Source organism: Sarcophilus harrisii, chromosome 3 (genome assembly GCF_902635505.1).
Source record: "Sarcophilus harrisii chromosome 3, mSarHar1.11, whole genome shotgun sequence".
In the NCBI taxonomy this organism is placed as follows: Eukaryota; Metazoa; Chordata; class Mammalia; order Dasyuromorphia; family Dasyuridae; genus Sarcophilus; species Sarcophilus harrisii.
Genome location: NC_045428.1, coordinates 499,123,752 through 499,412,109, shown reverse-complemented (window position 1 = coordinate 499,412,109; position 288,358 = coordinate 499,123,752). Strand labels below are relative to the sequence as shown.

General features: G+C 40.2%; 3 protein-coding genes and 2 non-coding genes across 8 annotated transcripts; 3 read left to right on the top strand and 2 right to left on the bottom strand.

The window, feature by feature from the left end:
- The first annotated feature begins 63,473 nt into the window (after window positions 1-63,473).
- On the top strand, window positions 63,474-83,811 carry RPS3 (ribosomal protein S3). Of its 2 annotated transcripts, none has more exons than XM_031961381.1 (7): window positions 63,474-63,573; window positions 66,240-66,370; window positions 67,139-67,232; window positions 67,749-67,843; window positions 68,542-68,729; window positions 69,134-69,330; window positions 83,679-83,811. In XM_031961381.1, the coding sequence occupies exons 1-6, from the start codon at window positions 63,544-63,546 to the stop codon at window positions 69,325-69,327; spliced, it is 732 nt and encodes a 243-aa protein (XP_031817241.1). In that variant the 5' UTR covers window positions 63,474-63,543; the 3' UTR covers window positions 69,328-69,330; window positions 83,679-83,811. The 2 variants fall into 2 exon arrangements, with proteins under 2 accessions (XP_031817241.1, XP_031817240.1); XM_031961380.1 differs by lacking the exon at window positions 83,679-83,811 and adding an exon at window positions 71,323-71,391.
- Window positions 66,013-66,159, top strand: LOC111719867. The gene has a single exon (XR_002769816.1). It is a non-coding gene; the product is annotated as a small nucleolar RNA SNORD15 (small nucleolar RNA).
- On the top strand, window positions 68,885-69,029 carry LOC111719866. Its single transcript, XR_002769815.1, has one exon. It is a non-coding gene; the product is annotated as a small nucleolar RNA SNORD15 (small nucleolar RNA).
- Window positions 83,812-94,873: 11,062 nt separating the features above from the next.
- On the bottom strand, window positions 94,874-104,686 carry KLHL35 (kelch like family member 35). Its single transcript, XM_003764655.2, has 6 exons — window positions 103,531-104,686; window positions 102,501-102,685; window positions 101,822-101,940; window positions 99,497-99,685; window positions 96,966-97,154; window positions 94,874-95,315 (listed from the first exon to the last, which is right to left on the bottom strand). The coding sequence occupies exons 1-6, from the start codon at window positions 104,382-104,384 to the stop codon at window positions 95,103-95,105; spliced, it is 1,749 nt and encodes a 582-aa protein (XP_003764703.2). The 5' UTR covers window positions 104,385-104,686; the 3' UTR covers window positions 94,874-95,102.
- A 6,662-nt stretch (window positions 104,687-111,348) lies between these two features.
- On the bottom strand, window positions 111,349-285,520 carry GDPD5 (glycerophosphodiester phosphodiesterase domain containing 5). 3 transcript variants are annotated; one of them, XM_031961376.1, is made up of 18 exons: window positions 284,332-285,520; window positions 227,914-228,003; window positions 212,234-212,408; window positions 164,414-164,517; window positions 151,402-151,495; window positions 148,612-148,671; window positions 146,639-146,737; window positions 145,310-145,403; window positions 142,542-142,687; window positions 139,815-139,897; window positions 136,613-136,763; window positions 132,594-132,812; window positions 131,828-131,985; window positions 131,309-131,456; window positions 126,968-127,050; window positions 124,495-124,509; window positions 119,765-119,877; window positions 111,349-114,890 (listed from the first exon to the last, which is right to left on the bottom strand). In XM_031961376.1, the coding sequence occupies exons 3-18, from the start codon at window positions 212,348-212,350 to the stop codon at window positions 114,772-114,774; spliced, it is 1,803 nt and encodes a 600-aa protein (XP_031817236.1). In that variant the 5' UTR covers window positions 212,351-212,408; window positions 227,914-228,003; window positions 284,332-285,520; the 3' UTR covers window positions 111,349-114,771. The 3 variants fall into 3 exon arrangements, with proteins under 3 accessions (XP_031817236.1, XP_031817237.1, XP_031817238.1); XM_031961377.1 differs by lacking the exon at window positions 284,332-285,520 and adding an exon at window positions 228,124-228,359; XM_031961378.1 differs by lacking the exon at window positions 124,495-124,509 and having other exon boundaries at window positions 284,332-285,519.
- Between the last annotated feature and the right edge of the window lie 2,838 nt (window positions 285,521-288,358).

The window sequence follows — 288,358 nt, the reverse complement described above, 5'->3', positions numbered from 1 at the left end:
AGACAAGACAGAGCTGATTACAGGGGCCAGCCAGGTGGGGATCATTTGAGGTAAAAATCAGAGAATTCAACAGAAGTGATCTAGGTTATGCTAAAAACCACCTGGGCAGAAGGAGGAAATGGATGTTCACTGAGAAACTTTGAGCATTCCAAATCTGATGTTGTATATCCTATCGTCAATCCAGAGTGAGCAAAAGGGGATAGGAAAGAAAGGCATATAGGGTCAAAACTTGGGGGCATACATAGTATAGATAAGGAATGAGTTCTTCCCTTAAGGAACTTCTAATACAGTAGTGGGATAAGACAACCAAGAAAAGAATAATAATACACATCACCTGAAAAATGTATCGGAGAAATATAAAATGCTATTCAAGGTGGACAGAGGGAGGATGTTGCCACCTAGAATAATCAGAGAACATTTCATGAATGAAAAGTTGAACATGACAAGATAGGCAAGAATTAAATAGGTGAAGTTAGAAATCAAAAAATGGAATATATTTTGGGAAGAGGGAGCAATGTGAGTAATCATTTAGTCAACAAACATTTATCAAGCATCTACTATGTGCCAGACACTGTGCTTAAACAATAGGAATATCAAAAAGGGCAAAAATCCTTCCGTTAGGGAGCTCCCAATCCAATATCTGTATGGTATTGGAAGCAACAGGGATTAAACTGTCTAATGTGGTTGGAGTAGTTTGTGGGAAAGTCCTATAAAATGAAGCCGGAAAGGTAGGGTAGAGGACTTTGAATGCCCAGAATAATTTGAACTTCAAGTAGCTCAGTGGACAGAGTGCTAAGCCTCAAGTCAGAAAGATTCATCTGTCTTTTCTTTGAACCTTTCTAAGGTTCAAAACTAGCTTCAGATACTTAATAGCTATTTGACCCTAGCTGATAAGTCACTTAAGTCTGTTTGGCCTCAGTCTCCTCATTTGTAAAAATGAGCTGAAGAAGAAAATGGCAAACCATTCCAGTATCTCTCCCAAGAAAACTCCAAATGAGATCACAAAGAATCAGCTATGATTGAACAAGAAGAAGCCACAGTGAGCTCCTGAATGCTTTTGAAGCTGATTGGTGAGAGCCACATGTGACAGGGATGATTGTGGATCCAAAAAAGCAAGGAAAGAAGGGCAAGTCTTTCACTTTCTTTTTTTTTTTTTTTTTTTTTTTTCTTTTTTTTTTTGGTACCTGATTGCCCATAGGAAAGATGCTCAGGAGCTCAATGTAACAGATAGAAGTGACTAACCAGGAATTGTGATAACTTAGGTCTTAGTCTTTACTCTGACCTTTTTCCACTACAAAATTAGTTTCAAGTGTATGACACATTTTTTAAAAAATAAATTGAATCAGATTAGAGATCTCTGGACCAGGAACCAGAAAGATCTGAATTCAAATCTTGCTTCAATCACTAACTGTGTGACTCTGAGTAAATCAGTTAATAATTCTCTGCCTCAGTTTCATAATCTGTAAAATAGGGATAATGATAGCACACACACCTCTTACAATTATTGGGAAGTTAAAATCAGACAGTATTGGTAAGGGGCTTTGCAAACCTTAAACTGTGCTACATAAATGCTGGTAATTATCTGGCACCTAACTCACAGGATTGGTATAAAGATGAAATGAGTATACCTAATATGAAATCATTTTGAGAACCTGAAAGAGCTATAGAAATGCTGAGTATTATATCTCTATGGAGCTCTTTCAGCTCTGACATTCTATGAATTCCTCAGCTTAGAGTAAGAGAAATAAGTGGGAAGGGAGAGTGGGCGAGAAAGAAGAAAGGGGAAAAGAAAGAGGGATGAGGAGGGGAAGAGTGGGAGAAGAGTAAGAGTGGGAGGTGAGGAGAAAGGAGGGTAAGGATGAGGGGAAGGGAAAAAGAAAGGAGGAAGGAGAAAAGAGAGTAAGGATAGGAGGAAGGGAAAAAGAAGGGAGGGAGGAGAGAAGAGGAAGAAAGGAAAGGAGAAGGCAGTTCTAGGGAGGATAGAGTCCTGGATTTAGAGTCAGGAAATTCTGAGTTCAAATCCAACCTCGAATACATACTTGCTATGTGACCCTGAGTAAGTTAGTTCAACTAAGTCTACCTCAGTTTCCTCAGTTGTAAATAACAATAGCACCTACTTTCTAGAGCTGTAGTGAAATGAAGTAATGTGAAATGAAGTTGCAAATTAAATGAAGTAATATTTTTAAAGCCCTTAGCACAGCACCAGGTACATAGTAAACATTTAATAAATGCTTAATTTTAAAAAGAAATAAAGGGAAGGGAAAGATATATGGAAGAGAAGAGCAGAAACATAGAAGGAGTTGGGAAGAGAGTGGATGAGAGAGGAGAAGAAATTAGAGAAGAGAAAAGGAAAGGAGAAGAGAGGAAAATAGGGAAAGTAAGGGAAGGGAAAGAAGAAAAAAAGGAAGGGAGAAGAAGGGGGAAGAAATTGTTTCCTGGAAGCACTTGATCTTTAATGAGAAATTACTCCTGAATGGGAAGAAAGCCCAGGGCCCAGCTCCAATGCTGGCCCTGGGCAGGTCTCCCACTGGGCCTTCCCACCAAAGGTATTTGGCTAATTGGCCCTGATTAGTGCCTAATATCTGATTATTATCTGGAGGAAGAGAAGCCATCATTTAAACTGATACGATTAGGGCTCAGTAATAAACATCATTTGTAATTACATTCACATACAGTTACCTCTACTGCTTGTCTATAGAGCCAGTTAATTCAATCGGGGGATGTGATCACTGTAAGATGGGAGGAGGAACAAGAGGAAGTTGAAAACTTGACCTGTGTCCTAGTGCTCAGTCCAAAATGCTGATCTCTAAGTAGGTAGATTTCAGTCTTAATGACCTTTCTTTGGCAGTAGCTGTCCTACATGGTGCCCTTCCTTTTTATCCTTGTAAGGCCATTAAGTTAAATAGGAAAGCCTATAAGTTAAATAGGAATATCAAGATGGGAGTTCAAGAATTTAAGGCTCCACCCCTGATTTGTATCATAAGCAAGTTCCTCATCTCCCCTTGGTCTCAGTTGCTAGCTCTAAAGATCATCAAATTCAGTCTCCCTATTTTACAGATGAGGAAACTGAGACCCAGACAAGAGATGGCAAGTGATCAATACAGAACTTGTGTCTAAGTCCTTAGATTTAACACTTTCCATCCAATCCTGTCAGTCTATGTTTTAATGTCCCATTCTGACCTATGGTCTGTATGGTCTTTGCAAGAATAACATTCCATGCCCCAGGGCAGGGATGGGGACCATCTGGCTCACAGTCTGTATAAAGCCCTCAAAATTTGCTAAGGCAGACAAAGGTAGGGATGAACTGAAAACCAGGTACAAGTTGATCATTTTGCATGGCCCAGGAATGCTATTATAAATATCCAAATGGCCCTTAGTCAAAAAAGTTTCTCCACATCTGCCCTCAGGTCATTCTAACTCTGGCATTCTTTGTTCCAGCATCCAGATTCCAAGGTACCACAAGCAGCTCTGCCTAATTTCTTGGGCCTTCACTATTTGGATTGGGGTAAGATGGAGACAGGGGTAAGGAGGGCAAAAGAAGAAAATAATTGCCTCGTAATCATGGCAATAGTGGGGTAGAGCAGAAGAGCATGGGCACATACTTACTTGGAGACCTTGGCCAGAGAACCAGGAAGTTGGGGAGAGGAAGAAGTCCTCCTGGCTAGCAAGGATTTTTGTATAGGTAGCTGGCTGCCCAGGTCAGAACTGCCTTCTGCCCCCAGATCCTAACTAGGCCTGGACTAATGAAATGAAGGCTATAGGCACAATGTGACCAGGTGTTCAGACCCACTAGTTCTTCAAGAAAAGGAAGGGACCATATCCTATCTGAACATCAGGAAGAAGAAGAGGGGGTGTCAAGGCTTGGTTCAGCAGCTGCCTTACCCTGAAGTTCATAGCCATTAGTGTTCTTGGTCTCCTCGGTTATTTATAGGATCATAGGGAGAGCTCGAAGGACCTCAGTAGCCATCCACGTAAGGAAAATGAGGTCTGAAGAGGTTAATGGATTTGTTGTTGTTCAATCATTTCAGTCATATGTGACCCCATTTGGAGTTTTCTTGGCAGAGATACTGAAATGATTTGCCATTTCCTTCTCCAACTACTTTTTCAGATGAGGAAACTGAGACAGAGTTAACTGACTTGCTCAGGATCACACAGCTAGTATCTGAGGACAGATTTGAATTCATGTCTGCCTGGCTCTTTATTCATTGGGCCAATGGACTTACCCAAGATCCTCTAAGTGGCTTTAAATAACAGATCAGGGATTTAAAATATGGTCCTCTGAATCTTTCCGTTGAAATTGTGCTGCCTCTTTAAGATTGTTTTGATCTTTTCTCCCTTCTCAATGTACCCTGTATCACACTTGTTCTATCTCCCTAGAACAGAAATTCAGAAACAGAAATATTATCTCCCAAATAGAGTGGAATTTCTTCTTGGAGAATGAATGACTCTGGTGAACTGAATTGAATTGTCTAGAAAGCCCAAACCAAACACTGAAAGTGTAATGCCAGAGAAATGAAGCAAAGACAGAGATTGGTTTATAATCTTTTAAGGTGGAGAGGTTTATTTTTAGGCTACCTGACCAAATGGAAGTCATGTTCAAAAATCATTCGGCCCTGAGGAACTGAGGCTGGGAACTTACATAGCTAACTTGGGTTTGCAAAGAGAATACGTGACCTGAGCATACAATCTTATGGGAGAAACAAAGGTAGATGAGGGGGGCAAGGACACTGGGTGAGTGGACAAGCTATAATTCTAGGACAGGGTCATAACTTAATCTTGACAGGATAAGGGTCAGTATAAAAAGGTTGAGGGCAGAAGACATCTAGATGAGGGGCCATACTCAAATGGAGGGGCAATTATTCTAGCAAGGAACAACATAATGCATCTGGATTTTATGATCAATGGCATGTAAAGTGGCCAGAGCTTCAAAGATTTTTCCTGACTCAATTCTCCCAGTCCTAATGGCAAGGAAGAAGATTGGGGGGGGGGGGAACTATAATAATTTTATTCAGTATATAGTAATTCAGGGCATGACAATTCAGAGCATGACAAGAAAGGGATAAAGACAGAAGGGTATTGGGGAAAACAGGATAGATATTAAAGGACCCTAGAGAATATTAGGGGTGGGCAAAGAAAGGAGGAGTTAGAGTATCCAGGGATAAAATAGGGACCACAGCTCTACTCTGACTTAATAGGAGGAAGATTGAGATGATATTGACAACTCTTGGCTTTTCTGAGTAAGCTCAGGGCCACAACCGCTTTTACTGGATAGATTTCTGTTGCCCTAGGCTGGAGTCTCAAGCTGCGGCTGGGGGGAGAATCTTCCTGGGTCTTCTGGCTACTGAATTTGAATTGCTCTCCTCTGGGAAAAAGGGGGCCCTTAAATTCTCCTGAATCAAGAGCTGCAAGACTTGAGTCTCTTAGGGCCACCTCCTCCATGTTCCTGCTCCAATTGACTTTCCTTTCACCTTGGAACAGGAAGCAGAAAAACTGAATTTTATTCCCTGTTCTGCCCTGTGAGACCTTGAGGAAATAATATCCTGTCCCCACGCCTCAGTTTCCTCTTTGGTAAAATAAAAGAATGCATTAGATAGCCTCTGACTTCATGTTCTATTTTCTAAAGTCTCATGAAACTCCAATAGCTTGTTTTCTAAGGTTCCTTCTGGCTCTTGTATCCCATGAGAACAGAATGGTAAACTCAGTCAAGAAGACCCAGAATCAAATCCTGCCCCTGATATCTACTATGTAACTCTGGACAAATTATTTAACCTTTCTGAGCCTCGTTTTTTTTTATCTATAACCTGAGAATAATCATAGTATTTACATCCACAAAGCTGTTGTAAGAAATAAATGAATGAATGAGCACTTATTAAATACTTACTATGTAACAGTTGCTAAGCTGTATGCTGGAGCTATACATACAAGCAAACAAGACAGTCCAAATCTCAAGGATTTTATATTCTAATAGGGAAGGCTATAGTACCTGCTCTTGGTATGGGGGGATAGGGAGGAACTCTAGAATTGGCCAGATATAAGAAGAGTACTTACTTGGTGAGATATCTGAAAGGCATGGTAAATGCAGATAAGGTGAAAGCGCAAATAACAGAATGTATAAAAAAGTCTTTTGCAAAACTGAAAATGCCATACAAATGGGACTTGTCATTTTGTTCCAAGAATCCTTTTAGCTCTATCTAGGTCTATGTTCTTGGGTAACCACGTAATCTAGCCCTCATGGTCAGTCAGTCAACAAGCATTTATCAAGCAATTATTATGTACCATGTTTTGTGCTAAACCCCAGGGACACAAATGTAAAGGGCTGAAACTCTGAGTTGATGCACTGGGGTTGGACAACCAAGCACTTAAGGCTAATTACTGGACAATACTCTATTAGCATATCCTTGGAAAATGGCCCTTCCCACTATTCTGTGCTGGTTCAATCTTTTGGTGTATACAGAGAATTGTGGGAAGGATTAGGGGGTGGCGTAAGACAAGCCAGAGTCACTTTGGTGGTAGAAGGAGAAGGGAGGTCTTGGAGATCCTGCGTCCATCCAATTCACTTCTACCCCTAAAGACCAAGAATAAAGACCAAGGACTTTTGCTTATCCTGACTCTGGCTGATTCTAAGGTATCCAGGGTGCTAACTTGGTCTTCACACACAAAGAAAAGCAAAAACAGCTCCTGCCCTCCAGGATCTTAACATCTAATATGGGGAGAGGGAGGGAGTGGAAAGAAACAGAAATTATTTAGATATGCACAAGGTGCAGACAGAGTAGATGGAAAGTGATCTCAGAAGAAACAACTTTAACAGATGGCTAGGGCAAGAGATGGGAAGGAACCAGGAAAGCCCCGGCACCCCAAATCTCACCTCCTATCTAAAGAAGATCTGGAAGGAAGATAGGAAGCATAAATAAAAACTGGAAATGAAGTAGGTGCCCATGCATTGGGAAACAACTAAACAAATTATGATACAGAAATGTAATGAAATATCACTATTCTCTAAGAAATGACAAATGAGCTAGATAGGAATAAATATGAAAACACTTTACAAGTATACTGATACAAAATGAAGTAAGCACAACCAGGAAAGCAATACACAAAATGATTACAACCAAGGAAATGGAAACAAAAAGGATAGAAACAATGCCATAAAATTAAAATGATGGAACATAGCCCCCAAAAAAGAAATTTGAGATAGCTCCTCCCCTACTTTTTTACACAGGTGGAGGGGGTGCCATTCCCCATTGCCTATAACTTTTTCAATATGTTAGTTGGTTTTAATTTTTTCTTCCTCTTTTTCAGTCTTTATTTTAAAAGATGGATGTTCAGGAAGGAGTAGGAAGAAGGATTAGTGGGAAATCTAGGTAATAATAATATATATCTATATCTATATCTATCTATCTATCTATATATATATAATTAAAATGTATTATTTTAAATGAAAGCAGAAGTCCTTGGGCCTCAGTTTCTCCAATTTTAAAACAAAAAAAGTTTAACTAAATGGCTTCTGAGATCCCCTCTACCCCTGAATCCATAATCCTATGAGTCAATGATGTAAGATAAACTGGGGCAGCAGCATAGCATGGTGAATCCTGGAATCAGTAAGACTTGCCTCTGACACAAATGAATTGTACACCATTGGCAAATTAATCCCAGCACTTATCACTATGCCTGGAACATAGGCTTAATAAGTGTTTAGTGAGTTGAATTGAACTTACATTTACATCAAACACAAAAAGTATTTCACTTAATGTGAAGAGAAAATGGTTCTTTTTATTTGCCACCTTGGGAGAAAAAAAAACAGATAGTGGCACTTCTTATAATTTGAACTTTAACTGACCTTGAATTTGATGTGAGTAAAAATCCCATGTTTTGTGGAAGAGCTCCGGAGTAAACTTTTCATAGGCATTTTAGCCTCTAATGGTGTTTGCCACAACAGAAGGAAAAGAAAGGAAGAAGGATTTACTAAACATTTCATATGTGCCATGGGCTTTACAAATATTATCTCAATCCTCACATCAATCCTAGGAGTTAGATGCTGTTATCTTCATTTTATAGCCTAGGAAACTAAGACAGATTATGTGACTGGCCCAGGATTATACACCTAATAAGTTTTTGAGATAAGATTTGGTTTTAAAGATTCCAGCATCAAAGCACTAGCCACCTTACTACCTGACTACTCCTGGAGTTTAAATGGAAAGATTCTCTATAGATCAATAAGCATTTATTAAGTACCTATTATATGTTGGAATTAGACTAAACATTGGGATAAAAATAAAAGCTAAAGACAATCCTAAAAGAGTCCATAATATAATGTAGATCATATATAAGCAAGTTAAATATAAGATAAATAAGAAAAAATCAATAGAGGGAAGTTTCAGAATTTAACCAGATTGGGAATGGCTTCCTAGAAAGAGTGGGATTTTAGCTGGGACCTGAAGAAAGCCAGAAAATAGGAAGCAGGAAGGAGAACATCCCAAGCAGGGAGGAGAGTTAATGAAAGTGCCCTGAGTCAAGAGATGGAGTGACTTGTGTGAAGAACAGACTGGGGTCACAGAGAAGGAGCTGGGAGCATGAGAGATGGAAGAAAACTAGAAAGAAGGGAAGGGGCAGGTTATGAAGGGTTCTGAATACCAAAAAGGATTTTATTTTCATCCTAGAGATGACAAGGAGCCACTTGAATAAGGGATGTCCTGTAATTTAGGAAAATCACTTTAGTGACTGAATGCAGGATGGGCTGGAACAGGTAAAGAGACTTGTGGCAAGCAGAGAAACCAATAGGCTGCTGCAGTAGTCCAGGAAGGAGGTAATGAGCCTTCCACCAGAGTGGTGGCAATGTCAGATGAAAAAAGGGGGCACATTCAAGAGACATTGCAAAGATATAATTAACAGGCTTTAGCAACAGATTGGATATGGGAATGAGAAAATGAGAAGTACACACAAACACACACACACACACATTTAATGTCAACCTTTTTTTCCCCAGAGTTCCATCTGAGAAAGACAAAACAGGTTATATCCATGGCTTTATTCCTCCTAAGTAAGTGGACTTGTATACATGGGAGCACAGTTAGAACTGAGCCCAAGGTGGGCAGGTGTAATAGGAGTCATAAAATGAAAAAATCACCAGGTGGGTGGGTACAATTACATAGTGGTCTTTAACAGATCATCTCTGCACTAAGTTGTTTTTCAGAACTAGGATTGCTATGAATCAGTCTGAGTTGTTATCTGGTGTAGCAGGGAAAATTCTGGGTTCAATATGTCAATACTACAAGGAATTTCCAATACACAAAAAATGCAAGAAACTTCTGATGTTCCCAGCAAGAAATGTTCAGTTGTATTTGATTCCCTGGTCAGTGGCCTCTTCTAGACAGTAAAGGAGTTTGAATAATTCAATATGATTAGTACAGTTATTAACCATTCCATTTTCACAATATATATGTATATACACCCACACATATATACATGTATATAGGGTATATCACAGAATGTCTAAATTGAAATGGACTTCAGAAACCAAATATTTTAATACATTCTTTTCTTTTCCAGACTAGTGTTCCTGGCTCCTTCCAACAAAATAAGCTATTCTGCCCACACCCTTCATCCCTCCTTGGGATGTTGTCTATTTCATCAATAACTTTCATAAAATGTGACATTTAGAATGGCACACAATCCTTTAGGTATGATCTGACTGTTAAGGTCAGGGACCAAATGTGGTCTAGATTTGGGGTACCTAAATGAAATTAGGGTTTAGTTAAGGTCTAGTGGCAGGTTTGGGGTACAGAGAGTCAGAGTTCCCCTGCAACCCCCTTGGATTCGGCGCAAGGATACGGCGGTATATGAGGTCTAGTAGCAGCGCGGAATTCCCAATAAAAGCATTTATTGGCCCCATAGCTAGATTGATAAAAGAGGTTTATTACTGAGTTTAGAAGTAGGAGATAGGTGAAGGTAGAGACAAGGAGGGCACTGGACAGAGGGTCCGGTGGACAGAGGGTCCTCACATGGCTGCCATATTTGGAATCTCTGCAAAGAGGGGTTCCCAGTGTGGCCCTTTTAAGTCGGAGACTTAGCTCGAGGGGCTTTGGGGTGTAGCCTCAAAGTTGGCTCAGATCCTGGTGGGGCTGGGACAGGTCCGGATCTTCTATTGGAATTCAAAGGGACCAGGATTTGTGAGTCAAAGGGCAATTTACATTAGCTAGGGGGGTTGGGAATCAAAGATTGGAATCTTTCCCGCATCATGACCAGATCAGAATCTACAGAATTATGGAATTAAGTCCCCTCTTGAAGGTAGTTTAGGATCAAATTAGCTTCTGTGATTGCCTCATCACACTATGCATCTTAATGAGCTTGCAATTCACTAACATTTCCCCAAGATCTTTTTCAAATAATCTAACCACATGTGCCCCAATTTGTATGCATGGCATTCATTTTTTTAAGCTCAAGATTAAAACTTTATTTATGCTCCCACTAAATTTCACCTTAATATTAATATTAACTTCAATATTCTTAATTGATGAGATATTTTGGGATCCTGATTCTGTCTTCCAATGTATTCATTATATCTAGCTTTGAATCATTCAAAAATCCAATAAGTATGCCATTTATTCAAGTCATTGATAAAATTGTTAAATAGGGCAGGGGAAAGGACAACTCCCTGGAGCATTCCACTAAAAACCTTCCTCCATGTTGACATTGAGTTGGACCTGGCCGTTCAACCAATTTCAAACTAACAATACTGTTGTTTGATTCATTTTTTCTATCTCCATATCTTTCCTGCAAAAACAATTTAGGACATTGTCAAATGCTTTGCTAAAGTCTAGGCAAGCTATATCAACAACTATCCTTTGATGTTCTAATCAAGTAACCCTATTAAAAAAGGAAGTAAGCTTTGGTCTACTGGTAAACTTGCTGAAGTCATGTTGACTTATTGTATTTACCACTTCCTTTTCTATATCCTCACTAACTACCCCTTTAGTAACACATTCTATAGTTTTTTGTTTTTGTTTTTGTTTTTTAGGAAAGAGTCAAATATATATACTATACTTTTCCAATTCTAGTCTCTTCCTGCTTTGGAAGATTGGGATATCTGACCTCCAGTTTTCAGAAACTCAGTTTAATAACTCAATATGCATCTATTAAGCACATATTATGTACCAAGCACTGTTCTAGGTACTGAGGATTTAGAGGATCCCCTAAAAAACATTTCCCATTCTTAAGAATTTGTCTTATGATGACCTTCCCCATTAACATAATCACTTAGAGATTTACTTCCTGTAGAGGAACACAGAATGTAATAGAGAATATCTCAAGACTTGTCAAACACTATTATCCATTTCTAATGTTTTATAGGGGCATGAATGATATTGCCCAAACATTATTATGGAATTAGGGGTAAGATGGGGGAAATGGAGAAATGCAACACATACAACTAAATCAATATAAAAATATATAAAGTCATTTCTGATAGAAACTTCTTTATCCTGGAGGATCACTTCAGTCCTTTGATTTATACCTCATGAGTACTTTGTGCCTTTGGGACCTTTCCCTCTAATTGGAGAGTGAGGGGATCCTCCCAGAACCTCCATTTAAGGAGACTACCCTTCTTTTTATTTCTTAACCCACTGCCTACATTTGGACTTCTCCATCATGCCTCTCCATCAGCTACTTTCTCTACCTGCTTCTCTCCTTTTCCAGAATTACCCACTTTTCATCTTGCTTTTCTATGTTATTTTTCTCCATTAGATTGTAAGCTCTTTGAGAGGAGAAGAGGGACTGTCTTTTTCCTATTTGTATTCCTAGGACTTAGTATAATGCTTGGCACATAGTAGATGCTTAATAAATGTTTATTGACCAATAAATGTGTATTGAACCACTTTGTAAGAAAGCGTATACAATATCCCAAACTCATAGTTCCCCTTCTCTTTACTGAGAGAACCAGACACCATTTTCTTAAACAACTGTTTATTTCCCCAATCTGCCTCATTCTTTTGAGGGCTTTGCCTTAAGTAGGAAAGAGTACAAAAAGTATCATCTGGACTCCCAAGGTCTTCAGGGTTTTGCCCAAGTCTCCATCATCTTTAGCAATGTTTTCCTAGAACCCTTTGAGAAATATCTTTCATATCCCCATAAAACATCAGAAATAGATAGTAGTATTTGACAAGTCTTGTGATATTCTCTATCACACCCGGTACTTCCCCAAAGGAAGCAAGCTCCTAAGTGATTAGGCTAAGAAGGCCACAGACCAGAGCTTCCTCTACTATCTCTGACTGCCTGGATTGTCCAAAATATCTTTTTGAAAAGTCAGAAGCAAGCTACTGTCAGTTTTCTTTCAGTTTTCCTTCCTCAGAACCTGAAACTCACTAATACCCATGCAGCTCATCTGAAGGCTGTGAAGACATACAAATCTCTGAGGAGGTTTTGGAGTCTCTGAAATGAGCTTTTATACTGGGTTTTCCCCTAGATTGAATTTTTCTTATGATTTCAGAGAGGAAAAGGGAACCTGAGAGATGATATAGACTCAAATTAGAGTTTAATAGGAAAACAAAAACAAACAGAGGAGAAAACAGAGTAGAGAGATGGAGAGACAAAGAAATGGGAAGAAAGAGTAGTAGAGAGAGAGAGAGAAAATCATGCCATCATAGAATTTAGAACTGATGCTATCTTGGAGATCATCTAGTCCAAGATGTGGTTTTAGAGATGAGAAAACATTGAGGTTTAACAAGAGGCGATCATTTCCCTAGGGTAATAAGTAAAAGAGAGAACCCTATGAAAAACAGAAGAATAGGATAAGTAATACAGAAACCAGGAACAACAAAAACAAAAGAAGGAAGACAAAGATAGGGAAACAAGAGAGGCAACAAGGGATAATATGAAAGGAAAAATTGAAAGAGGAATGAAAGAAATGTAACAAGAGAAAGTAATGGAGAGAGACAGAAACTGAGAAAGAAAAGAGAAAATAAGAGTTTGTCTGACATGGAAGACAGAAAAACCTATTCAATAAAAGTCACTTTCCCTTTCCACATGGAGACCTCTTTAGTTGGGTGGAGGGAGCTGGCTTCCAGGAAATGAGGCTTAGGCCTCATTATTCACAATTATTTCCCTACATTCTTTTCCCCATCATCTAAGGAGGTCTGGTAGCCATAGCCTGAGAGTGAAAGGATGAAGAGGAGAGACTGGGTGGAAGGTAAGAGTACATGGAACCCAATGAGGAGGATAGTGGGAAGAGCCCTCAATGAGAAGGGTTAGGATTTAGACTGTTATTTATGAACCCTAGGATACTGACAAAGTCTCTTCCCTCCTTTGGTTCTCAGTATTCTGTAAAATAAAGGATCTGAGGATTAGATAGGACCTCTTGAAGCCTCCTAATCCAACCTGACCAAGAATCCCTTTGATAGCTTCTCCAACATATGCCTCTATCCTCCACTTGGAAGCTCCAGTGAAGAAGCCCAGGAAGGAACTAGAAACTGAGTGGATGTTTATCAGTTGAAGAATGGCTGATAAGTAGTAGAATATTACTGTTCCATAAGAAATGATTGGCAGGCTTATTTCAGAAAGGCCTTGAGAGACTTATATGAACTAATGTTCATATATAAGAACCAAAAGAACATTGTATATGGCAACAAGATTATATGATGATTAATTCTGATGGACGTGACTCTTCAACAGCAAGGTGATTCAGAGCAATTTCAATAATCTTGTGATGGAGAGAACCATTTGTATCCAGAGAGATTACTGTGGTGAATGAATGTGGATCACAACATAGTATTTTTACTTTTTTGTTATTGTTTGCTTACTTGGGTTTTTTTGCATCTTTCCCCTTTTGATCTGATTTTTCTTGTGTAGCATGATAAATGTGGAAACATGTTTAGGGGAACTGTACATGTTTAATCTATATTGGATTATTTGCTGTTTGGGGGGGAGTGTGGGGAAGGAGGGACAAAAATTTGGAGCATAAAGTTTTGCAAGGGTGAATGTTGAAAACTCTCTGCATGCATTTTGAAAAATAAAAAGTTATTGTTATTAAAAAAGGAGAAGGATAAGGAGGAGGAAGAGATAATGAAGAAGAAGAGAAAGAAGAAGAGAAAAGAAGAAGAAGAAGAAGAAGAAGAAGAAGAAGAAGAAGAAGAAGAAGAAGAAGAAGAAGAAGAAGAAGAAGAAGAAGAAGAAGAAGAAGAAGAAGAAGTGGAAGAAGAAGTGGAAGAAGAAGAAGAAGAGGAAGAAGAAGAGGAAGAAGAAGAGGAAGAGGAAGAAGAAGAGGAAGAAGAAAAGAAGAGAAAGAAGAGGAAGAGGAAGAAGAAAAAGAAGAAAAAGAAGAGGAAGAAGAAGAAGAAGCCACTAGGACTTCCACTCCTATAAAACATTAAACTGATATTTCCCTATTCTAAGATATTGTTGTTGTTCTCCAAGAGGACCATGATATTAGGGAAATAATGTCATCACCTGCAAGTGAATTGCATTGAAGTGAGGGAGGGCTATACAAGGTCACCTGCCTCACTTTTCCCTTCAGAGCTATCAGGGTCCAGTGGCTAGATATAAATCAGGACGACTGGAGATGACTCTGGACGCAATGGGAGATGTGGCCTTTTTAAGCTAAGATCTTTAACAGGTTTGACTGAGACCAGTAGTGCCTTACCCATGTATTCTTCAGCTCAGTGACATCAGTCTCCTTGCTGTTCTTCACATGAAACTCTTCATCTCTTCACTCTGTGTTTTCATGGCTGGTCCCAGCAAGGCTGGATGCTCTTCCTCTCCATCTCCACTTCCTTGGCTTCATTCAAGTTCTAGCTAAAATCCCACCTTCTGCAGAAATTCCTTCTTGATCCCCCTTAGTATTCATACCTGATTATCTTCATTTTATCCTATCTATAGCTAATTTGAATGTAGTTGTTTTCATATTGAGTTCTTCATTAGACTGTGAGTTCCATGAGATCATGGGCTATTTCCCCCCCTTTCTTTGTATTCTCAGTATTCCCAGCCGACACACAGTAGATGCTTAATAAATACTTGTTGGTTAGTGACAAATATAACAAGCACTGAAAAGTATTTACCTTTGCTTTATCTGGAATCCCTGCCTTCCTCCCCTCCAACTCTTAGAATTTCTAGTTTCTTTCAAAGCTGAAATCAAGGGCCATCTCCTCTACAGAGGTTCTCCCCATTGCCATTGTTGTTGCTGAATTGTTTTAATCATGATTGACTCTTCCTGATCCCATGTGGGGTTTTCTTGGCAAAGATACTGGAGTGGTTTTCCATTTCCTTCACCAACTCATTTTACAGATGAGGAAACTGAGGCAAACATGGTTAAAGGACTTGCCCAGGGTCACATGACTAGTGTCTGAAGTCAGATTTGAACTCTAGGCTCAGTGCTCTGTATACTATTCAGTGCTATTTAGCTGTCCTACCTCCCTTCTTCATAGTGCCCTAATCCCAAATTATTTTCTATCTACTTTGTATATATTTTGTGTGTATATATATTTGGTGTATTCATGTGAATATGTGTGTATATGTAACTACACATGCACATATTCATACTTTGTGTATATCTGTATATTTTGTGTGCACATGTAAATACACACACACACGCACATACACATAGATAGTTTCTTCTCAATGGAATGTAAACTTCTTGAGGTCAGACCCATTTCATTATTTATTTATTTTATTTTTATTTCTATTTGTAGACCCAGGATCTGACACACAGAAGCTGCTTAATATATGCTTGTTGAAATGAATCAATATGCCTCCCCCTTCCCTTCTGATATTCTGTGAATTCTGTAATTCTTCTCAATTTAGAACAGAACCCACTGCACTGCACCCTCTGGTGGCCATAATGGACAATTTCACCATCTTCTGCAGGCAGGTCAGCCTCCATCCTGAGCAATAATTCTTTCTGGAAGTAGGAGCTAAATTTGAATAACTGGTATTCTCCTGGAGTCAGATTGGGACCCCAGAGGGGGAGGAATGATTCTTTCCCTTAGAGGGTTGAGTCAGGTTTTACCCCAGAGATGTTACTTTTTATCTTACAACTCTGATCACACGCTGCTTTGTGTGTTCTATTTTTGCTGCCAGACTGTGTGACATTCATTAGTCATCGGTCAACCCACAAATTTCAACATATGGCTCTGTTCATAGACACTCGATGAATCCTGGATGGATAGATCCAGGATGGATGAATGAATGAATATGTAGACGGCTAGATGGACCTACAGATGGATTGAGGCAATTAGGAGGTATAGTGGAGAGAGCATGGGATGTAGAGTCAGGAAGATTGAGTTCCAATATTTTCTCAGACTCCAGCTATGCAACTCTGGACAAGTCACTTAATGTCTCAGTTTTCTCAACTGCAAAATGGGAATAATAATATTTCTTACTTTCCAGGGTTGTGAGTATCGAATGAGCTGATTCATGTAAGGCACTTTGCAAATGTTAAATGCTATATAAACATGAACTGTTATTGTTATTATAGGTGGATTAGTGAAGGGTGAATGAACCTCTCCTCATTTGGGGCTGAAGTTGGGAAAGGTACACAGGTGCTTATACTTAGATGAAGAGAGAATGAAATGGTATGCAATGCTATTTTACATCCAAAAGGATCCAGCTCATGTCTCCATGCATTTGCAATGGATTTCTCCTGTACCTGAAATGTTCCTCCTCCTTTTCATTTCTCTTTCTAAGAATCCCTGATTCTCTTCAAGATTAATTGAGGTGTTGGTCAAAGGATATGAAAAGCAAATTTCAAAGGAAGAAATCCAAGTTTTCCATAACCATGTGAAAAAAATATCCCAAATAACTAATAATTAGAGAAATGTAAATTAAAGCAATTTAGTTCTACTGCATATCCATCAGATTGACAAAGATGTTCATAAAGAACATCACAATTGATGGAAAAGAACTGGAAACTGAATGGATGCCCATCAGTTGGGAATGACTGAATAAGTTATGGTAAATGAATATAATAGAATATTATTATTCAATAAGAAATCATCCTCAGAATGGTTTCAGAGAGTCTTCTATGAACTGATGCTAGGTGAAGTGAATAGAACCAAGAGAATATTGTACACAGCAACAATAAGATTATGTGATGATCAACTATGAAGGATTTGGCTCTTTTCAACAATGAGGTGATTCAGGCCAATTCCCTATAGACTTGTGATGGAGAGAACCATCTGCATCCAGAGAGAGGACTATGGGGAATGAATTGGATCACAACATAGTATTTTCACCTTTTGTTTACTTACTTTTTTCTTTCTTTTTTTTTTCCTTTTTGATCTGATTTTTCTTCTGCAGCATGGTAAATGTGGAAATATGTTTAGAAGAATTGCTCATGTTTGATCTATATTGGATTATTTGCTGTCCAAGGGAAGGGGGAGGTGAGAAGGGAAGAAGAAAAATTTGGAACACCCTTTACAAAGGTGAATGTTGAAAACTATCTTTGCATGTATTTTGAAAATAAAAAGCTATTATTAAAAACTTTTAAAAGAAAATCACAGTTATTGGAATCTGAAGTCTGGCTTCTAACCTCATCATTCAACTGAAGCTACTCTTTCCAAAGTGGCCTTTTTCTCATCCTTGACCTTTCTGCAAGCTTTTACACTATCAAACATCCTCTTCTTAATTCCCTTCTCTCTTCGATTGTATTGGGGTCATCTCCAGTCATCCTAATCTATAATCTGGCCACTGGACCCATATGACCCTGGAGGAGAGAGTGAGGTAGGTTACCTTATACAGCTCTCCCTCATTTAAATTCAGTTTATTTGCATGTCATGGTACTAGCTTCCTGATGTCATGGTGTTCTTCAAGAACAAAGGACAAACAACAACAACAACAACAAATTTTCACGACATTGCTCTCCCCTACTTCTCTTCTCACCTGTTTAATAGCTCCTCTTCAGTCTCTTTGGATTTTCATGCAGGTCATTCCCACTAACCATATGTGTCCCCCCCCCCCCAAAGTTCAATCCTAGATCTCCTGTTTGGTGCTTTCATCACCCTCCTATTGATTCAATTATATTCTCTATAGGGGTGATTCTCAGATCTATTTATCAAGCCCTAACCTCTCTAATGACCTCCAGTCTTGCATTGCCTATTGGACTTTTGAGTACCACAAACATCTTAAACTCAACAACTCCATAACTAAGCTCATTATCTTTACCCCTAAACCCTCACTTCCCCCAACTTCTATTATTATCAAGAATACCAGCATTTTACCAATCACCCCATTTCACAATCTAGGTCTGATTTTCAACTGCCTTCTTTCTCAGTCTGCCCCCATCCTATCTGTAACCAACCCTTGCTTAGATTATATTTCCACAGGTAAACACCTCCTTCTCTCCTCTAATACTAGTGGATCTGCCTTTTCAAGCCTCTCCCCACTCCAGTCCATCCTACTCTTAGTTACTAATGTGATATTTCTAAAGGGCAGATCTGACTATTTGCCTTCTCCCCAGTCCCACTTCCCTCCTCACAGAGCTACTTCAGTGGCTTCCTATCACCTCCAGTTCTCTGTTTGGCTTTTAAGCCTTTCAGAACTTGGACCCTTTTCAATTTTTTTATATTTTATTCCATTCCTTATACATTGTCATCCAGTAATACTGACCTCTTTGCTGTTCCTCACACAAGACACTATCTTCTAACTTTGAACTTTCATTGGCTATCACCCATACACGATATGCTCTCCAATCTTATTTCTGTAATCTTGTTTCTCTGTCTTTCTTCATCTCTCAGTTAAAATCCCACCCTCCATAAGTTTTTCCCATCCCTTTTACTGCTAATAACTTCCTTCTGAGATTACCTCTAATTTTTCCTGTATATATCTTTCTTGCACAAAGTCCTTTGCATGTTGTCTTCCTATCCAATTTTGAATTCCTTCAAGATAAGGACAGTTTTTGTAACTCTAGGGCTTAGTACTGTGCCTGACACATATTGCAACCCTAATAATTGTTTGATGATTTCAATTTTTCTGGAAGGACCATGGAAAATCAGAAATGAATTGTTGGTGAAGCTGTAAATTGGACCAGCCATTCTGGAAAGTGATTTGGAATTATGTTGATAAAGTATGCGTGATCCATCAATACCACTATTAGACATGTTCCCCCAAAGAGATCAAAGAGGAAAAACCATTCTCCAATTGATGATATGTGCAATTTCCAGTTCTTGTCCCCAAAAAGAGAGCTAAAATGTTTTAAAACATTTTTAAACATAAAGCAGTTTTTTCTTTTTTCCTTAATATCTTTGGAAATAAACTAATAGTGGTATTGCTGAGTCAAAGTATAAAAATATTTATAGCATCTCTTTCAGTAGTAACAAAAAAACAGAAACTAAAAGGGTATCCATCTATTATGAAGCTAAACAAATTATGGTATATTAATGTAACAGCATATTATTGTGTCAAAAGAAAAAGTTTCAGAGGAAACTGAACATCTGTATGAAATGACACAGATTGAAGTGAATACAAATAGGAGAATTAATATAATGACATTATAAAGAATAACAACTTTCAAAAATTTTGGAATTTATGTGATGACAAGCTACAAGAGGCATGAAGATGAAGCAAGTTATTCATTTCCTGCCAGAAAAGTACTGGACTCAACATTTAATTTGAGACATTTTCGGACCTGGCCATTAAGTGAGCTTACTTTGCTTAGCCTTGCATATTGTTTCAAGAATTTTGTTTATCTTTTTTGTTGTGGTTCAATTAGGAAAGGGATGATGAGAAAAAAATAAATATTTGTTAATTTTAAAAATATTTCAGAGAAGGAAATAAGACTCATTCAAGTGTCATCTGGTACCTGAAGCCATCCCCAGTTTCTCCTTGTTATGAGAATTTTTTATTTTTTTATTTCCTTTTATTGTCTGTATTACTTAGATTAGGGTCATTTTTCCTAGTTAGGAGGTTATTGAACTGGCTAAAATCTATCCTATGGGACCTTAAGGCCTTACTTAAGGCCTCAAATATTCCTCAGATAAAGAAAAAAGGAAGCCAAGATTTCACAAAGTAATTTGACTTGCTTTATCCCAATGAGCATCAACTCTGATCTTAATCTTTATTCAGAGTTACGTCTTGGTTTATATATAAGTATAATAAAACTAGTTTTTTACTTCTATAATTTTTGCATTGTGGTAGATTAATTTAGCAACAGAAACCTACCACATGAATTTGGTGGGAGATATTTCTCATATAAAAATACCACCGGGGCAGCTAGTTGGTGCAGTGAACAGACCACCAGCCCTGAAGTCAGGAGGACCTGAGTTCAAATCAGAAAAATCTGGTCTCAGATAGTTAACACTTCCCAGCTGTGTGACCCTGAGTAAGTCACTTAACCCCAATTGCCTCAGCAAAAAATAAAAAATAAAAAAATTTCCCCCCCTCTCAAGCCACCCTCACCTCTAAAGTTACTGTGTATCCACTCTATATCAGGTTTCTATCAGTTTTATATAGATGTAGCTTTTCCCTTAGGATGTAAGTTTCCAGAGGACTGGGACTGTTTTCAGAGTTTCTTTGTATCCATATTTTTGGATACACAAGCACAATGTTTGTTTCATAGGGCTGCAAATATAAATAAAAAGACAAGGAGCTTACACTCTAGTGAGGAAAAAAACACATAAAAGGGAGCTGAAAAAGTAGAGGAAGAGGGGACAGGTAAGGAAAGATAGTGCTGAAGTCTAGCAAATAAAGGATGGATGGCTTGAATCAATTATGCCTCCCAAATGGAGGCTCCTCTAAAAACTTACAAGAGGGAAAAGTATCCACAAAAGAAGCTGATAGTTTTAATAGTAAATGGGTGAAAGGTTAACAGCTTTTGTCAACATATTCATTACTTTTGAAAATATGTTCTAAATATGCTATTATTATTAATAGAGGGGAGTGGAGAAAACCTATCTGTAGATAATATACATTATTACATTGTTAACTCTCTGAGAGCAGAAACTGTTTCACTTTCATTTTTGGGTCTTCTAAACCCAAATTTGGTTTAGGCAGCAGGTTCAAGGGTTTTGTTTTTGTTTTCTTTTGGTAAAGTTTCAACATGCACTCATGAACCATAAAATCTAATTTAAGACTGCTTTAATAAACAGCAAAAGCACATAATCAAAATATATTAAATTCAATTCTCCTTGTTCATTCATTCAAGAAAGCGACCATTTTTAGGTCAATTTTTTTTTTTTACTTCCTCATGTCAAAGCTAATTCTTCAAGTTCTCAGGTATGTAAAGCACTAGGCAAGTATGAGCCAAGGGATTGGGCAGGGAACACAATTCATAACCCACAACTAAGCCCAGGGCCCAGTCTTCCCCTCTCAATTCAATCCAAACACAGTTAGACATAGCATTTAGCAGTAAATAACATAGTATGCATTTAACAAATGCATAAAGGTAGCTAGAGAGTGCAGTGAATAAAGTATGGTGCCTAGAATCAGGAAGATTCATCTTCCTAAGTTCAAATTTAGCTTTAGACCAATGTGACCCTGGATAAGCACTTAACTTTGTTTGCCTCAGTTTCCTCATATCTAAAATTATCTGGAGAAGGAAATGGTAAACCACTTCAGTATCTCTGCCAAGAAACCCCCAAATAGCAACACAACGATTTGGACAAGACTGAAATGACTGAACAACAGCCAACAATAAATTCATATTGGTCGATTGCTATGGGCTCAAAGCAATTACATTAGTTGGTAGACTATTTATTTAAAAAGCACTATGTTCTGAAAGAACTTTTAGTGTGGATCTGGAAAGACTCAATAGGGAACAGATAGATAACTTGTCTTCAAATATTTCCTCTTTAGCGAAGGAAACCAGTAGAACACAGGTAGTCACGCCCTCCTTGACTTCTCAGGAAAGTTGTGAACACCAAGGGAAATGGGGAGCCAAACCAGATATTGTCAGCGGGTTTCCTCTGGGATAATGGGTCTTATACCGTATCCACAGTTCCCCCACTATCTGTGGCCTTCTATGGACTATCCTTTAAAAAGAGATTAGACTTGTTCCATTTGGTGCCAGAGGGCAAAACCAGGAGGTATAGGTGGAAATGACAAAGGAAAACTTCTTAATAATATGAGTTGTCTAAAAGTATGATGGGCTTTCTGGAGAAGTGTATTATAATAATAATAATAATAACTAGGATCATTATGCTTAAAGGTTTAAAAATCAGCATTCATAGAGTACATTTCAAAATTTGCAAAGTGTGATATCCCTTTTGATACAACTCTGTCAGATAGCTGCTATTATTACATTTTACATTACATTTTACAGATGGAGAAGCTGAGGCTGAGAGAGTATAAGTGACTTACTCAGAGTCACAAGTCTGAGGAAGGCTTTCTTTTTTAAAAAATTAAAAATAGTCATTGATTTTTAACACTAATTTCTTTTTAAATTTTGAGTCCCAAATTTTCCTTTTCCTTTCCATCTTTCCCTCATCTACTAAGAAGACAAGCAATATGATATCAATTATACATGTGAAATCTGGAAAAACATATGTCCAGATTAGTCATATGGGGGGGAGCAAGAAAAATTAAATGAGGAAATTATACTTCAATTTGCATTTCTTTCTCGAGGTAGATAGCATTTTTTTTTTCATCATGAGTCCTTTGGAATTGTCATGCATCATTTTATTGATCAGAAAAACCAAGTCTTTAAGAGTTGATTATCCTTGTAACTTTGCTGTTACTGTATATAATGATTTCCAGGTTTTTCTCACTTCACTTTGTATCTTGTATCAGTTCACACAGGTCTTACCATGTTTTCATAAAACTATCCCCTCGATGCGGGAAAACTGGGACATTGATGCATTGTTGGTGGAGTTGTGAACGAATCCAACCATTCTGGGGAGTAGTTTGGAACTATGCTCAAAAAGTTATCAAACTGTGCATACCCTTTGATCCAGCAGTGTTACTACTGGGCTTATATGCCAAAGAGATTATAAAGAAGGGAAAGGGACCTGTATGTGCACGAATGTTTGTGGCAGCCCTTTTTGTAGTGGCTAGAAACTGGAAACTGAATGGATGCCCATCAGTTGGAGAATGGCTGAATAAATTGTGGTATATGAATATTATGGAATATTATTGTTTGGTAAGAAATGACCAACAGGAGGATTTCAGAAAGGCCTGGAGAGACTTACACGAACTGATGCTGAGTGAAATGAGCAGGACCAGGAGATCATTATATACTTGAACAACAATACTATATGATGACCAGTTCTGATGGACCTGGCCATCCTCAGCAACGAGATCAACCAAATCATTTCCAGTGGAGCAGTAATGAACTGAACCAGCTACGCCCAGAGAAAGAACTCTGGGTGATGACTAAAAACTATTACATTGAATTCCCAATCCCTATATTTATGCCCACCTGCATTTTTGATTTCCTTCACAAGCTAATTGTACAATATTTCAGAGTCTGATTCTTTTTGTACAGCAAAATAACGGTTTGGTCATGTATGCTTATTGTGTATCTAATTTATATTTTAATATATTTAACATCTACTGGTCATCCTGCCATCTGGGGGAGGGGGTGGAGGGGGGGTAAGAGGTGAAAAATTGGAACAAGAGGTTTGGCAATTGTTAATGCTGTAAAGTTACCCATGTATATAACCTGTAAATAAAAGGCTATTAAAAATAAATAAATAAAACTATCCCCTTTATCATTCCTTATAATACAAAAGTACATCACAATCATATGCCATGACTTGTTCATTTCCCAATTGATGGGCATCCCCTCATTGTCTAATTCTTTGCTACTCTTTGTTATCAATATTGTTGTACAATTGAATTCTTTCCCCTTTTTTTAACCACTTTGAGATATAGACCCAGTAGTGGTATTGCTGAGTCAAGAGCATGCACGGTTTTATAGCTCTTTTTCACATAGTTCCAAATTGCTCTACAAAGTGATTGGAACAGTACACAATTCATTAGCCTACCTGTTTTTCCTTCAATCCCCTCCAGCATTTGCCATTTCCATAGGTGTCAAGTGGTTCTCCAGAGTTATTTTAATTTTCATTTCCCTAATAGTGATTTAGAGTATTTTATAAGACTATAATAGCTTTGTTTTCTTCTTCTAAAAGCTGCTTGTTTATATCCTTTACCATTTCTCAATTGGAAAGTGGCTCTTATTTTTGTAAATTTGAATCAGTTCTATATTCAGTATGTATTTGAGAAATGAAGCTTTTATCAGAAAAACTTGCTGTAAAATTTCTTGATATTACTTTATTGTCTATGCTACTTTTCCTGATTGTCTCTTTTAATTAGGTCTATTTTTGCTTTTGCTTTGTTTGAGATCATGATTGCTACTCTTCCCCCTTTTACTTCAGATGAAGCATATTAGATTCTATTCTATTCCTTTATTTTTTAATATTTTATTTTTCCTCAATTGCATGACATTCAGTTTTTTTAAAAGTTTTGAGTTCCAAATTCTATCCTTCCCTTCCTCTCTTTTCCCTGCCTGAAACATTAAGCAATCTGATGGGTTATACATATGTAATCATGTAAAACATTTCCATATTAGTCATCTTGTACAAGCAAACTGAAGCAAAAAATAAATAAAGTAAAAATAGTATGCTGTTATGGGCTAGAATTCTGTACTTAAAACAAGGGTTCTGACAAGGTGCTAACTCAGTGGAATTGATAAAGACAATGGTTATCTAGTTTAGCATGGTGATTAATAGTTCTCTAGTTTAGTACATGTATGTGGTACTTTTAATATATAGTTCCACAAGATTCACACCTATGATAATGTAATTATAATAGAGTATATAACAGCCAGCAGGGACTGAGAGACAGATTCATTCCATCATCCACCTTTGTGGTGGTTGGAGGCTGAAGCACAAGCCCTAGAATTTAGAGACAGATTCACTTCATCTCACACCAGCGTGGTGGTTGGCCTCCTGCACTTCCCCCACTGAGACCAAGACTGTCTGAAAGGCTCTCCAGAAAGCTGGCCCAGGGCCCCAGGCAAGGAAACTAAATTGTGAAAGAGATAATAAAGGATTTGGACTTCAATACCTGGCTATTCTTGTGGTGATTACTGAAAAGAAGGCTGTTCCAGGGACCTCCAGAAAACCAATAAGAACACTACAGCATGCTATCTCTGTGTTCATATGACATCAGTTCTTTCTCTAGAGGAGGATAGGATTTTTCATTATGAGTCCTTTTGGATTGCCTTGGAACAGCTGAGAACAGCAGTCATTCAAAGTTGTTCATTATACAATATTGTTTTCACTGTGAATAATGTCTTCCTGGTTCTGCTCACTCCACTTTCATGTAGGTCTTTCTGTGGTTTTCTGAAATCATCCCACTTATCATTTCTTATATTACAATAATATTCCATTGTAATCATATACCACAATTTGTTCAGCCATTTCCCCAATTGATGTTTTCCTAGTACTACATGCTTTGCTCAGCATCAGTTCATGTAAGTCTTTTCAGTTTTTCTGAAATTTGCCATTACAACTGTACACCACAGCTTATTCAGCTATTTCTAAATTGATGAGCATCCCCTTGATTTCCAATTCTTTGTCACCACAAAGAGAGCTGTAATAAACATTTTTGTACATGTGGGCCCTTTTCCTTTTTTGTGATCTCTTTGGGATATAGACTCAGTAGTGACCCTTCTGAATCAAAGAGTATACACTGTTTTATAGTCCTCTAGCATAGTTCCAAACCCATTTTCCCATTGGTTGGGGAGTGACTAAATAGTTGTAAATTAACATAATAGAACATTGACTATAAAAGAAATGAAAATATAATGATTACAAAGAAATGTGGCAAGTATGATGAGAAATGACCCAGAAGAAAGAAGACAGAACTATGGCTTTGCCTACTTAGTTTCCCATGCCTGAAATGTGTTCCATTCTTACCTCAGACTTGGTACCCAACTTAGAGATTACCTTCTACATAAAGTCTTTCCTGATTCCCCAGATGTTAGTGCCCTTCCTAACAAGCTACTTTTTATTGAAGTATTTTGTATCCATTTGAATTTGTTCTAATACATACATACATATATGTGTCTACTCACATATATACACATAAATAATAGAAATTAACATAGACATAGATATAGAAAGGCATATGGATATAAACATAGAAATGGATATAGATACAGACACTGACATAGTATATATACTTGCTTTCTCCTTGAAATCCCCATCTCCTAGCATAATGGTGCCTGACACATGGTAGGCACTTAGAAATATTTACTGATTGTTTCACTGAAAAGAACACCGACTGCAAGAGAAATAATAGTAGCAGCAGCAAAAGCAATAAAACAAAAACAAAAACAGATAAATACATGGGGAAAGGGGAGGAGTTCAGAAATGGACATATAAACATGACAATTTTATTACTTGCTTATTAAAATGAAAGCATGCATACACAAATCAAAGTTTGCTTTTTTTTACAAATATATTATAAATAAAAAATTTATGGTTTCACTTACAAGTGTTTATGGACTTTTAAAAATCATATTTTTAGTTTCATTGTGAAGTTACAAGGAAAAGAATGAGCATTTCTGTAAACACTGTGGAACATAAAAAGAGGATTTCATATGAAATAGTGAATCTCCATTTCATAGCTTTAAATAGTATGTAATTTGTTTCAAAAGTCTTAGTACAGCTGCAAGCTTTAATATCTTAAAAACTAAAACTTTTAGGGCGCCTGTTATAACAAGTCAACATGTTAATTTCAAAATTGTTTCTCCATGATTATCTTTTTTTCAGAAATTCCATTCTCTTTTATGCATATAAAAAATTTCCAATAGATCTCTTTTTTTTGCCATCAATTTGATGCATTCCTCCAACCTGGCACAAAGCAAGCACTTGATTAATGATTATTGCTTAAGGTGTGGGTAAGAAGGAGCTTAATGGTATTAAAGAGGACTCGAGCTGGGAAAATGGAAGAAAAAGACATTGAAGAGGGAAGCCTGGCTCTAACAGCATTTGAGTCACTGACCCTCCAATTTTGCCCCACTATGTCCTAGGACTAGCATCAGTGGCCCAGGGCCATTTTCCTAACACTGTTTTCTTCCACTTCTTCCCATTCCTATCTGACCCTTCCTATAATCCTGGGCATCATTATCATCCGTGTTCAGCCACCTCTCCAGAAGTATAGACCAATCTTAGTCCTTGACTCCCTTCTCTTCCCACTCTCTCTCCAAAATTTCATCAGTTCTCATAGGTCTAATTACCATTTCTGTGCAAATGATTCTCATATCTAACCCTTATATTTCTCTAGAAATCCTGTCCCTGAATCATCAATTGCTGATTCTTCATTTTTTAAATTTTTAATAGCTTTTTATTTACAAGTTATATGTATGGGTAATTTTACAGCATTGACAATTGCCAAATCTTTTGTTCCAATTTTTCCCCTCCTTCCCCCCACCCCTTCCCCTAGATGGCAGAATAACCAATACATGTTAAATATGTTAAAGTATAAATTAAATACAAAATGAGTATACATATTCAAACTGTTATTTTGCTGTACAAAAAGAATCGGACTGTGAAATATTGTGCAATTAGACTGTGAAGGAAATCAAAAATGCAGGAGGGCAAAAATAGAGGGATTGGGAATTCTACGTAATAGTTCTTAGTCATCTCCCAGAATTCTTTTGCTGGGTATAGTTGGTTCAGTTCATTACTGCTCCATAATTTGGTTCATCTCATTGCTGAAGATGTCCAGATCCATCAGAAGTGATCATCATATAGTATTATTGTTGAAATATCTCCTAGTCCTGCTTATTTCACTCAGTATCAGTTCATGTAAGTCTCTCCAGGCCTTTCTGAAATCCTCCTGTTGGTCATTTCTTACCAAACAATAATATTCCATAATATTCATATACCACAATTTATTCAGCCATTCTCCAATTGATCGGCATCCACTCAGTTTCCAGTTTCTGGCCACTACAAAGAGGGATGCCACAAACATTCTTGCATATACAGGTCCCTTTCCCTTCTTTAGTATTTCTTTGGGATATAAGCCCAGTAGTAACATTTCTGGATCAAAGGGTATTCACATATCCTTGCAAAAGTTTGATAACTTTTTGAGCATAGTTCCAAATTGCTCTCCAGAATGGTTGGATGTATTCACAATTCCACCAACAATGTATTAGTGTCCCTGTTTTCCCACATCCCCTCCAACATTCCGTATTATCTTTCCCTGTCATTCTAACCAGTCTGACAGGTGTGTAGTCTACCTATTCTTCTTTAGACATCCCACAGAAATCTCAAACTCAATATATACCAATCATTAGCTCTTATTAAGTGTTCACTATAGGCCTGACATTGTGCTGAGTAAGTTCTGAGAATATAAAGAAAGGCAAAATTAATCACTGCCCTCAAGAAGCTCACATTATAATAAGAAAGATAGCTTACAAATAACTAGGAAAATATAAGCTATATACAGGGTAATAGGAGGTCATCTTAGATGAAAGATACTAGTAGTCTCTCCTTCTAAAAGGGGGAGAAGTCAGAAAGGAAAGAAAGGACCAGGAAAGGCCCAAATGTCTAAAACTGAACCACCATACTACTTTTGTTTCTTGACATCACTCAATCCCTTACCTTTCTCTTAACCAAATCTTTGCTCATAAAGATGCTAAACTGATATTCTAAAAGTACCACATCATCCTCTCCACTTGAAAGTTTTCATGGATTTGCTATAGCCACCAGTATACATCAAAAGTATTTATTAAACACCTTCTGTATGCTAGATACTAAGTGACAAAGAAACACAGAAAGGCAAAAGATAGCCCCTGCTCTCAAGAAGCTCAAGTCTAATGGGGAAATGACATGTAAACAACTAGATACAAACAAGTTACCTACAGGAAAAATGGAAGATAATTAACAGAGGGAAGGTGCTAGCATTAAGGGAAGTCAATAATGGCTTCTCATAGAAGAAAAGATTTTGTCTTAAAAGAAGCTAGGGAAGCCATGAGGTAGAAATGAGGAAGGATATACTTCTAGGCCAGGGGCATAGCCAAGTGAAAATGCCCACAATTGAGAGATGTGAGAATTAACAAAGTAGGAAGTGGAGGAGGTATAAGGTATAAGAAGAAAGGAAGGAAAGGTAGGAGGGTACCAGGGATAAAATGCAAAGCCCTCCCTCTGTTTGGCTCTTTAACCTCATCACAATCATTGATCTTACAGGTTCCATTTTATCTCTCCAGACTGATTTCATATTCCTTCTTTGCATTTCAGTCAAAGTGACCTATTTGCTGTTTCCTGTAGTCAACATTCCTTTTCTTACTGCCATGTCTTTGCATGAACTTTCTCTCATACCTGAAATGCTTTCCTTCCTCTATTGCCTCTTGGAATCATTCTCTAGCTTCCTACAAAATCAATCCCAGGGTTATCAAATTCTTTTTGTACTTCCCTTGTCATCCCTATTGTGAGTACTCTATACCTGCTTCCATGAGATTACATTATATTTATTTCTCTATTTACATACTGATACCCCAGTAGAGACAATTTCCATTTTTCTTTTGTATTCCCGACCCTCAGCACAGTGCCTGGCAATAGTAATATCAACCCCTTAACAGTCATTAAGAGTAGGCATTCAATAAATGTTAGTTGAATTGTTAACTAGAAAGCTCACGGAAATAAAATGGGGTGAGATGGGCAGGTAGGTGCCACTGTGGATCGAGTACAAGATCTAAACTCAGGAAGACCCATCTTCCTGAATTGAAATCCGAATTCAGACATTTATTAGCTGTGTGACCCCTGGGCAAACTACTTAACCTTGTTTGCCCCATTTTCCTTATCTGTAAAAGAAGCTGGAGAAGCAATGGCAAACCATTCCAATATCTTTCCAAGACAAATGCCAAAGTGGTCACAAAGAGTCAGACACAACTGAAACATCCAGAGATGTGATCATTAAAACCTTGGAAACTGAGTTTACCAAGAGATAATATGAGGAAAGAGAAAAGAGACTCCATGATAAAATCTTAAGGATATTCTTAGATGATGAGGGATAAACCAGAAAAAAGGAGTGAGAAGGAGCCATTAGGACAAACTGAAAGAAAATGAGGAGAGAGAATGGAAGCCAAAAGAGGAAAGAAAGCCAGGAGAGATGGGGTGATAACACCCCTGTTGAAGAACAGGAAAAGAGGTTCTTCAGACTCAGAAAAGGCCACTGGATTTACTCTGCTGTTTTTTGCTTGTTGTTGGTTTTTTGGCTAAACTACTAAACTTTGTTACAAAGGAAATTTCTGTAATATAAAAACAAATGTAGTAAAGAGAAGTAATCAGAAGGTCTCCCCACTTCCAACATAGTGGATAAAGATGGACATAAAAGGGATGGACAGAGAATGAACAGAGCTGGGAACGCCAAGTTTCAAGCCCTACCTCTGTATGATCCAGTCATTAGATAAAGTATAACAAAATGAGGGATATAGTTGTCCTTTCCATATCATGGAGGTTAGGAGCATGATGCCCTTGTGGTCTAGAAAACCTGTGGAAAATTTTTTGGCCTCCCTTCATATCAGACAAGAACTTTGAATTTTTCCTTTGTCTTTTATGGAGTGTTTAATTTAAAATGTAGGTTGCTATTAAAGAATAATATATATAATTCATAAATGTATTTTATATACATATATATGAAATGTATTTGTAAGTTTCTAAACTTTTCCTGTATTCGCTGAGATCTTCCTTCTGCAAAACTCCAAAAGATTCCCATTTAATTTCTTATGCCGACCAGCACTATATTGAAACCTCAGTGGGGAAAATCATGATGTGGAGCGATAACTATATAATCTCTCCCTAGGTACTCATCTAAGCAACTGTCTAAGACTCTTAAGCTGACCTACATTGGTAGAAGGATTTGTCTTATCCAAGAGTTCCCTATGGTAATGAAGTCCTCCCATGTTTTTTTGAATTCTTCATGTTCATTTTTCCTTACATCACAATATTCTATTACATTCATATCCTATAATTTTTAGCTATCCTCCAGAGAAATAAAAACAAAATAGATACTGATCAACTGGAGAATGGCTAAACAATTTATGAAATAAGAACATAATGTAATTGTAAAAAAATTATAGATATGATACATTCGGAGAAACCTGGGTATGCTGTGTGTGTGTGGCTCTTGTAGATTATATGTTTTCACTTGGATCTGTCTAGATGTGTTTTCCAAGAGGCATGAATACAGATATCTCTAAGATCACCTCCCTTCATTTTTCTTCAAAGGAAAACTTTGGTTCATTCCAGGAGGGAAAGTAGAAAATTGGGACCAGAGTCTGGCCACCCTACCTTCCTAGGAGGGAATGTGAATTCCAGACTAGATTCATATCTCTCTGCTCCCTTAAATATTGTTAGACTAGGAGAAATAACTTTTTTCTTCCACTTAGTTTATTTATTTATTTATTCCTTTATTTATTTATTTATTTTAACATACATTGCTTTATAAATCATGTTAGGAAAAAAAATCAGAGCAAAAGGGAAAAAACATGAGAGAGAAAAAAGAACAGAAAAAAGAAGTGAACTTAGCATGTGTTGATTTACATTTAATCTCCATAGTTCTTTTTCTGGATGAAGATGGCATTTTCTATACAAAGTCTATTGGAATTGTTTTGGATCATTGAATCATGGGAAGGAAGCAAGTCTTTCATAGTTGATCATCACACATTCTTGCTGTTATTGTGTACAAAGTATTCCTGGTTCTGCTTGTTTCACTCAGCATCAGTTCATATAAATCTTTCCAGGCCTTTCTAAAATCTAAAGTTTGTTTATCATTTTTTATAGAACAATAATAGTCCATTATCTTCACATACCACAAACGTATTCAGCCATTCCCCAGTTGATGGGCATCTACTCATTTTCCTACTTAGGAGAAATAATTTTAAGATTCAAGCTCACTTCCCAATCACCATCTCTAAATAAGGAAAGTGTTCCACAAGTTGTATATCCAAGGCTTATCACCCTTTCCTTAAATTCCAGTTCCACAATAAATGCACATAGTAGATGATCAATCCATTTATACTAATCAATAGAGAAACAGAAATCAGAGAAGGCATACATATGAAAATATGCTAGACAATGTAGAGTGAATGAACTCTTCCATTGGAAATATGATAACTCAGCTCAACCAAAAGAGTATCTCAGATCTCACTCAAAGATAAATTCCCTAAATTTTCTAATGTAGAGGTGTTAAACTCACTCTTTAATATGGAATCAGATGAAAATGCCATTAAGATAAGAATATAATTATAAAATATAAAATAAAGCGAAATATAATTGGGAAATGTTTAACAAAAAATCAATAAAATGACAATATAACATAGATGATGTTAATTTTGTGGTTTTCTAACAGGAATAGGTTCTATTTGTCTTTGACATCACTGTAGTAGTGGGTCCTTAGCTGAGAATAGGGACATGATTGAGAAAGAATAAAAGGAAGGAAGGAATTTGCTAGGGAACGAGGATCAGGAAAGATGTCATTTAAAACAAACGTGGATCAAAAAACAAACTGTGGATCACAACCCTCTCTGGAGTCTCACAAATGAGTGTGGGCATGAGAAAATTCTGATTTATTATCAGTAAATGTTTGATTTGTATATCAATTTTATATACTTATATACCTGGAGTCACAAAAAAATTTCTTGAATGAAAAGAGGTTATGAGTGGGGAAAGTTTAAAAAGCCCTGATTCAGAATTAATGTGGGAGTAGTCTTGAACCTGGTAAGGAATTCTATCAGGCAGAGATATCAAGAGAGGAAGACCTATCTTAAGCAGATTATAGGATTCAGTGTGATGACAAGAGAAATGGAAACTGAAAAAACAGAGATAGCTTCTGTTGGCTGTCTATCTGTGTGTGTTTACTGAAAAAACTTTTAGTGATAACTGAGATTTTAGCCTTTTTCTCTGAAGGGAAAAGGTTATAGTAAATGATACAATTCATTTGATGGCATTAGGTACCAGTAGAAAACCCAAAGAAGCTGCAGAGCCACCAAGAAAGAATAGATGACAAAGAACAGCTTAGTGGAAACAGAGAAAAGTGTGGCTTTTAATATATTTAACATCTACTGGTCATCTTGCCATCTGGGGAAGGAGGCAGGGGAAAGAGGGGAAAAATTGGAACAAGAGGTTTGGCAATTGTCAATGCTGTAAAGTTACCCATACATATAACGTGTAAATAAAAGGCTATTAAAAAAAGAAAAGAAAAATGTGGCAAAGAAATCAGAGTAACAGAGAACCACATCTCTGTGTGACTCACCTGATGATATCACTGAAGGCATTGATTATGACAGCATTGGACAAATGAATTGTTTCATCTCTGCATCTGTTCGTTGACTTCACAGATTCCCTTTTTCCACCAAAATAAATAAATAAATAAGAAAAATGAGAAGTATGAGAGCAAAGCTTATGGCCTACACAACAGAAATGATTGGAGAAATGGGAAAACTTGAATCCATGGTGGTAAGTCTCACCAAAGAAACAAAAGAAAAAATAACTGGTTGGAAATGCAAATATACAGATGAAGGATCACCTGGAAGAAGAGAAATAAATGTCATTCTGCCTCAACTCTATCCTCTGGCATTCCCGACTTCCTTAAAATCCCAGCTAAAATACCACCTACTACCTAGAAGCCTTATTGAAACTCTCTTGATTCTAATGTCTTCCCTCCATTGATAGTTTCCTATTTATCCTTTATATAGCTTGTTCATAGAGACTTGTTGATCTATTGCCTCCCTCGTTTGTTTGTGAGTTTCTTGAGGGCAGTAATTGTCTTTTAGCTTTCTTTGTACTCCTAATGCTTAAGCTGGTGCCTGGTTAACCAGGCACTTAATCAGTGCTTATTAATTGGTTGATTGATATGCTTTGAAATGTTTTGAACTAATTTCTGGCTATTTCCTGGATTTGATGCTATTGTGTTCAAATCTGATTTTGCCTATGATAATTTTTCATAAAAATTTTTCTTGTTTTGAAATAATAATGAGTGGCTGTAATAAACAGTGAATCATTTTCTGTGACAGACTAAAATTTTGGAGATTTTCTGTAGAAAGATAATAAATGCATATTATTATCATGAACCAATATGTTATGACAAAGCTATAATTATTTGATAATAGAAAACATTTAAAAAGGGAACATTATGCAAAATAAATGCCAAATAAAGATAATTTTAAATTTAACGACATCACAAATATTTACTATTGAAAATTTATCATTCTTAAAATGAAATTTTAAAACACAAAACCTTCAGTGTCCTATCTGGTAATCTTGAGCTTTGTTTTATGACAAATATACCACAAGAAAAAAGAAAAAAAATTCTTTCATTTGATGTTAACCACTAGTCAAATGTTTAAATGTATACCCAAAAGCAACTTCAAATTGGGTATTAGAGTATATGATACTTTATTCATAAAAGTTTGTTTCCTTTAATGATGAATATATTTTGTCTGCTTGGTTCAATTTTGTTTTTGCTTTTTTTTTGTTTTTGTTTTTTATTAAAACTTTTTATTTTCAAAACGTATGCATGGATAATTTTTCAACATTGACCTTGTAAAACCTTGTGTTCCAAATTTTCCTTCCCTTTCCCACACCCCCTCCCCTAGACAGCAAGTAATTCAATATATATTAAACATATTAAATATATATATACACATTAAATCCAATATATGCACAGGTATTTATGCAATTATCTTGCTGCACAAAAAAAATCAGATCAAAAAGGAAAAAATGAGAAAGAAATAAAATGCAAGCAAACAATAACAAAAGAAGAGAGAATGCTATGTTGTGATCCACACTCAGTTCCCACAGTCCTCTTTCTGGGTGTAGATGGCTCTCTTCATCACAAGATCATTGGAACTGGCTTGAATCATCTTATTGTTGAAAAGAGCCACAACCATCAGAATTGATCATCATATAATATTCTTGTTGCTGTGAATAATGATCTGCTGGTCCTGCTCATTTCACTCAGCATCAATTCATGTAAGTCTCTCCAGACCTCTCTGAAATCATCCTGCTGATCATTTCTTACAGAACAATAATATTCCATAACATTCATATACAACTTATTCAGCCACTCTCCAACTGAGGGACATCCACTCAGTTTCCAGTTTCTTGCCACTACAAAAAAGGCTGCCACAAACATTTTTGCACATGTGGGTCCTTTTCCCATTTTTATGATCTCTTTGGGATATAAGCCCCAGTAGAAACACTGCTGGATCAAAGGGTATGCAGTTTGATAGCCCTTTGGTCATTGCTCTCCAGAATGGATGGTTCCATTAACAGTTCTACCAACAATGTATGAGTGCCCCAATTTTCCCACATTCCCTCCAACATTCATCATTATCTTATCCTGTCATCTTATCCAATCTGAGAGGCGTGTAGTGGTACCTCAGAGTTGTCTTGATTTGCATTTCTCTGATCAGTTATAATTTAGAGCACCTTTTCATGTGATTAGAAATGGTTTCAATTTCTTCATCTAAAAAAATTGTTTGTTCATATCCTTTGATATTCTTCATATCAACTGGAGAATGACTTGAATTCTTATAAATTTGATTCAATTCTCTATATATTTTAGAAATGAGACTTTCATCAGAACCCTTGAATGCAAAAATGTTTCCCCAGTTTATTGTATCCCTTGTAATCTTGTCTGCATTATTTTTGTTTGTACAAAAACTTTTTAACTTAATATCACCAAAATTATCTATTTTATGTTCAGCAATGAACTCCAGTTCTTCTTTGGCCATAAATTCCTTCCTTCACAGATCTGAAAGGTAAACTGTCCTTTGTTCTTCTAATTTGCTTATTATATCACTCTTTATGTCTAAATCATGAACCCATTTCAACCTTATCTTGATATATAGTGTTAGGTGTCAGTCAATGTCTAGTTTCTGCCATACTGATTTCCAATTTTCCCAGCAGTTTTTGTTAAATAGTGAGTTCTTATAGCAAATGCTGGGGTCATTGTGATTGTCAAACACTGGATTACTATAGTCATTGACTATTTTGTCCTATGTACCTAACCTATTCCACTGATCAACTACTCTGTTTCATAGCCAGTATCAAGTAGTTTTGATGATCGCTATTGTATACTAGAGTTTTAGGTCTGGTACAGCTAGACCACCTTCATTTGCATTTTTTTCCATTAATTTCCTTGAAATTCTCGACCTTTTGTTCTTCCAATTGAATTTTGTTATTATTTTTTCTAGAGCTGTAAAATTCTTGGGAATTTGATTGGTATGGCACTGAATAAGCAGATTAATTTGAGTAGAATTGTCATTTTTATTATATTCGCTCGGCCTACCCATGAGCACTTGATATTTTTGCAATTGATTAGATCTGACTTTATTTGTGTGGAAAGTGTTTTGTAGTTATGTTCATGTAGTTCCTGACTTTGCCTTGGCAGATGGACTCCCAATTGCTTTTGAAATTAATATTGCTTGTGCTAATTCAAACTTTAGATGGATTTCTGACTTCATATTGGAGTACCCATACCGTATTTTCTCTTTTGCATTTCTTCTGTTACATTTTCCTTTTTAAAAAGTTTTCTCATTAGTGATTTTGCCTATCAAAATGAGGGATCATAAATCTTTTTAAATTTTTTTTTTTACTTTGAAAAAACAGAGTAAGAAAAAAAAAGGAAAAAAGAAAAGAAATACAAAACAAAATAGAATATTGTCATGTGCCCAACAGAACATCAGGGAAGATTTAAAATATATAACAACAAATTGCCAGATCAAGGAAAAAATATATATGTATATGTAGAAGAAATTATATTCATAAATGACCATTTTTTCTTTACTTCCTTGTAAATTGTTCTTTGATTCTCTGCTGCTCATCTTATTTTATTCTTTTTCCCCCTGTTCATCCTCCCATCACAAGCAAGCTATATTTAAGAAAAGATATATTTATGTATACACATATAGATATATAAATACATAGACACACTCACACTTACACTCACCCCACATATACACATTTTTCCTATTCTTGCTGCCTCTTTAATTAAATTTTGCTACATAACTTGCCTTGCTATTACTTAACCTCCCCCCAACTAAGGATCCCTCCCTTATCTTTTCCTCTTACCCTTTGCTTTCCTATCCATCCATCCATCCTCCCTTATTTCTTTACAGATTTTGGAAGGTGCTATACCCTTCATGGCATATATGTAGTGTTACCTACTGAACCCATTCCTGATATATGAGTAGGTTTTCAGAACCACAAGCCCATCTCTTCCCTCTCTGCATCTATTCTTCCTCTGTATCCATTTGTATAACATGATTGTTATTTTTACCTTAACTCTGCCAGTCTTTCTTTTGAGCTACCCTATTATTGATGTAAATCTTATATACATACATATATTTAAAAAAAACATAAATAGTTTGTCTGTGTTTAAACAGTTTGTCTATGTTAAATTTCTTAATATATGTTAAATTTTCTGTTAAGCTTGGGTTTGGTTGATAGAAAGTCCTGAAAATTTGCAATTTCATTGAATTTCTATTATTTCTAATTCAGGATTAGAGATAATTTTGCTGGATATGATATTTTTGGGTGCCAGGCCTAGTTCTTTTGATTGTTGGTAGATATGATTCCAGGATCTGCAGTCTTTTATTATAGCTGCTGGTAAGTCTTATACAATTCTAATTGTAGCTCCAGAATATCTCAATTGTTTTTTACTTGTTTCTTGCAAAATTTTCTCTTTAATCTGGGGGTTTTAAAATTTGGCAATCATATTGTGTTTTCCACATAGGATCTATTTGAGGTAATGATCGATTTTTTTTTCTATTTCTACTTTCTCCTTATGTTCTAGCACTTCAGGACAAATTTCTTAGATTATTTCCTGCATTATTATGTCAAGGCTCTCTTTTTGGTCAGAACTTTCTGGCAGTCCAATTATTTTTCTCTTTTTGATCTGTTCTCCATTTTTCTTTTTTCATATTTTGTTCTATTTTCTCATTCTTTATAATCTGTTTTGTTATTTCTTGGTTTCTCATAGTTTCACCGGCTTTCCCTTGCCCAATTCTAATTTCCAAAGCATTATTTTCATACTTGTACTTTGAAACTCTGTACTTCTTTTTCTAGTTAAAAAAAAAAGCTTCTTGTGTTTCTTGGATAGTTTTAATTTTTTTCTTTAGTTTTTCCTCAATGTTTCTCATTTGATTTTTGAATTCTTTTTTTAGTTCTATAAACGCTCTCTGGGCAGGGAGCCATTTCTTATTACTCTTTGGGCTAGAAATTTTTTTTTTTTAAACTAAAGTGTTCTCTGCAGATAAATACCTGTCTTCCCTGTTCCCATAATATGTTTCAATGGTGGGGGGCTTTCTTTGCCAGTTCACCTTTATTTTAAATAAGAGGAATTAGTGTAAGCACCTCTAAACATGGGGTGGGGGAAATAGTTCCTCAAGTGTCCCTTCAATGTCCACTCTGACCAGGAATCCCAAACCAAGAGCTCCACCCTACTGCACATGCCCACAGCCAGCAGTGCCTTTGCCCTGCTGCTTCTGCACTCAGTGGATGCTGGTTCCTTCTCACGGGGCTGCATTTCAGAAGCACAGTTGGACCCAGTGCTCACCGGGGTTTGTTCAGTATTCCCAGACTCAAACCCCAACTCCATAAACAATTTAGGAAGTGAGAGTCACTGTGGCTCCTGCTGAGGCTCCAGCCACATCCAGATAGCCAGAGAGGTCGGCTCTTGATGTTCTACTTTGGACATTGTTAATCCCCAGGTCTAGGCCTTTCTTCAGATCTTCTGGGGTTGTATCAGAACGACACCTGTTCTGCCCCAAGTCTTCCTGATTTTTCACTAGTCTATGTTTGCCCTGAGGTACAAATTTATTCTATTTATAAGGGAAATAGGGAGGCTTGAAATTTACCAACCTACTCCACCATCTTCCCAGAGTCCTCCCCAGGGTGATAAATCTTTTTCCTACATTTAATCAGTTCATTTTTAATTTCTTTTTTAAGAATTTTTCTTAAAAAAAAAACAAAATTGTTTTCCAAACTAATGTGGTAGGATAGCAATGCTTACTTCATAATAAACATGTGTCAAATTCACAGTGTCTGCCTACAATAATTAAGGATTATTTACCATATAGATTTGAGTAGTCATTATTGGATATACTACAGATAGCCTTTATCTTTGTTTTTATTGTCCCTATTCTACTTAAGTCATATTATTCGTAGAAAAGCTGTCTGAATCAAATGGTCTATTCAACTTTCATCAGTCTTTTATTTTTGTTTTTTTTGCCACTTTCCTTGACTGCCTCTCCCCTTTCATTAATCAGTATTATAATTTACTTTCCCCTGTATTTCTTTGCAGAGTCTTGCCATCAAAACTAGGTTTTCTGACAAGCTTCTTTTGTGCTTGTCTTTTTTTATATTTCCCAGGTGATAAACTGATTTACTCATTCCTTTTCCAAAGCATCACCTGCTGGCCGTTTTATCAGCAGAAGTTACCATGTAGAGGAGTTCATCATAATCAGTGTCAATTTCCATCTTCTGTTGCAAGATGATTGTGACTAATTCATTATATGAAAAGACAGTTTTATTGAATAGATGCTTGGGGGCTGGTTTTTGATGTCCTATGTTGGATTTCCCATGGCAATTCTTTACTACTGCTGTGGGTTCACAGGCACCTAAGTTGTTGTTTTTCTGGAAGGAGGACCATAAAACTTTGGCCTGGGTTCACAAGAGCTAAAGATGTGCCAGGAAAAGGCATGGCCTGCCAGTTCCATCTATCTTTATTGCCATCTTGTTCCAGGACATGCCCTAAAATTGGGCTATTATGAAAGGTTACTCTATCCATTGAGAATATATTATTCACTCTATTTCTCACTCCTTTTCTACTTTGTGTCAGCCTTTGAAAGATTGCTCTTTTGTGTTTAGTCAAGTCTAGTCTCCAATATTTGGACCAGAGAGAAGTGCTCATCAACTGAAACTTGAGACATGAGACATTAGCCCTAAGTCGGATATACCACAGAAAATTAATTTTCATGTAATCTCTGGTGAAGAATTCTCTGTCATAATTCTATTTTGTTGGACCTAAGAGTTCATGATAATAATTAATTATATAGATATAGTCATGTATATATGACTTACATTTTTTCCATACTATACAATATAATAAATCACTTTCATTACTCTTTCTCTATTAGGTTGGAGTCTTCTCATTCAATGTTGTAGATTAGTATCTTCTGCTAATTTAAGATCTTCACAAAATTGTCTTATTTCTGCTATTAGTTGTATTGAAATTTGTCTTGTCTTTGAACAATCAAAATCATGTGACCATGAAAAATGATCATTGTTTAGCCTTTCCATAATTAATGGGGTTTTTTATCTTGAAAAAATAAAATACTTATTTGCTGTAACAATCTCCTTAAAATGTTGACCTCATAGTTTAATGATGCTTCCCTTTATCATCTTGGATCTGTGAATTTAGGTACCAGTGATCATATCCCAGGACAGGATTCTGTATTCTGGCTTGCCAGATAGAATGAGTCCTTTGGGTGAATCCTGCAGTAATTTGAGGATTTCCCAGGTATTCATCTAATCACTTGAGGAATCACAGAATCTCAGCATTGGAAAGACCATCTTGTCCAACTCATATCTGAACAAAAATCCTTTCTACAACATACCTAAAATGTGAATTATCCAGCCTTTGCTTAAAGACCTCCAAGAAAGAGAAATCTACCATTTCCTCTAAGCCCCTTCCTCTTAGATAGTTCCCATTGGCAAGAAGTTTCTTCTTATGTGAAGTTTAAGTTTGCCTTTCTTGAACATTGACAATTATTTCTAGTTCTGCTCCCTGGAACAGAAATATAAAACTAAACCTGCTTCTACTAAGTCTAAATACAAATCTGGGGGGCAGATTTTTATTGCAGTTCATTTAAAAGTTGTTGTTCAGTTGTGAATAATTTTTCATTACCCTATTGGGGTTTTTTTTGGCAAAGATAACTGGAGTGTTTGCCATTTCTTTCTCCAGTGGATTGCTTTTTGGGGAGGAGGGAAGGTCAGGTCTCTTTATTATGACTTGTCCATCTTGGACAACCTTGCATAACACAGTAATGCAAGCTCCTCTGCTAAGAGAAGATAATGATCTAGGAGGAGTTTACCAGCTAAAATAGAGAGACCTATGTCTCATCTAAGGGGAATTTCCTTGAGGTGTCCAGTGTAGCAAACTTGTGTTACAAACATGATCAAGGTGTCAGCTCATCTGTACGTGAGCTCTCCCCCAAAGTTGTTCTCTTCCTTGAGGAACCTTAAAAAAATCTGGAAGTGTGTCTTCTCTCTTGAAGCTAGTAGTCTGAAGATCAGGCTCTCTCACCTTTCTCAATCTTTTGCCAATTCCATGTTCTTAGATGGATGTGGAACATTGAGTAATCAATCTCCACCAAAGAAGAATCTTTTTTCTTGAGGATTACACTAAAAAGATTTATAAGAACTGATTCTGAGTGAAGTAAGCAGAACCAAAAGAACAATTTATACAATGGCTATAAAAACATAAAGGAAAATAAGTACACTGATCATCTCTATGACCAATGATAACTTCAGAATCCTGATGACAAAGCATACCTTCTACCTCTACAGAAAGGAAATGTATTAGAGGTATAAAAAAAGATGTATTTTTCAGACAAAGCCAATGGGTTAAATTGTTTTGTTTAACTATATTCATTTATCATAAGGGGAAAAGTCATGTCTTGGTGGAGAGGGCTAGAGAAGGACACACAGATTTTAAAAAATAAGAAAAGAGCATTAACAATATTTTTTTAAAATAATGTTGAAAAATTACTTAAAGGAAGAGAGGAGCTCTATGAGACAAAGGAAGTGTATTTCAAAGTTGAGGAGGACTGACAGTTAAAAAGCACAGACACTGTAGTTGTTCTGCTTCTCAGTGTTTCCTTCTGCTCTCTCCTGTGTATTTTATTTACCACTTGTTTCTGTTTTATAGATTTTATTGATATCTTGCCTTTATATAATCTAAATTTCCCTTATATTCCTTCCTATCATCTCTCACAGAGCAATTTATTATAACAAAAAATTTTAATAAAGAAAAACCAAAAAAAATTTAGCAAATGAATCAATGCAGTGAAGAAATATTAAACAAATGCTGTTCTAAATCTATGGACCCCTCCTCCAACAAAGCAGATGAGAGAGGTATCTTTTCATATCTTCTTTGGGACCAAACTTACCTTCTGTAATTTTTCAATGCTGTATTCTTTTTAAAAAATGTTTTTCTCCATGTAGATGGAAGGGGGTAGTTAACATTAATCCACATTTTCTGCAGTTCTTAAGATAGCCTTAGATGACTTGGATTTCTTTGTGAAAGCCTAAAAGGGAAGGGTGGGGTAGTATAAGTATCTTTATACCCATTTTACAGAGAAAGAAACTAAGACTCAGAAGTTCAATCTGCCTCTCATTCCAAAATCATCATTCTTTCCATTTGATCAAGATGCCTTTCAATACTCAGTGGTGTCAAATGCTGTAGAGGTCTAGGAGAAAAGAGTACTGAAAATGGGTCAATGAAAGTTCCATTCAGTCCAATGACAGGAGTAAAAGACATGTTCTTCATAAGGAGAAGGAAGAAACAAAGGGAGCTTGTTTTGATGAATGGGGAAGAAATGGTTGCCAATATATGAAAAACAATAAGAATTTTGCAAGAGATATAACCATTCCCTTTTAGAATTTATCATAAAGGAATAAAAATAACCAGCATTGATATAATAGCTTTAAGGTTTGCAAAGTGCTTTCCGACAATCTCATTTAATCCTCACAGAGCCTCATTTCACAGATGTTGAAATTGAGGCAAAGAAAAGGTAAGTCACTGTCCAAGGTCATACAGCTAGTATGTGTCTGAGACAGGCGTTAAACTCAGTCTTCCTGACTCCAAGTATGATTCAATTCACTAAGCTGGGCATAGTCTCGTGTGTAGCCTGTCTTCGAAGAAAGCAGAGTTCAGAATTAAGAGAGAATATTGATTATGTTACATTAAAAAGATTTTGCACAAACAAAAACAATGCAGCCAAAATCAGAAGGAAACCAGGAAACCAAGGGAAAGTTTTATGGCAAATTTTTCTGACAAAGGTATCACTTCTCAAATATATAGAGAACTAAGTCAGATTTATAAGAATATGTTACTTCCCCCCAATAGATATATAGTGAAAGGATATAGATAATCAATTTTTAGAAGTAGAAATCAAAACTATCAATAATTATATGGGAAAGTGCTGAAAATTACTAATAATTAGAGAAATGCAAATTAAAACATCTTTGAGGTGCCACCTTACACCAATAGGATTAGCTAACATGACAGAAATGAGAATGCCAAATACTGGAGGAGATGTGAAAAAATAAGCATGCTAATGTAATTTGAGGCAGGTAGATGGTACAGTGGATAGTACACCAGGTCTGGAGTCAAATATGGCCTCAGAAATTTACTAGCTGGGCAAGTCATTTAACCCTATTTGCCTCTGTAATTTCTCATCTGTAAAATGAGCTGGAGAAGGAAATAATATCTTTGCTAAGAAAAACCCAAATGGGATTATAGAAAATATTAAAACAATTGAACAACACCTATTCTAACCTTACTGTAAAACAATTTAGAACTATTTCTCAAAGACTATGAAACTGTGCATACTTTTTGGCGCAACAGTGCCATTATTAGTTCTACCAAAAAGATCCAAGAAAAAGAAAAAGGACTTATATGTACAAAAATATTTATAGCAGCTTTTTTTTATGTGCCAAAGAACTAAAAAATGAGAAAATACTCATCAATTGAGAAATGGCTGAACAAGTGATGGTATGTGATTATGATGGAGTACCATTATATTATGAGAATTAAGGAGATGGTTTCAGAAAACCCGGGGAAGACTTATATGGACTCGTGCAAAGTGAAATGAGCAAAACTGGAACATTGTACACAATAACAGCAATATTGTATTGATGATCAATTGTGGAAAGCTTGTTCACTCTGATGAACACAATGATTCAAGGCAATTCCAAAGGACTCATGATGAAAAATTCTATCTACCCTCAAAAAGAGAGAGTTTAAATTCGTGCAGACTGATGCATTTTTCTTGCCTTCCTTTTTTTGTTTGCTTGTTTGTTTGCAACATGGCTAATAAGGAAACTTTTTTTTCATGACTTCATTTGTATAATAGGTTATATTGTTTGGTTTCTGAAGGATTGGGAGAAGGGTTCAAGGGAGGAAAAGAATTTAGAGTTGAAATTAAAGTAGAGCAAAAAATTAAGAGAAGATAGGTAATACCTAAAGCCTAAAATGCTACAGGTCAAGTCCATCAAGGAAAGGTGAAACATACTGTCCACCTCCTGATGGAAAGGTGATAGATTCAGAGTGAAGACCAAGACCTAGGTTTTTGTTTGTTTGTTTTTTTCCTGGTCAGAAAAGAAACTGAGGCCTGAGGAAAACCTGAACTTAGAAACCCACTTCATCCTGGGCCATCATCAGTTGTCTTGACTTTTATTCTGCCACTAAACTTTGATGACTGGAGAAGACAGTGAGATGATGATTTTGTACAACTCTGTCTTGCTTAAATCCAGTCCACACACAAATTAAAATATCACCCTGTGATATAATTGGTTTTCTTTGAAAACAAAACACCACCACCAACAACAACATATTTTCTGCACACAGTCAAAGTCAGAATTGTTTCACTTGACCATACATATTAAGAGGGAAAAAATTCTGAAGAATGGATTCGGGAAAACATCAATAGAACAAATTCCAATGAGAAGGAGGGAAAGATTGTTATCTAAAAGACTGTTCATAATGCCCAGGGATCTGTTGAAAGGAAAATTCTTCATTTGGCTTTTTACCTTGATTAAGGAGGCAAAACACAGGACAAAGAATTAAAGGAGGTCATTATAAGTCCATCAGCAGCAAGTTAACTTTTTAATTCTCTCTGTCCTGTGTTTTGCCTCATTTAACACAGTAAAGCATTTTCCTTTCAACAATCAGCCAACTCAAAAATTTAAACAATCATAGATGACGGAAGCAAATCAGGAAATGTACCGTGAATAGAAACAAGGCTAGTCCTGTAAACATTCCTGAGGAACTCACACTCCCAAGGAGCTGAAGCCAGTGAGAAATTGAAGTGAGGGTTGCTAAAAGCAACCAAGAACTATGCTATGGTCAGCCAGATCAGAGAAGGAACGGGCCTGCTGCTCAGCTGGGACTGATGGCTCATGGTGTTAATGGACCTCATTTGCATGACTTCTCAGGTCCTCCCAGCAGACACACCAGGCATTAGTAAGAGAAATCAGGCCTAATTGCCTACCTCTCATTTTTACTTCTATTTTCTCTATCTAGAGCTGGGGTGTGGGAACTGTTTTTAAACATATTTTCATCATTTTATTTCAACATAATCGGTTTCCTTTGCAACTCTATCTTATTTGATGCATATATGATAACGACATTTCTATAGTGCCTTAAAGTTTTCAAAGCTCTTTACAAATATTATCTCATTTGATCCTCATCGCATCCCTAGGAGGGAGGTGCAAAATATAAGTGAGAAAACAGATCTAAAGAAAGAATTTGTCCAAAGCAACACAAGTAGTAAGTGGCAAAGTCAGAATTTGAACCCCGTCTCTGGCTCCAAATTTAGAACTCTTCCTAGTGAGATCCACTGAGGACCTGGAGCAATGAGTAGGGTGAGTGATGGGAGAGGGTTTGGGGGGAAATATCTGCAGAAATGCAGAAGTAGGGGAGAAGAGAAACAGGAGCAGAGTATCACTGAGATGGACACCAAGAGCATCCTACCCCTTTTTTGCTCTTTGCAGAGGTACATGTTAACCCAGGAACTCTGATATCAAGATTGTTCAGCCTTATTCCTTCAATTGAGCCATGGATCACCCCTAAAGACTTCAGTTCAAGGTTTATTTCCCCAGTAAGCCTTCCAGGGGACCATGGGGAAATGAGTGTGATGGGGAAGACTATTGTTTCCCTACCTTGTCTATATCCTTCAAAGACTACATGTAATTCAAATCAGATACTTTGCTAAGCATGATTTCTCAAAAGTAAAACAGTTCTTTCCCTCAACGAATTTAAATTCTAATGGAGAAGACAATGTGTAGATAACATATAGTAAGATATATACAAAGATAGATATTAGAATCAAAGTACCTTTAATGGACAAGGCATTAACAACTGAGATCGGGAGTTGAAAGGATGTGAAGGAAACTAGAGATTCCAAGGGGTGGAAGTGAGAAAGGAAAGAACATTCCAGGAAGGGGCAATGGCTAGGATAAAGGCATGGGGAAGGGACATGTGTGAAGAACAGAAAGTAGGTCTGGACCTCAGAGTTCCAGGAGATGAGTAATATGTAAGAAAATCAAAATGATGGGAAGCAGCCACATTGTGTTCAGTTATACATACCTTATCCAAAAGGTCAGAGAAAGTCACTGGAATTTTGGGAGCTGTAGGCAAACTATTGATCTATGTCAGAATTTCTTTCAATGAACTGATATCTTTTAAAGTTTTCATAAGTTGAGATTTCTCCTACTGTGGTCATTGGTAATTTTCTGTTTGATAGATAAAGGTGAGAGAAATAAATATTTCTCTCTTTATTTCTCTCTTATACTAATAACTAATTTTTGAATTAGAACCAAGGTTTTTCCCCCTTTTCTATTTCTTCATCCAGAAATCAACCTGCATGGGAAATCTTTCTCAAAGACTTACCCAGACCAAAATCAAATCAGAGGGTAAAAAATATTCTAAGACTGGCTAGAATCCTGATCATAGTGTTTAATCAGATAGGTCTGGGAAATATTGATTTTCCCTAGTCAAACAGATGATATGGAAATTGATAAACCTCTTTTCCCAAGATTTAAGAGATCTAAGTCACATGATTCAAGACCATCATTGTAAAATAGCCCACCCTCTCATTGTAATATTCATTTTCTCATTAGTTGTTAACCAATCAGGGCTAATTGCCAACATCAGAAATACTGGCTTTTCCAAGAGTTTATTAATTGTAAGCCCATTGCCATGAGAGTTATTCGGTCTAGAAAAGAGAGCCAAATGACCATCTTTTTATTAATAAACTTGCTGGCCTCATTAGCAAAATGATTAAATGCCTCTGAGATTTATTAAATATTACAGGGGGGAGTTTTTTGTTTGTGTCCTAAACAAAGATGATCAGCAAGACTTGGTCACTGTGTCTTTTATCCCTTGCACCCCTCTGTGCTCCATGGCTTCTTTGTTCTATAAGTGACTCGTGGCTGAGATTTTACTAGTTCACAGGTAATTTTTATTGGTTTCTATCTTATTTGGGGAAATTTGACAAAGAACCGGGTGATAGAGCTTTGATTATATAACTCTTGCTTTGAAATGACATTTTAGGAAATATCTTTTTTTCAGGAAGAAAGATTTCCTCTAGAAGAGAAGGGTAGGCAGTGGATAGAGCTCTATCCATGAAGTCAGGGAGACCTGAGTTCAAATACAGTCTCAGACACTGGATACTTACTAACAGTGTGACCCTGGGCAAATCACATTGCCAAAAAAAAAGAAAAGAAAAAGAGACTTTTTCTTGGCTTAAGTGTACAGTATGGGAGACAAGGTGGCTAGATGACCTTGGAGGTCTCTTTCAACCTAAAGATTCTGTGATGACCAATGATGCCACTGGAGAATCATATAGTCTCAACCTCTGGATTATGAGAGACAAATAGTAAGGACCAAAGCAAGAGAATATTTGGCCAGGATGGAACAGTAACGTTGATGAGGTTGGAGCTGGCAAAATCTGTGAAGTAGTCTTGAGAGGCCTTGGGTAATGGTTGCTCTGACAGCTGCCTGAGGGCTTCTGCTTTTAAATTAGAGTGGCTCAGAACTCGTTGGTATGAGCCAGGATTTAAAATAGATGGTACTTGCATGGCAGCCAAGAATTTAAAATACTTTTCTTAGTTTCTTACCAGGTTTTCTTACTGTTTGTCTCTTAAGCTTCTTGAGATCTGAGGTTCTATCTTGTTCTTCTTCATATTCCCAGTGCCCTTATTCAGGATAATATTGAAGCTAGTAGGTGTTCAATAATTGTTTGTTCAATTGAATGAAGATGCCTAGAAGCTCTGGACTTCCTTATCTTTGAGATCATCTCTGTGGGTCAGGGACCCTGGAGATCAAGAAATTCTGACAGTGTTGATCTTAAGGTCATTAATATCTCTCCCTTTAATTTTTTCCCTTATAGGAAATGAGTATGTTTTATCACAGAATGCAAATGTCGATGAAGCCTTTGAGGCCAGAAGATTGGCAACTCCAGAATTCACAGAGGTAAATACCTAGCACCCAGCATCACCATAAATGTCACAGCAAATTATTATGCTTTCTTGAAATTCATGGATCAGTGAATGTGAAATGCTGGCAATGAAACTATGGAGTGTTCCCAGAAATGAAATGGAATATAGATGCTTTCCTTCTGGCTTTGTGTAAAGAGGTGGGTGATGGAATGGCCTTGGATGTGCAGGAATTCAAGCTTTTGCCTCGGTTTGTGGCTAAATACTGACGTAGCAGGGGTGACAAGGTGCCTGCAATGGTTCTCAAACTTTTGTCCTCAGCAACTTCATATGTTAAAAATTATTGAAGATCGGTCCAAAAAGTTTTTGTTAATGTGGGTTATATTTATAGAGATTTACCATATTAGAAAGAAAAACTAATTCTGAATTTGTAGACCCTTTAAAAGCATTTCATAGACTCCTAGGATTTTCTGGACCATGCTTTGAGAAACACTGACATAGTAGATAGCTCATCTAGTTTAGAGTCAAGAAGACCTGAATTCAAATCCAGATTCAGATACTTTCTAGCTGTGTAACGATAGGCAAGTCACTTAACTTCAGCTTGCCTCAGTTTCCTCAATTGTAAACTGTGGATTGGCATAAGAATCAAATGAAACAATTTTTGTAAAGCACTTAATAGTTAACTGCAACAATTTACATAGCATCACATAAATGGTTTTTTTCCCTATTCCTCTTTTCTTAATAGTGTGGTGCTACTGGGGAAGCAGGATTGATCACTCACTTTTACAGAATGGTTTTCATTTAAGGTAAGTGTATGAGTTCCTTAAAAAATGGTTTCTGAAATGCCTGTGGTTTTTATTTGCAAATAGGTTTTCTGAGAGCATCCTCACCCTCGTTACCAAAGAACTCAAGTCATACTTCACTGAAAAAAAGAAATTTAAAAAATTCTCCCCTCTTCCTCATATCATATTACTTATACATCTTCCATCACTATTTTCTCCTTTACCTCTTTCTCACTTGAAGAGGTGGTCTCCTCTTTTTCAAGGCTAATCCCTTTACACAAACTCTTAACCCCCATTCTCTCCCATCCTCTATTTGCTCTATTATCTCCACTCTCACTTATTTTCAATTTCTTCCTGTTTATTAGTTGCTTCTTTCTTGCCTACATATGCTCCCAAGTCTTCCCTATTCTTAAAAAAAAATCCCTCATTTGACCATCCATGACCATCCATGATAAGTACTGTCAAGGGAGTCCTCTAACTTGTCTTTTTGATTTGCCATATTTTCCAGAAATAGTGGCCCAGAGTTTGCAGGAAGTCCTTCCCCCCCCCCCCCCCCCCCCAACTCCTCACAGCTGACATAATTTGCAAATTGAACTTTCTGTGCATCCTTGGACGTCAAAACAGGCACTACCCAATCTGCACAAAACTGAGAACCTATTTCTGCAACAGACACCCTTGTAGATAAGCAGACCATCCTATTTTCATAATCTAGCAGTTCCTAAGGGAAAAGAATGCTGCTTTTGCCATTTTAGTTGCCCTTAATTAATTCTTGTTAATTGTGTACCTTTAAGAACAGCTGCTGTGGTGAGTGAGATAGAGTGGGATGGAGAATCACTTAGGGAGGATGAAAGAGACTGCTCTCCAGCAGTGAGGACCACCAGAGGTTCAGGAGCTGCAAGAGTGAGCAAATTGCTCACCAATTTTTACCAAATCCAAGCTTGAGAGATGCAGCCCAGTAAGTTAACTGACCCTCAAGACAAAACACTGGGTCTTACAAGCAAAGAAGCAATTTTGTCCACAGGTCATGGTGTATTTACAAATAAATTTGGTAGGGCAAATGCTTTGTAGCAACTATTTTTTATCTCAATTGAGGGAGAGAATTCCAGATCTCACCCAAGAGGAACTCAATATAGCAAGCTAGAGAAAGGGACATGAATAAGACTACCAGCTCCTTTCATGTCAACTTCTTTTCCTTTAGCATCTTGAAATGGAATTGAAATTATCCATCTTCTCTGTCAAAGCCGAAAACTAGAAGTGTGCAAAGTCCAGAAAGGTTCAGGGGGAAAAAAAAGCTATAAGACTGAAGTTAGCCTCTATCTGGCACAGGTGTAGGACATTATTCTCTATTAGTAAGAAAAAAGACCCATACCAATGGGATTTGAAACTAGGGTAATATTACTATAGTTTTCCAGTTTCAAGTCACCTTTCTGTCTCTCAGTCCAATGGAGAGTCATTTGTGCCAAATTCTCCTACCAGTGGCCAATCATTCTCAGTAAATCCTCTGATACAGAAAGGTACAGATGAACTAAGGGAGTAAAAATCAGTATAAACTGAAGGCGATCAGGCAAGACTCCCTAGAAGAGATATAAGCTGAGTTGAACTTTACAGAATGGTTAAAAATGTGATGGGGAGGAGGCATTCCTTAGTGATTGGAAAGGATGGTAGAGATGGTATGTAAGTGTGATGAATGAAAAGTTTGAGACAATTTCTGGAAATTAATAATTTTATTAATTATGGTTAACAAATAATTATGAAATAAAGGTCATTGGCTTTCTCTTCTCAACCAAAGACGGCCCCCTGGAGAACATTTAATGCTTAAAAAGCCTGTGGAAAAGGAGGTATACCTGAGAATGGAAATCAACTCTGATTGCTTAACAATCAATGAAGGGGCAGACATCAGTGAAAAGATGGGCAAAAAGTCTTCAGCTCTTCCTGTTGAGAATGTGTCGCTATCATGAGACCCAACTGCCTCCAGTTATCTAGACAAAAGAATCCATCTTTACCCACACTCTTCTGGCTGGTTTCCCTTTATAAGTGGGGTCTCCATAAAAAGTCTGAAGAATAGTGGCTTATTTTCTCAAGGAAGATTTCACCTAGACTGAATTCAAATTGTAAGGTCTTCTGGTGAGGTGGGGATCCCATCCAAAATTAAAAAGCATGCACTCCAAGAATTTGGACAACCTCATCTATCAGCAATGTCCTTTAGAGACTGGCTAAATAATTTGCAGGAGTTGGTTTCTGAATGAGGAAATAGGAAAGGAAAAACCTTAATCTTAATTTAATAATTGGTTATTAATATAAGAGGAAAAATAATAATTTCTCTCATGGTTGCATCAAAAAGTACTTCCAGGGGAATAGTGAGATGAAATTTAAAAAGGAAATAATTCTAACATTTATATGGCACTTTAAAGTTTGCAAAGCACTTTACAAATAGTATCTCATTTTTTATCCTCACAAGAATCCTGGGAGATAGAGGTTTTATTAAGCATTGTTCAAGCCTACACCAGAGCTTAATCACTCGATTTTGTGCTGCTCTAACCCTCTCCTCTCTTTCCTTCCACCTACAATGTACTGCTAGGTCATTAATGTCAATCTGAATAATATGAAATTTGATTTAATATAAAATATTATAAAATGATACCAAGTGTCATATAATGTAACCCCAACTAATGCAATGTATGCAAGCTAGATTTTTTTAAAAGCTCTTAACAAAATAGACAAAAGAATACTCCAGATGGTTGTTGTTCAGTTGTATACAATTCTTTGTGATCCCATTTAGGGGTTTTTGGAAAAGATTCTGGAATAATTTGCTATTTCCTTCTCCAGATCATTTTACAAATGAGGAACTGAGGCAAATGAGGTTAAATGGCTTGCTAATGGTCACCCAAGTAATGTTCATCTAAGTTTATATTTGAACTTAGGAAGATGGGTCTTCCTGACTCCAGGCCCAGCGTCCTATCCACTGTGCCCCTGAGCTACCCACAAAGTTCTCTGTACCTACCAACAAATGTATGTATATTTCAAGAAAGAGAAAGTTCAATCTGTTCTGCTAAAATATTTTGTGATGAAATGACATTTTGTTATAGCTTCAGTATAGGGTTATCTTTAGGTATGATGTTTAGTATTTTTTAATTTTAAGTTTTGTTTTCTATAACTATTACTTTGTAATAAACTTGAAATAATTTTTCTCATTCTTATAGTAATAAACAGATCTTTAAAAATTTTTTTAAATGTCATTGTATATTTATATTGGATTAGAACAATGACCATGTTTTAAATAAAATCATAACTTTACATAATATGACCACTTCACAGAACTCTCTATTCTCACTAATCAGGGTCAATCTCTGAATATAGCTCATTCCCCAGGTACTTGATTGTAGTGAATTGTCCCTCTTCCTTTTAAGCTTCCAGGAACCTATGGCTCTTTCAATTTTTAGAGAGCTTTCTGAAGCATAACAGTAATTTTCATAACCCAGCTCTGTGGGAGATAATGACTTAGTAAGAGTACAATGCCCAGGATGTGGGAAAGGGAGGAGGTAACCTACCACAATATAAATAAAAAAACTATTGGGCTACCCAAAGGGATGTTCCCATTGCTATCTGAAGAGCTCTTTTGTATGGAAAACTGGTCAGCATTTTTTTCTTTCTTTTTAAAAAATATTTCGATATCATTTGTTTTTAAATTTCTTCCAGTATTACCCCCAAACCCCTCCCAAAAAGCTATTCCATCTAACAAAAAAAAAATTATTAAGAAAAAAAAGGGTGAGAAAGATGGGAGGTCCATGGATGTAGTTCAATGTATATATTTTTGGACATTGTGCATTAATTGATTTTCCTGATTTTTTTTTTTTGATCACTTCCTCTTTTCCTTGAAAAAAGTATTTACTATATAAATGGTTCTCTGGGAAAGGGAGGAGAAGGGATCCTTGGAAAATTATCTAAAGATTTTAAAATAAGGTATCAATATAAATCTATTAAATTTTAAAAAATGAAAAGAAAGGGGGGAAACAACAATCAAAATAGATATAAAAAATCAGAAAAAACAATATTCAACACCTGTGGATCTCTTACTTCTTCAAAGGAGTTTCAAAAGATATCTTCTCATATTTCTTCTTTGGGGCCAAATTTGTTCTTTGTAATTTTACAGCATTCACTTTTTAAAAATGTTATTATTGGTCTTTTTCTTCTTTTTACATAACCATAATTTCCCCCGGTTTTCTTTCCCTCCCTTCCCAGAGTCATTCCATATAACAGACGTGGGGAACATCTGGTCCATGGGCCATATAAGGTCCTCGAAATTATCTGCTAAGGCAATAATAGACAGTGATGAGCTAAAAGCTAAGTTCATAACCTCCCACTGCTTGAATTCTATAAGTTGATAATTTGGTATGGCCCATGAATGATGTTACAAAGGTTCCCCAACCCTGATGTATAAGAAGTATTTTTAAGCTTAAAAGAAGAGGAGAAAATTAGCTTAATGTATCAATACATTGAAAAATTCTGAAAATGTGCACAATGTACAACACATAAACTTCCCACCTCTATAAAAGGGTAGAATATGAGTATCTTCTTATATCTCTTCTTTCAAGAAATGCTTGTTCTTTATAATATTGTTAACATTCATGTGGATTTTCAGTGTGTGTGGTTGCTCTATTTATATTGCTGTAGAAATTGTGAATATTATTTTCTTAGTTTTTATGGCAATCTTTCCATTTTTATACCATTACATTCATGTAACCACACTTTATTTAATCATTTCTCAAATGATGGGCATCTACTTTGTTTTCAAATCTTTGCTATGTTGCTATGAATATTTTGATGTGTATTGGACTTTATTCTAATTAATGACTTTCTTGGAATGTAATTCTAGTAATGGAACTCCGGGTCAAAACATAGACTTTTAGTTACTTTTTATTTACTCAATCACAAATTTCTTTCCAAATTAGTTGCATAACTCTGTCAACAGTACCCATTAGTGTGTCTGTCTTCCCGCAGCTCCTCCAACACTGACTGTTCCTATCTTTTGTCATCTTTGCCAATTTGCAAAGTGCAATGTGAAATCTCAGTGTTGTTTTAATTTACATTTCTCTTTTTATTAGTTAATTGGATCATTTTTTCATTTGGTTATTAATAGTTTGTCCTTCTTTTGAGAACTGTTCAAGCACCGGGCTTGGAATCAAGAAAACTTAAATTCAAATCTAGCAGGGGTCCATAGGGTTCCAAAGAATTAGACACTATTGAAGCTACTTCTTTTGAGAACTTTTATTCATTGGGGAATGGCTTTTGATTTCACATGTATATACATATCTATATATCGATACATTAGCTAGATGGGATGTTGGGGGAGAACTAGAACCTCTGAAATGAGAGCTTATGGAGTCTTTTTCAGAACTGTTCACCCACCTTTGGTGTCTACTTGTCACTTAACTCTCATCAATAGCTCCAAGAAGTTGTAGGATGGACAGTGGCCACATCCCAGTAAACCATCTAAGCAGATAAGCTAACCCAGGTTGAAGGGAACTAAGAGTCCTCAAATTTGAAGGTGAGTTAGGGGAGGTCTACCCCAAGAGTGTGAAGACTTCCCCCACACAAGGCAGAGCAGATGAGAACCTTTGGATCCTAAGTTCAAATATAAGTGCTATGGAGCACTTGCAATGGTTCTCAAAGTAAAGTCCAGAGATTCTCTGGTGGTCTCTGAAACCCTTTCAGAAGGTCTGCAAATTCAAATTAATTTTTTTCTAATATGTAAATATCTATCAATATAACTCCCATAAACAAAAATTCTTCAGACAGATCCTCAATAGTTTTTTTAAATAGTATAAAGATAGTGAAAACAAAAGTTTGAGAACCACTGACTTAGAGTTTTATCAGACAATAAAGATATCTTTGGTGATTGCTTCAGATTGGGTTAAGAATACATCTTCTACCCATCTTCTAATTTTTAAACATAGCCTGATCTTTAATACAACATTCACTTTCAATTGTCTTGTGGTGCTTCTTTCCATTTGTACTGTTTTAGTCGTTGTGTATATTATTTTCTGAGTTTTGTTTACTTTCCTCTTCATCAGTTCATGCTTCTCTGCATCTGTCACATCTATTATTTCTTACAGTACAGTGATATTCCCCCATTCTTATATCACATTTTGTTTAATCATTCCCTAACCCACAACAATCTACCCTCATTGGAACAAAAAGTGTTGCCATATTTTGCTGTATATGGGATCTTTCTTTTTAAAAGCTAGCTGGCATTTAGAGAGCGTTTGACATTTTCAAAGTGCTTTATAAGTATTATCTCCTTCGTTCCTCACAATCCTGGGAGGTGGGTGCCGTTATTATTCTCATTTTAGATTTGAGGAAACAAAATAAAGCAGACAGATCTTAAGTGGTTAACCGGGGGTTACATAGAAAGTGACTAAGGCTAGATGTGAAGTCAGGTCTTCCTCTCTCCACGTATAACATTCTATCTACTGAGCCTTCTAGCTGGCAGCACATATTGGGGGTATTACACAAAAAAAACTATAATTGTCTCTGAGTCAATTGCTTAAGGGCTGGTCCCTAGAACAGGGACAACCACCACCATCTGCTGGAGGAACTTCAGCAAAGCAAGCTCTGGATCCATCAAATATTTGTTCAGCTACATCCGTTTTTTCGTGACTCATTTGGGGTTTTTCTTGGCAAAGATACTGGCGTGATTTACCACTTTTTCCTCCAGATCCTTTTACAAATGACAAAACTTAAGCAAACAGAGTTAGATGACTTGCTCAGGGTCATACAGCTAATGTGTCTGAGACTGAATTTAAGCTCAGTTCTTCCTGACTCAAGGTTCGGTGCTCTATCCAGTGCTTCACCTACAATGACAAGAAAATGATGTAATCCTTTCATTCCTTCTTCCATTCCTTCCTGGCTCCCTTCCTCTTTCCCTCTCTTCTTCTACCATTCTCTCCCTCTCCTCCCTTTCCCTCTTTTCCTTTTCTTTTCCTCTCCTTTTCCTCCCCTTTCTTCTCTTCTTCCTTCCCCTACGCTTCCATTTCTTTCCCCTCTTCTTTCCTTTCTTTCTCCCTTCCTTCCTTCCATGTCTTGGGCTTCACAGGCTACATTTCTTTAAGAACCATGCCTTACAATGGGGTGATTCAGGCCAGTTCCAGTGGTTTTTGGGTTAATGAGAATCATCTACAATATACAGATCACAATATAGCATTTTCATTTCTTTGGTTGTTTCCTTGCCTTTTATTTTCTTTCTCATTTTTTTTCCTTTTTAATCTGATTCTTCTTGTGCAAGATAATTGTATAAATACATATGTCTATATCAGATTAACATATATTTTTACCATGTTTAACATAGATCATTTGCCATCTAGGAAAGGGGGTAGGGGGAAGGAAGAGAAATTAGAACATAAGGTTTTTCAAGGATCAATATTGAAAAATTATCCTTGCATATGTTTATTATTATTATTATTTTAAGTTTTTTATTTGGCAAATATGCTGATTTTTAAAAAGTTTTAATGAAGTATTTACATAAGAACTAAGATCCTGAAAAGCTTATAAAAAAAATCACTGTTCTACCGACTTGTATTCAGAATTTAGAAATATTTATTATGTATATTTTCTGCAGTTTTAAGGCATAACCTGTCCATTTAAAATAGAAGATCCTAATGATGTACATAACAATATACAAAATTGTAGCACTGAAACAAATTTCTGTGTTTTCTATTAAAAAAAGACAACATAGAAAAGTATGAAATACTGAAAAACAAAAGTAATCTTTTTCCTGTAAGTCACAACTTATGAAAACACCAATTTCAATTACTATCTATGAAAAAACAAATTAGGGTCATTTGAAAGTTTACAATCAACTCTACATTATCCTTTGTCGGATGATTCTCTTTTCAGATTATTTGCAGGAGATGCCAAGACGACAATGGTTTCTACTTCATTTTTGTAATGTGATGTCAATGGCCTCAAAAATGTGCTCACAAACCAAGAGTCCTAAGGGAAGCCTGACGAGAGTACAGCCAAATTCTCAGTCTCCTGTTCTGACTCAACATCCCACGAAGACCTTTTCTACAACAAATCACGTCTTTTTTCCACCTGTGCAAGCCGACAAGTCTGGGAACTTAAGAACATGAAAGGATTATATTGGTGATATGGTAATGTGGCCATTCCAAACTAAAGTGAGAAAGAAAGGGGGTCAATGGGCTAAGTGATGGAGGGGTTCAAAGCTAAGGCTCTTTCCCATGAAGTCTGATCTTCAACACTGATGATGATGTGGTAGCTTTAAGATTCCTTTCTTTCTGATTCTCACCCCCACCCCGCCAATTAATGTAATTACCCTTTGACTTACAAATCCTGGTCCCTTTGAATTCCAGTAGAAGATCCGGACCTGTCCCAGCCCCACCCAGATCTGAGCCAACTTTGGGGCTACATCCCCAGGCCCCTCGAGCTAAATCTCCCATTATAAAAGGGCCACGCTGGGACCCCCTCTTTGCAGAGCTCCCAAACATGCCAGCCATGTCTATCCAGTGCCCTCCTTATCTCTACCTTCACCTATTTCCTTAACTATGCTTTAGCCTTGCTTCCAAACCCCATAATAAACCTTTTTTATCAATCTAGCTTTTGGGCCAATAATGGGGACTTGAGCCACTACTAAACCTCATTTACCGCCGTATCCTTTTGCTGAATCCAAAGGGGTTGCAGGGGAGCTCTGTTTGACTCCCTGTATCCCAAACCTGCCACTAGACCTCAACTAAACCCTAATTTCACTTAGGTACCCCATATCTAGATCTCATCATTTGCTTCCCTGATGAACGAACCCCGAAACTAGATAATTTGGCGACCAAACCAAACCCCAATCTTTTCAGGGCACTCAGAACCAATCTGGGTTTTGAGCTGTTCCGGCAATATTCTTACAGGAAGAATCTGCGTTCCTTCTTTCGTCTCCCCACTATCTCTAAGGTAGTGGGGAGAATATCTACATCCGTCTCACCCTACTTGCATTTCTGGTGAAAAGGCCTCTTTTTTTACAGATAGCAGAACCAGGCAATCTGGAACTCTGGACAAGATAAAAGACTTTTTTTCTTTCCTTATCTTGCAGTGGACACCCAAGCCACTCCGGTAGGGCTTGGGTCGTCGTTGGAGCTCTAAGCTTGGGCACAATTCTATAGGATTTGCTATGAATTGACAAAAGGCCTCTTTTGTCTCACTCTCTGTCTCTAAGAGGTACGAGAGAGGCTTCAAGAATTTGGAAAACTAAAAGCTTTTACCTGTCCACAATCTAGACATTCCCCTGCCTCTAAAATCTTTTCTTGAGCAGATGCTTTGCTTGAGGAAACTCCCTCTGTCCAAATCCATTTCCAGAGACAAAGGTCCTTCCTTTGCAAATCAAGGCATTTCCAATCCTTTTTCATCACTAGGAAGCCCTGCTCTCAGGCAGGGACTCCGAGACACGAGAGGAAGTGTCTCTTTAACACCCCCCCCAGACCAAGGACATGGCTGTTCTGGGGACCCCACCCCTCTCGGGAATCCCTTGCCAACTCTCTTTGATCTGTGCTGGGGAGATAACCGGAGAAAAGTAAGAGGAGCCGTGTTTGAGCCCTTCTCCCACTCCACTGTTAAATGCAATGGAGTCTCTAATGGTCAGGCTCTAGCCACAAGCCTGAGGAGAAAGGTCACTGAATTGGGGTGAGTTTAGAGATATGTCTCTGCCTACAGCTGCTACTCCCTGGACAGGGGTGAGCTATTGAAATGGCGAGCACACCCACTCCTACCACACCCTTCCTTCACTGCCCTGCCCTCAATATTGGTGGCCTTCCTAGGAGGTTTCCACTGAGGCAAACCCACCACATCACCCTTCTATGGGGGGGGGAGTTCAAATTCCCCGGATAATTTGGACTGCTGGGAGCTCCGGGAGCTCTGAGGAGATTAGTCCATGTTGGGACGCCACGTGGACAAAATCCTGTTTGTTTGTTTTTTTTTGTTATGAATTGTCCTCTTGTGAGAGTGCTTTTCATTGTGGTTGTCTTTCTAGAGACGTCTACAAAGGTTACGTTATAGAATGGGAAAGTTTTCAGGTTTGCAATAAATTAGCTTCCCTCCCCATCCCTAGAGATTCTCCTTTAAGCTGTCTCTTAATGCAGAGACAAACACGGGGCTTGAGAAAAATACCTCAGTCTCAGCACCTGAACTCTGAATAGATCAGCTGAATTCCAATCTCTCTCCACCCACCAACTCTCCCGACAAGTCCATCCTTTAAAGTGTTTTTTTTCTTTCAAATCGTGGGACTGCTTAACACTTGTTCCCTCAGACAAAAGCGGCGAGCCAAAACACACCCAGCACACTTGTCTCTTTTAAAGCTGAAAAACTCAATCTAGTGAAACCTAGGACCCACCCACCTCCTCAGCTTTTTCAGGGGTCCAGGGCCAATGTTTCTTCCAGTCTGCTGCTAACACGTTGGTTTCCCTTTAACTCTCCAACCTGAGACTCTCAGCTCTTTTCTTCTCAGGGCAACTTCTGCCTCCTGAAAAAAACACTTGCAGCGGAGGTGCCTTTTAATACAAATCTCTCCCAGACTTAGGCCTGTAGGTGCCCTGGAAACTGTCTGAGGAGACCCCAGTCTGTGTCCTGAGTTCGAGCAGGAGGAACACTGGAGAAACTACGTCACACCACAGGGGCTGAATTGGTCCCCGGCGTCCTGCTCCCTGGTAGGGAATTGGGGTCTGGCCCTGTCTCCCCTTTTATCCCAGGACAGTCCGAACTCCTCAGGGGCAGGTGAGCTGGGTTGGCAGCACTGAAATACTTTGCACTCCCTCTGACCCCTTTCACTCCCCACCTCCCATAAGAGTGGGGAAAGTGGGGGGAAGGCTTAGAATCTTTGCTTATTGAGGAACCAACTCTTTTTTTTTTTTTTTTTAAATAAAGAAAGGCAGCACAGTTAAAAGATTTCTAAGAGCTTAAACTGAATTCTTATCTTGACTAGATATCAAGGCCTCCTGTCTCCCCTGACTTCTTAATCTACACCCTTTAATCCCAACCCCAGGAGAAATTAGCTTTCCTGGAAATTGAGTGAAAGGGCTAAACTTTAGGCTACTTAACACTTTTACTACAGACAAATAATCTTTTGCTCCCAGCATTTTCTCCTACTTCTCTTTATTAGATGGGCCATCAGCATTCTTACAGGCAGCCCACAGAAGGGACCTGATGCATTTCCTGCTGTTGTCATCTCCACCCTGGATGACACCCTGGTTTTAACCTGCTCCTGAGATCTGGGCTTCAAACTTTGGATTCTCAACTGCCCTTCAGCGTGGAGAACATGGGACAACTGACTGGCAATGACTGACTGGGACAAACACCCCTTAGATGCCCTGCTGCCATCCCCAAACCTCACGCTTCACCTCCTGGCATGAACCCCCAAATCCCTATGACCCTTCCCAGCTCGAAGCAGTTAAGAGGAAATCGTTGCCCCCTTTTCCCACATGCCTTTGGAGGTGACTGCTTGAGGGGGGGATGAAGAGGGGACCCCCGAACTTGGAAACTCCTGGAAGGAGAAAATCTTCAACTCTGCCTCAATAAGAGACTTTGCCCCATGCCTTTTTTTTCTTAAATGAATTTCAGTTTCAACTGCTTGAGGGGGGAATGATGCGGGTGTGGTCCCTTTCTTTCCATACTAAAGGGAAAGGGATCTGTATGTGCCAGAATGTTTGTGGCAGCCCTGTTTGTAGTGGCTAGAAGCTGGAAAATGAATGGATGCCCATCAATTGGAGAATGGTTGGGTAAATTGTGGTATATGAATGTTATGGAATATTATTCTTCTGTAAGAAATGACCAGCAGGATGAATACAGAGAGGCTTGGAGAGACTTACATGAACTGATGTTAAGTGAAATGAGCAGAACCAGGAGATCATTACATACTTCAACAACGATACTGTATGAGGATGTATTCTGATGGACGTGGATTTCTTTGACAAAGAAAAGATCTAATTCAGTTCCAATTGATCAATGATGGACAGAAGCAGCTACACTCAAAGAAAGAACACTGGGAAATGAATGTAAACTGTTTGCATTTTTGTTTTTCTTCCCGGGTTATTTTTACCTTCTGAATCCAATTCTTCCTGTGCAACAAGAGAACTGTTCGGTTCTGCACACATATATTGTATCTAGGATATACTGTGACATAGTTAACATGTATAGGACTGCTTGCCATCTAGGGGAGGGAATGGAGGTAGGGAAGGGAAAAACCGGAATGAAAGTGAGTGCAAGGGATAATGTAAAAAATTACCTTGCCTTGGTTTTGTTAATAAAAAGTTATAATTATTTCAAAAAAAAAAAAAAAGATTCCTTTCTTTCTGATTCCCAACTCCCCCCCCTCCCCCCAGTTAATGTAATTATCCTTTGACTCACAAATCCTGGTCCCTTTGAATTCCAGTAGAAGATCTGGACCTGTCCCAGCCCCACCTGGATCTGAGGCAACTCAGGGCTACACCCACAGGCCCCTCTAGCTAAATTTCCTATTATAAAAGGACATGCTGGGACCCCCTCTTTGCAGAGGTCCCAAACATGCCAGCCTTACGACTGGCATGTCAGGACTTTCTGTCCACTGGATCCTCTGTCTGGTGCCTTCCCTATCTCTACCTTCGCCTGTTTCCTTAACTATGTTTTAACCTTGCTTCCAAACCCCATAATAAACCTCTTTTATCAATCTAGCATTTGGGGCCAATAAATGCTTTTATTGAGGACTGGCCTCGCTACTAGACCTCATTTACTGCCTTATCCTTGCGCTGAATCCAATGGGGTTGCAGGGGAACTGCATTTGGCTGCCTGTACCCAAACTTGCCACTAGACATCAACTAAACCCTAATTTCATTTAGGTACTCCATATCTAGACCTCATCAAACACTGCTTATTTTAATTCAACTTAGCAAATATTTATTGAAAGTGTTAAAAATTTTCAGTGTCAAACATAGCCAGTTAAGTTAAAAAAAATGCATTTCAGAAAAAATGTAAATGATTTTAGGATCTTCTATTTAGCTCTATCACTTGATCAGATGAATTATAATCCGAATACAAACTGAAATATCAAACAGCATAAATTATTATGTTTTAAATAAGCTGCTTTAAAGGCTCAGTACACAGTGGGGTCCCAAGTGCAATCTCCTATATATACTTAAGTGTATAACTTTTCATTTTTAAAGTTCATTCTTAATAAAAGCAGCTTCTTAGATTCTAAGGCAAGACATATAAATGAATATTTAGTGATAAATACTTCAAAACTTAAGTACCTAGAGATTTATTTTGATACTAGTCAATGGATATAACCTCTCAATTTTCACACTCAAACTGAGTTTTGCACCTTTATTATACTGAGTCTTCTTTGATGTTAGAGAAAGAAAATAATAGCATGAAGACTTCTCCAAAAATAATTTTAAAATAAACAAATGGAAGAAAAGTTTAACTTGCATCTGTTTTGAAAATAAAAAGTCTCAATAAAAAAAAATCTCAAAAAAAATTAATAGAAAAAGGACCGTGCCTTAATTCCAAATCACAATGGCTCTCATTGATGGACCAATGCAAGGTCCCAGGTCAATCTCCCATTAAGAAAGTGAGTTTTTTATTGGGCTTATATCCCAAAGAGATTATAAAGAAGGGAAAGGGACCTGTATGTGCATGAATGTTTGTGGCAGCCCTTTTTGTAGTGGCTAGAAACTGGAAACTGAATGGATGTCCATCAGTTGGAGAATGGCTGAATAAATTGTGGTATATGAAAATTATGGAATATTATTGTTCTGTAAGAAATGACCAACAGGATGATTTCAGAAAGGCCTGGAGAGACTTACGCGAACTGATGCTGAGTGAAATGAGCAGGACCAGGAGATCATTATATACTTCAACAACAATACTAGATGATGACCAGTTCTGATGGACCTGGCCATCCTCAGCAATGAGATCAACCAAATCAGTTCCAGTGGAGCAGTAATGAACTGAACCAGCTACGCCCAGAGAAAGAACTCTGGGAGATGACTAAAAACCATTCCATTGAATTCCCAATCCCTATATTTATGCCCACCTGCATTTTTGATTTCCTTCACAAGCTAATTGCACAATATTTCAGAGTCTGATTCTTTTTGTACAGCAAAATAACGTTTTGGCCATGTATACGTATTGTGTATCTAAGTTATATTTTAATGTATTTAACATGTATTGGACTACCTGCCACTTGGGGGGAAGGGATGGGGGAAAGGAGGGGAAAAATTGGAACAAAAGGTTTGGCAATTGTCAATGCTGAAAAATTACCCATACATATAACCTATAAATAAAAAGCTATAATAATAATAAAAAAAAAAGCAAGTGAGTTTTTTGAGGGCAGGGTCTGGCACATAACAGGCATTCAATAAAAGTCTAATGGCTTGATTTGTGGATTAATTAACTCTCCCTTCTCTTTCCAGGTATGTCTTTAAAAGAAAACAACTACATTTCCCATAAGTCCTCGCGCTGGGAAATTGACAAAGATTTCACTGCCGCTGCGCTTCGCACTTGCGCAGTGGCTGACTCTCCTCCCCCTCGGCTTTATAGTCACTTCCTCTGTCCAGCTCTCCCTTTCCTGTCGGTGCAAGATGGCGGTGCAGATCTCCAAGAAGAGGAAGGTGAGGTACTGGGAGCTCCCGGGAGGGATTGCAGGACCGCGTGGGATGCCCCGGCAGCACCGGCCGCCCGGCCACAGGTCCTAGGCTTGCTTGGGCGTCCCAGGGAGCCTCGGGGGAGGAGGATGGCGGTGGATTGAAGCGCCCGCTCTGCCGACTCCACGTTCCCCTCGGGGCCCTGGTGGCGGGGCCGGGCCAGCCCACGCTGGCCAGGGCCCGGCTTGCATGGCGGGGGGCGCGCCGCGGGGCGGATCGCGGCAGTGAGCGGCTGGAGGCCGAGGCTTCCGGGGCGGCTCGCGCTGCGGGGCGGCGGCAGCCGGGCCCGGGCGCCGGGAGGCCTGCAACCTCCCCAAGGCTGCGTGCAGCGTGAGCCCGGGCCGGGCCTCCTCTTCCTCCGCAGCAGTGACTCGCCGCGGCCTCTTCGGGGCGGGCGCGGGGCAGAGGGGCGCCGGGGTATTTAAACGTCCCTTTCTGAGGGGAGAGGGAGCCCGCGTCTCGGCGAACTGGCCTGCAGCGAGCCAGCCACTGGCGGGCGCGAAGCTTGGTCTCGTTCCCTGCCCCCTTTCTGATTAAGCCTCTACAAGCTGTAGGCATTAATTAAGCGCTTACTGTGTGCCAGGCGCTGAGCTACTGACGTTGCGAGTCGATAAGAATTGTTATTAAATTCTCTTTTTGCAAGTGGGAAAGTCCCAGAAATGGTTCTGTAAGCAGACGTTTTTTGTTGTTCGGTTCTTTAAAAAACATTATCGTATCGTCTCTAAAGGTTACTATTTTGTATGTGACACGAAACGCTGTTTTCTAAGGACATGATGGTAACAGCGAGCATTTATATGGCGCTTTGAAGTTTGCAGCGCGCTTTACAGACGTTTCTTTGTATAGAACCGCTAGAACCCTAGGAGTAAGTGCTATTATTATTCCCCGTTTTGCATGCGAGGAAACTGAGGCAGATAAATGCAGCGCCTTGCTCATGGTCACAGCTCCCAAGGGCCTGCTCCTAGATTGAATTCAGGTCCAGCATTCATTCCACTTACACCATGAGGCTGCATTTGAAAAGGATCTTAGTGTCTAAGAGTAACTTAACTTCATTGCAGTGACTTCACACAAGTGAGGTAAGTGGTAAAAGCTGCTCCTTGTTACGGTTGAAGGAAGAGTCCTAAAAAAGGTAAAATTAAGTGATCCAGAGTCAAAGCTACCGACTGGTGGGTGGGAGACCCCAGTCCAGGTGTTGTGGTTCTGAAAGTCCTCCCCTTTTTTAGAATCCTCAGTTCTGTTGCTGTTTAAATGAGGTAAAGGAAGGCAGCTGTTGGTTATTGGGGAAATTAAGAATTACTGGGTGAGTGTAGCAGGACACTTATTTTTCTGGGACTATGAAGATAATGGAATATTCAGAGCAGTGGGACCACTTAACCTGTAGCTTAGTGCTTGCTTAATAACCAAGACTTGTCCATGTCATTTATTATTAGTTCCTACGTCAAATAGGTAACTCATTGTGGATAGTTTGCCTCAGTTTCCTCTTCTGTAAAATGAGCTTGGAAAAAAAAATGATAATACCAATATCTTGAAGAAAATTCTCAAATGGAGTTATGAAGAATTGGACACAGCTGAAAACCTCAAATGAAATCAGCCGAACCCAAAATTCTTTTCCAGGACCACATTGAAGGAATCCTGCCTGTTACTGATCAGTACTGAAGCTAACTTAAAGGAGTTTCAATTCAGTGAATGTAATTTGTAAAAGAGAAATTGCTGACACTAGATCCTCACAGTAAATTTAATGACAAAATGTTTTGGGAAAAAATTAGCATATTGTAATTTGTCCCTTTGCAACCATAAGTGGGCTGCAGATACAAAATAAAAAGGGTATTGGTTTTTATTATTTAGTCAAACTTGTCTGTAAAATTCATTGTAAACATGGATTTTCAAAATACATTTTTATTAAGGTGTTTTTGTTGATTTCATTATGACTGATTTTTTTTGTAACCAGCATGTTATGTAGGAAAGGTAGCGAGTTCTATCAGGACAGGAGACTAAGCCTTAGTCACTTGACTTCTTAGAGCAGTTCAATCACAAGGTTTTGCACAGCCCTTGTTCATTGGATACTGATATTTGAAGATGGTGTGGTGGAATTGGTCATTTAAATTGAGAGGTAATCTAGAGCGTAAATCCAAATCTAACCTTAATAAGGTAATCTGAGGGGAAATCACTATCCTTATTTCAGTTTATAATCCAACCCTTGATTCTAGCTTGTGACTTGTTCAGCCATTTCTGGTTCAGGTTGAACTAGTTATGATGGTGGCTGTTGTAGTCTATTAGGCAGACTATATACTTTGTTCTTTGGGTCTGACCAGGCAGAAGTGGCATGGTAATAGCACTTACCTTAAAGGGTTTGTTATAAGAATCAAATAGGATGTTTTTAAAAAACAAAATAAATGCGACTTAAAAACCCTTCCATGAAGATACGATGACGAGTCTGACAGGAGGTGGACTCTTTGTTCAGGTGTTCTATTCTGCTGCGTTCTGCAGACCAGAATTTCAGACTCCTGGCTCAAAGTAACTTCCTAAAGAAGACCTAGAGGCATTTGTCTGAGAAGGGTTGATACACTTTAAGTCAGAGCAGAAAGGTAATTAGCAAATCATTATATCAATACAGGCTCTTTTCTCTTTATATTTAGTTTGTAGCCGATGGCATCTTCAAGGCCGAGCTGAATGAGTTCCTCACCAGGGAACTGGCTGAGGATGGCTATTCTGGTGTGGAAGTTCGAGTTACCCCGACCAGAACAGAAATCATCATTTTGGCCACCAGGTAAGGAATTTCTTGCTTGACTCTTAAGTCTGAACATTCATTGGAGGTGCTTGCTTGCCAGCTGTGTATTAAACAGGACACCAGCTGAAATTGGCCTTAAACAAGACCCATTTACAATAAGACTTATCATCATAGTTTATTCTTTTAAATGGACATTCTTCCTAGTAGACATTGTAACTTAAATTTCAGCCATGACACATAGTTTATCCCTTAGGTTATAGTATGCTCTAATCCATACAAGCTGTTTTAAGTATTTATTGTAGGATGGATTTGACTTCAAATGAGATTTTTGTAAGCCAGAACTCCTGTGTCTATGTTCCATTTGACTCTTACTGGTCGTGATTGGATTGGTATAGCCAACGTATAGAGATTGGCAATTAATGTTCTCATCTCTGCTACCTATATCATAATGTGGTGGCTAGAAAGCACAAGGGCTTCAAGGTGCCACAGATAACACAGGGTGTCCCAAAAGTCTTAAACTATTAGAGCCCAAAAGACTTTGTGGCACCCTGTGTAGTAAGAGACTTGAGAATGTAGTCTTATGAATGAATTCCTTTAAATAATCATATACTCTATCTCAACACTGCCAGTAATTGGAAATCATCTCTGAAGATAAGCTAGTCCATTTGTGGACAGGGCTAACAATTAAACTGTTGTATGTTGCCTTCCCTTTGCCTCTTCTACCCATGTGTACAAGGGGAAAATAAAATGTAAGCTTTTCTTGGGCATCTGAATGCTTCTTCCAGTGATTTTTGCCTCCACTTTCAGGACTCAGAATGTCCTTGGGGAGAAGGGTCGCCGGATTCGTGAACTGACAGCTGTCGTTCAGAAGCGGTTTGGCTTCCCTGAAGGCAGTGTAGAGGTAAGTACAGTCTCACCTGGACAAGTTGTATAAGATTAACACATAAACAAGTGAGGGAAATGCAGTTGCTGCTCTGGAGAAGATTGGGACACTTTACTTCAAATATATAAAAAGGGGGTAGCTTCTTTTGGCCAAATAACTCTGAGATCTGGAAAGTACTTTGAAAGTCTTGGCCTTTTGCCTCTCAGTATGATCAATTTCTTTAAAAAGCTGTTAGATGGTCCCTGGAGTGCCTAGAGCTTTGGTTCCTTATTCCTAGAGGAAGAAGCAGCATGGAACTTGGCCATTTTGTTTTGGTGTGTTTGTTGGTTGATTTATCTTCGCTGGCCAAGCAGAACACCAGCTCCAAGTAGAATTTTTTTAAGCTTATGGCCATCTCTAGTTAAATTTTAGAATTTAAAAGTTATAAAAAGATCATTTAATATATCATGACATGTAATAAGTAGACATCACAAATGAAAACAATCTTGTCATATGCTGAGCCTCATCAAAGTCATTGTTTTATTTCTTTTAAAGCTGTATGCTGAGAAAGTAGCCACCAGAGGTCTTTGTGCTATTGCTCAGGCAGAGTCCCTGCGTTACAAACTCCTAGGAGGTCTTGCTGTGCGTAGGTGAGTTTCTCAGTCTGCTAGGACTTCATAAAATAAAAATATGAAATTTTTTACAGCCTGTCTTATAGAGGCTCTTGGGAGCAAATTTCATAATCTAGGGGTATTGTTTGTTTGAGGATCTTTGATTTCTTTAGCAGCTGTAATCTCTGGACAGCTTAGTGACAATTTATAAATTTCTATGGCTAGAAAAATTCATGTTAACTCAAGCCAGTCTTTGGGGATGGGGGTGGAAGTTGGGAATTATGATCTTTGGGACCTCACAAGGGATGCCTCCTGGAATGATGCGGTGGCAAGTTGGTTAGATCTTGTGACATTCTACTGTAGAGCTATTGCTGAGCCCTCATCAGAAGTGTGTTCTACCCTTCATTTGGCCTGATAGCATTAATTGGGTGCCATTTACCAGCTCTATAACATGTGCCACATGACCTAAAATTCCAGCACTGTCAGTATAGTTATTTCTTGCAATTAGCTTTGAATCTCAAGCATTTTGTTTTAACAAGGGAGTCACAGCCACTGAACTTCTTTCCCTTTTTTAATGATCATCCAGTCTTGTCTCTGCTAAAGGGAGTAAGTTTTGAGTTGAATCAGAGTTATGAGGTTCTCTGACATCTGACTCCTTTCTGGGCCCATCACCCTTTCTCCACACCCCCCAAATAGCATACTATTGGATGATGGCGTTTCTCTCCCTTCTTCCGAAGGGCCTGCTATGGTGTCCTCCGCTTCATTATGGAGAGTGGAGCAAAGGGATGCGAGGTGGTGGTGTCCGGTAAGCTCCGAGGCCAGAGGGCCAAGTCCATGAAGTTTGTGGATGGCCTGATGATCCACAGTGGAGACCCCGTCAACTACTACGTCGACACAGCTGTGCGTCACGTCCTCCTCAGACAGGGTGAGCCGCTGCAAAAGCTTGGGTGCAACCTGGTGTTGCCCCAGATAGCTTATGCCCTCAGGAAGTGAATTCAGGAAGGGAAGTGGCTGGGTTGGGAGCCTGGACCAGCAGCCCAGCCCCCGAACTCCAGAGTACCGGAAGGCTGCGGGAATCCCCTTCAGTGATGACAAGATGACGAGTCAGAAAGGACACATCCTGCTCTGAGTCCCCTGGCACTGGCATGTTCTTTGTCGCTGCACGTGGGGCCTTTGGCATAAGTGTCTTCTCTGTGGTTGACTTAGAGGCATTTGTCTGAGAAGGGGCCAAAGAGTTTTTCTGCCCTAGAAAGTTACTAGATTCTGTCAGATCTTGGCCTCAGACTCCATAAGTGAAGCCACTTCATATTTAACCTTGGTGCCATTCAGGTGTATTGGGAATTAAAGTCAAAATCATGTTGCCCTGGGACCCAAGTGGCAAGATTGGCCCTAAGAAGCCCCTGCCTGACCATGTGAGCATCGTAGAGCCCAAGGATGAGATTCTTCCTACTACCCCCATCTCAGAGCAGAAGAGTGGGAAGGCAGAGCAACCAGCTATGCCCCAGCCCGTGCCCACTGCGTAACAGGTCAGTCTGTCCAGCTGCAATGGGGTGGAAGCAATTGTCTAGGAAGTGTTCGGTATAAGAGTGAACGTGTGTCTGTTTAGTGCCCATGCAGAGATGACTTCTTTTACCTAACTTACTGAAAATTGCCCTACTTTTTAATGGATTTATGTCCATTCCTTTGCGATCCACACCTTAGCCCTCTGAAGGAGGCAGGGTAGGGACTTAGTCCATTTGAGGCTTTGAGAAATTTGAAGCATCTCAACTGTTCATCCTGAGCTAGTTACAGAAATGATACTGCTGAGAAATGTAACTCTTAGCTTTGTTGGATGATACTGTCAAAGGCTCAAAAAGGGACCAAGAGACACCTGAGAGTGACCCAATTTATAGAGAAAGGCATAGACTTGGAGAGGAAGTGACTTATCTGGCACCACATTCCCTCTGCCTTCCCCACTTTGCTGTCCTGCCTCTGCTTGCATGTCTCGTTCTAATTCCCAGCAGTGAATTGCTACCATTTGGGGGCATTTCTGATTGTTCAGAAGTTCTCAAATGGAGCCCAAGTTTCATCTCCTGTATTTCCGTCAGAGTGAACTGTCACTGTCTAGTTTTCTTCCTTTTCTTATGTATTTGCTCAATAGACCTATCCTCTTAATCTTATCCTGTTCTGTCTGTATCAGTGGATATTTGTATGCATGTGTCTCTTAACCTACTCTATATTGAAAACTTTGTTAACACCTTTTACTTCTCTGTCTTGCGTATAATATTTAATAAATGTTCAATCGGAAACCCTCCTCTTTTCCTTTTATTTTCAACCAGTTATCCTAGTTCTTTCCAGCTGTACAAAACCTGTCTCCTTTTTTCTAACCCTTCAGATATTTGAGGGGAAGGCAGCTTGGTGTGTCCTTTGGTCAAAGTTTCCAAATCACACTGATCTGGCTCCCTCTGTGGCTTTGGGTGAACTTCCTAGGAAGTTGGGGCTAGTTTTATCAAGGTCTTGACTTTCAAGCCATTTTGTTTAATGTTTTCCCAGAGGAACTTGTGCTTGATAGTACCTCAATAGACATGGTTCAGATTTGGAGGATCAGGGTCACCAACCCAGAAGATAGAACTGGCAGAGATGTCTAGCCCAGATTTCTTTTGTAACTGTGTGTCACTTAGAATTACAGCTTTTCTCCTAGAACAAACTACCAGTCTGAGGTTCTAATTCAGGCTCTGCTAATTCTTATGAAATTTGAAGAACTTTTTTCCCCCCTCTGCCTCAGTTTCCTCATCTCTTTGAAAAACAAAAAAGATAATAGTCCCTCCCTGCCTCCAGTCAGGAGCTAGTGTGGAATAGTTAAGTAGAAAAATTATTACTGTTAGGTTTCAGAAATGGCTACTAGGATATTGGTAGAGATCAAAATGAAAGTGAGGAGAGAAGTGAGGGAACTTTTAAGACTTTTTAAAGTCTGTCTTGCTGTCTAGTGGGGTGGGGGGGCATTCAGACAAATACTATAACACATGAGTAGGGAAAAAAACAGTGCCATGTGTGGTACAAGATGATTGAAGGCATCATATAATGTGGCTTTTGAGTTTTGCCTTTATAAAGGATGCCTGAGAATTTTGATAAAAGGGGGGGGGGGTAGAGAAACATCCCAGATATGAATTGCTTATGGCCAGCACAGGAATAGCACAGGTCTGCTTCTGAGCACACAGGAGTAAACTTGAGTTAGAGCCATAATTGAAGATAGAAATCCTTGAATGCCAAGCAAGAATTTGAACTTAATTTGGTAAGGAGTAGGGCAACTAAAGCTTAAGCAAACTAATGATATGATTAGATTTGTGCATAAATTATTCTGGTGGTGGGGTGGTAATGAGGGCCTCTGGTGTATTGATAGTGGAAATGAAGGGAACAGATGTTAGAGATGTTGCGGAGATCAAAAATTAACTGACTTTCCTTTTCACCTCTCCAAAGATAACAATTTCTAGACTAGAGTTGCTGCTTTGAACTAACTTTTGTCTCATTTTGGTTTCAAGGACTCTGTGAATGGTGTGCCCGAAGCTCTTCTGTAAAGATCTTTAATAAAATCTTTTTTAAAACAAGCACTCTATAGTTAATATTGCATTTTTCAAAATGTGGGCAAATAGGACAAAGTCACTTCACCAACACTCTTCATTTAAATATTTCATGGGGTTAGGAAAATAACTGCTTCATGTGAGATTAACAGTTATAAAGGTTGAAAGAATCCACTAGTCACCTCATAAGAGATCCCAGATTTCCAAACTGAAATAAGAATGTTATAACTAAAATCAAGCTCCCAGCTCAAGGAGAAAACATGGCAAGCAGCCAGAAATAGTATCATTAAACCATTAAACTTCTACATTGAAGGATCAGAGGGCTTGAAATAGGTTATTCCAGGGGGCAATGGAGCTAGGATGACAACCAAGAATCACCCATGGATATTGAATATAATCCTTCAGGAGGAAAAATGGATATTCATTGAAATGGACTTTAACATGTTCTTGATGAAAACAGTTGAAGATGAAATCTGACTTTAAAATAGAAGGGAAATCAAAGGACTTGATTTTCTTGTGTAGGAATGTCAATTTGGTGAATGTTCTCATAGGGCAATTGAATGAAATGCATGTAAACAGGGTCCCAGGTGTGTTGAATATGAAGGGAAAAGTCAGTAAAGTATTTCTACCTGAATCAAGTTAATTTTGTTAGAATAAAAGAATAAAAGAACAGTTCATGTCAGGCAACATGTTATTTGGTTTACTATGGAGTGAGAAATGGGAATGTACTCTAGGAGAAAGTCATAGAATGGGGTTAAATTGTCTCAAAAAGCAAAAGGAAGCTTTTACAGTGGGTCATGAGGAAAGGCTCAGAAGGGAATAACATTGAGGTGTAAAGAAATCTACCTTGCCCTATAAAAAAGGGGAAGTGGATAAATTGGAACACAGGGCAAGTTAAATAATTGAGGGCAAAGAAATGGAGGTTAGGCTTGAGGAATACAGCAAAAACTTAAAAGTTTCTGATAAAAGCATGATCAAAATATGTAAAGAGTTTTAAGACTGAAGTGTATCTAGCCATATGAAAAATGCTAACTCACTACTGATGAGAGATGCAAATGCAAGGCACTACCCCACACATTAGATTAGCTAATGGGGTAGTAAAAATGACAAGGGGATATGGGAAAAATAAGACATCGATGTACTGTTGAAACATTCAACTATTTTGCTATAGAACAATGCCCAAACGACTATAAAATCTTTGACCCAGTAAGTATCCTAAAAGAAATGGAAGGAAAAGCCCCTCAATTTTATTAGCAGCTCTTTTCTGGTGATAAAGAATGAAATTTGAAATGACCATCAGAGGATGGTGTGATTGTAAGGGAAGACTTGTGCTATAAGAAATGTTGAACAGAATGCTCAGAAATACCTGTAAAGACTTCCAAAAACATGCAAAATGAAATGTACTATGTACAAAAATTGTGAGATCAGCTGTGAATGAACTACTCTCAGCAAGATAGTGATCCAAGATGATGCTAAAAAAAACTTGGAATGAAAAATACTGTATTCATAGAGAAAAAACTGAAAATTTTTTACTTTTCTTGAGGGTTTTTTTTGGTGGGAGGCAGGGGTGCTGGTTTATTTCTGACTTAAGAAAATATTTTGTCACTACAAATGTATAACATTGAATTGCCTTTTCACAGAGGGAAGGGAGAGAATTTGGAACTTGGTTTCAAAAAAGAATGCTCTTTTTTTTCCCAGTTTACATGTAAAAACAACTCTACATCACAGCATCACCTGATGTCATGGTCTTCTTTGAGAATGGAGAAACAACCTCTACTTGCCAGGAAATGTTGGAAACAGTTGCCAAGACCTTATTTTGTTTTTAGCTGAGGCAATTGGGGTTAAGTAACTTGCCCAATGTCACACAGCTAGGAAGTATGAGGTGTCTGAGGCCAGATTTGAACTTGGGTCCTCTTGACTTCAGGGCTGGTACTCTATCCACTATGACACCTAGCTGCCCCACCTTTTTAATTTTGTGTTAAACTGCAGGCCAGCTTTGACAGTCCTCTTTAACACTCATCAAGAGGCTTCATAATTTTTTTCTTTGCTTTTTTTTCAAAACATGCATAGATAATTATGCAACATTAACTTGCAAAACCTTGTGTTCCAGTCCCTCCCCACCACCCTCTAACTGCAAGTAGAAATATATATTAAATCCAATATATGCATACATATTCATACAATTGTCTTAATGTACAAGAAGAATAAAATCAAACCAGAAAAGAAAATGAAGAAAATGCAAACAAACTTCAATAGAGTGAAAATGCTGTGTTGTGGTCTCTGGGTGTAGATGGCTCTCTTCATCACAAAATCATTTGAATTGATCTGAATCCATGTTGAAAAGAGGCCTCTTAATTTCTCTTTACTTTCTCTCATCAGTGTTATCTGCATAACTAAGATGGATGATATTCCAGCAATCTTAATTCTGACTTTTGGGTTAGCCTGATGTTTCATGTGATGTATACTGTGTATAAGTTGAATAAGGGGATGGCATACTTTGTACTCCTTTCCAATCTTAACCAATCCATTGCTCCATATTTGGACCCACACAGGAGACAAATGCATTCTTCTACCCCTTTTTAAGGACTTGCCATATTTTATTGTAGTTCACATGGTCAGAGGCTTTATTGTAGTCAGTGAAGCAGAAATAGATGTTTTTCTGAAATTCCCTTGTTAAACTGGGTCTTGACTAAGTCACTTCTTGGGCTCTTGTTGACAAAGACAACCATTGTGCCTTGCCATTTCCTTCTGCAGCTCATCTTATGAATGAGGCGACTGAAGCAAACAAGGTAAAGTAACTTGCCCAGGATCACAGTTCCAAGGCCAGATTTGGACTCCAGGCCTGAGCACTCCATCCCTGTGGCCCCCAAGCTGCCCAAGGGAACTCCGTCGCTTTCTCCATAATCTAGCAAATGCTGGCCATCTGATCTCTAGTTCCGCTGCCTCTAAAAACAAGCATTCTGATTATTCTTGGTTCACGTGTTGTTGAGCTTAGTTTGCAGAACCTTAAGCATATCCTTGCTGGCATGTGCAATGAGCACGATGTTCGAACATTCTTTTACATTGCCCTTAAAGAAGTGGGATGGGAATGGACCTTTCCCAATCCAGTGGCCACTGCTGAGATTTCCAGATCATCTGGCATATTTAACAGCATCATCTTAGAGCTTGAAATAGCCCAACTGGAATTCTGTCACCTCCACCAGCGGGATTGTTGGCAAAGCTTCCTAAGATCCATTTGACTTCATTCTCCACGATGTCTGGCTCTAGATCAGTAGCTACATCCTTGTGGTTGTTGGCAATGTTAAGATCAGCTACAGAAATGATCTCCCTAAGGCACAAGTATGAACAGAGGTTCATAATCCCCACCCCCATCCCCTCAATCCATAAACTCTCCATCACCTATTCCAGAATCAAATATGAAATTCTCTCTGGCATTAACAATCTAACCCTTTGCTTCTTTCCCAGGCTTCTCACACAATGTATTCTTCCATCAAGTGATCCTGGCCTCTTTGCTGTTCCTTACACAAGACACTCCATGCTGTGACTCGATGTTTTTTCCTTGGTAGTCCCTTATTCCTGGAATCTCTTCCTCCTCAACTCTTCCCTCCTAGCTTGCCTGATTTCCTTCAAGATTCATCTCAAATCCTACCTTCTACAAAAGCTTTTTTTCTGTCTTCTCTATCCCCTACTTTCAGATATTGTATGTATCTAAGTATGTAATTATTTACATACAACTGAACATAGTTCAGTTAGACTAAACTTCAAAGCAAGAACCTTAATTTTTTACTTGTTTTTGTATCCCAGCCCTTAGCACACAGTGCCCTGCATGTAAGTGTTTAATATACATTTGTTGATTGACTGACTTATCAGAGAAACTTCCTACAAAGATTCTTTCCTCCCTTTTTTCTTCTAATTTTAGCAACATTAGTTTTGTTTGTGCAAAAACCTTAAAATTCTATGTAATCAGAGTTGTCTCTCATATCTAATACCTATTATCTAGTGTGATTCCCGTATTTGATCATACATCATGCCATACATCGGAAAATTAATTTCTCTTTTTAATTTCCATATGATACAATGCTTTATTTTTGTCATCTATGCATTTGGAGTTTATCTTGGTATTCAGGTGTGTGTGTGTGTGTGTGTGTGTGTTCATTTTCTTTTGTATGTTGTGTGCCAATCCATTCCATTAAACAACCTCTTATTTTTTATTCAGTACAAAAATAATTTGAATGATTACTGCCTTCTAATGTAGTTTAAGATCTGGTTTTGCTTACTTTGGGATTCTTGAATTCTTATTCCTCACAATGAATTGCTATGATTTTTTTCTAGCTCTATTGTGTGTGTGTGTGTGTGTAAACTCCTTTGTAGTTTGATTGGTAATACACCAAATAATTTGAGTTATTTGGGGCTCTACCTACCCATGAAAAATTAATATTTCTCCATTTATCAAAGTCTGACTTTCTGAGCAATTCCCTTCTTTGTAAAAAGGGAAAATTGTTTTTCTTTATATCCTCAGTGGCACGTAGGAAGTATTTAACAAGTTCTTTTTAACTGTGTAAAATGATAGGATTGGACTAAATGTTCTCAAGGATCTTTTAATGATAGCTGACATCTTGGTTGTTCTGTTTTTGAGTTCAGTGATGTTCACTGGGAGTGGAGATGACCATAGATGTAATATTTTCTAGGGGGAACAAATTTTCTTAAGACTGAACAACGATGTACAGAATGATAAGAGAACAGAACTCATGGGCATGGCAGTAAGTTAACAATTGAATGGGGTCCCAAAGAGCACAGTAGAAGGAGAGGGCCTGGGAATAGATACACTCAGATTTAGAATAGACCTGAGGTAGATGAGGACGTAGAGCTGTAATGGAAAAGTTCTAGCCTAGGTAACCTTCAACTGGGAATCACAGATTGATAGAGGAGGAGGAAAGAGTTTGCTAGCCAAAGAGCAGTTGCACGCTTCCCAATAACTAGAGAATTTGTGCCTCAGGCCCCAGCTGGATGTTGTTTTGACACCATCCATCTCTGGGAAACCAGGCTAGTTTTTAAATTTCTGAGGTCAGGTGGCCTAGTCTTGAAGCACCAGACAATGAAAAAGCCTGATACTCCAATTTTATATGGCTACTAATTTCCCTCATTAGTAAGGGCAGCTCTGCTCCAGGCCTCCCTCTGCTTCCTTGTTAATTGATTATCAATCCTTTGGGAATGGAAGGTGGACAGAGGATCACTAAGGTCCTTCCCACTCCTGGTATTATGTGGCTCTGAATTTTATTCTCTACATTGAGGCTAATTCTTTTTCAAAAGGTGAGATAATGATCTTTGAAACAGGCCCCAAAACAGAACAGTGTGATTGGGCAAGTTAGCCACTAGAGAGCAGTAGCTTCCCAGTTTCCTCAAAATGGAATGGTTGCAATAAATGTCTACAATCTCTCCCAGCTTTGATTTAGAATAGAAATAATTGCTATTCATTTGTTGATTTGAAATAGATAGTTCATCTGAAGTAATTGTGGATAAGACCTGTGATTTCATCATATAGGGAAATTCCAGGTGCGGAAGGAAACTTCTACCAATACAGGCTGGTACCCTTTCTGCAGCCATTATCCCTTTCTCAGATAGAAACTATTTCAGAGAAGGGAAGTGACTTGACTTTATTACACAGCTAAGTGTCAAAAGTAAAATATATATTTAGGACTTTCTGATTTTAAGTCTAATACTCTACTAAAATGAGAATTCTTAATTTAGGATCTGTGGAAAAAATTTTTCTAAGTACTTTGATAATTTCTCTCTCTCTCTCTCTCTCTCTCTCTCTCTCTCTCTCTCTCTCTCTCTCTCTCTTTCTTTCTCTCTTTTTGCTGAGGCAATTGGGGTTAATGACTTGGCCAGGGTCACACAGCTAAGAAGTGTTAAGTATCTGAGGCTAAATTTGACTTCAGGAGTGGTGCTCTATCCACTGCACCAACTAGTTGCCCTGATAATTCTCTTTCGATTTAATTACTTTCTTTTGAAATCTTTTGTATTTTGTGCATTCAGAAACATAATTTTGAGAAAGGGTTCCATAGGCTTTCTTAGATTCTGAGAATCTAATGCAAAAAGGGCTAAGAACATCTTACTAAAACATTGATAAGATCAAGCCTCTCTTCTCTGGATGTAGATGGCTCTCTTCCTCACTGAACAATTGGAACTGGTTTGAATCATCGCATTGTGGAAGGGAGATACATCCATCAGAGTTGATCATCTTGTAGTCTTGCGGTTGTTGTGTACAATAATCTCCTAGTTCTCCTCATTTCACTCAGCATCAGTTCGTGTAAGTCTCTCCAGAACTTTCTGAAATCATCCTGTTGGTCATTTCTTACCGGACAGTAATATTCCATAACATTCATATACCATAATTTATTCAGCCATTTTCCAACTGATGGGCATACATCCATTTTCTAGTTTCTGACCACTACAAAGAGGGCTGCCACACACATTCTTGCACTTACAGGTCCCTTTCCCTCCTTTGTTCTCTTTGAGATAAGCCTCTTTGAAGCTCAATAGAAACACTGCTGAGTCAAAGGGTATACCCAGTTTGATAACTTTTTGAGCATAGTTCAACTGCTTTCCAGAATGACTGGATTCATTCACAACTCCACCAATAATCAGCACTCATTTTTGTAAGATTTTGAGTTTCAAATATTTTGCTCCTTCCCTCCATTCTCCCTAAGATAGAAAGCAATTTGATATAGGTTATACATGTACAGTCATTTAAAATATATTTCCATATTAATCATGTTGTGAAATAAAAATAAGAACAACAAGCCATTCTCTGAAAAATAGTCAAAGGATATGATGAATTGACAATTTTCAGATGAAGAAATTAAAACCATTTATAATCATAGGAAAAAAATGCGCTAAGGGTAGCTTGGTGGCACAGTAGATAGAGCACCAGCCCTGAAGTTGGGAGCACCTGAGTTCAAATATGGCTTCAAACACTTAACATTTCCTAGCTGTGTGACCCTGGGCAAGTCACTTAACCCCAATTGTCTCAGCAAAATGAAAAAAATGTTCTAAATCATTATCAGAGAAATGCAAATTAAGACAATTCTGAGATATCGCTACACACCTGTCAGACTGGCTAAAATGACAGGAAAAAATAATGATGAATGTTGGAGGGGATGTGGGGAAACTGGGACACTGATGCATTGTTGGTAGAGTTGTGAACTGATCCAATCATTCTGGAGAGTAATTTGGAACTATGCTCTAAGGGTTTCAAAATGTGCACACCCTTTGACCCAGCAGTGTCTCTATTGGATCTGTATCCTAAAGAGATCATAAAAAAGAGAAAAGGACCCATATGTGCAAAAATGTTTATGACGAATGTCTGAATAAATTGTGGTATATGAATGTTATGGAATACTGTTGCTCTATAAGAAACAAACAGCAGGATGATTTCAGAAAGGCCTGGAGAGACTTACATGAACTGATGCTAAATGAAGCAAGTAGAACGAAGAAAACATTGTACATAGTAAGAAAAATATCATACAATGATCAATTCTAATGAACATGACTCTTCTATGTGGCAAGGTGATTCAGGCCAATTCCAAAGGTCTTGTGATGGGGAGAGCCATTTGCAGCCAGAGAGAAGATTGTGGGGACTGAGTGTGGATCACAACATAATATTTTCACCTTTTTTATTGTTTGCGTCCATTTTATTTTCTTTCTCATTTTTTCCTTTTTGATTTGATTTTTGGAAATATGTTTAGAAAAATTGCATGTGTTTAACATATTGGATTACTTGCTGTCTAAAGGAGGGTAGGGGGAAGTGAAGAAGAAAAAATTTGGAACACAAGGTTTAGCAAGCTTTAATCAACAACAACAACAAAAGAAAAATCAGAATAAAAGGGGGAAAACCATGAGGGAAAAAAGCAAGGAAAAAAAAAAAAAGTAAAATACTACTTTTCAATCTGTATTCAGACTCCATAGTTCTCTCTCAGGAGGCAAATAGCCTTTTCCATCCCAAGTCTATTGGAATTGTCTTGGATCACAAATACAATAAATTAAACTCTCACCTTCCCTAAGCTTTGGTGCTTGGCTGGAAATGTGACTTTCTTCCTAGGATGGTACAAAGGTATTTTGACCTCTTAGACAGTATCAACATAGCCAACAGTTATATTGGTACTTTAGGGGATGGGTCAGAGAGCACATTTTGTTTTGTTAAAGAGGCACTTGTTTGAACAAAAGTGTTGGGAAGATTGTAAAACAGTGAGATAATGAAGAATTACTGGGAAGCAGAACCAAGATGGTGGCATGAAGGTGGAGACTCACCGAGCTCTCCCCAAAACCACTCCAAATTCCTTTAAACAATGACTAACAAATTTTAAAGCATCAGAACACACACACACAAAAAATGGAATGGAATATTTTCCAGCTAAAGATAACTTAGAAGTTATCAGGAAAAGTCTGTAGCACAGAATCCAGCACGCAGCCCAGGGCCTAGCTTCAGGCCCAGCCTACATGTCAGCAAAACAGGATTGGGCCTTGGACCCCTAAATCAGCAGCAGCGCTGGTGATTTCTCAGCCCAGAGACCCAAGGATAACTTGGAAGGTCAGCAGGAAAGGCTCATAACTAGGGTGAGGGGACCTTGAGAAACAAGCAAACCAGGAGTGAGCATAGGCCATGGCGGCAGCAACAGCAGCTTCTGGAGGTCTCAACTCACAAGAAGTCTCTTTATTAGTACTGAGAAAAGACTCTGTTGCTTTAGAATTTATAGTTCTAAACACTAGAACTTAGTCACAGTGAAGCAGGGACCCTCCTCACAGTTCCAGAGCAGAAAAGAGTGCTTATGGTCAGGTCCCTAGAAAGATCTCTAAAAACACCTTGAGACAGTGAACCTCCACCCTGGAAATGGAGCCCTATTTTAACAAAGAGTTAAAAATCAAGTAATAAGCTAGGAAAATGGGCATACAACAGAAAAAAATTCTGGCCATAGAAAGTTATGTTGAAATATATAGAGAATTAACTCTAATTTATAAAAAATCAAGCCATTCTCCAATTGAAAAATGGTCAAAGGATATGAACAGACAATTCTCAGATGAAGAAATTGAAACTATTTCTAGCCATATGAAAAGATGCTCCAAGTCATTATTAATCAGAGAAATGCAAATTAAGACAACTCTGAGATACCACTACACACCTGTCAGATTGGCTAAGATGACAGGAAAAAATAATGATGATTGTTGGAGGGGATGCGGGAAAACAGGGACATTGATGCATTGTTGGTGGAGTTGTGAACAAATCCAACCATTCTGGAGAGTAGTTTGGAACTATGCTCAAAAAGTTATCAAACTGTGCATACCCTTTGATCCAGCAGTGTTACTACTGGGATTATATCCCAAAGAGATTATAAAGAAGGGAAAGGGACCTGTATGTGCACGAATGTTTGTGGCAGCCCTTTTTGTAGTGGCTAGAAACTGGAAACTGAATGGATGTCCATCAGTTGGAGAATGGCTGAATAAATTGTGGTATATGAATATTATGGAATATTATTGTTCTGTAAGAAATGACCAACAGGATGATTTCAGAAAGGCCTGGAGAGACTTACACGAACTGATGCTGAGTGAAATGAGCAGGACCAGGAGATCGTTATATACTTCAACAACAATACTATATGATGACCAGTTCTGATGGACCTGGCCATCCTCAGCAACGAGATCAGCCAAATCATTTCCAATGGAGCAGTAATGAACTGAACCAGCTACACCCAGAGAAAGAACTCTGGGAGATGACTAAAAACCATTACATTGAATTCCCAATCCCTATATTTATGCCCACCTGCATTTTTGATTTCCTTCACAAGCTAATTGTACAATATTTCAGAGTCTGATTCTTTTTGTACAGTAAAATAACGGTTTGGTCAGGTATACTTATTGTGTATCTAATTTATATTTTAATATATTTAACATCTACTGGCCATCCTGCCATCTGGGGGAGGGAGTGGGGAGTAAGAGGTGAAAAATTGGAACAAGAGGTTTGGCAATTGTCAACGCTGTAAAGTTACTCATGCATATAACCTGTAAATAAAAGGCTATTAAATAAAAAAAAAAAAAGAAAAAAGAAAGAAAGTTATGTTGACAAGAAAGATCAAAACACATTCAGAAGTTAACAAAGTCAAAGCTCCTATATCCAAAGCCTCCAAGAAAAATAAGAATTTCTCCTAGGCCATAAAAGAGCTCAAAAGGGATTTTGAAAGTTAAGTAAGGGAGCTAGGGGGAAAAAAATGAGAAGAGAATTGAGAATGGTGCAAAGGGAAATAGAAAAACCTAATGAGGAGAAAAATGCTTTAAAAAGCAAAATTGGCCAAATGAGAAAGAAAATACAAAAGCTCACTGAGGAAAATAATTTCTTGAAAATTAGAATTGACCAAATGGAAACTAATGACTTCATGAGAAATCAAGAAACAATAAAACAAAACCAAAAAGAATGAAAAAATAGAAAATTATGAAATTATACATTTGAAAAACAACTGACCTGGAAAACAGATTCAGGAGAAATAATTTAAAAATTATTAGTCTATCTGAAAGCCATGATTGAAAAAACAGTCTGGACATCATCTTTCAAAAAATCATCAAGAAAAACTGTCCTAATGTTCTAGAATCAGAGGGTAAAATAGAAATTTAAAGAATCCATCAATTACCTCCTGAAAAATCTCAAAATGAAAACTCTCAGGAATATTATAACTAAATCTTGAATTTTCAGGTCAAGGATAAAATATTGCAAGCACCCAGAAAGAAGCAATTCAAGTACAGTGGGTCCACAGTTGGGATAACACAATATTTAGCAGCTTCTCTGTTAAAGGTTTTGGGGGCTTGGAATATGATATTCTTGAGAGCAGTGACACTAGGATTACAACCCAAGAATCACCTACCCAGAAAAAATGAGTATAATCCTTCATGGGAAAAATTGGATAATCAATGATATTGATTGAACTTTCAGACATTCTTTTTTTTATCATTTTCTTTTTTTCTGCTTATACATGTACATTAATTTTAAAAAAAATACACATTTCATTGTGAATCATGTTGGGAAAGAAACATCAGAACAAAAGGGAAAAACCATATGAGAAAAAAAATGAACATAGCACGTGTTAATTTACATTCATTTTCTATAGTTCTTTCTCTGAATACAGATGGTATTTTCTATCCCAAGTATATTGGGGGGCAGCGAGGTAGCACAATGGATAGAGCACCAGCTTTGAAGTCAGGAGGACCTGAGTTCAATTCTGGTTTCAGACATTTAACACTTCGTAGCTGTGTGACCTTGGGCAAGTCACTTAACCCCAATTGCTGCAGGAAAAAAAAATATATTGGAATTGCCTTGGATGACTGAACTGCTGAGAAGAACCAAGTCTTTCTTTTTTTTCCCCCTAGTATATTTATTTTTAATACACATTACTTTATGAATCATATTGGGAGAGAAAAATCAGAGCAAAAAGGAAAAACTATGGGAGATTTTTTAAAAATCAGAAAAAAGAAGTGAACATAGGATGTGTAGATTTATATTCAGTCTTCTTAGTTATTTCTCTGGATGGAGGTTGCATTTTCTGCCCAAAGTCTATTGGGATTGCTTTGGATCATTGAACCACTGAGAAGAATCAAGGCTTTGACCATCGCACATTCTTGCTGTATAATGTGTACAGTGTATTCCTGGTTCTGTTTGTTTTGCTCAGCATCAGTTCATGTAAATCTAAGTCTTTCGAAAATAAGCTTGTTCGTAGTTTTTATGGGAGAATGATATTCCATTATCTTCAGATCTTCATATACCACAACTTGTTTATCCATTCCCCAACTGATGGGCATCCATTCAATTTCTAGTTCCTTGCCATTACAAAAAGAGCTGCTACAAACATTTTTGCACATGTGAGTCCTTTTTCCTCCTTTATGATTTCCTTAGGATACAGACCTAGTAGTAGCACTTCTGGATCAAAGGGTATGCACAGTTTGATAGCCCTTTGGGCATAGTTCCAAATTGGAACATCTCACAACTCCACCAATAATACATTAGTGTCCTAGTTTTTGCACATCCCCTCCAATAATTATTTTTATTTTTTTTCCTATAATCTAAGAGGTGTGAGGTGATACCTCAAAGTTGCATTTAAAACAAAAATTTTATTTTAATTTGCATTTCTCTAAGCAATAGTGATTCAGAGCATCTTTTCATATGACTATAGAGGGTGCTTATTTCATCTGAAAATTGTTCATATCCATTAACCATTTATCATTTGGGGAATGACTTGTATTCTTACAAATTTGACACAGTTCTTTATATATTTTAGAAATGAGGCCTTTCAACAGCAAGATTATACGATGATCAATTGTGATGGACGTGGCTCTCTCCAATAAATAATGAGGTGACTCAGGCCTGTTCCAATGTCTTGTGATGAAAAGAGTCAACTACACCCAGAGAGAGGAGTGTGAGAACTGAGTGTGAACCACAACATAACATTCTCATTCTTTTTGTTGTTGTTTGCTTGAATTTTATTTTCTTTCTCATTTTTTTCCTTTTTATCTGATTTTTCTTGTGCAGCATGATATTTGTAGAAATATGTACAGAATAATTGCATTGTTTAACATAGATTGGATTACTTGCCTTCTAAGGGAAGGGGTGGGGGAAGAGAAGGAAAAAATTTTGGAACACAAGATTTTGCAAAGGTAATTGTTGAAAATTATTCATGCATGTATTTTGAAAATAAAAAGTTTTAATTACTACAAATAAAAAAGAAATGAGGTCTTTATCAAAAATATTGGCTGTAAGCATTCTTTTCTCAGCTTTGTACTTCCCTTTTAATTTGTTTGTTTTGGTTTTGTTTGTGCAGAAACTTTTTAGCTTAATATAGTCAAAGTTGTCCATTTTGCTCTTCATTGTTCTGTAGTTCTGCTTTTGATGAAAATTTCTTGATGAAAAGACCAGAGTTAAATAGAAAATCTGATTTTTAAATACAGGACTCAAGAGAAGCATAAGGAGGTAATCAGGAAAGGGACTTTCATACCATAAGGGATTTAACATAATTTATCTGTTTACATTACTATGTGGGAGGATGATACTTGTAACTCATTAGAACTTTCTAATTATTATGGCAGTTAGAAGGAGTATATACAGAGGGTACAGGTGTGAGTTGAATATGAAGGGATAATATCTAAAAAATAAAAAATAATTAAGGGGTGAGAGGAATACTGGGAGAATGGGAAAGAGAGAGATGGAATAATGTAAATTATCTGTCATAAAAGAGGCAAGGAAAAACTTTTACAGTGAGTGGAAGGGAAGACACAAGGGGAGCGAGTGAACCTTACTTTCACAGAACTGGCTCAAAGAAACAAAACCGACTCAATATGGGTATAGAAATCTATCTTAACCTGTAGGAAAGTAGGAGGGGAAGGAGATTTGAGAAGGGGGAGAAGGGTGATAGAAGAGAGGACTTATTGGGAAAGGGGGTGGTCAATAGCAAAATATTTTTGAGAAGGGTCAAGGTGAAAGGAAAAAGAAAATAGAATAAACAGGAGCAAAATACAGTTAGCAATAGTACTTGGGAAAAGAATTTTGAAGCAAGTTTCTCTGATGTAGGTCTCACTTCTCAAACATGTAGGAAACTGAGTCAAATTTATTTTTTAAAAAAGCCATTCTCCAAATGATAAATGATGAAAAGATATGATCTTTACCCAAAGAGCTTTAAAATCATACAATCTGATTGTATGACTTGATCTAACAATATCACTACTAGGCATGAATTCCAAAAAAAATTTTTTTTAAAAGGGAAAAGGACCTATTTGTACCAAAACATTTATAGCAGCTCTTGCAACTCTCTTCTCAGGGCAAAAAATTGGAAATTGAGGTGATGTCCATCAATTGGGGAATGGATAGATAAATTTTGATTTATGATTATGATGGGATATAATTATTTTGTGGGAAATGATGAGTGGGATGCTCTTAAGAAAAACATGGAAAGTTCTCCACAAACTCAGGCAATATGAAATGTACCGTGTACAAAGTAATAGCAGTGTTATGGGGTTATCAGCTATGAGTGACTTTGCTATTCTCAGCAATACAATTATTCATGATTACTTTGAAGGACTTATGATGAAAAATGCTATCCATACACAGAGAAAGACCTGATTATCTCTGAATACACATTGAGGCATACTCTTTTATTTTATTTTTCTTGAGGGTTTTTTGGGGGGCTGGGGGGAATGAGACATCTTTGTGTTCTTTCACACCATGACTTTTATGGAAACATGGAAATGTATTGCATAACTTCACAAGTGCCTTCTTAATGGAGGGGTAGGGGTGGGGAGGAAGAGAGAGAATCTGGAACAAAAAGTTTTTTTTAAATGTAAAATATTGTTTTCCATATACCTGGGGAAAATAATATTAAATATTAAAAATATCTCCATAAAATTACTTAACCAGTTTAAAAAAAATTAAAGTCACATTTGAAAGGCATACTGTTCAAATCACCTAGTCTAATTTGTGCTTGAACAACAATTCGTCATACAACATTACTGACAAGTGGTCATTCAGCTTGTATAAACTAACAGAGAACAAAGTAGGCAGGAATGACTATGATAATATCTGGGAGGACAACATTGAGACTTCAGAACTCAGTGCAAAACAGTGACTTTTCACAACTAAAGAAGACTGATGGTGGGGACCTCCTGCCTCCCAGGAGATGCACCAGAGATGCATAAAGAGGCTGACATTTTTGGACATGGCCAATGTGTTCATTCATTAGGTTTCACTTTGTGTGTTTCAAGGGAGGGTCTCTTTGTGGGGCTGAAGAACTTACTGGGAAATAATATTGATGCTAAAAAAGAAAGATCATTGTTAGTAACACTTGGTAAGGAAGGGGCCTTTCCATGAAGAGGATTCCCATCTCCTCCAAAAACAGCCTCATCCACTTTTTGGATGTTCTTTCCTTCATCCAAGCTGAACTCTGCAAGGGCTACGTTCTCCTGGGCTGTCTTAGTAACTGATGACAGACAGTGATGGGCAGTTGAGATTATTGGAATGCTGGAAAGAACCATATATAAGCCATTATCCATATCTTAGCCTCCCCTATTGTAGGGACTCATTGTCATCAGCTTCTGAGCCAGCTTGGGAGAACCTGGCCCCTGTTGAGGTAAGGTGTGCTATTCATCTTTTATATGCAGATACTTCATACTGTGCATTTCATGGTTATGGCAGCAGATCCCAAGTTCCAGCACATCCCTCTATGCTGAAAAGGTCTAAAAACTGGTCCATCCCAAACTGGTCACTAATGATTTATTATAAATCAGTAAATTCAATAAAATTTTCCTGAGTCTCACACACCCCTCAGTCTCTTTGCAAAATTAAACACTGAGGACTCCTGGCCTGCTGCCTCTAGGAAAGCACCTAAACGTGGCCTTGAACAAGGAGGGGAAGGATTTCAATAGGGAAAGAGTGTTAAAGATCTCCTACCATATGAAGTGAGAAATTGGGAGAAGAAGGAGTATAAAGTATAGGAGGAAACTAAGGAACAGCTGATGGTATGGCTTGCCTGGATCATAGAATGTTTGAGAAAACAGAGAATAGTAGGATCATAGATTAGGAGCTTGAAAGGACCTAGAAATAATCTACTATAAATCTCTTATTTTGTGGTTCAGTTGCCTCACTCTTTGTAACTCCATTTGAGATTTTCTTGGCAAAGATACTGGAGTGGTTGACCATTTCCTTCTCCAGCTCATTTTACAGATAAGGAAACTGAGGCAAACAGAGTTAAGTGACTTGCCCACATCACTCAGCTAGGAAGTATCTGAGGCTGGATTGGAACTCAGGAAGATTAATCCTTCTGACAAGGCTCAGAACTGCATACTGTGGTGCTACCAGTGGGGTCCGGGACCATGAAAAGGTCATAAAACCGTGGCTCTAAGGACTAACCTTCCGATCATAAGCTTCTCCTTTCTCATGGAGGCTGCACTTCATACAGTCTTTCACAGGGCTCAGAACCTGTCTTGGAGGCATCTTTCCTTTCACCCCAAAGTCAGAAGTTGCTTTTCCTCCCCTTGATTTAGGCCTTTCTGACATCTCCTGTATACTTAACCCGATTCTTCTTCTGCTTAGTTATGTCTACTCCTGTCTTATTACCTTCAACTAGACTTAAGTTCTATAGTAAAAAACTACTTTTCATCTCCACATCCCCTTGCTCATAGTAAGTGCTTCATAAATGTCTTAAGTTAAAGCAGGTGCAGTGTTGCAGAGTTTGAGGCTGGGGAAATCAGGAAAAGACCACTGAATTTGCTAATTAATGATGTTAGTGACTGGCTTTTGGTCTACTGGTGGGATAAGATAGTAGGTCACAGAGAATGGAGGAATATCAATTTTTTTTTCTACTAACAACTTTTTTCCTATTGAATCTGTGATTTCATAAATGTCCTCTTTCTTGCCTGGGCACTTTGAGGTTATGTGATTTGCCCAAGGTCACATAGCTGTAAAGTGGCAGTTTCCAGAAATCTAGCTATAACAAAAGAGAGCTGGGATTATAAATGGATGGGGGAACAAAGTCAAGGGATGGCTTTTTTTTTAAGGATTGGGGAGGCATGTATGTGGGAATTTTGAGAGTGAAGGGGAAGCAGAGTCCTAGAGGAGGGGGAAGAGAATAGGATCAAGGTCCTAGGTATAAAGATATTAATTTGGGATAGGAATACTTCTGAAACCTAATCTGGGGCTCTCAACTAGTTTATGAAAATGAACAATATAAACATTTTCTAAAATCACACTAATATTAGTATGTTTAGACTTGCTGGGCCCACAGAAGGAACAATTGCCTAGTAAACGTCCTTGAGCCCAGGTAACCAAGCTGTTGTTTTGACTAACTGGTTTTAACAAACCTTGTGGCTAAGATACTGTCTGAAAAAATACTGTCTATTTTCAGCAGTTTTCGCATTTCTAACCTGTCTTAGGGCCAAAATTATGATATATAAGCTTTCTTCCCGCATTCTTAATTGCCAATTAATTATCCATGCTATTTGGCCCACCTATTTTGGTGAAATAAAGCTTTGACTTAATGAGAATCCTGTGCAAGTGTTCTCACTCCAACTGAGCCAAACTGCTCTCTGAAAGCAAGGAGTGTGTGTGTGTGTGTGTGTGTGTGTGTGTGTGTGTGTGTGTGAGAGAGAGAGAGAGAGAGAGAGAGAGAGAGAGAGAGAGAGAGAGAGAGAGAGAGAGAGAGAGAGAGAGAGAGAGAGAGAGAGAGAGAGAGAGAGAGAGAGAGAGAGAGAGAGAGAGAGAGAGAGAAACAGGGATACAGATAGACAAAGAGAGACAGAGTTAGAAAGAAAAAGAGGAGGAGGAAAAAAAGGAGAGAGAAATATATGGGGACCATTTGGGGATTTGAAAGAGGAAAATTTCTACTCCTCCCCTATCTCTCTTCTTTGCTTTACGCCCATGAAGCCTATTACAGTGCTGAGCCAAGGCAATAAACCAATTCAGCACCAACCTTTGAGGACAGGGCTAGTACAACAGCCCTATCTTGAGGGCAGGACATAGTTTATCGTCGCCATTCTGTAGAGAGGAAGCTGACATCTCTGCCAGACTCTATAACCGTATTTCAGTTTGTTAATGCTGAGGGCTGTTTCTTGGATGATCACAGAAAGCCAATGTGCCCTATAGAAAAGATATGTCTGCACATGGCAACAGCACGATTATACAATGATCTATTCTGATGGATGTGGCTCTTTTCAACTAGGAGGTGATTCAGGCCAGTTCCAATGGTCAGGTGATGGAGAGAGCCATCTGCACCCAGAGTGGGGACTGAGTGTGGATCACAGCATAGTATTTTCATTCTTTTTGTTATTTGCTTGCATTTTGTTTTTTCTCATTTTTTTCCTTTTTGATCTGATTTTTCTTATGCAGCATGAAAATTGTGGAAATATGTATAGAAGAATTGCACATGTTTAACATATATTGATTACTTGCCATCTGGGGAAAGGGGTAGAGGAAGGAAGGAGAAAAAATTGGAACACAAAGTTTTGCAAGAGTGAATGTTGAAATGGGATGATTCAGACCAATTCCAATGGTCTTGTGATGAAGAGAGCCATCTATACTCAGAGGGAGGACTGTGGGGGTCTCAGTGTGGATCAGGATATAGCATTTTCACTCTTTTTGTTGTTGTTTGCTTGCATTTTATTTTCTTTCTCATTTTTTCTTTTTGATTTGATTTTTTTTATGCAGCATGATAATTGTATAAATCTGTATGCATATATTGGATTTAACACATATTTTTACCATGTTTAACATATATTGGATTATTTGCCGTCTAGGGGAGGGGGGGGGAATTGGAATACAAAGTTTTGCAAGGGTTAATGTTGAACAATTATCCATCCACATGTTTTGAAAATAAAAAGCTTTAATAAAAAAGTGAATGTTGGAAATTATCTATGCATGTGTTTTGAAAATAAAAAGCTTTAATAATAATAAAGAAAAGGTATGTCAGGGGAGGTGGAATGGGTTTAGGATAATTCAGAGTGAAATTGGGTTTCCTCCCCCTCCAACTGTGCCCCTGGAAATTAGCTCCTCAATTTGAAGCCAAGCTTAGCTGAAAGAGCTGTGAATCAAGCAGACGTCTTTGTCTCTGCCAGAAGAAGAGGGGGAGGATGTAATGTATTCATCTTGTTCCCTCTCCGGCCCTCCACCCTGCTTCCAGACAAGCCCCCAGACCTCCTTGAGGTCTTTGTGTGGTTGAAAGCTTTGTTAAATGTGAGGCTCACCTGCTGTGTAAATTGCCTATCTGGAATCATTTTCCTTTAGTTCCAAATGGCTTCTATCTAGGCGGGGCTCCCCCCCTCCCAATTTAGAATTGAGTATGGAGGTTTGTGTATCTTTTCCTGGACAATCAGAGGTGGAGGAGCAGTGAGTTGAGGGGGCAGATTATAACTGTCCAATATTCCCATCAGCATTCATTGAACTGCTTCCAAACCTAGCCTCGGGGTATGGCTCCCCATAATTTTTTGAGACGTAGGTGGGGGAAAGAGACCTGTACTGGACATCAAAAAATTGGGTCCTTAACCCAGCTCTGCCACTGATTTACTATGTGATATAATAAGGAAGAACACAGAGGTTCTCTAGTACAGGGGTTAACCACTACATAAACTTATTTTTAAAATATTTTGACAATTGTATTTCTGCACAATTGGTTTATTTTGTAAACCTACATATTTATACATATAAAAACACAATTCTGACAATACCATAGGTTTCTCCAAACTGCCAAAAGGCACAGAAAAGATTGAGTCTCTGTTCTAGTCCAGCTCTCTCATTTTGCAGATGAAGAAACTGAGTCTAGAGATATTAAATGATGACTTGACTAAGGTCATACTGATTGAAATGAATGGAGACAGCTCCATACATAGCACTTTGGTTCCATATAGAGCATTCTTTTTCAATGTATATTAATGCCTCTCAGCTCAAATTTCTGTTTTGTACATTGAGAAACTTGGATTTAAAGAGTCAGAGTAGTGGATAGAGCACTGGGCTTGGAGTCAGGAAGACTTGAACACTTACTACCTGTGTGACTGAGAAAGCCACTTGCTTTCTGTGACTTAGATTCCTCTTCTGAAAACAGGGGGGTTAGTTTCAATGATCTGTGATTTAGGGGATCTTTGGGTTCCTTTTTTTCTAAGGTCCTAAGTCCCTGGACACTGATTTGGCTTCTTGGTTGTAACCCCAACACTTGTATGGCACTTTTCCCTTCATTATATCCTAAGTTCTTTTTCTGAGAAGTGTCCCCAGAGTTTGGCTTGAGCCCTCTTGACAAGAAATCACATAGTAGGCACATGATCATTAGGGTTCCTGCAGCTAGTACCTCCCTGCTCTGGCCACAATTACCTACTCTGAATTATAGGGACCAAAAACTAAAAGAGACATTAGGAGTCATTTAGTCCAGATGTTCTTTAATTTTGTGTGTGTCCTAGATCACTTTGGCAAGAATCTGGTGAAGCTCAGGGGCCCCTTCTAAGAACCATGTTTTAAAATGCATAATAATGAAATAAAATCCACTGGACGTCAAAGAAAACCCATTATCACAAGAGATAGTTATCACAATAGTAAAAGACCTATTTCATCTATCCCTGGTTATGAATCTCTGATCTAGTTCAGTGTCTTTATAGAACAAAGGAAGAAAATGAACCTCATAAAAATTAAGCCTTTCTTCATGCACTTTCTCAAAGTCTTAGAGTGGCAGAGTTGGATTGAGAATCTGGGTCTCCACATGTGCAAAAATGTTTGTGGCGGCCCTTTGTGTAGTGGCAAGAAATTGGAACCTGAATGGATGCCCATCAATTGGGGAATGGCTGAATAATAATGGTATATAAATGTTATGGAATATTACTTTTCTGTAAGAAATGATCAGCAGGATGATTTCAGAGAGGACTGGAGAGACTTACCTGAACATCAGCTAAGTGAAATGGGCAGAACCAGGAGATCATTGTACATGGCAACAGCAAGACTATATGATGATCAATTTTGATGGACTTGGCTCTTTTTAACATTGAGATGATTCAGGCCAGTTCCAAAACTCTTGTGATGAAGAGAGCCATCTGCACCCAGAGAGAGGACTGTGGGAACTGAGTCTGGACCACAACATAGCATTTTCACTCTTTCTATTATTGTTTGCTTGCATTTTGTTTTCTTTCTCATTTCTTTTTCCTTTTTTATCTTATTTTTCTTTTGCAGCAAGATACTTGTATAAATATGTATACGTTTATTGGATTTAATATATATTTTAACATTTTTATTATGTATTGGACTAGCTGCCATCTAGGGGAGGGAGTGAGGGGAAGGAGGAGAAAATTTGGAACACAAGGTTTTGCAAGCATCAATGTTGAAAAATTACCCATGCATATGTTTTATAAATAAAAAGCTTTAATAAAAAAGGGGAAAAAAGAAAATCTGGGTCTCATCTGCTAGATTTCAGTTTAGGGTTAATGATGCTTCTCTTTTCTCATTACCTCCAAGTCATTCTAGTCACTTTCCTCACTCCCATGTCAGAATATTTCAATCAGGGAGAAAAGGTTACATAGTGCTTATCATGATGGATCAATCTCAGCATTTAACACCAGAAGAAGTGCTTTCTGGCTTCCCTCTTCCACCCCAGATCAGAGGCTTCCCAGAGGCCAGGGGCTATCTGCTTTCTATCACTCCTTTATAGCACATAGCTTCCTAATCAGGGAACATTGTTAATTAAATTCATCAAGCATTATTAAGATGCTCATTGTTTGGGGGGAGAATTCATCTTGATTTGCCTGGGCTTTGTAGACTGGTTAAAGGAATGGACTGGGGTCGGGGTGGAGTGTTCATGTTGCATGTGATTCCCTGTATCCCTGATGCTTCCTGGCTGACTCTTCTTTATCAGAGTGATCCTAGGTGCAGAGGGCCGCAGATAGTGGGGGAACTCTGGGTAAGGTATAAGATCCTTCAGCCCAGAGGGAACCCTCTACTCTATGGATTGCTGTAATGGGGGACAATAGGGGGGCAGCCTCCTCTGTCATTATCAGTGGCTTCCAGATGGTCCTAGTGCCTATAATCCTGGTTAATCAGTCTGGACCCCAGGCTCAGCTGGGAAACAAGGTTTTTGATGAGCCTGGCCCCAGCTGGGGAGGCTTCAACACCAGTGCCTCCAGGGGGACTGTGGGCAAAGGAAGGTGCAGGGGAAGCCTGATGGGAATACCATACTTCTCATCAAAGCTCAATAAGAAACATGTGCACTTTGTGCCTTTAAAAACTAATCTATATGCAAATGAGAAGAGGAGACAGAATTTTAGAGAAAAGAGCCAAGACCAGCCTCTTTCTGTCAGCTCCTGGGCTGTGAATAATTAGGGGATAATAAAATCCATTTGGCTCCTCCCACATCATAGAACATTAAGTGTTAGAAATGCTCTTAATTTGTAGACTATTAAGAGTTGTAAGGGACCTTAGAACATGAATTAGAGCTGGGAGGGACCTTAGAACCCAGGATGTCAGAGCTGGGAGGGTCCTTAGAACAGGATATGTCAATGTTGACAGGGTCCTTAGAAATCATTTAGTTCAATCCACTCACTTTAAAGAGGGGAAAACTTAGACCCAGGGTGTTTAGTTGATTTGCCCAAAGTCATGCAGTGATTTCAAAGGATGTCTCTTAGTTCCTTGCTCAGGGCTCTTTGCATAGTACCACATTCAGAGATGACATTCAAAATATGTCCTTTAATAAATAAATCTACTTTGTCTTTTTAAAAAATCTCTATTAGTTTCTTGAATATAGGTGCTTTAAGTATGTTTCCTGAAAGATAATGATGAATATTGGCGGGAATGTGGGAAAACTGGACACTAATACATTGTTGATGGAGTTGTGAACTGATTCACCCATTCTGAAGCACAATTTGGAACTATGCTCAAAAAATTATCAAACTGTGCATACCCTTTGATCCAGCAGTGTCTCTATTGGGCCTGTGTCCTAAAGAGATCATAAAAAAGGAAAAGGCCCCACATGTGCAAAAATGTTTGTAGCAGCCTTTTTTATATGACAAGAAACTGGAAACTGAGTGGATGCTTATCAGTTGGAGAATGGTGAATAAGTTATGGTATGTAAATGTTATGGAATATTAATGTTCTACAAGAAACGATCAGCAGGATGATTTCAGAAAAGCCTGGAAAGACTGATGCTAAGTGAAGTGACAAAGAGTGTTGTATAGAGCAAGAACAAGTTTATGTGATAATCAACTGTGATGGATGTGGCTCTTTTCAACAATGAGATGATTCAGGCCAGTTCCAATAATCTTGTGATGAGGAGAGCCATCTGCACGCAGAGAGAGAGCTGTGGGAACTGAGTGTGGATCACAACATAGTATTTTCACATTTTTTTTGTTGTTTTTTTCATTTTTCCCCCTTTGATCTGATTTTTTTCATGAAATATGATAATTGTAGAAATATGTATAGAAGAATTACATGTGTTTAACATATATTGCATTACTTGGTGTCTAGGGGAGGGTGGGGGAAGGAAGGGTGAAAAAAAAATTTGTAACACAAGGTTTTGCAAGGGTAAATTGAATGTTGAAAATTATCTGTGCATATGTTTTGAAAATAAAAAGCTAAAAAAGATAATAAATGTTCATTTAAAAAAAAAGTATGTTTCCTGAACTGAGATCTAGCTCTGAGTTTGATGACTCAGAAGGCTTGACTTTTTGCCTTGACAAGTGACTTAATTTCTCTTGGGCCCAAATTTCCTTGGACCTCAATTTCCTTATTTATAAAATGAAAAGAGGTTGGACTAGAAGATTTCTAAGATCTCTTTCAGCTCTGAACACTGACAAGTACAATCTGCCAGGGGTGAAATCAGAGCAGAAAAGTTCAAAAAAGATGCTCTAGAAAGCCTTTCACAAACTGTAAAACGTTTTATAATATTAATAGCTCAAATATTTATAATCCTTTACAATATACTTTAAAGAACTATATAAAGGTAAGGAATTAAGCCTTTTTTCTTGGAGGTAAGAAATGAAATCCTATGGCGTATATCTGCATTCAGAAATAACACACTTGCCAGCTTGAATGAATGAAAGTAAATCAGGTCTTATTTCTGTAAGAAAAGGAGAAAATAAATTAATCAGATTTATGTACACAGAAACCTCACAGGAATGGAGGCAGAGGTCCTCGCGGGTCTTGGAAGTGATTATTGGGCATCCAAGGTGTTTATACTGAAGAGTTCAGAGAGCCCTACTCAGCCCTTTGGGGGGTCAGTCTGTCTCTGGCCGAGGTGCTGAAGGATGGTGACGCAGCCATGGGCACTGGTGCATCGCTGCAAAGGCTGTTGGTTTTCCAAGCACCCACTCAGTGGGTCAAAGGCAAAGGTCTTATCTGTGCCTTCTCCTCTCGAGTCCCGACCGCCAAGGATATAGATCTTCCTGCCACAAACAGTCACTCCACAGCTCTCCTGGAAGGCCAAGAGACAGACGGATACTCAGGCTTGCCACCTCCCTTACCTAGACACCTCCTTGGACTAGCTAGGTCAGTTCTGAACAGGTAGCATTTAGGAACGGGACAGTCAGAGAATTCTTATTATAGAGCATCAGCATTCCATCATGGAATCATAAAATCTCAGAATTGTGCGAGCACATGGACGGCCCATTGCTCCCGTTTCTCAGCTCAAGGATCCCACCTCAGTTTCCTCTGTAACTCCACACTCCCCTGTCTTCACCACATGCCCCAGCTTTAAAATTTTCTATGATTCTTTTCTATAGATAACATATTCTAATTATTAAATAAAATATTTGATTGAATATTATAGAAGAAGAGAATACCCTTCTAGAGGCTCCAGGCCCTTGATCCTGTTTCTTGTTTCTCTTGCCAGGATTCCGTGATGGTGATATGATGCTGATGTTCTATATCTACTGGCCATCAAAATTCTCCAACACACTGTTCTTGTTGAGTCATATCTGACTCTTATTACTTCATGGACCCTTGGGAAAGATACAACTATTTCTTTCTCCACTGGATTAAGGCAAACAGGGTTAAGTACCTTGCCCAGAGTCACATAGCAAGTGTCTGAGGCTGAATTTGAATCCAGGGCTTTCTGACTCCAAGCCCAGCGCTCTAATCCACTGAATTATCTAGCTGCCTTGTACTGTCTGCTTGGGAAAGTCAATTACCCTCTCTGACTCTGAAAACTGGCTGTCATTTCTCCCCTTCCGTTAAATGGGGGTCATGAGCATTGACTGGACACCCTCATAAGATTTTAGGGAAAGTCAAATGATACTGTAGATAAGAAAATTCCTTGAAAAGCATAAAATTTATAAAAATGAAAGAGATTTAAAGTTCTATAGAATGTCAATCCTAGAAGGTACATTAGGATATTGAACATTAGAGCTGAGAATATCTTAGAACACAGAATGTCAGAGCTGGGAGGGACTTGAGAACAGTTTGTTTATATATGTCTTTGAATATATTTATATGTGTGTATGATATATGATATATGTGTGTGCTTTGCAAATCTCAAAGCTTTAACTCAATTATAAAAATTCAAATGATATCATTATTATGAATAATAATAAAAAATAGAGTAATACTATATCCTTGTATAGAAAACTGGGAAATTTGTTTAGACACCCATGAGTTCTTATTCTGGGATCCAGTGAACTTGTTTTAAAAATATATTGATATCTCTATTTTGGGCATCTAGGTGGTGCAGTAGATAGAGCATCAGGCCTGGAGTCAAGAAGACTTGTCTTGAATTCAAATCTAGCCTCAGACACTTAGATAGATAGATAGATAGATAGATAGTCATGGGACCTTTTTTGCAGTTACAACTAACAATGGACCCCTTTTAAGAATAATGTATTTAAGTATATAAAAATAAAATATATAACATTACAAAGAAAGCCAATTTCATTGAAATAAAGATATAACCTTTTTTCCCCATCCAAATTTATGGACTCCCTGACATCTATCTACTTGAGTTCTATGGATTCCAGTTTGAGTCCTGCCTTAGGATGTCTTAATGGGGAGGTTATCTTAGGCCATTGACTTCCCCTCCTCCCATGCCTTCCCCAAAGGAGCCCAGATGGAACACAGGACCCCTCCTTACCAGGGGCCCAGGGAGAGAAGCTGCTTCTGCCCAGAGATCTCTGCATGGATCATAGCTGAAAATCTTGTTCAGGAGACCCCCTACCACGTAAATGGTGTCATCCAGAGCCACAGCTTCTATACACCTCTGGGTGAAGGGAGCTGGAGAAAGGAGTCTCCACTTGTCTTCCCCAGGATCATAGCATTGCACCTGAGGAAGGAGGTCAACAGAGTCAGGGAGGCAGATGGATTCTCCTGGTGCTGAAAGCTCCAGAAAGCCAGATGGAGACGAGAGGATCAGGGCCTCAGGCCTCCCAACTACATACCACCTTTATCTATAGGATCAAAGAAGAATGCTTTGCAAACCTTAAAGCCTTATATAAATTTGAACTATAATTTATTATCATTATTGTGAATAATAATAAAAATGTAAGCTACAGTGTAATACTACATCCTTGTATAGAAAGCTGGGAAATTTGTTTATACACACATGAGTTCTTAAACTGGGATTTGGTGAACTTGTTTTTAAAATATTTTGATAACTATTTTAGGGCAGCTAGGTGGTGCAGTGGATAAAGTACCAGGTCTGGAGTTAGGAAGATTTTTCTAGTTCAAATCTAGCCTCAATCACTTAGTAGCTATGTGATCCTGGGCAAGTCACTTAACCATATTTGCCTCAGTTTCTTCATTTGTCAAAAGAGCTGGAGAAGGAAATGGCAAACTACTCCAATATCTTTACTAAGAAAAAACCCAAATGGGGTTACAAAGAATCAGACATGACTGAACAACAAAAAATTTTTAATTTAATTGGTTTCTTTGTAATCTATATATTTCATTTTATGCATTTAAAAATAAAATTCTGAAATGGGTCCCATAGGCTTCACTAAACTACCAGAGTGGTCCATGATACAAAAAAGTTAGGATCCTCAGGACAGAGTCAGGGATTTTTTTGATACTTTATTTATTCCTCCCTGATGGTTTTTTTTTTTTGGAGGGGGGGGGAGGGAGTAGAGGTGCAACTGGGATTAAGTTCTTTGCCTGGGGTCACACAATGAATTGAGGTCATATTTGAACTCAGGTCCTCCTGACTCCAGGGTGGACTAATCTAACCACAACACTACCTATCTATGCTTCCTTTATGTTTTAAAAAATGGTTCCATTTTGGAGTACAACACCCATTCCTATTAAAAACGCTAGAGAACAGAGGAATAAATGGAGTTTTCCTTAAAATAATAAGTGGTATCTATTTAAAACTATCAGCAAGCATTAAATATAATGGGTATAAGTTAGAAACATTCCCAATAATATCAGGGGTGAAACAGGGTTGCCCATTATCAACACTATTATTCAGTATTGTACTAGAAATGTTAGTTTTAGCAATAAAAGAGAAATGTTGGAGAAGATGTGGAAAAACTGGGACACTAATGTATTGTTAGTGGAGATGTGAAATGGTCCAACCATTCTGGAGAGCAATCTGGAGCTATATCTAAAGGGGTATCAAACTGTGCATACCCTTTGACCTAGCCATTATTGGATCTATATCCCAAGGAAATCATAAGGGAGGGGAAAAGATCCACGTTTGGAGCAGCTCTTTTTTGTGTGTGAGAGCAAAGAATTAGAAAAGGAGTAGATGCCATCAGTTGGGAAATGGCTGAACAAGTTGTGGTACATGACAGTAATGAAATATTATTGTTCTATAAAAAAGATGAACTGATTTTAGAAAAGCCTGTAAAGATTTACACAAATTGATGCTGAGTGAAACTAGCAGAACCAGGAACACATTGTACATTGTAACAGCAAGAATGTGTGATAATCAACTATGAAAAACTTGATTCTTCTCAGGGGTTCACTGATTCAAAGCAATCCCAATAGACTTTGGATAGAAAATGCCATCTGCACCCAGAAAAAGAACTAAGGAGACCGAATGTAAATCAACACAAGCTATGTTCACTTCTTTATTCTGTTTTTTATCTCTCCCATGATTTTTCCCTTTTGCTTTAATTTTTCTCTCCCAATATGATTCTAAAGCAATGTGAGTTAATAATTTTTTTAAAAAAGCAATAAAAAAAGAAAAAGAAATTAAAGTAAATAGAGTAGGTAATGAGGAAACAAAACTATTACTCTTTGCACATGATATGATAGTATACTTAGAGAATCCTAGAGAGTCAAGTTTAAAAAACCACTAGAAACAATTAACTTTTGCAAAGTTGCAGGATATAAAATAAACCTACTAGACATGGAGTTTCCTGAGGGTAAAATATTTTTATCCAATCTCTCTCTCAATATGTGAAGCATATTATAAATACTCTAAAAATGCTAACCTTGTATCAGTTTAGTTGAATTGAACCAAGAATTGTCAGCTAGACTAAGTGAAAGAGCTTTGTGTTGGTCAGGAAGGAAGAGGAACCAATCTGGAAGCAGAAATTTCAGCTTCACCTTAGACAGCAATAGCCCTGCTGACCTGGCAAAAGGAGCTCCAAAAGAAAGCTGTCATCCCCCCACACATACTTCATTTCATCTACCTCCCCATGTCTATTCCTTTGCTTGGCTCACCTGGTTTGTGTTGGAGCCATCATCCACAGCACCTCCAATCACATAGAGCTTATTGCAGCAGGGCACCACAGCTGCTGAGCTCACAGCCTCTAGGAGTGGGGGTACGGGGGTCCAGGTGTTGAAGAAGGGGTCATAGCATTCCACACTCCTCAGGCGGTGGACACCATCAAAGCCTCCCACGGCATAAAGCTGGGAGAAAGAGGAGGAGTCCCAGAGGACCCTTGTGGTCAGTGTTGAATTCCTGCAATGGCTCCCCCTGCCCACAGGATCATGTTTAAACCCTCGAGCTCTTATTTGAAGCTTTCCAACCTATGTGATCTCCAGCTACCTCTATAGCCTGATCCTCTCAACACTTTCCTATTTTGTGAAGTCTCTGCTCTGGCTAGTTCTTCTTTTCCTGGCTTTCTTCCATGTGGCCTTCCTTCCTTCCCTTCCCTTCTCCTCCATGCTCTTCTTCTTCTCTCCCTACTTAAGGTTATCTACCTTTGAAGAACATTGTCTAATTCCATCTCCTTTAGGAAGTCCCTCCTCATAATTTCAGCCAACAATCAGAAATCTTTACTATTTCCAAATAGGGCATGGATCTTTGTGAGATCAGTGTGCCTTACTGGAAGGGATGCTGGACTTAGAGTCCAAAGATCTGGATTGAAATCTTTCCTTTAACAGTCATGTTACTTTGTACAAATCTCTTCCCTTCATGGGGACTCAATTTTCTTTTCTATAAAATAAGGGCATTAAAAAAGTCTTTTGTGTTTCTTAAGGTCTCTGAGTCTACCCACAGTAAACTTTCAGAATGGCGACATTCTGTCTCCAAACTAATGGGAAGCTTGTGTGTATTTTCTTTTCTTTACCTTTGTGGGAGGGGGTGGGTGGTAAGTAGGTAAGGATTAGGTAGAAATCGGAGCAGGATGCTATATCATCAGGAGAATTACTGATGGTTTAAAAAAAGAAGGAACAGGGAACTATGGATTGGATTAGTGAGTCTGATCTAGCCCCAATTACAAATAGGCATGGGACTGTTCTAGGTTTTTTGAGCTCTTAACTAGAAATGTTTGTTCTTAGTGTAAGCAGTATAACAGGATCTTAATTCAGTTGTTTTGGGGTATTTTTGGTGGGGGAGCCCTGGACCCCAAGACACTGGCTGATGGTAAAGAAACTACCAAAGGGTAAGTAAGGAGGGGCTCATCTGGTGGGAGGCTGCCAGCAAATTCTCTTGGTTGTTTCCTATTTTAGCTAATTCTTGGTAACCACCCACTAAGCTCAGATGCCTCTGACTTCTAAAGGACTGCAAGTGATATCAGCATCCTGGGACAAAGTCCCAAACACCCTCCCCTGCTTATGGTTCAATTAAAGATGCTAATTTCACGTGGGTCCAAAAGGAGGGGATGTGTAGACTGGGGGAATTACAACTCCAGAGAATATCTTGGGAAGTTTCAGTCTATTACAGCTGGAACTGGGTCGATTTTGGCCTTCTACTTCTAATGACTTTATAATTAACACATCTATATATTATCTTTCCTTTATAAATCAACCTTAGAAATGAACCATCTCCATTGTGTTGCGATGGGGGGCAGATGGGGGAGCAGGAGCAGATGGCAGCCTTTGAAGGCAGCAATAGAAAGGGAAAGATAATTAGGAATAAGATATAATGCAGGAATCAAGCGGGTTCAGGGCCTGGAACAAGAACTCAGAAATCAGAAAAGGTTTTGAGAGCAGTGAAGAATAAAAAGCCTGTGGACCGAAATAAAAAGATTCTCTGCACAAATCTTAACAATCTAGGCCCTTCCCATCTGAGGTTAGCTTCTGTTTGATTTGTATGTGTTTTATAAGAGATTAACTACACACATGTTGTCTCTCCTGAGGGTCTTTGGCATACAGACTCTTTAGGTGACATGGATTAAGACAGCAAGAGTTAATTTCTTGAGTTTATTATTAAGGGGATTTCTAGCTAGCATTTACATAGCACTTTACAAACTGTAGAGTGCTTTACAAATATTATTGCATTTGATTCTCACAACAACAGTAGGATATAGGGGTTATTTTATTCCCATTTGACCATCAGAGAGGTCCACTGTGGACCTTGGGAGAGAAGAACAGGGAATAAATATTCATGAAGTACCTTGCTGTGCTAAGTGCTTTTACTCATTTGATCAGTCAGCCCACTCCCCTGGCCTTAGGGATACCCCTGCCAAACCTCATACACCCCGTAGATCAGCTGGGCTTGGAGCCTTCTGGATGAGTTCAGCCTTGGGATATTCTTTTGTAGGGGCAGTTCTGACAACCCAAGACCCAAGGGGATTGGTGACCCAGATGGCACCCACCTACCCGCCCTTGCATGACGGCCATCTTGTGCCTCCACCTGCCCTCATTCAGGGACGCTGCCCTGACCCAAGTCTGCAGCTGAGACTGGAACATCCAGAGGTCACGGCTGTGGATGTGGCCACCTGAGGAGAGTGAACCATACCATGTCAGAGACAGAAATGACCGGAGAATATAGAACAGAGAATGGCCAATCTGGAAGGGACCTTTGGACAGCGTACATAAAGTGTTGGCCGTGGGAGAAATCTTAGAAAAGAGCTGGTATGAACCCCCGACCTTAGAGTGGTAGAGCAAGAAATGGCAGCATGAGATCATCTGTTTAACCTTTTTGGGTTAGAGATGGGGCAATTTAAGGCGAGGGAACAGAAGGGAATTGCTCAGGGTCGCAGTGTCCATGGAGATCATGCTAGTAAATGGTGCAGTTCCCCTCTTGGATGCAGCCATTCCTCTCCTGTGTAACACAGGAAAATCTCATCCCTTCTCTGGACTCCAGTCTCCCTATCTGTGAATTGGGAATTGACCTACATTATCTCCAGGTTTCTTTTTTAGCTCTAAATTTTGGATGGAGAGGTGGGTCCAGTGGAGCAAGAGGAGAGGATGAAGCAGAAGCCAGTTTCTTTGGGCTCTCCCGTTGCTGAGGGTCTCAGCCAATGCAAGCAGGCCTGTGATGGGAGCCTATGCTCACCTGAGAGGTAGACGTTGTTCCTCATGGCACACATGGCAAACTCGGATTTGGTGCAGCCGGGCACACTAGGCAGAGTCTTCCACTGGCGGCTCCAGGGATGGTAAGCATCGGCGAAGGGCAAGGTCAGCAGCCCCGTCCTGTCACAGCCACCGACCACCACGATCACCTCAGCCAGATCCATAAACCTAGACAGGGAGGGAGGGAGGGAGGCCAGGGACAGACCAGGAATTCTCCAATCCCCCAGGCTGCTGACTCCCCCTCTCTCCATCATTAATCCCTTGGCAATCCCAGAGATCCCTCCAGAGCACTGATTACTTCCCTCTCAGGTCACTGACCCTAATCCCACTGATCTTTTAGGCTATCATTGAACAACCCCACTGACTTTCATCCTCATGACCTCTTCAGTTTAATGATAACTAGTCTATCTCATCTCTGCGTCAATGACCTCTACCCTACTGATCACTGTTCCCAATGACCATTCAGATTACTAACCACTGAACACTGATCTCTCAGGGACTGACCTTTCAGGCTACTGACCAATCATCATGCTCCAAAATTTTATTAAAAATGAATGTTAAAGTATAGGACTGCTTGCCATCTAGGGGAGGGGATGGAAGGAGGGGAAAAGTTGGAACAGAAGTGAGTGCAAGGGATAATGTTGTAAAAAATTACAATTAAAAAAATTAATGTTAAAAATTGTCTTTACATATAAGTGGAAAAAAATAAAATACTATTTTAAAAATCCTGTTGAGCTCCACTTTATAACACCTCCTCCATCCTGGCTCTCTCCCTCCCTCATTTCAACAGACCTCTGATCACTAATTCTGAAGACCCTTCCTTGAGGGCATCAATCCTTGCTCCATCTGATTCAGCTTATTTCCTGACCACTCAGCCACCCTCCTAATTTTCGACTGTCATCAGTTTTACCACTGATATATCTGTTGATTTTACTCAATCCCACAGGAGCCATGCGTCTCCCAGAAATCCTAGCACCTCCCTTTGGTTCTGGGGGGACTGGAGGACCCCCTACCTCCTGGGGGTCGCCTTCCATGAGCTGCCCTCCCTCCCGAGGATGAAGCACTGGCGGGCCTCCAGCAGAAGGGGGTGGCACTCGCGGCTGGTCCGAACCATCTCATCAGCCTCCACCTTCTCTAGGAAATAGGCCGGGGCCAGCAGGGGAAGCCGAACTTGCTTCAAGAGGCCCGGCAGCTGTCCGCGTCTGGCTGGGGGGTCATGTCGCACCCAGCGCATGGTGGCCTCAAACACAGCCTCCTCCCTTGCCACCCCCAGGCTCTCATCGGCCAGCAGCTCAGCCACCTGGGCCAGCTCCAGCTCCAGGAACTCGGGCTGAGAAGAGACTTCTGGGAAGGCCCGGCGCACCACGCGGAGGCTCCCCGCTGCCAGGGAGGGCAGGGAGAAGGTCCGAGCCAGCCTGAGGAAAGCCAGGCAGTTCTGCGGCCCGAGCTGGCCCTCCAGGAAGCTGGCGCAGGTGTCCCGAAGAGGGAGCACCCCCAGCAGATCAGACAGGGCCAACAGAGCAGCTGCGTCCTTCTCCAACAGGCCCGCGCCGGCCCCGTAGAGGTGGTCCAGGAGCAGACCCAGGACTCGCGGGGAGACTTGGGGGAGGAGCACCACATCCTCTTGGGGCGCGCCCCCAGCAAACAGGGCTCGGAAGTAGGTGCTGCCGGCCGACAAGGCCGCGCGGTGACAAGGAAAGTCCCGGTCGCCGGTCCGCAGGACCACGTCCGTGGGGGTGCCTCGGAGCTGGTGCACAGGGAGCGTCTGCAGGGTCTGCGGGGTACGGTCAGAACCGACGCAAAGCCCAGCTTGGGACGGGTGGTCTGAGCGAGACTCCGCCTCCTCCCTGGTGGGGCTTGCAGGCATCCTGTTTTATCAACAAACAAACAAACAAACGAGAAATGACTTTTCTCCATTTCCAAGGCCTGAAGGAAGGAGGTGGGTTGTGGCTCCGTCTTTCAGCATCCAGCTCAAGGCCCTGCCTTAGCCGCTCAAGTACCCACTTGCAGAGAGTGATGGATCACACACTTCCATTCAGCCCAAGCCAGCAAGCATTAATTAAATGCCTACTCTGTGCCTGGCCAGGATGTTGGGGAACCAAACAAAGACACCCATTTTATCCCCTGTTCTCTACTGAGTAGCTTTACCCTCATTGCCTCTCACTTGGGTTATTGCAATAGCTATGTAATTGGCTTTTCAGCTTCTAGCCTCCCCCTTTCCAAATCTAGCCTCCACAGGGCTGCCAAATGATACTCCCAAAATACAGCTCTGATCACAGCACTCCCTTACTCAAAAATCTGCAATGACCCCAGAATAAAATGCAAAATCCTTAGATTAGCACAACCTGCTCCCCCCCCCCCAGTCTTCCACATTCCTCCCCTTTGTGCCTTCCTTCCCCTCAAACTGGGCTTCCCGAACCATGTCCTGCACATCCTCCCACCTCTGGTCCTTTCACTGGCTGCCACCATATTTGGAACATACGCCTTCCTTCTCCCCCTCCTATGAAAAGATTCTTATCTTCCTCAGAACATAACCCAGGTGCCACCCCCTACATAAGGCTTTTTCTGGTCCAGCACTTAGCACAGTGCCTGGCACATAGTAGGCACTCACTAAATATTTATTAACTCACTGACGGATCCTCCACTTATTAGTGTTGCTCTGGTCTAAATATTCTCAATTTCTTCAACTTCTCCTTATGATTTTCAGTCCTCTCAACATCCCAGACATGTTCCTTTATTTATAGAAAGCTTGACTCTTTCTTGATCTTACATGGGGCAGTTTGGTAGTGGATAGAGTTCTGGGCCTGGAGTCAGGAAAACTCATCTTCCTAAGTTGAAATTCAGCCTCAGACACTTACTAGCTCTGTGACCCTTGTCACTTAACTCTGTTTGCCTCAGTTTCCTTATCTGTAAAATGAACTGGAGAAAGAAATGGGAAACCACTCCAGTATTTCTGCCAAGAAAACCCCAAATGGGGTCAGGAAGAATCAGATGTGACAAAAATGTCTGAACAATAACAAAGATATTGCCTGGTCAGCCTGGCACTCCCTACTTGATTGAACCTCAGTGAGGAAAGTGGTTTATAGATTGTAGCCAGTTTATAGACTGTAGAGTCTTCTTGTTTGCAAGTCACTCTTCAGGTCTCAGTTTCTTTATTTGTAAAATAATGGGGCAGGAATGGAATGGAAGGATCGGGGCTAGAACAAGTATAGGATGATTGCCACACTCATCTCTTGGGACCTGGATATCCACTGAGGTGGGCTCTTCCTGATCTGTTTCCTGGTCTGTGGACCCCTCCCTCAGGATGTCTTGGATTGTTGGGTGGGATCACCAATATCATTACATCCTCCCCAGATTGTACACTCAGCCCTGGTCCTGTCCTCCCTTACAGCCCCTCTTTTCTATTGTTCAATTCCCTTTCATCCTGGACCCCTTCCTCAAGGTTCTGGTGCTCATTGAGATCTGCCTTCTTCTGGCATCTTCTTCAAAGCTTTTGGCTCCTTTTCTTATGTCTCATGACAGACAAGACCAGGAAAAGGAAATGGCATTTGCCTTACCCCCAATGCTACTTTCAGACTTTCCACACACATACATACACTTATCACCGTCACTTAACAACCACCTACTTCCTCTCTGAGGCTCATTCAGTCCCGGAGACAGTCTGGGACTACAATAGGCTGCCTGTCCTTCCCAAAAAGTTCATTAGCTGGTTCATACTCTTCTGCCTCAAATCCCTTTCTATTCGCTCTCCCTCTCCATCAACCCTCTTAAATTTCCTCAGCCTAAATGACCTCTGTCCCCTGTCTTCCTCAGCACAGGGCTAACACCATAGGGTCTAAGATGTCGAACTGGGAGGGATCTCAGTTTACAGAGATCTTCATTTTACAGAGGAGAAAACTAAAGATTAGCAAATATAAGTAACTTGTTTAGGTCACAGAAGCAGTAAATGTCAAAGGTGAGAATTTGAATCCAGGTCTTCATTTTTGTTTTTTACTTGTCCAAGGTAGCAAGTGTCAGAGTGAGAATTTTATTTTATTTTAACATTAAATTTCAATAGTATTTTATTTTTCCAAAGACATATAAAGATAGTTTTCAATATTCATTTTTGTAAAATTTTGAATTGGAACTCAGGTCTTCTTAATTGAGCATTTCATCTACCATGCCATAGTTACTGTCATTATATGTTAGACACTGCTTCCCCTCCCTGCTAACTCAACTGAATTTGCCTTAGGTGTCAATGTTTCTGAGTATGAGAGGAGGAATAAGACTTGCCCAACAGCATCCCAGCTTCCCTTCTTCTCTCCAGATCACCCAAACCAGAGTGCCATTCAAGATCAGCCTACTCTCCCAACCTCATGGTTGAGAATAGGAAGGGGCTGGCTCGTTTGAAGAAGATGTTGGGAGGAGAATCCAAGGTCTTCCAGTTCAATTTCCCTGCCAGTTCAGGAATCTTGAACCCCTTGGTTATCTCCTGTGACAGAGAGCTTACAGCCTTCTGAAGCTGATTGGAATAGGCATTGGAGTCAGGGAGACAGAGGCAAGATCTGCCTCAGACACCTGCTGTGTGATGGTGATCAAGTCACTTTATCTCAGTTTCTTATCTGTAAAATAACATTGCATTCAAAAGCCTCTAAGATGCTTCTCAGCTCTAAATCTATGATCTTGTAGTCAATTATGGGTCAACTCTGATTAGTATAAAGTCTATATAGGTAGAAAATATAGTAACATATATAGTATAATATATAGTATCATAATATATAATATATAGTATAATACAATATTATACAATTATAATATATAGTATAATACTATAATATATGAAGCATTATAATATATTACATAATTATAATATATCGTATAATATATAATAACTTCAGTCCCACATTTCTAGTTTTGCCTTTAAAGCTAAGTCGGGAAAAAACCCTACTCTCTGTCCTAAATCAGCCCTGCAAATCCTTGAAGTCAGTGATTCCGACTGAATCAACTTCTTTTCCCTAGGATCAATTGTTCAATCAACTGATAGTCCTAAGATCGGCTTCTGTCCCTTTCTCCCGTCTTCCTCTGGTCTCCAAGCTTGTCACTGTCTCTCAATGAACTCCTAGACACACGCAGAAAAACAAATGGAAACGTACTACTTCTGGGCCACATGCCCAGGTAACAAGCATTTATTAAGCATTTACTAGTGTCCCAGAGCAGTGCGCTAGGAGCCCGGAGAGAATCACTGATTTGGAGCGGGAAAGGACCTTTGAGATATGTCATCCGATCCTCTCATTTTTACAGATAAAGAAACCGATGCCAGAGGTTGACATCGTCCCAAGTGTCAGGGCCGGGGTCAGAACTTGAGTCTTCCTTAAGTTTAAGGTCCCAGTCCTGGAGGGACAGACACACGGACGCAAAGACACACACACAGCCGGGGTCATAGCCCAAGGAGTCCAGACTACCTGTCAGACTCTGCCCCGGAGTAGGGGGACGCACCGGACTTACCTGGAATACACCTGGCCCGTCTCTCCAGAGCGACACCCACTCAGTCCGGCACCTCTGGCCAAGCCCTGCCCAGTCCGCCCCCGCGCTGCCATCCTCTCAGGCTCCGGCTGAGAGTGAGGGGAGGACAAAGCCTCAGAGCCCGAGAGGGAGGGGAGGAGGGAGAGAAGCCTGGGGAGGGGGAAGGAGGGAAGGGGCGGGGAACACGCTTTTGTTCCCTTCTGATGACCCGAAGCGGCTCGGGACTTGGCGTGCACGTGGCTGGTTGTCACTGTGATCAGCCAGACCATTGTATCCCGCAGTGCATGTGAGTGTGTAACTCTGAGTGACTGACGTCTTGTACCGCATCGTTGCCTTTGTCACTGGGACCCTGTGCGGAGAACTGCGCCCCTGTATGTGTGCCCGTGAATATGCATTTATTAAGCACCTACTGAGTTCTAGACTCTTTGTCAAGGAGCCTATTCTCAAGGGAGAAACAAACTATGGACAAACGTGACATTTACGAGATAAATTGAGGGTAGTGTCTGAGGAAAGAGCACTTCGATTAAGGAGGATGGAGAAAAGCCTCCGCCTCCCCCCCCCCAAAAAAATGATAGAATTTTAGGATTTTAACAGGGACTTGAACGAAGTCAGTAGGGAGATGAATATAGAGAGTATTATAGGCTTTGAGCACAACCAGTGAAAATGCACCGAGTAGAGAGATGGAGCGTCCTGTTGCAAGAAAAGCAAGGAGGGCAGTGTTATTCAATAACAGAATATGAGATGCTTCAGAAGACTGGAAAAGTAGGAGGACTGGTTAGCAAGAGCCTTGAATGCCAAGTATCGGGAGGTGATGAACAGACACTGGAGCTTATTGAATGTTGTGTATGAAAGGGTGGGGAGGTCAGACCTGCATTTTAGGAAGATCAACTTAACAGCTGAGTGGAGGATGGATGGGGGTGGGCAAAAACCCGTGAGGTGATGGGAGGCTGCACCAGGCTAGGGGCAGTGTCAGTAGAAAGGGTTGTAGGTACACAAGAGATTTTATGAAAGGTAAAATCAATGGAATTTGGCCACAGATTGGATAAAGGGGGGAGGGGTGAGAAGGAAAAAGACTGAGTTAAGGATACCTAGGATTTCCAGCTTTGATGACAGAGGATAGTGGTATCTTTGACCATAATAGGAAGTTAGGAAGAGAGAAGGATTTTGGGGAAAGAACAATGAGTTATTTTGGACACATTTTTAAGTCACTTATGGGGCATCCAATTCTAGACCTGAAATAGAGATGCAAGTCTTGGGGTTAGGACTGGACAAATAGACCTAATAATGATCATCACCATAGAGATGATAATCAATAGGTGGCACAGGGGTAGAATACTGGTGCTGGAATAAGGAAGATCTGAATTCAAATCTTGCCTCTACTATTTATTAGCTATGTGACTCTGGGCAACTTATTTAGCCTCTATTTCTTGCTCTACAAAAATATGGAAATTGGACCAAGCTGGAAATTATGATCCTAAGCTGTGTCTCTGAATCCGTGTGTATGTTTGCACATACTTGTCAAAGTGTTTGTAGCCGTATCTGTGCTTGTGTGTAGGCAGAGAACAAGACTGCTGATCTATCCAAGCCTTCTTCTGGAGCACAGCCATGAGGTACAAAACAGGAGGCCCCCCCAAACCACTCCCAATCTTAGAGCTTGTGTTGATCTCGAGAGAGAGTAGGGAAGGCTAGGAAAGAGAAATAGAAAAAGATCTTTTGAATGAAGAGAATGAAGAGCTCTGACATAAGGAAATGACACTATGGTATGAGAACAATGTAATTGGGAGGTTGTGACTTTTTTGAACTTCAGGCTCTTCCACTGTAAAATGAGGAGGTGATCTCTGAGGTCCCTGCCAGCTCTAAATCTTAAGGATTTCCTTTGGTTAAAAAAAATTAAGCTTTAGATGACATCTTAAGTAAGACACTCCTACATCAATAAACTAAATAACAGGAAAGTGAGCGAGGAGCTCAAAGTTACATAGGTAGTAAGTGGCAAGAACCATCCAAGTCTTTCAGTTCCAAATCCATCCTCTCATAATGATGTGATTGAAAAGTAAGGGAGGTGAGAGAAGGCAGGCAGAGGAGAGGAAGCCACTGGAAAATGGATAGAACTGCTCTGAAGTTTACAATTTAATCAATTTTAGATAATCTTGATGCTCGAATTTCAATTTACTCAACAATAAAGTGAGAGGATTAAACTTGGTCTTTTTGCTTTCTTTAGTCATATAAATTTCTTTTAATATGTGTTGCCCCTGGTTGGCTCCTGGGATATTGTGGGCATTGCTGAGCGTCACAATGACAGGGCAGGGATCCTTCCCTCTCTCCTAACCCCAATCACTAGTTCTCAGCCTCTGGGAGCTGATTGGCATGTGGGGACAGAGCCAAGGCTAGACCCAGATCCAATGCTAGTTAGCATCAGGCTCCAGGAGGTCTAAATCGCCTCTATTTTTGGAAATTTTCTCACTTAAAAGTTAGGAAGGAAACTAATTTGTCTTTTCTCAGTGCAAGTCAAGAACCACTGAGAACCCAAAATCTTTCACTTTCACCTTCTATCTGCAGGGAGCCTTAAGAGGGTATTTAAATCAACTTCCTGCCTGGACCTTCCATTCTGTTTGGACTTTAAATGATCTATGAAGAGCTCACCACTTCATGAGAGATGCATTTTATCATAAAAACTTCTGATTGAGTTGAAACTTACCTTATTCCTTTCAGCACTTTCTCTGCCCTGCCCTCACTCCCAATGAGTCCCCTTGCTTCCCCATTAGAATATAAGCCTTTTGAGGGCAGGGACTATCTCTCTCTGTTGCTATTTATAACCTTAGCATTTTAGCTCAATACCTGGTATATAGTTAGCACTTGCTAAATGCTTGTTGACATTTCTCTGCATCATGCATCCCATTCCCCAGTTATCTGCGGTCATAACCTATTCCCCTCCCCTACTGGCTCCAATTCTTCATAGAATCCGTCTTTTTAATAAAGAGGGTGCTCAAACTTTTTAAATAGGGCGCCAGTTCACTGTCCCTCAGACTGTTGGAGGGCTGGACTATAGTAAAAACAAAAACTTTGTTTTGTGGACCTTTAAATAGAGAAAGTTCATAGTCCTGGGTGAGGGGGATAATCGTCCTCAGCTGCTGCACCTGGCACCAGGCAGTAGTTTGAGAACCCCTGCTTTAGAAAGTTGAACACAGAGCTCAGGTGTGGTTTGTAAATATTTTTTTTAAACCAGGTTCAAAAACTAGTATGATCTCTCCCCATCCTGGTCCCACTTCCCCATACAATTCCTCAAACCCGGGAAACATGACTCATCTGGAAGGTAACAAAGGCATTTTGACTCAAGTTCTCAAGTTCTGGTTTTATTATTAACTCTGGCTTTTCTGACATTGACCAGCTAGCAGGGTGACATCAATTCCCTTCCCTTCCCCAAGTCTGTTTCCGTCTTTCAAAATGAATTGAATAGCCTGTGTCTAGGATCTTTCCAGCCATTTCCTACATGTGAATCTCTCTGAACCAGTCAGACCCCTGCACCCAGGTTTAGGATTTGCTCCTCCCATTTATTCCCACCCCCCAGTGAAGGCTTGGCACACATAAGCCCATTAATAACTGACAGTATATGGGTTGATTTGCCCTTTTAATAACTTTGTGGGGTTTATCCTCAAATCTATTTTTATTTTTTCTTCAATTGATAAGAATTTATTTTTTCTCCATCTCCACCCTCTCAAACAAAACGAAACCCCTTATAACAAATAAGCAGAGTCAAGCAAAACAAGTTCTTCTGTTGGTGGTCTTCAAAATCATCTCATTCTGCATCCTGGGTTCACTACCTCTTTGTCAAAAGGCTGGCAGCACACTTCATCATCAATCCACTGGAATGGCAGGTAAATTTTTGTTTCTCCCATGGTTTTCCCCTATTTGGACCTCTCCTTTGAGGCGCAGGAAAGGAGTGCTCCAACTTGGGAATGGTTTCAGATCCTAGTTCTGGCAATCAATCAATCTACATTTACTAAGTACCTACAATGAGCCAATTTCCTGCCATTTCCCTCTGGGTCTGTTTTCTGTAATATGAAGAAGCCCAACAGGATGATTTCTGGCACCAACTCCAAAATCTTAATTTTATTCACTATTTCTTCCATTGAACCCATGTGCTTCTTAAGTATTTTGTCATCTTTGCCCCACTAAACTGCAATCCTCTTGAGGTCAGGGGCTGATCTTTAACACCAGCACTTTTAAGTCTGTTGAATTAAATGAGCTGTGGTGTCAGGATAGGAGCTCCTAGCTGGGCAGGGCCCAGGGCCTCCATTTAGTTTATGTATGAAGAGGGAAAACTCCTCTTGGCTTCGGCTCCCTCAAGAGTACTTTCCGCAGGGCAGCGTACTTGCCAAATTAATAACCTGCCCAGGCGGGAGCCCTCATCCGAGGCTGGGACCATCTGCCATCTTTTAGACACATGGATACTCCTTATAACATGGAATCCCACCCGAGTAGAACTCCCGTGTCCCAGACCCAGACACCAGAGGTTCCTGGATGCCAATGGCTCAGTTTGATACTGGATACTCTGTCCTCCAACTCAGGAGGCCCTGAGATCTAGTCCTTGGTGAATGTGAGCCAAATCCCACATGAGATCTGTGTCTAGCTTAGGAACTGGGACAAGGATGAGCAGGTATGGACACCTGAAAATGTAATGGGCAACAGTTGGAATGGGCTTTCCACGTGCATGTCTTGTCTCTGCAGATAGATTGTAGGCTCCAGGCTCTCGGCCCGAGATGAGAAATCAGGAAAAGGTAACCCATAATTCTAGAGCATGTAAACATAGGCTAGTGGGACCAAAACCAGGGAAAATAAGGAAACATTCTTTTCATCTCTGCTCCTTTCAAACAAATGAGGTAATATTTGTAAAGCACTTAGTACTATGCCTGGCACATAGTAGGTGCTTAATAAATGTATGTTCCCCCCTTTCTTTTCCCATCCATCAGGAAGAATCCCTATAGGAAGAAAAAAGTCAACAGAGAGGGAGGGAGGGAAGTGGTAAATAAAAACTTCGGGTCCTCTCAATCCTGGAAATGTTTAAAGCCCCTTTAACTCTCCCTTTAATTCACTGACTTATTTTCTTCCCTTGAGATGTATTAGCAGAAAGGGTCCTGAAGTACTGAATTAGGAAGATAGACCAGGGTTCAAGGATCACCTTACATGAAATCTTTCCTGATCTCTACCCTCCCCCAACTGGTAAAACTTCCCCGTATTAATTTTGTATAAATTTTGCATAGACTCACAAATGTTGGCTCCATTCAGAACTTAAGCTTCTTGAGGGCAAGGACTGACTTTTTCACTTTTGTCTTTGTATTATTCCCAATGCCTCACACATAGTAGGTGCTTAACAAAAGCTTGACGATTGATGCACGATTTACTAAAAAATGAGAGCTAAGTATTATTGGGGCAGCAGTAAGCTAGCTGCACCTGGAGGCAGGAAAGCCTCCTCTCAAATCTGACCTCAGACACTTGCTAGCTATGTGGTGACCTCCCCATCCCAGCCAAGTCGCAATCTCTGCCTGCTTCAGTTTTCTCATCTATAAAATGGGATAACAGCACCAACCTCCCGGGGTTGTTGTGAAGATCAGATGTGATCCTATTGGTGAAATGCTTTTCAACCTTAAAGCACCACATAAATGCAGACTATTATTCATCCCCACCTGCTTCCCTCCTTCCTCCCTCCCACCCTTCGCACAACCCAAGTCTTTTCTTTTCTAGGCTAAATATTTCCAGTTCCAACTGACCTTGTCTGGAATGCTCTGTCCCTCCACCATCCTGCTTGCCCTCTGCGCCAGGCATGGGATGGCATGGGATGGCATGGGAACACGAGGAACAGAACATTTCTTGTTAAATAAGTGATTCTGCCGGGAGTGATAGCACTTGTGCTTTCATATTTACAGGTGATTGCAGCTGTAATCAGTGCTCATCAGAGGGAGGCCCACTAACCTGATAGGCCATATTTAAAAATTTTTTAAAAATGAATTTCATTCATGCGCACAGAAGGACAGACATCTCACACACATACAGTCCCCTCTGTGGTGTGGGAGGGTCCTGGGTGGCCCTGACCACCAGACCCCCTGGGACTGTGCTTCCCTTGTAGTGGCAAAGCTGACTGAGGAAACAGCTCTGCCTGGGACACGGGGAAAGAAGAATCAGCTCCCGTCTAGGGCTCCTTCTTAGTGTCCCCCATGTCAGGGCTGACAGGGAACACTCCAGTTTCCTGAATTTCCCACCCCCATCTTCATAGCAGCCGGGCCCAGGAACTGCCGTGGTCTCTGTTCCTCCAGGGAGGACTGGAACCAAGCGCCTCCCATTAGGAAGGATTCCCCTACATAGGGAGTACAGCCGCCCTCTATGACCTGGATCAGGGACAGCTTGGCTCTTGATTCTGCCCACCCAGAGCATACACAGGGATGAGGTGCTTGGCCAAAAAGTTCCCTAACAGGGTCGGTGGTAGTTGAGAACGTAGGTGAAGGCAGAGCTGAGGGGCTGGGGAGGCAGCTCGACAACCATCTCTGGGTCACACTGGCCTCCCCTCTGGGCGGGCCAGTCCAGGGACCTGCGTGGGGTAGCCGCAGCTGGTCTCTGCCTCGCACCCCAGCTTCCTACAGTTACCACCAGCTCTCTGAGGGCTTTCTACATATTTACAGGCCAGGCCATGGGGCCCAGGGGCCCTTCCCATGCTTGGCTGGAAGGGCAGGAGTAGACTGGAGACATGGGATCTGTCAGGGTTAGCGTCCTCCTCGGCCAGGACGTGTCTTGGGCTCCACGGGGGTGAGGACATCATTGGAAAAGCCATTCTCAGAACACATGGAGAGGTCATCCGTGTTCTCTACACCATTGCTGATTTCTGAGTCAGGAAGGAAAAGGGTAGTTAATATCTGTGCTCATGAAATGGAGGAGATAAGGAATAAGGGAGTTATTGGGGCCAGGGGAGAATGCCTGCCATATACCTCCAGTGGGCCTAGAGGAGTCAGGGACACCGACACTAACATCAGAGACCCCCATCCTCAGGGTGAAATCAGGGAAAGACCTCTGGCTCTTGCTAAACTGGGTGCCCCTCTGTCTGCTAAGCCTCCAGGACTTTGCTCAGGTTCTTCCCAATATCCTCATTCAATAATTTAAATGAGACAATCTATAAATAATGCTTCATAAACCTTAAAGCACTAAATGCTTGCTTCTTTTGCTATTAATTTATTATATGATGGAGAATAGTGAGGAACAAATCTAGAGAGACAGGTAGATGCTATCAACAGCCTTGAATGAATTAAATTTATCCTCTGAAGTCAGTTTGTCCTTTAGCTTATAGGCAAATGGGAGCCATTGAAGGCCTCTGAGAGAAAGAGTTCTATGATCACATTATGTGCATTAGGAAATGTAATGGAAAGAAGTTAGTGGGATCGAGTTTGAAACTTGGCATTGCTCCTTCTGAGCTGTGGTGATTTTGGCCAAGTGTTATAATTCTCTGGATCTCAGTATCCCCGTATGTAAAATAGGGAGGCAGTCAGATTGTATCTTAAAGGCTCCTTCCTGTTTTAAATTCTGTGTCTCTCCACAGTGCCTTGGGTCCTAATAAGAGAAAACTAGGGGAAGGAAACTGAAATTATTGTGACCTTGAAATCAAGGACAAATCAGTTATTTGATACCCTTATCCCCAGAGATTTTCAGAGAAGCATTTCAGGGGAAGGGGACAAGGAGTGTCTGGGGAAGGGAGAGAAGAGGAGGTCATCCAGGGAGAGAAAGAGACACTGGGGAAGGGTATATGTGTGTGTATGGTGGAGAGGGACCCCATTTCTTTAGGTCAGAGTTGTCAATCACACTGCCTGCTCCCTAATGAGGCTCGAACCAGATTAAAAATGTAATGTGATTGAGAAATATTGAACAGTAAATAAAAATGCAACAAATCATAATGTTAAAATATGTTTGTCAGAGTTAATTTGTACTCACAGGGATTCTTATATGTGTTTTAAACCTCATTTTTATTGGAGTTTGACCCTGCAGATTTAAAGGCTGGGGGAGAAGGGAAGGCTCCTTAGGAAAGAGACAAAGTGTCAGAGGGAAGCTGTTAGAGCCAGATCCAACAGGCCTCTGTCCACTGTCAAATTTTCAAAAAATAGGGGCTTGATTTATTATTCTATTATACCATAACTGATTATTCCATCGGTATCGATACTGGAGAGGTAGCATGGACATGACTTGGCAACTGACTGGATACAGGGAGTATTGTTGAGAGAAAGGAAGAGCTTAATAAAGAGTTGATGAAAATTCATTCATTCGCTCATCTCTCAAGTCAGCACCTACGTTTGGTGTGCAGCATACTGCTGGACAACACATAATAGGTGTTGAAAAAAGTGCTGGTTGGCTGAATGACTGACGTGGCCCTGGAGGAAATACAAAAATAATCTATCTACCATTATCCTGCATATTGTCTAAGACCCAATTCCAATGCCTCTTCCTCCAGAAAGCCTCCCTAATCTTCCCCAAAGTGATTTCTCTCCCCTTTTATTAATTTCTCTTTATTTATGTTAGCATTTTGTACTCTTCTTACCTTGTCACCATATTCTTATTTGTATTATAATGTTCTGTTCCCTGTCTTAGCTCACTTATAGACTGTAAACTCCTGAGGACACGGACTGAATTTTTACTATCTCTAGTATGCAGTAGACACTTAATAAGGGTTTGCTTTTGTAGCTTGTCTCTTCCAGTGTAGTACTCTGCACACAATAAGTGAGCAAATACTTCTTGTATGCACTGCATTAATAGGTTGGCGTAGGACAAGACTGGTCTTATCTCTTTGGGTGTCTCAGTTCTGATTCCCTCACTGATCAATACGTTTGGGGACTGAAAGCACTGGCAAAGGGACCAGGAAAGCTCAGGACCCTGGGATGACAATGAAGAGGACCCCCCCCCCAATCCCTGAGGTTGTGGTACTGAAATGGGGGATGCCCTCTGACCTGCTGTCAGTTCTGGACTGCGGCCTCCTAGCTCTCTCTGTCTGAAGACACTTTGAGTTACTCTGGAGTGTCACAAAACAAGATGAGGAACCCAAACACTTTTGAATGAAAACATTCTTGTCAATGTGATCCCAGAAGAAAGATGGGTTTGGAGGGTCAGGGCTCAGTCTGGGGACAGAATTAAGGAATGGAGGAGATGAAAATCATCATCCCATCAGTCAGTCACCTGGGCTTTTTTTTTTTTTTTTTTTTTTTAAACTCGTGGGGATGTGAGGCAGCAATGCCTTTGGTACTAATGAAGTAGTTTCATTAATCACCAGACAAAGGGGGAGAGAGGTTTAGGACCGTGGTTCTTATTGCCATCTAGTGGGGAAGAATGAGAGAGACCAGCCCGGGAGGCTTGCTGAGATGGTCTTTAGTGGGGCTTAGCATCCTTAAAGGCAAAATGACAGACGATAACGGGCTTCCTAGTTCTGACATTCTGTGTTCTAAGGCTTTTCAGAGCAAAAATGTCAGAGCTAAAAGGAAGAAGTCTTAGAACCCAGGAGGTCAGAGCCGGGAGGGGCCTTAGAACACAGGAGGTCAGAGCCGGGAGGGGCCTTAGAACACAGGAGGTCAGAGCCGGGAGAGACCTTAGAACACAGGAGGTCAGAGCCGGGAGGGGCCTTAGAACACAGGAGGTCAGAGCCGGGAGAGACCTTAGAACCCAGGAGGTCAGAGCCGGGAGGGTCCTTAGAACACAGGATGTCAGAACCGGGAGGGGCCTTAGAACCCAGGATGTCAGAGCTAGGAGGGCTCTTAAAATATAGGATGTTAGAACTGAAGAAATGAATCACTTAGCCTGTCTGAACCTCAGTTTTCTCATCTGTAAAATGATTCCTGTCCTATCTACCTTGCTAGGGCTGTTATACAGCTCAAATGATAACATTTTTGTAAAGTGCTCTACAAAACTTAGAAACATTATATAAATGTCAATGGTTGTTATTAAAGAAGAAAGAAAAATGGCACCATGGTGGGAGCTAATTTAAGACTGCCTGGCTTGCTTCCTGCCAAGAAAAAAAAATCAACCAAGAAATCAAAACAGGAGAGCAACAACATTGGGGAGGGAGAAATCTAAGCTTATTTTTATGCAATTAAAAACCTCATTCTGAAAAGGGGTTTTTAAGTTTCCACAGACTACCCTTTTCTTCACAAAAAAGGCTGAGAAGTAGAGTGTAGGCAATGAGGGTCCCACTCTTCTCAGCTCTAGTTAGGCAACATCTAGAATAATTCTGTTGTGGGAATTAGGAAGGATACCGACAAACTGTGAATAGTTAAATAATAAAACTGAGCATCATCTAGACAAGTGATTTGTTTAGCAGTGCAAGTAGTTGCAAAGCAAACTGGACTCAGGGCTCTCAGTCCAAGAACTAAGACTGTTGAATGACTTTGAGACTTCATTCCACAAAATGGTGAATAAAAGTGAAATGGAATCACTAAAGCTATTTCAATATTACAAAACTAAAGAGTGTCCAGAGAAGCCGGGGAGAGGACTTGAAACACAGGGATACCTTTAAGGAACCTAGAATGTGTAGTGAGGAGGTGGGAAGGCTAAAAGCAGACACGAGAGCAGTCTCCAACATCTGCAGGGTTGTCATGTCAAAGAAAAGTTACATCTGTTTTGCTTGGGCTTTAAGTAAGGAAATATTTCCTAACAGAGAGCTCTCCTAGAAACCCCATTCCTCACAGTTAGTTACAGGGAAGCTGCATGGATGATTTGGGGATTATAAGAGATGGGATTCATAATTCACCCAAGGGTTGAATTAGATGCATTTTGTGGTCCCTTTCCAATCTGAGGTAATATAACTGTGAACATAGAACACAAAATATTCAAGCTAAAAGAGAACATGAAACAGAATGTCACAGCTCAAAGGAAGTTTAGAACACAGAATAAGGAGGCTTAGAAACAGCAGGAACCTAACAAGGCAAATATCCCATCTCTCTCATTTTACAGATGGGGAAAACTGAGCTCTAGAAAGGAAAGTGACCATCCAGGGATGTTCCTACAATCAGCTTGTGGCTCAGTCAGGTCTGAAACTGAGGCTTCCTGAAAGTCAGCTCACTCCCCTTTATTATCAGAAGCTGTAAAATTTAAGTCCTTAGGGCTGTAAATGTTGATTGCATTTACTTGCACTGGCAATGTCTATCTGGATATCTCATATAATCTGTTCCTAGGGCTATGTGTCTCAAAAACGTGTAAGACTGGTTTTGAGAACCGTGTGAATAGTGCAAACCTATCTCAGTTGATAGAGGCACAACTCAGGATATGTGCCCTACTGTTGGCCATAAAAAGGACAGAATACTCAGAAAGATGGGCACATATATGTATACTCTCCTACATGTACAGTGGATTATTTAGGGCACATCTGCCTATGTTGTAGGGCTAAGAAGGTGCTGAAGAGAGAGACATTCTTTAGGGTAGGCGGTTAACGGAGGGTCTGTGATCTTTAAAAAAAATCTGGTAACTATTTCAATGTAGTTTCTTTTGCAATATTATAGATTTTATTTTTTTTTATCCATTTAAAAACATGATTCTGAGAAAAGATCCGTAGGTTTCACAAGATGACCAAACGGATCTATTACACAAAAACAGATAAGCACCCCAATTTAAGGGATGCTCTCTCTAAGACAGATGGGACAGGGTACATGCTCCCTACTTCTACCTCTTCCACCTCCAAATCTTTCCCAAATCCCTCCCATCCCAGGTTCACAATACAAATTATGTGCTCACCTGAAAAGATCAACTTCTCTTTCATGATCTTGACATCACGGCTGGTCCTACGTACAGCTGCACTGAGCATGATCTGTTCTGGGTTGTAGGTCCGGATGCTACCCAATCGCCACCTATGGATGGGAAGAAGGCCGGGGGTCAGGCTCTACTATCTGGAGTGCCCTGGGCCTGATCCCTGAGCCAGCTGGCCCTGTTAGGGGCAGATTCAGAAAGCCTGAGCACAGGGCTGAGTATCTGGGCTTCAGGTCTTACTCTTTCCTTCTTTTCCAAGAAAGAGACCCCGAGCTACATTGGTCCCTTTGGAATAAAGTATTCCAGAAAGCAGGGGGAACTAAGAGACACTGACCATGTTTTGTTGGTTAGAAAGTTTCTTAGAACACAGAGTGCAGAGAAAGGAGGGCTGGGAGAAGTCTTCATCTGATCCAGAGAAAGAACTTGAGACTTAGAAAGGGCCTTGACCAAGGTCATGGAGTAACAGTCCAGTCTAGAACCTTGGGCATACCTCTCATCCCCCGAGGACACATGTTTTATAAATGTCTTTCTCAGGGTTACATTAACAGGGATCATACAGGGGAACTAATCTCAGCAGATTTTTGTTGCAGGGGTCCATTAAAAGCATGCTCTAACAGAGGCACTAGTTACTGGTGCAGTGTGTGCCCATGCATTTACTGTATGATCTATGATCACACAGGCCTGGTAGAACAGAGATTCCTATTACAGTGGTTTGCTATGTAATAGGGGCCTAATAAAGAAATGCTAGCTAGTAAAAAGTGACTGTTACATATCACTACTACAGTGGCCTGTTACAATAGGTATAAGAAGAACTTGTTAGAACAGAGATCACTATCATAGTGGTTTGATTTATAATAAGGGCCTAAAAGAAATGCTGGATATCAAGAAAAGTTTCTTGTATATCTGAAAACTATACTATGAAAGGGGCTTGCTATACCAGTAAAAATGACTATATATAATATAATATAGAAGGGCCTAGTAGTAATAGACTTGTTAAAACAGAAATCACTATTATAGCTGTTATATAATAAGAACTGCTATCTATTAAAAAGAGCCTGTTAAATATTTGAAAGATATAGTATAAGAGGGGCCTGCTAGATCATTTTACTATGATAGGAGTCTAATATAAAGGGTCTGCTTACAGAGCTACAGTATTGATAATGCACTACCATATAAGCCACTATTACAAAGACATCTGCTAGGACAGGAGTGCTACTGTATAAGAGGCCTATTGCCTTATTTTAACACAAGTATTTTATTAAAGGGGATCTATTACAACAATGGTTATTGCAGGGCAGAAGGCACTGTCAATAACAGATCTATCAATTATAGCTAAGATCTATTGTAACAATTATCAACCAGAAACAGGGACCTTTTGAAAACGTGACCTGATCTATGAGGTTTCTGATATAATGGAGATTTTCTATCCAGCAGTGTGTACTTGGCACCAGGGGTCTGCTCTAACAGAGGTATGCTATTAGAAGAGTCTAGGTCTGTATGGCAGGGAATTGGCTATAATGGGAGTGTGCTAAAACACCCCTGCTTTAACAGGATCTATAATACAAGGGGTCTGCTATAAGAAAGATCCACTATCACAAAAGCCACTATCAGAGGGAGTCTGCTATATCCTATAGGGTTATTACTCAAGTAGGTTTGCTAGATCCAAATTTATGTGTAAAAGAAGCATTTTAGTTTGATAAGGGGTTCACTACAACAGGGATCTACAGCTTGGGGCTGAGTTGGGTTATTGTAATGAGGAATCTACTGTAACGGATCAACAATAATAGGAGCAGGTTTAATGGATAGGAAAAAAGAAACCAAGAGAAAGAAGGTAGGAAAGTTTTGGGGAGAAGGAGGGTTTTGGGGAAAAGGAGGAGGGTTTTTATTATTGATCTCTACTAGCACAATAGGCAAAGGAATAAAGGGGACTGGGAGACAATGCTCTCCTTCCTCTCTTTTTCCTACTGTCCTAATGCAATGTGACTGTTCTTAAAGGGAAATCACAGCCTGTAGCATTAAATCAACTGTGCTGAAGGTGTTCCTCTGATAATTAAGAGAAACAAACTAAGCAAGGACTGAGGGGGTGGAGGAATAGCTTTAAGGGGAGTCTAGGGAGGGAGGGTATCAAAAGGGGACAGACATGAGTAAGAGAGGAAGAAGGGAAAGGAGGCAAATGAGCAGTGATGCCTTTCGTACCATCCTTTGCTGGGGGTGGAGAGAGGGACAACTGTCAGAGAAACAGAGAAAATGCTAGGGTTCTTCTCCTAGTTAATGGCTTACTGGGAGTAGGGATAAATTCCTCTCCCCTGCCAAAAAAAAAATCAATAGGATAATTTTATAAATCAATAATCCACAAAATGGATAGAAGGTTAATTCTTTCTAAAAAGTAGGTAAAAATTTACAGAAGTATTGCTAAGAACATCTCAGGGGGTTCCACCTCAAGTGAACACATGAAATCTGCACTGACCCCCAAAACAAATTAGAGAAATGATACTGAACAAAAGCAATTCTTTTTATCAACTAGAATTTTCTTTATATGTCAACTTTTCCAACATGCCCTTAAAAGGTTATATCAATACAAATTTGAAGTACCCAGGGAAAGATCCACTAGCATAAAGAGAATCCCACCAGTACAGCCACAGCCAGGGAGCCAGGCCTTCCTTCCTATCCTCTGAAGGCAGAGGAATAAAGGTGGGGCTTGGACAACATTGTAAAAGGTGGAGGTTAGATGTCAGGAAAGGTTGCTGGGCAGTGAATGAGGAGGAAGGGGAAAAAGGAAGGCGGGAGGACCTTTAAGCAGTGGCTTAAGCAGCTGGACTCCTGGAATACCAGAAGTGGAAAGTCTCTGTGAAATCACCCAATGCAAACCCTTCATTTGGAAGATGGGCAAACTAAGGCTCAGGGAGAAAAATGACTTGCCCATGGTCACATAGCAAATTAGTGGTGAGCTGAAGTCAGAACCCAAAGTATCCCTAAAGGAGGTAAGGCTAAGGAGGATTGGGGGTGAGGGTGGGAAAAGAGTTTAGCAAACTGTTCATTTCATAATCATGACAGCGAAGGAGGGAGAATTATAGGGACAGTATGGACAGAGGAAAAGAGAGAGGGAGAAACCCACGATCATTGAGAGATAGAGAACCAGAAAGAGTGGCAAGCAGGAACTAATGTACATGAGGGATGGGAGAAAAGAGAGAAATGGAGGAAATGAGAGAAGGAAAAAAAGAGAGAGGTAAAGGGGAAGGAGGAAAGAGAGAAGGTGGAAAGGAAAGGAAAGGAAAGGAAAGGAAAGGAAAGGAAAGGAAAGGAAAGGAAAGGAAAGGAAAGGAAAGGAAAGGAAAGGAAAGGAAAGGAAAGGAAAGGAAAGGAGAGAGAGAGAGAGAGAGAGAGAGAGAAGAGCCAGAGAGAGCAAGACAGACAGAGAGACACAGAGACAAAGACAGAGAAAGAATGAGAGAAGGAAGGAAGAAGAGAGAGACTGAGCCATGTGACCAGGATATTTCCAGAATTTCCAGAATTGCTAGGACTAAGCTAAGTGCAATTCCAACCATGGCCACTATAGAAAGTCTGATCTGGTTATAAGGCCGGTCATTAGCATCTCTGCTTTTACCCCTTCCTATACAGCACAGCCCCATCCCTTGGATGACTGGGTCATGGAGCTCACTGCTCCCTCCCCTTTGGCCCAGGAAAGGGCCCACAGCACTGGTTCTGAATTTGAGATGTGTGAACTTTAAAAAACATTTTCTTTTTGGCTAACTATTTTAATTGGCTTCCTTTGCAATTCTATGTATTTTATCCTATGCCCTTAAAAACATGATTCTGAGAAGGGGTCCACAGGTCTACAGGGGTCTGAGAAATCAAAGTGCCCAAATTGCCCCATGCTTATTGGCTGAAGGAAGCCTTGAAAGAGGATGGGATGGGGAGACTGAGTCATAGTTCTCCTCTTTTGAGGACCCAAAATAGTGCCTTTCCTATTTCATCCTCTTTCTGGTTCAGCCCCTGTCTTATTCTCACCTTAGCCCCCAGCCCTACTGAGCCAGTTCTATTATTCAAGAGTGATATGAGGCAGAAGGGATGAGGAAAGAGCTTCTTGAGAAGGTGGAGAGGGGAGGGAGCAGAGCAATAGTCTAAACTCCCAGAACTGGAAGGTAAGTCTTTATTATCATTAATTATTATTATTATTATTTTCAAAACACATGCATAAATAGTTTTCAACATTCACCCTTGAAAAACCTTGTGTTTCAATTTTTTTCTCCCTCTTCACCCTGAACCCTTCCCCTAGACAGCAAGTAATTCAACATAGGTTACACACATGCAATTCTGGAAGGACAATCTTAAAACACCATTTAGTCCAACCTCCTGATTTTATATTTAGGGAAAATGAGGTCTCCAAGAAGAGAAGTGTATGTCCAAGGTAAGGGACTGACTGAACTGCTTTGCCAGATCAGAGTTTCTAGGGATCTTTCTAACCACACCCAGATAGAAGGAGGAGGAAAACAGAAAACAGAACAGAATATAAGTGAGAAAGCAGAGGGGAAGGGCAATGGAAGGAAAGGGTAAGGGAGAAGACAAGAGAAGGAGGGATAGAGAAGGGAAACAAAAGGCAAAGTGGGAAAAGGGATGAGGAAGGAAAAGAGATAAAGGATGAGGGCTGGGAAGATTAGCAGAGCAGTGGGGAGCGGAAGGTGAAATGGGGGAGAAAAGAAAGGCATCAGCAGAATTACCTGATTAAGTGATAGCTGAGAGAGGCCCGAGTGCAGCAGAAGAGAAAACAGGAGGGACAGGCACAATGGTCAGAGAAGTCAGGGGCCTCCAAGGGGCTTCTCCCACTCCACCCCCCAGGGCTCTGCTCTCTCCCTGGCCAGCCTCCATCTCCCCAGTGCCTCCTGAGCTTCAGACCCAGTGTGGAGGGGGCAAGGGTGGGAATGAGGCAGCATCTCCCCCTGACATCTTCTGGGACAAGGATGGGACAGCATGAAAAGAACCCGAGAAAGAGAGGACCAGGAGAGTGGGGGGCCTGCAACTGGCTTACTGGGGTCCAGGTCCTGTAACTTTCCCATTTGATAAAAATATTAATTAATCCCTCATGGGTGTTATTGAGGCACATAGAATAACAGATGGGGAAAGAGTATCTATAATCCTCTGGTCAAAGGGCAACCTTGATTTTATAATAATATTAATAGTAATGATAACCCTAATAATAATTCTAATGATGATCATCATAATAATGAAAATAATAATACTAACAACGGCTAAGATTTATATAGCACTTACTATGTGCCAAACACTAGGCTAAGCATCTTACACTTATGATCTCATTTGATACCCACAACAACCTTGGGAGGTAAGTGCTATTGTTTTCCCCAATTTACAGATGAGGAAACCATGGCAAACAGAGTTAAGTGACTTGTCCCAAGATTTTGTAAATTGTTCTCTTCGACTGAATGAATATTTCTAGTCACACAACTGATTGAAAAGTATGGAATTTAGGATTCCCCTTTTAGAATAAAAATGCTGAGACAGCTAGATGGTACAGTGGAATCAGGAGGATCTGAGTTCAAATAGGACCTCTGACACTTAAAACTTCCTAGCTGTGTGTCCCTAGACAAGTTACTTAATCCCAATTGCCTCAGCAAAAAAAAAAAAAAAAAGAGAGAGAATAAAAATGCCAAATACAATCTTGAAGACCTTCCTTGAACAAAGTGTATCTCAGGGATAGGTTCAAGTTATATGATTGTTCCTTGAAAAATTTAATTGCAGAGAGCTCTGTTCCCCCAATGGAATATAAGTTTCTTGAGGGCAAAAACTGTCTCATCCTTGTGTTTGTATCTCCATCATCTAGTAGAATGCCTGGCACATAGTAGGTGCTTAATAGACATCATAAGACATTCTGAAAACTATTTAAAGCTTTGAAAATAGAAAAGTATAAAAGGCTTCACAAATTATTAAGTTTAAGTCACCTTACAGTTATAAAGGATATTATAAACTATTAAACCCCTAAAGGGGATTATAAACAGTTATAACAGTAATAATAGCTGATATTTCTATAGCAGTTTAAAGTTCATTTGAGCTTCACAACAATTTTGCAAAGCATGAAGGTATTTTTAGATATTATTTTATAATATAAAATATACCTACTTGTTCATTTGAGCCTCACAACAATTTTTGTGAAACATGATGGTATTTTTAGATATTATTTTATAATATAAAATATTTTAAGTAATTTGAATATTATTTTCCCCTGGGCACTTGTATTGGGGGCAAGATGCCAACCTGGCTTTTCCTCATTCCCAAAACGATTATAAGATGTTTCCTTCTCAAGAGCTCCCTATGGATTACAAAGAGCTTTTTAAAATATAAGGGATTTTAAAAGTTGATGCACAGATAAAAATGTTATTATTCTGTATAGATAAAGTGATGGATTCTCTCAAGTTTCCATCATACTCGCTTTTGGGAGGAAGGCTGTATAAGGCCCCACAGACTGGTTTTACAGAAGAGGTAAATTGACTTGTTTAAAGTCATATAGAAAGAGAGTGACAGAAAGAGGATTTTCTTTTTCTTCAAATTTTTTTCTCCAGTTACATGTAAAACCAATTTAGGATTTGAAACCTGGCCTCCTAATGCTCAGTCCAGGGCTCTAATTTCAGCCCATCAACCTTGCTGAGAGGCACAAATGGGGCCCATCATTGGACTCTGAGTTTGTTATCCTATATGCTGAGTTTGGGTTTGGGGTTTCAGCCTCTGGCCAAAGGGGAAAAAGAGCAATGCTTGGTCTCCAAGGACTTAGAACTGGAATCAGCCTTAGAGAATTATCTGGACCAGAGGTACCAAATACCCAATGTTTATCCAACTAGATTAAAATGTAACTGGGAAAGGCTTAATAAGATGAATATAAATACAATACAATATAATGTTAATTGGTAGTTTCCAAATTAATATGCACACATTTCTATTTGAGTTTGACACCTCTAATTTGGATTATTCTCTTCATTTTAAAAAGGAAAAGTTAAAGCTTAGACAAAAATAAGTGACTGTCCAAGGTCCTTTAAGTAACCCCAATGAACAAAAAAATTACAGCCGGGGAGACTCCTGGAGCACAAGGAGCTTGGAGCAATAGGTTGAGGAGAAGGTTCATCTGGGCCTGACAGGAACGGGAGCCTGGGGTAAGGCTGCAGGAGGGCAGCCGACATTACTCACTTCTGAAATACGAAAATGCCCACGATGAGTGTGAAGGAGACCAGGTCAGCTGTGATCCAGATGAGACAGTACTCGTCCGGGGCCTGAAAAACAAACAGATATCCAAAGATATGAAGGATACTCTAATGCAGGAACAAGTTCACAATCCTTCCTCAGAAGGGTCCAGGGGCTTCTTTCTCAAGATGGGAAAAAATGTCTGGAGACATCTTAGGGAGGGGTGTGTTTGGGGATAGGATCTGCGTGTCATGAGTTTCAATTCAATTCAATAAACATTTTATCAGAAGCCTACTAAGTTCAAGGACTGGGCTAAGTGCTAGATATATATAAAGAAGTAAAAGACAGGATTAAGGTCACTTGCTCAGGTTCACAGGGATAATAAATATCTGAAGCAGGATTAAATACAGGTCTTCCTGATTCCAAGTCAAGTGCTCTATTCATCACATAGCTAATAAATGTTCAAGGAAGAATCTGAATCTACCTCTCCTTGATTAAAAATAAAAATAAAATGTTTTATTCACTAAACCACTGCCCAGGATCACACAATTAGCAAATCTCTGAAGCAGGAGTTGAACACAGCTTTTCTTGACTTGCAGTCCAGCACTTTATTCACACTTTACACTTGTCCTCCTCCTTATCACCATATTGGCGGTACAGTTTAGCCAAAAGCAGGCTGTTTGGAATTATTTCAAGTCCTAGTTCAGTGTGACCGTGGCCAAATTACCTAACCTGTACACGCCTCACTCATATAATGAGTGAGTTTCTGAGATTCCTTCAAGCTCTAAGTATTCAATCCTAAAGGTAATATGGGAATCTTCCACTGGTAATCTCCCATGATGTCTTTTGGTGGCTTAAATGGGATTTGGGCTCTCAAAGGTCCTGCCAAGTTGTAAAGTCTTTAAACCCAGGGATGGATTTAGCATTTGACCTCCTACCTAAAATCGAAGAAACTCATTGCCATAATGATCAATTTTTTGGACACAAATATTCACTGAAATCAAAGACTGAGATATAGAAGGGTTGGGGATAGGGAGCTGGACTGGCAACCCAATCCACACTGATGAAATTACTAATCACTTAAGTACGGGAAGATGGGAATCTGTATATATATATATATATATATATATATATATATATATACACACACACATACATATATACACATACATATATACATATATACACATATATGTATATATATACACATACATATATATATATATGTGTGTATATATATATGGGGCTACCTGAATCATGTGGTTCAGGTAGCCCATGAAACTCAAACAATGGTAGAATATTATTACCCTGTAAGAAGAGATGAATATGAAGACTTCAGAGAAACACAGGAAGACTTACATGAACTGTTGCAAAATGAAATAAGCAAGACCAGAAACAATAGGCAATTTACAACAATGTAAATGGAAGCAACTATAAAAGTATGCAGTATTAATGATCAAATCTGGTCTCAGAGAAGAGACCAAAAAATCAAACTACATTACTTGTTTATAGAGCTAGAGGAATATTGGATGTGCAATATGGCATCTATTGTCAGACTTAGTTGATATGTGGGTTGATTTTGCTGAATTGACTTTTTTTTTAAACTACTTTTCCTTTATGTTTTTATTCTATGCTAATGAATGGTACATATATCTGGGGATATTGGAGTTTGTGGAATTTGTGTCAGTCTGGAATGTGTCTGTGTCATATGTACCTTGGTACTGTGTATGTACCTGGGGAACAGCCTTGCATCTGGAATACTCTTTCAAATGCTGACTTTTAGAATCTCAGACTCCATTTAACACTTGGCTCCGGCATCACCTCCTTACAGCAGGTGTTTCTTGGACCCCCCCCCCCCCCGCCCCGCAATTCCCTAGCTGTCGGAGATATTTCCTACAAGATATCTTCCACCTACCATGTATTACTTGTATGTGGTAATTTATACATATTTCACCCATTAGAATGAAAACTCCTTAAAGGCAGAGGCTGTTTTTGCCTTTAAAAAGATATACCTAGTGTTTAGTAGTGTGTCTGATATGTAGCAAGCATTTAATAAATGCTTATGTACTGTCTGGTATCTGTCACTTTATCCTCATAGGTAGTCAATAAATATTTGTAAACATAAATGAATAGAAGTAGGGAATATGTGTACTTTATTTCCCCTTCCATGTATGTGTGCAGCTCTTTATTTCTCTTTTCTCTTTATATTTACTTGTCTCTTTCTAAGTTTCTCCTTGGTCTATCTGCTTTTCTCATTGTTCATTCCTTTATTCTTATCTGCCAAGGTTGTTGTGAGGGTCAAATGAGATAAAGTACTTGTAAAGCAGTGCCCGACACAGAGGTAAATATGCTGTATTCCATCTCCTTCTTCCAATTTATTTGGATATAAATTGGTATAGAATTAGTATACTAGGAATCTTTTTCATAACAAAAAAATTTATATTTCTGATTGTTAATTTTTTAACTGGTGAATTTAATCAACCTTTTATTTCAGAAATACTATATTAGGAATCTTGTTCTATATTGAATAACATTCTGTATTAAAAGTCATTATTTTTAAAATTGATGAGTTTAACTTTTTCTTTCTTTCCCTGAAAGGAAAAATTTTTTTAAAAAAGACTACATGAGAAAGAAGCTAATTGGTGCAGTGGTTAGAGCATCAGTCCTGAAATCAGGAGGACCTGACTTCAAATGTGGTCTCACACACACTTAAAACACTTCCTAGCTATGTGACCCTGGGCAAGTCACTTACCCCAATTGCCTCACCAAAAAAAAAAAACCTACATAAATTTTCCTTTTTTCCTTTTTTGAAGATTTGACAAAAAAACCTAAATTTAAGTCAATGTATATTTTGATTTTTGAAAATTTCAAATGGAAGGTAGGCACAGAGAAGATGAGAAGCATGTAGGAAAATACAGTTTGGGTTTAAGACATGAAAGAGTCTAAAAGTATGCAGACCATGCAGAAACATATATTCTTCTAGAGTTGGAAGGCATTGGACACTGGGCACTGAACAAAAAGGAAAAAAGAAGAAACTTGCTATATCCAAATAGACAAATGACTGGTTATTGATGTGGGAGTCAAATTAGCAAAGGTTAAAATCAATATCTAGTTTGAAAACACCTTAGTGAAGATAAAAGACACACATAGATAGATGGGCAACAAGTTAGACTGATTGACCTTGGAGCCACTGATGTTAGAAAACAGAAAATTAGGAGGCAAAGACATAGACCCCAATTATGATCATTTTATGTAAGTGCTGAACCAGGATAAAGCAGGCGTCATGACAAGGAAGTCAAATGGGCCTAGAAACCACCTTAACCAGACAAAGATTGACTATTTTGCTAAGCAAAGTAGGATGGCAGCCAAGAGCAATCCCACTTTAGAGTACTAACTCATCTGCAGACTACTGGAAAGGAGAAGGGTGGAGTATTGTAAGTCTAAAAAATACACTTTAAGCTCTAAATCTATGATTTTAAGTGTGGTCTCAGAAAAGTCATTTTTTCTTTCTGGGGTTCAGGAAGGTTGGATTAGATGGTCTCTAATGTCTTTCCTGGTTCTATAATTTTTGACCCTCTTGTTCTTTTATGAAGGGGCAGCCTAGTGTAGTGGAAAAAACTTTGAACTGGGGAGTTTTTGCATCCTGACTCTGGAACCTGCTAGCTGTGCAACCCTGGTGAAGTTTTCTCATCTATAACAGGAGGATAATAACAACACTATTTCCCTTGTGCAGTTGTTGTGAACAAAGTACTTCTTAAGCCTTAATGCACTAGAGAAATGGGCTTCATGATGATGAAGAGACATGAGGGCCCAGCCTCCAGAGAGGCAGACACCTGTCAGTCATGTCACATATCAGACCTGACACAACAGCTCCACGGACCCTCTGACTCCTCCCCCATGTCCCTTCGGTATGAATAAGCAGTTCTTATCTAATCTGTCCCTCTCATTTAAAGAGTTAAAGACAAAAATAAAATTTAAAGTTATGATTTGTGTTTTCTTCCGGTTGTCTCTAATAACTTTCCTCTAAATTGGATTTGAAGTCCAATCTCTGACATAGGACACCCTATATAAGTCTCTCAATTTCCCAGTATTCCCCAGAAAATTCCCAAAGATTTTAAATTGTTGGTTTTATATCGGTAGTGGGACTAGACAAATAAAATTCATAGATCTAGGGGAAACATATATATTTTTTTCATCCACAGGGGAAGTAGAAGGAGAAAGGAGAATGGGGTCCCTTCCCTCAGCACCCGTCTCCTCCTTGTGTTTCATAGCACTTGGTTCAGTAAGTGTCTAACAAATATCTTTTCATTTTTTTCTGTCATTTGTACAGGGACTTGCCAGGCTTACCATGATCCAGATGGGGGAAGGCACCTTGGACAGGGTGTGGGAATTGTCAGATGTGACGGACTGGACGCCTGAGCACCACAGGAGGGAGAAGAGCCAGGGTTCGTTGACCGTGTAGAGGTTCACGCTCAGGTTCCATGCAGAGCAGTCCCTGAGTGAAAAAGGAACACATGAGGAACCACAGTCCTGATGCTTCTGAGAGCTTGTTGCTAAAATGCTTCATTTTACAGAAAGGAGTATATATGAGTTAGTAGCAGAGCTGGGACTCTTAATTTTAATTGCAATTAATTTAATTAATTTGCAAATTAATTTAAAGGCAATTAAGTTTAATTCTTAACTCATCATCCTATATCTTTTTCTATTATATCATAGCCTAGGGATGCCCTTTCTCCCTAACTAAATTGTAAGCTTTCTGAGGAAAGGGATACAGTAACAAAGGGATGAGCTTCTTCCCCACTTAGTCTGGTGACTCCCTGAAGTCAGAGGAAGAAGAAAAACACTGGAAGAAAGGTCTGGCTCTACCTGATGTCCTGGCTGGAGACCTGAGTGTAGCGTAAATTCAGTTTCTGAATGTGCCCACGTCGCAAACTGGCAACTGTCTCTTTGATGTCTGAGGTCTGCTGAAAGCCCGGAGCTACTTTCTGTACCAGTGTCCTTTGTCTGCTTGGCAGCCACATGACCTAAGGTGGAGTAAAGTAGGAATAGGGGGAGAGAAAGAAAGAACCGGAGAGAAAGGCTCAGTCTGGGATTGGGATGAGGGCTCAATCTAATTTTTCAGTTAGGTTCTTCCCAGTCTCCACCTTAACCTAAAAGAACCTAAATCCAGCAACTCAGGTCATAAGAGAAACTGGGAGGTGGGGTTTCTGGAATCTCTTCCCTCCCATCTCCTAAGATCTAGGAGGAAGGGTGCCTGGAAAAATGGATGGACAGCTCTAATAGAAGAAAAAAATGTTATTAGTGAATGGCAGAGGTCAAAAAAAGGGGCCCACAAGATCCAAAGATAGAGGGAGCATGTCTAGCCAGAATTTAAGGAAGGCTTCCTGACTGGGATGGAGGAAGAGGAGGTTGTCAGTGGGTAAGGAGACCATTCCATTTGGAAAGTATGAGCTACAATATAAGTAGGAGAGGATTTGTATTTTCTCTTCTTGCCAGACCAAGAGATAGCTATGACAAGGGCAGAACTTTAAAAGGTTCATGAGTTTGTTCATCAAGTTTATTGAAGACATGGCCATGGATATCAAACAGCCCACTGAGCCTGGGACCTGCCCATATATTGTGGAGGGCTTACCAGGTGTTGTGGGTGGCCAGAACGGAGGATAGCATCCAGGGTGATATTGAAGAAGGTCCCCCTGTAGGGGTGGTCATGGGGCAGGTCCCAAAGGTTGAGCAGCAGGGTCATATTCCCTTTGGCCAGTTCCAAGAGGTCAGTCAACTTGCAGATGGATTGGTTCTGCGCTTCTCTGTAGTCGGAGGCTGAGAGTGAGTGCACAGTCCAGAAGGGGTCAGTCTGTGTACACAGAAGGTCGACATATCAGTCATGTCACATATTGGACTCCATATACAATCTCCATGGATCACCTGACCTCTCCATCACGTCTCTTCTGAATGAATAAGCATTTGTTTTTTAATTTCTCATTCTTATTGAATTCATTCACATTCAAAATGGTGAAAATTAGATTTATTTTTTCCCCATATTTTATCTCTAGTATTCCCCCCTTCTCAAAATTAGGATTTTTTTTTCTTCTTCTTTTAAGTCAGGATTTTGATCCTATTATTAGTTTTGCTTAATACAAACCCATTATTTTTGGGTTCTTTTCCTCTTTTTCTGTAATCCTTACTCCATGTTTCCCAACCTTTTAGTTTTGAAGTTTTATTTAACATTTCTTTCTAGAAACAATAACAATAATTTATTATTAGGCAATTGCCATGAGTCAGGCACTATCAGCACTGTCAGTCAGTCAATAAACATTTAGTACTAAGATTCTGATCAATGCTTAAGGTAAAGGCTTAGCCTGGGGTTAAAAATCTCTCTAGATGTAGTTCTTTGGCTAAGGCAGATTTTTTTTTTTACACCTCTGAAACACCCTCCTTTCTATATCTCTACCCTCCCCTTTTTTTTTGCTGAGGCAATTGGGGTTAAGTGTCTTGCCCAGGGTCACACAGCCAGGAATTGTTAAGTATCTGAGGTTAGATTTGAACTCAGGTCCTCCTGACTTCTGGGCTGGTGCTCTATCCACCGCGGCACCTAGCTGCCTCTTCCCCATTTCTTTAAAACTGAGATCAAATCGCATTCTTTCCATTAATCAAACCCTAACTACTCATGTGCCTTCATTTCTTTCTACTCCTAAAAAGCCATAGTTCAGACAGCATTACCTGCAACCCATTCAATGAGAATGAGTTTACTAAGTAAGAGCCCACTACCCACAGAGGACCCTGTACTCCATGCATGAAAATGCAAATGTGAAAATGCCCCAGCAGCCCTGCCTTCAAAGGGCTTACAGACTAATAATAAATGGAAGGATATAACATGTGCACATGAATATAGTGCAAAGTAGAATGTGTTAGACAGAGGGATTCATACAAAATGTTTTAGGAAAATTTAGGTAGAGGGAGAATTTATGTTTCTATGGAGGGGAGGGGGGGAGTTAAAGATGGTGAGGGACATAGTTGGGAGAAGAGTAGATCAAGGAAGGCTTTGTGGAAGAGGCAGCATATGTCCATATTCTGCCCAGTCAAATTCATTGGCGTTTGTACCATCATTCTATGGCAGACCCTGAGTTCCCTGAAATCAATGATATACCCAATTGCCTTTATAGCCCTAGTCCCACATAGCACTCAGGATTAGAGTTCCAATCTTCCCAACTCTGAATCTATCTAAATATCATCTAGCTTACACTTCCCCTTACCTGGCCCAGGTCAAAATAATTTATTCTCCAAGGCAATCCCAACAAACTTTGGCTAGAAAACACCATCTGCATTCAGAAAAAGAACTAGGGAGACTGAATATAAATCAACACATGCTATGTTCATTTCTTTTTTCTGTTTTTTCCCTTTTCTGATTTTTTTCTCCCAACAGGATTTATAAAGCAATATGTATTTAAATAAATAAATGTAATTTAATTTTTAAAACAATTTGTTCCCTGATGACATGTCTCTCTTCACTTAGTCAGACAAAGCCTTGACTGATAGGCCCGAGTCAGATAAAATGGCAGAAGGGATCAAGCAGTTGCTGCCTGATGTTCTTGTCCTAAGTTCCCAGGAGTAAAGTCATAAGTTTCCTCACTTGTTTTAAAAAAAAAATGGGAACAATAATAGTGCTCACCTCCCAGGGTGCTTATAAGGATAAAACAACATTTGTAAAGCTTTGCAGACCTTGAAGAGTCATGTAAATGTTAGCTATCATGATAGGGAATCAGAGAAGGACTTTAGCATAGTTATAACTGTTGGTTTAGACTAGGACCATGATTTCACTGGCATAAGGAAGTCTCAGTTATAATAATACTAATAAAAAAGCCAATTCTAAGAAACATTTATATAGTTTTTAAGGATTTCAAAGACCTGTACATACATACAACATCTCTGGGAGAGAGGGGATATTATTATTTCCATTTTACATATGGGGAAGCTGAGGATGAGTAAAATTAAGTGTCCCAGAGTCACATAGCTACTAAGTGACTGGAACTAAATTTGAATTCAGAATTTGCAGGCCCATCACTCCATCCACTGTTCCATCTGTCCAACTAGTAGGTTGAGAGAAGAAAATCCTTTCCAAAGGTAGCTCAGTATCTGTTCTGCAGTGAATAGTCTTAGAGACCTGTCTGGATGTGCAGAAAGGTTCAGTTACTTATTCAGGAAAACAGAACCAAGAGGTATGAAGGAAAGGTGTGAGTTCTTTTAAAATGTTTATTATTATTTTCATCAGTAAAATATAAAATATAAATTTTTTATAAAATAATAATTTTATATAATTATGTAATAATAAATTTTAATAAAAAATATAAATTTTTTTTGTATGTACATTCATTTTTTACATATTTCTACATGTATCTCTTCTGGATTCTAAAATTTTGCCAGTAAACTCTAAATCTTGGCTTCTAGTACTGGCTTTGTTATCGTTATTGAGTTGTTTCAGGTGTGTCCAAGTCTTCACAATTTCATTTGAAATTTTCTTGGACAAAGACACTAGAGTGGTCTGCCATTTCCTTCTTGAGCTCATTTTACAGAAGAAACAATGGAGGCGAAGAACATTAAGTGGCTTGCCCATGATCACACAGCTGGTAAGTGTCTATGGTTGGATTTGAATTCAGGACCACATGACTTCAAGCCCAGTGCTCTATCTATTGTGCTTCCTGGCTTTCGGGATGGGCCCTGGTAATGGGCAATGTTGTGGATCCTGGGTATCTTGCCAACATGGGAAGACGTCATCTAATGATGAAGTAAGCCTTAGCTTCTTTATTTATAATATATGAATAACAATAGCACCCACATCATGCATCTATAGTTAGGATCATAAGTCTACACTTGTAAAACGCTTTGCAAACCTTAAAGTATTACATAAATGCTTGCTATTATTGTTCTTTATGAAGCAAAGAGGAGTGATAATTTTCATTGTTGGAGGGAAGACAACAGATAATGGCCCAGAGCTATTTTTAAATACATACATTTTATGAGATAATGTACATAAAATCTCCTGCCACCTGCTGAGTAGCCAATACTGACATTTGAGAACCAACGCTCAAAGGCAGATTCACACCCATCTGCAGCAGCAGCAGCAGCATTCCCTTCCCAGAACCGCCCTTCTTTCCTTCCCCTGGCCATGACCATACTTATTCCTGCCTTGGAACTCACTCCTCATCAGTTCTCCTTGCCCTTAGAAGCAAGGACCTCGCCTCTGGTTGGCTGGCTTCTCTTGGACTCTCCATGTAAGGCTGGGGTTTCAGGCAGCCATCTCTTAATTTTCCCACCTGGCTCCTCTCCTGGACTTACCCTTTCCTATGCCTTTCCCTGCATCTGCAATGGTTTGTTAGCACGTGCACACACTAACATTCACACACACACTCGCACACTCACTCATACACACACACTCACACACACACACCTTTGCCTCCTTTCAGTTTAATTTTATATATAATATTCCTCTATTAAATTACAAGCTCTTGGAAGCATCCATCTCTTTATTCCCATTGTTTAACACAGTGCCTGATACACAGCAGGTACTTAATAAATGTTTATTGACTGTTCTCTGCAGGGTATTCTCCCTCTTTCCCCCTTACCCCCAGTCTGGTCCTATCGGAAGCACAGACACACCTTAAGGAACCACTCTCCTGCGTTGAGCTGCTTCAGGTCAGTCCAGTTGAACATGGAGGCGGGCCGGCGAGCCAGTTCTGGGGCAGCTTCATCCACATTGGTTGTGCGGCGCAGAGTAGTGTCATGCATGAGGAACGGAACTCCATCCAGGCTGCAGCGAGAGCGGAAGTTGACTCTGAGCATGTTATCTTGGGCTTTGCTCCGGAACTAACAGAACCAGAGCTTCAAGGAGTTCACTGTGTCCCAGAGGGTACCCAAAGTCGGGGGCAAATGTTTGAGCTGCATGGATTCTACCCTATCCTATCCTTAAAGATGGCTCATTATTGATTACCTGTGTAGACTGCCAGGTATCCATTCCCAAGCTACTCTTATTTTTGAGATGAAGACATATGGGCCAGGCCAATGGTATCAAACGCACATGGGGGGGGGGGTAAACACTAAACTATATATGACAGTTATTTTTTAAAAAAAAAACTTCAAAAAGTGGTCATTCATGGTTTTAGATCAACAAGGGAGGCTCAGGAATCAACCCTATGCTATTCAACATCTCAATTTTGCAAATGGCATAAAGCTAGGAGGAGAAGCTAGCAAATGGAATGAATCAAAGCTGTCTAAGTAGGTTAGAAGGTTGGTTCAAATTGAAGAAGATTAAATTTATTAGGGACCCACATAAAAGTCTTATACAGGATAAAAATATAATTTTTACAAGTATAAAATGGGACAGATATAACTAAAAGGGAGGTGGTGGTCCTGTGGAACTCTGCCAGGATAGGGTCATAATTGGAATATTATGTTAAGTTCCAGGTGCCATATTTAGGAAGGACAATGACGAACTAGATAGAAAATGTCTAGGATTAGGGACAGGTTGACTAAGGACCTTGAGTTTATGCTATATGAGAATGAGGCCAAGAAATTGGGGATGTTTACAGAAGAGAGAAGATTTTGATATAATGAAGTTTGAGGTAGTTGTTAATTTCAAATATTTAAGAGTTCTCACTGAAATACTAGATTTTTTTGTTTAGCTTTAAAGAATTAGGAACAATTATTATATTACAGAGAAATAACTTTAGACTTGATGGTAAGGGAAAACTTCCCAACAATTGGAGTTACCCAGAGGTGCATATGGTGAATTCCTTTCAAGATCAGAGGTCTCCAAGCAAAGGCTGAATAGCCATTTGCCAGATAGGTGGTAAAGGGAATTAATGATCTGTTATTAGCCACAAAGGCTCCTTCCAGCTCTGAGAATGTGATTATCTCTGCTTGTGGATGAATTTCTACCCATTTTAAATCATCTTTACTTGTGTTATCTACCACCCATTCTCATTTATCTAACATACCTTAATTACTATCTCCTCTTTAATATTTACTCAATTATTAGTATATTTTATTGATGTATATATACTCTTAGGTCTTCTCATGCAGGCCCATCTGCAGATTATTAGTACCAATAATTCTAGGTTGCATTTCTCTGATTCTGTTAATTCTATTTCCTGTGCCCTTCTACTCCCATTAACATGTTCTTAGAGAATGCAGTCCTGTCCCTTTAATCTTCACAATGATTGAAAATTTATCAAATGTCAGTTTCAGAGAAAAAGGGGAGAAATATGCTAAAGGATAGAAGAATTAGGAATAATAAACAGAGAAAGGTAGATTGGTCATTTCTAAGATCCCTTAAAATTCTAAATTCTCTGATCCTACGATATGAACATTATTTCCTAGATTAGATCTATTTGTACCTAACTCCTCCTGGGCCTAATCAAAATTATTCTGTATACCCTGGGCTTTGACTGGTACCTCAGCCAATGGCTTCATCCATTCAGTTCTCTTCTCTGTGCCTTGATAATTAGATAAGGTCATTTCTCCACCCCATTCCTGCCCCATATGTGATCTCTCCAAACCATCTGTTCCCTGGCTGAACTATTCTCAGATCCAGACATTCATAGAATCCCAGTACCCAAATATGGAAGGGATCTTCCAAAATGAATAGTACAACTGGGCTTATATCCCAAAGAGATTATAAAGAAGGGAAAGGGACCTGTATATGCACGAATGTTTGTGGCAGCCCTTTTTATAGTGGCTAGAAACTGGAAACTGAATGGATGTCCATCAGTTGGAGAATGGCTGAATAAATTGTGGTATATGAATATTATGGAATATTACTGTTCTGTAAGAAATGACCAACAGGAGGATTTCAGAAAGGCCTGGAGAGACTTACACGAACTGATGCTGAGTGAAATGAGCAGGACCAGGAGATCATTATATACTTCAACAACAATATCAATTCTGATGGACCTGGCCATCCTCAGCAACGAGATCAACCAAATCATTTCCAATGGAGCAGTAATGAACTGAACCAGCTACGCCCAGAGAAAGAACTCTGGGAGATGACTAAAAACCATTACATTGAATTCCCAATCCCTATATTTATGCCCACCTGCATTTTTGATTTCCTTCACAAGCTAATTGTACAATATTTCAGAGTCTGATTCTTTTTGTACAGCAAAATAACGTTTTGGTCATGTATACTTATTGTGTATCTAATTTATATTTTAATGTATTTAACATCTACTGGTCATCCTGCCATCTGGGGGAGGGGGTGGGGAGTAAGAGGTGAAAAATTGGAACAAGAGGTTTGGCAATTGTTAATGCTGTAAAGTTACCCATGCATATATCCTGTAAATAAAAGGCTATTAAATAAAAATAAAAAAAGAATTTGATTACTATAAAAAAATGAATAGTACAGCAGAAAACAGAGAATGATATTAATGAAACTGGTATTAAAACAGATTATCAGAGCTGGAAAGAATATGTGTGAATGTGTATGTGTGTGTATAGACACACACACATATATGTATGTGTACACATATGTGCGTGTGTATAGACACATGTATACATGGAGATTTGTGAATGCATGTGAGAGTGCATATGCACATATTACTGTATGTACGTATGTAGTAGATAAATTAGATAATCCCAATTTATCTTTTTGACCTTGGCCAACTTCATTAATAACATTTAGAGAGTTAGATTAGTTTAACTTAAAAGTCCTTTCTAGCTCTAGCATCTTAAAATTCTACCCAATGTTACCTCCAAAATAAATGCAATTCTAAGAATCTGTGATTTTGTGCTTCTAGAATTTGATCCAATGTGAAATTAGGTCAGTTCTGGAAGGAGATGAAAAACCATCATCTGCTTAACTGACCTGATGGTCACATCAGCTTGGACCCCATAAAGCTTCTGCTCCCTGGCTTTCTGGAAGGACATCAATGTATGTTCTGGAGCCAGCTGGGAAAGAAGACATGAGAAGAGAATCATGAGGCTAGCCTTGTAATTCTTCTAGGACAACCCCCCAGTACCGATGTTATCTAGCCCAGCATCCCAAGAAGTCAGAGATAATGAGTGTGATTACAAGTAATTACCCAATTAAGATCAACAAATACCTCTTTCCTTTGCAATGCAATATAATTCTCTTCCTTTTGCAATTCTAGATGTGATGCGCACAAGGACAAAATTCTAAATGGCCCCTGCCTCCAAGGAGCTTGTATTCTATTGAAGGATACCCAAATAGATTCATTTTTTTTTAAAAAGGGTAACTTGAAGAGGGAGAGAATATTAACAATTCCATGTAGAAGTTGGCACCTCAAGAGCAGAGCTCCTGAGTTTAGATAAAGGGGTAATGAGGTACACAAAAGGTGGCAGTACATTCCAGGCATGAAGGATGGTTTATATAAAAGCATGGAGGAAGATATGAAATGTCAGTCCTAGAGCTAGAGGGGCAGCTAGGTGGCACAGTGGATAGAGTATCACTAGAGTATACTAGAGGTCTTTATGCAATGGCTGGACAACTGATCACTGGCAGAAAACATTGTAGAAGGGATTATTTTTCCCAGCATGAGATGGACTGGATCCCCTCACTTAAGGTCTTTTCCAATGCTGGGATTCTGTGACTCTAAGCATTGGGCTAGGCACACAGGAGCATGGTTTCAGTGTGGGATAAGGATAATAAATGCCTACTGAATGAAGTTCACTATAAACAGAAAAGGTTCAAGAGGCACTCCTGGTCTGAGGAGCCAGAGTCACAAAACAAAAGCAACTGAGAAGCAACATCATGATTGTGCTGGAGCAGGGTATACAGCTCTGACACCTGGAGAAGTAGGGAAGGGAAAGATGGGGGCAAGTCCCATCTCTGTCAGTCACTTTCTGTGTGACCTTAGGAAAATCACTTCTACTCTAAAATAGGATGATCCTAAGATGATACTGGCCTTGAGAGTTCTAGACTTTCTTTGTGGCATAGGCTACTTGGGTAGTCTGGGAAAACCAATGGAAGGAACCCTTTTCAGAATTATGCTTACTAAGATAGAACATACATAAGAAGAGGGAAGGAGGAAGAGAAAGTGGAGAATAAGCATTTAAATAGCCCCTACTATGTGCTAAGTGCTTTAAAACAAACAAATAAATATTATCTTCTTTGATCCTCACAATAACCCTGGGATATAGGTGCTGGTATCATTTCCATTTTACAATTGAGGAAATTGAATAAAATAAGGTTAAGTGGTTTGTCCAGTGTCACACAGCTACTAAGTGTCCAAGACCAAATTTGAATTCAGTTTTTTCTTATATTGAAACACAGTTTCTTATATTGAACTCCTTTTGAGGATAGGATGGAGATAGACCCAGACTTAAAAAGTAAATTCTGTTTTAGAGGAAAGACAACGAGGAGGCACTGCACAAAAGAACAGAGTCACTGTCTTTTGCTGGGGTTGGACCCTATCTAGTAGAGAGAACTGGGGTCCTTTTTGGAAAGGATATTTACAAAATTGAGAGCATGTGGCTTACAGTACCTAAGATGGCGAGCCCAGAGCACACAAGTGTTGGATGAAGAAAATAGGGATATTTTAGCCTGTTGAAGAGACAGGATTTCTTGGACATTCCCATGAAGAGGAATCCAATTTGGCTTTGTTTGGTCCCAGAAAGGCAGAACTAACAGCAAGGGCTAATGGCTGTGGAAGCAAGTTTCAGTTTGATATAAGGAAAAATTTTCTGACAGCCAGAACTGTCCCAAAATAGAAAGAGCTGCCTCAGGGAGGAAAGAAGAGAAGGAGGAAAGGAAACTTCCCTTTATTTTTCCTTCCCTATCATTAAGCAGAGGCTGGATGATGGAGGGGCAGGGACTATATGTGAAAGAATTCTTCTGGCATGGGGAGGGGGAAGACAATAATGACACTAAATGGACTCATTTCACTCAAACACAATAACTCTGTGGAAATGGCTCTAAGGATACTCTGTCATTAATTTTACACTTGAAGAGGCAAAAAAAAAAATTTGTCCCAGGTAATCAGAAAATAGGAAGCATCAAAAATTTAGAATCATATTGAGCTGGAAGGGATCCAGAGAAGTTGACTAAGTCTATCTCTCACATTTTAGAGAGAATGAAACAGGCCAAATTATATGCTTAGGGTCAAACATCTATTAAGTATCTGAGACAAGATTTGGGCCCAGGTAGGACTTCGTGACTTCAAGGCTAGCAGCACCCTGTCCACCTAAGTCCCGACTCCAGAGCCAACGCTCTTCCCACTATCTTGAGGCTAGAAGAACTTTTTCCTGCGTCACAAAGTAGGAGAGCCAGGATCTGAATCCAGTTCCTCTGACTGGATGGTGTCTCTAGGACCACTTCTAGCCCTAATTTAATTCTGTGTGGTTAGGAATCTCCTTAACTCAATGCCAGTGAAAAACACACTGCCACAAGGGGGCAGCATGGAAACAAAGATAAACAAATGAATATTCTCTGTCCGGATCCATCCCAAGATGGGGCTCCCATGTTTCCCTAAAGGCAAGGGAAAGAAGGCCCTGGGATCTCCAGAGCTGGAATAATTTTGCTTCTCCTGGCCACTCACTCCTCGAAGTTAGCAATGGGAGAGCACTCACTCACCATGGGCGCTCCTCGGTGGCCAATGATGGCTGGCTTCGGTCCCAGGTCCTTCTTCTCCATGATGCAGGGAGAAGAGATGGTGAGGGGAATCAGGTAGAGCACAAACACCACTGCGAAGTAGGCAGTGAAGATGACCATCTGGGAGGCTGAAGAGACAGAAGAGAGACTCCATGAAGCCCTGCTAGAACGAGAGAGCCCAGCAGACACACCCATGTCCCCACTCTAGGCAACCGCACAACTGCTCCCCAACCCTGAATCCTGGAGGAGAAGCCACCATGTCTGCCACCCTCTGCTCTTGCATGAAGTCCTTATCCAACAATCTGTGTTTCTACTGCATTTATTCACGTGGACGCCTGTCACAGTTGGACAATGAGCTCTCCCTTCAGGAGAGGGGCCGAGTGAAGGCAGAGCCCATGGGAAGCAGTGAGCTACAGTAGGAAGAAGCCAGAAACAGAGGGCTTGGGCCTGAATACTAAATAATTCTGGCTTCAGTTTCCCCATCTACAAAATGAGGAGAATTAGACTAGATGAACTCTAAGACTCCTTACAGCTCTAAATCTATGACTCAGTCAATGGGCTAAATCCCTTCCTCTCCTGCCCCCAATCTCTCCTGCCGGTACAAAGACAGACCCTGGGTACAGCGGGCAGATTTCTTCCCTTGGGACAGAGATGGCACTTAGGGTGTGTGGATTATCTTTGACAGGCTAGACTAGAGACATAGCGAGACAACAGATGATTTTTTTTTTCTTTTCTTCAGTGGAAGGTTGTGGGACAAGAGGTTTGCAAACACATTCGTGTGCTCATGGGCCTTGTCCACACAATGCGGGGGATGTGATAAACAGGCGGTGCTGAATTTCAAAAACAACTCAAGAGGTGGGTGTTTTAAATAGACTGATGTGTATATTTGCGTCCCACAGAAACCTTGAAGAACAGGGAGTCTCTTTTCTGTAGATTTCTAATGGTGTTCCTGAAAGCTACCTTCAATAATAACAATTATAGCAGCAACAACAACAGTAATGGTAGTAATAATAACAATAACCACAACAGTTAAGGTTTACAAAATGTTTTCCTCCAAACAATTCTAGGGAAAAAATAATCCATGAATATAGTGTTTTGTTGTTATCATGGAAAAACTGAGGTTTGGCGAGCTTCATCCCCAGAACTTTCTAGTATATTGCCTCACCCTCCAGCCAGGTCTTAGATCCCGGGTCCAGGGAGTCCTACTGGTATTCTTAGTTAGATTCCAGACTCCTCTCTGGGCCTGATTTCATAGGCCATAATCACTTGAACATTGAGAAATCTCTTAGAAAGGAAAAGGAACATGATGCTGTGCATCCAAGGTTGAATTTTAAATCGGGAAAGCCTGGGGTCTGCTTCTGATGCATGGGCAATTCATTGAAACTCTTTGTATCCCAGGCAACTCTCTCTCTTCTCCTTTTCCCTTTTGTCCGTCTGTCTGTCTCTCTTTTTTAATTTTTTTAGGAGGCAATTGGTGTTAAGTGTCTTGTCTAAGTTCACACAGCTCGTAAGTGTTAAATGTCTGACATTAGATTTGAACACAGGTCCTCCCAAGTTCAGAGGGAGTGATCTATTTACTGCATGGCAGGCAACCCTTTAAGACTAAATTAACAATAGGGTGGATGATCTACATTAGTAGAGGGATTTTCCACTGGGACTTTCCTGTACTGACAAAAATCATTAGTCTAGTTCCTTCTTCCTATTTGGTGAGGGCCAAGACAAAAAAAAAAAAAACAAAAAGAAAGAAAGAAAGAAAGAAAGAAAGAAAGAAAGAAAGAAAGAAAGAAAGAAAGAAAGAAAGAAAGAAAGAAAAAGAAAAAGAAAAGAAAAGAAAAGAAAAAAATAGAGAAAAATAAAGAAACACTGGGCTTGAATCCCAGAGATCTGGTTCTGATACTCATTACCTAGGTGATCTTAGGCAAATCACTTCCCTAGTTTTTTTCTGTAAAATGGAGGAAGTAATAATGACTCTACCTATTTTACAGGACTATTGTGAGGAGCCAATAACATATATTTAAATATACATTGCTCAATCAATCAATAAGTATTAAATACTTATTAAGTGCGAGATCAGGAGGAGGGTCCAATTGTAAAGAAGGAAACAATATCTCTCTCAAGGGGCTGGTGTTCTACTAGAGAAGACAATAAGTATATTATGTATGTACTTGTATGTAACAATTGTAAATAAATTGTGTTACATATTATATATGCTATGTCACATTAAATACAATGTAACACAAATGATGCATGTTACATAGGTAAATATGTGCAACATCCATTTAAAGGGAACAAATACAAATACATGCAAATCAGTGAAATACCAACTAGTCATGAGAGGGAGGGCGCTAGTAGTTGGAGGCAGGATACCAGGAAAAGCTTCATGTAGAAGATGGTTCTCTCTGTGTATAATGTGTATAAAGTAATTTTGAAGCCTTTCAGTGACACAGACATGTAAGCTACAATCAACCATCCAATTCCCTCTCGCTATGTGATTTCCCTGAAGCTCCCTAGGGATGGTCAGTGAAAGGTGATGGCAGGGTGTTGGAGGTGGACCTCCAACCTCTCTCAATCTCTAAAATAAGGCTGTTTTTAAAGACCCCTTTCAGCTCTGACAGTTTAAGATTCTATGAGAAAAGAGATAGCTCCAAATTAACCCCACCTCTTTGACCTTACACATCTTCCCTCTCTTAGATCCAGACAACAGCCCTAAAAGGATGGTTGTGAGCAAGACCAAATTATCTTATACTCACAGACTTTTTCAGCTCTTGCAAACTGGCCTGCCACGATCCAGGAGAGAGTGGTTACAGCTATTAGGGCTCCAACGTGCAGAAACGGGGCTGTACCCTGAAGATGAAACACAACACTTTAGGCGTTAGCCCTGCAGTACCATCCCAGGGAGAAGGGAGGATTAGGGGCTGTCATTTCCCAACCAGCTCCATCCTAAGAGCTTTGGAGGAAAGAGATCCTACAATTAGTCACATGCTTGCTCCTATCTCCTTGGAAGGTTCATGCAGCAGGAGGTAGCTTGGAAGAGATACGAGATACACAGGCTGTTTCCTGGATAGCTACAGGCAACTCGGAAATGGGCTTCAATAACTCTACCTTGAGCCAATTGGCACTGGAGGGCAAAGGCAGGACAAGTCGGGGTGGGTGCAGTTAGAAGGAGGCAGATTACAGTCCACAATAAAAAAAAACATTCTAACAATAAGAACTTCCCCACTATAGAATTCAATGGTTCTCAAACTTTTGTTCTCAGTATCTTTATGTTGTTAAAAAAACTATTGAGGATCTTTTCAAAGAGTTTTTGTTCGCATGGGTTATATTTATAGCTATTTACTATATTAGAAATAAAAAATAATTTTGAATTTGTAGACCCTCTGAAAGGGTTTCAGAAACCCCAACAATTCTTTGGACTACACTTTGAGGACCACTGGAATAGATTGTCTTCACAGGTAGTAAAGCTGCCCATGACTGGAGATATCCAAGCAGGGAAGCTGCAAAGGTTGCAGTGCTCAAGGGGGTTGAACTGGATAATCTTGGAGATTCCTTCCAGTTTTGAGATTCTATAATTAAATGTAGTGGCAGGATGCAGGATACCTGGATTTCTGGTTCTTGCTTCCTGCTACACATTCTCAATGGGACATTGGGAAAATGATTTCCTTTTTAGTACCTCAGTTCCATTCTCTGAAAACTGACAAGGGATAAACTAGATATTTTCTAAGGGCCCTTCCAGCCCTAAAAATCCTGTCATCCCCCAGAGAATTATGTTTGGAGACACAATTGAAAGAATCACAGACTTAGCATCAGGAGAACTGAGTTTGATTCCAGGCTCTGAAACTCTCTCACTCAATGACTTAGGGCAAATTCCTTCGCTGCTATATGCCTCAATTTCTCTATCTGTAAAAGAAGGCAACTGAACTAAACAACCTCTAAAGGCCTATTTTTTTTTTACTTTTGACTTTCTAGGGTCTTATAATTTATGAATTTCTCCCATAGCCAAAATCAGTGAATACAGTGAATACAGATTGCCTCCCCCACCCCATCCCCAACTTTGGGTCAGATGGGCACCCTCTACTCACTTGCAATGATATTAGCAGCACAGCCCACTCATCATCCCAGAGCTGGGCTATAGAGGACACAGCTATGAGGGTTGCAATCAAGGTCACAGTCAGTGCCACCTGTAAGAAGTGCTGGGGTCAAAGCTGGGAATGGAAGGAAGAAGGGGCTCCCAGGAAATCCTTTTCCCCCCTTGGTTTCTGTATATGTGTGTGTATATGTGTATAGATACACATGTGTATATGTATGTGTGTGTGTGTGTGTACACACACATACATACATGCAACTGTGGATAAGTGTATCTGATTGTGTATGAAGGTGCCACCATGTACAATCATATGTAACTGGGTGCCATGTGAGACATCATGCAAACATAGGTGTGACTAGCTGTGAACTTAGCCATGTGTATAAGTGTGTGTCTCTGCATGTGTGTGACTACACAAGTGAAGTGGTATACAATTATGTGTCTGAGTACATATCTGAAGAGCACAGGTTTGTGTGATGGTGTATGTGTGATTGATGGGCAGTATGTGTATATGTGTGTGTTTATGTATGAAGAGTGCATGTACACAGTTGGATGACTCTTATGTATGGGGGAGAAGGGATAAATGGAGAGAAGGAAAGAAGATGAAAAATCACTTTGCTAGACTTCAGCCTCCACTCAACAGCCTCTGGGATCAGTGTCTGGAAATGACAACACACACTGAGACTGAATGAGGTGGAGCCTGGCTTTCTGGGTGGGATTAGGGTAAGTTATCTTGGATCTTGGGGAGGCTATCACCTGAGCTTCAGTAACAAGAAAAATAAAAACAGGAGCATGAGGGGGGAGAGAGAGAGAGAGAGAGAGAGAGAGAGAGAGAGAGAGAGAGAGAGAGAGAGAGAGAGAGAGAGAGAAAGAAATAGGAAGGGAGGGAAAGGGATAAAGAGAGAACATGAACACACACCCTTGGCTGGAGTCAGGGGAACTGGGTTTTTGTCCCAGCTCCATAACTTTAAGCAAAATATCTCTATTGCCTGGATATTTTGTCACTGCTCATCAAAAAAAAATTAATAATAATAATAATAAAGGGATGAAAATCCACTGAAATTCTTAGGTTAAAAATTCCTTTTCTGGTTTTTTTTTAAGTGTACAGGCATGAAGTTTTATATGTGACATATTTAGACTCATTGGCAGAGGCCAAAAAAGAGTCAATATCCAGAAGAAGGTAGTCAATGGTGTCAAGTGCTGCAAAGAGATGTGGAAAGGAATGAAAATTGGAAAAGAAATAAAAACTATATGGCAATTAAGAGATCATATGATTACTTTGGAGAACATTTCATGTGATGTTTCCTCATCCTTCCAGCTCTGACATTCTATGGTCTATGTTCCCCTCTGGAAGCCTCGTCGTGTCTGTGGCTGTGACGCAATCCCCACAAAGCCTGGAGGAGGCAGCGCAGAGAAGCGTTGAGCCCCCGCCGGTGGTGCCAGCTGGCATGTTTCTCTCATCCTCTAGCCCTGAAGCTGAGAGAAAGGAATGCCTGGTGGGAAGCACAGGAGCCTAGGGGAAATGTTCAGTTCTTCCGAGAAGAATGAGCAGGAAGATCTAGAGTGAGGGTGAGGGGATGGTGTCACAAGGATGAGAAGGCTAGAAATGGCTTCCTTGGTGAAGACATTCTCAAGCTTTCTGGAGGTTTACAAAGAGTTCTCCTAACAACTCTTCGAGGGAATAGCTATATCTCCCATTTTACAAAAGAGGAAGCTAAGGATCAGAGAGGCTAATTAACTTATTACACTAAGTAGCTAAGCCAGGATTCCAGGCTCCGGCTCTATTCACTGGCCAACATTAATTGTAATTAGCCGCTCCCCCTGAACTCTTAGTGGTCTGGCCTTCAGCTCCCATGGTAGTTCTCTGTGGATCCTGGCAGGAGGATTAACTCTTTTCTCCTGCACTCCTGCTCTCCTCACTGTTCTTTTCTCTTCTCTCCCCTTACACCCTTGGGGTGACAGAGCCCTTACCTTATGAAGCCAGTGGAGATGCATCTGCTGTCCCACAGCAATGTGACAGAGGGCCAGGATCTAAGGAGACACAAAGTTAGAGAGCTTTCAGACTCCCAATGAAGGAGGAGAAACCAAGGGGAATGAAAGGGAGGCAGATTTCAGCTCAGTAGAAGGAAAAGCCTTCAAACAATCACAGTTGTCCCACAATGTGAATAGTTGTGTTTTGAAGGTAGTGAGTTCCCCCGTCTCTCACCAAAATCAAGAATCTCGGAGCTGATGTCATCTTGCAGCTAAATGTCATGTTGTCCATTCCACATACTTGAGCAGAGAATCTTTCTACTGTGTTCCTCTTGATTGACTGACTTTCCTCTTGAAGAACTCTAGAGTTTTGAACTTACCCCTCAGACAGCTCATTCCAAATTCCGAGATCTCTGATTGTTAACAAGTTTTTCCTTACACCCAATCAAAATTTGTCTCTCTCTGGTTTCCCCCATGCTTATAGCTCTGCAAAGATTGGATGCCCCCTTAACAGGGAAGTTAGGGAGGTAGGAGAGAAGGAGAATTCCTATCTAGATATGAGAGGGCTGAGATGGCTCCTAGCTCTAAGAATCTTGGGGTTCTATAAAATACTCCCTTATACTGTGAACCTCTACATAGCAGGAGCCCATTTCTCTGCTGGGACCCTTCCCCTCAAACTACCTTGTACCCAATGACTTTATATTTACATTTATTTTCCATACAGTGTGTTCAAAAGGTTTTAATACAATTTAAAACTACAATAAAATTTTTGGGATAGTTGATTTTCTGTGTGTGTGTGTGTGTGTGTGTGTGTGTGTGTGTGTGTGTATGTGTCTGCTGTTTTCTCCTATTGAATTAAAAGCTCCTTGCAAGTAGGGATTGTTTCATTCTTTGTATTTATCTCCACAATCTAGTACAAATGCCTGACATAAAGTAGATGCTTAATAAATGCTTACTTTTTGACTAATTGACTGGTCACTGGTAGCTCTATCCAATAAGACCAAGCATTTGCTAAGAGAACTTCGTGTGGACCAGGCACCCACCAGAAGACCTTTTCCCTATCCTACAAAGCCCAACTCAGAGACTACCTTCCTTCAATAGGATTCAGTTCAAATTATAAAAGCACATTCTCTAGAATGTATCTAGAGGTCATCAATTTGAACCTGAACAAGAATCTCTATATCACACTCTTTCCTTGCATCTTTCTTTGCATATCTTCATAGAGGGGGAACTTATTACTCTGAGACAGCACATTCCACTTTTTAGAAAGCTCTAATCATGATTGTTTTTCTTTTATCAAGTCAAATCTACCTTTCTATAAACCCTCCCTCCCTCCAAATTGCTCCTAGTTCTACTCTCTGGGGCCTTCTGAACAGGTGTAGTCCTTCTACAGGATAGTTCTCCAAATACCTGAAGACTTCTCCCTCCCCCTCTCCCTTTCCCCTACAGGTCTTCTCCACCCTGAACAGCCTTAGTTGGTTCAAATAATCTTTAAGTGGCATGAAACTGGAACCCTGCCTCTCTCCAGGATGTTCTCCAATTTATCAATGTCTTTTGCTAAAATGTGCTGCCTAAACTGTCAATGCTGTAAAGTTACCCATACATATAACTTGTAAATAAAAGGCTATTAAAATAAAAAAAAAAACAAAGCAGAGATCTCAGAACTAAAAATAATAATAATAAATAAATAAAATAAAATGTGCTGCCTAGAAAAAAACTTTTTGTCTAAGAATTGGCTCATGCCAGTCTTGCAGTTCATTCAAACCTCTAAATCTTTTTTCAAGAACTGTAGTTTGGCCACTCCCCTGCCATCTTATTAAGTAGTTCAAACAGAGTAATAACACTACATTTAGGGCTATTAAGTTTTACCTTATTAGATTTCAGTCCAATGTTCAGCCTGTTGGGATCTTCTTGGGTGCTTTATCATTCGATGTATATTAGAGCTCTCTCTCTAAGTCTGGTGTTTTCCACAAATCTGATAAGCATACCGTCCAAACTTTCACCCAAGTAACTGAGAACATTGTTGACTAACAGAGTAAAGATGGATCCTTGGAAGACTTCATAAGAGACTTTCACAACAAATCATTAATAGCTATTGTTTCAGTCCATGTGGTTATTCCATTATTTCAAAATTATTTAACTATATTTTCATTTAGTCCAGAGGCTGATAACATTCTCCAGTGCTGCATGAACCAGATTAAAATGTAACTGGGAAATAATTAATAAAATTAAAAAAAACAATGGAACATAATGTTAATATGTGGGTTTCTAGGTTCATATGCAGATATCTTTATGAACAGTTCAGTGGCCTCCATTTCAATTGGGCTAGAAATCACTGGTTTTGCCTTATACGTCTCCATTTTTTCCCACAAGAATAGTATGAGAGAATTCCGGATGAAGCCATGCTGGCTCTTTCTGATCCAGCTTCCTTATTTAGATGTTCACCAACCTTTAAGAACAAATTCTATGATTTTGCTAAGAATCACATCAAGCTCACTAGCCTATGGTTTGAAGATGCTATTGCCTTCTGTTTTGTTTTTTTTCAAACTAAGCATTCATTTTCAATCCACTCAAACATCCTTCCATTAGTCCTGTTGCCTATTCATGTATCCATTCATCTATTTATCTATGTATCCATCCATCCATCTATCCAGAGGTTACTTGAAAGACATCCTGTCACTTCCCTAAAAACAGGGAATCCCCAAGGGTCAGGAATCTTGTCTTGAAGGAACAACCTTATTCCCAGAGATGACTTGTCTTTCTCATGCTATTATGTCCTACCAGACATACCAACAATCCTGTGATGTAGGTGAAACCAGTGGCAGTGGTCAGAAGGATAGGAATGGACCAGTCACTCCAATATCCCATCCGATTATAGAGGAACCTGGGAAAAGAAAAATAAAGAGTCAAAGGTCAGCATTAAAGTTTAAAGCTAAAAAATTGATGCTGGGACACAAAAATGTGAGGAGATCCCTAAGAGTTTTACTAGAGGCAGGAGATGGAGGTGGGGGAGCAGGACAGAAAACACTGAACACAGAATATTAGAGCTGAGAGGAATTTCAGAAATCAGACCCTTTGTCTCACTTCCACTTAGAAAGCCCATGGAAATTCTATCTCTCTCCCCCTTTTAGATTAGTTCAAATGCTGCATCTTCCAAGAAGTCTTGGACTCTTCTGCTCAGAGGACACCCTGATTCTTTCTTGTGCCTTCCTTCTCATCTTGTCTTATATCACAGTGACCTGTGGTTTGAGTCTCAATCTCCTATGGGACTCAGCTCTCTAAAGTCAGGAATCAGGCTCTAGTGGCAAGAAGTCTAGACTGAGAGTCAGGCGGTCTGGATTCGAGTCTTAGCTTTGCTCCCAAATTGCTGGGTGACCTTACATATGATATTTACCTTGTCTAGGATTCAAGTTTATTTATAAAATAGTGTTGGACTAGATTGTGAGTTTGCTGAAGGGCAGGGACCATAGGATAATGGTGATGGTGATATAAATAAAAGACCCATGGTTTTGTAATTATGGCATCTCCAGTCTCTTGTTATCAGGTTAGCTCATAGCCTCTGATATGATTCACCTGGAAATTTGCAATGACTCAGGGCAGCTACGTGGTGCAATGGATAGAATACCAGCCTTGAAGTCAAGAGAATCTGAGTTCAAATTTGGTCTCAGACACTTAACATGTCCTAGGTGTATGATCCTGGGCAAGTCACTTAATGTCAAATGAAAAAGAAAAAAAGATAGATAGATAGATAGGTAGAAAGAAAAAAGAAAGAAAGAAAGAAAGAAAGAAAGAAAGAAAGAAAGAAAGAAAGAAAGAAAGAAAGAAAGAAAGAAAAGAAAAGAAAAGAAAAGAAAAGAAAAGAAAAGAAAAGAAAAGAAAAGAAAAGAAAAGAAAAAGAAAGACAAAGGGATAAAGAGAAAAAGAGGGAGGGAGGGAGGAAGGAAGGAAAGAAAAGAAAAGAAATTTGGCCAAATTGGTCTGGCACTAACTACACTGATATTGAGATAACACACACAGTCTATCATTCAGTACATAATCAAAGCCTGCCCAGATCAGAAGACTAGACCAGGAGAGATTAAAGCTTTGTGAAACCATGGTCAGCTTTCTGCCACATGTGTCCAAATTCTTTTTATTTATTATTATTATTTAATAGTATTTTATCATTCCAAATCCATTCAAAGATAATTTTTAACATTCACCTTTGCAAATCATTCCAAATCCATTCAAAGATAATTTTTAACATTCACCTTTGCAAAACCTTGGTTCTAAATTATTTCTTCTCCCTTCCTTCCTCCCTCCCCGAGACAACAAAGCGATCTGATATAGGTTAAACATGTGCAATTCTTCTAAACATATTTCCATATTCATGCTGCTGTGCAAGAAAAATCAGATCAAAAAGGAAAAACATGAGAAAAAAAACAAGCAAACAAAAAACAACAAAAAGGTGAAAATATTATGCTTTGATCCACATTCAGCACCCATACCTCTCTCTCTGGATGTACATGACACTTTCCATCAAGTCTATCGCAATTGTCTTGAATCACCTCATTCAATAACAACAACATCTACATAATAAATTGCATCATTTTTGGAGAAGTGGGAGGTCTCAGGTTTGAATCACTGCTTACAGTGTCAGACTACTAATGTATTTGTTAGTTTTGTTTGTTTTTTTTCCTTTTTTTTCCCACTATGACAACTGATGACCACATGGATGGGGAGCGATATATTTGGGAACAAAGAGGACAAAACCCAAAAGATATCACTTTTTATTTTTTTAAACAAAAAATTCTCATGAATATTTTAATGAGCTACCTACATGATACAAAATTCAAATATGAGATTGTTTTTGAACTGACTGCAAATATTGCCAAGCTTGCCACTTTTAAAGCAAAATGGAACTTCTAATTCAGAGCCCCAAAATGTAGGGAGACCCTAAAAATGCCACTAAGAATTTTAAAAATATGGCTTACATATCTGGTAGGGTTTTAAGGCATCAAGCTGTTCATCTCTCACCAACCCTGGAGGGTAGTGGTCTTGTTATCATTTTGCAGATGAGGAAACTGAGCCTTGAATATAAGTGATTTGCTTATAATCACAGAGTTGATAGATATCAGAGTTAGGATGCACATCTGGACTATTAATTCCAACACCAATGCTCTTTCCATCAGGCTATACTGCCCTGATTCATCTTTTGTCCTCCATGAAAAGAAAGCATGAGATTCTGACCATGAAGTATTCAGGGAATATCCAAAGAATGGACTCATTCCCTCAAGTCCAGTTAAGTCTCAAAATTCTTCCTAACTCTGACATCCTGTGTTTTACCTTTTAAAACCTTCTTTATCTCTGGCTCAGTGAAAGAAGTGAGAGAGTAAGAATTGAGGGGACCAGTGATCAATCATAGGGAAATGAATAGTCCAGGCCAACAGATGGCTAGAAGTCTAATCAACAAGCATTTATTTGCTGAGAGCCTATGATATGTCAGGTACTGTGTTAAACACTGGGGAAATTTTTTTAAAAGCAAAAATGAACCTTGCCTTCAAGGAACTCATAATATAATTAAATTTAATCTTATCTGGGGATATGAGAATGTGAGACCCAGATTGGCCTCTGGGTCACTGAAGAGAGGAAGGTTTCCCGAAAGACTCAGTAACATATGGCAAAGTCCTGATTCTCCATTCTAGTTACATATAGTTTCAGTTTGGTTCCAGTTTCAACTTCTATTCTTTATAGGTCGACTTGGTTTGCAAGTTGAGCATTCATAAATGGCACTGCCTGTAATGTGCCACTGGGGAAGAAATAATGAGTCATTTGATATATCACTCTGCATTAATTCAAACAGAGAGGTGTAGTGTACATACAAACTGTCCTATTTTGCTAAGGCTAGATGTAAAGGAATATTGAAATTCCCAATGACAGTGAGGAAATAAGACTTCGCTGTTTCCAAGATAGATGGATTCGATGAGGAAGGGCGGGGGAGGGAATGAAAAAGAATCCTTACTGTTTTGGAACTGATTTAGTAAAACCTATAAAGTCACTTGGAAAACATGAGCTTTTTAATTCCACCAATATACCTAATTAATTCAAAAAGTACTGTTTTATCCAGACCAAGAATGAGATCTGTTTTTGAATCTTAGATCTGCTATAGGAACTCAGGCTTAAACTATTAAGTGCTTCAGTTTTTTTACCTGTAAAATGCTAGATAGCATGTAATGGTGGATAATGAGCTAGATATGGAGTCAGAAGGACTTCGGTTCCAGACCCAGCCATGATACATAATGGTTGTGGAACCCTGGGCAAGTTTATTAATTTACATTTTAATGCCCAGAGCTCCCTAAACCAAGGAAATTGCAAAAGGGCATAGAAGGTGGAGGGAGTAGCTTATCATGCAGTTAACTACTCCATCGAAATCACAGATCCTATCACTACCCCTGTATTAGATGTCCAAGGCCCTTTTCAGCTCTAAAATTCTGTCTAAATTCCTTCCCAATTCTTATTGTCTATGGTTCATCTTAACTCTTAAAGCAAAGGTAGGTGGCAAAGGAATGCTTGTCAATTTAACTGAATCATGTGCAACTCTGTGGGTCATTTGGAGATGAAGAAAAGGTGGTTCAGGGAGGTGAACTGTTTGCCCAAAAGCACACAGCAAGTTAGCAGAAGGACTGAGACTGTAACTTTAGTCTCCTAGTTCAGTGATCTTTCTCAGCACATCATGTCACTTAGTGATTTGGAAGCTGTGGAGCTGCAAGAGAAGCTGGATCTTGAGGAGGAGGGGCAAAGGGAGGAGGAAATATGGGGAGGGGAGAGAAGACTTGATTGATATAGTAGTATGTGACCCTTCAAATTTAGTTCAAGGAAGGAGAAGTCAGCAGATATGCATTTAGAGCAAAAGTTCTTAACCCTACGTCCTGGAATTTTTTACAAAAATATATGGATAATTATTATTTCAACATGTTTGGCTTTTTTATAATACTATATATTTTATTTTATGCATATAAAATCATCATTTTTATAGTGCATATTCTTTCTCCCCACAAACACACAGTGTCCCCTTCCCCCCAGCAAAAATTTAAACACAACATTAATTTCTCTCTTCTATACTTCCCCTTATCCCTGTAACCAATAGGTAGTCATAACTGGTCATAATTCAAGTAAATGGAAATAGAGGGAAATCTCCATTCTGATCAAAGGAAGTCAGGTCTAGACAGGACCATCAAGAAAGGCCCAAGAGATTAATTAGTTCCTTCCTATCTAGCCTTCAAGGTTCCAAATGAGCCCCCACTTCTCTTTCAGAAAGCTCTCTTTCAACAATCCCAGCCCACAATGATAATTCTCTTTTCTGAACTCTAACAGTCCTTAGAGACTATATAATTAAATTCTATAATAGCTATAAAATGGCTATTATGTACAAAGTCCTGGATTTTTTTTTTATTAAAGTAAGAACTGCTTGAAAACAGAGACATACTGTCTTGCTTGTCTCTTTGTAGCCTCAAAACTTAGTATAGTACGTGCTCTTCAAACACAAGAAATGTTTTCTCAATAATTCATTGAATATTGAGTACAGAAAAGTAAATAAGTATACCTTCCCTGGCCTTCAGGAGCTTGCTGTCTAATAGTGGTCTCTACCACAGGTACACATTTATTTGTGTGTGACACAATGACACAAAGAAAAGGGGCAAAGGAGAGATCTAGACAAAATACTCCAGAAAAATCCTCAGGAGAGAACAAGGATATTTGTCTTCTCCAATCAGGAGTCTGAGAAATCTTTCTAGAGAAGATGGCCCTTGAGCTGGGTCTTGAAAGAAGAGCAATCAACAAATATCTATTCTGTGTCAAATATTAGGAGTGCAAAGAAAAAATAAATAAATAAAACAGACCTTGCCCTCAAGGAACTTATGTTCTTTTTATTTTTTTAATAACATTTTATTTTTCCAAATACATGGAAATAGTTTTCAATATTGATTTTGGCAAAACTGTGTTAAAGAACCTTGTGTTTTAATGAAGAGAAGGACTTCAAAATAGAGAGAAAACACAACTCTAAGGATATGGAAGAGATAATCCATGCTAACACACAATTAGGAAATACTATGGCAGTTCTAGTGATGCAACAGACTAAAGGTAGAACCAATGGGGCTTAATAAGGGCCCAGATGTGACCTCTTCTTTGTCTTCCATTGTTCTCAGGTTTTCCTAACTGGCCTAGGAATTCTCACTACAGCAAACATTTATTCTTCATCTCTGTCTCAGGGTACTGTCTCACAGCAAACACTGACTTTAATAGACAACAAACAGGCTTTTGTGAGCCTTCTCAGTGCTGGAGGATAAGCTTGCTGTAACAAGAATCAGGGACTTCAAAGGTCAGTCCAACTCATACCCTGAAATGGACCCCTCTCTACAGTTCTAACAAATGACCAGCTAATCCCAGCTCAGGACCTCTGGTGGTAATTCTGAGGCAGATTATACTTTGGGACAGATCTAATTATTAGGAAATTTCTCCTTATATTAAACTGAAACTTATTAAGTAATATGTGACCCTTCCAATTTAGTTCAAGGAAGTTCAATGAAGATATACATTTAGAGCAAAGTTCTTCACCTTATGTCCTGGAATGTTAAGGTAAAGTAGAAGAGATGAATGAGCTCAAGATGCAGACTAAAGACATTTTTGGAAATGGCCAATGAGTAGATTTGTTTTGTTTGGCTATGCATTTTAGTTACAAGATTTTTTTTCCTTTTTAATGGGGAGTTATGTGAGAGAGAAAATAAATGCTTAACTGAAAATAAAGTAAAATGACATTAAAAAATAAAACTTGAGTGTTTCATCAGACTATCTCTAAGGTTCTTTTCATTCTAAATTCTATGATGTATGAATTTCTTCTACAGCAAAATGAGTCAGTTCATTTAGGTAATGTATGCTCTGTTCTTCTCTTCCTCTCAGTAATTCTTAAAAATGATTTATTGATGACATATATTTTCATCATAATGATTTTCCCTCCTCCCCCCTCACTGAAGCTTCTCTTGTGATAAAGAAAAATAATCGAGTAAAAACATCCAAAACAGAGGACTGGCTGCTAGTGAATAAAAGCGTCTTTCCTGAGGAAGCGTTCATTTTTTCCTCATTACTTACATTGGTTTTTTTCAACTTTGCCTTCGATTTCCTTTTAGCAATCTTTTCATTTACATTGTGGGGGTTACCATACATGCTATTCTCTTTATTCTGATTTTCTCAATCATTTTACACAGCACAAAAGTATTCCAAACAGCCTGGGATGGTGGGTTATGCTGGTAACTCACTACTCCTGCAGAGAGTGAAGTTGATGTCCTGATATTTCAGAGCTGAAGCTGACAGACCATTTGCACCAACATGAGAAGAGCCCCCTAACCAAGTTGGGAAGGGTGTGGATTGCCCTGAAAGAAAGGAGAACTAACCTGGATTGGAAATGGAGCACTGGGATCTCAGTATTCTAGCCTGGCCAAGATGGGGCAACCCAATCTTGAAAATAAAGTAATATTCCAATTAACTTCTATACTATTATGTTTTTGGCCATTCTCTAATTAATAGGCATTATTTACTTTCTAGTCCTTTGCTACCCCAAAGAATGCAGTATTTTGGGACATATTAAGCCTCTGTTTCTGACTTTATTACCCCAAAGAACGCAGTATTTTGAGTCACTTGGGCCTCTGTTTCTGACTTGCCTATGCCAAAGAATGCAGTATTTTGGGACATTTTAAACCTCTCTTTCTGACTTTGTTACCCCAAAGAACACAGTGTTTTGAATCATGTTGAGCCTCTGTTTCTGACTTTGATTTCCCTGAGGTATGTGCCCAATACTGGAACTGACTATCAAAGAGGAACTGCAGTTTATTCACTTTTCCTGTCCAATTCCAAATCCAGGAGCCAAATCTAGAACCACTTCACAGTTTCCTCAAAGCTGCCTGTCTTTCCACAGCCTTTTCCACTTTGTCTATCCCTGTCTTTTTTAGCTCTGCAAATTTGCATGTAGTGAGGTGGCAGCTCAGGAATGTTTTAGTTTGCATTTCTTTTATAAACAGTGATTGGGAGAGTGTTTTCATAGCTTAATCTCATTCACAGTTTGACAATCTTTTTTTGAAAACTGTTTATATCTTTTGACCACCTATTTATTAGAGAACAGCTCCCAGAGAGATATGTGTATATAACCTCTATTACATTTTATTACACGTACGATTGTTTGTAATGGATTGAGTGCCAGATTTAGAATTAGGAAAACTCATCCTCCTGAAATTCAAATCCAGCCTAAGATACTAGTAATGTGAGCCTGGGCAAGTCACTTAACCCTCTTTGCCTCAGGTTCCTCATCTGTAAAATGATCTGGAGGAGGAAATGACAAATCATTCCAGTACCTTTGCAAGAATGTCCTTTGGGATTCTCTCTTTTACACATACAAAAATACACACATATATGTATGTATATTTACATATATATTTATGTATATATACATATATGTGTAAATGTATATGTATGTATATATAAACACACACATATGATGATAGCCTAAGTGGACAGTATCACTGAAACTTAGGGAGATGAGATTTGTGATTAGAATATGGCTTTAAAAGGATAAACTTTATTCAAAACAAATAGGATAAATTTAAGAAAAAAAAGTGTGAGGGAGAGGGAGAAATGGGTATAGAGTTATATTATCTATTAACATATACTCATATGAGGAAATCTAGGATAGAGGGAACATTTCTGTACAAATCAGTGGATCCTAAACACAAGTAATGATAATAACAGCAGTAATTAATATGTATATTGTATTGCCTACATGCCAGACACTGTGCTAAATGCTTTTCCAATACTATTTCATTTGGAACTCACTGACAACCTTGGGAGGTAGATTATTATTTCCATTTTGCAGATGAAGAACCTGAGGCAAACAAACAAAGGTTAAATAACTTGCCCAGAGTTGCACAGTTCATAAATATCTTTCTAACTCCAGGTCTGGCCCCCTGTCCACTGTTCCACCTAGCTGACTTGAGTTACCAAGTAATATTATAATTGGAATGGAGTATACCACAGACTATCTGGACAGGCAGCCTGTTTTTCTTTGTTTCTGTCACTCTCTCTGCCAGAAGCAGGCAGATGATCTTTTCTTGTCTTGCTTCAATAATAATTTTATCCTTCAAGAGTGGAAGAAGCAATTAGGGGAACATTTACCCTGAACCTGCTGCTCAATCCAAGAAGTGAGCTAGGGGCTAATCTATAGTAGAATTTCTGCCTTAAAGTTGGCAGGAAACATGGGCAGTATAAAATGCATCCCAGATTCTAGGAAAGCAGATTTTGAAGACTTCAGAGAAAGAACGGGGAAAGCCACATGTGCTGTGGAAACTAGAGGGCCAGTCAGCTCTGGAAGGATGAAAAGTTCATGAGAATAGAATTTTTAACACAAAGAGAAACAAGTGAATGAGGAGAAAGGGGTTGGGGGTGGTGCACTGTCTCAAGGGACCAATGAAGTTACATAGAATACGCCACTACCAAATTGGATTTTCAAAAGACTGGAGAAAAGGAGGGGTTGCAGGGAGGACATGTTAACTCTCTCTTCAAGGATTTGTAGGGCTGTCATTCGAACTTGTACTGCTTGGCCCTTAGGAGGAAAACTAGGAACAAAGGAGAGAAGGGAGGAAGATTTAGATTTGATGTCAGGAAGAAGCTTGTAACAATTAGAGCTCTCCAACAGTAAGAGGGGCTGCCTCCGGAGCTAGCAAAAGCCGCCTCCAAGGACTTGTCGGGCACATTGTAAAAGAGATTTCTCTTCCAGGACGCTTTGGACCAGTGAGGAGACTGTAATTAAGCCACCCAGCATAAAAGTCACAGACACTAGGATTTGGTGGCCTAACTCCAAGCTCCTACAGTTCTGATTGGGCCCCTTCTGAGCCCACACCACGCTTGTGTAATGTTTGTTTAACTTTCTACCTTTGTGTATTATTCCTCTATTTGCATTGGAGCTTGGAGTACTAAATGGAGTGTCATTGCTTCTCTGATGTTGAGAGCCTCATTAAATAAATTTTCCCCCTTTTTTTTGGAGGGGTGCTGTAACTAGCAATATAGGGCACTCCCAGTAAGGCAGTTCTCTTTATCAACACAGATCACACCTACTCTTCAACTTCTAGACCTAATTGGACTAAGAGATTATGAGATTTGATGAGGGTCCCAAATGTCAGGATGTTTAAGGACCTCAACATGCTGGGTCTCAAGTAATTTTCTACCTTTATTTCACCCTCCACACACGCTTTTCATTCCCTAATTTGCAATGTATTTGCCTTTTTGGAGGCAATGGGACAAAATGGAAGGGAACCCTTGGTATCTCCTTCCCAGAAGAACAAATTCTTAGAAGCCATGGTTTATCTTTGCTGCTGTGTTGCTGCGTCTACTTCACCACATGGTTCTTTCTGACCCTGTCAGTCAAATAAAATGGGTCCCACTGGTTGCCATGGATCCCTTCATTGCTACATCTGAATTCCTCATCTACCCTCGCCTTTGCTGAATGCAGCTCTCACTTAATCATGTCCTCCTCTTGGACACTCTCACCTTCCTGGGTTCCTATGTCATTGGTTTTCCACCTGCCTGATCTCCATCATGGTTCAACATCCTCCTCTGGCCCCCTAAGAGGAGGCTTGGGTTCCTTTATCTTCTTCCTCAACATCCTCTTTAGAGATGAGTTAATCTGCTCCCTTGGGTCACAAGATCAGTTTTACATCGTGAAGGATTTGCAAAAGCTATCTAGTCTAATTTCTACATTATACAGATGAGGAAACTGAGGTTCAGCAAAGGGAAAAGATTTGCTCAGAGTTACTATAGAAAGTATTCATCCAGAGTGGGATTTGATCTAAAGTCTTCCGACTCCAAATTGAGCATTCATTCTTTCGTACTGTTGCTATTGTTTTTGTTTCAATCATGTTCAAGTTTTTGTGACCCCATCTGGAGTTTTCTTCACAAAGATGCCAGTTTTCCAGCATTTGCCATTTCCTTCTCCAGCTTATTTTACAGATGAGGAAACTGAGGCAAACAGTGGGTTTTCCCCGGATTGCACAGCTTGTGAATGTTTGAGGTTGGATTTGGACTCAGGAAGATGAGCTTCCTGATTCTCTTTCCACGGTGCTATCTAGCTGCCCTCCCCATTCTGTGGTGCCTCAATTTGCTGCCTGATATCTCTATCCAATGCTCATCTCTCCCCTATATATCCACCAGCCTGCATTGCCTAAGCTAACACAATGCCTTGCACATAACAGCAAATAATTGTGAGATTGTACATCCTTTTGGATATCCCCAAAGCACTTCAAACTCAACCCGGCCAAAACAGAACATATCATCTTAAAGCTGCCATTCCTTCTGAGTTCCCTATCAGCCAACAGCACGCCCTGCTCAGGATGCCCTCTCTCAGGACCTCAGCGACTCCTTTGCCTCTCTCTTATCCCTCATACCCACAGGCAAACAGTGTCCAGTCCTATCAATTCTACTCCCAAACAGAATATGTGTTCTCTAAATACTTGCTGACTGACTTGTAATTGTCCCTTCCTTTCCATTCCCCAATAACTGGTCTCCTCGCCTTTCTCCAATCTGTTCTTTACACAGGTGCAAATTATCTTTACAAACTCACCCATCACTCCCCAGCTTGAAAGCCCACATAGTTCATATCTGGATGTTTAAGGATAGACCTAGAATGGTTTAAAGTAACTTTCTACCTACCTTTATCTTCATTATTCCTCTTTAATTTCCCAAAGCTTTTGCCCTCATGAAGGTGTGTTGGGCAGGGAATCTGGGTTCAAATCATGACTCTGCCCCTTATTGTCTACATGACATGAGGCAGGTCACTTTCCTCACCGATAAACTGAAGAAGGGGGCTGGACTAGATGACCTCTAAGATCTCTTCTATCTCTAAAGAGAAGATCCTATGATTTTTAGCCTCCAGCTCACTACAGCTTCCATCATGGATGGAAGAGTAAGGTTCTGGAGCAAATCCTGGGCTATTGATGTCCAGTGGGTTGCCCCACACAGTCTATCCAGTCATCTTATACTGCCGGACATAAACAGCTACGTGCACAGAAGGGGACCTAAAAGAATCATTGACTCAACCTTTAATTTTAGAAAGGAAAAAATAACTGAGTGAGGTTCATGTACAGGAAGTGATTTGCTCAGTCACACTGTAAATAACAGAGTCACTTTTGATTATTAGCCTAATGATTTTCTCAGTAAGTCACAAGGCCCCTGAATGAACAACTGAACAAGAGCAGATATTGGATTGCAGTGGGGAAGTTGAACTTACTAAAGAAAATCAAATGCTTTTTATTCACTGTCCTTATATGATCCTAAATTGCTAATCACCTTTAACAAATATTATTAAGCATCCCTAAAATATGAAAAATTTTCTTCTTTTTTTAAAAAATAGTTTTTATTGCTACCTTTTGTTTTATATTATCTGTATTCCCCCCCATATTCTAACTCTTGTATGCCATTCTATATATTTCTTTCTAAAAGCAGAAAATTCAGATAAATATATTTAAAATCATTAAATATTAAATACATCAATATATTAAATGTTTTATTATATATTAAAGGATATTAAATATATTTTGTTCATTATACTAAATATAATATTTAATATACAGACAACAGATGCAGTGTTCCACACCCAAGCTCTAAAAAGGAGCAGGAGGAGCTATCTTCTCATATCTTTTCTTTGGGACTGTGCCTGCTTTCTGCAATTCTGCAGAATTCCTCTTCAATTGTTTTGTAGTGCTTATCCTTTCCACTTACATTATTGTGGTCACTGTGACGACTGTTTCCTGGAAGAGCTTCTTCCTTTACATTAAGCTGAAACTGGCTTCCCAGTCACCTACTTTATCTACTCCTCAATGACCTCTCCAAGTTCCAATGCAGCTAATATCCTTCTTCTAAAGGATTGTGAAGATAATGGACAGGAAAAATCTTTTACCACACGAAGTTCTATATGAGTGGGAGGGATAATTATTCCTTTCCTTCCAAAACGTGGCTCAGAATAATTCTTTTTGTTGATCTCTGCAAGATTGTGGGGTCTCCCAGTCAGGCAGTTCAGTCTCTGATCTAACTCAGGTCCTCCACAAGGCAGCCCAGAAGAGTGGAAATGGTCCAGATATTGATTCCTGTTTTTATTCCTACTACTTCAGTGACCCTGGGGGGAGTTTTTTCTTAAGTAAAAATGAAAAGACTTGACTAGGTTAGGGGTCAGAAAACTACAGCCAGGCCCCATTGCCTATTTTTATATATTTGAGCTGAGAATGGTTTTGACAGGAACTGGGGCCCCAGGCCATTGTTTGCCAACACCTGAACTAAAGGATATTTAAGGTCTTTGCTGATTCCATTTCCTATGACTGTTTGTTACAATCTATATCTAACAGACAGAGGTCTTCAAGACAGGTCATCAGTACTCAACTCAAACCAAGAACTAAAGATTGAGTCTGTTCCTTTCCTAAGTCAGCTGGCTGGTCACAAAAATATAGTCTGACAGCTTGCTAGCTCATTGGCTCCAGTTTCTAGAGCTCCTGAATATTTAGGAAATACTTTTTTGATTACAACTTCACTAAGTCAGCTGTGCAACTACTGTGAATCTCCATTTTACAAAGCAAATCAATGGCAGAGACAGGATAGGGTAATTAAATCCCAGTCCTTATTGGTTTTGCCTTTGTATTTTCATCATTTAATACAGTACCAGGCATATAGCAGGTGCTTAATAAATGCTTGCTGATTTACTGCTGATACGTCTGGGAACCCTAGACCCAGTTCTACTTACCAGTTGAATTCATTGTAGTCATTGTCAACTTCCCACCAGAAATAGAACCAGGTCAGGGTGAGAAAGAAGGTGAAGATGAGAATCAGAAACCAGAGACGTTCCCACTGTGGAGACAGAAGAGTATGATGGTCACTTGAAGGCTATGATAGTACAGCTCATTTATCTGGCCATCCCTTTATCTCCTTTTTATTTCCCCTCAAAAGAGTCCTCCCTACCACAATAAGAAATAATTTTGTTAAAGAAAAAAGAGGAAAAGAAAAAAAAATCAGCAAAATCAATACATTGAAAAAAAAAACAGATTATCACATGCAATATTCCATGTCCAAGGACCACCCCCTACCCATCCCTGCAAAGGAATGGGGGAAATGCCTTCTCATGCGTCTCCATCGGAGACAAAGTTTGTACTTTCCAACATTTGCCTGTGTGTATCACATTCAACAAATATTTATTAAGCCACTACAGTATACAAGGTCTTCTGTGCTAAGAAAGATGTCAAGTTTACATAGGATACAGCCATCATGATGAGCGACCCTTGTAGAACAGAGGCCTTCCAGTCTACAACAGCCGACCAACCACCATGGATGGGGTCAACAAGCCTAAGAGCCCTACATCCTGCTCCCTCAGACTGCTGGCCCTGCCTCCATGTTAGCCGTCATCTAGAAGAGCAAGTCTTGGGAAGTTTCAACCTGGCAATTGCCTCTGCACTTGGGGTCTGCAGCCCCCAACTTCTTAGAAGTTACAGTGATCAAAGACTCAGAAAAGAAAAGTTCTCATCGTTACTTTTTGGCAACATCAAATAGTTCAACATCAGAAACAGATTTGATTTTATAAATGGAAATTAAAGAAAATGCATTATTTTTTACTGTAAGGACCATGGGGCATTTCCTCTTTTGCTTTTTCATCAATTAATTACCCAGTAGTCTATTGATAGTCCAATTACTCTGTAATGATCATTATTTATAATTAATTAATAATTTATTAACATTTATTTTTAACTTTATTATTTTCCCATTAATAATCATTTATTTTTCCCCTCCAAGTGAACAACTTTTAAAATGCAAAAATAAATCATCCCTAACAAATATTAATAGTCAAAGCAAACTCTGTCCTGGTTGTGTCCAAAAAATGTATGTCTCAGCTACATCTTGAGTCTGTCACCTCTCTCTCCAGAGAATGTTAAATTAGCATTCTTCTCTCAGATTATTTGTCAATACACCAAAATTTTCAAGTCTTTCAAAACTGTTTTTCCATTTGTTATTGTATAAACTGTTCTCTGACTCTATTCACTTCATAGCATAGCAACTGATGCAGGTCTTTGAAGAGACCTTTCCATCTGCCCTGCTGCCAGACCCTCCTAAATGAGTTATCTCCCCATTAAAATGTGAGCTCCTCAAGAGTAGGGAACGTTTTGCTTTTTTATTTCTATGTCCAGCACATAGCACAGTGCAATGCATATGCATAAGGCATAATAAGGATGCCTTAATAAGTGTTTTTTTTTTAATTCATTTGTTCCCAGATCTCAAGGAGCTCAAAGTGGGAGAGGAAGGTGAAGTGGTAACTGAAATAATGATAACACAGACTATTATACAATTAAGCTCAGCATTAGAGAGAGATGTGAAATGCTTGGTGAGATCCAGCTGGGGTGAGCAGAACCAGCTTCCCAGAGGAAGGAGCATGTAAGTTGGGCTTTTATGGATGGGCAAGAAGCCAATTAGATGAAGGGAATGGAGGAAGAAGACATTCCAAGCAGATGATAGAGCATTTTCAAAGAAGAGTGTCTAGAAAAAGGGAGTCAATAGCTAACATTTGTTTATAGAGAGTTTTAAAATTAAAAAACCTCTGCTACATGATTGGAGCCCTACAATCACCCCTTGAATTAGATGATATTATTATATCCATTTTAATGATGAGGAAACTAAGTCTGAGAAAAGTTAAATGTCAGGCTCTCAAAAATAAATGTATGAGATCTGATTTCAACTTTATTTTTTCCATGAGGAGGTTCAAAACCATTAAGGCCCCAATTCTGGGTTGGACCTTTTAACACATAGGGTGCCAAGACTTCTTCCTCAGTAAGTGAGAAATGCTCAAGAAAAACTGAGAGAGGCCTCCTGCAACAATAAAAAGAAATGGGCTATTGATTCCTGAAGGTGGATGGCCTCCAATCAGGCGTGAGTTATGGCTGTCTCCTGGCCTGACCATTAGGGAAAGATGAATGTGGTCTCCTCACCTTTACCTCTGTGACTAGAAAGATTAAGCTCTTCTTTAACTGGCAGATTAGGGAGTCTCTGTGGCCAGGGGCCATGTCTCCCAGGAGAACCATCTTTCCCAAGATTAATTCCACGGCACACTGGGGGCTCAAACCCAAGGCTTCTGTCTCTAAGGTCTATTGATTTTTCCTATATTATGCTGTTAGGGAAAGGGAAGATTTGTGTCCAATCGAAAAGGATGAAAAAGCCTTAGGTTGTTCTTTCTACCATACTCTCCATGATTTGACAGTAGCTAGGAAAAAGGAATGTCTCTTCCCCCCACAAACACCACTGGCCCCCTCCCCACCCTCCCACCCGAATTCCCTATGGAGATGGAGTGACTGCTAGCCGCCTCCTTCCCTGCCTCTCCCAGCCCTGTTAGGCCAGGCAACCAAGCCTCCTAGGACCATCTTCATCTCAACTCTGGGCAGAATGCCCAGTACAGGGCAGCAGGGGGCTCCCCATCCATGTCAACTTCCACTCCCCCACTTATTTATAGAAGTTCATTAACTGGAGAAATACAGTAAGCTATCCTCCTGATCAGCCCTCTGGGGCTCTCTCTGGGAGAGAGGGGAGAGCAAGAGAGAGACCTACCATCTTCCAGCACCACACAGATGCAAAGACCTCAAAACAAGGAATATTAGAGTTAAGAAGGACTTCAGAATACAGAGGGCCAGAGCTCGGAGGGCCCTTGGAGCCTAGAAAGTCAGAGATGAGAGGAACTTCAGAACAGATCCTATCTGAACTGAGCTCTTAAAACAAAGAATTTGGGAACACCGAATGTCAGAGGGAGGAAGGACTTTGGAACATAGAAAGTCAGAGATGAGAGGAACTTCAGAACAGATGCTATCTAGGCTGAAAGGGCCCTTAAAACAAAGAACGTCAGAGTACAATTTTAGATCTGGAAGGAACCTTGATTATAGAATATCTGGGAAGACCTCAGATCAGAGAATGTTAAAATTAATGTTAAGAAGCTTAAAATGGAGAATGTCAGAGCTGAAAAAGTCAGAATTATCACTGAATTCAATCCAGAATCCAAATCAAAAGGAGAAAACAAAATCCCACAGAGTACAAAATCATAAGATTTAAGTCATACAAAGGGTCTCAAACTCAGCTTTCCTGAGTCCCAGGTAAGGGTTTTTTCTATTACATTCCATAAAACATCTTTTGTTGGGGGAGGGGAGGGAGGCAACTCTAACCACAACAACAAAAAGATTCACATGATTATCTCTTTCTTCAGTTTATAAAAGTATTTCCATATCCCCTTTCATTTCCTTCTTATAACAGTTTGGTGAGGCAGGGCAAGCATGGGATAAAATGAGACCTTGGACAGGAAGGAGTGGGATCATACTTCATTTCCCCTAGGGAGAATTCTTCCTTTTCTCACTGCTTTCCTCCCCTTGTTGAATTTGGAGTCTTCCTTCAGAGTCCCAATGCTCCTTTCTCCAGAAAGCCTTCCCAGGTCCCCTTTGTAAGGTCAGCAATGACTTTATAACGCTCTCTGCTCAAACCTTGCTAATGTATTATAGATGTTACATTAGACTTAACGCCTGTATTTCCTAAATCCCTAAATGGAAAAGTACAGGATCCATTCTAAATTTCATATACCTCTTAGCTCTGAACACAACAGGCACTTACTTAGTGCTTATTAAATCAGGGAAATACTGACTCGGCAGCTTTGCATTGTGGGAGATAAACTCTGATCCTGGAGTCAGGAAGATCAGACGTGAAATCTTCTTTCAGATACTTACAAGTTAACTGACTTTGGGCAAATCACTTTAACTCTATATGGCTCAGTTTCCTCATTTATAACCTTCCACAGATTGCTGAGAAGATAAAATGAGATAATATACATAAAGATCCTTGCAAACCTTAAAGTACTATATAATTGTTAGCCATTATTATTCCTACTACAACTGCTGAGACAGGGAATAGATTGTTGGACCTGATGTCATGAAGTTCCAAGTTCAAATTCTATCTCAAACATTTATTTAGCTGAGGGATTTGGGGCAAATTTACTTGTCTGCCTCAGTTTCCTCATCTACAAAACATCGATTTATTGTGAAGATAAAATGAGATAAAATTTGTTCAACGCTTTCCAACCTTAAAGCACTACATAATTGCTAATTATCATTTACTAGATTCTGCAAATACACTTTTGTATCTCCCCCTTTGCTCTGTAACTCATACTTGTTTTCCTGTGAATATACATAAAAGAATACTTGGGATTTGGGGGAAAGAAAAAAGGTAAAATCAAACAGAATTCTCCAGAGTTGGAGATTGGGAATCAAAGACAAGATAATCCCAAGGAAGGCCTCAGAGACCCCTTTCAATTTGAAGGCAGTTTTTATGAGCCTAGATTTTGTGACAGTAAAATACTGTGATTCTAAGATTCAATGACTCATTCTAAGTTTCTATGAGACTGAGATTCCAAGATCTGTGATTCTAAAAATGCTCTCCAAGTCCAAGGTGTCAGAAGCAATTAAACAGATGTTCCAGGAGTTTGGGAAGGCAACCATGAAATAAAATAAAGAAATAACCAGGATCCTGGCACTGTCTTAGCCTCTGAAGCATCTGACCCAGCCTTAGAGATTAGGAGCAATCAGCAAGAAGCTGGGGGACCTCTGGAGGCTGGGGTAATGGGGAGGAGAACGTGCACAGTTGAGAGATAAACAGCACTGCTGGGGGAACATAATTAGGGATATAAATAACTGATTTGCTTCCTCTCTTGCTCTCCCTGGTGTACCCTTTCCTTTCCCTCCCCCTCTAACATTGCTGCAGGTTAGGTCTATGCCCTTCAGTGCCCAGCTTTTAGATGGATTGGCCCAGGGTAGGACTGCAGAGGCCAGAACATCTTTATTAAAACCATAAAACCTGGCTGAGAGAAAGTCTTCTTCCTTTCTCTCCTCTTAACACCCTATAGCTGCTGGACTGTATTTACTGCTCCTGGGTTCCCCTAAGCTCCAAAGCTGATAATGATGATAACCACATCATAATCACTCACAAGTCCGATAGAATACATCCTCATCCTCATGCTGGATCAACGATAGATAACTAGACTAAGGTTCATCAAAACAGGCAGAGTAGCTTAGTCAACATCACCTGGAAAGCCCGGGGCAGAGCCAGGACCATAAGTGTCTTTTTTTAGCCAGGATCAAAATTCTTTCCATAGGGTCACATGGTAAAACACCTCAAGTCCCTCCTTTATTGCTCCCTAGGATTGGAAATGACTGCACAAATTGCCAGTCATTAGTCTGTGTTAAACATGCAACCTCACAGACATTCAGACTCTTCAGTTCTGGCAGACTGAGTGGTCCAAGTTCCTACAAGGAATGATCAAAAAAGTCTCTTTACTTCCATGAATTAGCTACTGCATGGTCACCTCATCCAATTCACACCTGAATAGGAACCTCCAATCTAACCACTCTACCTGTCTACATTAGTGGTGATTTACATCATTTATAACATTGAATAGATGCCCAAAGGCAACTTAACACACTCTTTTCTTTCCATCCATTGTCCACCTTCAGTATCTGTCTCCTATCTGCCTTTGACTAATATCTTTATTTATCTATCTACATAAACAAATATATATCTATACATACATACATACACAGGCCAGTAACATTCTAAATAAATGGCATAGTCTGAACCACAACCATTCTTTATTCACTTATGTTTTCCTGTGTGGATATTGTTGAATACTCAACAAGAGTTTGTAGATGTCAATTAAACGATCTATTAAAAGGCAGACAAGCTCCCTCTTGGATTATGAATATCAAGCAAAGGATAAAACAAGGTGACAGATCTTAGTTATGAGGTTTGGAATCACTATGGGGGATGCCCCGTGAAGAATCTTAATAGATGGGAAGATCTTCAGAGAGCTCTTGCTTGCTGATGGTCTTGTGCTGACTGCATCACGCCCCATAAGGTTCCAAAGTCTCCTAGATGATATTCATAATCAAAACTAATTATCCACACAGGGAAAAATAGGTAGATGAAGATAACCTACTGTTTAGACCATGTCTTGGATAGAAAATCCATGGAGCTGGCTCATCAGCACACATCTCTTAGACAGAAACTGCAGATGGACAACAAATGGACAAGAGTTCACTAAGAAAGGTGTGTACTGGGCAGCCTTTAATTAAATGAGCTCAAGGTTCTCCTTGAAATAACTATCTTTTTAACCAACCATCAACATGGAATACTATCATCTCTGAAGAAGTAAAGTTGAGAGTCACTTTCTGGGAAATAGAAAGGTGAAAGATAGGTGTGAGTAGGGGTTAGCAGATCGCCAACAAAAGTTTCACCAAAAAACAGTATTAAAGATAACCAGAAGAGAAGGGGGGGTCACCTAATCAGTGATAGATAACCAATGGACAAGCCTTTTACTTCACTGTTATCCATAAAAGGTCTGAGCATGATGGTTAAGTATCCCACAGAAGACTTATGAGATATGAACAAAAGTCATACAGATCAAGTGGATCACGTCATTCAAGAATATCTTTATATATATATATATATATATATATATATATATATATAATAATCTATGCCACTGGAAAGTCAGTCAACAAACATTTATTAAGCACTTACTATATTTGAGGTATCTACTAGGATAAAAAGAAAGGGGAAAAACCCCAGTTTCTATCCTCAAAAAGCTTACAATCTAATGGAAAAAGAAAATGTAATTAATAAGGTACATACAAGATACATACAGAGTGGATGAAAAGTCAGAGATAAGAAAACTGGGAAAGGTTTCATACAGAAGGTGGTATTTAAGCTGACTCTTGGAGGAAATCAGGGAAATTCATTGGTAAAGATGAGGAGGAACAGTATTTCAGGCATAGAGGATGAAGGATGAAAAGGCAGGTGGGAGATGGGGTACCATGTAGATGGAATAGCAAGAAGGATGGTGTGACTAGATCATAGAATAAAGGAAGAGTAGTAAAGTAAAAAGAAGTCCTAAGAGGTAGAAAAGTCCTAAGAGGTATAAAAGGGACAGGTTATAAAGAAATTTCAATATCCTACACAGGAATTTCCATTTCATATTAGAGGCAATAGGGAACACAGGAATTTACCGAGTGGGGGTGAGGCAGAGGGAAGAGTGACAGTCTGAGCTGTGCTTTAGGAAAATCACTTTTGAAAGCCAAATGGAAGATGGAGTGGAGAGATTAATGGGATAACCTAGTATTCGACTGCCTAGATTGAGCTATATGAGAGCAAGGGATTTGTATAATCTAAACTAATGGCTCTCTCAGTATTTTTATACTATTAAAAATTACTGAGGCTCTGTCCAAAGGATTTTTGTTTACATGGTTATATTTATAGATATTTCCCATATTAGAAATAAAAACTACAGTGAATTTGTAGACTATCTGAGTTTCAAAGACCCCTAGGATTTTCTGGGTCATACTTTGAGAACCACTGATTTAAACTGTCTATATTTCCTAGCATCTAGCAGAAAGCTCTACACAGTAAGTACTATTAAGTTTAATAAATGAATGAAGAAGGTGAGAACCTCACTGTCTCCCTCCTTGGCCAGATCCCATCATTCTCATTCAGTTTTGGGATCACATATTAGGAAAGGCATTGACAAGCTGGAACAAGTCCAGAGGGAAGTAACTGGGATGCCATTTCAGGATTAACTGAAAAAAGTGAGGATATTTAGTATGGAGAAAAAGAGACTTGGGAGGGGGGTGGATATAATAGCTTTTGGTATTACAACAGCTGTTTTAGGTCCTGCTTTGATCTAGAGAACTGAACTGGAAGCCATGGGTAGAAATTGCTTAGTGGTCAATTTAACCAAAATAGCAATAATAAATCATAACATAAAAAGTAGAGCTATTTCCAAGAGGTAGTGTGTTCTGCATGTCTGAAGTCTTACAGATACATTGTAGATAGAAATAGATACATTGTATTATCAACTGGTTTAAGATGGTTGATTCCTGCTTAGTCTACATGCTTTGAGAACAAAGGACCACAACCAACCATCTGAGATGCCCTCCCCATCTAAGCTTCTAGCTCTAGGCTTCTAAGTTCCCTATTACTGTTTATGTCACTAGTATCAAATTCAGATGGAAATGGGGACCATTAACCCATAATAAGGATCCCCGTGGCAGTAAAATGACTTAGAAAAACTACATCATAATATCAATAAAGCACAGGTCAGACAGACCATGTCAATCCTCCCCTTGCTCCACTCCTACTCAGTAACTCCAGTGGCTCCTTATTTTGATTGTCTTTTGATTTATTTTGCTAATATTTCCCTGTTACATTTTAACCTACTTCGGGCCAGACGTGGGAATGTTTGGAGCTTTCTTTATGTTTCACACACCAACTTTAATCAAGCTTGAAGTCTCAGCTCCAGCCTTTACTCCTCACTTTCTCAACCACCCCCACGTCCAGTCTGCTGCTAAGTCCTGTTGATTCTATCTCTGCAAATCTCCTTCTACAGTCCCTTCTCTCCTCCAACACTGCTGTCTTTTTTTTTTTTTATCTCATGCTTGCAGGGATGCTGGTAGGTTTCCTTCCCTCAATTCTCTCCTCTCTCCAGCTATCCCTCACTCATCCTCCTAAATGATTTTCCTAAAGTACAGGTCCCCCTCCCTATTCTGTAAACTCCAGAGGTCTCTGATGAACTCCAGGATCAAAAATAAAACCTTTAGCAATGATCCATTGTGACACGGGCCTCTTTGCTGTTTCATAAACAAGTCACTTCATCTCTCAGCTCTGGGCACTGTCTCCCATGCCTGGAATGCTCTTCCTCCTTGTATCTGTCTTCTAACTTGCCTGGTTTCTTTCAAGACCCAGCTAAAAACTCCTTTCTGCAAGAAGCCTTTTGCAGAAACTCTTCCTCTTAATGTCAGTGCCTTCCCTCCAATAATTAGTTCCATTTGCAGGGACACAGTTGTCTGCACGATGTCTCCTGTAAAGGCAAAGACTGTTCTTGTCCTTTTTTGCATCCCTAGGCTCAGCACATCATCCAAGACATAATAGGTGCTTATTAAATGCTTATTGGCTGATTGTGATTCTGCAAGCTGTCTGGTTCAGGAGATTCTGGGAACGAGGCTTAGCAGTGAAGGAGTGGGACTGACAGTGAGTGAGTGAGTGCCAAGGAGGGTCAGGGGAGGCTGAGATCGGTGGGATCAGGAGAGGCTGAAGAAGGTTCTGCAAGCAGCGAGGAACTGCTACATGGCTGCAGGGGGAGGCCCTGGGCAAGTAACTGTCCACCCTTTGGTGGCTTCTGGGAGATGGAAGGCCTTGGGAGATTGAAGAAGCCAGCCAAGCATGATACATCTGGATGCTACAGTTTTCCTCTTCTAATTTCCCTGTCAAACATAGCCACTGGCTAGCATATGCTGTGCTGTGAAGCTGCCAGTTCATGTACTTCAGTGACAGAAGGCCACAAGGACCCTAGAAAAAGGAGAATGGGCCACATGTCTTCCTTGGTTGGCAGGTCCCCGGGCTCCACAGGGAGTTATCCAGGAAGGACAGATGAATCTCATTATATTTTTACCATTGATGGGGGATGGTTCAAGGGGAAGCAGGGCAACAGCTTTTTGTTCTAAAAACCCCATGCATGGACTAGAGTATAAATGTATCTAAAAAGAGGCAGCGTGAGCCATGGACTAGAGATTCAAGGAACCTAGGGTTAATCCAGGCAGTGCCGATGATTCTGTATGTGATCCTGGGAAAATAATTTCTCCTTTCTAGCCCTCAATTTTTTTATCTGTCAAATGGGAGCAGAGGGGATATAAGACCAGATAGTTCAAGGAGAGCGAAGACCAAATCTTATGTAAATGTACTTCCATACAGTGACAGCATTCTGTCTGAACAAAGGGAAAATTTCCTGAATTAAATTTTAAAGCCCCTTCCAGCTCTAATCTATGCTCTAAAGTCCCTTTCAGATGACATTCAGTAATCTATCATCCAAAGTCCCTTTCAAATATAATTGTTGTTACGTATATATCTTCAAATCCTTCCAAATGAAGACATTCTACAAATATGAAGCACTACTTTTAGGTGGAAACAAGCCCAGGCTTTTCCCATTCCCTCCGCCCCCCAGGTCTCCATCCTTTGTTCTAAGATCCTGGCTCCCTCTCTGACCCCGATAAAAAGCTCTGATTGCTGAGTTAGCACGAATGCTAAATTATCTCCTTAATAACCCAGCCACACAAGGAAGGTTGTCTGGGGCCCCTGGCTCTCCTACTCCTCATCTTTTATTCCTAAAGCAGCAATCAGTCTCTGTGATACCTCACAATTACAGGGGCAGTGTGTCTGAGAGCAGCATAGATGATAACCACTGGTTATTGCACTCTGGTAGGCAGACAGGTACTCAGATGGTTTTTTCTCTCCTCCTATCTGCATTACACGAAAGGCTTTTATCTCCTAGTGATCTTAGCTAGAAGGAGTATAACTAATAACAAACAATAACTCTTCACTTGTGGAGTATCTACTATCTGCCAGGCAATGTGCTAAGCACTTTACAAATATTATCTCGGTTGAACCTCACAGCTTGGAGAGTTAAATACTACTATTATCCTCATTTTAGAATTGATAAAACTCAGGCAAACAGAAATGACTTGGCCAGGGGGACACAGTTAGTGAGCATCTGAGTCTGGATCTGACCTGACTCCAGTTTCAATCTTCTATTCACTGAATCACTTAGCTCCTTGAGTCATTTTCCTGATCACTCTATTTCTGCTCTCATTTTCAAAACAAGGCCTTAGATTTCATCCTGTTTCAAACCACCTTTTTAGTTATGGTGGAAAGAACCCTGGCAGAATCTATAAGATTCTCTGATGAGTCATTAACTAGTTGGGTGACTTGGAACAAACATAAATCTGTTTCTGAATCTGAACTTTTCTTATTCCATGATTCCTTTTGCCCCCTAGTGCCCAGATTCTATAAATCCTTCTTGTCTCTGCTAACATCCCAACTCTTCCAAGAAGGCCTCCCCTAGCCCTGCAGCCCACATTGATCTTTCTCTTCCCTTCTCAGGGACTTATAATGGGCCTAGTCCATGATCTTGAATTGCTTCCTAGCTGTTTCCTGCATACATGTCTTGTGTCTCCCCCAACTAAACCATGAGCTCCTCATGGACAGTGATCATGGCTTTTCCTAGTTGTAATGTTGCTAATCACAGAACTAGGCCCTAAGAGGTGGGGCTCAGAGTAGTATGGACTATCTGGCTAAATCAAAATCCCTCAGGATGGTCATTTTTAAAATTTCTATCTTCTCAAGTAGGTGGCACAGTGCCTGCCACACAGTAGGTAGTTAATAAATGCGTGATGATTGCCTGATGTTCAGGGACATGATGATTCCTCTGTTCCTGGACAACTATCTCTGGATAGCATAAGAAGGAGGCTTCCAGGGTTCAATAAATGGTAATAATAACAACAACAATAATGTAGTAGAATAATATAAAAATAGCAAAACACTGCCGTTGCTCTACTAGACTAGTAACTAAGGACAAGATTACAGGATGATTTTGTTTAAGTCCCCTTAAAAATACAGCAAAGAAAAAAATCTGTTCTGCTAACCCTGCCTCTGAATGAGAACTGATCTCTGGTGAATCCCCCATGTTCATCATTGTCACCAATGACATCACAGGATGATGTCTTGACTTGCATGTGAATAGGACAATATGCTAAGGAGGGCCAGTATAGGTATGGCAGGACAACCTATCTCCCACTCCAATGTTGGAGGCACAAGTCAAAGGTCAGAGGCTAAAATGAAGGGGCACCAGGAACATCATTCCCAATCTGTGATGAAGAAATACTTGTCCCATTAATATTTTAGGGCATGTTACAATTAAAAAGCCTAGGAAAAGGGAGGTGAGAGTCCTGCCCTCATCAGACTTTACATGAAGGATGGTGTTTGGTTTTAGGCATCAAGGTTTAAGAAAGGAATTGATAAACTGGAAGAGTACATGGGACAGCAACCCGATAGTGAGGAAGGATCTATGAGTATCTGTGTATCAGTACATGTCCCACTTGGAAGAATCCATGAGTCTCTTTGCATTAGGTGATTAAAAAGGCACACACATGTCCTACTTGGAAGGGTCTTTGGGTCTCTCTACATCAGCTGAAGGAAATCCATGTGTCCCACTTGGAGAAAACAGAAGACAGATGGCTGTCTTTAAATATATGAAAGACTAGCATGTGGCTACAGAGGGCAGAATCAAGAAAATAAATGGGATTAGAAAGAGAACGATTGACATTTGTTGTCAAGAAAACTCCCTAACAAAATCAGAAATAAGTTGCCTGGGAAGAGGGAGCTACTCCAGGTTTTTGCTATACAGGCTGGCCTAGAAGGCAAAGGGCACTGTTACTGTCATTATTTAATTACTTCATTCCTATCTGATTCTTCATGATCCCATTTGGGATTTCTTGGCAAAGATCCTGGAGTGATTGCTCGTTTCCTTCTCCAGCTCATTTTACAGATGAGAAAACTGAGGCAAACAGAGTTAGGTGAATTGCCCAGGTTCATATATCTAGCATCTGAAGATGGATTTGAATTCAGTTCTTCTCAACTCAAGGCCCAATGCTCTATCCACTGCCCCACATAACTGCCCTTGAAACTTGGAAATTATGTGACGCCTGGGATTGGGAGTCAGGAAGAGGAAAGGAATAAATATTAATATAGCATCTACCATGCTACACCATGTGTCAGGCATTGTGCTAAGTGCTTTACAAACCTTATCTCATGTGATTTTCACAAGCCTTCATGATAGATGCTGTTATTATCTCCATATTGAAGCAGAAAATAACATGCCCAGAGTCACACAAGCCAGTATCTGAACTCAGCCCAATGCTCTCTCCACTAAGCTACCTCTGCCTCTGCTAAGAGACATGTCTCTGACCCTTTCCTTTTTTTCCCCTCAAAAAAGTATTTTATTTTTCCAAATATATGTAAAGATAGTTTTCAACTTTAATTTTTTTAAGACCTTATGTTCCCATTTTTTTCTTCCTCCCTCCCTTACTTCCTCCTCTCCCCAAGACAGTAAGCAATCTGGCACAGGTTAAAAATGTGCAGTTCTTTTAAATGTATTTCCATATTTGTCATGTTGTGTAAGAAAACCAGACCAAAAGGAAAAAAAATCATGATTAAAAAAAAACCCAGCAAACAAACAAAAAAGGTGGAAATACTATACTCTGATCCACATTCAGTCTCCATAGTTCTCTCTCCAGAGGCAGATAGCATTTTCCATCCTGAGTATATTGGAATTGTCTTGGATCACCTTTCTGACACAGATTCATCGTGTGACTTGAGCAAGTCTCTTTCCCCACCTCCCTCTATCTGGGCCTCAGTTTCCCCTTCAGTAAAGTGGGGATAAAATTCTATGACCTGGAGACTTCTCAGAGCCATGGTAATCCATCAATCATATAATGAAATAAAGGGTAGAAAAATAGCTTGTAAAGTGCTGTTCATACATAGAGTCTTATTTTCCTTCCTATTTTTGCCTTTAATCGCCCCAGAGCTAATTGATATCGTGTAGCTTGATTTCTCAATGGATAGGGGAGGAGCAAGAGGAAGGGAATGAATTTAGAACTCAACATTTTTCTTAAAAAAAAAAATGCTAAAAATAAATAATGATTTGGATGGTCCCAGAGTGCCTAGCACCAGAATATACATTTCCGCTAGGACTGAGGCACCAGCCAGAATGCTCAGGAATTTTGCTTGCCTTTGAGACGAGCCCTGAGCTATAATCCAGAGGTATGAGAGGGGTATTTCTACCTCCCCCTGAGCAGCAGGTGCAGCTTAGCCAAATTCATTTAACATTTTCCGGCAGAGAAGTGTTAGGAGTCACAAGGGATGAGCGGTTTATTAGGGAGAGAAACTAGGTCATTAAGAGGGAGGTTTTAGGAGTGTATTTAAAGGAAAAGACTGATATAAAAGTTGAATTCACCACCCTAAAGCCGTCCCTTGGGGAAAGGTTCTAATCAGTAAGACATAAAATCTTGGCAAGCAGAAAAGGTCAGAACGATGACAGCCCTGAGCTTCCGACTGGCAGTGTGGAGAACTGAAGAGAGCCCTGGGCTCGGAGCCAGGGTTCAAATCCCAGCTCCAGCATTAGCTAGAGGGGGGCCCAAGGTCATTTCAGCACAGCCTCTGTCTCACTTTCCCCACTCATTGGTAAAGTGGGGATCATGGCCACTCCACGGCCAATAGTTAGCCCTCCCATGCATGCCCAAACCAAAAGCCTTTCCTGCATCTTCTCCAGCAGCAACAAAGAAGAGCTGTGAATTGTGAGGGACGAGTGGCTCATTAAGATGGGGAACTGGGTCATCAGAAAAGAGAGACTTTCCAGACATTGTACCTCATGGGGTTCTTTTAAAAAAAAGTGCTTTGCAGACCTCAAAGTGCTGAAGAAATAAGGATTATTATTAGTCTATGTGGTTTGATGGATGCTGTCAACCGAGGTTAACCTCTCTGCGCCTGTTTCCTTCCCTTCTTTGTAAAATGAAGGCAATTATACTAAAAGGCAGCTGGATTCAGATGAAGGCAGTGACCGCAGGAGAGATGATGAAACCTCTTCTGGATAGAGGGGATGGGCTCTGAGTGGGGGTGTTAGACATGTCAAACCTCGAGGGAGGGGGATGTTTTATATGGAATTAATTGACTATGGCATAAAAACCCCAAAATGTAGCAGTAAATTTTTAAAATACATTTTTAAATGGAGCATTCCTTAAATTATTCTAAAAAATGGGAGTAGTTAGGACTAGATGGTCACTAAGGTACAGTTTTTAGGGCACCATAGCAAGAGGCAGGAAGACTTGAGCTTACATAATGACTACTATGTGAGCTGGAGCAAGTTACTTAAACTGTTTGTCTCAGTTTCCCCATCTGTAAAATGTTGATAATAACAGCACCTACTTCATAGAATTGTTGTGAAGATCAAATCTTGCCTCTGACACTTACTAGCTATGCAACTATGGGCAAGTCACTTAAATCCTGTCTCAGTTTCTTCATCCGTAAAATAGCACCTATTGTGTGCCAGGCACTGTACTAAGTGTTTTACAAATATTATCTCATTTAAGATATCATATTGCATGGAACAGCTAGGGAGTGCAGTGGATGGAACACTAACCTTGAAATCAGGAGGACTTGAGTTCAAATCCTGACCTCAGACACTTAACACTTCCTGGCTGTATGACCCTGAGCAAGTCACTTACCCCCAATTGCCTCAGGAAGAAAAAAAAAAGACGACCTTTTCAAGAGGTAAAGGAAGAGTTCGAAGGAGAGAAATAATTTAGAATATAGAATTTTAAAAAATGAATGTTAAGAAAAAAAAGAAAGAAAAAACAAATATCTTGTAATCTTCACAAAAATACTATAGGTATGTAGTTATAATCTCTATTTTACAATTAAGGAAACTGAGGAAGATACAGGTTGAATAATTTGATCCTGGTCATACAATTAACAAGTATTTGAGCCTAGATTTGAACTCGGACCCATATGACTCCAAGCCTAATACTCTAGCTGCTAGGATTATTATAAAGAGCAACTTATATAGTATTTGTAAGGCATTTAGCATAGTTTCTAGCACAGAGTATGCAATATATATATATATATATATATATATATATATATATATAATATAAGCTATTACTATTATTCTGTCTCTACTTAAGATCTCTTCTAGCTCTGATAATTCATGTTCCTAGTTCCAATCCTTTTAGGAGTCCAGGTCTACCAGTTATAAATACAGATGTCAAAAGAGTGGGATCTGAAGCATTAGAGAAAAGAGAGTTTTCACCCTCCTTTTTGTGGGGAGGATCTGCATTTCTGACAGACACTCTAAGGTCCTTTTTCCTTTAAGAGACCAGCAGGAAATGAGAAGGATGACACAAAGAGTAGAGATATAACTGTGGTCAATGGACAGCTTGGCTTTTTGAGATCTACCTGAGATCTGAGCTGCAATTACAGGAAGGAGATTTTGACTGAATATAAGATAGAACTTTGTAACAATCAGAGCCATCCAACAGAAGAATGAGCCTAAACTGAAAGGATCACAGATTCGGACTTCCTTCAAATTACAGTGAAAATTCTGTCTTCTACAAAATGTCTTCCCAGTCCTTTGGAGGCAGCTAGATAGTTCTGTGGATAGAATCCTGGCCTGGAATCAAGACCTGGATTCAAATTCAACCTCAGATACTATTGGTGGGACTCACTCAAATCACTCAAGAGCCTCAACTTCCTCATCAGTAAAACGCTGGGTGGTTGTGATGATCAAACAAGATTTGTAAAGTGCTTAGTACAGTTCCCAGCACATAACAGGCACCTGAGAAATATTAGTTTCTTTCCTTTATTGCTCATGATTTCCCTCTAGTAATCATTTCAAATTTATTTTGTGTATAACTTGTTTGTACATACTTATTTCAAAGTTTTCTGTCTCATTAGACTTTGAGCAGGAACTGAGTGGTTTTACCTTTCTTTGTGTCTTTTTTGACTTTTACCTTTTTAAGCACATAATTGGTGCTTAAATAAATGCTTAATTGATTAACAGAGGTGATTCTTCTCCTAAATGAGAAGTTAGTCTTGTATAAGTGTGAAGTTATATGGCTCTAATTTAGGCTCTTAGTCTTAGAAAACTGAAGGTGGAAAGGATCCCAAAGGTCACCTAGTCAAACTTTCTCATTTTATTTTTTCTTTTTAAAAATGGTTTTATTGTATTTTCAAACAAGAGCCAGTTTTTTTTCCTCTCACTTCTCTCCCCTTACCTTGAGAAAGCAAAAAACAAAACAAACCAAAAATTTAAAAAAAAACCCTTTTATAAACAGTATATAGTCAAGCAAAACAAAATTTCTACAAATTGGCCATGTTTTTTAAAAAAATCTCTCAAATCTGGACTGACTTTGTTACTGCTCTGTCAATAAGTACACAGCATGTTTCATCATGAGACCCCAAAACACACACACATACTTCGTTTTACTTTAATCAGTCACGATCCTCCTTCTTACCCTCCTATAACAAAATCTTTCCCATTAAGAACACAAGAAAAACAAGACCATTACAAAGACATGTAGTTAATCAATATAAATTTCCACATTGGTTATAAGCTATATATATATACATATATATATATATATATATATATATATCACTGTTGAATGAAATGTATTTCTGTGTGTCTTCTTCTGAACAATTCGGATGAGCGTGAAGTTTAAATGTCATCTTCCCCCACCCCCACCTACCTTATTAGTATAAATGTTTATTTCTGCACTTTCACTATATGAAATAATTTTCCTAAACATTCCCCCTTTCCCTATCTATTTTTTAAAATTAAGATCAAGGTATAACATACTCCCTCTTAGGTCTTGTCTAACTATATTCCCTGATAAGGATTAGAAGTGACCATATTTTAATATAAGCAAATTTACCCATGTTTAACCTTATGTTTCTTTTCATGTCTGTTTGTATCTTCAAAGATTCTTTGAAGAAATGGACTTATCACCAGAAATGTTCCGAAGTCTTCTGTTTTATTAAAGATCCATTTTTTTCTCCTTTAGCATTATGCTGTTTTACTGGTTATGTTTAACTGGTTATGTACATCTCATATCCTTTGCCTTCTGAGAAATCATATTCCAAGTTCTCTGCTTCTTTATAGTGGTGGCTGCTAAATCATGTGTGATCTTGGCTATAGCTCTTCAATACTCAAATTCTTTCTCTCCAGATGCTTTCAGTATTTTTTCTTTGACCTAGAAACTCTGGATTTTGGCTTATGATATTCCTTGAAGTTTTCATTTGGGGTTTTTTTCAAAGGAAGTAACTAGTATAGCCTTTCTATTTCCATTTTGTCCTCTGTTTCTAAGAGATCTGGGAAGGATTCTTGAATGTGTGTATGTGTTTTGTTTTGTTTTATAGAGTTCTAGAAATAGGATATCTATGCTCTTTGTTGGTCATGATATCCAGACAATCCATTTATTCTTAATTCCCCCCAATCTTTTTCAATTCAGTTATTTTTTATTATGAGAATGTCTTACTTTTCTAAATCTTTTTCCAATTTTTAAACTTTGTTGAAATATTCCTAATTGCCTCATGAAGTCATTAACTTCTATTTGGTCCATTTCACAGTTTGTTGTTTAAAAAGGGTTTGTACCTTTTGTACAAATCTGTACAATCTGTTAAGTCCTTTTCCAATTCTTTCTTCCACAGTTCTCACTTCCTCAGGTACTCTCATTCCATGTTATACAAACATTTTCTAATTCTTTTTTTTTTTAATTTTTGCTTCACCTCTTCAGGAATTATAATTGGGTGTGCCCAATCTATGTTTTTCTTTGAAGCTTTGCTCATAGATTATTGAGAGATATTCTTTTTTTCTCTATGCAGACACTTCAACAGCTCGTTCTGATAGTGCTTCTTTATTGGTCTGTCCATTCTTCTAGCTTATTTCCTGACTTCAGACTTGATGTTAGGGCTGGGCTCTTGCATGTTTCTGGAGGGAAGAGCTATGCTGATCCTGTTGCTGCTTTCTTGGAGTACTGAATGTTGTTATTTCAGAATCTCAAGGACATGCTGGAGACCTGCAAGTTTTCAAAGGTGTCTGACCCAGGGAAAAGTCAGATTGCTGCCCTCTGCTCTGAGCTCTGCCAGAGACTACTATGGACTCTGCTCCTACCAGCCAGCTGGAAAGCTCTGCTGGCTCAGGGTGGCCTCTCTGATTCTTGCCTTGCTTAGTCCTCTGCAGGTGCTGAAGTGAGACATTGCTTTGCCTTGGGGTTGGAGCCATATCATCGAAGCTGCTACAGATGCTGGTTTCTGAACTTTCTTCTTTCTTTTCTTCCTTCCCTAAGCTGTGCTCAGGTCCCCACCCTGGACCTGGGACTTGATAATGGATGACAAAGCTGCTTCTTGCATCCCAGTATGGGCCTGGGAGTGACCCAGTCTAGGTCTGCTCTTTCCCTTTGTGTTGCTGTGTCCCTAAGCCCGTGCTCCTGGCCCAGCCCCATCTCCAGAGTTCAAAGACCTCCCTGTCTGTCTCTCAATGCCAACCTGGCTGGAGGAGGACTCACTATGACTATCTTTTCTGGATCTCCATCAGGATTCAATCTAGTGCAGTTTGTTAGTGTTTGGAGGAGTGTACAGCATAGAGCTCTCATCACTGCCATTGGTTCTGCCTCCCTTCTCATTTTACAGATGAGAAAACTAAGGCTAGGAGGAATTAAGTGATTCCCCCAAAGAAGAAATCGGGTCTTTTGCTGTATGATATTTATAACATAGAACCTTTTCTCTTTAGGGACAAAGACTAAGCTATCTAAATATGGCATCTTTTTCGGGACAAAGACAATATTTTGAACACAGCAGGTGCCAGAGCCAGGAGTCACAAAGCTATAATGTATCTGAAGTACGATTTGAACTCAGCTCTTCCTCACTCTGGGTCTATCCAGGTGCCTAACTATCACATCTTACCTTACAGGGTTGCTGTGAATATTAATTGAGATAATGTGCATAAAGCACACTTCAAATCTTAAATAAGTATGTTTAAAAATGCTAGCTTTGTATCGTGTGTGAGTGGGGAAGGAGCCGGAGCAGGGACCCAGAAATAAGAATCGCTTCTTAGGAATCCACTGCCAAGGAATTGTGTAGAGGATTGAGGAATGGGACTATTTAATGAGCTCTCCGTGCTCTCTCCACTTACACTTCTACTGAACTCCATGATTACCCATTTTGGGCAAAACTGTTCCTGCCTTCAAGGAGCTAACATTCCAGAAGTATGTCATTTCCAGGCATCTGACCTCTGTCCTTCCTCCAGCAGCAGGGGCCTACTTTTACTGGCCAACAGACACAAAGCCAGATACAAGAATTACATGAGCCACACAGGAGAGAGGCTGCTGAAAACAATCCAGGAAACAAACTCTAACTTTCCCGTTCTTGTCTCCCAATTACTTAAGCAAGAGTATTATAGTGAAGAGCCAAAAGCAATTATCAATTAATTATCACCAAGCTGCAAAGTGCTTTGCTTCCTCTTCCTGAACAGTGTGTAAGCACAAAACATAATAAACTCCAAGTAGATTACAGAATCACAGATTTAGGAATGGGAGGGTCCTTCAGTGTCTTTGAGTTCAAACAGCTCATTTTACAGATGAGGAAACTGAGGCTGAGATATTAATTGACTAGCCCACAATCATACAAATAATAAGTAGCAGGATTTAAACTCGGGTCTTCTGACTTCATGCTCTCTTCTTTTTTTCACTACAATACATCTGACCTATATAAAAAGGTTCCTTTAATTTCTTTTTCTTTTACTGGTAGTTTATTTTTCCAAATACATGCAGAGATAGTTAGTTTTCAACATTCATCTTTGCAAAACCTTGTATTCCAATTTTTTTTGCTCTCTCTCCTCATCCTCCTTCCCCAAGCAATCCAATATAGGTTAAACATGTACAAATTTTCTAAACATATTTCTATAATAGTCATGCTGTGCAAGAAAAATCACATCAAAAGGGGGAAAAACATAAGAAAGAAAAAACAAACAACAACAAAAAGGTGAAAAGATTATGCTTTGATTCACATTCAGTCTCCAGAGTTCTCTCTCTGAATATGGATGGTATTTTCCATCCCAAGTTGATCGGAATTGCCTTGAATGACCTCATTGTTGAATTTGTTGTTATGTACAATGTTCTGATTCTGCTCACTTAACTCAGCATCAATTTATATAAACTTTTCCAGGCTTTTTTGAACTTAGCCTGCTCATCATTTCCTACAGAACAATAATATTCCATAACATTCATATACCACAACATACTCAGCCATTCTCCAAGTGATGGGCATCCACACTCAGTTTCCAGTTCCTTGCCACTACAAAGAAGGCTGCCATAAACATTTTTGCACATGTGGGTCCCTTTCCCTCCTTTATGATCTCTTTGGAATATAAGCCCAGTAGAGACACTGCTGGATCAAAGGGTATGCAGTTTGATAATCCTTTGGGTATAGTTCCAGATTGCTCTCCAGAACCATTGGATCAGTTCACAACTTCAACATAATGCATTAGTGTCCCAGTTTTCCTATATCCCCTCCAACATTTGTGATTATCCTTTTCTGTCATCCTAGCCAATCTCAGAAGTGTGAAGTGGTACCTCAGAGTTATCTAGGATTTTTTTTAATGAAAGAATGAAAATAAATATCTCAATTATAGCTAGGGAAAGAATTCTTAAAATCAATATACCTAAAATTAAAAGAGAAACAATTAAATGGAGGGGGAAAAGATGCAATTGGCAGTGAGTTGGCCAGTCACACAGCTAGTATTAAGAGTCTGTATCTGGAATTGAACTCAGGTCCTCCTGACTCCAGGATCAGTGCTCTATCTATTGGGGGAAAAATTACCAAAAATATCTCCAACAAAGGACTTGTAGCCAAGCCAAAAAGAGAATTGTTGTTTTGTTGTTTAGCTATTTCAATGTATCTTCCTCTTTGTGACCCCATTTGGGGTTTTCTTGGCAGCCTGGAGTGGTTTGCCATCTCCTTTTTCAGCTGAGGAACCTGAGTCACACAGCTATAGTAAGTATTCCAAGTCAGATTGGAACTTATGAAGATAAGTCTTCCTCACTACACACTTGGCATTCTATACACTGTACCCCCTAGCTGCCCCTATAAGAACAGGAGTCATTCCTTAATAGGTAAGTGGTCAAAACCATGCAAATAGGAAGTTTTCGAAATGAGAAATGCATGGTACTTCACAACCAGAGGAAATAATGCTCCAGATCACTAATAATAAAATGTATACACATTGAAACAGACTTAGGTTTCATCTCATACTCATCAGATAAACAAGGTTGATAACAGAAGAAAAGAATCAAAGGCATGATGGTGAAGAAGTGAATTGGTCCAACCCCTTTGGAAAGCAATAAATTGGGAAATAAGCCCCTCAAATACATTCAGGATGCAGTAATACCACTATTAGATCTCTACAGCTAAAAGAACAAGAGGGAAAGGACTAAAATAGATTTTAAAATGTGTTTACAGCACTTCTTGAAATAGCAAAGACCTGGAAACAAAGCTGGTGCCTATTGATTGGGGAATGATTGAACAAATTATGATTATGAATGTAGTGGAATATTACTGCACCGGAAGAAATGATGAATAGGAAGGATTCAAAGTGGAGAGATTAATCTAAGCTGATGCAGAAACAAGAGGACACTTTATATAATGACCATAGTAATGTAAAGGAAAAAGGACACAGAGAAAATGCAGAATTCCGATCCATACCAGGATGAATCAGTCATGACTTCAGATCCCTCAAGTACAAGTGTGTCTCCCATCTCTGGGCAAAGAGGTGGTGGACATGTGCAAGAATGTTTGTGGCAGCCCTCTTTGTAGTGGCTAGAAACTGGAAACTGAGTGGATGCCCATCAATTGGAGAATGGCTGAATAAATTGTGGTATGTGAATATTATGGAATATGGAATTATTGGTCTGTAAAAAACAACCAGCAGGATGATTTCAGAAAGGTCTGGAGAGACTTACATGAACTGATGCTAAGTGAAATAAGCAGAACCAGGAGATGACTGTACATGGCAACAAGAAGATTATATGATGATCAATTCTGATAGATGTGGGTCTTCTCAACAATGAGATGATTCAGGCCAGTTCCAAGGATCTTGTGATGAAGGGAGCCACCTGTACCCTGAGAGATGACCATGGGAACTGAGTGTGGATCACAACATAGCATTCTCACTCTTTTTGTTGTTGTTTGCTTGCATTTTATTTTCTTACTCATTTACTTTCTCTTTTTTAATCTAATTTTTCTTGTGCAGCAAGAGAATTGTATAAATATGTATGCCTATATTGGGTTTAATATATATTTTTACCATTTTTAACATATACTGCATTACTTGCCACCTAGGGAAGGAGGGCAGGGGGAAAGAGGGATACTGGAACACAAGGTTCTGCAAGGGTCAATGTTGAAAAATTATCCTTGCATATGCTTTGAAAATAAAAAGCTTCAAAAAAAGTGGTGAACTACAGGTGCTAGATGAGGCATACTTTTTAAAAATGAGTTATACTTTTTTAAAGACATGGAAAAGTACTGATAGACTTTGTTTCACTGTACTTTTTTATTTTGCCTAGAATGTAATCTATTAAATAGAAAATGACATTTTTAAAAACAAAGGACATCAATGCAACTTTTAAAAATTATATCAGTGTATGAACCAACATCCTGAGTCCTGCTAGGAATTGAGCCTCAGGTTGAGGACTTCCCCAGTTCTTCCTCTCACTCATTTCATAAATTCAAATCCAGTCTCAGACACCTCCTAATAGTGCCACCCTGGCAAGTCCTCTCACCCCAAAGGCAGGAAAAGTCCCTCCCCAACAATAGCTAACCAGACATTTTAGTCAATTCAATGTATGCTCCCAGAACCAGTTCTTCTATCAGAAAGAACACTGGATGTGGAAGCAGAGGGCGGGAACTTGATTTGCAACTGTCCTAGTATCTGGCTGTGTGACCCTGAGCCTTGGCATCCTCATCTATAAAAAGAGAGGGTGGGACTGGGTCATTTCTGGGATTGTTTTTTGCTCTAAATTCTAGAATACTATGAGCCCATCTTTAGGAAAAAGAGGTGGAGAAAACAATACTGATTTTTAATATTTGTACAAAGTATAAAGATCTTGCAAGAGCTTTCCTTAAGAATAATCCTGGGAGGTAGAAAAGGCAAGTATTTATTTGAGCAAGCAACAAGCACTTTTAAATGCCAACCCTGTGGTAAGAAAGGCTTGGGACACAAGTACATTCAGTTCTTCTCTAATGGAATGGAAGAAGGGGCTGGAGATGGGGCCACCAGAGGCTCTGTTAAAAGAAATGGGGATAGATGTTTAATTTGGAAAGGACTCAGTGGCGTGAAGAACTGTCTTCTTCAGATATCTGAAGAATTATCTATTAAAAAAAAACTTGTTAAGCCTCCGAAGGCAGAACTTAAGAAAATGAAGGCAAGTGACATGGAAACAGATTCCATTTCAATATTAATTTTCCAGCTATAATTGATTATCTATCTTATAATGAGATGGACTGGTTCAATGAGCTTTCCAACACAAGAGATGTCCAATAAGGAAAGTAAGCATAATAATGTCAGTATTTAACATAATGTTTTTATAAAATATCCTCTATTATCCTCATTTGATGCTCAGAATTCTGTGAAGTCATTTGACAGATGAAAAAGTAGTTTGGGAGAGGGGCAGTGTTTTTCCCAGTGTTACACAGCTAATAAATGTGTGAGGGAGGATTTGACCTCTGTCAGACAGGATTTCTCCCCTGAGTGGCAGGAGCTGAGAGTGCACAACAGGGGTGAAAAGGAGATGCCCTCAGAGGTCGTTTGATGGCTCTGAATGAGCAGACTCCCAGCAATCAGACAGGAATCTGCCTTGGGAATGCTTCCACAGGCGGCCTCTCTCACCGGGCCCTTCCATTCTTGTGGGCTTTTGTTCTTCTAAAACAGTACAGTGAATGAATCTGAGACCAAGGGCTGGAGGAACAATGCCTGAGATGAAAGGGCCTTCCACCACTCTGTCCGAATCCCACACTGGCTGCCCATCCATCACTCCCATCAGACTCTGGGGCCGTGGTTGGCAGTACCAGCCCAGCTGCACAAATCTGGGGGAACGGAGAAAGACTGACACTCTGTGCCATATCCGCATGTTCCAGGAAGTCAGAGAATAGTAGAATCTCAGGGTTTGAAGGTACCCAGATATTGTGCAATTGAACGCCACATTGACAAATCCCTTCAGTAACATCCCCAAGATCTCATCATTCATACTCCACTTAAAAACCTCAAAAGATAAGGGAGCTAATTCCTTTATAAAACAGATAATTGGGACATCTCAGGATTATAGGGTCACAAATCTAGATTACAAAGGACCCTCAAAGACCATCAACTCCTACACTCTCTTATTTCACAACTGAGGCAACTGAGACCTAGGGAAGTTAAGTAACTTCCTAACTACAAATACAAATAGTATCAGAAGCAAGACTTGAACCCTCTACCTCCACAATCAATATTCTCTTTATGGAGCAGGGGATATCTGAGCAGGACCTTCAATGGCTCAAATAAGAAAAGTCCTCTGTAAACCTGAAAGCATCATGAGAGTTATTAGGAGGAGAAGTTTGATTGAAGCAACGTTTGTTCTCATTCACTACATGAGAACAGGGCTTCTGTATCACGTCATAGCAGTCAGTCTGATGAAGCCTTCAGATTTCTGCTCAGAATAAGGTTTTTAAATGCATAAATTGAATTAAAAGACATTGACTGCATTGAAATAAAAAGCTCATGGACCCCAGATTAAGAGTCCCAGTGTTAAAGGAAGGAAATGTAAATTTGCAGAGACTGAGTTTAGCATGGAAGGGAAAGCTTCAGACAGTAAGAATAAAGCTTCAGTTAGAATAAATTTTTGTCTCATATTAATAACTAATTAGAGTACTGAGACTGATGTTTTTCCCCTTTTCTAATTGCTTATCCAGAAATTAACCAGTGTGGGAAAGATTTACCCAGCCACCACAGCTGAGAGCTAATCAAAAACAGTAAAAGAAATTCTAAGTTTGGGCTAATGGAGGGATTTTTGCTTACAAAGGTCTGAAAAAATGTGGATTCTTCCTTTTATCAGACAAGTGATATGGAAATTAATAAGTCTCTTTGACTAAGATTTGGATGATACAAATTACATACCTCAAAGACCCTCACTGTAATATAACAGTCTCTCATTGCAATATTCATTTTCTCATTAGATAGATTGGATAGAACACTGGCTGGAGTCAGAAAGACCTGAGTTCAAATCCATCCTCAGACACTTAACACTCACTAGCTGTGTGACACTGGCTAAGTCACTTAACCCCAAATGCCTTAGCAAAAAACAAACAAACAAACAAAAAAACAAAAGTGCTTGGCAAGATATTAAAGCACTATATACCTATGCTGATGATTCTCAGATTTACTTATTTGGGTCTAATTTCCAATTTTGAATCTCCATTTTCCACCTCCAACCGGATATCCTAATTCAACATATCCCAAACTGAACTCATTATTTTTCTCCTCTAAATCCTCTCTTCTTCCTAACTTCCTATCACCATCGAGGGTATGGCTATCCTCCTAGTCACTCAGGCTTGCAACCTAGGGATCATCCTCGACTCCTCACTGTCCCCCTCATCCCCACAGCCAAACTGTTGTTAATTCCCACTGATTCCATTTTTTCAACATCTCTCTTATTAGCCCCCTTCTCTCCTCTGACACTGCTACCACACTAAAATAGAGTATCATTACCTTGGTTATTAAAGTAACCAGCTAACCTACCTCTATGACTCAAATCTATCCTATTTTACCTTCCCACTCAGATATCAAAATGATTTTCCTAATAAAGCCCAAATCTGTCACCCTTATTCTTCAAGTGGTTTCTTATTATCTCTAGAATCACATCTAAAATCCTGTTTGGCTTTTAAAATTCTTCATTAACTAGTGTCTTCCCATTTTCCCCACTTTTCTTAGAACTCACAAGTTTCCCCACCACACACAAATATACACATCCTCTGTGACTCAATGACACTGACCTCCTTGCTGTTCCTGGAGCAAGAAACTCCCTCTCCTAACTGTATTTTCACTGGTTCTTTCCCTTGTCTCTTCCTACTGACTTCTCTGACTTCCTTCAATTCCTAACTAAAACCTCAATTTCTATGAAGACTTCCATGGTCCCCTTGATGCTTCCCACTGAGATCATCACCAACTTAGTCTCTGGATATAGTTGTTTCCTTCTTTAGACGACGAGCTTCTTGAACACAGGCACAAGTGTATCTGCCTTTGAATTCCCAGTTCCTGGCATACAACAGGTGCTCAATAAATGCTTGTTGATATAAATGGCAGACCTTAGTATTGAGATGATTCTCTGTTCTACTTTTATATTTGAAAAATACTTATTGGCTGAATGACTGACATTCTATGTTTACAGATCCCTTCCAGTCTAATATGCTTAGAAGGATGAACAGAATCATGGAATTTGGGAGTCAGAATAAGGGGAAGGGAGTGTTAGTTTGCATGTCACTTCCTCCATTTTGTAACCACGAGACACAATCATTAGGCAAGGTTTGTAAAATGGGAATAATAATCCTGCTTGTAATCTTATAGCACCACATAATATTTTAGTTTAATTTTAAATGTTCCATGTTCCAATGAGCTCACAATTTTGTCCAGCTGAATCATCAGAGCCCAGTTTAAGGCTGGACAGAAGGAATCTCAGCAGACACCAAGTCCAATGCCCTCCTTTTATGGAGAAGCAGGCCTAGATTAACCAGTGCAAGGTCATGGAGTCCTATGACTCCACAGCCAGGACCCTTGCCAATGTACTGCTAACTTACTGCCTAACAAATTGATCTTTCTCAATCAGAGGGGGAATTTGGCTTGCCCAAGTTCACAAGGCTCAGAGAAAGAATCTCTTGCATTCTCAACCCAGTCCTTTCTACCACACCTCCCCCACCCCTTGTTTACATAGATACACTGCATCTCACTGTATCTCCCTCTCCATCTCCCATCTTTGGAGGAGCTCAAGTGTAACAAACTCCCCGTCTCTCTATGTCTTGAGATAGGTTTTCTGCTCTAAAACCCTGCCTAGATGATGAAGCAGAAGTCATTCCTTCTGGAAGAATCAAATCTGGTTGCTCATTTCTCATCCCTCAACTCACTGTAATGCAACAGATGGGGTGGGGAGGGGGCTGGAAGTACTGAGGAGACAATGGGACTCAATCATATATCTGAGTTCAGATCTATTCAGAGATAGGAGTGGACCTGAATTGGGCTCCAATACTTGTGACCTCAGTGAATTAAGGCAAATCATTTGATTTCTTATTTTCTCATGTGAAGAATGAACAGCTTGGACTGAGTGACCTCAAAGGTTCCTTTTGGAGCTAATACTTATTAGCAATGTGACCACTAGCAAGTTTCTTAATCTCATATCATTCACCTCCCAGAGCTGTTGTGAGGAAACATGTAGTATGAACTTTAAAGCTCTAGAGACACTCAAGTTACTATTGTTGTTATTTTCTCCTCTCTGCCTCCCACCACAGAAAATTTCTTGTTTCTTACTCCCATCTCTAAGAGTTGAATTTTCATGGCAAGAGCCAGCATCTGGACCTGTCATCAACCAGGTAAAAGAAATAATCAACCCAGCCCCACTCTTCTCCCATGGCTGTCAAAGCCTGATGGAGGTATGATTGTCCCATTAGTAACTATTAATGGAAGTGAGAGATGCCCTACTTTTGGCATCACATTAGGAGGATTCAACCATAAAGATTTATCCAGTGAGGGTAAGGATTGTTTGATTTTTTGTCTTTGTATCTCCAGCACTTAACAAAGTACCTGGCACATCATAGGCAATTAAATACTTTTAGATTAATTGATTCATCCATCCAACCATTCATGCATCTACCCCCTCACCCACAAACTCTCAGCACCAGGTCTGGCCTTAGGTCTATGAACAATCATTTCCCCTTGCTTCAGATTCCCCATCATCTTATAATAGAAGGTGAGTCTCTATTGATTGGTGAATGACACTGAAGAACATCCTAAATTAGAACAGCATAAAGAAGAAAGAAAATGCTCAGTCTCCTTAGAGAACCATTTCTTCCAGCCCTGGAGACATAACAAGAAAGAAAAGCAATGGCTTTTGAATCAGAGGAACTGGATCCAAAGTCCAGCTTTGCTTCTCACTAGTTAGGTCATTTTGGACAAATCAATGGCATCATTTCTATGGGATTTCTATAAAGCAGTGGTTGGTTCTCAAACTTTTGTTTTCAGTATCTTTATCCTATTAAAAATTATTGAGGATCTCTCCAGAGTGTTTTTGTTTATCTGGATTATATTTATAGACATTTACCATATTGGAAATAAAAACTATTTTTGAATTTGTAGACCCTCTAAAACGGTTTCAGAGATCCCCAGGATTCTCTAGACTATACTTTGAGAACCACTGCAAAGTGATTGTTGGACTAGATCATGGGGTGTAAGATTTACAAGTGGGAGAATCTAGAAGGTCATTTAGCCAGATCCTTTCATTTCAAAGATGAGGAAAATAAAGGTCATGTGAATGAACAGACAGGGTATTTTATTTTCTAAGGTCCCTTCAACCTCAAACACATATTGTTTTGGGCACTAGGGAGAAAAATATGCCCCTTCTCTTAGGGATTACCCAATCTCAGGGAGATCTAACCCCAACCCAGGGAGAATCTCTTATCTCTGGAAGATGCAGGAAAAAAACTGCATGCTTACAAGTGAAATAAATAACGAGACCCTCATGTAATAGATGCAATGTTTGTTAATTTCTCAGGGCTTCCCCATTACAGTTTGGATTTTTTTTTTAACAAAGGAGGAAGGCATTTCCTGATTCCCCAAAGCAGGTCAGGGAAACCACATCCTCAGAGATGGTGGGGTGAAAGGGGGAAAGTCGGAGTTAGGAAACCCAGGTTCAAGTTTTAAATCTGACTTAAATGGCTATGAACAAGTATGTTCCTCTCTGAGCCACAGTTTTCTTATTTGGAGACTGAACCAGATAGTGGGTCTAGGAGCTGTCCAAAGTGTCCAAATACACTCAGCATGTTTGTGGTATGAGTCTAGAACTGGCCTCTTCCACCCTGTACATGTTCTGGCAAAAGGGGCTATTCCTGCTGTTGTTCCAAGTGCTGGGATTCAGGAACTCCCACATCCTCGGCTTCATGTCTTACTCACAAAATGAATCAATGGTCAGAATTTCCAATGAATAAGAATTCCACAGGATGAGAAGGCACACTGAAGTTCTGTCCAAAAAACTCCATGGTCCCAAGACTATTCTGTCTCTGATGAAAAAAGAATCCAGTAGGTTGAAAAAAATCTGCCACAATCTTTTCCTATTCATTAATTGACCACGGGATGTCAGAGCTGGTGTGAACTCTGGAACCTAGACTATTAAGAGCTGAAAAGAGCTTTCAAAAAGAAAAGACAATGTCAGAGTAGGAAGAGACCCTCAGAGGCAGCACAATACAGTGCACAAAGAATACCCGATTTGGAATGGGAGAACTCAGTTGGAATTATCCTTCTGACATATTAGCTATGAGAAAAAGTGACTTATTCTTTCTCAGCCTTCCTACTTTTCTCTTTGTTCTGGTTAAACATTCAATTAAGGTTCTTTTTTTTTCCATCACTGCCATCTCCCCTGACCTCAACAGAACCCTTCCTTATAACCAGTTTAACAAAGCAAAACATACAGACCAGTTTTGAAAATGGGTTATGCCTCATGGTCTCACAGCCCATCATTTCTCTGTCACAGGCAGCAATTGGATGTGAGGAAGGAATTTCCTCATCGGTAAAATGAGAATAAAAACCCTGCATTATCTATCTTATGGTAGTATTGTAAGGATCATTAAATCATTCAAATGGTACTTATTAATCACTATGCTACCTGTACTAAGCTCTGGATCAAATGAGATAATATATATATAGCATACTCTGTGTATAAACGTTAGCTATTGTTACTTTCGACAAATATTTTATTGATGCTTTCTTTTTGAACATAGCTGGCTCCTAGACTTTTAAGTGGGAAAAGATCTTTGAGGTCATCACCAACCCTCTCACTTTATAGATTGAAGGATATGAAGCTAAAAAAAGTGACTTGTCTAGAGTCACACATCTGGTTAGTATATGAAGCATTCCAACTTCCTGACTCCAAGTCCAGTGTTCTATGGCAAACTTTCCTTAAAATCTGGGGTTAGCCTTTGTCAATCTTGATAAAATCCATGGACCTCTTCTCAGAATAAAGTTTTTAAATGAATAAAATCAAATATGCAGGATTATAAAGGAAACCAATTATATTAAAATATAATTTAAAATACTTAAGAAATCTCATGTTAAGAACCCCTGCCTTAAATGGAAACCACCCTTGCAACAATTGGAAACTAACAGCATTCTTAGCACTTTGGTATCTTGAAAGCATTAAGGAATCATTTTCTAAGATGTCTTAGGGAAAGATGAGAAAAAAATAATGGGGAAAAAAAGGTGACTGAGTGGATACCTACTCTCTCATCTATGTGAGAATGACCTACATACGGATAGAGGATAGCTCCTAATCAAAACCTGAAAAAGGCAGGCACGGATTTGGTAAGCGGACTTTCCCCAGCACATACCATTATAGTCTCAGGATTGGCTGAAAGATGCAAATAATCTAAAACCCCACTGGATTTACTGATGGCTGATTATAGAAAAGCCTTTGATTTGCTTACCAAGACATAATCTACAGGGTTCTCTTCCTTCTCCCACCAAAAGTCCCTCAGACATACATTAAAGTCAGGTAAGGTCCCTGGATGGATGAAACCATCACCATTGCTCTACCCAATAGCCTATTATGAATAAGGGAGACATAAAACAAGATGTTTGCCCACCTTAGGCATCTGCCAGTATCCTAGAGGACATCCTGAACTGAGTCCAGAAGAAAGGACTAGCTACAAATAGTGAGATTCCCCAGTGGCACCTCTTTGCAGACTCTCTTAGGTGTCTCAAGAGGGAGGGAGGAACAGAGGGAAGGAGGGAGGGAGAGAAGGAGAGAAGGGAGGAGAAAAGGGAGGGAGAGAAGGGAGTGAATAAGGGAGGGAAGGGAGGGAGGAAGAGAAGAAGGAAGAGGGAAGAAAGGGGGGAGGAAGAAGAGGAAGAAAGGGAGGGAGGAAGACCCAGAGGCAAAGGGGAGATATATGGTGAGTATAGAAAGTAAAGTATTTCTAGAGATGACATTGCTATGCTAAAGGATATTAATGAAATATCCAGGATTGGGAGGAGCTGGTCCCATGGGGTAAGACAGAGGTAGTCTGAGCACTGCATGAGTACCCAGAATGCTAAACAACTCAAAAGACAATCTCCAACATCTGTGGAAGATCTAGGGAAGCACATGAATACACAGGATAAGAAGGCACAGAGGTGTGGTGGGAGTTGTGCTGCTGTAGTCAATATTTATATCAATGAGATTATGGATTTCACTAATTATCAATGTATTAGTAAGGCAACATTTCAAAGCTGAGTAGGGTCTTAGAATATGGACCAATCAGTCATTTACTATGTCCCAGGCATTGTGCTAAGTACTGGGAATATAAATAAAAGCAAAAGATGACCCTTGTCCTAAGAATCTCCCAGTCTAATAGTGGGGGCAGGAGGGGGCTCAGAGAAAACAATAGAGTGCCAAGGTTAGGAAGGACTTTATAACATAGGGTGTCAGAGCTGGAAGAAGCATTAGAATCACAGGATGTTAAGACTGAGGAAATGAGAACACAGAATGTCAACAGAGCTAAGAGGGAGAGGGGAAGAAACCTTTTTGACCAAGAGCTTAACTTTTGTCATGGACTTCTTTGACAGTCGGCTAAAAGCTACAGAGCCTTTCTTAGAAGGGAATGCAAAATTGCAGTTATTAGAGATCAGTAAAAATAAATTTGTCTTTTTCTCCTTCCAAGTTCATTGACCCCCTAAAATGGGGTCCTGCTCTAGATCATGTGGCATAACATATTTGGTGGTTTTTTTAAACTTATTTACCATTTTCCCAGTTACAAGTAAAAACCATTTTTAACATTCATTTTTAAAAGTTTTAGTTCCAAATTCTCTCCCTTCCTCCCTTCTCACCCCGCCTATTGAAAAGACAACCAATTCAATAGAGGTTATACATGTGTAGTCATGCAAAACATTTCCTTATTAGTCATGTTGTTAAAGAAAACATAGACCTCCCCCCAAAAAACCCCAACAAAACAAAAACCTCAAGAAAAATAAAGAAAAAATGTTAAAAGTATGCTTCTATCTATATTCAGATTCCATCAATTCTTTCTCTGAGGATGAATAGCATTTCTCATCATAAATCTTTCAGAGTTGTATTGGATCACTGTATTGCTGAGAATAGCTAAGTCATTTACAGTTGATCATCTTACAATATTGTTGTTATTTTGTACATACTGCATCTCATTTTGCATTAGCTTATGTCTTTCCAGGTTTTTCTGAAAGCATTCTGCTCATTTCTTATAGCAGAATAGTATTCCAACATAATCACATACCACAGTTTATTCAGTCATTTCCCAATTGATGGGTATCCCTAAATTTCCAGTTCTTTATGCATGGAAAAGAGCTGCTATAAATATTTTTTTTGTACATATAGGTCTCCTCCCCCCTTTTTTTGCTTCTTTTCGGATACAGACCTAGTAGTGGTATTATTAGGTAGAAGGGAATGCATGGTTTTATAGCCCTTTGGGAATAGTTCCAAATTGTTCTACGGAATTGCTGGATCAGTTCACAACTCCCCCAACAATGCATTAATGCTGCAATTTTCCCACATCCCCCCATCATTTGTCATTTTCCTTTTCGGTCCTATTAGTCAATCAAATGGGGATGAGTTAGTACCTCAGAATTGTCTTAATCTGAATTTCTCCCATCAATACTGAGTTAGGCTAAATATGGTTAAAATAGCTTATTAATTCCCCTGAAAACTATTCACATATTCTGATAATTTGTCAATTGGTGAATGGCTTTTATTCTTATAAATCTGACTTGGTTCTCTATATGTTTGAGAAATGAGAGCTTTATGAGTGAAACTTGCTTCAAATTATTTTTCAGTTACTATTGCTAATGTCATCATATTTATTTTATTCTCTCTCTTCTTTTACCTTGTTCCTTTTCAAATATGTTTTGTGCCTGACCACCCCCCCAATTTGGTCTCCCTTCTTTGAGCACCCCCACCTTTCTTTATTTCCTTTCCCTCCCATGTTCCAGTAGGGTAAGAAAGTTTCTATACCCAATTGAGAATATTGAGCATGTTATGTGTGAGAGTATTTTTCTCTCTTTGAGCCAATTCCAGTAAGAGTAAGACCCCATCATTAGGGTAATTTAATAAAACATAGCAAGCATTCCCCACCACTTCCCCTATTTTCCCCTCCACTATGAAAGTTTTTTTCTTGCCTCTTTTATGTGAGATAATTTACCCCATTCCATCTCTCCATTTCCTTTTCTTCCAATGCCTTCCTCTTTCTCACTCCTTAATATATATATATATTTTAGATATCTAAGAGGGAGATGGGAGGGGACCTTTTTGACCAAGAGCTCTTAATTTTTGTTATGGATCTCTTTGACAGTTGGCTGAAAACTACAGAGCCTTTCTTGGAAGGGAATGCTATCCATCATACTCAATTTACACCTGTGCCCTCTATTTGTACTCTTTCTAACTTCCCATTAATTTTTTCCCCTATTTTGGGAAATTTGAATAGGGGATATTTTGAAAAATATTCCCTATTAATGGGAAAATTCTTATGAGTTACAAGTATCCATCTTCCCTTTAGGAATGTAAACAGTTTAACCTTATTAAATCCCTTAATTTCCGTTTCCTGTTTAACTTTTTATGCTTCTCTTGGATCTTGTAATTGAATTATGATTTTCTAATTAGTTCTTATTTTTTCATTGGAAATTCTGGAAAGTCTGAAGAATTATACTCAGTTTTGCTTGGTAGGTGATTCCTGGTTATAATCCTAGCTCCTTTGTCATTGAGAATATCATATTCCTAGCCCTCCAATACTTTAACATAGGAATTGATAAACCTTGTGTTATCCTGACCAGGTTCCATGATATTTGAATTGTTTCTTTCTGGTTGACTGCAATATTTTCTCCTTGATCTAGGTGGGAGCTCTGGAATTCGGCTACAATATTCCTGTAAGTTTCATTTTGGAACTTTTTTAGGAGGTGGTCAGTAGATTCTTTCAATTTCTATTTTATCTTTCAGTTCTAGATTCAGATCTAGATGACCATACAGATCTAGATGACACCTACGCTCTTTTTTTAGATCATGGCTTTAAGAAAATTCAGTAATTTTAAAATTCTTTCTCCTGGATCTATTTTTCAGATTAGTTGTTTTTTTTCCATGAAATATTTTACAATTTTCTATTTTTTATTCTTTTGATTTTGTTTAATTGTTTCTTAATGTCTCATGAGTTATTAGCTTCTACTTGTTCAAATCTAATTTTTAAGGAATTATTTTCTCCAATGAGCTTTTGTATCCCTCCCCCTCAATTTGGTCAATTTTACTTTTTAAGAAATTTTTTTCTTTCACTAATTCTTCTATTTAGCCAATTCTGCTTTTCAAGGCATTCTCCTCATTGGGCTTTTGTACTTATTTTACCATTTGGCCTATTCTGTTTTTTAAGGTGATATTTTCTTTAGTCTTTTTAATATACTTTTGCCAAACTGTTTACTCATTTTTCATTATTTCTTGATTCATTCTCATTTCCCTTCCCAATATTTCCTCTACCTCTCTTACTTAATTTTCAATGGCCTGAGACCAATTCATATTTTTCTTGGAGGATTTTTTGAGCTTTCTTATAGTAATTTTCTATAGTCAGAATTATCTTTTCTGTAGTTTGCTCATTTTCCCAGTCTATTTCTTTACTTTTAACTCTTTATTACATAGGGCTCTGCTTCCATGGTGGAGAGAACACTGTCCCAAGTTTCAAGGGTTTTATACGATTGTTTTCAAAGATACTTCTAGGAATCGATAAAGTTTCAGTTCTCCCAAAGTGGTATGATCTAAGGAGAAATGTGTTTACTACTCACCTAGCCTCTTCTCTGATCTATGAGTGACTACAAGCACTCTTTTCTGCTCTGGAACTGTGTGGAGGATTCCTGCTCCACTGCTCTCCGAAGCACTGGTATGTTATTGTTCCTCCCCATCCTGGGAATGAAACCTAGGACTGTGACCCAGATCCAAGTGTGGGGAAAGCAACAGAGTCCTGCCTCAGTGCTGGCAAAAAGACCCCTATAATCTCTTTCTGACCAATTCACCCCTTACCATCTGGGGGCTGAGAGCTCTGGAAACAGCAACTGCTTCTGCTGATGATTCAGTGGCTCATAAGGTTTGTTCTTGGTTTGTTGGGGCTAGGTATAGCCTGTGCTTCTTTGTTTTTCACTCTTTCCTAGATACAGCAGACCTTTCCTGATGACCTTTTTCATTGTCTTTGGCTAAAAAATTATTTCACTTTGTCTAGGAATTGTTTTGTGGCATTATTTAAAGGTGTTTGGAGGAGTCTGGGGGAGAGCTCAGGTGAGTACCTGCCTTTTCTCTGCTATCTTGGCTCCACCCCCCAACCCCTTTCTTTTACAAAATAAGAAAACTGAGGTCCAGAGAAAACTGTGTCTCTTCCCCTGCTTCCTATATCCATTCTCTGACTACTGTTTCCAAGGACTAGCACTGGAGCCTTCCTTTCCTATTCAGACCACCATCATCAGCAAATAGTACCATCTATCCTCTTCCTCTTCCTTCAAACTCCTAAGGTGGATGTGAGGAGGCAGTTGAACCAAAGAAAAATCTGCTGAGAGATAACCACTAACTTGTTAGTAACACTTTCCATTTTACAAATAGGGAGCATGAGAAGTTCACAGAGATGAAATAACTTGTCCAACATTACACAGTGAGTCAAATTCAGGGCTGGGGTTAGTACAAGTCTATACCAAGGCAGAAAGAAGGGAAAACTAGTCTTATCCCTATTGCTCTAGGCAACAGTCAAGGCTGCAGGTCTCTACTCTTCCCTTGAGCAAAGCTGCCTCCAATCACATTCCCAGCGGTAAGTCACATTGGAGACTGCTCTGGCTTTGTCACACACTCATTTATCATGGGAACCTTAAGCCTCTGGATTCCTCTCACTGGTTCTCATTTTCTTTATCTAAAAGACAGGGATGATGATTGTTGTCCTGCCTCTTTCACAGGACAAGGTCAGGTCGGATGGATTTTGTTAGTAATCCAGGAGCTGCAAAGTACTGACCAGAAGACTTAAAAGGTTCCTTGAGCTCTGACATATTAGGATTCTCATTATCAATATATAGTATCACCTGAAAGGGAATGTGGCTAAGATGTCTGATAAGAACTGTTCTGAGGGTGAGAGGAAGGGAGATCACTATCTCCCTTTCTTAATTTCTCTCTTTCTCTACTGATCCTCCCTCCTTTTTATCACACTCTCTTTTCTCCCTCTTCTTTTTCTTTCTTTCTCTTTACTATTTATTCCTCACTCCCCTCTTCTCTTCTTCCCTCTCCTCCTCCCTTTTCCATTTTCTCTCCTTTTTATCTCTTTCCTCCTTTTTTCTCTATTTTGCTCCTTTCTTCTTCTCTCTTCCTTCTCCCTCTTTTCATTTTCTTTCCTTCTTTCCTCATCTTTCTCCTCGCTCTCTTCCTTCTTGCTTCTTTTCCCTACTGTTTCTTTCTCTTCCTCCCTTTTTCTTCTTCCCTCTCCTTTCTCCCTCTTCTCATTTTTCCTTTTTTCCTCATCTCATTATCTCCTTTCTTTCTCCTTCCCATCTCTCTTTCTCCTTGCTTCTTTCTTCAATCCTCTCTTCCTTCTCCATCTTCCTCATTTCTATTCTTTGTCTCTTTCCCCCTCCCCATTTCTATCTCTTTTTCTCCTTCCCCCTTCTCCTCTTCTCTTTCTAGTATTTATTTTTTCATTTAGTTTGTATATACTCATATATGTATATTTGGTTACAATGTTTGAATGTTAACTCTGTAAGAGCAGATAAGATTTCATTCTTTTTGTACCCTCAGTATCTAGCATAGTACCTGGTATATAAATTACTTAACAAAAGCCTACAGATTGACTTCTCTGCTCCTCATTCATCCTTCTCTCTCCTTTTTGTCTCCTTTCCCTCCCTTTTTATTATTGTTTGGTTTTCTAGATCTCTTGCCTTTCTTTCTGTTTTTCTCCCTATGGAAGTCTGGACATGCTTCCTAATGACATTCTAAGAGAGGAACTGGGGGAGGAAAGGAGGAGGGATAGAAGAGTTTCCTCTTGAATGACAAAAAGGAAGAAAGACACATACAAAAAGAGGAAGAGAGAATGATGTCAGTTGGTGGCAAAGAAGGAGGAGGAAGCTATTTTTTTGCTTCTGGAGTCACCTGAGGTGAGCTGGGCGGTCTTTAGAGGGTCACACATACAATAAGAACGTCTGGTCTTGCAGAAGTAAGAATACAGAGTGGTAAAGCTGGATGGTATTTAGCACATAGATGTTGGTGATCAAAACAATGTTGGAACATATAATTTTAAGAAAAAAAATTGTCTTCATAACATTGAATGCTGAGCAGAAAGTAACCTCAGAGTAGAGAAAATTCAGACCTAGAGAGAGAGAGAAAGGGGGCTTTCCTAGAGTCACACAGTGAGTGAATGGCAAAGCCAATTCTAGAAACCAGAACTTCTTTTCCCTGATTTTCCCATGGCAGGTATTTCTTTTGTCTCCCACCACCCTCTACTTCCTCCACAGGCTATCCCAAAGAGGAGCCAATATGAGGCAACCAACCAATGACTCAGCCACTGATTGTGTCACTCACAAGATCTGTCCAGCACACAGCCAATCTCCGGGCTTGGGGATTCACTGAGCAAAGTGCTTTGTCAATATGAGATGCTATGATTGCCACTTAAATGCTTCCTCCTGGGCACAGAGAGGCTTGCTGTCCTGGATTCTGTCCTTCTTTCTCCTCCAGCCCTGCCCAATATCAAAAAGTCTGAGGCTTACTTCCTCTTCCTTACCCACAACCCCAGGCTCAAAGCTGGGGGAAGTGGGAGTGATTTCTGCAGAGGAAACTGTGTTTCCTTTATCTGTGTTTAAGAATGAAAGTATCTAGGACAGGAGCTTCCAAGACCCTTCCCCCTCCCTTCCCCCCCCAAAAAAAAACCTCAGGAGGCCCCTCCTAACTTCTCCTTTCCTGACACATCTGTCCAGGGAGACCTGCCTCTCTGAGAACACAGAGAGAACAACCCACTTTAACACTAGAATGTCAGAAATAAGATGGCTCTCCAAACAGAATATTAGAAAGGGAAAGGCCCAAGAATAGCGATTCTCAGAGCTGAAAGATTCTTTACAAAAAAACAACGTAAGAACACAAAGTTAAAAAATCTACAAAATGTAGATTTTCTGTTCTATAATGGAAATGGAAATGTTCTTATTATTGGCCCTTGTTAAGTTCAGGATAAAAAAATTTTTAAATAAAAAAAAAATTAAGGGAGAATGTAGAACATAGAACATCAAAGCTAGAAGAGATTGCCTTGTCCAATTCCCCCATTTTACAAAAGAGGAAACTGAGTCCTGGAGAACGGAAGTAATTCATTGAAAGAGACACTATGCCCAAAGAACTACAAAACTGTGCAGGCTGTGTGACTCAGCAATACCATTATTAGGTCTGTATACCAATGAGATCAGAAAGGCAGGGAGAGGGAAAAAGACATATTTGTGCTAAAATGTTTAGAGTAGCTCTTTTTATGGTAGCAAAGAATTGAAAATTGAGGGGATGCCCATCAACTGGGACACGGCTAGGGGATTGTGATGGAATACTATTGTGATATAAGAAATGATGAACAAGATGATTTTGGAAAAACCTGAAAAGACTTATATAAACTAATGCAAAATGAGGCGAACACAATCAGGAGAATGCTGTACACAGTAACAGCGATATTGGATAAAAATCAATTGTGAATTACTTAGCTATTCTGATCAATACAATGATCCAAGACAATTTTGAGGGTATGATTAAAAATGCCATCCACCTCCAGAGAAAGGACTGATGAAGTCTAAATGCAAATTGAAATATACTATTTTTTATTTCCTTTATTTTTTTGTGTTTTTTCCCCTTTGTTCTGTGTTTTATTTCACAGCATGACTAATATGGAAATATGTTTTGCATGATTACACATGTATAACCTATATCAAATTGCCTATCATTTCAGGGATTGGGGACAGTAAGAAAGAAGAGAAGTTGGAACTCAAAATTTTCAAAAATAAATGTTAAAAGTCATTTTTACATGTAATTGGGGGAAAAATAAATTATTATTCAAAAGAAAAAGAAAGAAAAATCCATACCAAAATCAGATAAACCAGAGGAAGACTTCTGCTTTATAGAAAGATTCCCTGCAGGGCTCTGCAAAATAATAAAATCTCTGAGGGCCATTAAAAAAGTATTCCATTTATAAGAATTTGATTTTAAATGGTCTGTTCGCTCTTTTCTGGGAAACATGCCAGGCTAACTACTGTCTCTCAGCTTCTGTTCAGATCCCTTCTTCCTAAACTCAATTGTGACCCCCTAGAATGGGGATGGATAATCCCTATATATCCCTCCTCTAGAGACCCCCTCCTCAAGTAAGCCTCTGCTGACTATCTCAGCCCTCAAGAGCCTCTTCCTCCTTCCTGACTTTGTGTACATGCCACTTATTTGGCAATTACTCACTCGCTGGTTTGTGGGTAGAGTTTCCTGTGTGTATCTAGGTTATTCCTTTCCCATGATAAAATTACAGAAAGAGCACAGCATTGAAAATCATGGAATTCAAGTTCTAGCTCTCAAACCCCCCTGGCTAAAGGATACCCTGGGCAAACCACTTAATTTGTCTGGGCCTCAATTTCCTGAGCTGTAAAGTGGGGATAATAAATACCCACTTCACAGAGGTGTTAGTTCAATTAAGAACCTGCATGTGAAATTTTTTGTAAAGAACAAATCACAACACAATAGATCATATGCTCTTTGTGGGGGAAAAGATCTTGTCTTGCTCATTGCTATCTTTCCTAAAGCTCAGCTAGATGGTAAAGTGGATAGAGGGCCAGACCTAGAGTCAAGAAGACTCATCTTCCTGAGTTCAAATTTGATACTGGATACCACCTGGCTGTATGACTCTGAGCATGTCACTTAATCCTGAGTGCCTCAGTTTCCTCAGCTATAAAATGAGCTGGAGAGGGAATGGCAAAGCACCCTCTGATCTCTGCCAAGAGTCTAAGACCATTGAAACCTCACCACCGCTCAAGCATTCAATTAGGGTGTCTATTGATTTAAATACAATAGGGATAGGGACTAGACTTATGATGCTATTAGTTTAGGAATTCCTGAAGCAGTCTGGGCTACTCTTCATCATAAAGTGGTAAGGGGAGGAGGGGAAGTGAGAGACCATCACTAGCACAGAGTTACAGACATCAGAAGCAAGACAAACCTGAATCTCCCTAGTTTTGAAACAGAATCAAATACATTACACTTATTTAAACACAACAGTTTAAGAAACAAACATACTATCTTATATTAAGCCCAAATTCTAGAACTTCAGAGCTAGAAACAGACCTCATAAGGTAGAATCCAATTCAACCTGCAACCTGAGCATAGACTTCTATCACATCTCTGACAAAAATGCAAACAGCCTTTCTCTGAATACCTCCAACTATGGGGACTTTACTACATTACAAGGCAGCTCATTCCACCCATAGACAGTACAAAGTGATAGGATCCGGTGATAATCTTAAAGAGCAGCAGAAGCTGCTTGATAGAGGCAGAGGAGCCAGGCCCAAAGGTCACTAAGCAAGGTAGTGATAAAGGCTCAGTAACCAGCCTGGCTGGGAAGAATCTTCATTTAGAGACAGCACAGCTGGGTCTGAATCCTGGCTTTGTTATTTAGTTCTTGCATGATCTCAAACAAATGAGGGAGAACTGGAGTCAGAGAGATCTGAGTTCATATCCTGCATCAGACACTTAGTAACTGTGTAACTAAGTAGCAAGTAACTAAGAGCAAATCATTTAACATCTTCTGGGCTGAAGTTTCCTCATCCATAAAATGAGCTGACTGGATTGGAAGATCTTTAAGGTTCCTTCCAGTTTCAACTCTATTATCCTCTGAGGTATTTAACCTTTTTGGTCTTCAGGTTTTATCGAGAGAGAGAGAGAGAGAGAGAGAGAGAGAGAGAGAGAGAGAGAGAGAGAGAGTGTGTGTGTGTGTGTGTGTGTGTGTGTAAGAGAGAGAGGAGGAAGGGAAGAGTGGGGGGGAGAGAAAAAGAAAGAAAAATGAGAGAGACAGAGAGAGACAGAGAGACAGAGAATGACTATATGTAGTTGTGACAGGACAAAGGGACTTCCAAGGTCAGTTCTTTCCATCAAACCACAGCATAAGTTTCCTTGGCTGAGACTAAATGAATGGGTAGGCCTTAGCTTCCCCTTCTGAAAAATGGGGATCCTAATTCCTGTTCTGTTCTCCCTCACTCATGCAGTATTTTGAGAATTGAGGGAGGCCATGGATTTATATGTGCTTATAAACTGTAACTCATTCAAGAAAAGTAATATTGGGGTTGAGAGACATCTGAAGCTATAAGGATTATTTCTAATCTTATGTTCAAATCATCTAATCCAGGAGCTTCCTTTCACAGATGAGGAAACTGAAGGGGATAGGGAGTGACCTGCCCATGTGCATACCTGGGTTCCCAATTCAGTGTTCACCAGGTCAAGAAGGGATATTTAAAAGGGGTTGAAGTAAATCTGAAAAGGAACCCAAAAGGGTTTTTGAAAGTAAGTAAAAGGACTATGTGCCTTTGCCTATGATATTCCTATGCCTAGAAAACCCTCCGCCTCATCTGCCTGCTGAATTTCTGCCAATCTTTAAAGTTGTAATATTGCTTCCTCCAAGAAGACTCCCTAGCTTCAACCTCATAAAAGACATCTCCCCACATATTTCACTAAGTATTCTGCTTATATTTCATTAATTCTATTATATAATATTGTGGGGCTATTATTGCTTCTGTCTTGAATTCCAGGAAGACAGGGCTCTCCAAATTGTGTATTTGCCAACCAACAGGACAGTGGACTACACAAAGCAGGTGTCTGATAAATGTCTTAGCGAAAGGATGCCCCACTTCATAGGGGTATTGGTGACTTGACGCTGGAAGGAAGCACCTAAGAAGCAGGATCTAATCCAATCCTCTCACTTCACAGAGCAAGGAGCTGAGGCCTAGAGAGATTACTTTCCCAAAGATATGAAGCCGGTAAGGGACACCCATAATCTGAATCCAGAGCTGACATTAAACCTAAAGTATGCATTTTCCAATCCCCTTGGGCCTCAGCTGCCCAATTGCCCTTGAAGCCTGCCTCAGATCCCATCTCTGTCTGCCCAGGTAAAGGTAGAGACAATCCTTCAATCTTCAGGGGTTTTTTAAAGAAGAAGAGGAAAAAAAGTTGTTTTTCAGGCTACAAAGTCCTTAAACAAATAAAGGAGTGGAATTGTGTTCTCTGGGAAAAGAAACCAGATAGGCTGGGGCAGATAAAGCACTAGGATGGAGCGAAGGAGTCCTGGGGTCTGGCCCAAGGGAAGGGAGACTGAGGAGCTATTGTCTGGGCTGGGCGTCTAGGAGCAGCTCAGGTGACTGGCTTCTCTCTTCAGGGGAAGGTCAGGCTGCGGGCAAGTTACGTGGTGCCAGCTCCCTGGGCTCCCAGCCATACCAGGGAGGGTCTGAGGAAGAGGTGCCAGGCTGTGGTCATCACCTCTCCACCTCTGTTCAGCCTCTTTCATGGGAGCCACATGGGTCAGCCAAGGGCCTAGAAGGAAGGGGGCAGGGAGTGGGGGAAGAAGAATCCTGGGAACTCAAAGCCTAAACCAAAGGAAATGCTATCTGGCTATGTTCTCTCCACTTTCCTCTTGCTATGCGTCAGGATAGAAATCTTCCTCACATAATTGTGGAATTATAAAATTGCAGACCTGAAAGAGGGCTAAGAACATAAAATAACAGAGCTGAAAGGAGCCTTAGAACACAGAATGTTAAAGCTGGAAGGGCCTTAGAACATAGAATGTCAGAGCCAGAAGAGGCCTTAGAACACAGAATGGCCGAGCTGGGAGATGTCTTAGAGAACATAGAATGTCTGAGCTAGAAAAAAAGAATTTAATTTGTCTAAATCTCTCATTTTGCCAGTGTGGGGAGGAAGGAGGGATAGTATTCAAACAGAGTCAGAGGCAGAACTAGCACCTTGAGTCAAGGTCTTCTGACCCTCAGGGCAGAAATATTTCCACTCCAGTTTGATCATTCTCAGATACTCTGATTTTATGAAACTAAACAGCCTCCAGGCAGCAGCTGCTCCTCTAAGCCCCAGAGGGCTCTTAATCCAAGGAGCTTCTCACAGAATCTGTTTCTGCTTGGACTATCTTTAATCTGATCTGGCCCTCACTACTTTGCATGAATGGGAAACAAGGTGATCAACTGTGAGAGGTGAATCTGGGCAGTATCCAGGCTGGGAAACAAAAGAGAAGTACTCCAAGGGAGTCTGGGCAGAGTTGAACCAAATTCATTCCCTTGTCCCCCAGGCCATGGAGGTTACCCATGCTCATGGTATGGAAAAGAAGGCCCAACACACATCTCATCCTCTGGGAAACCAATCTACCTCTGTAGAGTGGGCACCCTTGTCCACAGTGTATGTGATTAAGGGGATTTGGCAAGGACTCCATACACTTCTGACAGGATTCTTGTATTCTCAACTTTTTAAAAAAAGTTTGATAATAATTTTTTATTTTCAAAATATAGTTTTCAGCATTCACCCTTGCAAAACCTTGTGTTCCAAATTTTTCTCCCTTTTCCCTCCACCCCTTCTCCTAGACAGTAAGCAATCCAATATAGATTAAATATGTGCAGTTCTTCTAAACTTATTTCCACATTTATAATGCTGCTATTGTATTCTCTATTGGCCACTATGTGACTATAAGGAAGTAGCCAGCTCTGGAATATCATTCACAAAAATTTTGCCTGTTTCCCTTCTGGAATTTCATCACGGATATCCTCCAGTGGTATGTAGACAATTCTCATAAAGAATTAATAAAAGTAGCAACATGGGATCATAGTTTCTCCTATTCTCTCTACCACTTTTTCTGAGTAGTAATAATTTCTGTGATTTTCTCCCCCCTTTTTACTTTCTTTCTTTCTCAGAAACATACTGAAAAATGATTTCATAGGCCCTTACAGTTGTTATCCTTTGTATATGAGGATATGAGTCAATATCCTCAATCTTTTTAAAAATTCCTTTTTTATAGTATTTTATTTTTCCCAATTACACGTAAAGATAGTTTTCTTCAACATTCACTTTTATAAGAGTTTGAATTCCATACCTTTTTTCCCTCCTCCATCCCCAAATAGATTATAGGTTATACATGGACAATCATATTAAACACATTTCCAAATTAGTCATGTTGTGAAAAAAGAATCAAAACAAAGGGAAAAAACTATGAGGAAGAAAAAAAATAACCAAAAAAGTGAAAATACTATGCTTTACTCTGTATTCTGAATCTGTAGTTCTTTCTTTGGATGCAATGCCCTAAATCTGATTCTACTATCTTATATACAAAGAAAATGCAAGTGGTATGTACATAATAAAGATCTTTATCTTTGTAAAAAAAACTAATTTTTTCCTGTTCTATTACTCATATGTAAGTGTTTATTTTGTTTGGTGCTCAGTTCAGAATAAAAATTTTAAAATATTTGTACTTTGTCCTGTTGGACTACATGGGAGAGCTGTTGGAATACACGGGAGCCACCTGACAGTGGTTGCTGGAGTTCCAACCCAGAATGGATCTCTTCTTGTGAGAGGAGGATACAAGGAGACTGAGAGGAAGTTGCTGTTCTCTGACCTCTCTGAGAGGCCACTGTATTGTCTGACCCCTCTCCTCTTCCCTCTACCTCCAATTTATCTCATTCCCAGTCCGCAACACCTGTGTCAGCAAAGACTACCTTGTAACCCCTTCAGATGCTATGATCCATAGCTGTGGAGGCTTTCGGAGAATTGGCCTGTCCCTTAATAATGTTATCTCCTGAACCTTCACTATACTACTCTTTCAAATCCTCATCTTGCTGGGCAGGCAGTAAATAATTATCAAGTACCTACTATGTGTCAAGTAAATGCTAGAAATAAAAAAAAAAAGAGGCAAAAGACAGTCCCTGATCTCAGAGAATTCACAATGTAATGTGGGAGCCAATAAGCAAGCAAATATGTAGAAACAAGTCATACACAGGATAAATGGGAAATAATTAAGAGAGGGAAGGCACTAGAATTGAGAGGGGTTGAGAAAGGCTTCTTTCAGAAGATGAGATTTCAGTTAGAGCTTTTCCTAAACAACTAAGCAATGTAAGCTCTAGCAGATCCTATCTCCATTAAAGAGACTTAGTAGAGACTTAGCCAGAGGTGTCCAATTCAGCCCCATGACACCCACAACACTAAATGTAACTGAGAAATGTTTAATAACAACAACAAAAATACAATACATTAGAGGTAATGTTAATATGTGGTTTTCTAAGTCAACATGTGGATCATTATGTACCCATCAGTGGCCCTATTTCTATTTGAGTTGGAAACCACTGAGCTAAACAACAGATACGTCTGTGTTTCCAGGCTGGCGTATCTCACAGAAGCTCATTACTACAGGGCTAGTACTTTCTGACCACAGAAATTCAAGAAGCTGGCTAAAAAGGTGTGAAGGTAAGAGTCTAGTCTGCTTTGGTTTGGTTTGGTTTGAAGGAGGGAAAATTACAAGAAAACTTTTGCAACTAAGCATTCCAGAAATAAGAACACTTATTGTGATAACTGTCCTGGGGATGCCAAAGTACTCATGAGAAAACACGTTGGCTCCCTTCCCCCAACCAAGAAGTGATGGATTTAGAGAGCAGAATAAGATCTAGACATTTTTTGGATATGGCTACCGAGGGAATTTATTTTGCTTGATGATGCATATTTGTAATGGAGGTTTTGTTTATCTTTTTTACTCAATGGGGTGATAAAGAAGCTGATTGATAAAAAGAAAAGGGGAGGGTTGACTGAAAAAATTATTTTAAATAATTAATAAATTATTTATTTTATTATAATAATAATAAATAGTATTTATTTATATACATATATAAAAATAATAATTAATAAATAATAAATAAAGAAAAAACTAGTTGTTAGTAGAACAAATATCCATAATGACAAACCCTAATTCTTGTCAAATTTTTCCAAGTAAGAACATTCCATTCCCTTAGTTCCAGTCCCCACCATTCTAGCCTGCTGCCATCTTCCTAGACTTGGATCCCATTATTTAACTATATAGCCAATTCTCCTAGTTCTGAGTCTTGTTAAAATATACCAAGCATGTCATCCATACTTTAATTCATGTTACCACTAAAAATGTTGGTCTGCACCAACTCCAAGAGCACCTCCCTGAAGATCTCCTTTCAGGGTGACATAAAGCCACTGAACATCCCTCTTTCTCACTGCTCTTTTCACTGGTCTTGAACTCAAGTAAAAGAACCATCATCTGACCCATATCTATCCTCTTCATCCTAAGGACAAGAAGGATTACACAAATCATCTTGGAGGAACAGGCATTTAAGCTAAGTTTCAAAGGATGGGCAGAAACTGAGCAAGTAAAGGAGAGAGATGAAAGTATTCCCGACAAGGAACAATATGAGCAATCCTTCTGTCCTTAAGGCATTTTCTCCTTGGATCTCTTGGAGCACTGTGTTTGTTTCTTTCTGATATACTTAGCAAAATATTATATTTTCTAGTTTTTTTGTTTTTGTTTGTGTGTGTGTGTGTTTATATTTTATCCCCCATCAGATGATGAACTCTACAAGGGCAGGGATTATGTTTTAACTAAACTATGCCTCCTTCAGAGCCTAGTCAGGCTCAGTGAAAAGTAGGTACTTAGAAAACCGTTGAATGAACAGAATTACGTCTTCAGAATGCATGCCCCTTCCCTCTAGGGCTAAACTGTTTCTTCCCCATACCTCTCCCTCACCCGCCACCTCCAAATTGTTGGTCATACTCACTGGAGTTGTGTCATCATGTGACCGCTGGTACCGTTTCCATCGGCAGCCGTAGATCCCGGTGAGGCATGATAGGCAGAGCTGCGGCTCGTAGTATTGTAAGGGCTGATGTCTCACCATCCTCTTGCCCGCAGGCCCAGGGACTTGTCCTCAGAGGCCCATCCAGCCTCAGTGCACCCTGCAGAGAGATTGGACATGAGGAAGAAAAGGCATCAGATGGGGTTGATGGAAAGGGGGGAAAAGCTCTAGCAACTCTGAAACTATTTGGTAGAGTAGAAATCTCTGCTTTGGAGTCAAGGATCTGGAGCATCTATATGAATCTTTGTTTCCACAGTATAAGGAGGAGATAATAGGATATATATCAGTTTGTCTCAAAAGAGTTTTGGTGAGGAAAGTTCCTTTGTAAATTTCCAATTGTTCTTTGGATAATGGATTTCTAAATTACATCTCCATTGATTTATGAGCCAACTTGGAGAATAGCAACCTCTCTTGGAATTCTTCAAGAAGACCAGGACCTTTCCCATAGACCCCTTCTCTCTCTCCTCAAGCCATCACTATGATAGTGGTCCTCATCACCTCTCAGCTGGTGAATGACAGCAGTCTCCTCATTGGTCTTCCTGCTCTAAGCCTCTTCTTCCAGTCCAGCCACTCCTGTCAAAATCACTCTTTCTAAAGTATGGCTCTGAAGTTTTTCTACTCAGTACACTCCAATGGCTCCCTATTATCTCCAAGATCAGATATAGACTCCTCTGACATTTTGGAGCTCTTTATACCACGGTCCTGTCCTATCTTTCCAGTTTTACTACACATTAGTGCCTCATAAACACTACAGTATGGAGAGAATGGGTTTCTTAATGTTCCTTCCACAGAAGTTCTTTTTCCATTTTCAAATCTTAACATGCCTGAAATGAAGATCTTTCTCACCTCCTTCTACATGAAGCTCTTAATTCTAGTTGCTACTGTATGTCAGCTCACAGAGGCAGTTAGCTCATTTATAAAAAGAGAGGATTGCTCCCTACTTTGTCATGAGAAAAGGACCAGAGACAGAGCTTAGAGGGTTCACAGAGAGAAGAGATTTTCTCTGGCTACGTCCCAATATAATGAACTCCTGGGGGATGCTTCAGTCTTTCAATACTTCCAACAGTCTCCTATACATCTCCTTTAGTAGCTGTAGCCAAAAACAAAGAGAACAACCCTTTGCTAATGTACCCATAGGACTCAGATGGAAGACATCACTCTACTATTCACTTGGCCAAGATGTCAAATTTCACTAGCAGAGCCCAGGAGATAATTTTGCTTTTTTTGCTTTTTGGGAATCAGGAAAACTTTCAAATTTGAATCCAGCCTCAGACACTTACTAACTGTACAATCCTGGGTAAGTCACTTAATCTCTGTATCTTTAAATGGGGCCAGTAGGGGCTACTAGATGAAGGTATGAATATACCACTGGTAACATGACTATTCATGGTCGCAAAGTATTTGTCTGAGGGGAGATCTGAATCTGGAGCTTCCAAATTCCAAGGCCATTTGCCTACCTATCACACCATGAAACCTCCCAAGAAAGAAGTCCTTTTCTGGTCTAATTTACATTAAGTGTCTTCTGAGTTCCCTTGCAACTCTGCTATTCCATGATTCTGTCTATGCCAGACACTGGAATCCTCCAGCTGTGAACTGAAAACCAACTGAGGAACTGGGAAGCATGACCAGGCCTATGTGTGCATTCCTAGTCTCCAGACTGCAGGAGCCTAAGTAATACTTATGACTTGCTTAATTTTCAAACTGTTGCTGACAATACACTTAAGTGGCAGCCAAGTGCCAGGGCTTGTTCCAGGGAAATGACCCAAACAAGAGACAAGGCTCCTTGTTTGATTCTTTACACGATAGGAATATTTATCTGTGTTCATGGAGAGCACAGAGAATGGAAATCTAAAATCTATGAGAGGGAAGCCTGAAGAGTCCTATTCTGCCCCACAGCCATCTGCCAGGGTCGTTGAAGAAGGGATTCATTCAGCAGGCAGGGGACTGGATGGGATGATCTTTGTGTACCCTTTTAGAATGCCGGTGCCCACTGTGCTAACCCAAGACAGGAGAAGTGATATGACAAGATAATCCCCACTGGGACCTTGGCCATCAGCCAATGTGCTAAAGCTGTAGGGATAGACCCCAGAGGACATCAAGTCTGCTCTTCTCCTCAGGAAAATAATCCTCTCTTTAGCATCCAAGGAGCCCACTTCTAGTGAGCCCCATAAGATGCTCCAACCTCTGTCCTCTGGCATCCTATGAGACCATACTCTCAAATATGCTCACACTGCTTGTACCTTAGAAACTTAGAATAAAGAGATTGAAGAATGCCTAGAAGGAACTAAATCACTCATACTAAGCACTAGAATTTTAGCTTTAGATTTATGGGCCTTACCTGGGCCATTTTATTTGAATGTCACGACCACCTTAGAAGACAGATGCTAGGATTTTCTATTTTGCAATGAGAAAACAGACTAAGAACTTATATGACCCTGCCCAGGGCAACACAGCAAGTCAGTATATGAGGTAGGATTTGAATTCATGTCTTCCTGACTCAAAGTCCTTTAATAATCATTAAAAATTAGCATCTAAATAGTCTTTTAAGGTTTACAAAACACTTTATATATACTATCTCATTTGATTCTCTCAATGAGCTTATACAGATGATCATTTTACAAATGAGGAAACTGAGGCAGAGAGGAGTTGAATATCAGTAATAATAGCAGCTAGATGGCTCAGTAGATGGGTTGCTGGGCCTAGAGTCAGGAAATCTGAATTCAGAGTTCAAATCTGGCCCTAAATACTTACTAGCTGTGTGACCCTGGACAGTCACTTTACCCTGTTTGCATTGGCAATCCATGCCACCATTTTTGTCAAGAAAACCCCATGGACAGTATTGGTGAGTTACAGAATATGGGGTCAAAGAGCTGGATATAACTAAATAACACTGATGTAGCACTCACTATGTACCAGACAGTGTGCTAAGCACTTTATAATTATTGTTATTTGAGCCTCACAACAACCCTGAGAAATAGAGGCTATTATTATCATTGCCATTTTACAAAAGGTAAAACTGAAACAAACGGGGTAAGTAACTGGTCCAGTATCAAATAACCTAGTAAATGTCTAAGAAAGGATTTGAACTCAGATTTTCCCAATTGCTGACTCTAAAGTCAGCATTATCTGCTCTCCCACCTGGTTGCCTCATCTAGTTGAGTTCTCTGATGTTATGAATGAGGAAATGTTATAATAAGGAAATACTATCCAGTGACATCCCTTAAGGTTCAGGTCTGGTACAGCCTTCTCCATGAAATATTCCCTGACCTCTTCTCCCAATCCCCTATCTATGCCTCCAGTCAGTGATGATTTCTCCCCCTCCTTTGATCTCATAACACTTTATGTTCCAAACAAATACAGAGCAAATCCTTTAGTACTGCAGTTCTTGGTCCATGTCTAATCCTCAGGTAATAGATTATAAGCTTAGTGAGGACAGGGATCTACTACCAGTCATTTGTGTAACCCTCTAGAATCCTTCAAAGGATTCTACCTAATACCAAAGAAAAATCATGGTATTACTGAAACATGGTTTTTTAATCAAATGAGATGGGAAGGGAACCAGTGGAGAGAGACCACTAATGTCTTTAATCATACCTATCTTTGGTACATTCTGTACCTGCAGTTAAACTCAGGTAAGTCTAGGAGTTGAGACATTGAGTAGACTACAGGGTTTAGAGTCAGAGAGACCCAAATTCAAATTCTAACCAGTTTCTTCCTCTATGAAATAAGCCTATTTTATAGGATCTTCCTAATTCTTTATTATTATTATTATATCTTTTTATATACAAAACATATGCATGAGTAATTTTTCAACACTGACCCTTGCAAAAACTTCCGTTTCAACTTTTCCCCTCCTTCCCTCCACCCCCTACCCTAGATGGCAGGTGATCTTCCTAATTCTTAATCTATGATCCTTAGACTTCTACACTGTGTGTTTTCTGCACACGCACACGTGCACACACATGCACACACATACATACATACATGCACACACACACACAGTGTGTGTTCTCTGAATGTCAGAGCTGGAAATTAAAAGGGATCTTAAAATCCATCTCCAAGAATTTATTGAGCACCTAATGAAGTAAGAGAAACTTCGATACCTCTTCTGGATACAGAAACAAAAATGAAACAGTTCTGGTCTCCAGGAACTGACACTCTCTCACAGGTCACAATGTAAACATTTATATATACAAAGTAAATAGCTTCAAGGAAGTCAGGAAAGGCTTCATTTTAGGAGTCAGTATCTGACATGAGGTTTGACGGGAATTTGTTCAAGCCCCCTTTCTGTTCTGAAAAGGGAAACTGAGGCCATACCACGGGGAGTGGCTTACCCAAGGTCACACCATGGGGCCATGTAAGGGTCAGAATTCTCTGGCTGCTGTTTCCCCTACAGAGTCGCTGTCCCATTTGGGGCTTTGCTCTGGTTTGGGATTAACCTCACTGCCTTTCCCATTCATCTCAACCTGAAGGTTAGCTTCCATTGGTATTTTATTGGAGAAATGTTAGCAAATGAGGGGGTTGAAATAGATGATCTTAAGTCCACTCCAGCACTTTGACTTTGAGCCCACTCAGTGGCTGCTGATGCCTCTGCTCTGAAAACTGGAAGATTCTAACTGGAATTAGGGCTGGGGAAGAACCCCCAAAGAGCTGGCAGTCCTCAGCAAGAAATTTGGATCTTAAGAACTTGGGGAAGCGGGGCACATTTATAGCTGTGGCTGGAAAATCTCTGCACTGACATGGTAACTTATCCTTTGTAGTGAAGTATATTTTAGAAGAGGACTTCTTAAACTTTTTCCATTCATGATCCTTTTTAGCCTTGGAAATTTTTACATAACCCTTTTTATAAATATATATATATATATATGCATATATAGGTATATAAACATTTGCTGATTGCAAATGATAACTCCATGACCCCATATTTAGTTATGTGACCCCATATGGGATCACTATGCAGATTAAGAATCTGAGCTTTACAAGGAATAGTCAACCTGTCAGATCTGTGGAGAAGGGAAGAATTTAGGGCTAAAGAAGAACTAGACAACATGATGGAATACAAAATGGATAATTTTTATTATATTAAATTAGAAAGTTTTTACACAAACGAAGCCAATGTAGCCAAGATTAGATGGGAAACAGAAAGTTGGGGGGGATTTTTACAGCCAGTGTTTCTGATAAGGGTCTCATTTCTAAAATATATAGAGAATTGACTCAAATTTATAATACAAGCCATTTCCCAACTGATAAATGTCAAAGAATATGAACAGACAATTTTCAGATGAAGAAATTAAAGCCATTTCTAGTCATATGAAAAAATGCTCTAAATCACTATTGATTAGAGAAATGCAAATTAAGACAACTCTGAGGTACTAAACAACTTTCAGATTGACTAAGATAACAGAAAAAGACAATGATAATTATTGGAGAGGATGTCTGAAAACTGAAACACTAATACATTGGTGGAGTTGTAAAATGATCTAACCATTCTGGAGAGCAATTTGGAACTATGCCCAAGGGGCTATAAACTTATTTATACCCTTTGATCCAGCAGTCTCACTACTAGTTCTGTAACCCAAAGAGATCATAAAAAAGGGAAAAGGACTCATGTGCAAAAATGTTTGTAGAAACTTTTTTTGTACCATCAAGGAAGTGGAAATTGAGTGGATGCCCATCAATTGGCAAATGGATGAACAAGTTACAGAATATGAATGGAATAGTGTTGTTCTATAAGAAATGATGAGCAGGCTAATTTCAGAAAAACCTAGAAAGACCTACCTGAATTAATGCTGAATGAAGTGAGCAGAACCAAGAGAACTTGTTAAATAACAAGATTATGTGACAACCAACTGTGATGGACTTGGCTCTTCTCAACAATTTGGTGATTCAATATAATTCCAATAGACTTGGGATGGAAAATGCCAATTGCATCCAGAGAGAGAACTAGGGAGGCTGATTGAAGCATAGTATTTTAATCTTTGGGGTTTTTTTCTCATTTTCTCCCTTTTGTTCTGATTTTTTCTTGCACGACATGACAAATATCAAAATATTTTTAAAAGGATTGCATATATTTAACTTATATCAAATTATTTGCTGTTTGTTGGGTGGGCTAAAGAGAAAGAAAAATTTAGAACACAAAGTTTTGTAAAAATGAATTTTGAAAACTATTTTTACATGTATTTGGAAAAAACTGTATTGAAAAAATAAAGAATTAAAAAGAAATAAAATTACAGCAGCTGAGGCCTAAGAGATTCCAGTGAATGGAGGGGTGGTGTGGCGTAGTGGGCAGAGTGCTGGAGTTAGAATCAAGATGATCTGAGTTCAAATCCCACTTTAGATCTATATTAGCTTTATGATACTGTACAAACCTCTTAGCCTCTTTAGGTCTCATAAGCAGAATGGAGAGAAGGTATGGACTGAACATCCAGCTTTCAACCTAGGTCTTATGACTTATTCAAGTTGAATAGTTCCTATGTGTTAGAGTCAGACCTTGAACTTGGGCATCCCTAACTCTAAGGCCAGCTTCTACCCTCTGCCCATTATGCCACCAAGTCTCTCTTTAATAATAATAATAATACCTCTATGATTCAAGTCAGTTCTGATGAACTTATGATGGAAAGAGACATCTGCACCCACAGAGAGGACTGTGGGGACTGAGTGTGGATCACAACATAATATTGTCACCTTTTTGTTGTTTGTTTGCATTTTATTTTCTTTCTCATTTTTTCCCTTTTTGATCCGATTTTTCTTGTGCAGCAAGAGAATTGTGGAAATATGTATAGACAAATGCACATGTTTAACATATATTGGATTAGTTGCTTTCTAGGGGAGAGGATGGGGATAGGGAGAAAAATTTGGAGCACAAGGTTTTGCAAGAATGAATGTTGAAAACTATCTACGCATATATTTTGAAAATAAAAAAACTTTATAAAAAATAATAATACCTCTAGGCTTGATGACTCACCAAGCACTTTCCTTACAACATTCAGAAAGGTAGAGCCTCTGAGTATCACTGACCCCATTTTACAGACAAGGAAACTGGAACTCAGAAGGGGTGAGTGACTTGCTCTAAATCACAGTCAGATAAGTTGAGTCAGGGCCAACTGAACTTGCTGAAATTGTCCAACACTCTCCTTGTTATCCCACACAATATCACTCATTCTCCCAAACTAGGATTTTAAATGTCTTTAAATGACTTATTCATCACTTTCAGGTGATGCGGTGTGAGGCTGGAGGCATGATGCCAAAATTTATTAGCTTTGTGAACCCAATTAAGCCCTCTCAGCCTTGATATCTGAGCATCTGTAAAATGGTGATTCAAAAAACATTCACAATCCTCTGGGAATTCTTGAGAGAAGCAGATAGTGTGTGTGTGTGTGTGTGTGTGTGTGTGTGTGTGTGCAAGTGTTGTGCATCTGTCAAGAACTGGACAAATGGGGGTTATTGGGACAACTATTCCTCCTGGATAAAAATAAATAAATAAAGCAAGAACTCATGACATGCTCATCTTCATTTCATTTCCCCAATCCCCTCCTCCGCCCTGCTCTCCTCTGGGTTTTGCCAACAGCATTGTAATGGAGGTAGGGAAGGCATTAATCTTTTCATTTAGCCATGGAGCTGCTGAGACTTGAAGAGAACTGGCTGACCCAAGGTCACAAACTCTTTCACTTGTCAGGTAGAAGAGGGCTCTGCTTCGCCAGGTTCCAGCTGGCCTTGATCCCCATTATGGAATCATACAGGATCACAGTACCTTGGGTTTAGAGCTGGAAGAAAACTCCCATATATTACAGGTGAACAAACTGAGGCACAGAGAAATTAAGTGACTTCTCCAGGCTTGCACAGCTACTAAACAGCTAAGGTGGGACTTTCTGATTCCAATACCACCAAAACCCCAGTGAGCCTCCATGATGGGGGAGGGTGTTGGTCTAGATCTTTGCTCTGCTACTTAATCAATGGAATAAACTCAGGGAAGATTTTTCTTCTCTGAGGCTTCATTTTGCCCATCTTTAAAATCTGCTTTACAAGCCTCAATGATTTTTCAGGCTCTTTTTAGCCCAGACAATCCTTCCAGTGCTAGAGTCTCCTGAGACTAGGGGCAAGGCCTGGATTTCCCCTCTTCAGAATATGGCAGGGACTATGACCCTCTTTCTCTGTGCCTCCCCCAAATCCTGCTTCTGTTCCTAAATGCCTGAACCAGACTCCTTGCCAACACCAAGCTTCGCCCCCTTCCCCGTGAGTGTCACTCATGGCTGGCAGCAACGTGGTTAGGTTTTCAGGGATCTGAAGCTTAAGAGTGAGTTAGTTTAAGCCCAGGGCACATTAACTCTGCCTCCCACCCATAGCAGGGAAGATAAGATTCATAGCTGACGTGTCTGGGACTGTGAGAGGGAGCACGTGCGCATGTGTGCCTGCCCCTGTGTGTGTGTGCAGGCCCTCTGAGGAATAATTCAATTGCAGACTTAAAGATTAATTTTTCTGGCAAGACAGACGAGAAGGACAGTCAGCAACATCCTCCCTCTCCTAATGTAATTCCTCCTCACGCCTGAGGGCCCAGCCCCGGAAGACCATTGAAGATGTTAGCCAGGACAGAGTTCTGCAAATAGCTCCCTCCTTGAACAGCTCCTTGCACAGCTGCTGCTGGGACTCTGGTGTGGGAAGGGCAACACCTGTGTTTAGGGCCCTGGGCAGGTGAGCTTGGGGAAGGGAATACTGGGCTCACACAACCGAAGGGGACCTCTGGGGGCACGAAGGCATGAGTCACACCCATGACTGGACAAAAATCCTCCTGAAGCATCCCCATCCCACCCCCGATACACACACACACACACACACACACACACACACACACACACACACACACACACCCATCTCCAGCCTTCCTTTTATCCAGACTTTCTCCATACTAGGCATACAATTTCTACTTATGTTGTCCTTTCACACTAGGATGGAAGTTCCTGAGGGCAGACACTGACTTGCTTGCTTGTATTTATTATTTTTTAACTTTCTTTATTTTTACTTTTAAATTTAAAAGAAAATATATTGCTTAAATAAGACAACTCTGAGAGTACCACTACACACCTCTCAGACTAAGATGACAGGAAAAGATAATGATAAATGTTGAAAGGACTATGGGAAAACTGGGACACTAATACATTATTGGTGGAGTTGTGAACGAATCCAACCATTCTGGAGAGTAGTTTGGAACTATGCTCAAAAAGTTATCAAACTGTGCATACCCTTTGATCCAGCAGTGTTACTACTGGGCTTATATCCCAAAGAGATACTAAAGAAGGTAAAAGGAGCTGTATGTGCCAAAATGTTTGCAGCAGCCCTGTTTGTAGTGGCCAGAAACTGGAAACTGAGTGGAGGCCCATCAATTGGAAAAGGGCTGAAAAAATTGTGGTATATGAATGTTTTGGAATATTATTGTTCTATAAGAAATGACCAGCAGGATGATTTCAGAGAGGCCTGGAGAGACTTACATGAACTGATGCTGAGTGAAATGAGCAGAACCAGAAAATCATTGGAAATGGCAACAACAAGACATGATGAACAATTCTAATGGATGTGGCTCTTTTTAACAATGAGATGATTGAGGCCAGTTCCAATGATCAAGAGAGTCATCTACATCCAGAGAGAGGACTGTGGGAACTGAGTGTAGATCACAACAGAGAATTTCAATCTTTGTTTGCTTGCATTTTATTTTCTTTCACGTTTTTTCTTTTTGATTTGATTTTTCTTGTGTGGCAAGAGAATTGTGTAAATATGTAAGCATACATTGGAGTTAACACATATTTTTACTATGTTTAACATATATTGGATTACTTACCCTCAAAGAGAAAATTGGAAGAGAAATTGGAACACAAGGTTTTGCAAGGGTTAATGTTGAAAACTTATCCATGCATATGTTTTGAAAATTAAAAAGCTTTAATTTAAAAAATTGTATTGCTTGTATTTGTAATAGTGTCTAGCATTCAGTAAGAATTTAATACTCTATCCATCCATCTGTTTATGCATCCAAATGATTCACCTATCTACCTATCCATCCATATATCCAACAATTTAACCATTTATGTATTTATGTATATATCCATCCATTCATCCACTTACCTATTTATCCAGTTATCGATCTTTCTACCTACCTACTTATCTCTCTACCTATTTATCTATCCAATTATCCATCCATCCATCTACTGATTGATTCATTTATCCATCCATTCATCTATCTATCCATGTATCCATCCAATCATCATCTAGCTAACTAGCTAGCTATCCATACCATACTCCTCCCTCCCTCCCCTCCAACCATCCATCCATCCATGCACCCATTTATCCACTAACCTATCTTATATGTTTGAAAGGCATCTTCTTCCTGACAGCCTTGTGAGGAAGAGAATGCAAAGATGATCATCCTAGTTTCTTATTACAAAAGTATTCATTTCTCTAGTGCTTTAAGGTTTACAAAGCATTGTTCTCTAAACCCTGTGAAGCAGAGAACCTAAAGATAATTAAGCTGCTTTTACAGCAAAGAAAACTAAATCTCAGAAGGATGAAATAAAAGTGCCCACCAGCACAGTTAGCTGGGAAAGGGAAAGGGGAGGGAAGGAGGAATCGAGAAACCTAGCATATCAAGGAGCTCGTTTAATAATAACTGCTAAATGAATGGATTAATGACACCATCCCTCAGTGGCCCACATTCCCTGGGTCCTGGGAACATGGCCGGTCTCCTTCCAGGCAGGGCTTTTTCTTTTAAAAACAACAACAGTCCCAAACACCCACAGACCAGATGTCTGAGGCCTGGGGAGGGTAACAAGGCAGGACCTATCTGGAAAAAGGCCTCTCTGGAAAAAATCTCACTGTTTCAAATTTAAAAGGCCAATAAGCGTGTGGGGACTGCCTACCCGCCCCACAGGGCCTGTAAAAAGCCCAGGGAGAAAAGGGGCATGTTTATCCAATCCCAGTTCTTCCTCTCCTCTCCATGAACTCTAAATGCCAGATTCTGAGTCCTGGCTTTTTAAAGGGACCTGGCCCCGTTCTTCCCTCCCCATCAGTATTTCCATCAGTCAGCCAAAGATCCAGAGCTTGGGAGGTCAGGACAAATGGATTCTTTCCTTGTCCCTTTCCCTCTCCGGGATTTAGTTCCTTTATTTGTAAAAAATGTGGGATTGTATACATCCAAATGAGAAAACCCACAAGACAAAAAACAGGAAGAACGGAAAAGGACATAAATATGACACAGAATAGACAAAATGGGAGGAACATGAAAAAATGTCAGTGTTGAAAACAGTGCCATCAAATTATAGGAAATAAAATAAAAGAGGAGTTAAATGAACCTCTATAATGCAGAACATAGGCTAGAGCTTAAAGTGGTCTTTAAATACAGAAAAGAGAATTTTAGAGCTGGGAAGAACCTTGGAACATAGAATGTTAGAACTAAAGGGGGTCTTAAACAGAACAGAGAATGATACAACTGAGACTACATAGAGACTAATTCAACCCTCTTCAATTACAGACTGGGAAACTGAGGCCCAGTTTATATCTTTGTATATATATCTTCTCAACACCCAGATGAAATTATTATCCTACCACCTCAATCTGGCCTCTAGCACTTTCAGGAAGCCTAGAAAAACACTGAACTCCCAAACACAATCAGCTCCCAGTTAGTAAAACTTCTGTCTTCCCTCCCCATTTTCTTTCATTTCTGTTATTTTGAGGGGGAGAACTGAAGTTCAGGTAGTCCAAAATGAGAATTGGTCACCCAGAATATTTTTACTTTGCCTGGAAAAGCAGTTTTTGTGGCCCATTTAGGTGAACACAGGTAGGCAACTATAAGGTACAACAGATAGGCCTGGAATCAGGAAGACCCAACCAAGTTCAAATCCCTTCAGACATTTATGAGTTTTATGGCCTCAAACAAGTCACTTTATCTTCCTGACTCAGTTTCCTCAATTGCAAATTAGAGTTTAATAAAAGTTCCTTGTTCTCATAAACACAATGGACTGCAACTTAGGGACAAAATAATACAAATATAGAGTCTCTCTCACTGATTTGTTACATGACCTTAGGTAAGTTAATTCCTCATTCTTCTTAATACCCTCGCTTCCCACTTTCTTTTTTTTCTTTTTAAAAGCTTTTTATTTACAAAACATATGCATGGGCTAATTTTTCAACATTGATCCTTGCAAAACTTTCTGTTCCAAATTTTTCCCTCTTTCCCCCCACCCCCTCCCCTAGATGACAGTAGTCCAATATATGTAAAATATGTTAAAATATGTTTACATATTTATACAGTTATCCTGCTGCACAAGAAAAATCAGATCTAGAAAGAAAAAAAAAACCTGAAAAGGAAAACAAAATGCAAGCAAACATCAACAAAAAGCATGAAAATTCTATGTTGTAGTCCACACTCAGTTCCCACAGGCCTCTTTCTGGGTGTATATGGCTTTCTTTATCACTGAACAATTGGAATTGGTTTGAATCATCTTATTGTTGAAGAGAGCCACAGAACTGATCATTGTACAGTCTTGTTGTTACCGTGTATAATGATCTCCTGATTCTGTTCATTTCACTCAGCGTCAGTTCATAGAAGTCTCTCCAGACCTCTTGGAAATCAGCCTTCTCATCATTTCTTACAGAACAATAATATTCCATAACATTCATAAACCATAACTTATTCAGCCATTCTCCAACTGATGGGCATCCATTCAGTTTCCAATTTCTGACCACTACAAAGAGGGCTGCCACAAACATTTTTGCACATGTGGGTCCCTTTCCTTCCTTTACTATCTCTCTCTGGGATATAAGCCCAGTAGTAACACTGCTAGATCAAACGGTATGCACAGTTTGACAACTTTTTGATCATAGTTCCAAATTGCTCTTCAGAATGGTTGGATCCATTCACAATTCCACCAACAATATATCAGTGTCCCAGTTTTCCCACATCTCTTCCAACATTTATCATTATCTTTTCCTGTTATCTTAGCCAATCTGACAGGTCTCACTTTCCACTTTCAACTATTAAGATTTCTTTTGAGAAACATAGCAAAAGAAATTTTATAAAATCAGTCCAAGGCTGACAACAGACTCCTTAAGGCACCCCTCCAGAGTTGTCCCTCTAACACAGCATCCACCCATTAAAGATTCCTTCTCAGAACTTCAGTGATCAATCAATCAACTAATATTTGCTAAGAGCCTACTATGGAGCAGGCACTATGCTAAGCACTAGAGCAGTGGTTCTCAAAGTCTGGTCTAGAGCACCCTGGGAATCTCTGAAATCCTTTCAGAGAGTCTACAAATTCATAATTAGTTTTTATTTTTAATGTGATCAACATCTATAACTATAAACCACATAAAGAAAAACTCTTTGGACAGATCCTCAATCATTTTTAATAGGATAAAGATATTGAGAACAAAAGTTTGAGGACCACTGCACTAGAGGAAGAAATTTACAAAAAAATAAAAGTAAAAATAAAGTTCCAGCCCTTAAGGAACTCACAATGGCTTTAACCATGCTGTCATCTAGACTACTCTTGGTGAATGATCCAGTTATGTTGTTGGGACTTTAACAAATCAAAATTCCAAATATACTATGTTATGTGTGTCATTTTCTTAATTACCAGACTAAACACTCCCCAAAAGAAAATGTTAATCTGCCAACAAGCATGAATTAAGCACCTATGATATGCTAAGCAATCTGCAAAGAAGGCTGGGAGAATTTGGTTCCAGATGCAGTTTTGTAAATTCCTCTCTATAAGGGACCACAAGGAAATATATTCCCCATCTCTTTCCCGTAAAACAAGAATTAAGTATTCTTTAAGCCTCCTGCAAGCTATTAGATTATGATATTAGAAAAGTGTTGCATTGCAGCAGAAAGGGCAAAGTCACAAGACCTGAGTTCGAATCCCTTCTCTAGCAACTTCCTTTATGTATGATGTCATTAGGAAGGTCAACTCATTTCTCTGAGCCTCTGTATACAGCCTGTTTGTAAAATGAAAATGTACTTAATTCCTATCCCACAGGGATGTTGGGAAAAGCACTCCATATACCTTAAAGAGCTAAAGAAATTAAAATTATTACTAAGTCTATGATTTCTTTCTGGGCCTTAGTTTTTTTCTTTCCCTTTACTCTCTTCCCCACAGGACTAGTGTTAAGATAATAGAAGCCAAAGTTAAAAGTGTAAAGATATATCAACACTAGGTTAACAGCATTCCTGGTACATGCATATTTGCAAAGCCACACACAGAGCTGCCTTATCTCTATCCCAGGGAGACTAATTATGAGGACAGCTCTGTAGAACTGGCTCTGATCCAAACAGGAGTCCTTCTGCCTGTAAGCAAGTGTAGACACCATCAGGAGGCCTGAGGCTGGAGCCCCAGATAAGGAGAAGTCAAGGGGACATATCTCTAGGACATCCTTCATCAACTCCCACCCCCTTAATCTGAAGTCTGGATGGACCATGTCAGCACTCACAAAATGTCAGAGATAGAAGAAGGGGTGGAAAGGGCTTACCAAGATCAGTTGAAGGGGGAAGGGAACAAGCACCTACTATGTGCCATGTAATGTGCTAAGCCCTTTGCAAATATTACCTCATTTCATCCTCACCATCACCCTGGGAGATGGGTACTGTTATTACAATTTCTACTTTACAGATTAAGAGACTGAGGCAGAAAGTGGTGAACTGACTTACCCAAAGTCACAAGCTAGGAAATAAATGTGTGAGGCCATATTTGTATTCAGGTCACAGAACCAATATTTTTTGAGTACCAACTCCTTTTTTTGGAGAAAGGAACTGAAACTTGTTGAAAAATCACAGGTACTAGTTTCATCCTTTGCTCCTATCTTTTTAACATGAAAGGAGTGACTCCTTCAAGGTCATAAAGCTGTGTAGCAATAAATGCCAGAGCTGATCTCCCACTTTCAAATATGATTTTCTTCCAACCAGAGAATCTCAGTGGTGAAAGGGAATTCAAAGGCCATAGTCTCATTTTTAAATCTGAAGCAGAATTTAATCCAACCCACATAGAGGCAAGCATACACTTTATAATATCCCAATCAAGACTCCACTTGAATTGTGCTGATGGGGAACTTATTACCCTCTTATACAACCTTTTCCGCCATTGGAACAGCTTTAAGTTTTAGCAAGTTTTTCTTTATAACAAACCTTCATCTTCCCCTCAGTAACTCTCCTCAATTTGGTACTATTTTCATTCACTGGAATCAGGCAAAACAAGTCACATGCATATTCACCAGACAGCCCTCAAATGCTTCCATTTAATTCAACAAACATTTATTAAGTCCCCTTACTACGGAGAAGATGTAAGATTCCTTTTAAGAGATCCTACAATCCTACAATCAGATCTCCACTGATGGGGCCTCTCTTGGTGACTCTGTGTATTAATCAAAGAAGTTGCCTTTTAGCATATTTTTTATATAGTAGACTAAATGTGTCCCTATGTCCTTTTATACTCTACCTCCCACCTGCTTTTAGCTGTGTTCTCTTGGGCTACACAGAATGTGGCTGTCCCCCTCCCCATATAGGGACCTTAAAGCAGGAGGGTCCCTAAATAACAGGGCTGAGGGCCTTCTAAGGCAACTCTCAAACTTACCTGTAGGAAGGCCTGTCCCAGCTGTTGTCCAAAGTCCTACTGCTCACGGGCACCTCCTCTCCAGGGGGCAGGGGGACCTCACAGGCAACACTGCAGGGAAACAAGAAGACAAACAGACCCAGGTCAGTCAAGTACTGCCTGCCCAATCAGAAAGACAAAAGCACCCAAATCGTCCCCAGCACTCCGCCACGGAGACAACAATCCACAAACCTGAGTGGTGGACGAACCCACAAAGGCAGCCACACACCAAACACACACTGCACTGGGAAGACAAATGCACCCAGGGTCCAGCCAGGAGTCCAGGGTGCCAGCATCTCCTCTCTAGCTGTCGTGCTCATTCGGGGGAGGGTGCAGGACCCAAGGGCAGGAGGAGAGGCTGATGTTTATGTCCCAGCTTTCTCCAGCTGTTTGCAATGGGCTTCTCAGGCTAGCCAGTAAAACCAACTGTTACATAGCTGCCCTTGGACCCAGACAAGGAGGGGAAAGGGGGCAGGGGGAGGAGGAAGACCAAGAAAAGAAACTAGGAGAGAAAAAATCTGGAAGAGAATTGGAAGAAGAGAAAAAGGAAGCAGAGGAGGAAGGAGGGGGGAGAAGAAGGAGGAAGAACTGGGACACTGCAATTATATTAGTAAGAGCACGATGGTGGAGGATAGCATGTGGCTGACTCATCGGCAGCTTCGGGCCCCCTCATTCTCAGAAAGCCAGGGTGAATTGGGGCAATGGGGAACCACGACCTGCTCCCACACAAAAAGGGGGAGGGAGAGTGGGGCACAGAACTCTAAAGCCCCAAGATGGAGGTCCCTCTGCTGAGGTATCTTTTGCAAGAGGTTGAAGGCAGGGGAGGGAAGGGTTGCCCAGAAGCCCTGTCTGTAGAGCTGGTGGTGGAAGGAAAGGATGGTGGTACTCTGGTCTTTTGAAACTTCAGACAGAAACAGAAAAGAATAAGGAAAGGGGAAACCCAGAGGCAGCTGGATGACACACCCAGGAAGAGATAGGGAATGCAGATAATCAGAGGCAGGTTCTCAGGAGGTACATGGACAATAAACCCAGAGCTGGATATGGACAAAGAGATAGCCTAAGATGGGCAGAGATGCTCGAGAGACAAGAAGGACAACAACCATGGAGGTAGAGAGGTGGATAAACAATAAGCCTAGAACCAGACAGAGCCATGTAGAGATGGATGAATGTTCTAATTAAAGGCTCTAGAAAGTAGATGGGCCAAAGATACTCAAAGGCAGGACAGAGAAGAGAGAAAATATACATGGAGCCTAACCTGGCCTTTTCTCAGGGCTTCTGGGCCTCCCGGCCAGATTCAGAGATGGGTGCTTCTGGGAAAACAGAGGGACTAGGATCTTTGAAATAGGGGTGAGCCCTGGTTCCCAACTCCTCAAGTTCACTGCCTGCAGGGCCCGTCTGAGAGTCAGTAAGTCAGCCAGAGGAAGCCCTAGGCACCAGACAGGAAACAGCCCCGCTCCCCTCAAACACCCCACCTCCCATCCTCATGCCCCACTACTGACACTTCCACCTCCTATGGTAGAACAAAAGATAAATGAACAGCCATCAGTGCAGAGCACAGCAGGCAAGGCTGCAAGGCTGCTTGTCTGCCTCATTTTTTTTTTTTTAATTTAATAGCCTTTTATTTACAGGTTATATGGACGGGTAACTTTACAGCATTGACAATTGCCAAACCTCTTGTTCCAATTTTTCCCCTCCTTCCCCCACCCCCTCCCCCAGATGGCAGGATGACCACTACATGTTGAATATATTAAAATATAAATTAGATACACAATAAGTATACATGACCAAACTGTTATTTTGCTGTACAAAAAGAATCAGATTCTGAAATATTGTACAATTAGCTTGTGAAGGAAGTCCAAAATGCAGGTGGGCAAAAATATAGGGATTGGGAATTCAATGTAATGATTCTTAGTCATCTCCCAGAGTTCTTTCACTGGGCGTAGCTGGTTCAGTTCATTACTGCTCCATTGGAAATGATTTGGTTGATCACATTGCTGTGCCTCACCTTCTAAGTAGGGCTCAGGTCCCATCTGCTACATGAAAACCTGTGCCCCAAGAGGCAAAAGACCCATATTTGGGGCCCAGCTCTGCTACTGACTCACTGTAGAATCCTAGGCAATCCATCAATGAGCATTTATTGTAAGTAAGCACTTTCTTTGTGCCAAGTCCTGAGCTAAGTACCAGGAATTCAATGACAGAAGGAACATAAATCATGCCGGCCCTCAGTGAGCTTAGATTCTTCTGAGTGAAACAAGTTGTAAAAACTATAGACAAATTGTAAATGTGGTAACCTTAAAGGAGACAGCACTAATAGCTGGGACTGCATGCAGGGGAGATTAGCAAAGACCTCCAGAGAAGTGAGTTTGAGCTAAATTCTGAAGGAAACCAGAGAATCCAGGAGACCGAGGGATGGTGGGAGAGAGCATCCCAGGCAGAAGAGGGAATAACAAAGTCTGATGGACCATGTCAGCACTCATAAAATGTCAGGGATAGAAGAAGGGACGTTAGGGCTGAGAAAACGAAGAATCAGTCTAGCTGGAAGAAACTCTACCCATGTGTGTGTCAATAACATCACAGAGCCACTGAAACCTGGGGCAGAGAATTTGGAAGAAAGTAGATGTATTAAGGTGTGGAGAGGTGGACATCTAGCTCAGGGGAGAAAGGGGGCATCCCAGAAAATCCTGACAGTATCTGCCTCTATATACGAATATAAGGGATAGCTTGCACACTCTGGCTCACTCTCTGTCTCTCTCTATGTGTCAGTCTGTCTGTCTCTCTCTTTTACTCTCTTACTCGAACTCTCCCTACTTCCCTCTATCTCTGTCTCTCTCAATCTCTCTATCCTTGTCTCTCAGTCTCTGTCTCCTTTCTCCATCTCTCTGTCTCTGTCTCTCTCTCCCCTTCCTTCCCTCTCTCTCTCGCCCCTTCTCTCTCTCTCTCTCTCTCTCTCTCTCTCTCTCTATCTATCTCTTTCTCTCTCTCTCTCTCTCTTTCTCTCTCTGTGTCTCTGTCTCTCTCTCTCTCTCTCTTTCTCTCTCTGTGTCTCTGTCTCTGTCTCTGTCTCTGTCTCTCTCTCTCTCTCTCTCTCTCTCTCTCTGCATTCTCATCACACACACTTAAGCCCCTTCCCCATCTTGGCTACCTTCTCTGGTTATTTTCCATCTTATCAACATCCTTCTTAAACTCTCCTAGAACTTAGCACAATATTCCAGCAAGCTAAAGGGAGAAGTTGGACGAGGAACACAATTTGGATAGAGAAACTGGACAGCCCAATCCAGTTCTTACTCTGCAAGTCTTCAGACTCACTATGAAGAGTCTGAAGATTGAAGACATAGAAGAACTGTGCATCAATATTTAAGCCTAGCCACAGAGATCATTGGCTTCTTGTCAAGGGAAAACCAATTACTTCTGAGAACGGGATGCTATCCTTACCAAGGGGCTCCCCATCCTGACAAACAGGTCCATTTGTAAAACAACAGTATTGCGTGCTAAGCAAATCACTTAACATCCTGGGGTTTCTTCCTGCTATCAAATGAATGAACTGGACCAAGTGATCTTCTAGAAGGTCTCTTCCACCTCTAAAGCCCAGAAAGTCACCAAGGATGCTTGACATGAGCGATGGACACTAAAACTATCCACTTATCAAGAAAGCTGCCTAAGCCAGCCAGTCTTCTGAGAATCTTTCCATATTCAGAGGTGTTTCCCCTACTCACTTTCTCATCTGACCCTTACAATGATCTTATAACATGGGGAAAGAGAATTATTGTCATCCCATTTTATAGATGTCAACCTGAGGCTTAGAGAAATGGTGGCCAGCTTTCAAAAGGTTGCTAGTGAAAGCAGTCAGTATTAGAAACCAAATCATTCTTCATATCATGACTTCCTTGGGCTAGGGGAACCCCTGAGGAGGATCTCTGAAGCTCAACCCACTGCAGTTCAGCATCAGTTCTGGGACTTAAAGATCTGATATTGGATGGTTTTCTGTAAGGACAGATGGGAAATATAAGGGAGAAATTTGGGTGATGTGAAAGCAAGAAGTAGTGATAAAACTTATTTTAAAACCAATGCTAGGGGTAGCTAGATGGCACAGTGGGTAGAGCACCAGCCCTGAAGTCAGATGGACCTGAGTTCAAATCTGACCTCAGACACTTAACACTTCCTTGATGTATGACCCTGGGCAAGTCATTTAACCCCAACTGCCTTAGCAAAAAACAGAGGAATGAACAAACAAATAAAACAATGAGAGAACTGTTTGGAACATTAAGGGTTAATGCCTAGGGTCATTATCTTCCTGACCCAGAAGAAGGCTCTCCAACCAACACTTTATGGTTGCTTTTCAACTTTTCAACTTAATAGGGATAGGGACTGGACCTGTGACCGGTATAAAAGGGGAATATTAGGTTTAGAGAGAGGTTTCCCAAAGATTGCTGGCGAATGGTGGAGTCGGGTCTGGAAACGAATTTTCCTTCACATTTTAGTCACTTCCTTTCTCTGTGGACTCCTAGATAAGGACACTCCTCTATCAATGTAAATTGGTACCTTATAGTTTTAAGAGAGTTGCCTGGGCAGTCAGAAGTTAAGAGCTCCACAACCAGCATGTATCAGAGGCAGGATTTGATCTCAGGTCTTTCTTGCTTGGGGGCCAACTCACTATCTACTGTAGAAAAGAAATGGGATGTGAAGCTAAACGCACGGAATTAGGAATTGAGAAAAGTGGTTTCAAGCTTTTATACTTAATTTAACATATAGATCTGAATAAATCAGTATCTTTGGGCTTCAATGTCCCCATCTGTCAAGTGGATCAAATAATCTCCAATAAGAAACCATTTCATAATTCCTGCAGTGGGGGGAAGATGAGAAGGGAGTAAGCACTTATATCACATCTATTATGTGCCAGTTGGGCAGCTAGGTAGCAAAGTGAATAGAGCATTGGGCCTGGAGTCAAGAAAACTCATCTTCTTGAGTTCAAATCTACCTTTAAGACACTTGCCAGTTGTGTGACTGAGCAAGTCACACCTTAAACCTGCTTACCTCAGTTTCCTCATCTGTAAAATGAGCTGGAGAAGGAAATGGTGGACCACTCCAATACATTTACCAAGAAAACTTCAAGGGGACTGCAAAGAGTTGGATATGACTGAAAACAACTGAACAACGGAACACTATGTGTCTGGCACTGCATTGAGCAATCTTTACAAATAACTTTAAAGTGTAAACACAGAAAGCACCAAATAAATATTTGCTATTTTTAATATTATCTCATTTGATCATCACAAAAACCCTGGGAAGCAGGAGCTATTATCTCCATTCTAAAGATGAGGAAATTATGACAGACAGAGACGGAGTGCCTTCGCCCAGGTCACACAATATCTGAGGTTGAATTTTAATATAGCTCCTCCTCCTTCCAAGCCTACTGCTCTGTTCACCACCAGCTGCCTCTCCTGGGGCTGATGAGCATCACTGTACAACTATTCAGGGAAAGGACTGTGTCTAAATCTCTACCAGCCATAATCCTAATAGGATATCAGCTACCTGGATAGAAGGAGCTCTCCCCAAGATGTCTTCCTTGCTAGATTTTTTTTTTGAAACCCAGAATTTAACCTTATATCCCTGTTAAGCGTTTATCACTTAAAAAAAGAAAAGAAAAATGTTGATGCAGGACTAAGATTATATTGAGAAGCAAAGGCACGAGGAGGGGAAACAACAGAACACTACAATGCTGCTCTCTTCTTACCTGACTATCCTACAACTGGAATATTGGGCTAAGTGCTGGTGTTTTAGGAAAGCTGCTAATAAATGGGAAGATATCTCCACAGGGCAACTACCAGGATGGTGAAAGGCCTAGGGCATCAAGACATTGAAGTAGCAGTTAAAGACTCTTGGAAAAGCATCCCTGGCAGAAGACAATGTCTGTTTTTGGAGTGCTTGAAGGCCAATGTTTTAAACAAAGGGCTAGCTTTTTTTTCTGCTTGGCCCCAGAACTAGGAGCAATGAGTAAACTACAGAGAGGCAGAATTGGGGCTACACATAAGGAAAAAGTTCCTAACTATTGGAGTCATCCATAAATAGATGAGGTTGACTTGGGAGATGGTGGGTTTTCTATCCCTGGATGTCAGTATATAGGAGGCTGAGTAAGCACTTCTTAGAACCATCATCAAGGAGAATTTGGTGACAGCAGGGTTGGGATAAGTCTAAGGCCCAAGTGTGACACTGGAACTCTCCAATGGTATGAATCAGGAGCCAGCACCTTAATAAGACTAAGAATGTGCAGCCCTTGAAGGTTTGACAGGTGGTTTCCAGATGTGATCTCATTTGGTGGATTACAGAACCCACACCTGGTTGTGCTCTGGAATTCTCTAACATATCCCCAAGGAACCTCAGCAACTTACACGTCCACTTTAGCCATGGAACTCACACCTCATCAGTACCCTCTGTTTCTGCTCCATCTGAATGGAAGTAGGAGCAACAAAATCTTCCTCAAAATGCCACTCAAGAAGGGGAACCACCTGGCTTTTCATTTCCCAAGTGGCTGCACATCCCAGGTACTTTCCTTCCTCTCTCTCTCACCTTTTTTTACTTTCCTTCAGTGTATTGTCTTTCTCCATTAGATTGCTGAGCAACTTGAAATCAGAGCTGTCTTTTTCCTCCTCCATATTTGTATCTGCAGAGCTTAGCATAGTGACTAGCACATAGTAGGCATTTAATAAAAATTTATTAACTCACCCAAAGAGACACATAATGGTAATACAGAGGAAGCATGTCTTCAATGACAACGTTTTGGAAAGTGGTACAAATGGCATCATCAGGGACAATCGATCAAAAATCATTTATTCAATTCCTATAATGTACCAAGCATTGTGCTAAACAATGGAGAGACAAAAAAAGGCAGGGGAAAAAAAAGGCCCTGCCGGAGCTTACAATCTAATGGGTGAGATGACACATACATGCAGAAGGGGAAATCTCTATCAGATCACTCATGAGAACAAGGGGTACTTGAGGGATAGCCCAAGAAACATTCATGAAGCTTTAAAATGCACTCAGACTTTTGGGACATCCAGCATTCAAAGCATCAAAGAAGGGGAGAAGGACTTCCTTGAAGTCTGGGTATTAGAGAACTGATAATATAAATAACTGCTATCATTTATGTGACACCCTATATAAAGCACTGCACAGAACATGCTCTCATCTGACTCTCACAACCACCACCCAGTGAGGATGAGGTAGTTTGGTGATCTGTCATCATCCTATTATAAGAAAAGTCGTTGGTACTTTACACAGAATTTATATTCAGGACTTTATCTGTTTCTGAGAATGACCCTTGTAAGGAAGGAATTCTTGGATCCCCATTTTCTGGATGAGGAAACTAAAGCCAAGGCAAACTGGAGTCTTCCTCTTATCACCATACCGAGGAGGGGGTTTGAAAGAGTTGGGGTTTGACCAGGTAAGAGGAATACCCACAATGATGAGTTAAAAGGCAGAGCACTGAACCTGGGAGCCAGGAAGATCAAATTGTGCTTCAGCTGTGTGAGCCTGGTCAAGTCACTCAGTCTCAAGGTCATCATCCGAAAAATGAGAATAACAGCACTTTCTTCACAGCATTGATGTGAGGGTCAAATGAGGCAACATACATAAAATGCTTTGGAAAAACCCTAAATCAATATATAAACGCTGACCGTGGTTGAAGTCATGGGTCCAAAGTGCTGAAAAACACAGTTGTGGGGGAAGAATGGCTACATGGTAGCAGAAGGGAAGGTCAGGAGGCATTTGGGGATTATTGTATTGATCGAGAGAAAGAATCTTGGTTTAGCATTTTGTAGTAAATCATTAAGGGTTGAAGCTAACTTAATCCAGGCAAGAGTTGGTAGGCAGCCAGGAGTAGTGGATAGACCAGCTGATTTTAGAGCCAAATCTAGGTGGAATCCCACTCCTGACACATATTAGTTATGGGACCCCTGGACAAATCACATGTATGGAGATGGTGGCGTTTGGGATTCATATTTGTAAATATAATAAAACTTCAACTATTCTTGGCCTACTAGTGGTAACAAAAACAGACTAGGATTGGGCTCTGGAGTTGTAAATTACCCACCCTCTGCCCTAGGGAATCCAGAGAATTGTCCGCTTGCATAGGAGAGTGAAGGCCCTTACCTAGGAAATGAAATCACAGATCCAGTCCCCACTTCCAACATAACCCACAATAATGATAGAGAAAATATCTCCCAATTCCTTCCTGCATTAAAGCCAGCACAATAATTTTCTCATAAGAACTTCTGAGTTAGAGAACACAAGATCCATGATTAGTTCCATTTTATAGAGAAATAAACTGAGGTCTATCAGACGTGGGAAGAGATTTGGCCCTGACCCAGGTTCCGACGGAGAGTCTGGGGCTTTTCTTCAATGTGACCCTGGCAAGTGATTCCCACAAATTCTTTCTGTTTGGCTGGGGAAGCTGTTTTGGTCTATCCACATGAACAGGGGTGGTTCCCTAGTTCTGAAAGCTGGCGGACACTTCAAACATAAACAAAGACACCAGGCTATAAAACTGGCCGCTTGTCAGCGAGGCGGTCCAAGTCAGCCAGTCTTTCTGGTCTGCTTCACCCAGATGTAACCGGGCTGAACGTTTCGTCAGAACGAGCCACTCCCTGAAAGACCTTTGGAGCCAGCCCTGGGCCTGGAGTCATGGCCCGGCCCTACCACTGACTTGGGGTAAGCCATCTCCTGAGCCTCGGATTTCCACGCAAAGCGAGAGATCCAACCCCCCATGAGAAAAGGGGGAAACTCGTTCCGCTTGGCTCTAGAGGGGCAGCACTCAGGGTAAAGCCTCAGAGCTGCCAAGGGCTCCTGTACAAGGAAAAACTTCTTGCTGAGGAGAGCTCTCTCAAAGTGGACTAGACAGCCTCCAATTTTGTGACCTTGGGCAATCCCTTCTCTCTGAAGACCAGTTTTCACATTTGTTCTCTCTCTCTCTCTCTCTCTCTCTCTCTCTCTCTCTCTCTCTCTTGTGTGTGTGTGTGTGTGTGTGTGTGTGTCTCTGTCTCTCTATCTCTCTCTCTCTCTGTCTCTGTGTCTCTCCGTCCCTCCTTCCCTCCACTTCTGTCAGTCTATATTCTAATCCCCCAGGCTCCCTTCCTAATTTGCTCCCTCTTGTGTGATCTTCTAATTCACTTTCTAGATCTCAATTTAGACCCTTGTAAAATCAAAGATGGGGCTAAGTTATATTTAAGGTCCTTGCTAGTTATAACATTTTTTAAGGCCCATTCTCCTCTAAAATTCTGTTTCCAGGGTCCATCCATCCAGCTCGGTCATTTAGGCTCTGAAATCCTTCCCCATTCTGACATTCTATGACCTAAAATCTCTCCCATCTCTAAAGTCCCTTACAATTCCAACATTTAACTCCACCCTAAAATTCTGCATTTCCAAAGCCCTCCCAACCCATCCTCCAGACTTGTCTCCTAGCTCTGACATCCTAAAATCTAAGGCTCTAACATTATGTAGGTGTTCCAAGGCCTCTTCCAGTTTGGACAATCTGGCGTTTTTAAAATGCTCAAGCTCTCTGCCCATATTGCACAGAGCTGCCTCCTAGTGGGAGGGATGCTGCCCAGTCAGGGAAAATGGGCTGGGTGGGGTTTATTAGGAATAAGGATGAAGGGACTTGACAACTTTTAAAGGTTATTCCCTCCTTTCCTCTCCAGGTCCCCCACCCTTCTCTATCCCATAGCATCTTTCATTTACTAACCTCAAAAGGATTTTTACAATTAATTCTGCTTTGTGGTCAGAGAACCCAAAGCCTGTGCATCTCAGGACTTACTGAGTCACTCTGTGGGGTGACTAGCCTGAGTCTGAGGCTGAGCTCAGGGCATACCTGTGCCTCAGAAGGTCTGAGGTAGTCATAGCCATAAAATAACACATGAGTTGAAGTTCAATCTCCTATTTTTATCATGAAATCTAAGGGCAGAAGAGTGAACTCATTTGTCCAAGGTCACATGGAGAGATGTGTCAGAGTAATAACAGTAAGTCAGGGAGCCTGCCTTCCAGAGCAGCTCCAGAATATCTGTCTCAAAACAAAATCATCATTCTCTGAAGATGATATGATAATATTCTTAGAGAATCCTAGAGAATCAACTAAAAAACTACTAAAACAATTAACTTTAGCAAAGTTGCAGGATACAAAATAAATTCACATAATCATTGGCATTTCTTTATTGTTACCAACAACATCCAGCAGCAAGAGATACAAAGAGAAATTCCATTTAAAATAACTGTATATAATATAAAATATTTGGGAGTCTCCTTGTCAAGACAAAGTCAGAACTCTATCAACACATTTACATTATTTCCACACAAATGAAATTATATCTAAACAACTGGAAGAATATCAAGTGCTCATGGGTAGGCTGAGCTAACAGAATAAGTTGGCCCAATTGTGATCTGTCTTCACTTCCTCCATTTTTTGCTTCTTTGCCCTCCCTTGACAGCACAGTCTTCTCTCTTTTGCTCTGAAGGGTGACATTACTATTTCAATGATTGGTTTGGTTCCATGTAACTGTTAGGTGATTTGAGTACTAACCTAATCTATGGGGCCACCTGAGGAGTTGTCTCCCCACCCAGAAATGGTGCTCTATAAAGGTAAGGGACAGGGCTCGCTCTCTCTGCCCTGTTACTAGGGGGTCTTCTAAAGGCAGAGAAAGGCCTTTCTTGGGGGTCCCCCTTCCAAGCTGTGTCCACAGTGTAGGTTCAGGCTGAGCTGTAGCCAAACTAAATCCCCTGCTCTTAACTCTCACTCCTTGTGGAACATTTTTCCTTCCTGAATTGCTCTCTAAACTAATGGATCTGAGAGGGAGTGCCCTCCCCTTCCTAGGCAAGGAGAGGGCTAAGCCAGCAAACCTGACTGAAGAGGGCTTTTCCCAGAACCCAGATACTACTCCACCTTTTCCAGATTCCACCTTTTCCCTCTCACCTTTTCTTTCCACCCTTTGTACACACTAGCCTCCTCCATGGAGCAGGAAACCTGAGACCTTGAGTACCACTACCACCAGATGACTATCCCTGAATCATTGTATATTCTCCAACAAGTCACTTCCTCCTCTATTAAAAAAATGTGGAGGGAGGTTGGACCAGCTGATCTCTAAGCTCAAATGTTCAGCAAGAAAGTACAGAGAGAGATGAGAAAGCGTGCCCCCCCTCCCTTCCATTCACCCCAGCTCTAGTAGATGACCTCAATTTCTCCTTTCGGAGACTCTTGAGGCCCCCCAATATGGATTCTTCTCAGCATCCTAGGATCTAAGGGTGACCCTCACGCCAAAGCCAACCCTGACAATTACACCCTAAATGATACCCCCATCTATCGCCTTGGCAACCCATCTCCAATACTCATTCCCTGCTGTCTCAGCCATCTTTGAACCATCTCTCTCCAATGGTTCTTTCCCCTCAGCCTAGAGATACAATCAAGTCTCCTTAAACTAAAAGCCTTCTTTCCTTTTCCTTGTCATGCCATCTAATTACTGTGCTCACTCTCAATCCCTCTTCTGTTCATCCTCACTGTCTCCATTTCCTCATTATTTACTTACTCAGTTCTCAATTCTTGCTTGCAGTGTGGCTTCCAATCCCATCAGTCCACAATTGTCTCTACTAACTTCATTATCACTAAATCCAATGGATTTTTTTTCAGGTCTCTGTCACTTTGTTCTTTTTGCAGGACTGGGGGAATCACGCTAATGTACTTGATACCCTTTGCTCCCTTGGCTTCCATAACTCTAGTCTGTTGTGGTTCTCCTCCTACTTCTCCAGTATGCCTTCTCTGTCAAAGAATCACAGAATTCAGAGGCCATAAAGTCTGATGTGGTTCTAAGAAAGAGATCCCTCTACAACCTATCCAAGGTAACATTTAGTCTTCACTGAAGACACCTGCCTTTTAGAATGTCTGACTCCAAATCTAGCCTTTTTTACACTGTATACTGGCTAGACCTCAAACTGGAGCACTCTTTGTGGTGCCATTCTTGTCCTGCCTCTTTTTCTGGGCCTTTGCTAATGGTATTACATCATATCTGGATTGGATTCTTTACCTCATTCCTCTTATTTTCATCTGCTGCAATTGCTTCCTTCCTCCCAAGTCCAGCTTAGTAGAATCAGGAGAACATTGTACACAATAAAAGCAAGATTATGTGATAATCAACGATGATAGATTTAGCTCTTCTCAGCAATGTAGTAATCCGAGACAATTCCAATAAACTTGGGATGGAAAATGCCATCCACATCCAGAGGGAGAACCGTGGAGACCGAATATGGATCAAAATATACTACGTTCACCTTTTTTTATTGTTTGTTTGTTTTTTCCTTTTGTTCTGATTTTTCTTGCACAATGGGACAAATATGGAAATATGTTTAAGATGACTGAACATCAATATATAAATGTGTAGCCTATATGAGATAATTTGCTGTCATGGTGAGGAGAGAGGTAAGGGAAAGAGGAGGGAAAAAAAATCTTTAAAAAAATAAATGATGAAAATTATCTCTATTTGTAATTGGGAAAATAAAATACTGCTGAATAAAAACAAAGAAATTGGGGGCAGCTAGATGGTGCAGTAAATAGAACACCAGCCCTGAAGTGAGGAGGATCTGAGTTCAAATATGACCTCAAACATTTAACACTTCCTGGCTCTGTGATCCTGGGCAAGTCACTTGATCCCAACTGCCTCAGCAAAAAAAGAAAGAAAGAAAATTCAATAAAAATCACAATGCAAGAAGAAATTCAAAACAAAGTCCAGCTCAGGCTGGACTCCCACCATGAAGTCTTCCCTGATATCCCCAAATAAAAGGAAGCTTGTCCTCCCCTTTCTCACAGCTCTGTCTGAATCTCTCCTCTTCTCTGAGAATATTCTCTCCGGTGTTCTTTTCCTCCATTACTATAAGCTCCCTGAGAACAGGGCTGCCTCTTACATTTGCATTCGTATATCTAGCACACATCTTTAACATGATAGATATCTAGCCAAATCTTTCTTGACTTTAAAGATAGGGCCTCTTCCAGCTTTTGTACTTAAAGTTCTAATGTTTTAAGACTGCCACCCAAGGACCCTTTCTCTCTGAGGAGCCCAATGGTCCCCAAAAGATCTCCCCTCACTCTGGGACTTCCCATTCTTGGCTTAGCCAAGCCAGCTCTCATTCTCTCAGGCAGTATTGAGGGGTGGGAGCAGGATGTGGAATCTGAGGGGAGGAGGACCAAGGCAGAGGAAGAACAGAACTTGATGCCTTGAGCCAAGGGATAAAGAAAGGGAATAAGGTCTGCATTATCCAAAACTGTTACACAAAGCACATGTAACTCTCTGGGCAAGCCATCTCAGAAACCTGGATCTTTCCTTCCCCACCAACCCCACCTCAGGTTATCCTAGGATACAAGTATATGGCATCTCCTGGCCTAGCTGCAAAGGCTGAGCAGGCCTTTTGTAAAACACCTGAATCCCTAGCCAAAAGGTATGAGAATCTGGCGAATTGAGGGGTACATATACAATCACCATCATCCTACTTGACAGACACGACCTTTCCATGTGCAGGATGCATCATGATGATATCTCAGGGAAGTGCCTTGGAGAAAGACTACTGGGACTTTCGGTAACTGGTTCTGGCCAATTAGCCTTGTGGTAGATGGGACCCCAGCCCAGTGGATCAACTCTGGAAGTAAGAAAGAAGGGAGGGAGAAAGAAAGGGAGGAAGTCACACAACTATTGAGTGACTCAGTCTGGATTTGTACTTAGTGCTCTATCCACTGCATCAAATACCTGGTGGGACCAACGATATGAAGGAACATATTGAAGGAAATATTTATACATTTGTTCTTGTTATATTTTTGAAAAAGCCAATATATTAAGTGGCAAATGGGCCTGACGTGCCCACACTCTGAAAGTGAAGGGACATAATCAGTGGGATTTAAGTCAAGAATAGGCCAAAGAGATATTGTCAGCGCTCCCCCTGCAAAGGTTACCCCAGACCTGAGGGGGCCTGCTTGGTTCTATAAAAGCGATCCAAGGCAGACACCAGATAGATCCATCAGGATGCCGTGGGAATGAACATTTCCAAGGTCACAGATGTGGCAAAAAGCAGGGCTCATCTTTGAGCCCAAGTCCTCCAGGTCCCCTGAACCCCAGTGACTCACAAGATGACCTTTGTTTTCTTCCAACTTTGAGATTCTTTGGAAATTACTTCATTCTTCCAACAAACACCTACTGAATACATACTGAGTTCTTGACTAGGAGAGAGACAGAGATAGAGATGAACTGGCCTTTGACCCCTAAAAGTTCAGTTTTAATAGGAGAGGACATGGAAGGGAGAAAAACAAGATATAGACACAAATACCTACAATGTCATGTAGATTGTGAAATGACCCTCAGAGCTGTGGAGGTTCTTGAGAGTATGGGAAAATCAGAGAAGGTTCTTCAGGGGAGATGCTGCCTCTGGTGGGCCTCAAGCAGAAATGGGGGATAATATTCATGGGGAAAGGGTAGTGGGAGATAACAGCAATTATTCCTGTCTTTATAGCACTTTAAGGTTTACAAAACATGTTCTCCATTTTACAGGTGAGGGAAATAACTTGGTCTTGCAAATAAAAGAACCAATACTAAAATCCAACTTCAGCTTCCCCTGACTCTGAGCCCAGTATTCTTGTCTGCTCTACTACCCAAATCAGGCAGTGAAATCGGACGAGATCAGAAACTCCAGTGAGCTCTTCCCATCTTCTTATACCATCCGTACCCCTTCTAGCATCCAAAAAAAGCAGAGATTTAGTAAGGCGCCAACCCAAAAGTAAAGAAATCTCAGGCAGCTGCTCTCCCTGTCTTGCACCAGAGAACTGACATAGCCAGGCTTTTGCCTGATTTCTGATTTCTTTTGGGGTCCAACTGTCTAGTTTCTTTCAGGTTCTGGGTGGGAACTTGTGGGGTATATAATTTTGTGGTGGCTGAGGAGTAAGAGGAAGAGGAGCCCCAGAAGTGATAGTAAAAGCATCCTTTCAAGACAAAGTGACAGAACTCTGAAGACCAGTTCCCAAGGAACCTCCAGGATTCTCACTGCTTTATGGATGGATTGGCAAAGCAGTTGAGTGCACTCGACATTGCATGGCACAGTTTGTCAGCTACTCCCAGAGAGAGTGCGGTAGTAGTGACAGCCCTGGACCTAGGAGGCAAACCTGGGTTCAAATTTCTTCCCAGAAACCTGTGTGTTCCTGGGCAAAACAACTGACCTCTCTGGGTCTCAGTTTCCCAAACCTTCCAGTTTTGAATCTTGATACTATACTTCCCCACACTCCCACACCTTCTTTGCCAAGGTTTCTTACTGAATTTCCTCCTTTTCTACCCCCAACTTCCCTATTGTCAGGGGACAAACTGAGGCACTGCATCAACAACTCTCTGGTTCAGAATTTTTGCTCTCACTGATTTATTCTGATACTTTGAAGCCTCTCTCCAGGTCTCAGTTTCCTCATCTGTAAAATGATTCAGAGAGAGCTCCTCTACGATTACTGCCAGCTCTGACTTTCTGTGTTCAAAGAGCCTCACACGTTCTATGGTTCCTTATAGATGTAACACTCTAAAATTCTGATTAAAGTCCCTTAATTTGATCACTCTGGCCCCAGAGTCCACCTTGTCCCCGGGAAGCCAGACGGATACAGCATGTCTAACGTTCAAACTCCAGCTGCTCCCTTCCCACGGTAGAGGTCTCATTTCCTAGGGGGAGGGGAAGGTAAGTTGAGGGAGAAGTATGAGAAGTCTAATTGAGTTTCACAAAGAACAGGGCTAGAAAATAGATTCTGACAAGCAAGAAAGAAAAGGATAATTGTTCCCAAAAGTCAGCTAGCAGTTTCCCAATCTACATCGAGACCGATATCATGTGAGTCAAAGAAACCAAATTCTAACCTTCTGTTCTTCTCCAAAATAAGTTTGGGAGCTCAGATACTTCCTATTTGGAAGTCTGGGTAAGTCACTTAACCAATGTCTGCCAAAGTTTCCTCATCTGTAAAATGAGGAGGAAAACAGCATCTCCCTCACAGGGTTTCTGTGAAGATCAAATTAGGTAATACAACTAGGTCCCAGTTAGTGACAATAATGAGTGGTCAGACATGTCTGAATTTATGCTATTTGAAGTTATAATTGTAGAGGCGGTCACTACCTCTGTGACCCTTGGCAAGTCACTTAACTTCCAACCACCTCAGTTTCCTCAACTGTAAAATGGAGATAATATCATCTACCTCCTAGAGTTATTGTGAAGATAAAATGAGATAGGTAAATGCTTAACACAGTGCTTGCCACATAATAAGTGCTTAATAAATGCATTTCCCCCCTTTGTTTTTTCCTTTCTCCCTATCTCACAGGATGGCATTATTAGGAGGAAAGTGCCTTGTGAATTTAAAGCCCTAGAGAAATTCTAGCTATTAATATTCAGACTGCACCTCAATAGTGGGTTGCTTACTACCTGATGAGAGACCTTCAGGTACAGTCACGCTAGTGTAGGTAGCAGAGGAACTGTGATCTTCCTTTTAAATCAACTTATTACTATGTTTAAATACTGAGATTTTCTTCACCACTACCATCCCACACACCCCCTTGCCCCCCCATTTTTTTTGGGGGGGGTGTAATAGTGACTTCCCCTGAGGAAGGACACGAGTAGAGTTAAGTCTCTGATGCATCCCCAGTGAGAGCCTTGTTGCTTGGGAAGCAAAGTGCAACAACACCATATGTGTATGTGATACATGTATCCATAGACTTAGAAACCAAAGCTGGCTCTCTAAGGGACAGCCCCAGAGAGACCTCCTCCTCCTCCTCTTCCTCATTCTTCTCCACACACATTTTCCAACCAGGTCCTGCGCACTACTTTGCATGCACTCCTTCCCCCTGACCTCCAACACAGCCAGGTTTTGGTGAGAGATTTCAGGACTTCCACTAATCTGAGTTAATAAGATCCCATGAGACAGAGCTGCCGATTTCTGATAAGATCAGTCTGGTACTTAAGTCTCTAAAAGCTTTTCTATTCTTAGTAGCTTCCAACCATATCTTAGCTCCAGGGGGTTCTGGAGATCTCCAGCATAACTATCCACTGGGAAATGGATGGGCCACCTTCCAGGGGCCACTTTCTCATACATACTGGCTATGGAGGGGACCCTGGACAAGCCCCTTCTACCTCTCAGGGATCTAGGCAATTCCTGAAAACTATAAACTGCCAAAAAGAGGGTCGGTCAGCATTAATATAGGCAGTTTCCTTCTAAGGAGTCACAGATTCAACCTGTCTCTATTCTATGTTCTAAAGCCCCTCTGTTCTGAGCTCCCTCCCAGCTCTGACATTCTATATTGCAAAGTCCCTCCCAGTTCTGACATTCCATGTTCTAAGATCCCTCCCAGCTCTGACAATATATGTTCTAAGGTCTCTCCTAGCTCTGATATTCTATATTCCAAGATCCCTCCCACTTCTGTGGTTCTTGGATTCTATCTATAGCCACATTCCCCTCTGACTCCACATTACCTTTTAAAACAGTCCTAGAGCAGCTCACCCGTTACAAAGGAGGACCCACCTACCAGAAGTCTGGCGTCTGTCTCTTGTGTTTCTTCCACTTTTATCAGTGACCCAGAGAGTTCCTTCTGTCCAGGAATTCTGTCTCTCTGTCAGTCCTAGCCTAACAACAATTCCCAATGGGGAAAGTGGCTGCAAATTCAGGCTTGGGGAAGGACAAGAGGACCAGCTCCCTCCCAAAGCAGAAAAGCTAAGGGGATTACAGTAATCCTGAAACTGGCTGAGGCTGGAAGCCCTGCTCAGTAAGAGCACCAAGCTGAATGCTGCTCAATTACAGCACAAGGAGGTCTTTAGAGAACTCTCCTCCTTCATTTCTGGTCTTGATACCAGTCTCTGGTCCTGGGAGTGGGGATGGGGGTCTGCATGGGGGGAGGGGAAAATGAATTTGGCTCCATTTAAATAGCTGTGTGGTCTGAAACAAGTCATTTTCCCTTTTTTGAGACCTGAAACAACCTATGCAAGGCAGTTTGCATGTCTTAAAGCTCTATATAAATGCTAGTTGTTATACTCATCATGATCTGTAAGTTGGAGATAATAACATGTGCTACCTACATCATAGGACTAGTAGGAGAAGTTCTATATAATAAACCTTCAAAATCCCTACAGATATGTGTGTTATTATCAGTGACTGTCTGAGCACCCTCCACTCTCACCCTCACCCCAATGTGCTCAGGACTGATAAGCTAACAGCTTCCCAAGTTATCCTCCCTCCCAGGGCTATTTCTCTTTTCGAAGAAGGTGGCTTTGAAAAAGCAAAGCCTTCAAGTCCCTTAGGAATGAGGAGCATCCTGGTTTAGATGGAAAATGCCCCCAGTGAATTCAAGGCTTGGTTCTGCTACTTAATAAATGTCATGTTGGGCAAGTTCCTCTTCCCATCTCATTTTTTGGTGGCCAATTAACCTTTTTGTATCTATCACTGCCCCTTAGAGTCTGGTAAAGCAAGCCCTTTCAAAAATAATGTTTTTTAATCATGCAAAAGATACACATTTCAGTGATGGGTGGTAAAGGTAATGTAATTTTTTTTCCATCCTTGTTCATAGATCATCACGCTTCCCCCAACCTATCCCAGGCCAAGAACTCTGGGCCAGACAGTCCCTGAATTTCCTGATGGCTAGCTCCCACTCCCTGTTCCCTGCTGTGATGAAATATGGTCCTCCTCTTCCTATCATTCCTACCTGCTCATAATGCTCCCTATGCCTGAATGCTTTACCCTTTCCTCTCTACTTATATAAATCCTGCCTAGGATGATGGGCTCAGAGACCTGAAGCTACAAAGTTTCAGAGGCCCCCCTCCTACTCACCCCACTTGCATCCCTCTCCATCATTCACTGGGTCTCCATTTCTGGAAATTTATTACATAGATGTCAGACTCCAATTGGGGAAAAGGATCAACTTAGCCCACTACAGGTCAGAATTCCAGAAGGCAAAGAGATTCACTGCCACTGGGTCTACAGTCAAGTCAAGAAGTCCCGAGTTCAAATCCATTCTCAGATATTGATAAACTGCAACCTGAACAAGTTGTTTCACCTCTGCCTGCCTCAGTTTCCTCATCTGTAAAATGGGGATTAATACTAGCACCTACCTCCCAGGGTCACTGTGAGGATCAAATGGGATAATATTTATAATTATTTACCAAAGTGTGTGGTATATAGTCAGCTTATATAGAAGGGCACCTACTCTCCCTATTTTTCCAACTAGATCTTAGAGTTTCAGATTCAAAAGAGATCTTATATTAAGGACAAAAAAGGAAGCTTTGGAATCTAAACCAAGTCTGTCATTTTATAGTTATGCAAAGGCAGACAGTAAGTTAGAGGCGAAGCTGAGGGCAGTGGAACAGGGCTCCTGATCTCCCAAGCACCAGAATGAGTGCTCTGACCTTGAATGACCTCTCAGTCTCAAGGCTACTCTGGCTAGTCTAACCTGCACTCACCCATTAGCACTTGATAAGATATGGCTGTAAATTAAGGGGACTGGACTAGGTCACCTCTGAGTTCCCCTCCAGCTCTTTATCATGGTATCTCAGGGAATGTGTTACACCACTGAACTCCCGCCTTCCCTTTGGTCCAATTGGGGAGACAGGACTAGGACCCATGAGACAAGGAGCAGTAAATAGCCACATCTTAACAAGTACTACTTAAGGCAGATCACTTAACCTCTGTGGAACTCCATTTCCTCTCTGAAAAATGGGGATAACAGCACAGACTTCAGAGGTCTGTTTAGTTGTGAGAATCATTTAAGATATAAATACATGTGTGTGTGTATCACTTTGTAAACCTCTGAGCACTAGAGAAATGAGACTGCTATTAAAATGTCATAATTATTATGCAATTGTTAAAATAATAATCCAATTTCCTGAAGCTTTTAAGGTTTATAAAACACTTTGCTATCACAATGGTCCTGTGAGACAGGTAATCCATGTATGTTAATCACCACTTCATAGTTGGGGAAACCTGATGCCATATAAGGGAAGTTAAATAAGCCAGAAGCAGAGCCAGGATTTGAACACTGATTTCCTGTGACTTCAGCCACATGGCAGGCAAGGTGGAAAAAGGCATCTCCTCTCACATCAGTAGCTCTGACTCTTATGCCCGCCTGTTGAACTGCCAAACACCCCCAAAGAACCAAGATCCCAAAGGCTACACTCAGACCTAACCTGTCATTCATTCCCTACCCTCCCTTTTCTTCCTTCCTAAGGGGCTGTATCCAACTTTCCTCTCAGAGTGGAGGTTCTCTTGGTTACTCTCTCTCAGAGCTACTGGTGTTTTAAATATTTAAAATTTTTTTAAAATTTAAAATATTTTCCATCGGTTTCTGGATCTTCCTCCCCCTTTCCCAATCTCCCCAAGATTCCCTAAGAGAAAGGACTATTTCTTCCCAGTAGGGTTCCTTGAGAATAAGGCTATACCCCTCCACCTCATTACTGTCACTTCAAATTCAAACAGAAAAAGCATCTCTCCTCCCTACATCTCTTCCACCCAGGCCCCACATGGAGAGGAAGTGGTTAGTCCCTGGGTCTCCTAGGCTACCAATGGAACCATCAAAACCTGCTAGATGGAGCTATGCAGAGCAGACCCTGTCTGGCCTGCCATTTGTTCGCTGGGGACACTCCAAGCCTAAGTGAGCAGCCATCCAATTAGGGGAAGAAAATTAAGCTCCATTTTGGGCCTAAGTGACTTAGGCCACTTGCTTATACATGTCTGGACCTTTTGTAGCTTTCCCATCTCCCACCCTCCAACTGGTCTTTCCAGGTCAAGGCTAAGACATCCTCCCTTTCCTCCACTGTATCCTTAACTAAAAAGGGGGAGACCCAAGGGATTCCAGCTTTGAAGAGGTGAGCTGACCTCTTCAAAGCTATGGGAAACAGCACACGCTCACCGAGACATACATGCAAAGCAGATTGGCCATGGGAAATGCCGGAAAACTGACCTCAGGATTGGGGAGGTGGCTGAAATCCATAAACCAGAGAGGGCCAGGAATAGAGCAGGAAGGCTTCTAAACCCTATTCTTAATAATGATCTTAATAATTCTTTATATTTATATGAGGCTTTATGATTATAAAGCACTTCATAGAATGACAGAATGTTGGAACTAAAATTCAAAAGTCGATCAAAAAAAGAAAAAAGTCAACCACTTTCTATTTATTAAATGTCTCTCATATAGAAAACAATAAAGACAAGTATGAGAGACACAAATCTTACCCCCACACAGGCTCTATCCTATTCCTCTCCAGAATTTCCAGGCTTTCCCTAACATTCCATAGCCACAAACCTCTTTGCTTAAGAAGCTCCCGGCACCTCTGGATCTCACACACTGGAAGCACACTTGGGCCCTGCAGCACCTTTCCTGATCGTATCTCCTCCCAGAACCTGCTCATAAAGGAGGAAGGCCTCATCAGCCCCCAAGGCATCCCTCTGCAGGATCCCTCTCCTGATTCCCTACCATGCCCTCCTCCACCTTCACAGCTTCCTTTTAGGAGATGTCTTCCTCTGCTAGACTGGAAGCTGCAGAATGACAGAAAATGACTTTTTTTACTTCCTGCCTGTACAGGTGTACTTAGGACTCCACCGGGCACATAGGAAGCCCTTCGCAAAGGCTTTCTTGTTGACTTGACTCATCAATTTTTTTTTCTTGGTCTGGATCCAGACTTTAAGTATCAATTCTGTGGCTATCACAGGGTTATGTAAAGACAAAATGGGGAAAGGTCAGAGCCAGAAAAGCCTTCATACAGGAGTGGCATCTTAATTGAAGGGAAATTGGAATTCTCAGAGCAAAAGCATTAAAGCAATGGATGGAATGGCATATTACTGAGATACTGCAGGAGGACCAATCTGGACACTAACAAGTTTTAGCATAAATCTTTTCCAGGCTAAACATTTCTAATTCCTTCAACTGATCCTCAGAGAACAACAGATTTAGACCTACAAAGGCTACCCTCAAGAAAGCTAGATAGGAAGCTGGGTTTGAAGTCAGGAAGACTTGAATTCAAATTCTGCCTCAATATTTCCTAGCTGTGTGATCCTGGGTCTGCCTCAGTTTCATGAAGACAATTACATCACTTATTTCTCAGGGTTGTAGTAAGGACCAATTTTACGTGAGAAAAGGAATGAAGAGATTTGCATGCCCTATATCCCAAAGAGATCATAAAAAAGGGAAAAGGACCCACACGTGCAAAAATGTTTATAGCAGTCTTTTTGTAGTGGTTAGGAACTGGAAACTGAGTGGATGCCCATCAATTGGAAAATAGCTGAATAAATTGTGGTATATGAATGTTATGGAATATTATTGTTCTGTAAGAAAGAATCAGCAGGATAATTTCAGAGAGGCCTGGAGAGACTGACATGAACTGATACTGAGTGAAATGAGCAGAACCAGGAGATCATTGTTCACGGCAACAAGATTATGTGATGATCAATTCTGATGAATGTGACTCTTTCCAACAATGAGATGATTCAGACCCATTCCAATAGACTTGTGATGGACAGAGCCATCTACACCCAGAGAGAAGACTGTGGGAACTGAATGTAGATGACAACATAGTATTTTCACCTTTTGTTGTTGTTGTTTGCTTGTTTTTTGTTTTCTTACTCATTTTTTCCCTTTTTGATCTTATTTTTCTTCTGCAGCATAATAAATGTAGAAATATGTATGGAAGAATTGCACATGTTTAACATATATTGGATTACTTGCTGTCTAGGGGAGAGGGAAGGGAATGGAGGGAAGAGACAGAAAAATTGGAAGACAAGATTTTGCAAGGGTGAATGTTGAAAACAATCTTTGCATATATTTTGAAAATAAAAAGCTATTATTAAAAAAAGAAAGGAAAAAAATATCAGCTGGCTACCAAAAGTGGAAAAAAAGAGATTTGAATGTCTTAAAGCTCTACATAAATTTTAGCTATTATTACCAATTCCATCTGCATCATATAAATATTAGCTATTATTATCAATTCCATCTGTACTATCTAAATATTAGCTATTATTATAAATTCCATCCCTCACAGTTTATGACTAAGGAAACTGATGTCCAAAGAAATTACATGAGTTGATCAAGAATAATTTCTTTAAAGAAAACAAGTTTGAGGGACGTGAGAATTCTGATCAATCAGTGATCAGTCATAATTGCAGAGGACTGATGATGAAGCATGCTACTACCTCCTGACAGAGAAGCTAGTGAACTGAGGTGCAAAAGGAAGCATTCATTCTAAATGTGGTCAATGTAAAAAATGGATTTTTAATTGAAACAAATTATTTTGTAATGAGTTAAAAATTAATGACTTGTTCATGGCTAGAAAGTAACAAAGGACTCTGACTCCAAATCCCAAATACTTTCCGAGCCCTTGACCATGAGATCATCCTTCTGATGTCAGCAACTTTATGACAGTGTGGTCCTAGAGCTGCCCATGAGGAGGTGAGAACAAGGCAAGTAGAAAATGACCATAACCCTCTCTAAACTGTCTTTCTTAACACAGTGAATAGAGTTAGTTTTTTTTTTTTTTTTTTTTTGTTATTGATGTGGTTGGCTTTCTTTTATTATGACCATATCTCAAATGTTTCCAGTCTTTCCGATTTCCCCAACATATTCCAGAATTATAAATATTTGGATGAAACCAGGCATTTAATTGTGAGGCTTCCAGTTCCCGGTCCTGTTAGTGCCTCCTGCGGTTCAGGTCAAATTAGCCATTAGCACAAACAACTGGCCATTTCATCCTGGCTGTGGGGAAGAGGCATGAATAATGAATGTTGTGGGCATTGTTACCCAGCCTTCTACTGGGGAAACTTCTCCCCACCAGTCCCTGCAGTGCCTTTCTTCTGGGAAGACACATGAAGATAAGCAGAATCAGTAATATAAAGGGAAAAACACAGGCTTCAAGAGATTGGTTCCTTCCAGTGTGGACATTCTGTGTATTTTTGGCCAAAGATTCCTTCCCACTCTGACATTCCTTGTTCTAAAGCCCTCCCAACTCTGACATTTTCAGTCCTAAATTCCCTCCTAGCTCTGATATTCCTTGTACTGACCTCCCCCCAGTTCTGACATTGGGTGTTCTAATGCCCTTTTAGCTCTGACATCCTGTGTTCTAAGGCCCTTCTAGCTCTGACATCTGTTCTAATGCCCTTTTAGCTCTGACATCCTGTGTTCTAAGGCCCTTCTAGCTCTGACATCCTGTGTTCTAAGGCCCTTCTAACTCTGACATTCTGTGTTCTAAGGCCCTTCTAGCTTTGACATTCTCAGTTCTATGGTCCTTTCCAACTATAACAGTGCTTTTTTTTTCAATTATGTCATTCTTTATTCTAAGGTCTTTTCCAGCCCTGACTTTTTTTTTTAGGACTTCCAGTCCACTCCAAGCCACTTTAATCATCAAGAAAACCCCAAATGGGGTCACACAGAGTCGAACACAACTGAAAAATGACAGAACCACAAGACAAAAACGTTTCTTCTTGCTCTAAGACTTGGGTCTGTATCTCCACTCTGCCATTTACTACCTGAATGACCTTAGGAAAATTAACCTGCTTTTTCTGAGTCTCATTTTCCTCACACAGGAGAGGAGGGAGCCAAACTGTATGATCTCTAAGGTTCCTAATGGATTGCAGTCCCATGATCAAAAATTCTACATTCTAATACCCACTTAAGCTCTGACAAGAAAAACAAAATAATTATTACGGGAGAGCTTGCTTCTGAATGAGAAAGACTCGGCTCTCTGACATGTTCTGGCTAGGATGAAGAGAAGGGGCTGATCTGCATCAGTAGAGCATGGTCTACACAAGCCAATGAAATCACAGTTTGGTTTTTTAAAATGATCCATAAAAATCCTTGTTGGCTCTAACAATCCATGCCCTTATGGCCCCTCCTGTAAGTGAGCTCCATCCATGAGTCTGAGCCCCCAAGGCAGAGAGAAACAAAATGGAAAGCAACTGTCCCACTCTTGCCACAAGGTTAACTTCATGCATGTCCTATAAGTAACAACCAGCAAAAGGATATCCTCACCAAGATGAGGAATGATTCAGGGGGTCAGGAGGCTTGTACTCCTATTGGCAAGACAATTCATTTCTTCTTCTCAAGGATGGCATTCTGCTTTCCCTGAAGTCATGGATGGCTATGAGGTAATATCAATACCTTTAAAGAGTCACAGACACGGATGACTGTCATGAATGTTACTATTTCTGGCTCAATCAGCAAGGTCCAGAGTTGTTATCATTGTCCCAGACTTTGGGACTATTTAGGTTACAAAGGTATCTGGGTTGATAGCATTGACCGTTTTTTATTATTTAGTCATTTCAATCATGTCTGAGTCTGTGTGACTTCATTTGGGTTGTCTTGAAAGATATTAGAGAGATTTGCCATATCTCTCAATTTTATAGATAAGGAACCTGAGATAAAGAGAGAGAAATAACTTGCCCAGAGTCACACAGTTACTAAGTGTCAGAAGCCAGAGTCCAGTACTCTCCACCATGGATATTGCTAGAATAGTAATGGAAAACAACATCCAAGAAGAGAGGTAGAAATAAAACTCATGGGAGAGGACAGTGGGGATTGAGTGTGGTTCACAGCATGGTTTTTTGTTGTTGTTTGCTTGCATTTTGTTTTCTTTTTCATTTTTCCTTTTTGACCTGATTTTTCTTGTGCAGTATGATAATTAGGAAAATATATATATAGAAGAATTGAACATGTTTAACATATATTGGATTATTTGCCATCTAAGGGAGGAAGGTGGAGGAAAAGGTAGGGAGGAAAAAAATTTGGAGCACATTTTGCAAGGGTGAATGTTAGAATCTATCTATGCATATGTTTTGAAAATAAAATGCTTTTTTAAAGAAAAGAAATAAAACTTATGAATACTAATGTCTATAAACAAGTGTACCAAGTATAGTTAACAGAAATGGCAAACCAGAAATCCTGCACAATAAGCACATAGCTATCTCTGAGAGTTGGTGGGAAGGACCAGAACATTTTTAAATTCTGAAAAGGCATAGCTAATTCAAAAGGAACAGAGCAGCTAAGGATAAGGGGAAAGATAAAGAGTATTTACTGATCATGATATGAAAGACACTGTGTTAAGCACTACATGAATATAAAGAAAACACTCAAGATAAAAATTCAAGAATCCAAGAGGGAAAACATGGTGGAAAACATTTGGGTAAAAATCAATATGGAAAGAAATAGGAATGCTATTTTCCTCAGGACATATTAATGACCACCTAGACAGATGAAAGAAAATAAAAGTCTCATAAGTAAGGAGAGAACACTCCAAGTATTCAGTCATCTCTTTTCTCTATGTACACACACCAAAAAAGCAGAGCTGCTGATAAACAACTGACTTGCCTAAGTGATAATTTTTTCCTTCAAAAGATAGAAGAGGGAAGGGTGGGTGAAAAGATAAAAAAGAGAGGGGTGAATGGGAGGGAGAAAACCTGAAAATTCAAAATAGGAAAAGAAAAGATTGTTAAAAGTTAAAAAGAATAAATGTGAAGGGAAAAAAAGCTAAAGGAGACTAGGAAGGAAGCTGCTATGCTGTACCTGATTCTAAACATAAATAAAACTGGTTGCTGAAGCAGAAAGTGATAGAATCCTGGGTGAGGCAGGAGGGGGATGGAGTAAGATCGGAGGGAGAAGAATAGACAGTCATGATAGTATATCCTACTATATGATATCCTTCTGATAAAAGAGAGGTCAAAGAAAGGATAGAAAAGATTTAATAGTTTGACATTCTTTGGGGGAAATTTGGGCCACAAGTTTAGTAAGCTCCAAAAAGTAAAAATTGGAAGGCACAAAGAATTCCTATGGAAGAAAAAGGGGAGCTGCCCAAAGAAACCAGCTGGACAGAGATCTTAGGAACCAACTGGGATTTTTCAAAGATATGAACACCACAGAAGCAAGACCACAGAACAGAGATTTAATGGCAAAGAGCAGAACAACCTCCCAAATTCTAGGTCCTGATGGTACAACACAGCAAGGGATGAGGCTTCTGATGAACATCAAGGACAAAACAAAGGTCTTTTTAAATCACTTTGGGAAACAGGAGAGAATCAAAGATGGGAGAGGACTATCATTTCTTTCTGTAGATGAAATGATGATAATGGAAGACAATGAGAAAATTGTATTTCTTAATTTCTTTGCTTTTGTTTTTCCATCTTAGAAGAATGATCCTTGGACTGGTAAGGACCAGACAAATGTAATTTGAAAAGGGATAATGTCAAAGTTCAAGTCCCAAAGAACTTTAAAAAAAAAGGGGGGGTGGGCAGGGGGTCTCAGCTGCTATTAGAGATTTCTAAAGATCTGAGAGAAGGCACAGATGAAGCAGGAATATAAAAGAGCTAGTTTTCGAAGAAGCAAAAGAGGGTAAAGTCCAAACCAATAAGCTTGACTTTTCACATCTAACACATTTAGGAATAATAGCAGCTATCATTCAAAACTCAAAAGTTTCTAAAATGTTGGGTTTGGGTTTTTTTAAACACTATAACACATTGATCTTCATAGAAACCCATAAGGTGGGCCATACTTTGTGTTCTAGACGTCACAGACCCCTCTCTGGCATGTCATAGACCCCTTCTCAGAATGTTTTAAAATGCATATAATCAAACACATAGGATTACAAAAGAAAATGAGTACGTTGACATGTGATTAGCAAAATATTTTTTAAAATCCAGTTCACAGACCCCCCAGTGAAGAAGTTCTGTACTATACAATGCTGCCTCCCTGACTGAGGAAAGGTTTTTGATGATTTTTTGATGATTTAGAAAGAGGAACAGCGATCACTGAAAACCAGACTAACCTCATTTTCCTTTTTGGCAAGGTTACTGCATGGGCAGATCAGGGGAACCTGACATTTAATTCACATGATTATAGAAAAGAATCTGACATTATTTCCTGGTTTACTGTGGATAAGATGGAGACAGCTGGACAGATTTGGAACTGCCTGTTCACCTCTCCTTCTTCATTGGCTGTTTTTCTGACTAAAAATCCCCCGTCCCAAAGCAATCTTCCCTTGAACTTTCACAGGGGCTCACCACCAGAAAAGTACTTAGTCCCCCTCTTAACTTACTACTTATTTTTTCATTAATACCCTCTAACTGTATTCCATCTTGAACACTACTAAAACCATCTTCTCAGTCACACCAATGCCCTTTGATCACCAAATCCAATAAAATCCAATGGCCTTTTTCTTTTTATTCTTCAGGGAAAGGCAGCATAGTACAATGCGCTGGGCACTGAACTTGGAAGTCAAGAAAATCTGAGTTTCAAATCCCACCTGGACTTGTTAGCTATTGAACTATGGTATTTAACTCTTCCAACCCTCAGTTTCTTCACCTGCAAAATGAGGGGTTTGAATTCAATAGCCTCTAAGGGACTCGCTGTTCCTATGATCACCCTTCTTGGCCCCTCTACAGTTTGCGACAGTGATGACCACCATTTCCTCCTCTTCCTTTCTAGGCTCTCCTATGTGGTTCTCCCGGTTATCCTTCCTCTCTCCCCACCAACATCGCCCCCACTAATCAGGACCTGTTCTGGCTCCTCCTCATCCTTTTACTGATCCCTTATCATGTACACGCACTCCCAAAGCTCTTTCCCTCATCCTGTTTTTCCCTGTACATTCTCTCCCTTGGAAATCCTATTCATGCCTGTGACACCTCTATGCAGAGGATTCCCAAAACTGGGAGTTCAGATGTTCAACTCCAGACCAGTGTTTATGGATCACTCAGTATTTCCCCCTTTCTCTATGTCTCTCTCCCAAACTGCGACATCAACGTAAGCCATTGTTATTTGTCATCCAGCATTCCAAAGATAAATATAAACTGCTCTGGGATTATCCACTAAAACCTTTTCATAAAAGGGGGGAGCAGTCATTCCAACAGCAACCTCAGATCCCAGCCTGTGCCGGGGCTTCCCTAGGATCTGGCACAGTTCCCCAGATTCCAAATCCCTCTTCCATCCTCCATGGTCACCTCCAATTTAGGGGCCCAGGCCCGGCCTAGTGTGACCAAGCCCCTGAGCAACAGGAAGGACAAGATTCTTGGCCAGCTTCCTCTGCTGGGAAGGGGGCCAACCCCAAGCAGGGAAGCCCCAGCTCTAGCTGGCCCCGTGGCTGGGTCGGACCAGTCTTAACCCCTAATAGACCAATCTGCTCAATGGGGAAGAGCCCCTTGTGTGTGGGAAGGCAGTCTCTGTCCTTGTCTTCAAGATGAGACCTTAGAGAACATTCAGCCTTTATCCCTGAGTCAAGGAACATGAGATGACCCTTGCTGTTGGCCCTCCTTACCACAGTCCCGGAGGGAAGGGATCAATGCCAGTCTCATTGTGCTAGTAGAAAGCATTCCAGAGGCACGGGAAGTGAGGGTGAGGGACAAGGGAGGCTGTAGAGCAGGTCACTGGTCCCCTGGGCCAAGATGGACTCCAGGCACCAGGCCATGGCATTGCTTTCCCGTCCCCACCCCCAGCCAGCCTTGCTTCCGATCTTATTCTCAAGTTCCAAGGGAGAGTTGGGAAAGCCCGAGATGGAAGCCTTTCTTTCTCCAGAGAGGCAAGTTGGAAGCAGTGTCAGGGGCTCCCACAGAGGAGGCCCCTGGAGGCTAACACCTCTCATACTCATTCCTTCAGCTCCTAAGAGAAGCACCAGAAGGAAGCAGGACAAGCATTCACACTATCTCTGGGAGGAAGCTCCAAGACTAGATATACCTGGAGCAGGAATCTTCTGTATAAGTCCATCAAGAGGGAGTATTTTCCTCTAAACCCCAGAGGTTTCAGACTTCATCCCACCCGCCAGGAAAAGTCAGTGGAGAGGGTTGGGAGTCAAGATATTGGGATCAAAGTCTGTGGCGGACTAGATGTGTGACTTTGGGGCAAGGTCCCATCTCATTCTGGGTACCATATTTTAGGAAGAACTGATTGCAAGACCTGGGAACTTTTAGTCAGTAGAAAAATTAAGGAGATTCCGTAATACCTGCCTTGGGGAAGTATTTGAAGGGAATAAAGTTCAGATTTGTTCAGCATATACCCAGAGGTACAACCAAGAGCAAAGGGTAGGAATTGCAAAGAGGCTGATTGCGGCTTGATTTAAAGACCAATTCCCAGACAATTAATGAATGTGAAGTGAAAAGGACTGCCTCTGAGGTAGAAACTACCTTCTCATTTAAAGGTCTTTAAAAATAAGGAGGAAAGGAGGGAAAGAAAGAAGAAGGGAAGGGAGGGAGGGAAGAAGGAAGGAAGGGAGAGAGGGAGAGAGAGAAAGGAGGGAGAGAAGGGAGGAAGGAAGGGAGAGAGGGAGAAGAAGGGAAGGAAAGGTGAAGGGAAGAGATGGTGAAGGGAAGGGAAGGGAAGGTGAAGGGAAGGGAAGGGAAGGGGAAGGGAAGGGAAGGGGAAGGGGAAGGGAAGGGAAAGGGGAAGGGAAGGGGAAGGGGAAGAGGAAGGGAAGGTGAAGGGAAGGTGAAGGGAAGGTGAAGGGAAGGTGAAGGGAAGGTGAAGGGCAGGGAAGGGAAATAAAGAGTTTATTAAGCACTTGATATGTGTTAAGAATTGTACTAAATGCTCAGAATAAAACTATAAACAAAAAGAAAAGTCAGTCCTAGCCTCAGGGAGCTTATATTCTAACAGATGAAATTGTTGTAGGGTCTTTTGGACTTCAGTCTATAGGGTTTTCTTGGCAAAGATACTCTGAGGCTGGATTTAAATTCAGGTCTTTCTAACTCCAAGGCACCTAGTGGTCCCTATTTGTCTCTTAATGAATGAACACAAGCACATAAAGACTAAGCCAGGTGTTAAATGAGCATGGCTCCTCAAAGGGAAGTCCTGGGGAGAAATTTCCTGATGTGAGGAGGCCACAAGGGTAAGGACACCTGGATGGAGCATGAGAAACAGTCTGGCTGGCAGAAGGCAGCAGGACAAATTCTGTATCTCTCTCAGTGAAGCCTCTAATTCTGAGTTCTTTAGGGGGGCAGGACAGGAAACCGTCACTTCACACAATTAATTCCTATTAAACTTGCATCCCAATGAAAGAAAACCTGGCTTCTCCTATGGGATTATTATCTCCATTTGACAGATGTAGAAATTGAGGGTCAAGTGAAATGACTTAACCTAAGTCACAGAGCAAAGAAGTAGTGAAGCTAAGATTCATAACATGTTAGAACTGGACTGGACCTCACAGATCAGTTATTAACCTTTTTTTCTTTTTAATCAGGGACCCTTTTGCAATCTGAAAGCCTATGGACTCCTCAGAATGTTTGTAAATGGATCAAATAAAATATATACTAATACAAAGGAAACCAAATATACTGAAATATAATTATCCACATTAAAAAAATTCACAAATTTCAGGTCAAAAGAACCCGTTATAAACCTTTGCCCCTCCTCTACAGAGGAAGAAACTAGAGAGACAGGACAAAGGACCTGCAATACTCAGACCCTTTGTACTGAAAGGCTAGAGTGTCCTCTCTGCTGCACCATGAAGTCTCCTGCCTCACATCTCACTCTGCCTGTCAGGGCTCTGGGCCCATATTAGGAGGGAAAGGAATCTTGGCCAGTGATATACACCCTTCCGCGGTCTTCCCTCCTCCCTCCTCCCCCTACTGAAACAGGTGCCAAGGAGGGCGATCATGAGTCATATCCTCAGGCCCCTGGGGACAAGGTGGGACAGACACCCCCCAGCCCACAAAGCTCTGCCTTAAGGACTCACATACTGTATGTGACAGCACAAGATCAGGCAGGCTTGTGTCTCAGGGAGGTTTGTAATATCATATTTGGCATGAGAACAGACATACGGCCAGAACCAGAGAAGCCTGGATGCATCCAGAGGAAGAGTCAGAACCATCAACACAGGCGGGTGGGGAAGGGAGAAAGGAAAAGAGACAGAGACAGAGAGAGAGACAGAGAGGCAGAGGGAGAGACAGAGAGACAGAGACAGAGAGAAACAGAGACAGAGAGTCAGAGGGAGAGACAGAGAGACAGAGGGAAAGACAGAGATAGAGAGAGAGAGAGACAGAGAGAGAGACAGAGAGTCAGAGGGAGAGACAGAGATAGAGAGATAGATACATAGAGAGAGAGACAGAGACAGAGGGAGAGACAGACAGAGAGAGGGAGAGACAGACACAGAGAGAGAAACAGAGAGAGATAGAGACAGAGAGACAGAGACAGACAGAGGGAGAGACAGAAAAAGATGATCAGAGACAGAAAAATATCTATGAGTTATACTAAAAAACATGGTCACAGACTTCCCCAACTTCTTGGGAAAGGCAGGAATAACATAGGTGTGAAATGCTGCATATATTTTCAGATGTTTAAAGTCTATTTTGCTTATTGTTTTTTCTTTTCTTTTTTCTTTAAAAATATATTCTGTTCTAAGAGAAGAAAAGGGGGAAGGCTGCGGGGAATATAGATGATGTAAAAAATGCAAAATATCAATAAAATTTATTTTGAAGAAAAGATGATGAGAAAGATGGGGAGAAAGGGAGTGAGAGGAGAAATACAACAGTCACACAAATAAACAGAAACAGGAAGAGATTCAAAGAGATACACAAACAAAGGAAATAGAGCTATTGGGGGGGGGGGGGGGGAATACACAGTCATAAAAGACAGCAAACAGAGCAATAGAAAGACCCAGAAGGACCAGATAATTGAATGGAAGCCCTTCCCCCCTTTTTTTTTCTGGTTCAAACAACTTAATTCAAGTCTCTTCCTCTGTTCCAAACCAACTTGGACAGACCTGACCACTCACTATTGTGATCACTGCTTCTTGGACAATTCCATTCAGAAGTCACTGAACATAATTATTTTATAATTAACAACTCTTATAAAAGTATAATTGTAACAATAGGATGGATGAGTGGGGCCCCAGCCTTAGGGAAATCTCCCCTGATCCCTGTGTTTGTATCTTAATTAGGTACTTTCCAGCTATGTGACTGGAGCTTTTCACTTAACACATTTTTAAAGACCTCAGTTGCCTTATCTGTAAAATGGAGATAATAAGCTTGGTGCTACCAAAGTCACAAGATTCTTGTAAGGATAATGCTTTGGAAAACATCAAAATGTCATTGAATTAGTTTATTATGTTATCAATTAGCCCCAGTTCTGATATTCACTCCAAGTGGTCTTAAGCAAGTCTCTTCTCTCAAGTTTTTCCATCAGACCCCACAGCAAACATGGACAATTACCCAGGGCAAGTGGGGGGAGCTGGGAAGTAACTGCTTTTCATCTGCCCTTTAAAAATTAAAGCCCTGACTACCTGGACAGTTACCGTAGTATAGACAAAGGTTCTAACTGGGCTCCTGAAATATTCATGTGCATCAGAGCCCAGAGAACCATCAGCATGGGGGAGGGTTTGTGCTTAGGCCTGGGCTGCTGGCTGCCCACATTTCGCCCCAGCCCACCCAGCCTGGGCCAGAGTCCTCTGCTCTTTCTCCAAGGCAGTGTGGTATAGCAGGAAGACCCTCAGGAATCAGGAAACCTAGGTTCCCGACCCCATTTGCTCCCAATTCTTTGTGACATCTTGGAAAATTCACATTCCAATGTCTAGGTATCCTTTCTCAACTGGAAATTGAAAGGAGAGGCAGAAGAACAGTGACATGTACAAAAGCAACCTGAAAAAGTAATCAAACCCACCAAGCCTGGTCACAGAGAACAAATGATAGGACCTCTGAGAGAGCTCAGAACTGGGAATCAGAAGATCTGGGTAGAAATGCTGACCTATCTGAGACTAAATCTTTTCTTCTCTCCATAGAGAGGTGGGGGAATAGTGATACAGAATGTTACTGACACATTCAGATAAGGTCACTTTGCTGGAGGCAGTCTGGCAGCAAGACACAGAAAGTGCTGAACTTAGTCCTGAATTTGAATGCTTCCTGCCTCATTCTTTCACTAGCCTGTGACGTTGAACAGATCCCTTATCTTCTCAGTTTTCAGTTTCCCCATCTGTAAAATGTGAATAATACCGAGAACACTGTGGAGACATTTTTTTTTAATCTCCTTTTTCGTAAAACTTAATACTTTCCTCTATAGCTCTTTCCTGACCCCTGGGAAAAGCCCCTTGGAAAAAACTAAAAGACCTGGATTACGGGGGAATAACACAACTCAATTTTACTTAGGTTCAAGAAATGGCAGATGAGTTATTCTTCAATTCTGATTAATCCAATCTGTTTTTTCTTGGCAAAAATAATAGAACAGATTGTCCTTTTTCTCTTTAATTTATTTTTACAGATGAGGAAACTGAGACAAACAAGGATAAATGATTTCCCCAGGGTTACACAGCTAGTGAGTGACAGATTTGAATTCAGGAAGAATAGTCTTTCTGAATCCAGGCCTAACACTATCTACTACATCAATATTTTGTTAAATATTTCCTGCTTACATATAAAAAACATTAATAATCATGTTTTCTGGCCCGGGTTTGGGGGCACTTGTTTATAAAACACTCATTTACCAAAAAAAAAAATTAAATTAAATTTAAAAATCCAAGATCACATTTAAATATGCAGCAGATGAGATTTGAACTCAGGCTCCTTCCACAATAATCACACAGCTGGCCATTAAACTTCTGCTCATGTAACCTGGGATCAAATTTTAAAGCAGCTGAAACATCCAGTGGGTCTGGAAGTTAACCTGTTCAAACCCCTTTAAGTCTCTTTCTCCTATGGAAAAAGATAAAACACAGGAAATGTTTCCTAGCCAGCATACAAATCAGTAAAGAGATAGACAAATGCAGAGGAAGACAGTCACAGAGACAGAGATGGTCTCAAGGACACAGACACATACAATGAGCTCCTCATCCTGTGGGAAAAGGCCCCTCTATTGTCACAGATGGCTGGCCCTTGGAGGGCCTATCTCCATTCACTTCCCAGTGCTCTGTGGCTTAGACACATCCCCACCTGCTCCTATGGAGACGAAAGATGGGATATCCAGCATCTGCAAGAACAGGGGCCTTATAGGGGGCCCAGCAAAAGGGGCCCAAAGCAAAAGTTCTCTTTCCCCTTCCCCCAATTCCCCATCCCTGGCCATTTGTTCCCCTTACATCAACACTCTGATAACCACTGTCCTTTGGACCTTGAAGATAAACCAGCTGTAACAAGGGAGCTTAAGCAGTTGCCATAGAAACAAGTGGGGTAGGTGGATTGGTGGAATAATGGGTGGGGGGAAAGAGATGTATTTCAAGTGAAATCTCCAGGAAGTTCCTACACTTCTGCTTCCCCTAAAGCAGAGAGCTGGACAGCTGTAGCATCCATGGAAAGTTGTGGGAGGAAACATTGGGGATGTGGATCCAGAGGTGTCAGTGATCCCAAGTATCCCCAATAAAGTCATCCCATGGCTACCTGGTTAAGGTGGCCCAGTGAAATCTTTCTCAGCCCCCCACCGCCTACCAGGGATTCTGTTTTCCCATCTGTAAAATAAGGTGAATGGCTGAGATTTCTAAGCTCCAAAATATTTCCTTCTAAACCACTCTCCCCAGTCTCCAAGCTTCTTTTTCACCTACACTACAGGGCTAGGTGATCTGGCTTTGAAGCCAGCGATACATACTGAGGATGGTTAGCTCCGTTAATATTCCAGGATTCTAGACTACTCCCTAATCTAGAGTTGCAGAGAAGCAGCTGGCTGGTTGGTGGAGGGAACTTCACGGCCTGGAAGTTCTCTACATAGTAATGAAATCACAGATCCAAACCTTGTCCTAGCAACCAGGAGAGCTTAATCAATGACATTTGCTTCCATCTCTACTATTCTCTGTTCAAAGATCCCTTCTAACTCTTACAGTGTGTTCTCCACCATCCCTCAGCCTGGTATTTGAGGCTTCTGTTCCTAGTACTTCTCTCCTTGTCTTTCCTCATCTCCCCCAGGTGGATCCACTATTGCCCACATTCACTTCTGCCTTCATCCCCTCTGCATCCTGCCCAGACCGCCCTCTCCTTCCAGCTCTCCGGAGACCAGCTTAGGGGCCACCTCCTCCAGAAAGCCTTCTCCCTCCTGACCAGCCGAAAAAGATGCCCATTCCACCCCTCCTCCAAGCCAGAGCATTGTACTGGTACCTGTGGAGCTCCGCTTGTATGTCACATAACACCATACACCTTACACTGTGAGCTCCGGCAGGCAGGAGGAGTTAGGTCGCATCCGTCTCTCCCCCAAGCTCCAGAGCATTTGGCCAAGTCCACATTCAGCACTAGGAATCACCTGCTCAACTGCCTATAACTCAAATCAATAACACAGAAAGCAAGAGACTGGACTTGGGTTTGAGTCCCAGTTTCACTCCTGGGCAAATCACTTCCTCTGAGGTTCATTCGGGTCGTCCACTGCCCTTTAAAATGAAGAGATTGGGTTTGACCACCAAGGTTTCAGAAGCTCTAAGGTCTATGGGTCTGAATCTGCTATACATAAGGAGTCGTGGCTCTCTAGGTTCTGCTTTCCATGATAGGATCAAGTCTTATTCCCTGAAGATGTTTCATCTCCTCAGGAGCAGGTGGGGATGTGTCCAATTTCCTTTATGATAGAATTTCAGGCAATGAGGCAGGCTAGTAGGGGAGCTATCAAGGGGATCAGAACACACCAAAAAGGCAGACAGACACCACGAGAAAATTGGACCCATCTTAGAGACGCTTCCTCTAATCCCAATGTCTTTATCAACTTCTTCCCACTTTTTTCATCCCCAAGATGATTTATAACCATCAAAAATGTATTTTATCACAACATAAATGTATTTACATCATATAATGTAATATTATAGAATATATGCAAACAATTACAAAATAATAAGCAATTATAAAATATATAAAATTATCAAATTAACAATAGCTCCCAGCACATAATAGACCTTTAAGAAATGCTGGTTCCCTGCCCCACTCTATAAAACCCTTAAAGCCCAGCGCACATTGTAGCATCCTGTGCACACATCCCATCCCAATGACTGTGTCTCTGCTTTCATCTCTGGATCTCCTCTTGGACAGCACAGGGAGCCTCACAGACAATTATAACAGAGAGAAAGAGAAGGGCAGGCTCAGGAATCCTAGCACCGAGTCACGGGCATCCTGATCCAAGAGGGGATGCCCATCCCACAGGAGGGAAGAGGGCTGGCCACAGCCCAGGAGCCAGCTGGCCTGGAAGGGCCTGGCGGGCACAGGCTTGAGGCCGGGAAGGAACGGCTCAGGTTTACATTGCTCCCCTTCCCTCCTTAGAGCTTAGTTCCTGTCCCTAGCTTGGCAGACTCACTGTTTGCTGAACTCATTAAGCTCATACAGCGACGAGTTTGGCAAAATCCCCCCTTCAAGAGTTCAAATTCCCACTCTGACCATGTGACTTCTGACAAGTCAGTACACCTAAATCTCAGTTTCTTCATCTATAAAATGGGTTTAAATAAATATATACTCACTACTGCACAAGGCTGTAGTGAACGGGACTACAGGAACAAGAAAGATTATCTTTACACCTAAGAAGTCACTACCTTAGTGGTGTTTCCATGGGCAAACTCACTTCCCCACTGTGGCCCTATGTTTCCTCCTCTGAAATGACTGGATTGGCCAGGCCTCTGTCAGGTCCCTTCTGGTTCTGACAATCCACAAAAGTTTCTCCTTTTATTTAGCTGACATTTTAGTTCCAAGGTCCATTCCTGTGCTAGAGTCCTAGGGCTCGGTGAACTCCAGAAGACAATAAACATCACACCTTCCACACTGCACATACCATTCATTCCAGCCAAAGTAAATGACTCCTGTTCTCCAGTCGGGCTGACCTTTATCCCCCTGAACATGAACTGGATGGACAAAGTACCCCTCACACAGTAAGTACTGAAAAACCTTCCTTTCCATTACACATGCTTAACCTGCATCAGATTGCTTGCTGTCTTGAGGAGGAGGGAAGGTAAAGGAGGGGAAAAAATTGGAACACAAAGTCTTACAAAAATGAATGTTGAAAACTATCTTTACAAGTATTTGGAAAAATAAAATACCATTGAGAAGGGAAAATTTTCCTTTCTCCCTCCCTTCCCTTTTTCCTTCCTTATTCCCTCCCTTCCCCCCCTTCTTCTTTCCTTCCTTCCTTCCTTCTTTCTTTCCTTCCTTCCAGTGAATGGAATACTAGAATTTGAGTCAGAAAGACCCAAGTTCAAATCCAACCTCACATGCTTGTTGTGTGACTGATCAAGTCATTTAACCACTGTTTGCCTCAGTTTCCTCATCTGTAAAGGATGATAATAATAGCACTTACTTCCTCAGGCTGTACTAAGGATCAAAGGAAATAATAATTATAAAATGCACCTCAAAAGCATTATATAAATGTCAGCTATTAGTATAACCATTACTATGTGCTTTCTCTATAGAGAGGTGGGGGAGAACAAAGATGAAGGGATACCAGTGGGTTAACCTCTTCCATCATGACTTCTAGGATCTTTCCTTAGCCATACTCTCAATCTTTTTTTTTAAAGATTTTTTTATTGAACTTTTTAATTTTCAAAAGATATAGATATGGATAATTTTTCAACATTAACCTTTGCAAAACCTTGTGGTCCAATTTTCCCCCTATTCTTCCCACACTCTCCCCTGGATAGCACTTAATCCAATATATGTTAAACATGTCAAAATATATGTTAAATCCAACATATGCATACATATTTATACAATTATCTTGTTGCACAAGAAAAATCAAATCAAAAAGAGAAAAAATGATAAAGAAAATAAAATGCAGGCAAACAACAACAAAAAGAGTGAAAATGCCATGTTGTGATCCACACTCAGTTCCCACAGGCCTCTCCCTGGGTGTAGGTGGCTCTCTTCATCAAAAGATCATTGGAACTGGCCTCAATCATCTCATTGTTGAAAAGAGCAAAGTTCATCAGAATTGATCATCATATAATCTTGTTGTTGTTGCATACAATGATCTCCTGGTTCTGCTCAATTCACTTAAGGTCAGTTCATGAAAGTCTCTCTAGGTGTCTCTGAAATCATCCTGCTGATCATTTCTTTCAGAATAATAATATTCCATAACATTCATATACCACAATTTATTCAGCCATTCTCTAATTGATGGGCATCCACTCAGTTTCCAGTTTTTTGTTGCTACAAAGAGGGCTGCCACAAACATTTTTACACATGTGGGTCCCTTTCCTGCCTTTAGTATCTCTTTAGGATATAAGTCCAATAGTAACATTTCTGGATCAAAGGGTATGCACAGTTTGATAACTTTTGGGGCATAATTCCAGATTTCTCTCCAGAATGGTTGGATCAGTTCTCAATGCATCAGTGTCCCAGTTTTCCTGCATTCCCTCCAACATTCATCATTACCTTTTCCTGTCATCTTAGCCAATCTGACAGGTGTGTAGTGGTACCTCAGAGTTGTCTTAATTTGCAGGTTTCTGATTAATAATCTCACTGTCTTTATAGCAACTCTGGGAAGAAAGGAAGCAAGACTAAATATCCCTGCTTTCCAGAGGAATAACTGCAGTTCTTGAGAAAGGCAGACCTTGCAGGCCCTGTCTCCTTAGAAATGTGCTATTGCAATATTAGAGAAGTAAGAATTGTGAGAATCCCAATGTTCCAGCCTCCTGGCCTTCCTGAACTTATCAGACCTTCACAGTTGGAAGTCTAAGCCGTTCATTTTGTAGAAGACCCTCAGAAGTGATTGCCCAAGTCACCTGGTCAGCCAGTCCCCAAGCCAAGGCTCCAATTCCAAATAGCGAGTGTTAACTGAATTGAGTCAGTCCTGGCTCTGTCCTTTCTAAGCCCAGAAGGAGCTACAAGGAGCTCAAACTCCTCCAGTCCCACAAATATTCTCCCAGATAACAAGATAAAGTAAAACACACAAGATTGGAGTTCCCATCGTTTTTTGTTTTTTGTTTTAAAAAGAACTAACCTCAGTGTCCAAATACATTTAACAAAGTGCACATTGTTTGGGGGATGCTGAAATCTCATCTGTTCTCAGAATCTAACGGAGTGCCTGACTCTGTCTAGCCTCATCACCACATTTGCAGGGAAGGGAATACAGAAAAACATTCTTGACCCACTGCTCTGGTCCTGTGCTGGCTGCTGGAGTGGAGGTGGGTTACCTCACCTCAGTCACTTGTGCTCTATGACCTCAGATGGAATCACTTCCCCTCTGTAGCCTGCCCACCCCCCTCAAAAGATCTATACGTCTCCTCTCAAAGAACAGAAATTCCTTCTGACCAGGGATTGTTTCTCCCTCCCATCCCCTCACTTTTGTTTTATTTTATGAGAGTATTTATTAATGGATTGGACTGCCCAGTTTCTATTTTACAGAGGCTGGAATAGGTGATTTCCAATGTCCCTTTCAGCTCTGACATTCCATGTTTTCCGTCTCTAGAATCTGAAAGTTACAGTGAGTACCAACTAAGATTAGCAGAAACGAAAGTCCCTCATGGCACACTGTGACCGGAGCCAGCTTATACTCTGCTCACTGTTGAATTTTCCATAGGAACATTTACACCTTGTAAATTGGTAAATACTAAAAAACCAGGGCCTGATTTATTGTTTTGTTGATTGCCTAGACTTAAAATGATGAAGAAAATGTTATTAATGCAAATTTGATTTTAAATCGTCTCCTGCAGCACTTTTTAAAAACTGCATTGTTAAACATTTTCTAGCACACAACTGTCCCTAGCCAAAAGGAAAGGGCCTCTCAAGATTCCAGCTCTTGATCCAAGGCCTCTCTATCTCCAAATCAAGGGTTGTACTGACCTACAGAACAAACCACTCTTGCAGATCAAAGTATCATTGAATGTCTACGTCTACCTGTAATACCTCAGGCACATTGATAATCTAGGTGCAGAGTAGACTCCCCATCCCTAACTAATAAAACAAAAGCAAAACTCCATACCAGGGAACCTCCAAAAAAAGGAACCCCTTCTACCAACTGATTGGGAAATTCATTATCTAACCTACCATTTCACTTCTCCTTTAGGACACCTGTTCTCCTTCCCACCCATACCCTTCAAGGACCAACTGAATAAAACTCTCACCACCAGGACTCAAGGAACCAAGAACCCAGAAACCCCACAGATGGGGCAGACAGGGCACATTTCAAAAATGTTAGAGAGAAGCAGAGAATGTCAGAGAGAATGAGTAGGGCATGGAGGAAAAGCATGTCTTCCGACTTGCTCATTTTATAAAAAAATTGATTAGGTTAAGGTCACATAAAGGACTTATACTAAAGTATTCTAACCATCACCCCCATTCTTGTATTCTGACTATCAGAACCATGCTGCTTGTGGATGGCTGGGGCCCAGAGGTCAATTATCATCAAGCTTTCTATCAGCAGGCCACAGTCCTGTGGGCACAGTATCACAGAGTGAAAGAGCTGAGACCTTGTTATCTAAGAGCACATATCAGATCTTTAAATATTTTAAAGTCGTCTATAATCATATGAAAAAATGCTCTAAATCACTAATGATCAGTGAAATACAAACTAAAATAATTCTGAGATACTATTTCACAGATTCAGATTGGCTAATATGACAGAAAAGGAAAATGATAAATATTGGAGAGAAAGTGAGAAAATGTATTGTTGGTGGAATTGTGAACTGATCCAACCATTCTGGAAAGTGATTTGGAACTATGCCAAAGGGCTATAAAACTGTGCATACCCTGTGATCCAGTAATGCTACTCTCAGCTCTGTATCCCAAAGACATCATTAAAAGGGGGAGAGGGGGGAAGGACCCATATGTACAAAATGGTTTATAGTAGCTTTCTTTGTAGTGACAAAGAATTGGAAATCAAGAGGATGCCAATCAACTGGGGAATGGCTGAACAAACTGTAATGTATGACTGTAATGAAATATTATTATTCTATAAGAAATAATGAGCAGGGTGATTTTAGAAAAACCTGGAGAGACTTAAATGAACTGATCCTGAGTGAAGTAAGCAGAACCAGGAGAACATTGTACACAGTAGCAGCAATATTATGCAATGATCAACTTTGAGAAATTTTGTTCTTTTCCAAAATACAATGATCCAAGACAATTCTAAAAGATATGCAGTGGAAAATGGTACCCACAACCAGAGAAAGGACTATGAATTCTGGATGAGGATCAAAGCATACTTTTTTCACATTTTTGTTATTTTATTATTTCTTGTGGCTTTTCCCTTTTGCTCTAATTCTTCTTTCACAATGTGACTATTGTGAAATTCTTTAATATGATTGTACATATAAATAACCTATATCAGATTGCTTTCTGTCTTGGAAAAGGGTGGAAAAAGAGAAGGAAGGAGAAAAAATGGAAATCAAAAACAGGTACCACTGAAATCTTCTCTTTATTGAGTTAAAACAGCCTCCATTCCTTCAATCAAACCTCATATGGCAGGTCTTGCAGAGGGGAAGGCATGGTCATCAAGCAAACTAAATGGAAGTGAAACAATCCCTATTTAGAAGCTCCTGGCCAAAGCAAGTCTCCTTCTAGTCTCCCAAGCCCAGAGGACAAGAGATAAGGAATAACAAAGCCAACTCAAGGACACAGGAACAATGGCAGCCAGAACCCAATTACCAGGACTGGGAACTGCACAAGAATAGTTCTATCTTGTGACAGAGCAGAAAAATATTGGACCACAAAACAGGAGATCTGAATTCAAACTCTGACTACTTTCCACAACCTTAGCATATCAATTTGGAGAAAGATTTTGATATAAGAGAAAATCAAGAGGTCCTGTGTCCAACTGTTACCTACCTGTATGACCTCTGGCCTCAATTTTCTCAGCTGTTAATTATGGCTATTAGACTAGGTGACCCCAGAATTCCATTCCAATTCTAAATCTAGGACCTAATGGTTTCCATTCAAGCCTCAATTTTTTCTTTACAGTAGCAACTTTCTTTGTGGTGCAAAGAATAATGCTTGATCCTTACTCCCTAATATTTGCCTTACAAAATCTCAGCAGGGAAAAAGTATTTTGGGAACTACAAGGTACCATAAAAACGGAACCTATTTTTCAACTTCAATTCAAAGTGGGACTAAAGGTCGAGGTAACCAGCTATTTGTTTTATATTTCAATAGTGATGTGAGGTTTGGGGATATCTAAGGGTCCTGAGTCTGGCTGCCAATGGTAATTTTATGGCTGTTTAGGCTAAAAAAAAAAAGTTTAGTTTTCAAGAATAACAAAACAACTCTCATTTCAATAACAATTTAAGATCTATGAAAAAAAGTACTTTGTTCACAACATTCTGGGGTGAGGGAAAGTATTTTTGCAATGCAAAGATTATCACCCTCATTTTGACATAGAAGAAACTAAGACTCCTAGGTAGGAACTCAAAGATCTGGGCTCCAAGAACAAGGATTTCCAAAATCCACTTCGGCCTCTGGCCACTCATTCTTTCAAGGCACACTCACTGAGGTCCACAGCACAGGACCATGGGAGGATCAGGGAAAATCACAAAACTAAGTCCAGTCATCGAAGTGAGAGGGTGGAGGGATGCTATCCAAAAACATACATTCTTCAGTCAAGACATTATCCTCCCATGATGTAAATGAGGAAACTGAGACCCAGGAGAATATTTTAAAATGAAATGACTTCTCCAAGATCACAAAGAAAATGAATGACAGCCAGGATTTGAAATTAGATCCTAGCCGAAACCCAATGCCCATTTCACTACACCATACTTTTTCTTGTGATGTACAATAGAAAGAAAGCTGGCTTGGAAGTCAGGAGACCTGAGTTTAAATCCCATGTCAGACTCTTGCTACAAGTCACTTAATTGAGAACCTCAAGTTTCTTCTTTTGCAAAATGGGGATAAACACTACTCCTTATTTTAAAGAGTTGTCTGAGACTAGTGCTCTGCTGGACTGGTACGAGTCACTGTTACTGATGGGGCTGAAATGTCTGCCCTCAGTGGGGTCAGAACCTAGCCGCCAGTAATTATCAGTGACCCTCAGCCCAGGGATAGACAGAGCCTCTCCATGGGTCTCTCTGCCTCTAGCTTGCTACATGATTTTGGGGGCAAGTGATTCAGTCTGTTTCCTGACCAACTCCAAAAAGAGAGCAATAGTTACAGGTAAGGGGCCTTAGGGACTAATCCAACCCCCTTACTTTGTATTCTTCAAAGCAAGTCAGTAGCAAAATATAAACTTGACTTGAACCCACATCTTTTAGTTAAATGTCCTCATAATCACAACTATCTCTGGTTCAGAATTAGAGGCTTAAAAGGTCAAGAACCCCAATGGAGCCCCATCAGACCCTTTGTTTCCTTTCTACCCCAGTGTTCCCTCCCCTTCTACCACCTCTGCCCCTTTCCAACTTCCAGCTTAGGGTACTTTCCACGTCTCTACCCTGTCTGGCTTCATAAACAGTAGATTTTTTTTTAAATAAGGAACCTCCTCCTCCATATGAGGCTCAGACTGGATTTCCTCTGAAGGCAAAGAGATTGTGGAATAAATGGGAGGGAAGGACACAGCTCCCTTTTTCTTGAAGGCCCAATGGGAAGCTTCTTGTTGACTGGAACCAGGGCTGCTCATCCTGACTGGGTCATTCACTCTGATAAGAACTGAAAAGTGCCAAGAGGGAAAAGAAAAACATCTCCTTCCCTCTCCTCCCCCAGTCAGGTCACATGAACACTGTGCCAACCCTCATTCCCACAGCTCCAACCCAGCCTCAGAGGCCGTTCTCCAGCATTACTTCCAACCAGAGGCGTGTTTTAGAGAACTTGGATGGACAACAAATTTCTATTGATCAGAATCTGATCTTTCCTCTTCCAGGAAGGCTTCCCCAGCCTAAAGTAACGGCCCCTTCCTTAGATTCTGACCCACCATCTAACACTTAGCATGATCGAGCTGGTACTGTTAGAATTCTGAAACCTCAGGGCAGGAAAGGACCTTGGAATATACACAATGTGAGAACCAAGTCTCGTGACTTTGATCTATCTCATACTACTCCCTGCCCCCCCCTCAAACCTCTCAAAACAGATTTCTCAATAGCCCCTGAATTCCATTCTACTCCTTGATCACAAAGCTCCAATACAGGAATGCTGCATCTTATTCATCTTTGCTGGGAACAGTCAGTCAGCTCATCCTTTAAATCTTAGTTCAATTGCTACCTCCTCCTCCCAAAAAGACTTCCCGGATTTCTCCTACCACCACTTCTCAATCCCCCAAAACTAAAAGCAATCTGACAGGAATGCAGATTTCCTACTGATGGGACTTCTGAAGGCCAGAAAGTTCAACCTCCCTCTCCATTTTTATATCCAAGGAATATGTCCAGAATTTACACAGGAAGGATCTGAGATAGAACAGCACTTCCTCCTTTGATCCTTTATTCCCTTTTAGACACTTTTCATTCAACATACTCTCTACAATAATACTTTCTCTCCTGATTTCCCCCCCAAGCTGGGAATTTCCTCTCTCAGATCTGACCTCCTCTCCATTCTAATATCTATTTGTGTATATGTCTTATGTTCACTTACTTCTTACTGGACTGTGAGAACCTTGAGGGTAAGTTGTATTTTCTAATTTTAGCATCTCTTCTAGATTCCCTGTACAAAATGGAAAGTTCCTTCATTCGTTCATTCAATAAACACCTTTCTCCTGCTCTGGTGCTATGATGATGACTTTCTAGATATTGATGATAAAACAGTCTCTGTGCTCAAGAGTTCTTCCTTTTGCAGATGAAAGTACAGCTTACGCAGAGTCCTGGGCTACCCTATGGGGTCTTCTCAAGGAGATTCTTGGCTATTCAAAATATATCATCTCACCCCTCAAACAGGAAAAACCAAGAGGATAAAGTAAGCCTCTTGGCCTTAATTGGGACAAGCTGATTAATGGGCAGTCTATTACATTAATCAAACAGTACCTTTTGCACCCCAGATAAACAATTACTTGGATCCAGAATGAAAAAGGGAAAGGGATTAAATTGTACTTTCAAAGTACAAAATCCCTCCCCCACGCTATTTTCTGCCACCAAAGCCTTAACATCAACATATCGGCAGGCTCATGTGGTATGATTGTGACTTATCAAACAGCATAATCAAAGAATAATCAAAACTGCTGGTGTCCCAAAGGGAAATGGAAAGACTCATGGTGAATGTCAATAGGATGCAAAACATTGTTAGAGATGTGACATTAAAGTCATCAGGGATGCACAGGAACAACCAATGTTGGAGGCTAGTTAGTTATGCAATAAGGGTGAGGAATAACACATGAGCAATCCACAGGGTCCCAAAAGACTGGGATAGCCGGGTGACGCAGTGGATAAAGCAAGGAACATGAAGCCATAAAGATGAGGCTTTATTTGGGTTCAAATCTGGATTTAGACACTTACTAGCTGTGTGATGCTGAGCAAGCACTTAACCTTCTTTGCCTCAGTTTCCTCATCTGTCAAATAAGCTGGAGAAGGAAATGGCAAATCATTCCAGTGACTTTGCCTAGAAAACCCCAAATGGGATCCCATCAAGAGTTGGACACAACTGAAAAACAGCCGAACTACCAAAAGACTGCAGAAAGCTTCCAATGTGTAGAAGATCCTCTGGGCAGTGTTTATAGAAGGACAAAGCCAAAAATCAAACGGCATGAAAAGGCAGTCAGGGAACTTGAGCTGATCCTATGGAAGAAATACTCCATGAGAATACATGAGAGTGACATGTCTGGCCCAGGGTTCCCCCAGCATGTCCACTGCCCAGGCTGGTAACCCATACAGTCATTTCCTGATGAAGCTGTGAGCCTGCAGAGCCCTGACTGTGCTGGATAATTCACTGATGGGCCCCAGGGAAGGCAAAGGCTTCACTGTGCCTGAGTGAGCCCTTCAGAGGACGGCAGGATTCTTTCCTGTTGTAAACTCCCTCAGTCTGACACCATCAGTTGACTAAGTCTGGAACCCCTCCCATCCCACCCTCCTGCCAGCCAGCAGACTGCCTTCATCCGGCTCCAAATCACAGGGCTCTCCATTTAGCACAGCTGCTAATTACCAAGGGGGAAGGAGCCTCAGGCAGAAGCAGTCTGCTCATTTTGATGAGCAGGCATCCCTTTCTTAGACACTGGATGGCCAGGGAGGGAAAACAGCACCATACTCCTAACATGATCTGTACTGTCTTACTGTGCTCAAGAAGCTGCTATAGCTCCCTGTGGCCTAATGTATACAAGCATCAGGAGTCACAGAATGTCAGAAATGGGAGACCCATAGAATACAAAAGGTCAGAGCTGGGAGAGACCTTAGAATAAAGTATGTCAAAACTGAGAGAGTCCTTCGAGCACAGAATGTCAGATTGGAAAGGCCCTTAGAACAGAAAATATCAGAGCTGGAAGGATCTTAGAACCAAAATTAACAGATTTGAGAAGGACCTTAGAACACAGGATGTCAGAGCTGGGAGGGATCTTAGAATAAAGAATGTCAGAGCTGGGAGAACCTGAGAACCCAGAACATCAGCTTAGAACCCAGAACGTCAGCTTAGAACCCAGAATATCAGGACTGAGAGGACCTTAGAACACAAAATGTCAGAGCTGGAAGGGACCTAAGAACAGAGAATGTCAGAATTAAGAGGAATCCTGGAACATATAACATTAGAAATAGAAAAGCACAGAGAATATGAAATGTTCAGAAATAATATTAGAGATGGACTTTGAAAACCTTTTTATTTAAATACCTTAGGAGCTATAATTTGGGGTTTCCCCAGCAACATAAATCAACCTCTCCCTTTCTTAATGGATGGTTTTGCTAAAGGATATGGCCCCAAATAAAACAGCAATAGAAGCTGATCAAAATTCAGTAACACCTTTGAGTATCCAGTCATCTTCAACTGTCTGTGCATTCTCTTTCCTGAAATTACTTTGTATTTCCCCATTGGAGAACCTACCCTGGTACGACGGAAGCTCCCTAAAAGCAGGTCCTAATAACCAGTCTTTGTGCTGTTTTTGTACAGCCAGCAGGTAGCACAATGGCCCCATTCCACTGGTGAAGGGAACCCCCAGAAAAGGTTCCAGAGTAAATCAAGAACGATTCTATGAGTTTTAGTCTGAGTGCAGGACACTGAGGTGACTTTATCTAAGCCAGGATGCATTCGAGGCAAGACCCAATTCAGAGGCCGGCTCTCTGGTCAATGGCTTGCTCTGCCTCACACAGAACAGAAGCCCTTATTGTGTTTCTGGATTGAATTTCTCCCTGCACTGTAACATACCTCCTCGGTTCCAGCCAGAACGCTGTTGTTGTTCAGTTGTTCACTCGTGTCCAACTCTGTGACCCCAACAACCATACTGCTCATGGGCTTTTCTTAGCAAAGATACTGAAGTGATTTACCATTTCCTTCCCTAGGGGACTACTAAGGCAAAAAGAGCTAAGGAGAGTGGTCCAGGATCACATCACTTTTAAGTGCCTAAGGTCAAATTTGAACTCAGTTTTCCTGACTCTTGATTCAGCATTCTATCCACTGAGCCCCACAGTCATCTCCTAATGGCAGCCTCCAAAGTCCCAAATCCTAAGGCTTCCTTCATAGCATTCTCTTTATGCCCTGCTCCCCCAATACCTCTCAACTGCACTACCTCCTCCAGGAAGTTTTCCCTGATTGTTTCAGTTGTCACAAGCCTCTTTTTCTGAACTCTGGCAGAGGCAGGGTCTTGATCTGTGTCCGGCCACAGGACCCAGATGGCTCAAGGCAGGTGACTTTGCACAGCTCTCCCTCATTTAAATCCAAATCATTTGCACATCCTTGTACCACCTCCCTAATGTCATGGTCCTCTTCAAGAACAATGGAAAAACAACAGGAACCCAACCATTCATTCTTTCTTGTTGCATTCTTCCTTGTTTTTTTCCTCAACAAGACTGCAAGCCTTCCATGAGAGGGGGACACGGATCTTATCTCTCTCCTAGTATAAAAACAAACTATTATTTCTATGAAACATATTTCAAAAGAACCCTATAAAGTGTCAATGTTGTCCATGTTACAGGGAAGAAAACTGCTTCAGACAATAGTCCAAAGTTACATAACTAGTGTCAGAAACAAAATAATAAATCTTTAAAATATATAAGCTACTAATCTTCATTGTGAATTCCACAGTCCCTTTCAGACCTGACAATTTATAAAGCACTTTTCACATTATTTACATTTCACATTAAGTACATTATTTCACTTGTTTCTGCTCAAAATCCTTTACCTGTTAAAATCAATTCCAAATTTCCGCCATTCAAGGATCTTCACAATCTGACATTGTAAAGGCCTTTCTAGCCTCATCTCACTTAATTTCCCCTGCTTCTTACACTCTGGCTAAACTGAGTCAGTCTCTGCCCTAAACTCCCAGGAGACCCTAGTTCTACTGTCTTATTCCCTTTGCTCACCTCACTCCTAATACCTGGAACCCTCCTCTCTCACTCTTTACAGACTTCCTGGAAAAGTGGTATTTTCTCTGTGACCATTTTTCCTCTCTTTAGACTTCCTAGAAGAAATGACATTTTCTCCTTGATCCCCTTCCCCTCCCCAGTGATCCTTTTCATTTTTGAATTTTACAAATTGTGGACACCTCTCTAACGTCCCTACCAAGTATTATGGATATTTGGGTTTGTGTGTTAGCCTTGTTCTGGGAAAAAGGTCCTTAACTTTGGACCTCTTTGTTAGTCTGGTTAAGCTGGAATACGAACTTGTTGAGATCCTTCTCAGAATGTTTGTAGCCTATGTTCATAATGAAAAAAAAAAGCTAGATTTCAGTGAGACAGTGAAATAAAAGATGTAATTCCCCTCCCCTAAGTTGATGAAGTTGAAGGATCTTTGAAATCTATTCACTAACCCCAGTTGAAAAACTTTGTTCTAGACAAAGGTTCATGAGGGCAGGGCCCATCTACACCTCACCTAAAAACTGGATTTCTCCCAGTACCTAACATAGTTATTTGCTTAATGCATGTCTGTGCACAGCACTGTCCAGGGCCACCAGGGAGCCAGTGGCAGGGCCAGGACTCTGGCCTCTGTGACATTAAGACACTTCATAAATGCTTGTTCGATGCCTTTCAAACCTCCCAGCTCTCCAGGGGAAAGAGGAAATGCTTATCTGAGCATGTAACAATTTCCTGAGCCTCCAGCACATCCTAAGGGGTGTGATAAATTATTCAGGACACACCTTTGTAGAGAAAGAGCCCCAAGAGAGAGGCCAGACTGAGAGTCCCAGGGAACCAGCTAGCAGCTCTCTTGCACCTGTCAAAACCAAGAAAAGTTTCCTTTTCCTGAAGAGATGAGAGACAACCAGGAAGATCAAACAGAGCCATAGACCCTTTCTCCCAGATCCCTGAGAACCATCCTCAGCCCCAGCCCCCTCCCAACAAGCTGCTTTGGAAAATTCCCCTGAATTTGTCTGTGATGATTCAGAGAGCTAGATATGGGGTAGAGGATAGAGGAACTTCAAGGACTCCTGGCCAACCCCCAGGTCCAGCATCCCTAACCAGTGATCCCCCAACCCCAAATGCACATACATCAAAACAAACAAAACAAAAACAAAACAAAACAAACAAAAAAACTTTCTCCAGCTCATTCTTCTGTGTGTACAATTTTCTCTCACTGTTTAGGGAGAAAGGGAAGGAAACTCCCTCTTCCTTCAAAATGAGATAATGTAACATGGCAAAAAGAGTACTGGAATTGGAGGAGGGATCCCAGGACCTCCAAGGCAACCCCACACCCCCAGCCTTCAGTCTGTAAAAATAAAGGGGATTAATCTAAACCAGGGGTGGAGCCTTTAAGGCCCTGGAAATCATTTGCTAAGGCAATAGAAGGTATGGATGAGCTGAACAACAACCTCCCATTCCTTGACTTCTCTAAGTTGGTAATTGTGTATGGACCTAGAATATACTGTAAATATCCAAATGGTCCTTGGCAGAAAAAAAGGTTCCCCCATCCCTAGTCTAAACTCTTCAGGCTCCAAACCTCTGACACCATCCCTCCTATCTCACTTTTTACAGGCAGCTAGTTAATCTCTAGTTCATAGAAAATAGGACCTAAAGTCTGGAAAACATGAGTTCAAATGCAGCCATAGACTATTCTGGATGGCCCTGACTATGTCATTTCACCTCTTCCTACCTTGGTTTCCTTACCTATAAAATAGGGATAATAATACAACCCAGAGTTGCTGTAAGGGTCAAGTGAGACAAAAATTGTAAAGCACTTAGCACAGTGCCTGGCATTTGGTAGGCATTATACAAATGTTAGCTATCGTTATTATTATTAAATGAGATATCTGCAAAGTGCTCTTTAAACTTTAAAGTTCTATATAAATGCTAGCTATTATCATTGTTGTTAATTATCATTATTTTTGGAAAAATGGGTGAGGAGAGAAACCTGGAGAGTTTTAGTGATGGAGGCTAACCCTGTCAGAATCCTGGGACTAAGGCTTAAGGACCACAGCCTCAGGAGCAACCCCTTATGAAAGAAATTCAGGCTATCAGATTACCTCTCAAATCCTAACAAACTAAACAAAAATAATCTGGTGAATGAGGAAAGAGCCAGACCTACTGCAGTGTGAGACTAGAGTTAAGGAGGACTGGAATAAAAAGAGAAGTAAGAATCAAAAAATGTTCATGCTAAGAAGAGGCTTTAGAAATCATTAGTCCAAAAACCTCCCAGGGTTGAGGAGAGGGAACTGGTTCAGGCTCCCAATCAATATATGTTAATTACAGACTTGGGACTAGAATCCAAGAAGCCTCACTCCCAGAACTCTGCTCTTTCTTCCATGCTACAGCTGTGGAGGAAGCAGTGAAGGGAAACTCAATCAACCAACCAACAAGCATTTATTAAGGTCTACCATATTCTGGGCATTGAGCAAGGTGCCTGAGGATCCACATACAAAGAATGAAATAATATCTATTGGAAAGAAGTTTACATTTCAATACAGAAAACAAGTATATATAAAAACTATGTTCAGCTGAACATTTCAGCTGAAGCAAAATCAATAAAGCAAAACGAATATCTAGACAATCAGTAAATTCAAGGTGATTTGAGAGGGATAACACTGGGTATTTGGCAGAGATAAGGAAAAGCTCCAAAATGGCCAGGGGCATTTAAGGTGATCCTTAAAGAGAAACTCTTTGGGGAGGTAAGGAAGGAGCGAATTCCAGGTATACAGTATGGACAGGGCAAAGGCTTAAGGGACAGGGAAGGTCCCTAGCAAGAGACCAGAGAAAAGTGTGTAGTGAATGAGGAGTGGAGAGAAGGCCAGTTTGGCTGGATTGCAGAATTGGGTGGGGATGGATAATGTCCAGTGAGGTTGGAAAAATAGATTGGAGCCAGACTGTACAAAGGCATCTTTTAAGCTAGTATAGGATAATTAGGAATTGAAGAACACCCTTAAGGAGAAACTTTCATATCAAGGAAGATACTTTGATCAGGGGGTTTGGGTCCTAGTTACAGCATTGCCACAATTTGGTCTTTTTTCCTAAGGGAAGTCCTTCCCCCAAAATGACAGGGTTGGTTTTTGAGATCTTCAAGGGCTCTGGGAGTTCAAAAAGTCCACATGTCTAAAGATGCCTTTGTTTTCATAAGGTTCAGTCTCATGCAGCCCACAATTCCATGATATCACAACTAATGCTTCAAGGAGCCACAATTCTATTGGAGAACATTAGTAGGTACTACTCCTATTACCAAACACACTTGCCAAGCTCTCTTAAACCGTGGGAGCCTTCCAGTGTTGCTATAGCTGAACTCTCCATCACCCCAGAGCTGTCCTGGGTTGGTTCCTAAGCAGTGGATCTCCAATGCCAAGCCAGGCCTCAAAGCCTTTCCAGCTTGGGACTACCTGCCCCAAATGTAGCCTTGGAGAATCCAGGGTGACATCAATAGCAGAATAAAGTGTCAGAATAGGATGGTGGAGGACTTTCTTTTCCAGGCTTTATTACATCCTTCAGAACTCCAAAGTCCAGCCAACTACCCTCCTAACTATATTTCACACATGATCTACAGTTCCAATCTCTATTTGTCTAAGCTATCCCCCAAACCTGGAATGCAATACCAATTCACAGATTCTCCAGGATTCTTTTTTTCATTTAATCATTTTCCTCCCAATATACAAGCATTTATTTTCTCCTCTTGTACTCCCACCTTCAAGGTGAAATTTTGAAAAAAGTTTAAAAAGTAAAACCCTTGTAACTAATAAGCAAACAAAATAAATTTCTACAGTATCATTGTCCAAAAGTGCATGTCTTATTCTGAGAATCTCTAGCTTATTTCAAGATTCTGCTCAAGCAAGCTCTGGTTCCATAGAAGGTCTGTCTTAATCTCTCCCAAAATAACCTTGACCTTACTTCCCCAGTGAGAATATAGACTCCTTGAGGGCAGGGGTATTTTTGGTTTCTTGTCTTTGTATCACCACCACCAAATATACAGTGGGCAATTAATAAATGCTGGCTTCAGGAATGATCATCCATGACAAGGGAGACATAAGAATTGCCCATCTTTCTAAAAACAGTTTCCATCTCTATGGAACATGACAGATTTAGAAAACCCTTTCCTCAGGAGAGCTCAGTAAGCCACATATGATTTGTCCAGTCTGGATCTATGATCTCAAAGGCATAGGAACCCAAAGAAAAAGACAGTGATCTGGGGCACTAGGAAATTAAGTGATGTCCAATAGTCATACAAGGAGTTTGTGTCATAGGCCAGGACGTGAAACTGGGGCCTCCTCATTACAAAGCTGGTCCTTTATCCATGAGGACCCCATTGCAAGCATCACTGTCACCATTTTACAATCCCCTTCTCTTCTGAACTAAACTATCTGTTTTCCTGCTTGAATATAAGAGCTAAGATTAACACAAAACAGACTGGCTAAATCTTTACCCCTTACATGGTCTAACATTAACATCCTTTCTCCTCGAGTCCTGCAGAAAATTGGGTTGTCAGATTTATACTTGGTAAGTAGAGGAAAGATAGAGAGCACTGAGCTTGAAGTCAAATAAGACCTGGATTCAAATTCTGCCAGACACTTTCTTTTCAGTATTACTCTGGGCAAGTCACCAGCTCTCAGCCTCAGTTTCCTCATCTATAAAATGAGGGAGGACTCAATAGCCTTAAGGTTCCTTGAACCTCTAAGTCAAATGAATAAATTAACTCAAAATAATAATAGTTGACAATTATATAATGCTTCTAAAGCCTTCTGTAGACATCATCTCACTGCATCTTCACAACAACCTTGTGAGATAAGTGCAACATAATGATGAGGAAATCAAAGCCATGGGGAAGTTAAGGCTTAACACTTACTAAGTTCTGAATCTGAACCCAGGCTGTTGCTTTAAAAAAAAATAAATTTAATTTAAAAGAAAAAAGGAAAAGGAAAAAAAAAATTGTTGTTTGGATGTTATCTTTCCTATCAAAATGTGAACTCCAGGAAGATAGGAATTTTTTTGCCTTTCATTCCCAAGTAGTTATCACAGTACCAGGCACACAGCAAGGGCTTCATAAATGGTTATTGATTGTCTGTTGTATAATGGGGCTCCAAAGTAAGAATGATCCTGGGAGCAGGTGTACAAATAAAGGAAGGCCTCCAGGAAGGGAGAAATCTGGGCTTTGAAGGAAAATATAAATGAGTGCTGGGGCAAAAAAAAAAGGCAGGGCAGAAAGATTAAAGTATGCACATCTTACCTATCTGGGGAATAATAATAGTAACACTTTTCAGCTTGCTCAACATTTTCTATATGGATCTCATTTAATCCTCACACCAACTCTAGAGGTAAGTATTATTATTATTATCCCATTTTGCAGATAAGATAACTGAGAGTTGAATTAATTAACTTGCATAGGGTCACAAAGCTATGAAGTATCTAAGGCAGGATTTGAATTCTGGGTCAGGCCACCTAGAATGGCATACAGGAAGGGGAATAAAATGCAGTACCTCTCAAAAGATAGCATAAAGCCAAACTGTACAAGGGCTAGAAGACCAAGTCCATCCATAGAGGGGTCACTGGGCTCCACTCCTATTCCAATTCTGCAAACCTCATAGAGTACTATGTAACTCACATTCTGTTTTGCATTGTAATTATTTTTTAAGGGTTTTGTCTTCCCTACCAACCCAATCCTCTAGACTAATCTCTCCAGAAGCAAGCCATTAGTTTAAACCATTGAAGTACTCCTCTATTAGAGGAAGCTCTGGAATGTCCTACTCCAGCTGGCCAAGTATGGGGCTAGTGATGGCATGGATGTATCCTCAAATGATCAGTGTAGTTAAGCAAAGAGAAGGCCCAACAACAAAGAGTTACCCACAGCTATTCCACAAAACAGTCTAAGGGAGAAAGAAAGGGAGGGGCTGGTGTAGAGAGAGGTTGTGACCTGCAGCAGAGAGGTGATGGCAAAGCCAATTGATGGAATCTCATGTCTCTGAAGGACTGGGCTAAGTATCTCCAGCTACACTTAGAAGACTGACTCTTAAATCGAACTGGCATTTACTGGGTGTCAAGAGAGAAGGAGATAGCCAACATAATTTTTATCCTTCACTGCGTTGCCCTGAAAAATATTGACTTTGCCCTCACACTGACTATGTATATTCTCTTCCCTTTTGCTCTGGTCTCTTCCTTATTTTCACTGACTTAAACATCCTTCACCATCAACAATAAGTCTTTATTAAGCATCTATTATGTACCACTAATCTTGCAAGATACTGGAGATACAAAGGTCCCTGCCTTCAAGGAGTTTATATTCTACCACCAACCCCATCTAGTTCTCTCCTTCGCCCCTTGATGTCCTCATTTTCTTCTATAAAGAAGTGTAGCATAGCGTAAACACTATTTATACAAAGTATAAAGGACGCCTAAGTAAACACTGTATAAATTGCTACTTATACATAGTAATGTATAAGTGCTATTTATACATAGTATAAGTACTCTGGATTTGAAGTCAGAAAATCTAGGTTTCATTTAGTTTCCAACTAGCCTCAACTAACTGTGGCAAGTCATTATTTCTCTGAGCCTCAGTTTCTACTTTTGTCAATTAGGGATGATATTACAGCTCCATCTCCTTCAGAATCACCGTGTGAACAAATGAGAGCCTCTGGATATAAAAGCACTTTGTAAAACATATAATGGCTCTCATATGCCATGTCTCCTCCGTGTACTTGTTCTTTCTCACCTCTTTCCTTCTCTTTCTCTACCTCCCCTCACAATGTCCTCAGGTCTGTCATTTCTCCCTCCTGTTCACTGTCTATCCACGTTTTCTTTTCCCTTGCTTTCTCCCCAAGCCATCTCTTCCTCTGCTCCTCTCGTCTCTTCCCTTAGCTTTCACTAGAAAAAGCTGAGATGTGCAGAGTGGCATTGAGCATCATACAGATTAAGCACAGGAAGAGACCTTGGAGACCATCAACAGCCTCGCTTTTAAAGAGGAAACCGAGGCCCAGGGTGTGACAAAGTGAATTCTCCTATTTTCTGCATTTGGGTATTCCTGACCTGAAAAGAGGAGGTGAGAAAGTGTATCTGATTCCCATTATCCTGGCCCTAAAGTCCCAGCTCCCAGACCCCAAATCTGACACTCACCTTCCTGGGATGTTTCCTGCTTTCTCCCGTGCTCCCGTTGGGCTTGATGCTGAGGGCTCACCTAGCCTTAGTCCAAGCGCCTCTCTCTGGGACGGAGATCACCAGCCCAGTCGCCCTCTGCTCTTCTCTTCCGAGGGTGAGGGCCCGGCACGCCGGCAGCCGCCCGGACACATATAGCGTAGGCTTCCAGAGGGCTAGGACCCGGAGCAGAGTCCGCTACAACCACTGTGCCCTCGGGGAGCCGGACCAAGGACGCCGGGCTACGGGAGAGGATGTGCCCTGGAGCAGAGGATGGGATCCCGGCTTCCAGCTAGCCGAAATTAAAGGAGCCTGGAGTGATAGTGGTGTCCCGGTTCGGATGAGCCGAAAACAAGGAAGGAAGCCGGGGTCCGACCAAATTTAATTCCAGACAGTGGGTCCGGGACCGTGGGCGCGGAAGGGTCCAGCCGGGTTCAGACCCAGGAGACTGCGTCCGGGCTGCTGGCTGTACCGGGCTGGAGGCGCAGGCTGCGCCCGAGATCGCACAGCTTCCTGGGTTGTTCGCACGTGGGCAAAGGCTGGCAGCGCTCGGACTCCGGTACCCGGGGCGAGGCAGTGGGCGCGTATCGGAGCTCAGGCAGAGTTGTGGCTCGGACGCTCAGGGTAGGAGAAGAGCAGTGTTGGGCAGGGGCGCACGGCGACGTCCCGGATCCCGGGCACCGGACTGGCGAGCTGCGTCCGAGATCCAGGAACCAGGGTTGGGGGAGCAGGCTGGCGGTGCGCTCCGGCTCCGGCTCCAGCCAGAGGCGCGGGCGGTGTCCGGGCTTGTAGCCGCGGCAGGCGCGGGGCGGGGAGTAGGACGCAGCAGCCGATGCCCCAGCGGGAAAGTCGGGCCGGGCGCCCGCTGCAAAATGGAGCGCAGGCTGTGGCTTGGCGAGCTCAGGTCCCAAGCAACCCTTCAGTCCTCCTCTTCTTATTCCTCCTTCTCCTCTTTCTCCTCCTCTTCTCCGGCTCCCTCAGCTCCGCGCTACCGCGGTCAGCCCGCCACTCCGAGCCAGCCCCGCAGAGGTCAGAAACCGAGCCCTAGGAGCGGCGTCCGGGCCGGGAATGAAAGGAGCCGGGAGGACCCCGCCCAGAGGCAGGAGGAGTCTGCGCGGGGAGGGCGGAGCCGCGGCGAAGTGGGGGGAGGGGATGTATCGTCTAACCTGCCGAACCCCTTCCCCCAGCTCCTCTCCCCCCACCCCTGCACGCGACTAGCGAAGAGGAGCCAATAGGAGAGTTCTGAATGAAAGGGGCGGAGCCAACACAATTACGTTTCTTGAGAGGGGGGAGCAAAGTTGGGGTTGGGAACCTCTCCCCCCCCAGAAATAGGATAAGGGATGAAGTTGGGAGGCCGGGGAATCAATAGTCGGAGAACTTGGGGGAGGGGGTGAGTCAAGTCAAGAAGAAAAAGGGGGCTGGAGGAGAAGGGGCTGAGGGAGGAAGAGGGAATGAATAGAGGGAGGAGGAAAGAATGAATAGGGAGAAGAGGGAGGGGCTAGTGGGTTAGGGGAGGTGGGGTTGTGTAAGCGGAGAGAGTAAGGGGCTTGAGGACAGAATGGGAAAGGGAAGGAGAGGTTTCGGGAAAATGGATAATGAAAAAGTCTTGGGGGAATGGACTGGGGAGAAGAGTGGGTGTTGATAGAAAGAGGGAAGTTTCAAAAGATGGGGGGGTGGGGGAGTCCTAAGAAAAGAGGGCTAAGTGGATAAGGTGCTGGGGAGCGCATAGGCGCTAGGAGGAAATGACTATAGGTAGCCAGGAGCTGGGGAAAGGGGAAGGAGGTTTTACCCGTGGTAAAACGTGAGGAAGTGTTTAGGGGAGGGGACGGTGGATTTGGGGAAGGGCTTTGGGAAGAGAAGGGCGTGGCTAGGTTAACCTTAGGGCAAAAAAGTGCTTTTGCTGAGGCCCTCCCGGGTTCAGCCCCATTTTGCATTACAAATTGCTTTGTAAATAAGTTTAGGAGAGGTAGGGGATTGTGAGACATCCAGGGGGCTCTAGGATTCTTATCCTGACAGCGATTTTTTTTGGGGGGGGGGGTCGATGGGTTCCGGGGAAATGAGGTAGGGCTGGGAAGGGGAGCGGTAGGAATCCAGGAGAGGTGGGGGGAGGGGGAAATTTGGGGGATGGGGAGGAAAAAGGGAGAGGCCCTAAGAGAAGGGAGGGGAAATGGACTCTGGGGTCACCCTAGGGCCCTTTTCCTCCCTCTCCTGCTTTGCTTTCCTGATTGGTTGCTTCAAAGCCTTGGAAATATTCGGATTTAAAGAAGAGGAAGAAAAAAAAGCTTTTTAAAAATAGAAAACGGATCTATATTAAATCCTTCCCCTTTTCCCTACTCTGTTCCCCAGGATTTCATTGCTGTTTAATAACCCCGGGCTGCTAAAGCGAAGGAATTTCACCGGGTGTCTGCCTTTCAACAAACATCCCGTTACAACCCTCCCCCATCTTTCCCCTCTTTGAAAATGAGCTCACACAGAAGAATGGGCAGGGGAGAGGTCAGAGACCAGGCCTGGGTTAGAGGGCAATCCTTCCACATGCCCAAAGCACCTGTGTGTAGAGCCCGAGATTGAGTTTCCTGGTACAAAGAAAAGAATTCATGAATTTGATGACAAAAGATCTTAATTCATATTCTCTTTCTTTGAGGCAGCTGGGTGTTGAAGTGGATAGAGCTCTGACTTTGAAGTCACGAAGACCTGAATTCACATCCTGTTCAGACACTTTACTAGCAATGTGATCTTGATATGTGTGCTTCAATTTTCTCATCTGTAAAGCAGGAGTGATAATAGCACTTAATAAACTGGTTATCCTGATGATCAAATGAGATAATGTTTTAAAGCACCTATCTGCATGATTTTTTGGAAATCATTTGCCAAAACTATGCCTCAGTTTGCTGATCCATAAAATGGGGAGGTTGGACTACATGTTGTCTATAAAGTCCTTTCCAAATCTGAAATCTGTAATCTTACTGCGATTAGTATTAGATTAGGGGACAGATATTTAAAACCTGGTTCTTGCCATCTGAGATTTTATGATTGTAGCTACGCTGAAACTAAAGTGGAAATGTAAATAAAGTTATTAAAGATAAAAAAAAAAAAACAGTTAACTTACTTAACTAAGAGCCCAATGGTCCAATGAGGGCTAGAAACAGTAATAGTTCATGTCCCTATAAACTTTACCCTTCACATTTAATACCTGGTGGATGAGGAAGGTCAGACAAGGATTAATATACTTATTTTGCTGAAGAAGAAACAAGGAAAAGATGGAAGGGGCATTCATTCCACTTTTTTATCTTGCTATTAGAAGCTTTATCTACTGCTATTCTATCTTTGTACTTTTTCATAGAATCCTAGATTTAGAGGTGGAAAAAAAACTTTAGAGCTTATCTGGTATGAATCCTTCCTTTTAACAGATAAGGAAATTTAGGGCCAGATTAAATGATTTGCCTAAAGTCAGAAAGTATAAGAAGCTGTTTCAAACCCACTCAATGAATTGAAACCAATCTTATGGTTTCAAATCTCATGTGCATTCTAGTGTGTGCATTGGCCTCTAGTAAGATTTCCATGTAAATTGGATTGGATTTAATTGAGGCAGAGTTGCACGGAGTCGTCCACCTCTCTCTTTTAAAGCCACTATTGTCCAGTGACAGGACAGAGTCAAGACAACTGGTGATAACTCAAGATGCAGTAAATGACCTTGATGTCTTTGATGTCTAACCAAGCTCTAAGCACTCTCCAATACCTGCTTCACCTGTCTTTATGGCTATTGGAACAAATTGTTCTTATCCTCCTATTCCACCAGGGGAAGTTTTTATAAGCTTGGGGTAGACATCCCCCTAACACGGTTAGGGTAGCACCTGTGATGTGAAGGCTGCCAAACTCTTTACAGAACTGCTTTCCACCTTTAATATCCACCTGATCCACCAACTCTTACCTGTGGTTCCAAGAAGCTGTAGCAAACACAGCTAAGAAGCTACTACTTTTAATAGATAAGTAGTATGAAACCTGGAATTAG

Excerpts from the sequence above, each read along its gene's own strand:
- RPS3 (XM_031961381.1), top strand. The coding sequence starts at position 63,544 with ATGGCGGTGCAGATCTCCAAGAAGAGGAAG. Across the intron at positions 66,371-67,138 it reads ATCATCATTTTGGCCACCAG|GACTCAGAATGTCCTTGGGG; the intron begins GTAAGGAATTTC and ends CTCCACTTTCAG. Across the intron at positions 67,233-67,748 it reads TCCCTGAAGGCAGTGTAGAG|CTGTATGCTGAGAAAGTAGC; the intron begins GTAAGTACAGTC and ends TTTCTTTTAAAG.
- KLHL35 (XM_003764655.2), bottom strand. The coding sequence starts at position 104,384 with ATGCCTGCAAGCCCCACCAGGGAGGAGGCGGAGTCTCGCTCAGACCAC. Across the intron at positions 99,686-101,821 it reads TGGCCGTCATGCAAGGGCGG|CTTTATGCCGTGGGAGGCTT; the intron begins GTAGGTGGGTGC and ends TCTTTCTCCCAG. Across the intron at positions 97,155-99,496 it reads ATGGCTCCAACACAAACCAG|GTGCAATGCTATGATCCTGG; the intron begins GTGAGCCAAGCA and ends CTCCTTCCTCAG.
- GDPD5 (XM_031961376.1), bottom strand. The coding sequence starts at position 212,350 with ATGGTGAGACATCAGCCCTTACAATACTACGAGCCGCAGCTCTGCCTA. Across the intron at positions 139,898-142,541 it reads GCCACCGAGGAGCGCCCATG|CTGGCTCCAGAACATACATT; the intron begins GTGAGTGAGTGC and ends CTTCTTTCCCAG. Across the intron at positions 132,813-136,612 it reads CAGGAGAGTGGTTCCTTAAG|ACTGACCCCTTCTGGACTGT; the intron begins GTGTGTCTGTGC and ends CTGTGTACACAG.